This window comes from Vombatus ursinus, unplaced genomic scaffold (genome assembly GCF_900497805.2).
Source record: "Vombatus ursinus unplaced genomic scaffold, bare-nosed wombat genome assembly UNPS02014181.1, whole genome shotgun sequence".
In the NCBI taxonomy this organism is placed as follows: domain Eukaryota; kingdom Metazoa; phylum Chordata; class Mammalia; order Diprotodontia; family Vombatidae; genus Vombatus; species Vombatus ursinus.
The window spans coordinates 1161423-1387323 of NW_020953959.1; the positions used below are offsets into that span (position 1 = coordinate 1161423).

The following is a 225901-nucleotide window of genomic DNA, read 5'->3' on the forward strand; positions in this document are numbered from 1 at the left end:
GAGCCATTATTGTTACTTGGCCAAACTATCAGGGATTCTCCTGCCCCCCATGCCTTCCCCTCTTTGACATATCTGCATCCACAGAAATACTATTCTGGTCCTTCTTTGATTTATTTTTTTATTTTTTTATTGCTAGGCTATTGGGGCTAAGTGACTTGCCCAGTGTCACATAGCTTCCTTCCATGATTCTTGAAGGCATTCCACCAGTGAAGCCCAGGCTCTGGCAGACTCTGTCATGCTGGGAAGCCTTTGTTCAGGACCCTGGTGAGCAGCCTGCAGTGGATGCCCAAGGACTAAGCTCTTCCCAGGAGCCTTGTCGTCAAGCTCTTTGGCTAACTCCTCTTGTGTTTCTGCTGGACGTCCAGAAGAACAACTTTATTTTTCAGTGAATCTCTTGTTTCATTTATAATCCCCATGGATATTTCCAAATTACTGAGTTTCATGCTCATTTTATTTTTGCTCCTTTGTTACTAATTTCATTTCTTCCTCTATCTCTTTCAGTGTGTTGTGTTGATCCCAATCGATTCGTTTTGCAAACATTTCAGGTTTGTTTCTGGTGTTACGATTAGTGTTAATTGTTTACTTCCCCCCACTTTGATTTCTTTAAATAAATATTATTTACATATTCATTGTGTTTTAGCTTTTCTGTCATTTGTTTGTTTCTTCCCTCATTCAGAAAAGTCTGCATATGCTCTCTCTGTGCTTTTTGTTGCTATTTCTGTTGCTGTTTTTGAGAGAATCAATGAAAAATTGACCTCTGTCATCTTACTAGACGTTACCATTTTGGTTTAGATTTCTTTTTCACTCCTTTTGTTCCATCCTTTTAAATCCAAAAATCATGCTCCTTGATGGAACAGAGAAAATCAAAACAGTTCTACTTTCTCTCTAACATTTGTTATACAGAAGTTGTATGGTGTAATGATAGCACCTAGAGTCAGGAAGATTGAGTTCAAATCATGTCTCAGACATGCACTAGCTGCATCACCCTGGACAAGTCAGTTACCCTCTCTGAGAATCAGTTTCCTCATCTTCAAAATTGGGATAATAATAGCACTGACAGTACAGGATCATTATTTCAAATGATATGATGGATATAAAACACTTTGCAAAGCTTAAAGCAGTACACAAAAGCGAGCCATTATTGTTACTTGGCCAGCATCCCAACTAGGGGACTGATCCAACCCCACCAAAGGTCCCTTTTGATGTCCTGAACATTTTTCAGCTAACTCAGTTCACATTAGGCTTTAGCTTTCCTGACACCATTCTTCACTGGAACATGAGGCACACTTGGCACAGGGAAGATGCATTGCCGAAGGCTGGTGGAAAAGCCAAGATTAGAATCAAGGTCTTCTGGTTTCCAGTCCAGTATTGTGGAGATTAAAATTGTCCCACCCACAATAAAAGGGACTGAGGCAGAGCTCTGAGCCAATGGCACTTTATTAAATGGTCCATGGTTCCCTCTAATGAAGTGGACCTCAGATCCTCCTCGTGATCTGAGACGCCCCCTTCTTCCAGGACCTTGTTTTTATAGGGTTTGATACCCAAATATGTGAAAGAGGCATGGTGAAATACAGAATCTCATTGGTTGATAGATGTTGCCAAAAATGACATATCAGCAGTGGTGAGGGGTGGGGATCACAGGTTGGGTTAGGCTTGGGGCATCTTCACTGACTAAGTGGTCATAAGATGATCACCTATTCATGTTGGACAAGAGAGAAAAGTGCAGAGGCACAAAAATAAGTTGGGGGACTTTCCAAAGCCTCCAGGCATCCCACCCAGGCTGGGTTTGGATATAGAACTGGAACAAAACAGGATGGAGATATCATTGTCAGCATTCTTAGAGTTGTACAAGTGAGCCTCATAACTTGGTAAACAAGTAGTGAACATTACGTTAAAGTTTGAGGCCCACTACAAGAACCTGTCTCTATATGATTTATGTAGAATATCAAACTGATTGGAATAGAGTAGGGGTCCAAATGAATTACTTCTCACTGTACTCTGTTCCCTGCACCAAGCGACCTCAAGCCGTAAGTTAAAAAGTCCTTCTGGCTCTTCCTGAATTTTAGGTGTCCATGCACAGGTAAAAGGTCAAAGGTTGATAGCAATGGAGATCTAGTTAATATCTTACTAACTTTTAAAAATTGAGACTTGATGCTCATAAATATCAATAAAATCGTTACCGACGGAAATCAATCATAGCAGGAACAAGGGCTTTATCCATGAAGTCCATAAGCATTTACTAAATTCCTACTTTGTCTCAAGCACCAGAGAAACAAGGTATCCAGGTGTCTCTGCACATGGGAATAAAAGAGAGGCTGAAATAGTTAATGCTTACAAGGAGCTTGTATTCAGCTGGGGAGGGAGAAAAACACATAGATAAATAATATAAAAACATGTGTAAACACATACATACATTCAGAGTAGGTTGAGAGCCCAAACATCTGGGGGTCTCAGGAAAGGTCTCATTGGGGAAGAAATTGAATCTTGAAGGAAACTACAGATACTAATAGGTAGAGATGAAAGGAGGCAGATGGGGACTGGACTGGAAGCTGATTGATCTCAAAAACCAATATGGTAATAGCCTGCTTGACTCCCTTTTCTCACAGCTTTCTAAGCATCACCACTGGCTCAGCCCAGATTATGATGAAGCCTGGTCTTAGATGGTGGAAAACTACAAAAGCCCTAAGCTGTGGGGGGCCTCAGAGGTCATCTGGTCAAACCCTCTCATTTTACAGATGAAAAGACAGAGGCCCAAAAAAGCAAAGTGGCTTGCCCAAGGTCATAGAGGTGATTAGAGGCAGGTTCAGACGTCGTACCCATCCATGTCTAACTGTCCAGTATAAATCGTGTCTGTGTCCTTCTGTCAAACAGCCCTCTGACCTGCTAGGGGCCTTCCTCCAGATCTTTTGACACTGTAGGCATACCAATGGGATACATGGGCTGTCATCATGCCTTACTAAGTCTGCTCTTTGCAAGGCTAAGAAGCCTCCGACCAACATTCACACGGCATCGTCCCAAGCATTCACCATATCGGATGCTCTCCGACTTATGAATGTCCTCCTTAAAATGTGAAGCCCAGTCCTGAATATAATTCTCTCGATGTAGTATAACCAAGACTGAACTCAAAAGTGCTCTCCCCTACCCAGCCCTAAACACCATGCATTCCTGAAAGTAGCCTAAGGTCCCACAAGCTTTCTTGGGAAGAAGATGTAGCTACATTCTAAAGATTAACAAAGGGTTAACTGGTGGGAAATGGGTTAGATGAGCAAGGGGAGGAAGGGAAAAGATGATGGTAAGGAAGAACTATAGCTGCTCAAGAGATTAAAGGCACTAAGGACGAGATGTGAGCCAAGGTTGACTGCATCACCCAATCGAAGGTGACTTTTGCCCAGAGACAGACGGAGGGGCTGGCTCTCCTGATGGTATTTGCAGCGATTTCATGGAGTCAGCAACAATGAAGGTTAGACATTTGGGACCCACGATGGATGGCTGTTAGCCCTATAGTGCAATGTGACTTACTACATGTAATAGCTGTTACTGATGTTTGGACGAGGCATACCCGTGAAGTACATTCCCCATAACTTTACAGCAGAGCTGTGTAGTCAGTAAGCACTTAGGTGACTGGGTTTGCTCCAAGTTGCTCTTTGGGTGAGGCCACGGTAAAGGGAAATCACATGTCCTAAACTAAATTCATCTTTCTTTCTCAACTTCCCTCTCCTCTTAATTTGTCTGTTGCATTTGGAGGGCCCCATCATCCTGCCCAGACTCAGAACTTAGAAGTTCTTCTTGACTTCCTTCAGCCTCATCTTCTCACCCCTAATTCAGTTATGATGGAGTCTACCCACCCAACAGTGCTGTGTCCAGTCTTGACCCATACTACCACCACCCTTATCCGGTCCCTCATCATCCTTCTGGACTATCAGTAGGACAGCCACCAAACCAGTCTTTCTTGTTTTCTCTCCTCTCCTTAATCCATTCACTGGGCAAATGCCAAAACGCTCTTCACCCTTCACAGGTATGACCATGGTGCTCTCCTGCTTAAAAGCATTTTATGCCTCCTATTTGCCTATGGAAAAAAGTGAAACTCCTCAGCCTTGCATATAAGGGCTTTCCAGTAGGGTTTCATGCAATCTTTCCAGCTATATTTCGCATCATTACACCTCGTGTATTTCATATTCCAACTGAAATGGATGCTTCTCAGTAAAGTCAGAGGCAAAGCCATTGCTGAGATAGAACGGGTTGGTGGTGAGGACTTTAGGAGAGATGAACAGCTACTACAGGGACTGGGTAGAAGACCAATCAAAGAAAAATAAAATAATTTCCCTGCAGCAGCATGGGTGTAGTTGAAATGGGATCACATTCATTTGTAGTGAACTCAGTTGCCATGGTTGCATTTCTTCTGGAAGCATAAGCATGGGAATAAGAGAAGAGAAAGTGGATAGTGGGCGTAAGTAGTGGGGTTAAGCATTGGGAGCTTGTAACCAATGAAGTGACAAAGGGGTACAGGTTCAAGACTGTGAAGGCAGGAAAGTGAGGCCAGAGTGGGGACAATGGCCTGGGAGAACAGAGAGGGCCTGTGGCAAGGAATAAGCATTTATTAAGTGCCTACTATGTGTGTGCTAGGCCCTTCACAAATGTGATTTCATTTGATGTCTATAACAACCCCGGAAGGTAAGTACTATTACTATCCCCATTTTACAGTGGGGGAAACTGAGGCAGACAGCGGTTAAGTGACTTTGCCCAAGGTTACAAAGTGAGTGTTTGAGGTCAAATTTAAACTCGGGTCTTACTCCAGGCTGTGTGCTCTGTCCACTGTTATACCTGGCTGCCCTTGTGAAAACTTGGGTTTAGGCAGAGTAAGGCAAAGAAAGAGATGAAAAGACAGGTGATTATGATCAAAGAGGGGAATTTCAGAGTTCAAGATCATGGAGGTGGTACAGTTACGGGCGATGGTTTGATATCAATTTAGCCCTGCCCAATGGTACCTGAAGGTATCTGGCACCTGTCTGGGTCCATTTTCCATTCATCACAAGTCCCCATTTTCCCTCAGAATCTTAACTCACCAGAGTTACACACATGACAACAATTTATGTAGGAGGATATTTACTTGAAATGGAAACATATGGAAACAATAAGAATAATAATAGCTAACATTTATATAGTGAATACTATGTGCCAAACACTTTGCTAAGTACTCAATAATTATTACCTCCTTGATGATCACAACGACCCTGTAAGGAAGGTGCCATTATGATCCCAATTTTGTAGTTGAGGAAACTCAGGCAAACAGGGATTAAGTGACTTGCCCAGGGTCTCTATGGCCAGATTTGAACTCAGGTCTTCCTGACTTCAGGCCTGGTGCTTCAATAACCACAGGACTAGAAAAATAGCAGGAGACTGAGACCCTCTTGAGTGTCTTAAGGGTCCTATGATGATGATGATGTAGGCTGTTAGATATTTGATGTAGATAGATAATTGATATAGGTGTTAGATATTCAAGTACCAGGAAGCTGGGAGTGGAGATGGTAGGAAGTTCAGGTCAGAGAATGAATGAATGAATGAATGAATGAATGAAAAGAATTTATTAAGTATTTACTATGTGCCAGGCACTGTCCTTAAATGTGGAGATACAAAACCAGCCAAGTCCTTACATTCAAATAAATGGCTTAGATTCCACTAGAGGAAGCTAGGTCTGGGTGTGGCCAGGAGCCTGGTGACCTGGTTCAGGCAGGACAAGGTGAGAAGTCACCTCTCAGAGCCCTGGGCTCCCAGGCCAACATCTGAGCTCTGGCTGTGATCTGCCTGGAAAGTGGCAGTGCCAGCCTGCTCTCTGGCGGCTCCACCAAACACACGGGTGCTGCAGCTCTGCCTCAGCGTGGGGACAGCGCAGGTGCGCCTCCCTAGAAAATCGCGTGTGAGTGGAGGCTGGGCTTAGCTCTTGGTCAAACCTGGTGTCTGGGGTCCTGATCCTCTCTATGCACCTACACTACCATCCATTCAGATCTTTTTTGACCTGTGTATCAGATCTGACTGAAACTATACTCTGGCAGGTTATCAGTAACATGTTAACTGTTAAATCCAAAGGCCTTTTTTCATCCTACTTTCCTTCTCAGCTGCTTTCAGCTAAAAACCACTCCCTTCACCTAGATACTGTTTTCTCCCTTAACTTCCATTATATTGGTTTTTCCTATTTCCCCTCCTGCCTGTTTGACCATGTCTGTTTCCCTAGTCATCATCTGTCTCCCAGCCCTTTGGTGTGAGTGTCCCTGAGGGCTCTGGGCTGGGCCACCTTCTCTCTTCTTTCACCATACATTCTCCCTTAGTGATCTCTTCAGCTCCCACGGGGCTCAGGAATGACTTCCAAATCTACCTCTTCATCACTCATCTCTCTCTGGAAGCCCAAGTCCTTTATCATCAGCTGCCTTCTGGAATCTCTTGGATATCCTGTCAGCATTTCAAATTCAACATGCCTGATCCAGAACTGATCATGTGTCTTCCTCTATGTTCCTATTTCTTTTGAGAGAATATCTTATCTGCATACATATATCCCCCAGCAGAATGTAAGATCCTTGGGGGCAGGTACTATTTCATTTTTGTCTTTGTATTCTTGGTGCCTGGCACAGTGCCTTGCACATGGTAGGCATTTAATCAGGGTTTATTAAACTGAATTGAAAAAGCAATGTGGGGGCAGCTAGTGGCACAGCAGATACAGCTCTAGCGTTGGAGTCAGAAGGACCTGAGTTCAAATCTGGCCTCAGACACTTGACATTTACTAGCTGTATGACCCTGGGCAAGTCACTTAACCCCAATTGCCTCACCAGAAGGAAAAAAAAAAAGAAAGAAAAAGCAATGTGGTACAGGGGAAAGAGCACTAGACCTGGAGTCTAGGTTTGACTCCCGCCTCTGACACTGTCTGTGGGATCTTGGGCGAGTCACCTTACCTCTCCAGGCTTCAGTCTCTCCCATCTGTAGAACAAGGGGTTGAGCTCACTAACCTCTGAGGTCTCTTGCACCTCTGGATCTAGAACCCCATGGTCCTACGGAGGAAGGAAGGCTGTGAATGGAGTGGTCATAGATAGGTACAACATAAGGCTGCAAGGTAAAAGACGTGCAGAGTATGTTACACCAGAGGGCACTATCAGTATAGATAGATGCTAAGTAAAACACGCATACCATGTAATTACAGTTCATGCTTTATGCTGGAGCTAATGGCCAAGATATTTCTGAGGACTGATTAAACTTTACATTAACATTTCCCATTGAGGCAGTTAGGCTTAGGGAATATTACATCATCTATATCTTAGAAATGGGAAATCCAATGTCTAAAGCTTACCCCAAAGCTCTAGACAACACATCTCCTTGGGAGAGGTTAGGATCTCATCTCCCCCTCTTCCCCACCCCCCACCCCCAAAGCTAATCAACAGAGTTAGATGCAGGCTAAAAGATTTCTCTCAACAACCTTCTCAGTGCTTTTCTGTACTATATTCTGATTTATCCCAGACATAGTGGGAAAAAAAATTGAATTTCATCAATCATGCCATTAAAGTTCTGCTGAAGGCCAACCTCAAAGTTAATAAAGTGAGAATTGTTAATGCCTACTTCTGGATATCAAGAAATTGTCCTAAGTGGGAAAATACTGAGAATAACCATGTGTCATTCATTCATTTATTCAACTAGAAGGTTGTGAAAACATACTAAGCATCACCTCCAACATTTCCTCTTAGAAATATTCAGAAAACATTTTTTTCAATATCCTAATTCGAAGCCTTTGGATTAACCTGAATGAGAAACTTTATCAGTCTTTCTTTAACTGTTAATTTTGAAACACCGTCCAGCACTAAAATATTTACATCAAAATTTACAGCACATCAAAGGTCTAACCAGTTTTTAAATCTACTCCTAGACTCTAGTCCCAATCGGCTCAGGAAAAACTCCTCCTCAAAGTGATTAGCAATGAATTATCTGACTATTTAGTTGTGTCTGACTCTTCCTGACTCCATTTGGGGTTTTCTTGGCAGAGATACTAAAGTGGTTTGTCATTTCCTTCTCCAGCTCACTGTACAAATGAGGAAACTGAGGCAAACAGGGTTAAGTGACTTGCCCAGGGTCACGCAGCTAGTTAAGTGTCTGAGTCTAGATTTAAACTCAGGAAGATAAGTCTTCCTGACTCCAGGCTGGGCACTCTAATCCACTGTATCATACTACTGCCCCCCCCCAAACTTTATCAGTGACACATAAAAAAGGATAGGAACCTAATAACAATGGCAGGACAGTTTTATTCAAGTGAAACAGTTAAGAAATACCTAAATACTACAATAATTGTAGTGGCATCCATAGCCTCAAGATGGTATTGGGTCTGTACCCTGGTCCCTATGGAGCACACACAGGCAGCCTCAGGTCACAAGTCTAGCACATCTGGGTGGCATGCCCAGGTGTGGGACAGCCCTCCTCCCCATAAAGCTCTTACTCTACCAGAAGACAGACAATAAATAATAATTAACCTTGAAAAAACCCCTGAAGTTTGCTTGTGGAAGTGGGCTACAGTGGGTTGAAGCTTGTGGGTTCCCTGCTGTGAAGTGGTGCAATTTTCCGCATTTTCACTTTTTCCAGAGACAAAAGCAAGCATAAATAAGCTAAAATTTGCATTACGCTCATGTTGTTCCTTAATATAGTAATCTTGTTGGCACAAATTTGAGTTTTCAAAGTAAGCATGGTAGCGTACCCAAGGGTATCTCCTCTTTCACAGAAAATCTGGCCCAGGCTAAAAGGACTCTGCCAGTCCACTCCCACTCCAAAGCCTAGTTAAGGAGCCACTATCAGTGCTTCCATCTTTACTAGTCAGACAGAAAGAATTAGATCAAAGAAAAGTCATTGAATGACATAGAATAGTAAGAAAAAGTGTCAATACCCCTCCCAATAAGCTTGGAGCATAGTCTCCCACAAATAATCATACCATAAGTGGGAAGAGTGAACAATCATAGAGGAGAACAATTATTAGGGGTGGGGAGGGGAGAGCCTTGTGTCAGGATTGTGTGTGGTCAAGGAAGTCAAGTGAAAGAACCACTCATGCCCCTGATTCTGAAGCCCGGTATTTTCATAGGTTACCAAAGTGGGCAATGATGGGGGGAGCCCTGGAAAGATCCAGGGGGGTGGTAGTACCCTTGGGTACAATTGGGGGGCTATGAATAAAAATAACAGGGTGGTGGAAGCATAAGGAAAGAAGAGAAGAGAAGAAAATTTTAAAAAACTGTATATGTTTCATCTGTTGTGTAACAGAGCTAAAGTCATAGTGATTACATTATTTTCCAAATAAACACACAAAATGCAAGTTATAACCAATCAGTGGTCAAGTCCACATACAGGTCTTAATAAGCAAGTGCTGGTAGGTGAGCATATTGTGCATGGTCAGAAAGTCCAGCATGCATGGGCAAGTATATGTACATGTAATGATTTGTTTACAATATGATATTATATGGTTACATGATGCAATATTGTATCATCAAAATTTCAATGCAGAAAAAGACCACCAATTTAAAATAAATTATTAAATTTAAGATGCATCATTTAAAAAATTTTTTTTGAAATGATTTAATATTGAAAAAAATTAAAGGGTTAAAGAAAGTAGATTTCCAGGTGGGGTGCTAAGCAATTTTTTTTTTTGACAAGGACACAGTGGGTCAAATAAGTTTGGGAACCTCTGGTTTATGTTCTGGTGAGATAATCATGCTATTCTGTCAAACTGCCCCACTGAGCATTATCTCTCCATAGCTCCCTCCCTCACTCATGCCATGGGTTTCTGGGGCTGTCCACCTCTGTCTCCATTGGACTGCTCTCCCTACAAGACAGCTATAGTCTTCAACTGAGATGCAACTCTTCTGAGTCAGAAGAGGCCATTAATTCTATCATCTCTGTCTTTGTGTCTCTCTCTTTTTCCCTCAGGTCAGAGACTAAAATTCCTCTGGTTGTATTAAGAAAAGCAAGCATTTAACTGTGAATTAAATGCATGCCGATAACCAGAAACTTAGTTCCAGATGCCATGTTTTTTTGGAGCCCAGGGCATCCAGGAGACAGCATGGCCCCTTGGAGAGAGACCTGACTTGGGAGGCAGAGGATATGGCCACAGAACCCCTCCTGTTCACTACTTGAGTGAGCTTTGGTTAAGTCATTTCCTGGGGCTCAGTTTCTTCATCTGTAAAATGGGGTTGCACTAGACAGTCTTTGAAGTTCCTTCCAGCTCTACGGCTATGATTCTATGATTAGAACCCATACTTTTGCTTTTGATGTGACTTCCATTTACTAGAAGGTTCAAAGTCTCTGTCCTGAACTAAGAAAGTCCCTAGTTAGGGTCTGACTAGGGTTAGAAAGGCCCCTTTAACACCAATCAGTTACTGAGGGTCAACTTGCTTTTCCCCTCCAACCATTTTCGGGGAGCTGTATTCCAACAAGGACAAAAGTCTGTAAAGGTCTAAAGCATCAGACAGCTGAGTAGCTCAGTAGATAGAGCACCAGGCTTGGAGTTAGGAAGACTCATCTTCCCGAACACAGAATCTGGCCTCCGGGCACATGCTAGCGGTGTGACCCTGGGTAAGTCACTTCTCCTTGTTTGCCTCAGTTCCTCATCTGCAACATGAGCTGGAGAAGGAAGTGGCGAACCATTGCAGTATCTCTGCCAAGAAAACCCCAAATGGGGTCACAAAGAATGGGACACAATTAAACAGCTATGGCGACAAAGCATCGGAGCTTCCTCCTGCACCCTCTCCCCCTGCCCCCACTCCAAATCATCTGGGTATGACATGCCAATGAATAGGCTGGGGGAAGCAAGTTAGAATTTCTGTGAGCTATAATACTGCACCTCAAATCCTTTGTCCTAAATTCTTGCTTTTCACATGCAAATGTGGTTGGCTACAGACTTCTCTGGCTTTCTGCTGTCCTGAATAAGCTGGTACAATGTTTATTTAAGAAGTGAAACACTTAGGGATTTAAAAACCAGAGAGGAGGTTGCAAAATTACAATTTGTAGGTCTGTATCCCTGGTTTTCTTGAAATGACAGTAGGCCTCTTAATCATCGGCTCCTATGAACTGAAAGAAAGTTTGGTTTTTGTTTCTTGTTCTTGTTTCTGTCTTAACCCTGCCAGGACAGAATGTTAAAACCAAGCTATGTAGAGTCCAAGTGGCACCTCTGCTACCTTGGGTGGGATCCCCAATCCTTTGTAGAACCTGTTTTCTAGGCGTCTAACCAGGTATCATAAGCACCTAGGTGGCTCACTGGGTACAGCGCTGGGCCTGGAATCAGGAAGAGCTGAATTCAGATTTGACCTCAGACACTTACTAGCTGTGTGATCCTGGGCAAGTCACTCAACCCTGTTTGCCTCAGTTTCCTCATCTGTCAAATGAGCTGGAGAAGGAAATGGCAAACCACTTCAGTATCTTTGTCAAGAAAACCCCAAATAGGGTCACAAAGAATGGAACACAAATGAAATAAGACTTGACATTTATCTTATCCATCTTCAATCTCATCTTATTAGGTTCATTCAGCACAATGGTTTAGCCTGTGTAGATCTTTGGATCCTGACCTTATCTCTAGTGTGTTAGCTATCTCTCCAAGCACTTTATCATCTGCATGTTTGTCGGGCATACCAAAAATACCTTTATTCAAGTTGTTGATAAAATCATTTAACAACTCTTTCCTGCAAATTTCTCTGAAAAAGATCTCATTTCTAAGATATACAAGGAACATACTCCAATTTATAAAAATAAGAGCCATTCTCCAACTGACAGTCAAATGATAAGAATAAGTAATTTTCAGAAGAAATCTAAGTTTATCAATAGCCATATGAAAAAATACTTTGTTACTAATAATTAGAAAAATGCAAATCAGAACAACTTTCAGCTACCACCTCACACCCATCAGACTGATAAACTTGACAAAAAAGGTGTGGAATCCAAAACTGACTACATTTTGTTTGTTTCTTTCCATTTTGTGATTGCCTTGTATTTTGTGAGCTAGGTCTTGCTTTGCTGTAAATCACATGATTATGGGGAAATTAGGGGCAGCTAGATGGTGCAGTGGATAGAGTACCCAGCCTGGAGTCATGACTCCTCTTCCTGAGTTCAAATCTGACCTCAGACACTTACTGTGTGATCCTGGGTAAGTTATTTACCTGTTTGCCTTAGTTTCCTCATCTGTATAATGAGCTGGAGAAGTAAATGTCAAACTACTATAATATCTTGGTCAAGAAAACCTCAAAAAGGATCATAAAGAGTTGGACATGAATGAACAAAAAATGAGATGTTGATATAATTCTAGGAAATTCGGTTAGTAGGTGCTAACCACAAGATGGCCCACATATGTCTTGTGGTATGTTTTTGTAATAACCACAGAATGTACCAGAATATTCTTGAAATAACCACAAAATTTGTAAAACTCTGGCCAATCAGAGAGAGGGCTTTTGTTACTCAAGACTGTGTAAGCTGATTGGTTCCTCATTATTGCCTATAAGAATGCTTTGGTAAGTGCCAAATGATGTCCTTGTGCCTACTGCGTTGGACCCAATTTACTAAGCAGCTGGAAGACTTGCTAATGATATGCTGAGATTTAGTTGTCTCAATCCTTATCAGTTTCACTCTCAACAAAGGAAAATGACAAGGGTGGAGGGGCTGTTGGAAAACAGGTACATTAATGAATTGTTGGTGGAGCTATGAAATAGTCCATCCATTTTAGAAAGCAATTTACATCTATGTCCCAAAAGGTATTAAACTATGCATACTCTTTGATTCAGTGATACTGCTTATAGGTTTACACCCCAAAGAGATCAAAGAAAGAGGAAGAGAAAAGATGTTATGTGTACAAAAATACTTATAGCAGCTCTTTTCATGGTGGCAAAGAATTGATGAATGCCCATTAACTGGGGAATGGCTGAACAAGTTATGGTATATGAATGACAGGATACTATTGTGCTGTAAGAAATGATGAGGGAGATGGTTTCAGAGAAACCTAGGAAGACACATGAATTGATGCAAAGTAAAGTGAGCAAAACCAGGAAAACAATTTCTACAACAACAATATTGTTACAAACTTTGTAAAACTTAGGAACTCTGATCAACAAAGGACTGACCACAATTTCAGAGTATGGAATTTGATAAATGGTCATGGGATGTGAATAAGTGGATGTGAATCCAGCAATCAATAGCCATGTGAAAAAAAAATGCTCCAAATCCCAATGAGAGAAATGTGAATTAAAATAGGTACTACCTCATAGATTGCCAAAGTTAAGAAAAAAGGAAAATGATAAATGCTAGTGAGGCTGTGAGAAAACAGGTACCTTATTACATGATGAAACATGCTACCCACATCCAAATGGAAAAGTAATCTATTCAGTCTGTGTGTGTGTGTGTGAGACAGAGAGAGAGACAGAGAGACACAGAGACACAGAGACACAGAGAGAGAGAGAGAAAGAGAGATGGCTAACATAAGACTGTTTTGCTTGACTGTACATGATTGTAATGGGTTTCATTTTTCTTGCTTTCTTGGTTTGGGGTGGGGGAGATTGTGGAGAAAAAGGTGAGAGGGAGAAAATGTGGAGCTGAAAATAAAATTGAATTTAAAAAATAAAATAAAATTGTTTAAGGGCACAAATCCCCAAGTCTCTTTGCCAGAGACTTCCTTCCAAGATAGCTAGGTGGCACCATGGATAGAGCACTGAACTTGAAGTGAGGAAGACAGGTTCAAATCCAGCCTCAGCCTCTTACTAGCTGTGTAACCAGGGTAAGTTACTTAACCTGTCAGCCTCAGTTTCTTCAACTGTAAAATGGAGATTTATAATAGCACCTACCTCCCAGGGTTGTTGTGAGGATCAAATAAGATAATATTTGCAAAGCGCTTACCATGGTGTCTGACATACAGTGGGTACTTAATAAATGTTTATTGATTGGTTCCACAGATTCATTCATGGCTACTGTTTGGATTTGACCATATTCAAACAGTTTCAAATATGTCTAATTGTGCTATAATCTTGCCTATATCACTCTTCTCCATCTTTTCCTCAAGACTAGCATACAATAAATGTTCTGCTAAAGTCTAAGCAGTGATTCAGGTAACTGAAGTCCCCATTGATCACGTCGTGGGTGCCAGATTTGTGAGCTGTTTCCCAAAGTCCTTCAGTCCTGCCAATTTGTAGTGTTCTTTGATGACAAGAGACTTCTGTTTATGCTTCCATTAACCATCACCTAAATGCTCCCAATCCTGCTTCCCACCTCTAGTTCCTGAATTTTTTCACTAGATGTTATACTACCCTACCTCCCCTTATCAATTCTGTTTCTTTTGAATAAGGCAGGCCTGCACAACCTGTGACCTGCCAAAGGATTTCCTCTACATACAAAGGATATTTCCCTCTACAGGGCCACCGAAATCCTTTGGCATGCCGTAAGCGGCCCATGGCTGCAGGTTGTGGTGGGCCTGGAATAAGGTATAGGTTATAGAAGGCCTATTACATTGATGACTCTGATGCCATCAAGTCTGAGTGATTGATACCTAAGAAGTAAAACCTTCCTCTTAGTGTTTGTCAGAATACTCATACTTCGTGATCGAAGATCATGGGTTTTATTGCTACTTCCTTTCTTAAACTTTCTCTCCTATCAATTTTTTTTTTAGGCAATTGGGGTTAAGTGACTTGCCCTGGATCACACAGCTAGTAAGTGTCAAGTGGTTTGGTCTGAGGTCAGATTTGAACTCAGGTCCTTCAGGGCCAGTGCTCTATCCTCTGTGCCTCTCCTATCAATTTCTGGGCATCTCTACAGTTATTCCTCCTATATTGTAGCAATTCTATAAGCTCTCTTTCACACACACACATCTTTATCTATATATGTGTGTATGTGTGTATATAATTAGTTCCTGCTTCCTCTGCAGGTCAAAACTCTTAATTAGATTTGTAAATACATTCTTATTAACTCTTATTAGGTTCACTATCTCCCTTGCCAGAAGCCTGTCATTCTAACATATTATGCCAAGATTCACATATCCAAGTTCCATTTTCAGTCTCCTTAGCCAGCTGTTCACTTCCATACTACGAATACTACTACTGCTGCTGTTGCTGCTACTACAACTACTAGCTAACATTTATATAGCACTCACTATATGCCAGGTGCTGTGCTAAGCACTTTACAATTATCTCAGATGTGCCTTTCTGTTCTGAAGCTCTTACTTTCCATTGGCAGCTGTGATGAAGATACTACCTCAATTTCTGAGGTATTTGGTAACTTGCCCAAAACATCCTCATTTTTAACAACTCTCTCTAGGTTTTCTGGAAGTATTAGTTGTGTTCATGTGAATTGCTAGAAGTAGGTAGTAGTTGATGAGTCTGACAATTTGAGGTTCTTTGTCATGTCCTGAATGGATACAGGACTTAATAAGACCTCAGATTTCTCTATCCTCTTGTTATTAGATTAAGTTGGCATCCGGGGCCATCTCCAGTCATCCTGTTCTATATCTTGCCACTGGACCCAGATGGCACTGTAGGAGAAAGGGAGGCTGGTGACTGTACACAGCCCTGACTCTCATAAATCCAATTCACTTGCAAGTCACGGTATCACTTTCTCTTCTGCGCCACCTTGTTCCACCCTCTAACCTCCTGACATGGATTGGGATGCCCCTCTACCTCTTCAGATTCTTTTTCCTTCATTTTTTTTTTCCACGATGATGTCCTTCCAATTTTTTTTTCTAAAAAGAAATATCTCATTTTCCATGATAACCTGCTATTGCTATTCTTACCTTGTAACTATCCTCTAAGGAGAGTTGGAGATGCATTTTTTTAGTTCTCTTTACCTAGCCTATCTTCCTTATCCCATTAGACCACGAGCTCCTTGACAACACAGACTGGTTTTACTATTTTTTTTAACCTGCTATTATATCCCCACTGCTTGGCACACAGTGCCTGGCACATAAGTAGTCATTCAGTAAATGCTTGTTGACCTGACTTCTAGGAGGGAAATCAGGCTATATTTTGAGTACAGACAATAATTACTTGACCATATAAGAAAAAAAAAAGCATTGCACACTCTAAAAAGTCACTGAAAATGCTTCTTGCTCTCCATACTTGTGGAAGAGAGATCTTCAGTCCTGTGTAGTTTTTTGTGAGAATGTCTCTGGGGAACTACTGTGGCAGGCTGCTGGGGGTGGGGGTGGAACAACTCTGAAGCTGTCACTGCCTTTACCTTATTAGCATTTTACTAATCTCTTACCTTACCCTATTAACTTTCTAATCTTGTTACTGTTAACTTGTTTATCTTATCCTAGAGGCTTCCTTTACCTTTGCGTTAAATCCTTTCCTTCAAATACATCCCTTTGAAACCTTCTCCTTCTCCTTTTGTTTTTTTACCTTCTTCTCAGGTCTTTCCATGTTTCCCATTAATCTATGACCTTCACAATTCTAAAATACTTTACATTTCTTCACAAGTCTTTCTTCTTCAGTCCTTCTGCTTCCCTTTCCCAAGCGACCTTCTCCCATTAAAGAAGGTCTTAGAAGATCATCAGCATCAGTGAAATTCAGGCTGGTTTACGTGGTTCTTTCAATGACTGCCCTGAGGATGCAGTTGAAGGTGGCAGGACGCTGTATTCCTTCACCTTGATGTTCACATATGTTCTTTGCTTTTATGGAGGACTTGGCCATCTCTGTCCCCACACAGTTTTGTTTACTAGTACTACTCAAGTCAACAAACATTTATTACGTGCCAGGCACTGCAGTAACACTGGCAAGACAAGAGTGCTCAGGGTATAATGGGGAGATACCATGCAGTCACCTGCGCACAAAGGAGTCAGGCAGGGCTAGAAGGATTATCAAGTAGATGCACATCATCTCTAGAGCCTTTCAATTGTTACCTTTATCTGGCCACTAGAAGGCGTCTTCCACTTCTTCAGGATTTGAAACTTTGCGGCGCCTACCAGAATTCCTCAGGAACTCCTGTTTCCAGCCTATGTAGAACTGCTAGGTCACGCGTTGGAAGTGACTTTCCAAACACCTGTTGTGGTCATTCCCCCTCCCTGCCCCCTGCCCCCCCAAAACCCTCTGGTTTTTCTGGGTCTCTTGGAGATCCGTGTGCCTCATTTGTGACAAGCTGCCTCTGCTCTCGATGTCCCTCTTCCTGCCTCTCCACTCCTCTCCTTTCTCTTTTCTGGAATCTTTTATAGCTGGAATTTCTCGTGCTACAATTATCTATGCTAGAACATTTCCCGGAGAGGATCTCCTAGATAATCCCCAGTGTCATCCTTTAATGATAAGAGGCAGGAAGCCAATCAGATACGGCTGAATGAGATTCCACTCCTTCCTATAAAACCCCTGGCAAGGAGGATAGACCCTAGAGGGTGACAGAATGGGGAGGTATGACCCATCAATCAATAGGCATTAATTCAATAGCTCTTGTATGCCAGGTCCTGGGCATACAGAGACAGAAACGAAGCAATCTTTGCTCTCCAGGAGCTGACATTCTAGAGGTAGCATGTACTTAGATGAGAATATACAGGATGGATACAAAATAAATTCAAGGGCAGAGTGTGTGAGGGAGGGCACTGGAACCCTAGGCATCCAGAAAGGCTTCTTGCACAAAGTGGCCCGAGCAGAGTTTGGGGGAAACAAGGGCATGTAAGAGTGGAGATGCGACGGAGTGTTCCTAGGTATGAGGGACACCCGTGCAGAGACCTGTAGATGAAAACAGAATCCTGTGCGTAAGCAGCAGCCACAAGGCTAGCTGGGCTAGACTAGAGGGGCCGAGAAGGGGAGTAATGTGGAAGAAGGTTGAAGGGGTAGTTGGGACCAGTTTGTGAAGGGCTTGTCTTCTATCCTAGAGGTAACAAGGAGCTACACTGGAGTTTGGTGAATAGCGGTATGAGGTGCTCACTGTTGCATCTTGGGAGAATCACTTTGGTGGCTGCATGGAAGCCGGACTGGAGAAGGGAAAGGCTTGATGCAGATCCATTGGCGAGAGTCTTACCTGAGTGTGCCAAGTCCAGAGGGCAGTCCATAACATGGTCATCAATTCTTTTCTCTTCTTGCAATGATTTGAAGAGCATTGTACTACCCCCACCCCACTGACTCTAGTGACTGACTGAGATCCAAGTGTATATTTTGCCATGAATCCCTCCCTCCCTCTATCACCTCCCCCACATGCCCTTTGTTGTCTCAAATTAGGTTTTATGCCTTTCCCTTGTTTATGCCTTTCCCTTCAAATGGGCCCATAGTAAAGATGGACTGCTTTTTAGCATCACTGTGAAAGTTTTTAAGCCTCAAAGCAGCTGCAACAGAATAGGACACCTGTCATAGCAGCTTTTCAATAGGCACAATTTACATACTCATAATAAGAGACAGTTCTGACCCAAAGTAAAAGGGCAGGGATGCTCATTCTTTCACCATGTGAAAGAAGTCATATATATAATAGATGCTTTTGTTGAGGGAAAGAGGAGACTGATCCAAGCTGGAATGGTAAGGCAGAAGTTCAGCTTGTTTGGGAACACTTGGGCCACGGGCTTCTGCTATGCAGATAAGCTGAGACTGCGGTGTGGGGGAGTCAGTAGAGAATCCTTCCAACAGCTGAACAGTCTCCACCTCCTATTTCCCCAGCTGATCCAGGAATCCTGTCCCTGCTCCTTTGTTATCTTGGAAGCTGATCTACAAGGCCACATTCCAAGGATGACCCTATAAGCAAGAAGTGGTAGAAGGAATTTCACCCAGGAAATGTGGGCTGGGATTAAGGAGTGGCCTGGTCACCAAACAAAAGTGAAGGGAAAATGAATGGAAAGCCCAAAGGCTGTAAAGATAGCAGTGAAATGTGAAATGAGCCAGAAGGCCTGCAGCACACAGAGAAGATTCTGGGGGAGAATATGGACAAGGACATCACAGGATGAGAAGGCAAGGATGGGCTGAGATCAGCACTCATGGACGAAGTAACAGTGCCGATGAGATAGTATTATCTCATTTGATCTTTGTAACAACCCTGGGAGGTAGGTCCTGTTTTATTATTGCCATTTTACAGATAAGGAAACTGAGGCTGGAAGAGGTTACGTGACTTGTCCAGGGGCACACAGCATGCATCTAAGGTAGCATTTGAATTCAGTTCTTTCTAAATCCAAGTCCTGAACTCTATCTACTACTGGATATATCTGCCTTTGTTAGAGATGCATTAAAAGGTTAAAGTTTTATTTATAATAGTAATAGCTAACATTTATCTAGTGCCATAAGATTTTCAAAATGCTTTACCTGTATTAGCTTATTTGATTTAATCTTCACAACAACCCTGCAAGGTAGATATTGTTATTATACCCAATTTATAGATGAGGAAATTAAGGCTCAGAGAGGCCGTGATATTATTTCTTTCATTCTGTTCATCTTCATATGCAGAAAAGTCCTAGGACAAATTGCTATCACACAATTATTCTTTTATATTTATTGTTCTGCTGATGATTATCCAGTTAGGTTAAATGTTGTTTTCAGCTGTGTGCGACTCAGTGTGACCCCATTTGGCAAAAATACTGGAGTGGTTTGTTATTGCTTCTCCAGCTCCAGCTCATTTTACAGATAAGGAAACTGAGGCAAACAGGGTTAAGTGACTTGCCCAGGGTCACACAGCTAGTAAGTATCTGAGGCTAGACTTGAACTCAGGAAGATTAGTCTTCCTGACTTCAGGCCGGGTACTCTATCCACTGTGCCACCTATTTGCTGTTAGGTCAAATAATAGCAGCTTTTTGTCATCGAGTAAAAAGACTGAGGTAGCAGGTATCTGGCAGCTAGGGAGTACCACAGGGCACACAAGAGTGCTGGGTCTGGAGTAGGGAAGATCTGGGTTCAAATCGAGCCTCAGACACTAACTGTGTGTCCCTAGGCAAATCACTTCACTTCTGTCTGCCTCAGTTTCCTAAAGGGTTGTTGTGAGGATCACTTAATAAATGCTTATTTCCTTCCTTCTCTTCATGGAAGTCTTCAATCAGAGGCCAGACAACCCTGAGTCAGGTATATCATAGTGGAAATTCCTTTCAAGCGTGGGTTGAACTGGAAGAATGCTGAAGTCCCTTCAAATTCTATGAGTCTGTGAAGAAGGAAACTAAGTCAAGTTGAGAATCAACCAACGGAATGACAGAGAGAGAGAGAGAGAGAGAGAAAGACAGAGAGAGAACAGAGGGAGAGAGGAGAGGGGAAAGAACAGAGGGACAGAAGAGAGAGAAGGGAGAGAAAGAGGGAAAGAGAGAGAGAGAGAAAGGGAGAGAGAGAAAGAAAGGGAGAGAGAAAGAAAGAGAGAGAGAAAGGGAGAGAGAGAAAGAGAGAGAGAGAGAGAGAAAGAGAGAGAGAGAACAGAGGGAGAGAGGAGAGGGGAAAGAACAGAGGGAGGGAAGAGAGAGAAGGGAGAGAAAGAGGGAGAGAGAAGAGCAAGGAAAATAAGAGCACCTTAGATGCAGGCCCTGTAGAGGAGGATCAGAGATAGAGAGCAGGAGAGGACCTCAAGGGCTATTAACACCAAGTCCCTCATTTGACAGGTGAGAAAAATGAGGCCCACTGGTGTTCAGTGATTTGTTGCAGGTCATCCAACTAGTAAATGCCTGAGGCAGGATTCGTGTCCTGAAAATCTATCCCTCTAACCATTATGCCATGCTTTTTACTCGCTTTAGAGACACAGATGTATTGGTGTTAAAAGGAAGGTTGGTAGCTCAGTGGTTAGAGCCCAAGGCCTGGAGTCTGGAAGACCTGAGTTCAAATCCAGCCTCAGAAACCTGTGACCTTGGCACATAATAAGTGCTTAATCAATCCTCGTTTCCTTTTTTCCTTTAAAAGGAAGTATGGTCTTGTCCAATGCCTGCCTTGCACAGAGTCACAATAAATGTTTGCTGAACTGTCAGTAAAGCAGGGAGTTCATCTGGGACTGGAGACTTGACAGCAGAGAAGGTCTGGAACAGTTACTAGGGAGTGTCTGAGGTGATCAGTGGGAAGTCAGTAAGAGGAAGGAACCAAAGGATTGGCATTACAATAAAGATACGGCTAGGCAGTAGAGAGTACAGGACCTGGAGGCTGAGCAAGCTCAAATCCAGCCTCAGTCACTTACCAGCTCCAAGACATTTAACCCATCTGCCTTGGTTTCCTTTTCTGTAAAACGAAGATAATATTGGCAGCTGCCTCCCAGCAATGTTGTGAGGACCAAATGAGATAAAACATTTAAAGCGCTTTACAAACCTTAAGGGGCCAGGTAATTGCTAGCTATTATTATTATTATTAAAAGTCAGGAAAATGTTCATACCCTTTCATTCTGCTTTCCCATTATAAACTTTTTTTTTGCAGTATGAAAAGATCTATTTTTACAAAAAAATATTTTTAGCAACACCATTTGTAATAGCAGAAAACTAGAAACAAAATGTGCCCAACAATTGGGGGATGGCTGAACAAATTGTGCCACACAAATATTTTGGAAAAACAATGCACCCTAAGAATTTGCAATCACAAAGAATTCTAAGGTACATGGGAAAACCTATATGAAGTGATTCAGAGCTGAGAGAGCAGGAGCAGAGGGAAAGTATGTACACACTGATTACAACAATGTCGGTGAAGACAACATCAAACAAAACTCTGATGGACTCTAATGGCAACAATGATGTTACATTGTAAAAGCAAAAGCCCAGCCTTCCTGTTTATAAGGAAGTGTGTGGTTGCAGATGTAACTGTTGGGATCACCTTTTTTTTTGTCTTCCTTAACTCTGTTCCAGGAGTAATTTTCCTTTTTTGTTTCTTTTTTCCCCTTTGGTACTTTTTTGTTGAAACAAAATTTATCAAAAAGAAAAAAAGGGAATTGCTGAGCAGGGGGGCAGGTCCTTCCTTTCCTCCACTATCCCTTAACTGGTCATAACATTGCACAGAAATATCATTTAGCTTTTATGGAATAAAGCCTTTTGCTCCTTTAACTTTAAAAAGCAGCTGAATCTAACATTTTATATGTTTCTTTAAGAAGGAAATAAATTAAATTTCCCATTTATTGAAGGACTTAATTTTTCTCTAATCATTTTGTGTCTCAGTCTTAATAATAACTGCTCCTTTTATAATGGGGCTTTAAAATTTGCAAAATGCTTTATATTCGATTATCATCCCTACTTTAAATCGTGGAGGATGGCTGTTTGGAGTGTATAAATGAGCTGAAATTTTAAGTATCAGGAAAGCAGACAGATATCTCATTGCTGTACACAAAAACAACAGAATTTCCCTTTCCCAAGCATTCTAACAATTAATTAACCAAGCTCTCCCTTTATTCCTGATAATCTGTGCAAATAAAGTGGACTGCTCCAAGGAGAAATTCTTCATATCTAAACGACAAAGGGATAAAACAATGGGGAAGGTATGAAGGGCCTGAGGACAGCTAAAAGTGAACTAACCTGATAAAGAAAGAGTTACCTAATCCAGATTAAGTACTGTGCTTGAAGTAATAATTTAGCTTTAAATTTTATTTACTTAACTTTATTATACCACTTCCTGCTGTAAGACATTGGCTACTCTTTAGTTGCTGTTGGGTGGGCTGGTTCTGTAGTCACAGGACCTAGACTCCAGCAAGACTCTGCTGCTTACTATCTCTATGCCTTTGGGAAAATCATATCATTTCTCTAGGCCTCAGTTTCCTCATCTGTAAAAAGAGAGGGTTAGACCAGATGGTCTCTGAGGTCCTTTCCAGCTCTAAATTTATAATTAATATGAGATAATAACTGAGAAAGTGACATTCTAAAAGTGCCACATATTCTCTTCTGTTCTTATATTCATAACGTTTTATCACATTTAGAGTTATGAACACATTGGCAGTTTACTTAGCTACCCCCTAATTAGGTACTGTTATATCTATCACTGTTATGAAGGTTGAACACGTCTTGAATACTTGGTTCATTCATTCATTCAGTTAGCATCGATCTTATGCAATGTGGTATATTAGGGAGACTATAAAGAGAAATAAGATGAAGCCTCTGCCTTCAGAAAGCTTATAGTTTGATAGGCCTGATAAAACAGGTACACAAATACCTATGATACAAATATGACAAGAGCATTTGAGAAATTAAAAGTATTTTTAAAATCTTAACATTCTACATCAACAAAATAATCGGTAGCATTTCTACAATGCGTTAAGGTTTGGAAAATACTTTACAGATATTATCTCATTCAACCCTCACAATGACTAACTTTGATAGACTTAGCTCTTCTCAGCAATGCAATGATCTAAGACAACTTCAAAAGATTCATGATGGAAAAGTGCCATCCACATCCAGAGAAAGATCTATGGAGTTTGAATGCAGATCCAAGCATACTGTTTCCATTTTTTTTTTCTCATGGTTTTCCCTTTTGTTCTGATTCTTCTTTCACGACTAATGTGGAAATATGATTAATAGGATTGTACACATATGACATATATCAGATTGCTTCCAGTCTTGGGGAGGGAGAGGGCAGGGAGAAAAATTTGAAACTCAACATGTTATAAAAGTGAATGTTGAAGACTATCTTTACACGTAATTGGAAAAAAAAATACTATAAAGTGGAATGAAAATAAATGCTTATTGATTGATAGCTGACCTTAATGTAGTGTTTTGTAGTTTATATATATTATTTTATTTTATCTAGCCTTCCTGGGAAGCATGTATATAGGATATTTTAAGCACTTAATAAATGTTTATTGATTAATAGATTTTAGAGGAGGAAGAAGCTGGAGGCAAGAACACTAATTAGTTTATTCCAACAGTTCAAATTTCTGCAAAAAGCATCCCCCCCCAGCTTAGTTATCTGCATATTGTTTCCCCCATTAGACTAGAGTTCAAGAAAGCAGGGACTGTCTCAGCTTTCTCTACATCTGAAGACTCAGCACAGCATCCAGCACAAAGTGGGAACTTAATAAACATTTGCTGACTGGTGGTAGTGAGAATGATAAGGAGGAGACAGATTCACGAAACATCACAGAGACTGAATTGCCAGGAGTTAAACACTGAAAGTCTTGCAAGGAGGTATGAGGGTTCAAAGACAACCCCCCAGCTTCTAAGCACTCTCGTGTGACCAGGGAAATGACAGTTCTACCAGCAGAACCAGGAACAGCAGGAAAAGGAGCAGGTTTCAGAGGGAAGATGATAAATTCAGTTTAAAAAGAACTGAGCTTCAAGTTTTATGGGTGGCCATAGCCAAAGACCTCAGAACTTAGTGGTCAGTCTATGGGTAATGAACCTCTCCATCCTTAGCTAGGGTGATCATAGGAAAGCAGTCTATCACCATGCTTTTAAGGTGGAACCTGCCATATTTGTGTGCAGGATCTACTGGCAGACCCCAGGGCTCTTTATACATTAAAATGAGGGACTTAAGTACTTATTGGCAGTGGAAATGTCCAGCAGGACATCTCTAGAATTGTACTATTGAGATAGTCAGTAATTCAACAAGCATTTATTAAATGTCTACTTGGCCTCAATCCCTGTGCTAAGCACGGCTGATATAGAAAGACAAAAGACACCCTGCCCTCAAGGAGCCTGCCACCTAAAGGAGGAAACAATATGCAAACAAATATCTGAGGGAAGACTCAGATATTAAGAAGGAAAGGCTTCCTGGAGGTGGGATTTTAGTTGGGACTTGAAGGAAGCCAGGGAAGCTGAAGGTGCAGAGATGAGGAAGATGAGAGATTCCTGCCTTCCAGGAATGGGGGGCAGGCAGAGAAAATGCCAGAAGCCAAGAGAAAGAAGCCTCTCACAGTCAGCTGAGAAAGTCACTCTTCTCACCTGAGACTCACAGAAGGTCAAGCAAAGTCATTCCCAGTCCCTTGCTACCTTCCCTCAGGGATCCCATTTAGCAAGAGATGGAAGGCTCAGGGTCAGCAGGAGTAGAAATGTCCTTTAGGTAGCTAGTTGAAAAATGTGGTTCTGTAATCAAGGAGAAAGATTTAAGGCTTGGAAGCTAGATCATGCTGCTAAAGCATAACTCCCTCTTTCTTTCTTTTTTCTTTTTAAAGCTAATGTACTTCCCCTAGCTAACCTCTCAATTAACTGTTCATGTACCACAATTTGTGGAGCCTTTCTCCAATCACTGGGTATGGATTTTGTTTCCAATTCTTTACTATCACAGGAAGTGTTGCTATAGAGTCTGATGCATATGGGGCTTTTCTTCTTGTCATTCCTCTCCTTGGGGTACTGCCTCAAGTCAAAGGGTAGGAACATTTTATTAATTTTATTTGCAAAATTCTAAATTGCTTTTCAAAATAGTTGTACTGATTCACAGCCCCACCAACAATGCCCTATCTTCACACAACCCCACCAAAACTGGACTCTTCCTTTCTTTACCAATTTGCCAGGTATGAGGTGACACCTTAGGGCTATTTTGGTTTGCATTTCTCTTATCATGATAAATGCTCATTCATTGATTGATTGATTAACCACAGGAAGTGGAGCAGAAGAACCTTAGAGTTAGTCCAAACTCCTCCTTTTGGGTTGAGGCATAAGAGTTTTGGTTAGGGATCTTGATTTGAAACCATGTTGACCTGGATTCATCTTTCCTCCAACACATGTTGGTCTATGTTAAGTCAAGAAGTCAACAAGCACTATACAAAGTAGTTAAAATGTGTCAGTCACTGGGTTAAGTGCTGGGAATATTGATACAAGGAGAATGACAATTCTTGCCCTCGAGGAGCTTACATTCTAATGGGGAGAAAATTTTTTAAAATAACAAATAAAAGCCAGGCATCTTCTGATTAGAGGTTCAGTGTTCTTCATTCCATGCTGCTCTTTTAAAAAGTAGGCAAGTAACAAAAGTGAGGAGGGAGGAGGAGGAGGAGGAGGGAGGGAGGGAAGGGGGGGGGAGAGAGAGAGAGAGAGGAGGGGAAGAGGGAGTGAGTTTAGGGGTATATTTTCCAGAAGGGTTTTTATTTTCTCTCTTGGGATATTTGATGGTATTTGTAGGCAGAGAGGAAAGAACCAGTGGAGACTGTGCGGGGGGTGGGATTGAAGATTGCACTATAGGCTGGCTATGGGATCAAAGGCACAGACACAGTAAAGGATAGGAAAAATGTTCCCTCTCTTCCCCCTTCATAGCCAGAAAGAAGAAGACACAAAGAAGTTCTGAAATGAGGGTTCTAGATTTAGATCTGGAAGAGCCTTGCATAATCATCATTGAGTTCTACTCTCTTCATTTTACTGGTCAGGAAACTGAGAGATTAAATAGTTTGTACAGGGAGAGTCAGCATTTGAACTGAGGTCCAACGCTCCCAGGCTGTTGCTGCATGACACTACTCAGACCTCAAAGAAATACAATTTATACATATGGCTTTAAGGTTTGCTATACTCACAACAACTCTGGGAGGCAAGTGTGCTTGTTTTCCATATTTTATGGAGAAGGAAATTGTGGCAGATAGAGGTTGTGCCACGCCAGAATCACACGGCTAGTAAGTGTCTGAAACAGGATTTGAGCTCGGGTCTTCCAGATTCCAGGTCCTTTGGTCTACCACCTAACTGCCAATAAATGCTTGTTGCTGTTATTGATGTTGTTTAAGCGTTTATTGATGCCTTTAAAAAAAATCACTGGAACTATGCCCAAAGGGCTATACAAATGTGCATACCCTTTGACCCAGCAATAGAAGTTCTATGGCTGTATCCCAAAGAGATCATACAAATGGGAAAAGGACCCACATGTACAAAAATATTTAGAGCAGCTCTTTTTGTGGTGGCCAAGAATTGGAAATTGAGGGGATGCCCATCCATTGCGAAATGGCTGAACAAGTTGTGGTATATGAATGTAATGGAATACTATTGTGCTATACGAAATGATGAGAGGGTGGACCTCACAAAAACTTGGAAAGACTTGTATGGACTGATGCTGGGGGAAGTGAGCAGAACCAGGAGAATGTTGTACACAGTAACAGCCACGTTGTGCAATGACTAGCTTTGACAGACTTAGCTCTTCTCAGCAATGCAAGGACCTAAGACATCTCCAAAAGTCTCATGATGGAAAATGCTATCCACAGCCAGAGAAAGAACCATGAAGTTTGAATGCAGATAGAAGCACACTATTTGCTCTTTTTTTCCTTCTGTTTTGTTTTCTCTTTCTTGTGGTTCCTTCTATTGATTCTAATTCTTCCTTACAACATCACTAATGTGAAAATTTTTTTAAAAATCACTCTAGTTCTCCCTAGAATTCCTTCTTCTCCCCCTTCCAAAAAACCATCCTCTATAACATAGTATTTTTTTTAACAGACTAAAAAAAGAGAAACGAGAGGAAAAAAAATCAGCATAACTGATCAACACATGGAAAAAAGTCTGAAAACTTGTATAATGCCTAACACCTCTGCAGAGGGTTGGGGTGGGAGTGTCTTTTCATATCTATTTTCCAAGACATGCTTATTCTTTATAATTTTACATGTTGGTTTTCTGGTGGCTGGGCTTTCCATTTATATTGTTATGGTCCTTGGTGTATATTATTTTCTTGGCCCTGCTTCCCTTCATCTGCATTAATTCATGTAGACCTTTCCTTGCTTCTCCATACACATCGAATTTATCATTTCTTGCAACATAGTAATGTTCCATTACTTTCTCGCCACAATTTGTTTAGCTACGCTCTTATCAATGCATAGCTACTTTGTTTCCAATTCTCTGTCACAAAAAGTGTTGCTAAAAAGATTTTGGTGTATATAGGGCTTTTCTTATCAACGGTCTCCTTGGGTTATAAACCTAAAAGGGGTATATACTTTTTTACACTTTGTATACTTTTTTACACTTTAATTTTAATTTAACTTTTACATTTTATACACTTTAATTTTCAAAACTCCGAAGAGCTTTCCAAAATGGTTGTACTGATTCACAGGTCCTTCGACAAAGCAGTGAACAATGGTTCAAGTCGTTCCTCTGAGACTTGTAGGTTGTGGCAAGTACTTACTACTCAGGCACTGTTCTAAGTGCTGAAAATAGAAATACAAACAGAATGACAGTCCCTGTCCTCGAGTAGTTTACATTCAATGGGAAAAGATAATACTATAACAATAAAAAAATAAAAGGGAGCTTTAAAGCTGTCGAACTGGGTGGGAGTGACGGTGCCTGGTTCTGGGCATGGCAGAGAAAGTCTGGCAAATTAGCGGTGCAGCCTGGGGAGGAAAAGAGCCTGGATGACCCGTCTTCCCCTTAAAACGGACATTCCAGTACGAACCAGTCACATGGAAGGAGACGCTACTGAGGGCAAGGGTGCTTCCAACAGGGCTAGAGGGCACATCCAGGTAGAGGGATAGAAATGTCATTTCTACGCACCTCTCTGGGATAACAAGACGCAAAGAACGTCTGCTGACCTGCACGGATATAGCTGACTCTTTATCAGTGAAATCTCAGGTCTGGTCCCTATCCTTCCTTTCTCAGAAGAGGAAACTAAAGCCTCTGGGCTTTAAGACTGAAACACGCCCAACAGTCACACAATTTGTGGATGGACATTTTCTAGAAATGTGAGTCACACCATAAGGGCCAAAAGGAGAAAAAAGGTAACAGAAGCATCCAGGACTTCAATAGTGACGGATTAATTTCTAAAAACACTACCATCGGCAGCCTTGGGGGCTCTACCCGAGATTAGCAGCATGAATTTATAATAGATAAAATCATATCCCTTAGGTCAGAACTTCTCAAGTTTCTTTAAATTCTTCTATTTGAATGAATAGAATGAACGAATGAATGAATGAAAAAATATTTTCTATGTTCCTGGTTCTCTGCTGAGTACTGAGAACTATAAATTAAAAAAAAAAATAGAGTCTCTGCCCTCAACCAACTTACATTCTAACGTGTTGAAGTGATTTATATGGGGGGGGGGTTGCCCAAGTGATCCACAGGACACTCAATTGACATGTCTTTTCCAGATTTGATGGTAATACTGATTTGATTGTTCAAGCAAAAAATATGGATGTCTAGATTACTGAGGCCCTTTTTGCCTTTTTGGTTCATCTGAGTTTTATCTTATTCAGGTTGCAATTGCATCTGTATCCGGAAGCTTTGGTTGGCAACTTCATCCCCATACCCACAGAATTACAATGGATATATCTCCTCTCCCCCCATTAGGGTTCTGGGGTATTTCTCTAATGCCAAGATTTTATTCCCCCCCTCCCCCACACCATGCTTCCTTCTAAGATTATTAGTTGAGAATCAATCTAGTAAGTCAGCCAACATCACCCCAAGCATTTGGAGCACACTCTCTCACAAGTACAGAAGAGTCTAGGGAAGAGTGGGTTCAACCTTAGAGAGTCAAAGGGTAACACTCACAACTGTGAATCCCTTCATATTATTTATGGAGTGCTCTTTAAGCATGGTAATTCTGTGGGATCTTTGTCCTTGACTCCCAGTGCAGACACTACCATCAGCTGACCCTGAAGTGACATTTAAGACATTGATGGGAAGTATCTAACATTCTTGGGAACCTTGGAAGCTGAAAACACCTCCTCTGGTCAAAGTTCATGGGGGAGAAGGAAGGAAACTTGGTTGAAACCAATGATTCTTCTTCTCCCATCCCCACTCTCAATGGCAGTTGATCCTCAGTGATTTGCTGGAAAGCCACCCATATTTCAACTTCTGAAGAGTCTCCCATTCCACCTATTTTGATCCATTTTTTTTATACAGGATCCAGAGGGTGTAATTAAATCCCAAAGTCAATTACAACAAGTTTTTTTGGTGTTATTCCACTTGAAGTAACTTTTAAAGACTTTTCAAACTTCTCATTGATATAATGAAGGCATCAAGTTAAGTTGTGGTGGCAGTGGTGGGGTGGTTTCAACCCCAACCTTATACATCTACCAACCTATTTTAGGTTTTTTTCCATTCTTAGTCTTGACTATTATCCCAAATTTGGGGGGTATTTTAGTACTTAAGCTGGAGGACTCTATTTGCCTTGTTACTAAAAGTTTCTTCAGAGGGAAAAAAGTCCTTACTCCTGAGGTATAAGGGATAAGACATTTATATTAAGGAGTCATAAGAAATGTCAACATTGAATAAGGGTTTTTTGTTGTTGTTATTGGTTCATGAGCCTATTTTTAGAGACTACTTTTACAATAATAAAAGTGAGACAACTTTTAATTTGTTGATTTAAGGCTTAATAGAAACAGATGATGGAATTTAACATCTAAGCGGGAGCTTAAAAGCCAACTACATTTTCTATATATTTCAAATTAATCAATCCATCTCCCTGAATATCCTACCCACTGTGGCTTATGAATTTTTACTTTATCTGTGGACCTTCCCCACCTCTGAAATCCTATATCAATTGGTATATTAGCAAGAACAGTGGATTGAGAGTTAGGAGATAGGTGGTGATCTAATTCTATCTCTGTTACTCACTAGCTATGTGACAAATCTCCTCTTTAAGCCACTAACTACTTTTTTCAGGGCAAATTACCTATCTTTTGTCATCTTTGCCAATTTTCTTCGTGTATGGTAAAACTTTGGTGACATTCTAATTTGCATGTTTCTTATTTTTAGTGATTTGGAACAGTTTTTCACATGACCATTAATAGTTTGCAATTTTTCTTTTGAGAATTGTTTATTGAAGTTTACATCCTTTATTTATCCACTGTACAATGCCTCTTGGTCTTTTTTGTTTTGGTTCTCTTTGTATCATGGATATCAGACCCTTTGAAGAGATATTTAAATCTAACATTATTTCTCCTGACCCTTTGTAGAGATATTTGATTCCAAAATTATTTTTTCTTAATGAACACTTATTATTCCCTTATTATTCTAATGGCATTGTGTGTCCAAAAAGTTAATTATGTATAACTGAAGTTATTTATTTATCTTTTTATGATGCAGTTTTATCCCTTGTTTGGCTAAGAACTCTTTCCCCTAGCCATAAATATAAAAGGTACATTATCAAGTTCTCTTTTAATTTTAATGTGTGACTTTCGGTATTTATTTTCTATAATATTCATTTTAAGCTTATGATGGTATATGGTATAAAATGTAGGTCTAAACTTAAGTTTCTGCCAGATTCTCTAACAGTTTTCCCAGTTTATTAAATAGGGAGTTCTTCCCCAAGTAATTTGCATTCATGGGTTTATTAAACACTAGGTTATTTTTTCTGATTCTTCTCTTGGTCTGTTGAACTAATCTGCTTTTAAATTCTTTTTTAACCAGTAGCAGATAGTTTTGCCAATTAGTACTTTATATTTAATTAGACACAAAATCTTCTAATACCACTGTTGACGCCAATCCGTAAAATACGCCCACGACAGCTGCCTGCTGGTAGCAGGGCCATGCCTCTTTCCTTTGTCCTTCAAAGTCAACTCCTTCCCAAGTTGGCCACCATTTCCTCATCCACCTGCTCCCCCATCCCTTCACCTCTCCTGCCCAATGCAAGTCTTCTGAGGATCTCGCCTTTCTGCGTCGGCCAACAAGCCCATTGCACGAAACAGACTCAAGTATGCACTACTCTGCCCTTCAAACAATGCAAGCTCCACCAGGGCTTGGCCATTCTTCATTTCGCCCAAGATGGCGGGCCGTACACGTTCCAAGACCAGAAGGCTCCGTGTGCGCCTGCGCCCCGGACGCCACCTGGCTCAGCAGCCTCCGTTCGCGTCCCAGCCCCGCCCCCGCGGGCCGGGTGCCCTTGCGCTGGGCCCGCCCCTCCCTACCGACTCACTCCGCCCGGTCTCGGAGTACGCCTGGAACCGCACGTAGAACTCTTTCCCCCGGTTGCTTTCCCTCCCCCTCCAGATCCTTCCGCCTCCTGTGAGGCGCGTCCTTGATCCTAAAGAGCAAAAGGGATCAGGCCCTGAAACTTTACAGGTGATTCTTCCCTGGGGGTACCACGACTTCCTTTTCTGCTTTCTACAAAGTTGAGCGCTTCTGTGAGGGGAACTCCTTTACATAGTCCACGGGCCCCCGTTGGTAAAGAATAGGCCGCCGGCGGAAGGATCTCTTGACTCCGCGCAGTCAGTCTGACGGGGGGGGTCGTACTGGAGTTGGGAAGGGAGGGGGCGGGAGGGACGCGAAGGGGGTGGGGGAGCCAAGGAATTGTTTTCCCCTTCGCCACGCCTCTGGATTCACGACCAGTAGCAGGAGCCGACTCTCCCCGAGGCCCCGCCCATCCCCCTCACACCGGCCAATCAGCGGCGGCAGCGGCTGGAGGGGGCGGGCACGGGCTCTGTGCGTGTCTGGCTAGAGCGTTTGGACCGAGCCGGAGGAAGCTCTCGGTCTGAGGCGCCGCCGTCCGTGGAGCAGGAGCGCCGACTGAGCGGCCCAGTCTCGGGCGCCGGGGCTAGCCGGGAGCGCACGGCCCGCAGGGGCCGCCGAGGAGGGCGAGAGTGTGGGACGCCGGCCGGTAAATCCCCGGCGGGGGCCCGGGCTCGGCCGGGACCGGGTGGGGCGGGAGGGACGGGAGGGACTGCCTGGAAAGGGCGGGGTGCGAGGGCGGGGCGGTTGGGCCGCCTCCCCCGGGGCCGAGGGGCCGCCGCCGGCGCTCGGCCGGAGCGGTTTTAAAGCCCGGCGCGGCCGGAGGGGGCCGCGTGCGTCGGGCGGCGCCCGGAGCGGAGGCGGTGCCGCCTCCCCTCCCCCCTCCTCGGCCCGCCCCTCCCTGCGCCGGCTCGGGCCCTCCCCTCCCCTCCCCCGGGCGCCCGCCGCCTCCGCGCCCGCCCGCTCTCCCTTGTTTTCCTTTAAAGGGCGGCGGCGGCGGCGGCGGCGGCGGCCGAGCCCGCGCGCCGCACGCGCCCGCCCGCCCGTCCGCCGCTGACATGGTGCTCACGCTCGGAGAAAGTTGGCCGGTCCTGGTCGGGAAGAGGTTCCTGAGCGTGTCGGCCTCCAAGGAGTGCGGGGGCAGCGGCCACAGCTTCGACGTGGAGCGAGTGGACGAGTGGCCCTGGGTGTCGGGCACCATCCGGGCCGTGTCCCACATCGACGTGACCAAGAAGGACCTGAAGGTGAGCGGGGGGGCGCGGGGCCGCGTGCGGGTGCCCACCCGTCCGGCCGGGCCGGACCGGACCCGAGCCGAGCTGCGGACACCGACCCGACTGTGCGGACACGCTGCCCTTTTACAGGCGCTTGAGGACGTTTCTCCGCTGTATTTTTTTGGAGGGGGGCAAAGTGGTAAACTTCAGAGGCGTGTTCTCGATTAAGCATGACTTTTAGGGGGCGGAGTTTGGTCGTCTCGGTGTGTTGGGGTGGGCGTTTGTCCATATATGGTGGGTCAGGGGTGGGTGCCTGCCTGCATAGGTTGAGTCTATAGGTGGGTGTGGAATTTGCCCACATATGGTGGAGTAGGGGTGGAGCTGCCTTGTGGATGGAGAGCTGCAGAATTGTCTTGAAAGTGCCCTACTTTGAGATCTCCTGGCTAGGGCCCCGGGGAGAAGGGGAGCGAGCAGGCTCTGGGATTTGCCAGAACCAAGCTTTGACCCTTTTATCAGTTAGAACTCTCTCAAAATCAGTGATTCTGGCATTCTCTAATGGAAGCATTGGTGTGAAAGGATTCTGTGGAACACAACGAAGTCGAAGCCATTGTATCAACAAAGAATCCTTTGTGCAAGAATAGCTTGCAATAAGTGCCCATTACGAGCTTTCCGAAGTGATAACTTTGGAAGAAGCCTCTATTAAAAGAGAGGCTATTTTAACTTTCTCCTCACTTGGACATTTAAACCTAGTTTTAGAAATTGTTTTGAAGATTGATTTGAAACCATAAAAATGAAGTTAAAGCAGTAACAATGGAAATTTCAATGTTTTCCATGGCAGGCTGATTGGAAGACAACTTTGTGTCATATCGTCAAACCAGTATTATTCAAAGAAAAAGTCTTTATGTTTTTAGGGTCCATAGATACCTAGGTGTTATGTTAATCAAGAATTTATTAAGTACCTACTTTGTGTAAGGCACAGTGCTAGTCACTGGGAATAGGAAGACAAAAATTAAGTTTATCCTGAAGAAGCTTGTGTTCTGGGGGGAGTGGGAAACTGTCAACATATACTAAGTGCCTCCTTCTAAAAGCCAGGCACTGGCACTGTGATAGGTACTGAAGTTATAAAGAATGAAACAATCCCTACTCACAAGGAATTTATATTCAAATGAAATAATCTGTAAAATGTTTTGCAAACTTTAAAGTATTTTATAAATACTAGCCAAAAGTATTCACGGGGTAGACCACAATTGCGTATACATATATTTACAACATAAATATAAAGTGAACAGATACAAAGCGGTTAAATATAAAGTTGGTTTGGGAGGGAAAAGGCATCAGTTCTTGGGGGATCAGGAAAGGTTTCCCAAGAAGATGGTGCTTGAGCTGCCTGTCTTGAAGAGGAGTCTATGAATTGAAGGGGGTGGAGTGTCATTATGAACAACAAAGAAGTTTATTTGATTGAGTCCCCAAGTGCTAGAGGGAGGGTCCTGCCTGACCAGTGAGGTTGAGAAGATAGGTTGGAGGACTTGATTAATATTTTGTCCTAGAGGCCCTAGGGAGCTAGTAGGGAATTAACCCTAGAGATGGCTGCAGTCGGGAAGGTGGACTTCAGTGGGGAGGGGCATAAGGTAGGAGACCCGTTAGCAGGCTGTTGGCTAGATGTGAGGGCAGCTTGTAGCTGAATTCCAGAAGGAGTCAGAAGGAAGGGATGTTGTGGAGTTTGGCCAGTTGTATTATGTATACTGATTGGCTAAGTATTGAAGTTAGAAGCCTAGGAGATTGGAAATAGTGAAGTTTAGAAGAGGGGAGGGTTTTTGAGGGAAGATAATGAGTTTGGTTTTGGACATAGTTGACATTTCAGTTTGAAATGTCCTATAGGTAGTGACTAAATTTGGGGGTGGGGAGGAGAACTGGGGCTGGATATATAGATAATGGATTTGTGAGTCATCTGCCTAGAGATCATTTAAGACTGTGGGAGGTGATGAAGTTACCAAGGACGAAGAGAGTCTACAGGAGCATGATGTGAAGGATGAGGTGCTAGGTAACAGGAAGACACAGAAGAATCAGTCAGACAGGTACGGAGGAGAGCCAGGAAAGCCTAGTGAAGAGAATCCAGGAGGAGGAGAGGGCAGACAGTGTCGATTGAGGGAGGAGACTGGGAATTTAAGTGGACAATTAAGAGAGGCTGTTGATTACTTTGGACAGAGCAGTTTTATTTGAGGTTTGAAGGCAGATTACAAAGGATTGAAGAGTGATGGGCGAGGAATCAAAGGCAACAAGTACAGACATCTTTTTAAAGGAGTGGGTTGAAAGGAGAGGTATAGAGTATTAAATATGCAGTATGTAATATACATTAATATTACAGTATTAAATGACAGTTGGAGGGAATGGTAGCATCTAGAAAAAGTTTTACAAGGGGAGGGGAGACTTGGGCATGTTTGGGGTTAGTCAGGAGAAGGAGCCAGTAGACTAGGAGAGGTTGAAGATTTGAGAGGGTGGATGGGTGATTGAGGTTGAATTCTGCCAGAGAAATTGAATGGAATGGGATCACGAGTACATGAAGGTGATTGAAGGGCGGTCCACTTGTCAGACTAGAAGGAGGGACTAAGTTGGGAGATGTAGGTAGGGCTTTTGAGCTGAAGAGAATGGGAAAAGAGCTGGTTCTGATCAAATGTACTCTCGTTTTCTCAGTCAATTAGAAGGTCCTTATCTGTGGGATGGGGTGGGGGGGGGGGAAGGTGTTGGAGGCTTAAGGGAGAAGAAAAGGTTTATAGTAATAGCCTTAGTGGGGAGTGAGGTAGGCAATCTGTTTGGGTGGAATAAAAGGTTTACCTTGCTGCATATGCACATATGACATGTAAAGCACTTGGGGCTGGAACCAGATATAGCCAGGAAGGGCTTCATGTGTGTGGGAGGTGGCATTTGAGCTGAACCTTGAAAAGAGGCTAATGATTTCAAGAGGTGAAGGTGAGGTGGGGGATGGCCCACAGGGAACAGCCTTTAGTGCCAAACCTAGAGATAATAGGGAGCCACTGGAACCTAACGATCTGGGGATTGGTCTGGAAAGTCACCCCTGCTTTAGGAATGTCCTTTGGGCAGTTGTTTGGTGGACTCCTGGTGGCACCTTATGGGAGGGCATGAACCAAGCTGATACAGAATAGGCAGGCAAGGATGGGTAGTGATCCCAGCTACTGGAAAGAACACCTAACCCCATTTGATGACCACTATTCCTGAGTATATGAAAATATTCTGAATACACATAAAATTGAATTGTATGAAACTGTTTGAAAGTCTCATCTCTAAAGTTACTTTGTAGTTTAACCGAACAATATAATATAGACTCTTAATTGCACACAATTATTTTTTACTATCTTCACATTCAGTATTCAATCATTATTTAACTTTTGGCGAGTAGTAGTCGTGTAGGCTTGACATAATGCACAACAGGTTTAAAATTGCAAAAGGATCCTAACTCAGATGTCCAAAACAACCTAAATAAGGCTAGTTAGACCTTTTTAAATGTGTGGGATGCTTTTAATTTTCACGCTATCAATCCAGTGAACTAAGGAAGAGAATGGAATTTCCAGATTGTTTATAAATTCATTACACACATTACATTTGCTTATAAATACATTACACACATTAGCATCTCTAATTTACACATATAAGTCACAAAATGAATGCTTCAAGAATTGACAAAGAAAAAATCGTAAAGATTTAGTTGGAGAGAAAACCAAATCCCCAATTCTCAGAAACACCAAATGATTAAAAATGATTTAAAAAGGAAAAACTGGCTTTGGAAACAAGAAAACCTGGGGAAGGATCAGATGGCTTCTACAGTCCTTTCCAGCTCTTAAGTCCATGTGGCCCATTGAGCCAAGGATTCTGTCTCAATATGGGCTCCAAAGCGGTAGTTGTGAAAAGGGAGCACTTTGTCCTATTAAGTACTCCAAGGGGTCTGTGGGAGGCAGGCTTTTGAACTTGGAGCAATATTACCTCTGATGCTTGCTAGCCCTGTGACCCCTGTCAAGTTGCGTCACTCTTCAGCCTCAGATTCTTCATCTGTTAAGTAAGAAAGTTGAACTAGACGGAGACTGAGACCCCTCCCAACTCTTAAGTCTATGACCTCTTCAATTCAGAATTTGCCTCTAACAGTGCAGATCACACAAAATACGTCGAGTCCCTTGTCCAAGTCCTGGAAAAAGTTACCCATCAGGCTTGGGGCCTTCGTCAATTTCCCCTGACATTTTGAGGATACCTGTGGAGCCCTTCACTCCTCACTCTTCCAACACAGTCAATGCATCTTCTCCCGCTAACACATAATTCCTTGGTTCCTAGGTTAACTTTCTGCTCACCCTTACCATGTGCCTCTCTATTGTCCTTGGTGCAATATAACTTGTTTCCAATTTTTCAGAGGCACTTGCGCACCATGTGGTGTTCTTGACAGCTAACTTTATACAGGTATATTGCCACCAAACAGCCTAATTTCTTTTAATCTCTTGGGTATCTGTAATTCTGCAAACATAATTATCCCTTTTACACATGAGTAAAGCATGGCTTAAAAAAATTTAAGTGACTTACCCACAAACAGTATTAGCAAGTAGCAAGAATAGTATTTGAACCAAGGTCCTGTCTCCAAACCTCGTGTTCTTTTCCTCCTGTTAGGATGGGAAGTGAGGTTGGAGAGGTATGATTCAAAATTTTCAGGTAATTAGGTGGTGCGGTGGCTAGAGAATGGGGCTTGGAATCAGGAAACCGAATTCAAATCTCACCTTAGCACGGGCTTTGGGATAGTGGGCAACTCATGATCGTTGGCAACTGTTTTAACCTGTTGGTCTCAGTTTCTGTCATTTGTAAAATGGAAATAACAATAGCACCTACCTCCCAGGTAAATCTGTAAAGCACTTTGCAAGCCTTGAAGCACTATATAAATGCTAGCCATTCAGCTGTTTTTTCAGTAGTGATTATGATGCTAATCCAACCCTATCCTCATGTTGGTCTTGACGAGATTATTTTTACTTGATTTATTTTATTTGACGAGATTTGTTACTCTGAAACACTTCTATTGTGTAAAATTAGCCCAAATACACAGATCAAAACTGGTTATCACCATATTCAACCCAGTAAATCTGTCTGGTAAATTGTCTAACCTAGTCAACTAGAACTCAACTCTATTTCTCTGCTGTTCCACTCACTTCTGGTCACCACTTTCACCAGTGAAGAGCCGCGCCAGTGACTGAATCCACCAAAACACAAGACTGAAAGCTCGGAGATCAAGCGCAGCTCTTTTTCATCAGAACTGGCATACCAATGATCTAAGGATCCTTAGTATATTCCCAATATTTAATCAACTGATTGAATCAATTTGATCCAAACAGATGCAACTCTAAGATTTACCTTGGCCACTGCTTAATTTCAAAGACATCTGCCTCACCGCTAAATATCAAGGCAGTGAGTGCTGAGTCTATCCTCTAAGCAGTCTCCTCCAAGAGGCAGATAGGTCACAGCAAATAGATTGGACTATTGGCCTCTGTTTACATTCAATAATGTAACATTGGGAAGGGATCTTAAACTAATTTACCTTCCACACCAGAATAAAAAGAAATGGTTTTAGGAAGGGGCAGATGCATAGGTATGAAAAAAGAGAAAAAATAAAACGAGGTACAGTGCAAGACATGTGACTGATATAATCTCACCCCTTGAAGACGAGGGCTATGTGGTCTCTTCATTAAATTATACTTAATTATTAATGATTAAATTCAGTTAACTAAGACCCTGTTCTTCCACTGTACCTTGGAGTTGATGTCATTTTCCTAATCAAAATATTTTAAAGACTTATTTTACTGTAGTAGCTGGGTGGAACTGGGATCCCCCTTCATGTGGATACTCCTTCCATGAGTGTGGCTTATGGCCTAGTGGTGCCTTCTTATGTATACTGTGATTCTTGTCCGTGTCTTCCAGTAAAACTGTCTAAGCTGGACCAGCCAAAGAGCTTGGAGTCCCTATGTTGTTCATTTGCTCAGTTGTGCCTGACTCTTCCATGACCATAGCAAGCCAGGCACTTCTGTCCTCCACTATCTCCCAAAGTCTGTCCAAGCTCATGTTTGTTACTTCCATAACACTCTCTAGCCATCACATCCTTTGCTGTCTCTTTTCCTTTGCATTCAATATTTCCCAACATCAGGGTCTTTCCAGTAAGTTCTGCCTTCTCATTAGGTGACCAAAATATTTAAGTTTCAGCTTCAGTTTTTGACCTTTCAGTGAATAGCCTCAATTAAATTTCTTTTAAGTATTGACTGATTTGACCTCCTTGCTATCCAAGGGACTCTTAAAAGTCTTCTCCAGCACCATAATTTGAAAGGGTCAGTTTTGCAGCTCTCGGCTTTTCTTTATAGTCCAACCAGCCATACGTTGTCATTGGAAAGAACACATAGCTTTAACTATGTGGGTCTTTGTTGGCAGGGTGTCGTCTTTGCTTTTTAGTATGCTATCCAAACTTGCCATAGCTTTTCTTCCAAGGAGCAAGTGTCTTTTAATTTTATGGCTACAGTTGCTGTCTGCAGTGATTGTTGAGCCCAAGAATATAAACTCTGACACTGTTTCTATTTCTTCTCTCTCTATTTGCCAGGCAGTGATGAGACCAGTTGCCAGAAATCTGTGTTTTTGTTTTTTTGTTTTTTGTTTGTTTGTTGTTAAGCTTCAAGCCAACTTTTACACTCAACTCTTTCACCTTCATCAAGAGATTTTTAATTCTTCACTTTCTGCCATAAATGTGCCGTTGTTTGCTTGTCTGAGATTGTTGATGTTTCTTCTGGCAACCTTAATTCTGGCTTTTGATTTGTCCAGCCTGACATTTTGATTGATGTACTCTGCATGTAAGTTAAATAAGGCTACAATGTACTCCTTTCCCAATCTTAACCCAATCAGTTGTTCTATGTCTAGTGCTAACTTGTTTCTTGGCTGGGATATAGGTTCCTCAGGGGACAAGATGATCTGATAATCCCGTCTCTTTGAGGACTTGCCACATTTTGTTGTTGATCTACACAGTCAAAGGCTTTAGTGTGATTAATCAAGGAAGCAGAAGGTGGTGTTTGCTTTCTCCATAGCCCAGAAGATGTTGGCAATTTGGTCTCCAGTTCCTCTGCCTCTTTAAAAACCAGCCTGCTCTTCTGGTAATTCTTGGTTCATATATTACTGAAACCTAGCTTGTAGAATCTTTTTTGTTTTTTGTTTTTAGGTAATTGGGGTTAAGTGACTTGCCTAGGGTCACACAGCTAGTAAGTGTCAAGGGTTTGGTCTGAGGCCAGTTTTGAACTCAGATCCTCCTGACTTCAGGGTTGGTGCTCTGTCCGCTGAGCCACCTAGCTGCCCCTAGCTTGTAGAATCTTAAGCATGACTTTGTTGGCATGTGAATTGAATGCAATGAACATTCTCTGGTGTTGCCCTTCTTTAGGATGTTGTGATAAAAATCTGTGAGAAACTGAGGCACAAAGTCCAAACGATCATTTATTAGCAAGGCTTTCAGTTGCCAATAAGTGAGATCCTGAGCCCATCAGTGGCCAGGCATGCATTAGAACAGACAAAGAGGTCTTTTTATAGGTTTGGTAAATGTGTGGAGTGGGCTTATATTCAGCCTGATTTATAGGAGGGGATTTCCAAGACTCATGACAATGGAGAAAACAGTTAATCATCCTTCTCTGGAAGGCATGGTATTAAGCATCCAGTGACTTTCAGGTTGACCAGGCAGACCCATCTTAAAACTACAGAGATTTATCCTTTTCCTCCTCCTGTCCCAGCAAGAGCCCAAGTTGTAGCCCAAAGAAATGGGGAATTTACTCTTATTAAGAAGTCAGACCTTCTAGTGTTAAGTAGTCAAAATGTCCTTTAAACTAAACTGATTCCTAAGTCTCAGTCATTAATACAGAATAAAGTGAGATATCAGTTTTCCATTTCACAAGGATTGGGACATTAAACTGATCTTTTTCAATTCAGTGCCCACTGCTGAGTTTTCCACATTTGCTGGCATATCGAGTGCAGCACTTTAACTTTCATCTTTTAGGATTTTAAATAGTGCAGCTGGAATTTTGTCACCTCCTCTAGCCCTATGGATGGCAATGCTTAGGCCCACCTGATTTCATTCTCTAGGACGTCTGGCACTAGATCAGTAACCACAGCATCATGGATAGCAGTGAAGTTAAGAATTATCTAGTGTAGTTTTTCTGCATATTCTGACTACCTCGTCTCAATCTCTTCTATTTCTCTTAAGTCCCTGCTATTTTTATCTTTTATCATGCCCAGCTCTCATTTTTTTTGAAGAGATCTCTTGTCTTTCACATTCCATTCTTTTCTTATTTCTTTGCATTGCTCCTTAGGAAAACCTTATCCCTTTGCTGTTCCCTGGAATTCTCCATTCCCTTGGGTATGTCTTTCCCTTTCTCCTTAATCTTTTGCTTTTCTTCTTTCCTCAGCCATTTGTAAAGGCTCATTAGATAGCCAGTTTGCTTTCTTGATCTGCTTTTTCTGGAATGTTTTCTGTTGCTGCCTCCTGTACAGTATTGCTAACCTTTGTCCATAGTTCTTCAAGCACTCTTATCCACCAGATAAGATCCCTTAAATCTATTCATCACTTCCTTCATATTCATAAGAGATGTTAAGTCCTACATATATGATCTGATGGTTTTCTCTACTTTCTTCAATTTAAGTCTGAGTTTTGCAATAAGAAGTTCATGATCTGAACCAGAGTCGGCTCCAGGTGCTGTTTTAACTGACTGTATGGAGCCTCTCTCCACCTTTGGCTGCAAAGTATATAATCATTGTGATTTCAGTATTGACTCTGGTGATGTCCATGTGTAGAGAGAGCTACCTTTTGGGTTGTTGAAAAAGAGTGTTCGCTATGACTGGTGAGTTACCTTGACAAAGCTTTATTAGCCTTTGCCATGCTTCATTTTGTACTCCAAGGCCAAACCAGCCTGTTATTCCAATTATCTTTTGATTTCCTATTTTAGCATTTCAATCACCTATGATGGATGACATCTTTTTTTGATGTTATTTATAGAAGTTGTAGGTTTTCATAAAACTTTCTTTTCATAGAATTTTGGCCTCTTCAGCATCAGTGATTGTAGCATAGATTTACATTGCTGTGATGTTAAACAATTTGCCTTGGATTTGAACAGATACTCTGTCATTTTTGAGATTATACCCCAGGACACTTTTCACCCCCTTTTATTGACTGAGGGCTCCTCCATTTCTTCTAAGGGCTTTTGGCCCACAGTATCATCTGTAATGATCCTTACTCACCCATTCCCCATCCGTTTAAGTTCACTGACGCTCAAGACGGTGATGTTTAATCTTCCTCGCTCCGGGTTTGATCACATCCAGCTTACCTTGGTTCAGAGATGTTATGTCCCAGGTTCCAGTGCAGTATTGATCTTTGCAGCATCGGACTTCCCTTTCAGCACCAGATACAGCTACAGCTGAGCTTCCTTTTGGCTTTGGCCCAGGCACCTCTTTGTTTCTGGAGCTACTTGTAGTTGTCCTCTGCTCTTACCCAGTGGCATGTTGGACACTCTGCGTCCTGAGGGACTCATCTTCTTTTATCATTTCATACTGTGCGAGGGGTTTTCCTGGCAAAGATTCCGAGTGCTTTGCCATTCCCTTCTCCAGTGGATCACCTTGTGTCAGAACTCTCCATCTTGGGTAACCCTGCACGGTATAGCTCTCGTTCATTGAACTACTCAAGCCCCTCCACCAGCACACAGCAGGGATCCAGGAGGGGCTGGATACCATTAGATCTTATGAAACTGCCTCTCAGTTCTGGCTTGCTTCCTCCATGACCTGCCCTCATTCCATTCCCATTGTGAGCCATTCTTACACGCCTTGCACTGCTTTTCTTGAACAGTTCTTGGGTAAGTCCCATCCCCTCTGCCCAGGCCTGTACTGCGTCAGTGGAAGAGTATCGATATTAAATTTGGGCCTTTGAGGGAGAAGCTTGGGACCATTTAAAACACTGTGATGTTTCCCAAAGGCCAGCCTAGTCCTCTTCCTGTTTAGTTGTAGCCTTTACTCATTTTCCATCTTCATTAGAGAGAGTGTACAGATGTAGCTGTCTGTCTCTGTATGTTGCTGGAGCAACTCAGTGGGTTGTCCACCCGCTCATTGTAATCTGTATAATAATATCTTTATCCATTTTTCCCCTTCACAAGAAGCTAGGTCAAACAAGAGTTGTGACTGTCGATCATCTTTAGGAGGCCCTGTAATGTTCTGGGCCTTAAGTCACCTACAAACAGTCTGGGCTGGTGGTAGGAGGAGCTCTGCAACCTAACCATCCCACCTAGGGAAACTTTCTTTGATTTGGTCTCTGTGCAGGACTTTGTGCCTCTGTGATTGTGTCTGATATGTGAGCAATTTCACCTTCTTTCGCCTGTAACTAGGTCTCCTGTAGCTTCCTGGCCATCCCCTCCCCCTTCCAATTCCTTTTCGTTCCAGTCTTTCCCCCATTAGAATATAAGCTCTTTGAGGACAGAAACTTTCTTGCTTATATTTGTGTAGGTGGAGTGTAGGTTAAGAAGGAGAAAACAATTAATCATCCTTCTCTGGAAGGCATGGTATTAAGCATCCAGTGACTTTCAGGTTGACCAGGCAGACCCATCTTAAAACTACAGGGATTTATCCTTTTCCTCCTCCTGTCCCAGCAAGAGCCCAAGTTGTAGCACAGTACCTGGCACACAGGGAGATTTAATATATGAATTACCTATTTATATGTCTCCACATTTTCTTGTTTTGTATCTTAACTTGGTATTAATAATCACAGGATTGTCTGAACCATGCTATCTCAGCTACATCTTTGCAGGCCTTTTGTATGATTTTTGACATGTTCATGGGAGACAGCCTATTTGAGAAGAGAGTCTTTTACTCTTCCAGATCAAACGCTTATTTGTAGTAAGCAAGCACAGTGGGATCAGGTGTTCTCTAAGCCAGACAGCCAAGTATTGTTGGATCAGATGTGGTTTGCTGTAGAATATTGTTGGGGAAAGTCTGCCTGTTCTTTTCTCTAAACATGATTAAAGATACCCCATCCATGCTTGGATCAGTTTCCTAAAGTCTTTTCTAGGGACAGGCGTATTATCATCAATTTGCATATTTCTTCTGATCTTTGCAGGGATGCATTCTCTGCAGCCTTTGTCCCTAACCTCCCGTAAATTTAGGGGGGGCTTTCTTCCCTTTCTTGAACTTGCTATGTGATCAGCCCATCTTTTAATTCTTTTACTCATACATTGCTTTTAGACTTCTACTTTTTGAAGTTGTTTATTAGCTGCTGCTGCCTGTTCACATCCACTATGTACCTCTTTATTGCCCTTTGAGTAGCAATTCACATTGCTCCCTAGTTGGAGGTTGTTGGGTTCTATGTCTGTTTCCTGACATTTGCCTGGTCATCCTTTTTTTGTGGTAATGCTTTAATAAAATAATGTAAAAGCAGTAATTTAGATGCTATATGTAATTTCTAGTCCAATTCCTTCTCTTTACAGGTGAAGCTACAGTCCAGAGAAATGTCATGTGACCTTGGGCAAATAATTTACAGTTAGAACTAGGCCTAGAATCCAGGTCTCTTGACTCCTGTTCTAGTGTTCTGCTGTTCTTTCTATCCCCTACGCAAGTAAATCCACATCCAGAGATAAATCTGAAGGCTTTTTTGACCTCTCCACAGCACTTTGACACTGCTGAAGAGTTTTTAATTGTAACTTCTTAATTTTTAAAAAAATTTTTGAACTTTATTAATTTATTTTGATTTATCAACAATCACTTCCATAAGCTTTTGAGTTTTAAATTTTTTCCCACCTCCCTCCCCAAAACGGCACACAATCCGATATAGGCTATACATATGCATTCCTATTAAATATATTTACACATTAGTGATGTTGTAAGTAAGAAATAGAACCAATAGGAGGAAAACAAAGAGGAAACAAAACACAACAGAAGAAAAAACATAGTAAATAGTATGCTTCGATCTTCATTCAAACTCCTAAGTTCTTCCTTTGGATGTGGGTAGCATTTTCTATCATGAGACTTTGGAGATGTCTTAGATCCTTGCATTACTGAGAAGGGTTAAGTTTATCAATATTAGTCATCACACAACATGGCTGTTACTGTGTACAACGTTCTCCTGGTTCTGCTCACTTTACTCAGCATCAGACCATGCAAGTCTCTCTAGGTTTTTCTGAAGTCCACCTGCTCATCATTTCTTATAGCACAGTAGTATTCCATTAACATTCATATACCACAAATTGTTCAGCCATTCCCCAGTGGATGGGCATCCTCTCAATTTCCAATTCTTTTACCCCCACAGGAAGAGCTGCTATAAATATTTTTGTACATGTGGGTCCTTTTCCCATTTGTATAATCTCTTTGGAATACAGCCCTAGAAGTGCTATTGCTGGGTCAAAGGGCATGCACATTTTTATAGCCCTTTGGGTATAGTTCCAAATTGCTCTACAAAATGGTTAGATCATTTCACAACTCCACCAACAATGCATTAGTGTACCAATCTTCCCACATCTTCTCCAGAAGATTATCATTTTCCTGTTTTGTCATGTTGGCCAATCTGATAGGTGTGATGTGGTGCCTCAGGGTTGTTCTGATTTGCATTTCTCTAATCAGTGGTGATTTAGACCGTTTTTTCATGTGACTGCAGATGGCTTTAATTCATCTGAGAACTGCCTGTTCATATCCTTCTTAATATCCTTTTCTTTTGGCTAGGCAGTGGGGTTAAGTGACCTGCCCAGGGTCACACAGCTAGTGAGTGTTATGTCTGAGGCTGGATTTGAACTCATGTCCTCCTGAATCCAGGGCCACTGCTCTATCCAATGTGCCACCTACCTGCCCCTTTCCTTCTTAATTTTTTTAAAAAAAAATTAAAAAAAATTTTTTTTAGCACCTTAATTTTTTTATTTTTTAGTACCTTAAAATGTTATTCCTCTAAACTCTACAGGTGACCTAGAATTGTGTTGCATATCTGTATCTATCATTTTAAGGCAATTATTCTCACCCCTCAAGGGTAGGGACTGGACCTAGAATTTCATTGGTATAGGGAACGTCCTGCTGGTGGGCTGCCCCTACTGTCTAGAGAGCTGCCTGGGCACAAAAGGGTTAATTGATCCCAGGCCACCTCTTTAGCCACTGTGTCCTGCTGCCTTTCTAGTTAGAACAAGTATTATTCCCCCATTACAGAGAATGAAACAGGTCCAGAAAGGCTGAGTGCTCAGCCTAGGATCTTGAATCATATATTTTTTTTCTTTGTGTTTCTGACGTCTTTGTCATAATTCTTGTGTGCTACTTGATTGTCATCTACAGGCCTGATGACTGCATTCTTTTGGTCAGTCTCTCTACTCCTAATTTAGACTGTCCTTGTCCACTTCCCCTTTTCTTTTAATCACACTAACAGCCTCTCAAGCTTGAGGTGTTGGCATGATTGTGTTGAGTATCACGTTTCCAGCGTTCCTTACATTTAATCGGTCTGAAGTCTGGTGTTTTTCCTTTCAGATGGGATTTTTTTTTTTTATTTGCTTGATGCACTGCTCCAAGCATATTTTGGCTCTAGATCATTAGTAGATTTCCTGTAACAGCCTCCATTAAAGACTATCAGAGTTGGAAATTTCCTAGAGGCCATATTGTCCATCCCATTAATTAGCAAGCATTTATTTATGAAGTACTTCTTGTGTACAGTGGTATAGGTACTGAGAGGAAACAAGATCAGTCCTTGCCCTCAAGAAGCTTACATTTTAACTAGGGAAAACAACATTCACACAAACAAGTAATTGCAGAATATGTACAACATAAATACACTGTCATTTGGAGGCTCCTGGCAGGTGGGCATGGGGGTGGGGATGGAGATGGAATCAGGAAAAGTACTTGGGAGAAAAAGGTGTTTTGCTGTCTTCTGCCTTACTTGAAAAGCTCAGTGACTGACTACTTCCAAAGACAAACTACTCTTGGGTGTTTCGGATTGTGAGGAAGCTTCCGTGGCAACTCTGAATGTCTACGTCCAGGCACTCTGTGCCCTTTGTTTGGAGTTCTGGGGGACTGTGCATGGCTGTTCTAATTCGTCTTCCAGGTGACAGCCCTTGGATGAATTTGGACGAATCCCGTTACTTGTGCTTGACAAGTTTTCACACCCTCTCCTAAATTTTTGTTCCTCCTAGATAAATGTCAGTCACTTTAACAAATCTACTTATCCTGAATCATTGAAAAACTGCTCCTGTTAGTAAGATTTATTAAGCCCCTCTCTGTAGCAGGCACTGCTAAACACCTGTAATACAAAGGCCAAAGACAGTCCCCGCCCTCAAGGAGCTCACAATCTAATGAGGGAAGAAAACACTTTAAAAAGGTTGAAAAGGATGGATATGGAGAGGGAGAGGAGGAGGAAGGGTGAAAGGGGATGAAGATGCCCAGCGAGGGGGTGTGGCGAAGTCCTGTAGTCAGGTGGGAAAAGGCACCCGCCTTCAGTGGCTCCTCTGGAAGGAGCTCTCTCTTAACTTCTACCCAGTCGGAGGGAGGAAGGGGGCCCAGGGTCAAGAGGTGCTGCTTATTAAGTGCTTTCTATGTGCCAATGCACTGGGTTAAACACTAACAATACAAATACAAGCAAGCAAGTCCCTACTGTCAAGGTGCTCACATTGGAACAAGGGAAGACAGTACTATATAGAGAGAGGAGCTAGATTAGAAAAGTGTGTGTGTGTGTGTGTGTGTGTGTGTGTGTGTGTAGGGCTGGTTGGCATGGTTCAGAGTGGGCCAGGAAGTGGTGTGGTGGCCTGGTTCTAGGCAGTATAAAGTGAAAGCTCTCATTCATCAGAACTTGGGGTCCCCAAAGCGTAGTGCTTAGCACTGAATACAGTATTCTTGATGTGCTCCAGCTAGGGCAGACTATGGCAGGTCACCTTCCTGGACTCGGTGTCTGAGACAGCTCAAGATGGCATTAGCTTTTTTTGGCTGCCTTGACACATTGTTGTGACTCAATTGCCAAGCGCACGCAGACAACAGCCAAAGGCAATACAGATTTAGACTGCAAGCTTGCTTTTAAATTCTTGTGAAGGATGATGGATAATACACAGTATTGTCTCATGGAACAGAGAGATGTATTAGAGGGCAAAAGCAACTTTTTAAAAGTTTGGCAACATCTGGCTAAACAGCAGCAGCATCTTCAGGGTGACTAAAGATGAAAATGGAAATCCAGCAAGCAAAGAAAAAAGATGTGTAACAAACATGTACCATCAAGCACCAAATGGTGAAGCTACCACACTGGATATTGACATCACAGTCCTGGATGGAAGAAACTCTCTGGGAACAGCAGCCAGGTTGGACAATTCCTGTGTAGAGGAAGGAGGACACAATCGTGAGACATTAAAAGCATCGAGGGATTGATATGCAAGATATCCAGCAAGGAGGAGAAGCTAGCAGAAGCATAGGAAACATCTTCCCCCCCCGCCCAAAAAAAAGGGAGAGAAAAGCAAACATCAGTAAATAGCGTTATGTGCCAATTCTCTCCCATATATGAAAACATGAAAATAATCTATACATGAATTGAACACATCCTTGATTCATATATTGGGGGAAAATGGGCTTTTGTAATGAGGTTTGAAAAGTGGACCACAGCTTCACAGTTGACTGAAAGATAGACTGTAAGGTCTCATTTGTGTTTACTGTTGATTGTGGAAGAAGCCTCTAATTTGTTATAATGAAATACTGCCTTAAAGGCTTTTTCCTAAGGTATCTCCCATTCACATATTAAAACCATTCAAGATTCCTTGAAAGATAGAGCCGAAATAACCCTGCTTAATGCCTGTTCATAAACATCAAGGGAGGCATCAAGTACTGGGGTGTGTGCTCACCAAAGGTGTGAAGGAGGAGAGCCAGTCCAGAGTTCAAGCAGAAGAATGATTGATTCCTAGTGAATGATGAGGTCTATCAAATTTCCCTGTTTGTGGATAGTATTTGTACTTGTTGCATTAAGCCCTGGTATCTTGCAGAAAATTCTGGAAGAGATTTGTGGCCTGACCATCTACATAGAAAAGCATTAAGTTGATGAAGAATGTCTGTTGCCAAATTGTGATGGTCATTTGGGTGGGCATCCTATTAAGATTATCCATCTGTGCAAGTGGAGGCGAGGTATATGTATTGGGGGACAGACAGGACAGATGAACAGTGCTTACTTAGGTCCAGAATTGAATAAGAGGATGGGAAGAGCAGTCTGGATTGTCTTCAGGAAATTACAAAGTTGGTTCTTTTAGTGATTCAGAAACAAAATACTAAAATTCCTTGGTGTGTTGCTATATGGCGATGAGACATAGAGTAAATACAGTTTTTTGAATTTTGAAGAATTAAAAATGAAGTTATATGGTGGGATATTGGGGAGGTACATGGTGGGTATTAGCAGTCTGCAGAAGAATAGGAGTAAAAATGATCATCCGGAAAATACAATAGGATGATGGGGTGAATTGTACATCAAAGGTGATAGCATCTATATTCTGCCCCTTAACTGTGGATAATACCCCAAAGCTTTGTCCTGGACCATCTTTCTGTTCTCTGTCTTGCTGATCTCATCAACTCTTAAGTATTTATTTTTAATCTCTATGAAGATGATTCATCTATATGTCCAGCCTTATTTCCAGAGTTTCAGGCCCATATCACCAATAGCCTATTGAACATTTCAAACTGGATGTGCTGTAGGGAAAACTACAGAACAATTCATTATTTCATCTTACCCCCACAATTACTATTTTCTGTTGAAGACATGACATCCTTTAGTCACAAAGGTTCACAATCTCAGAGTCATCTTTGACTCATCTCTCCTACCCTACATAATCAGTTTGCCAAGTCTTATTGATTCTACCTCTACAATAGCTTTTAGATCTATCTGCTTGGTACTCACATTACCAACACTGTAGTTGAGGTCTTGCCTTGTAAGTTTCCTAAGCTTTTCTCCTCAAGACTTTCCCCTCTTCAATCCATCTTCCATCAGCTGACAAAGTGAGTCTAAAAGCACAGACCTGATCCTGTCATTGAATTTATTTCTTTTTTTTTTTAATTTTTTTCCTCAATTACATGCAAACAAAAAATTTTAATGTTCTTTTTTAAAATTTTGACTTCCAAATTCTCTCCCTTCCTGTCTCCCTTCCCCCTCCTTGAGAAGGCAAGCAATTTGATATAAATTATAAATGTGCAGTCCTGTAAAACATTTCCATATTATCCATGTTGCAAAAGAAAATGCACGTCCCAAAAAAATCCTCAAGAATAAAGTAAAAAAAATAGGCTTCAGTCTTCATCCAGACTCTCAGTACTTTCATCACAAGTCCTTTGGAATTGTCTTGGATCACTGAATTACTGAGAATAGCTAAGTCATTCATAATTGATCATCGTACAGGATTGCTGTTACTGTGTACAATGTTCTCCTGGTTTTGTTCATCTCACTTTGCTTCAGTTCATATAAGTCTTCCCAGGTTTTTCTGAGAGCATCTTGCTTGTCTTATTACACAATAGTATTCTATCACAATCATCTACCACAACTTGTTCAACTACTATTCACCAGTTGTTGAGCATCCTCTCAGTTTCCAATTCTTTGCCACCAGAAACAGTTGCTATAATAAATATTTTTGTACATACAGGTTCTTTTCCTTTTATCTCATTGGGATATAGACCTAGTAGTGGTATTGCTAGGTCAAAGGATATGCAGTTTTATAGCTCTCTGGGCATAGTTCCAAATTGCTCTCTGTAATTGTTGAATCAGTTCACAACTCTACCAACAATGTGGTAATGTCCTTATTTTTCCACATCCCCTCCAACATTTGTCATTTTCCTTTTCTGTCATATTAGCCAATCTGATAGGAGTCAGGTAGTACCTCACTTTTAATTTGCATTTCTTTAATCAATTGTGTGATTTACACTCGGAGCATTTTTTCATGTGACTATAGATAGCTTTGATTGTCTAAAAACTGCCTGTTCATAGCCTTTGACCATTTATCAATTGGGGAATGAATTGTATTCTTATAAAATTGACTCATTTCTCTCTTTTTGAGAAATGAGGCCTTTATCGAGAAACTTGCTGTAAAATTTTTTTGCCCAGTTTCCTGTTTTCCTTCTAATCTTGGCTGCATTGGTTTTGTTTGTGCAAAAACTTAAGTTCGATGTAATCAAAATTATCCATTTTACATCCCATAATGCTCTCTATCTCTTGTTTGGTCATAAATTCTTCCCTTATCCATAATTGTGACCAGTTAAAATTTCCATGCTTCCCTAACTTGCCTATTGTAGCACCCTTTATGTATAAATCATGTACCCATTTTGACCATATCTCAGGTATACGGTGTGAGATGTGAGTTTCTGCTGAACTGCTTTCCAGTTTTCCCAGCAATTTTTGTCAAATAGTGATTTCTTGTTCCAAAATCCTGAATCTTTGGGTTTGTCAAACACTATATTGAATTTCAGTGAGTTTTACCTTTGTGTCATATATGTATGTATGTATATATATGTTTGTATGTATGTGTTTGGCAGTTAAAACCCTTCACAGTCTGCTTCCCACCTACCTTTCCAGGTTTATTGTACATTGTTCCCCTTCAGCCATCCTGACCTATTCATGATCTCTAACCATCTCCCGTTTCAATGCCTTTAAGCCCCAAATATACTTGGTGTTCTACTAGGTGCTGGTGGTATAAAGACAAACGTGCAGTAATCTCTGAATTTAAGGTTACAGTCTAGCTGGGGGATGGGGTGTGTATGTGTAGAAGTACAAAATAGGAAAGAAGCTGGGGAGTAGTTCAGATATGTAGACAAGCCATGGAGTGTCCTGTATGAGGAACAGTAAATAGGCCTTCCTAAGTGGCACATATTGTGTGTGGAGGGGAAGAAGGCTCAAAAGGTGGGTTGGGATCAGCTTCTGAAAGGCTCCAAATGCCAAAGGCCTTCTTATTTGATCCTGGAGCTAATTGGGGCGCATGGAGTTTGTATAGGTGTGGGGGGGCCATTGGCAGGCCTGCATTTTTAGGAAAATCACTTTGGCACCTGGGTGGAAGGTAGATTGGAGTGGGTGGCAGGAAGACCAATTAGGAGGTGGTTGCAGTAGCTTAGGTGCGAAGTGATGGGAGCCTAAAGTAGGGTGGGGCTGTGTGAGTGAGTGGTCAGAAAGGATGATTGGGGGGGGACATACTTTTATATATATGTTTCTCTCAAAAGAATGTAAGCTCTGCAGGGCCTGTTTCACTTCTGTGAGTATCTCTCATGTGCCTAACATAGTGCCTGGCACCTAGTAGGTGTTTTAATTAGTGGTTGTTTGATTTGATTTGGGCTATGTGCTCAGTAGTGGAAAGCCTCGGTTCACGTATATGGAGAGTTTAGTTTTAGTGGCTTTCCTCACTTCCAAATCTAAAATGGTTGAACCATTTCAGTTTCACTAAGTAGTATTAATGTGTGTATCTTCCCACAGCCATTTTTTAAAATTATAATTTGCATTTCTCATTAGCATTTTGGAGCATTTTCCCCATACCATTGTTGATATTTTTTTAAGAACTAGCTTAAATCTTCCTTTTTTGTAGAATTGAAAAATGACAATATCCCATTACTTATTGATCACTGTTCTAACTTTGTTTACTTATCCCTTGTACAATTGTAACATGAAACTGCTTGTAGTAAAGAGGTCAGTTTTTGTACTATCCCACACACTATTGGGTTGACCTGGGTGGCTAAACAGTATCTATAGTGCTTAGGTGTTTTTAACTTTGAAATAAGGGGATTTGGTTAGGTGATTTTTGAGGTCTTTTCCAGCTCAAAAATTCTCTAATTTTTGTCATGCCTCCCAAAGTGATGAGTAGAAGAAGCCCATTAGGGAGTAGAGACAATCCGTGGTGTCACAGATGGAGAGCTGGAGTCAAGAAGGCAGGGTATCACATCCTGCCTCAGTCACTTGCTAACTTTGTGGTCCCAGCCAAGCCCCATAACCTTTCAGAGGCTCAGTTACTCATCCGGAAAATGAGAGAGTTGGCCCCTGATAACCCTTCTAGTGCTTAGCCTGTAAATATATGACTTCTACTTTGAAGTCTCTCTGGGGTTCATAAATAAGTGTTTGGGAAATGTTTGATTCAGAAGTACCATCATAGATTTAGATCTGGGAGGAGCTTGACAGGTCATTTCATCCAATGCCTTCCTTTTTACAGAGGAGAAAATTGTGGTACAGAGGTACAGTGACTTCGCTGAGTTACTTGATAAATAACTAGTGTTTTGGAAATAATAACTAACATTTATATAAGGCTTTAGTTTTTATGAGGCATTTTATTACCTACATTTGGTTTGATCCTCACAGTAACCTGCTATAAGGGAATAATAAATAGCTCACACGTTTTTCAGCACTTTACTCACAACAAAACAACCCTCTTAGATACAAGTATTTTATTTAAAAAAATTTTTTTATCAATGCCAATCTACTCTTTCCGCCTGTATCCTCCCAGAGCGCCCTCTCCTAAACAAAAAATGAGAAAAACAAAACAGTTCAGCAAAACTAACCAGTCAGTGGAGACTGAGGCAGCTTTCCATACAACTGTGAAGCCCTTTCTTCATTTGTGCAAGTCTTTTCTTAGGCCCATTACAGGAAATTCAAACCCCTACAACTGGTCTGGCTCAAACACTTGCCCTCCTGATTCTCCAGGGTTTTCTTGCACTGTGGCTCACATTGAGGTGGGTGATACAAATACTATTACACTTTTTCCAGATGAGGGAACTGAGGCCCAAGATGATTCCTAAAGAGGCTTCTCACTTGGAGTGAGGCTTAGGAAGTGATTTGTCCACAGTCACAGCTAGGGACTGGCAAAGAGGTCCAGAGCCAGTGCTTTCTCCTATCTCAGTTCACTGAAATTAAACATGAGAAGATTCTGAAAACTATTGGCCGTCAGATTGTTAAGATTTGCAGGTTTGCTTTAGCCTTTGCCAAAACCTGCCATATGCCATGTGATTGTGCTCGGCCTAAGGGAAGAAGAAAGGTGGTATTGGCCAGTAGTATCATGGAGTGTAGAAAGTCCTAGGAAATTCTCATGGCATACCGAACTTGCAGCCCTAAGAACCATACTTTTTTTCATTTGATTTACTGTGAAGTGACTTGGAGTTATTTTCCCTGGTTTAAAGGTTTTGCAGACCAGAAATCCTGGTTTACTTTCTTTACTCATCATGATCAAGAAGACATGCTATAATGGTAGATGGTAGGGAAAGAAGGAGAAAATAAAGTGAGAAATATACATATTTGAGGTGTGGCATAGGGCCAGTAACCATGGGATCTTTCTACTATTGACTGGTTTGTTTTACTGTTTCAATTAGGTTTTCTCTTCCCTCTCTTTCCTAGGTATGTGTGGAATTTGATGGAGAATCATGGAAGAAGAGAAGATGGATCGAAGTATATAGCCTTCAAAGGAAGGCCTTTTTAGTAGAACATAACCTGGTTTTGGCTGAGCGGCAGTCGGCTGAGATTGTGCAGTGGCCTGCAATAGTGAGTAAAAGCCTTCTGAGCCTTCCTAGTTGACATGTAACAAAAGAGAACTTTTTCAGCATCTCACAGATGTCGTCATTGTGCTGATTTTGGAGGGAAAAATAGATATTTGAAAACAGCTTAGCCTGCTGTCCTACTTGATTACTGAGTATACCTTTATCTTGAATATAAGTGAAAATAACTCAAGGTACATTTCTTTCTTGTTAGTTGACAGTAAATGAAATTCAGGGATGAGGTACAAAATCATTAAGAAATATTTTAATTAGGATTTTCACTAACTTCTTCCTTTTCTAAAATAACTTATTTTAACTTTGTGTAGTTTCTTTAAATCTAGGATTTAAGTCTGATAGTTTCTTGAAATCTGACAGATCTTCATCATAGTATTCTACACTCTAAAATATGAACCCTGTGCTGGTTTATGGAACCTAAAAATTTGAATGGGCTTCTGTGGCCCAACCTCAGGGATGTCATTGCTCTGTGGAGGTATTTGCTCAAGTGTGTGTTCTTGTACACACCTCAGCCTTCTCTGGACAACAGGTGTGTGGAGGAGGCATGTAGGATACAGGGCCCCCTCTGAGCTTTGGAATGTTTGCCTTTCCGGGGAATTCTGTGACTACCACAGTTGAAGTGAGTGAGGGAAGTTAATGTGTGATTTCAGAGAAGGGTTACCAGAGGTCGTAATAAAGTCAGATCATAAGTGTCAGAATTGGAAGGAATTTCATAGGTCATCTTGTCCATAGCTGTATCGTCTGTACTGTCTAGCTAGTAATCTCTTCATGATCTGAGTGGTTCAGAGATAATTTTGTAGAAAAGGTGAAATTTGTGTTAGGCCTTGAAAGATAAATAGAATTAAGATAGTATTTGTGTGTGGGGGGATGGTCTTGGAGAATAGTGAGCCAGTACAATATGCCGCATTAGAAATAGCGCGTGTGAGAGTGTGTGTGTGTGTGTGTGTAGTGGGAGAATTATTGCATTCTTAGGAATTGGGTTCATATTAGAGAAGGTGTTTAATGTAGTGTTGAACAGGGTTGTGGTTGTGGTTTGTCCTTTATTCTTGAAGAGGACCGTGACATCAGGGAGATGAAGATGTGACTTGCAATTGACTGTGGTTTGAGTGAGGGAGGGCTGTGCAAAGTCACCAGCCTCACTTTTTCCTCCAGAGACATCTGGGTTCAGTGTCCAGATATTCATCAGGAAGACTGGAGATGGCCCAGGATGCAATGGGAGACCCTGGCCCTTTTAAGCTAAGGTCTTTTCAGGTTCTTACTTTGATTGAGGTAATGCCCATTCAGTAAATGGGCTTCTTTAAGGAATGAGTCCAGGGATGGCCCCTTAAATTAAAAAAAAAAAAATCCAACTGGGAGGGTTGCTCAGGGTTGCTGTCCAAAAGAGAAACAGTCACTATTTACATTCACTCTGAGCCAGGAGGGCCCAAAAAATAACCGTCAGATGGTGCTTGGGCAGGGACCTATTGTCCAATCTATGTGCTCTAGAGTGAATTGGGTTTAAGGCTTGGTGTTTGAGGAAAAAAATGTAGCCAGTAAACCCCACGCTAACGAGGTAGCTTTCAGCCATCAAAATTTGCCTTCCTTTGGACAGGACACCCTCAGGTAAGAGGAAAGGACAGGACAGGAGAGGAGAGGTTGAAAAGGACAGGTTGAAGCCAGATTGTGGAGAACTGTCAAGGTAAGGTAGAAATGACAGACAGACTCGGTAGGAGCCAGGAAAGCATTGCAGGGAGGGGACGGGCTAACAGAACCCAGAGAATGGAGTGGTAGGACAGCTTTCCATGAGATAGAAGGAGCTCCAAGAAGCTCTCCTCACCTCCACAATGAGGACTCACCTTCTAAATCCTGCAAATTCAATAGAATAAGAAAGTTGACAGAAAAAGTACAAGGGGAAAATGGCTAGTGGCTCTGTTAAGAGGGTAAGGATGTAGAAGTAGGTAGGTTCTGATTGGGTCTCCTTCAAAGTCTGAAGATAGGAATGTGGACCTCAGCTTAATAGTGCAGAAACCAAGGATGGGAGCTGCATGAGGACAGGGGCTGTACTTTTTGCTTGAACTTTGCATTTCTCCTAGGGCCTCTGTCCAGCTGTTTGACCTGAATAAAAAGAAACTGGGGATGAAGTTTGCTGATGGGAGACAGTTAGTAGTTGCATATGGCATTGTGGCAGGAGAGGTAGGGCTATGAAACTAGGGCAAGCAGCTCTGTTTGAGAGACTGAACAAAGCAGAAGGAGTGAAATGAGATAGAAGGTGCTTCATTAGACTAGGTGAGCTGTTCCTGTTGAAGGTAGAGAGAAAGGAGAGTGGAAGAGATCGAATTGGGACAGATTGTATAGGGGCTACTGTGGGCCTGGCTAAACTTTGATGGGTGGGACCCTTCTAAACTCCTTTCTGTGCCCCTTCTTGCTTTTCTTTTTTTTGAAACTATAGGCTCATTTCCAGTCCAAATCAGCATAGAAGCTTTAACTTGCTCTGGTTTTCTGACCCGGGCCAGTGTGAGCCTCTTTAGGCCTTTTGCTTTGTTAGCTTTGTTAGGCTTTTGCTCCTGTGCTTGGGGACTCACCGTTTTGTGCCAGACTTGGTGCTGATACGTTTATCACCTTACCCCATTGCAGCTCAGGACTGTCAGGCTCCCCCAGCAGCAGGGATTGCAGGCACAAACCACCATCCTCCCTGACCCCCTCCAGATACTTGTCAGGTTGGCTTTTGCCTGTTTGAAGCTTTCTGCTGTCACCTAGGTCTGCCGTTAGAACCCAAATTCTGAAGCTGTGTCTCCAGGGTAACCATCAGCTGGTTGTTAGTTGGCCATTGAGTGAAATAAGTGTAGTAATTGAATCTGAGATGTGAATAAATAGACTTAACTATCTCTCAGTATATTTAAATACTGACCTAAGTGAGTCTTGAAGAATATTTGGAATGTATTTTTAGCTGGTGGAATGGGAAGCTGTTGGTAGAGAGAGGCTCTTCAGAGCGGTGGAAAGGGATTTGTGAAGCTGGTGAAAGGTAGAGGTGCCCCTACTTATAAGAGGTGAGATCATCTTCCAGACAGGCAAGATGAGGGGATGAAATAGGGTGCTTAGTGACAATTTGAAGCGATATCTAGGGAATCCACGGGAGAGAAATCAAAGGATTTATACACTGTCTGCACTTAATGTCTGTTTGAATTCATCGGAAGGATTGCTAAGCAGCAGCTTTTGGACCAAGCAAAGTTGGAAAGCCTGATTCCCCCCCCCCCCCCCTTTTTGGTGACTAGGCCTTTATAATTTTGTTATTGAGTTCTAGCAAGGCTCTCCAGGAATTGAAATAAAAGAAAGACAGTCACCAAGGTTGGTAATCTAGTTTGGGATGTATGAAGTAGACGTGGCAGAAAGTTGTAGTCTGTACAGCTAAAAAGGGACCTTTAGAGGTTTGTCTTCCCCTACCCCCATCCCTTTATTTTACACAGGAGGAAATTGAGGTGTAGAGAGATTAGATGAGGGGCAGCGAGGTGGCGCAGTGGATAGAGCACCGGTCCTGAAGTCAGGAGGACCTGAGTTCAGATCCAGCCTCAGACCAAACATTTGACACTTATTAGCTGTGTGACCCTGGGCAAGTCACTTAACACCAATTGCCTAAAAAAAAAAGAGAGAGAGAGAGAGAGAGAAAAAGAGATTAGATGAGTGCTCCAGGGTCATATGATACAGGAAGGATGCAGCAAAGCTGGTATTTGAACCCAGGCTCATTGATGCCACGTTTTTATTTCTTTTCATTGGGAGTCTAAATGAGGACAGCACTGAAGTGGGTGCCCAGGAAAGGCTGGGGGAGGGAGGAAAAGTGAAGGTGATTAATTGGGGAAAGGGGGAGGTAAAAGGTAAGGAAGGGGAAAAGATAACAGGTAAAGGTAGTCAAAGAAAGGAAGCATCACAGTAGATACCACCTGTTGGTGTGATGACTGTCTTCCACATGTGAGGCTGCTGCTGGTCGATGCACAGAATAGCAGTGGAACCCAACGATTGAATGAATGGCAAAGTAAGGTGGCTGCTGCTAAATTAATGGGCCTGTTGGTCTCATTATATCAGGAGATGGAGGTGGAGAGGAAGGAGCCAGATGCCATCCAGAAAGATGGCAGAACACTTAGATTTGTGAGCTTGAAAGCATTCTAAAAAATGACTGTCATGCAAGTTGAAAATTTGAAACGGTTCCTAGGTTTGTTTTAAATGTACTGATTGATTGGCATGGCACAGCCTTATGAAAATCTGACTGTTAAGTGACCATTTACTCGTAGGTATTTTAATTTAATAAAGTTTGTTACAAGAAGGAAAATATATAAAATGTCATTAGTTTTCTTTTATATGATTCTTTATAATATGAAGTCATAATTATGCTTTGATCTTTGCAACACCTCTCATGAGTAGATAGCTCAAGTGTTAATTATCACCCTCATTTTGCAAATGGGGAAACTAATTCAGAGCAATGGAGTCAGTTTGTCCAAGTTCACATGACTCCAGGGAGGAAGACGTAAAGTTGGGTCTTCCGTCCTTTTTGTTATTCTTGTTATTGCTCATTAGTAAGTAGTGGCATCTTAAGTCACCTTTACGTGACAATTTTGCTTGGGTCCCTCGCACCACACTTTGGGTAATTATTTTTATTTTCACTTCTCTAGACATGTCTCATTGGTGTATGTGAACATAAGGACAAAAGAAAAGGGCAGAAACGGAAAAAACACATTTTTAAAATGATTGTCCATTTAACTTTATGAAACATTTCCACTTTTCTATCATGTGATTCTTTGTTCTTTCCTACATTCCTATAACTGTCAGATTTTTCACTAATTAGGATCATAGGTTCAGAGCTTGAAGAGGCCTTAGCACTCCTCTAGCCCAACTCCTCACTTTATAGTTGGGAAATTGAAGCCTGGAGAGGTCACCCAACATTATACAGGTAGTCAAGAGCAGAGCCAGGATTCCAGCCCCCGAGACCTGGAATGAGAAATCAGTGCCCTCTGTCAGGCCATTCATCAGAACCTGTCCTGGGGCTTTTTTTTCCTTTAGGAGAGAGCTAGACTCTTCTTCTGGTTCCCTTTCCTTTAAAGAAATATTGTTGACTTTTAGAGTAGTCTTTTTCAGATGGATTTGCTTGGTTTTCTAGATACAATTTGAGGGACGTAACGTTTTTAGATTTCAGAAAAGTCTTTAGGAGAACAAGATCACTGTCTTAATATATTTCAAGGGCTATTCTGTACACCCCTAGTAAGCAAGTTTTTGACTCTATATATAAAGAATTTCCCCAAAATTCAAAATGGAGTGGACTATCTTTTGATATGGGATTTCTCAGTTGCTGGCAATATGCATTAGTATTGTCTGCATCTTTAGTCTTTCTTATTTTTAAGAGGAGGCCTAAGGAAATGAAGTGACTTGATTAAGGTCACACAACTTGTTAATAGTAAGAGAATGAACTCTTGATGTCCCTTTCCTTTTAATTCCATTATAATATTAACAAATCAGCACTTAATTTTTCGATTCTATATTATTCTTGTGTTTTTTAGAATTTGACTTTATTGATTCTAGGCTCTTTTAACTAACTGTAGGTGTATCTCAAGACAGGCCCTTTCAATTTCATCTGGTCAATAAATTAATCAACATTTATTAAGCCCCTACCATGTTCCAGGCTCTATGTTAGGCGCTGGGGATACAAGAAGAGACAAGCAAGTCCCTGCTCTCAAAAGAGCTTGCAGTCTTACACCGTGTCTCAAATATGTACCCTTCTTTCCTTTGACACCACCACCACACCTTGTGCCTACACTATTGCCGTACCAACTAGTGGATCTTCCTGCTTGCCTCAAGTCTCTCTCCATTCTAATCTGTCCTCCATTCAGCCACTGAATTGATTTTCCTAAAATGCAGGTCTGAACATTTCACCCCCTCCCACTCAAACTCCACTGGCTGGCTCCCTCTTGTCTCCAGGATCAAATAACAAATGGCTCTGTTGGGTGTTCACAGCCCTTCATAATCCAGCACCCTCCTCCCTTACTAGTTTTCTTACACCTTACTCCCTGCCTTGTACTCTTCCAATCCAATGACACTGGCCTCCTGGCTGTTTCACAACAAGACCCTCTGCTTTGGGCATTTTCTCTGGCTTTTCCTCATGCCTGGAGCACTCTCACCTCTTTTTTTTGTCTCCTTTGTTACTTTCAAGTCTCAGCTGAAATACCATCTTCCCTTTTCCAATCCCTCCTAGTTAATCAAATTGCCTTTGCTCTTTGAATTATTTCCTGTTTTCTTGTATGTAATTCGTTTGTACATATTTGCTTGTTGTCTTCCCCGTTAGATTGTGAGCTCCTTGAGGGTAGGAACTGTTTATTTTTGTGGGTTTTTTGTTTGTTGCCTCTTTTTGTATCCCCAGTACTTAGCATAATGCCTGGCACATGACAGATGCATAGTGTTTATTGACTGACTCTATCCTGAACTCTTTTCTCTATATCCTCCTGGCCTTGATTTATTAATCCCTATGCAGATAACTTTCAGATCTGTTCAGCCAGCGCTAGTCTCTTTTTAACTTCATTTCTACATCATGAGCTGCCTGCCTATGGAACATTTCAAACTGGATGTCGTAGGCATCTCTAACTCTGTATAAAGCAAAACTCTCTTCAATCACTTGTTTTCTGAACTTTCTTCTTACAGCTGAAGATACCACCGTCCTTCCTCTTCTCCTTCCTCATGTTTACACATTGCTGGTGTATTGCCAGATCTCTTTGGTGCTTCCTCCACATCTCTCTCCTGTTCCCCTTCCTGTCCACTCACAGTTACCACCCAGCTTCATTCCCTCTTTGATTTGTTGCCTAGACTACTAGAAGAGCCTCCTGACTGATGTCCTTTCTCTTTTCCATTCTTCTTTTCTGGTTCTTTCTTGTGCCTAGAATACCTTACCTCCTCATCTTGGGATCCCTGGCTCAAGAGGCAGTTTAAAGTGTTCCTTCTTCATGAAATCTTTCTAGTTCCCCCTAGAAAGCTCCCCTAACCAACCTCCTTGAATTTTTTTTTAACATGTTTTCCTTATATACTGCTGTGAGGTTCACATCCTCATTACTATGGAAACTTCTTAGGGGCAGAGACTTAAAACTCTTTCATTTAAGTTTTGGTACCCAGTAACGATTTTTAAGCTTGTAGTTCACAATGACAGTATCTTTATGCAAGTTTTTGTAGCCAGAGCACTTCAAACATTTGATTAATTGACTATATTAGTAAAATTATCCAGAAACAACTTGGTATAGTGAAGTTGGGAAACAATGAGTTCTGATTCAGGCTTTTCTAAGTTGTGATACTTTTTATAAAAATCAGTTTTTGTGATTATAAAATGAGAGGCTAAAATTTCTTAATATAGTGGTTTCAGGTTTGCAGAGTACTTTTCGTAATAAGATTGAATAAGAACTGAAGGTTTGTAAAAAGAATTTTTCATACATTTCCTAAATCAGACCTCACAGCTGCTCTGTGGTGGTGTTATGCCCATTTTAGAGCTAAGAAAGCAGCATGCTGTAGTGGATAGAGAAGCTGGTCTCAAGGGACAGAAAGCTGGGGTCAAGTCACTTAACCTCTCAGAGCCCTAGACCAGTGGGGTTAAACTCAAATAGAAACAGATCCCTGCAGGCCATATATTGACTTAGAAACACAAATTAACATTAAGTTTTAATGCCTTTTCATTTTGTTAAACATTTCACTGTTACATTTTAATCTGGTCAGAGCAGATGAGTTAGACACCTTTAAGACTGTTAAATTGCAGAGAAGGTGCCTACCTGCATTGGTAGAGAGAGAACCCTCATTTTAGACTGAAATCACAGGTGTGTCCCCCATCTCTTATTTTACAGAAGAGGAACTCAAGGATCAGGGTAAGTGGCTTGTCCATTATCACAAAGTTAGGTGAGGTGGAATTTGGGCCCCCTTCTCCTTAAACACTCTTTCCATTACACTACACTGCTTTCTGGTTCCACAAGTCTGCCTTGTACTTACTGGTTTAAACTTTATTTCAAAGGCCATAATGTTTCCTTTAACCGATCTTATTCTGGTTTGGAATACATGTACCACATATGCACATTCATTGTTATATTTGGTTTCAATGATGTTTATTGCTTTTGCAATAAATAAAGCTATATTCTGGTTTTCTCTTAGTGGAGAATTCTCAGTTCTAATTTTCAGAGTTCTGCTGATATTATTTATACTGATGCCCAAATCAAGAAGTATGTGTGAATTTTGCTTTGTTTTTGTGTGGTTTTAGCTGTACAAATCCCTATTGGATAAGACTGGTTTAGGATCCATTACCTCCATCCGTTTTCTTGGAGAAAACAGAAGAATATTCATTTCTAAAGACCTTCTGAAGCCTATACAGGTAAACTTCAAACTAGATCTGCTTTAAACACGTGTCAGTTAAAAAGTTGATCTTAACTACTAGGTTCTAGCAGTGGTTTATCATAATTGGTTTATACAGGTCAGAGCTGTCCAGAAGCTTGAAGACTTGACAAGTCGAGGCTTTGCTTATGGGTTCTTCCCCTCTGCTGCTGCTGTTATTTTGGGAGAGAACAGATGGCAGTTATGGGAGCTAGTTTCTCCAGCTAGTAAAGACCACAGGCTCATTTACATAGAACATATAGAATTCCCCAAACCTCCCTTTCTCCCAGTAAAATGGAGTGTAAGGATTATTTTTTCCTCTTTTCATGTATCTTTTATGTTTCACACTGCCATTTTGTAGTTTTTTCCTGTATGATTGTCATTTTCATTTTTATTTGACTTTACCTATATGCTAATATTGGAAGAGATCACTGTTGTTTGTCAGCCCTTGGAGGAGTTTCTTCATTTACAGAGGAATCACAAAGGAACAGACAAGCACTCTTCTTGCTTTTTGGGCTTTGTCTATTTCCATGATGGTTGAAAACTTCAAAAGTTCTTACCCTTGCCTTTTTATCACTTCTTCTCGTCTCTCTGCTGCTCACTTGTAAAGTAACTTCTATTTGTCCATACCTGAGAGGCCCTCAATAATCTCATTTACACCTTCCCTCGTTATTAGTTCTTGGTTTTGGACCCTGGAGTTTATCCCATTAGGGAACTCCCTTTGCCTTTCTCCACCTAAGCTGATTGATCATTTCCAGTCTTAGGGAGTGATACAGACACAAATTGACAAAGGAACTGATCCATGGTCACAAACAGCCCATATATGTCAGAGAAAGGACTTGAATGTGGGTCTTTTAACTTGATTCCACTATACTGTATTCTACCTGTTCTTTCTCATATTACTTTGGCTTCCAGGCCAGTTAGGCTGTTCATCCACACCCTGGTAGAATGCTCCCACTCACTCTACCCCCCACCTTTATTCATATTGTTTCCTTCCCTCTTCCTAGCTCTTTAAACAGCTTTCTGTTGTCTTCCTAAGTTTCTAATGACCTTTTCTATTCAGACCTCCCATAGTACTTTATTTAAAATTTTTTATTTGAAATTCAGTAATTATCAGTATCAGCAGTCAAATAAAAAAGATGGTCATTCATGATACCATAAGTCCCAAATTATAGTTTTTTAAAAAATGAATATATATTTAATAAAACTGGTCCATTTGCACCCCTACTCCCTGCTAATCTTTGTTGAACCTTTCTTCCTTTGGCTTTTCACATTTTGCTTGTACATCTCTTAGTGCAGTGGTATAACTTGTGTTATCCTCCTTCTAAGAAGCTTCACAAATGGAGCAAGTATGTCTTATGCCTTCCTTTCACAATAGTATATCACCTGTCCAACACTCAGCTGGTTAATTAAAAAAAATTGTTTTTTGTAAGTTGAGGAAAAGATTGAACATTCTGTGTGCTTTCTACATGGATGTGGCTGATGGTATAACTATCTAAGTAGTCTTGTCCTATGCTTTGATGTTGGTACCAAACCCATCATCAATTTAACATTGCCTTTGATTTGTATGGAACTAGATGACCTGTGGCCTTCTAGATCCTTAAGTGCTGCCTTTTGACTGAATCCAAATTTTACAGAACGAACTTTAAATTTGGATTCAATCAAAAGGCCGCACTTAAGGATCTAGAAGGCCACATCTGGCCTGACGGCCTCAGGTTCCTCACTCTTGAAGTAGACTTTGGGTGTTGTTTTCAGTCGCATTAGGTTTAATCATCTGTTACTACTACATTTTCCACATTCTTAGCCATTTGGTATTGTCAAACTGTAGGCTATCCTGGAACTATTTCTCATCTTTTTGGCTTTTGGCAGTCATAATTTAGCTTGCTAAATGTTAGTTAGTTGCTAAAAGTTAGTGGCTAACCAAGGAATTGAATGTCATCTCTTCTATTTGCTATTCATTTCTTTAGAGTTTGTTTGCTTCATCATTTTGGTGCCAGCAAACATTGTTTCTATTAGTCTGCCTAAGAAACATGCATATATCTATTGGAAAATTAACTTTATTCTTTTAGACTCATTGCTTGGTTGAAAAGTAGTTTAGCTGTAGGAAGTAGGTATTAACTATTTACTTCACCAATCTCTACTTTATCAGGATGTAAATGGTCTTCGACTTTCTCTTATGGATCATCAGAATATCAGTAAAGAATTTCAAGCCTTGATTGTGAAACATTTAGATGAAAGCCATTTATTACAAGGTATGTATATATGTGACTTGGATGTTATGAGATGGTAAATCCAAGCTAATCTTTTATGGTTTTGTGGTTGACCTCTCTCATCATGATAGACTTAACAAAAAAATTACATCATAGACCACATCTTCTTTCTTCTTATGCTTCATTTGTCTAACACCATTTAGAAATTCCTTGCCTGCCTTTTTGTGTTACATACTTAAGTATTCTGTGATAAAACCTCAGTAATTCATTATTACTAGAAAGGGAACTGAGAGTATCTGAAATTGTTACATTTAAGTAGGTAGAAGATGGACAACAGAGCTAGTCTGGGCTATAGAGCAGCGAGATGACCCTCAGAATGCCAGTCTTGTGAAATTGTGCACACCAAACTTCTTACCATTATATCAATCTCATATTACCCATTTCAAAACATGACTGTTTCGTAATAAAAATAAGTTGACTGAACCTAGTAAGATCCCTAGACTTGGTTTCCTCAGCAACCCAACCATTCTAATTTGCTAATTTGAACAATTCCTCAGTGTTGCAGATGCGTCAAAACAGTCAGGTCAGATGTCATATGGCAAGTCTTTAGGATGTCTGTGGGAAAAGGGAATTCAATAAAAATTTTATGTAACAATGACCATTTTCACCAAAACATACCTATTCATTCCATACATCCCACATCTGGGGGGATTTGTATTGTATTTCATTCCGTTTTTCCTACATTTAAGGCCAGTGCGTAATCTGGTAAGCTAAAAGCAATTTCTCTTATAATCTAGATGTTGTTAGATTAAGAATTTTACTGGTTTGTTTTTGTTTTGCTTTGTTTTTTCCAAAGAATGAATGGGTTAGGAAGCTGTTAGCTCATGCTATCAGCCCTGCTATATTGTGATATTCTGAAGTACTGTAATTTAAGAAATTCTAAACTTCCAGGGTTTGTCTGTATTTAGAAGGAAGTTCACTTAATATTATTTGGCTATTACTTAGGAAAATTATGAGATTTGTTAACTAAGCTATTTGGAGTTACTCTTTTAATTAAGTATAGGTATTATAGATATTTTTAAAATCTCCTTTGGTAGCCTACATGTATTCTTAGAAGCATCTAGTCATAAACATTCTTATCAACCCTTGAGGAGGCCAAGGAAAAGATTATGCTGAGAAATTGATGTTACTGGAATAAATAAACAAACTTTAAGGTTCAGTTTTTCTTTTTCTCTTTTTAAGGTGACAAAAACTTAGTTGGTTCAGAAGTAAAAATTTATAGTTTGGATCCATCTACCCAGTGGTTTTCGGCAACTGTTGTAAATGGCAATCCAACCTCAAAAACCCTCGAAGTGCGCTGTGAAGAGGTAACTTTGACCTCCTGGAGCTTATGAGGCCAGGGGTGGAGAGGATCAACCTTATCAGGGGCCATCTTCCCATGCATTGAAAGAAATACAGAACCCTCATGGTAGGAGGCAGGCTCCCAGTGGTTAGCATTCCTTTTTTCCTTCGTTAAACATTTGAGGTCTCCTAGTGTGGTAGGCCCTGCTGGTGGCTTTAGGAATTATCCCTGACTCCACATTCTCAGTTAGCCCCTAGATCCATTCGTTTGCCAGATCTGGTTTCTGCCTTGCCAACGCTTCTCTCTGCTGTGAGTCACCAGCCTCTTTTAGTCCCTCCTCATCTCTCTCTTGGACCTATTTTTAAAAAGAACCTCTTACATGTGCCCAGCCACCAAAGTGGTAAACCTAAAGCAGAGATTGGAGTGCAGCGCTCCTCTCCGGCAGGGGCCATGGGCAGATCCTGATTTAACATCAAATGCAAACTACTCCAGCCATGACTTAAAGCCTCATGTCACTCTTCTTTCTGCACTCGGGGGTTCCCTCAGAGTGAGTGGCTCTCTTGCTGTTCCTCTGTTGTCTCTGTGCCTTGGCACTGGCTGTGCCCTCAAATGCCTGGCTCCCCCTGTGCAACCCCTCTCCTGGTTTTCTTGGAGATGCACCCCAAACGCCACTTTCCGCAGAAAGCCTCCCCTGACCACTACTCTTCCTATCAGTGGCCTTCTAGAATGACCTTGTTTCCTTATTGTCTCTGTATCACTCGTGCTTAGCGTGGCACCTGTCACTTACTACTCCTTGCATGGTTTGGGAGGTTAAGACTCCAGTTTGAGGATTTCACTAACGAGGAGTTTCCTAACAATGTAAGGATACTGTCATTGTGGTCTACGAGCTTAAAAATCATTACTGGCTCCTCGGGAGAGTTCCATCTTGTATCGTTTGGCCTTTAAGTTCCTCCACAATTGGCTTTTGCCCTAGTAGAGTAAACATTTTCAGATTTCCCCAAAATAAAAGATCTTTGTTAAACTTTCTACTTTTTTTATTCCTTGTTTAAAGATTCCAGCTCTAAAAATTGTTGATCCAGCACTGATTCATGTTGAAGTTGTACACGACAGCCTTGGGAATTGTGGTAAGAGTTAATTGCTTGGTTCTTCCCATGCATGCCTTTGCCTTCATTTCGATATTAGAAAAAAAAGACTGACAGAACATTTTTTTATATAATTTTTCCCTCAAATACATGTAAAAAATTTTTACATTTGTTTTTTTACAATTTTGGTTTCCAAATTCTCTCCATCCATCTCTCCCCTCCCCCCTTCCCGAGACAATAAGCAATCTGATAGAAAGTGTTGACTTTTTCAGGAAAAGCTAAAAGAGTGAGTGCTGTGAAACGAAAGTCTTCTGAGAGCAAAGGAGGCCTCGAGTCAAAGCATCCTCGACCCGGCTCAGAGGTAATCCAGAAGTTCTTTCTACTAAGAGATTTTAAAAATGCCAAGTGACTAGGTTCAGCTAGCAGAGGCTGATTGCTGGTTAATGTTTGAGGACTTCTCTTTTGCTGTCTTCTTTTCTCTACCAGGTACCTACAGATCATGGCTATAATTCTTCCATATCAGCAAGTGGTGATAAAACAAGTATCTATTTCTTTTTATGAAAAGTTTTTTTTTTGTTTTTGTTTTTCTTTGCTGGCAGTCCTCAGTAGGCTTGATCTTCAGTATTTGGAGGCCTTTTCTGCAAGGATTGATCAAGGGATTGTGCTTTGGGGGTCTGATAGGAGGAAAGGTCTTTAGCTGGAAGGCACCAGTAAAAGGAGGTCTAGTATTTAACACATGCCTGTCTTCAAAAGTCTGCTAACTAATATTACACTGTGACTTTAGGGATACCCTGTATATTAAGTGGTTGACCCGAATTTGCCTTGTGCCCCATAATAGTATATGGGCTTATCTGAAGGCTCCCTTATTGAGTATATTCTAAATAACAGTGGTGATCTTGAGCCATGAAATATAATGAGAACATTGGTCAGATCCAAGTGGAGAATCACTTTCACAGAGTTACAAACTAACCTCAAAATTCTCTTTTGTGTTCAACTAACTAGCTTTTTGTTTCAACTCTGTTCTTTTTTTAAAACAAGAAATATTCTTATGCCAGGTTAAAAAAAGCTACCCAAATATATTTATATTAGCTATATAATGTGGGGAATTGCTTATAAAGTCATTATCAGAAACACTTTAATGCTCATGGTGCTTAGCTAGCTGGGTTTGATACAAAGTCCCACCCTGTAGGAACTTTGACCCATAACTAGCTACACTAATATAATTAGGACAGTTGCTTGGGTAACAGCTAGGGTTTGAATGAAGGGCAGGGGGCAGTGTCCAGGCAGAGTCTAAAGGAAGGCCCCAGGAAGTGGTTAGGTGTAGAAGCAGGGTGATATCCTACCTTGGACCTGATTGTGAACGTAGGGGCATTTTAGAGGTTGTGGTGCACACTGATATCAGTAGTGGGGTATAGATAGTTAAAATAATAAGATCCATTTGGCTGTTCAGAACCAGACAGGACACCAGGAATCTAGGACCCTAGGCAGGAAGAGAGCTGACTGAGCCAGGAATTCCTAATTTATTGGGGAAACTTCGGTGAAATGATGGAGAAAACAGGACAGTTATTGACCACAGATAATGGCACAAAAGGCAGATAGTCAACTGTCCCAACAGTCTAAGAGCAGTTGATACAAGGGAAGGTGTGTGCCCTATAATTATAGGGTTTTCATATTAGTGCTTTCTCTGTATTCTAATAAAGTGCTTACAACAACCCTATAAAGTCTATACTATTATCTTTATTTGGTCAGAAAACCAGGGTCAGAAGAGGGTGTGACTTGGAAGATCACGCCAGAAATGGAAGAAGCATTGACAGCCAGCTTCTGAGGAGATAATGAAATATTTCCTAGGAAGATAAACCAACTGTCTCCCAGAAGCCAAGCTCAGAAAGTCTGTTTCAAGTAGTAGACAATTCATCATGTCATAAGCAATGACATTGACATCCTTAGGAGTTTTTGTGAGTCTCAGTGGCATCATTGGTGTAATCTGATCTCGGGTGTATGCGTAGGGGAAGGAGTTGGTGGAAAGCAGTTCTATTGAAGGGTAAGTTGAATGAAGGTGATAGTCTTCCCAGTGTGGCATTTTCATTTTATTTTGATGTGTTAAGCTGCAGTAAGGTTGACACTGTGAAGGTGTCGGAGATGGGCCTCAGTGTCTTTGGCAAAGGGAGATCAGGAGAGCACGACTTGGGTCTTAGATTCTAAGATTCAGTGAAGAGTCTGGAGACATATCAGTGAATGAAAACACTTTTTGGGGCTAGGATATGCAAGATGTAGAATTAAAACCAACATGAGTTTGCTGTGCAGCATAAAGCAAGCCTCTGCCCCCCATTTTCCTCTGCTGTGGAACAAGGAGCTTAAACTAGGTGTCTGATAGCATTAACTTAGGTCAGTAGCAGGCTTTGTGGTCCCACAGTGGAAATGATGGACATGTGACTTAGCTCAAGATCTTTTAGTTTTAAAGGTGTCAGAAGTGCATGTCTGGTGAGTATGCAGGAAAAAATCTGTCATTTTCTCTGCGGCAGGTTTGGTTGAGAGAGGACCAGGTGAGGAGGAATCAGAGGTTAATTTGATGGAGTTTGATGATTAGTTATAGTACCATATTTTGTATACTGTATTGAAAGTTGTGGGAAGCTACGTATTCTGAGGTTTCTTTTGGTGTTAAGAACCTTTTCTATTGTTCCAGCATCAGCTCTTTCCTGAAGGGCTCCTGCTAAACTAGACTATTGCTCAAATTGATCAAGTTTGCTTGGTTGGTGGGGAAAGAATCTGCTGAGGAATAGTGGCCAACAGCTTCCCATTTTTTAAAGTGAGATCATGTCCTCATGTACATTGTCTCTGTCTGCTGGCAGGGCAGAACTATTGTCATGAATAATATAGAAGACCACCAAGAAAAAAAAGTTCAGTGAAGCACAACTAACTTAAGTAACTAGAGACTGGTGCTTCGCTTCTTGTTAAGTGTATATGAGTGGATTCGGTGATTGGGCTACCCGTCCTTCTTGATAAGCCTGTAGAAATGTGACTGTTAGTTTAGTCCGTTTTCTGTTGAAGTGAAGATCGCTGTGGCGGGTCTGGTCGTGTTAGCAGAACGATGACAGTTTCACTGCCTTTTCTTATCCTTGAATCCCGTTCTTGGTCAGTTGACTCTGCTTAGAAACAGCTGAGCTCAGTGGATGTCTGTCCCTTTTAATTCCTCAGGAAGACATTGTCCACAGTTGTTTCTCAATATTACCACTGACAATAGGTAGCTCTTTTGTAAAGAAGAGACTCAGTTTTGTTCTGTAGTCGCTGTGGTAGAGGCTTGGAAAAAGAGAAAGGATTGGAACAGATGAATTGCAGTGTCAAACCACTGGGTAGGGATCCAAGTGGTCATCACCAGTTCTGGCATAGAAAGAGGGTCCTCACCTAGGATGCTTAGGACAGGTGAGCCTTCTTGAACAAAGAAACATTTGAAGTGACTTGATCATTGTTGGGTGGCTAATCTAGGAATAAGTAGCATCATTTGAATCTTAGAGTGGACGTAATTTAGATCCAGTCCAGTGAACACTGCCCTTCTATAGGTGAGCACCTTAGAAGCCCGAGGAGGTGCGTGACTCACTCCAGAAGCACACAGCTAGCTAGTGACTGCAGTGTGGATCTTTGGCTCCCAGTTCAATAGGGTAGGGTAATAGGTAATTAACAGAAAAGGGCTAAGAGATAAAACATGTAGCAGTGGTGAAGGTGGGCTGCCTCCAAGACATAAAAGGACTTGATTCCCTACTAATGTCATGTGAACAAATATTTTCGATTATGATAAAATTTAAAAACTTTACATACTTCTAATTTTTTTTTTTTAATTTTTAGGCAGTTGGGGTTAAGTGACTTGCCCAGGGTCACACAGCTAGTAATTGTCAAGTGTTTGGTCTGAGGCCGCATTTGAACTGAGGTCCTCCTGACTTCAGGGCCAGTGCTCTATCCACTGTGCCACCTAGCTGCCCCAAAAACTTTACATACTTCTAAGCAATGCTTAGGACAAGAGTAGATGATACCAATGAAATATCAATGTTTGATCTAAATTCAGAACTTTCTTTACTACTTTAAATTTTTCTTAAAGTAACCTTATAGTTAGAAATTAATGAACCCCCTGAAGAATCTTGCAATTATTTCTTCTTTCAGCTTATCCTGTAACAAAAAAGATACATTGAGTGGTGTGTAGGGGGTAAAGAGCTAAGTAAAGGTGGTGGGAATTGGGGTTTGTAAGATTTCTGACCATTTAAGGCAGGCATAGGTATGGAAGGTGGCGCAATCTATGCTTTAGCCACAGGTCATGTAGCTGGGGCTTAGGGTTCAGGTTATTCTCCTACTCTGAAGTCCTTTGGTGCTGGGGGATACTTAGTGCATGAGTTCATTGCTAAATATAGAATGCTTTTGTGAAGCTGAGTCTGTCCTACTTTTGGACTGTCAGCTGTCACTGTCCTTGTTGGCTCTGGACCTCTGAGGACCAATGTCTCTACCAGCCTACCCTGTCTTATGTGAGCGGGGGTTCTTTAAGGCTGTGCCCGTTAACTCTTGTGGATACTGTTCTAAACAGTGACTTCTCTGCCTTCTGTTATTGTCTAATTTTTATAACATAGCAGCTAATCAGCAGATGATGGCTTTTTTCCATTTGCCCAGAGGGAAACTAATTCATCGTGATGTATGTTGTGGGAAAATTTAAATGTCATAATAATCTGATAGAATTATAAAAACTTCCAGGGAAAGAGGCTTGCTATGAGATAATAGAACTTCATCAGTTCACAATCTTTGTAGGCTTTGACTGCATCTACTGCTTTCAGTTATATTGCAGTTCTGTCTGTAACAACTTCTGGTTGTTAGTATTGAACCAAGGTTAGTGTTTTTGCCCGAAGTCGGGGCTCGTCATGCTAGCAGGCTTGTTTGTGGTTGGTGTCTTTCAGGCATCGTGCGGTCCGGCTCCCGTGCAGTCTGTTCCCACGACAGGCCTTAGGGAGGTGCTCCCTGCATGCACTGCGACGACACCAGCTAGCAAGAACCTCAGGCAGAGCACTCCTCAGGCAGCTAATTCTCCACCAAGTGTTGGAGCGAAATCTCCTCAAGGGTAAGTTGGTTAAACATAAAAATTTGAGAAATGGGTCCCAGTGCCAAGATCTTATTTTCACTGAGGAGGCCAGAGAGGATAATTGGCAGTAAAAGGTCCAGTGTTCTGAAGACAAAGAAGACCAGAAGAGCGCTTGAGAAATGCTCATGTCTGGCTCTGTTAGAGCAGTTCCCTAGTCCTCAGAAGAACAGTGTTCTTGGTTTGGGGAATTAAGTTTTAGGAGCTATGCTTCATTCATACCTTCTCTGTTCCTGTTGTGTGTTTATGTCCTTCAGAGATCATGCACAGAGTTTACCCGAAGGATTTTCTTCCTGTCTAAACATAAAGACAGAGACACCAGAAAAGAGCACAGACCTGGAGGCACTTTGTCAGCAGCCAGCTCAAGCTGGAACAGGGGACTTAAAAAATCCGAGCGAACCCAAAGTGAACTATACTCAGTTGAAGACTTTGAACCAACTTCCTTTGCCCAGTACACAAAGTTATAATGACAGTAACAAGAAAACCCTGGTTGAGTCCTTAGTCAAATCCCCTGCGGATTTTCCTTTGGAGGACTTGCCACCACCCACCCAGCAACTGAAGGAACCTTCCCAGGAAGCATTGGAGGCAACAGAGACATATGAATTGCAGAAGCACCTGGACTGCAAACCTTCCACATCGGAGGTATGCGCTGCCCCGGCCAGCGAGCCTGCAGCCAAAGCACCTCTGAGCAGCCAGCCAGATAGTGCCGAGGGCAGGAATCCTGAGCACGCTTCCTTTCTGTGTTCTTCCCTCTGGGGGAGTTCCAGAGAGACTGCCCCCAGTGTGAGACATGAAAATGACAGCTGGCACACAGGAAGTGGCAGCAAAGTCCAGAGTGGTGAGTGCTTATCCACTTGTTGGGTGAGTCATGTACGTTTTTACTTTTGATCTCTTGAACTAACTTAGCCTGAGTAAGCCTTCCTTCACTGAGCTGCAAGCTCTTTTAGGTTAAAGACTGTCTTACTCATCTTGTTCATTTTCGTGTTTTCTTTACCTCACACCCTCATGCCTTGAGTACGGTGAACACCAGTAAAATATCTAGGGAAAGATTGAATGTATTGCAGAATGCCATTCAGCGCTGAGCACTATGCTGAGATGGTCAGAGATGTGAGATAACAGGAGGAAAATATCCTTAAATAACAAAAGTCAGAGCAGCCTGGAGTAGTGAGAAAGAGTGTACCTTTTGAGGTCAGAGGACCCGGCTTCACATCCCAACTCTTTCACTTAATACTGTGGGCTCTTGCATACTCTCCCTCCTCTTTGGGCTTTCAGAAGACCATCATCTCCTAGCTCTTCTGTCTAAAACTTCCCATGCCGGTCTCCTTGGCTGGTTCGTCAACCACAGCATGCCCCCCGACTGTTTCCCAAGGCTTAGTCCTGGGCTCCTTACTGACTCTGCAGGCCTGTTCTTAGCATAATGTTTTAAGATACAGCAAATTGAATTAAAAAACTGTTTATGGATATCTGTATGTGGATGGTTCCTAGAGTTAGATGTCTAGCTCCAGACTTCCCTCTTGCTCCTTGGATGTTTCAAAGTGAATGGCCCAGAGACATCTCCAGTTCACCATATCTGACCTTCTTGGCTTCTGTGACGTGGGGGTTGCCCTCCTACTCGGAGCACGTGTCTTCCCTTCATGTGTTTCTCTCCTTATCCAGCCCGCACTGTGGGGGAGGCCTGTTTGGGTTAGTGGAAGACTAGTGGTCATAAATGCAGGAGAAGAGGGCAATGAGTTCCAGTGTCTGATGCCCTGTAGGTGGAGGAGGGTTGGGCAACGGAGAGCTCACCAGTCACTTTGACAGAGCAGTTCCAGTGGCATGGTGAACTGGAAGGCACAGAGCTAGGGGTGGAGGAGAGTAGCGAAGGCACATACACACAAGCATTTATGAAGCATCTACGATGTGCCAGGCACTGAGGATACAAAGGGAAAAATCATCCCTGCCCTCAAGGAGCTCACAGTGTAATGGGAGGAGACAAACTCCTGTGTACAAACAGGGATAGGCAAGATAAATGGAGGGAAAAGGCATTTCCATTGAGGGGAACCAGGAAAGGTGGGGCTTCAGCTGAGCCTTAAAGGAAGCCAGGAGGCGGAGATGAGGAGGGAAGAGACTTCAGGCATGGAGGTCAGGGGGAGGAGAGACAGTCATAATGCAGAGAGGGGGGCAGCAAGGAGAGACTGGGATTACTTACTTACTGGATTGCAGAGGGGAGTAAGTTGGAAGAAGACTAGAAAAGCAGGTGATCTCAAAGGCCCTTGAGGGGCTGGTGTCAGGTCTGATGAAAGGTTTTTGTGGATGGGGAGACTTGATCATCTTTGGAGGCAGTAGGCAAGGAACCAGTGGATAGGGAGAGGTGGAAGATTTGAATCCGGGGAAGGGGGTGTGGTTGAGACTGCAGTCTGTTAAACTGAATGAGTTGGGATGAGTGATTTGGCATTGACAGAAAGAGGGGGGAGGAGTTGAGTAGGAGGTGATGCCAGAGATTGGAGATGGGGGGAATGGGAGAAGAGGAATCTTGTGGAATTGCTTCAGAGACCCCCCTCTGAGAAAGAGGAGAGAGGGAGGCAAATAAGAGAGTTGAAGAGGGAAGAAAGTGTGAAATGGCTTCTGTGGGAAGTGGGAGGAATTGGGAGACTGCCTTGCAGCAGTGAGGGCCCAGTGGAAATTGGGTAACATGGATGGTGGGAGTGACTTGAGGGCTGAGGTGTTGGCAAGCAATGAGCAGCAGTAGGACAACGGGGCAGTGTAGAGTTAATGGCAAGCTGTGGAGTTGAAGTTGGCAGTTGTAGACGGGGCAGTCCTGTTGGGTGGAGGGATTGGGGATTAGGAGGGCTGAGGCAGAGAGAGAGAGAGAGGTAGAGTGATAGGTTGTGTTCAGATATGGGAATGGAGAATTTGTAATCGGGAAGGAGGGAGAACACTTAGGAGTAATGGTGAAATGTGGTGTGTAACTGTCCCTAGATGGGGCTGGGGTGGAGTGAAGGGTAGTCATTGGGTCTAAGGAGGTGGCAGGATTGGAGGTGAGAGCGTCAAATGTTCTAGTCCCCTAGTACAAGGATGGGCATAGGGAAAAGAGGACAGTGGGGAGTCTGGTGCTGATCTCCTTGACCAAAAGGGGAGAATGATGTGGGCCAACTACAGTTTGAACTGAGTGGACTTCAGAGGAGTAGAGTTTTCTGAGGATTGGTCTTAGGAGTGAGCTAACTATATATTGGGGAAATGGTTGGACCACCCACTTTAGTCATGTGCATGGGGAAAAAAAATCCCACTTGTAAAGTTGATCTTCAAAACCATTTTGAAATTAGCTTTATGAAAAATCCTTCCATTCCAGTTTTTAGTATTTTTTGGAGAATCATGAGTGCACATTTTTGTTTGTTGGTTTCTGAGGTCTTCTCTGCTGCATCAACTGAAATTGTAATGATAAATTCTTCTCTTCAGTTGTCCTTTCATTTCCGGGACATAGCCAGTGGAGCCATACTGAGTACCTTTTAGTTGTATTTATTTGCTAATTTGGAATTTTTGTATCCATATATATGTTAAGAAGGTTGGTCTATAATTTTTCAGGTTTTAATTCTACAGTTTGAAACTCATACCATACTCTATAACCTTCTATGTTTCGCTATCTTGAGTCCTTCTGGTACTGGTGTGTGGAGTGGGGGAGATCATTAATGACTGAGCTCTCCTTCTGAGCTTCTTTATTTGTTAGCTGTTTCCTGTTTTTTTCGAGCTTTAAATTGTGCGGCATAATCCCCTTTTCCTTTTTGTTGTGTGCAGTACAATCTCCCTTTTCTCTTTTCTGGTTTATATACATATGAGTTCTCTTTGAAAAATTACTTTTGCTAATGGTTTCAGTTTTAATTGGTCTCTTAAAAGTAACTCTTAACTTGTAATTATTTCAGTTCTTTTGTTTTCCATCCTGTTAATTTTATCTTTCCTTATAATTAGTGCTCACTCCCTTTTCTGCTTCCTCAGAGAGAAAGGGTTATTTTTTTCCTTTCCTAGTTTAAATGCAGATTAAGTTGATTCACTTTACCTTAGAATATGGGCATTCCCTGCTTAGAATTTATTTCTGAAAAGGACTAAGAATATCTTATCTTGATCTTGATTTGTAATATTCATTGTAATTGTCTTCTTTTTTCTACTTTGTGTAATTCAGACGTTTAGTCATGTTTTTCTATTCCATATGCCTCTTCTTGATTTTAAAGTATGGTGGGCTGACAACATCGTATGTAAATTTAAATTTTACCTAAGATTTTTTTAATATTCTGTATACTTGAAAAGAATAAATAATCCTTTAAGTTTTCTGTAGGTCTCTAAGTCTAGCTTGTTAATCAATTTTAAGTCTTGTAACTTGCAAAATTGTAAATTTTTCTCTTATTTAGTAGGTAGAAACTTAAAATAGAACTTTTCATTTTTATTATTTCATCATAATATGCTTGAGCTATTAATGTATTCTGATTTGAATTCATGAGACTCAGATTTCTATTGCCATCCCTGAGGCTGCAGACCAGTTTTTCAATTGAAATATTTTTAAAGCTTTTTGTCTTAACTTGCTTCCTGCTGCCAGCAAACAGTTGTGTTCTGTTTTAATCAGTCTCCTCACTGTTTTTTCCTGTGATTGAATTCACTTCACATTCAGTGTTACAATTGGTAGGATTCAGTGTCTACCATTATTTTCTTGAAAGGGAATGTACATGTCTTTTATTTAAAAAAGTAACAACTTTAAAGTAAACCCAATTCTTATACTTCATACTATTGTATTTTAAGTTTTTGGCACTTTTCCTCACTCCTTTCTCTCCCATAACCAGTTGACTGGCCTGTTTTTGCCACCTTCTTACCACCCTTTCTTTGTTTTATTTTTTAAAATCTGGCCTTTGAAATTGTTATTTTCTTGTTGTCTTTTGTCTCTTGGTTTATCTTTCCTCCCCCCATCCCATCTGATATTTTGTAGTTTTAATCAGTCACATTCTTGGCTTATTTCTAATCTCTAGGGACTTGGATCTCAGTGCTTATGGTAACAGATATTAAAGAGTTGTAAGTTCTTATTTCTTGGGATGGATTTTAAGGTGAATGACTTTTAAGTATAGATCTGAATGCATAGTTTTTCAGGGGGCCAACTTGGAATCGGTCATTAATCATGTTTTATATATATTTCATCTTCTTGTCCTTTTTCTGCTGTAGTGTAGAATTGCTTTCTGGTGACTTAAAGGATTTTTTTTTTTCTTTATCACTATAGTTTTAAAGTGTGATCACAGCTGACATAGCACTGTAGGGCTTATATGCTATGCCAGGATAGTTGAATTGTAAATTTCTTACTTGATGTTCTGTGGCCTTTTCTGTTTGCAGTATATTCTAGATGAGTCTGGGAAGTTTTCTTAATTTTTTGGAATGAATAGATTGTTTGCCATTTCTCTGTGTTCTGAGACACTGGTAATTCTAAGATTCTGTCTTTTAGCTGTAAGTCTGTTGCTGGAAGGCTTTTTTCCAGTTCAGTAAATTTCTAAACTTGTCCTTCCTTTTGGATTTCATTGGAGTCTGCTCTTTGCAGCTATCTTGATTTCACTTGTTTTAAATCTTCCTGAAGGTTGTGTTCAGGTATTCATTTAATTCTTATCTAGTTGACCATATCTTTTAAGACATTACGTTATTGCTGCAAATGTGCATTTGTCCATGAAGTATTAGAATTTTTCTCAAGTTTGTTTTTGTTTACATTTCCAGGAAATTTTTTGATCTGTTTGCTTAATTTTGCAGAGCAGTGTACTCTTGACTTCTTTTTTGACCTGGGTTTTTTTATTTTGTTTTGTTTTTTTGTGAGGCAGTTGGGATTAAGTGACTTGCCCAGAGTCAGTCACACAGCTAGTAAGTGTTATGTGTCTGAGGTCAAATTTGAACTCGGGTCCTCCTGACTCCAGGGCTGGTGTTGTATCCACTGTACCACCTAGCTTCCCTGACCTGGGGTTTTTCATCTTTCTAGAAATTCAGAATAAGAATCTTAATATTAAGTTTAACTTGCCTTAAACCACTATAGATTAAGAGAAAACAATACATCTGTACTGTCAGAGTAAAAGTTCTCTCTTAAGGCAGCCCTATTTTTTCATAAAAGCAGTATATGAGAAGCCAGGAATCGCAGAGGCTGCAAAGGGAACTGAGCATTCAGAAATAGATGGAAGAAAAGTGTTTCAGAGGAGGGAAGGGGAGAAAATTTAGAATCTTATAGAAGTGAACGTTGAAAACTGAAAATAAATACAAATAAAATAAAGTTAAAAGTGACATAAAATAAAGTTAAAAGAAAACAAATGTTTGCCTTCTGCCCTCTCCAACTGCCTGGGCTTTGAAACTCAAGATGGCATGGACATTTCATTTTCCTAAACTTTCCACTTTCTTTAGAGTATCTACTGAATTCTCTCTTGACTGTGTGGAACCCTAAGCCCCAGTGCTGCTCAGCATGACTTCGCAAAATTTTCATTGGTTCAACTTGTTCTGAACAACACTGTTGTGTTTCTAGACTCCTGCCTATCTTATAGAAGCGGGTTTTCATTTTGAGGCTTTACCTCTAGGCCAGGTTCTTTCTAAGTGAAAATGCACAATTTCAGAGTGAAAACTTTTGGGGGTGCAAACTATTAACTATTAACAGAATTGTAGGCCCAAAAGAGAAGTTAGTGAAAGTGGCAGAGATCGCGCTGTCAGAGTCCCTCTCACTATTTCTGTGAGAGGGACTCCCTTCTTCCTCCCTCCTCTCATCGTAAAGAAGCAGACACCCAGAGGAGGAAGTCACTTGCCCAGCCTAGTTTCTCTTGCTTCCTGTTCCTCGAGTCTGTGTTATCTTGTTAGTTTGCCCAGTTAATCTACCCTGTCTCTGGATAGAGTTCCTAGAGACAAGGTCCTTTCCTTTGTGGTTTCCAGGTCTTGCCCTTTGGAACTCAAGACAAAGGGGTCATGCTTTCTGGGTCCTCAGTCAAAAATAGAACTAAACCGGGTTGTAAGCTTTCTAGTTTCTTCATTTCTAAATAGACTTTTTCCTATATTTGGCCTGAACTATTCTGGTTTTTTCTCCCTTTTTCTTTATGTCCTTTCAAAAAAAAAAATCTCAAATCATCCTTTCTTCTCAGTTTGAATCTATTGTCTTTCTTCAGAGGAAACCCATTAAACACTTAAATAGCATGTATTTACATGGAATCAGATGCAAACACCTGTAGTACACGCTGTGTGAAGGAGGAGAGACAAGAATCTGGAGAGAAGTTAAAAAAAAGTGCTTTTGAGTTTCAAGCAACAGTGACATTGCATTGAGGCATTTAGACTAATTATTTATGTATGGGGGAGACATCTGTAGAATGAATGTGGTCTTCTAACACAACTGGTCTATACAATTGTTCTTTTTTTGGGGAGGGGGTAAGGCATTTGGGGTTAAGTGACTTGCCCATGGTCACACAGCTAGTACATGTCAAGTGTTTGGTCTGAAGCTGGATTTGAACTCAGGTCCTCCTGACTTCAGGGCTGGTGCTCTATCCACTGCGCCACCTAGCTGCCCCTATACGATTGTTCTAATACAGCTTAGTTCCTATTGGAGTAATGTGGTATTTGGAAAGTGCTTTAGAAAGTATAGGTTCTTAATTCGATTTTTTGGAGTTTGGTCTGTAGTTTACAAATAGATTTACTCATAGGATTATGTCATTTGTAGCTGATGAGAACCTCCAGCTCCCTCATTTAACAGATGAAGAAACTAAGGTTGGAGGGGAAAGTGACTCGCCTTCAGATTGCCCCAGTGATAAGAGGCAGAGCCTGTGTCCCACTGTGACACCTGATCTTCTGACAGGCCATTTTTGTCCTAGAGATGTCACCCTGAGACACCCTGTCTTGAGCTGTGTCTTCTAGTGTGATGTATCAGCAGCATTGATTTTCAGATAGTGTTGGATAGAGTGGTGACTGATGGGTTTGTCTCCATAAATGAACACTGGGGAAATCAGAAAGAGGCAGCAATATCATTTCAATCATTAGGCTCCCGAGGATCATTAAAAAGATTTTTAAAGCTGGATTGCTGCACGACATCTGAAACTTTGTTGTGAGGAGTTGGCTGATGCACAGAGCCATCTGTCTCAAGACCTTGCTTAACTGAGTATGTCAATCATGGTCTTCATCCTTTGCTTTTGTTTTCACAGTCACTGCTAGGAAATCAGTGTTAATGGACCCAGCCAAGGTCAAGAAATTGCAGCAAAGTGGTGAAGCCTTTGTACAGGATGGTGCCTGTGCAGCTATTACTGCGAATCTGTCTAAGTGCCGCGAGTGCCGTTTGGATAGCTACCGCAAGGACAAGGACTCGCCCGTCTTTTGCAGATTCTTTCACTTCAGGAGGTGAGCCCTTCTGGGAAGTGGGCAGAGCACTTTGGTCTCTGTGGTACAAAGACTTGATTCTCTGTTCCTTTTCATCCATGGAAGATACAGTTCTAGAAATTAAAACAAAAAACAGATTGTAAATTCAGTTTTTGTCTGGGGAATTTAATATATGGCTCCATATTCTTTTTCGTCTTTAAATTAAATTTTAAGCTACTCTCGAGTGTAGAAAAAAGGCTACCTTGTTTATTATTGACAAATTTTCTAAGGACACTTCCATCTCTAAACTCCTGTGGTTTCTATGTATATATTCTGTGTGTGAGAGAGTGTGTGTGTGTGTGTGTGTGTATTCTGTGTATATATGACAATCCTTTATCTCAGTGTACTTGAGAAGCAGAATTCTTTTTACTCATTTTTCCATCATCAAAGCACACAGTGATTTGCATCTGTGGAAAAAGTGGCGTTGTAGAGGGTTTAGCTGAAAAATTATTCTAGTTTCCTGGGATAACAAACTTGGATGAAGATGCGTTACGATTTTCCTTTCTGAGAATCTGTGTGGTAATTTTTGATCATTGCTAACTATAATACCACCTGGAAATTTTATCATGTAATACTAACAGGTGAATGTAAGGACCTTCCTCTTCTAGGAGGAAATAATACAGTCGATTACCTTTTTAATAGCAGTGTCATTTACCAAAGGATCATGGTGCATTTTTTTTCCAAAATAACTATTTTGGCTAGTCATAGTGATTGTGTCTGCTATCTTGAGCTTTCTTGTTTGCTTTTCATATCAAAATATCTCTTATTAGCCATTCTTTTCCCTCCACTCATAAAGTATTGATAATTCCTCTTACTTTTGAAGACCAAATCTTCTACCTGTTTTCTTGATTTCTCACTTCCTCTGGGGTCTTGTCCTGTTAATTTATACCTCCTTCCTCTAGCAGCATTAATAATCTGTTCTATTATCAGCTTCTTTCCTCTCTGCTTAGAGACACCTAGCATCAGAAGAATCTTAGCTTCACTCTGCTCTGTCTGGTCAGCCTCTTATTTCTCTTACCTTTCTGTGATGGGTTTTTCTTCAGCTTTTCTCTGTATTCCCTCAGATGTCCATCCTCGCCCAGCTGTCATCTTCTGTGTCTCTGCTTGCTGAACATTGCCTTCTTTGCCCTCGTTGCCCTCACAGATTCAGCACATCTAGGTCCGAGGCTGTTGCCTTTTCTCCTACCCAGTCAGACCTGGTGCCTGTCTTATCTGTTTACTTTCAGTGGTCCACTATCCAGATTCAACTCATTGCTCCTCTTCTACCTATCCTCTTAGAAACATGGCTCCACTTTAGTGATTCATTTCTGCGTGATGTCTTTCACATTCATTCATTTGTTATTTTAACTTGTTTTCTCCTCAAACCTTCCAACACTGTATCCATCTCACTTTTCTGAGAAAACAAAGGAAAATTCGAGCCTCCACCTAGTCAAAGCCAACCCCTCCATCCAGCCCCTTAAGGACCTTTCCCTGTGGATCATCTCTCTTTCTCTGCTGCCTGTAAAGGTGCTTAGGTACCTCCATCCTTAAAAATGAAACAGACCTCTCATGTGGCCTGGCAGTCCCCTCAGAGTCCTCTCTGCTTCTTCCTTACCACCCACTTGTGATTTCTACCCCCAGCACTTGACTGAGATGCTTCTGAGGTTAACACCATCTTTGACTCTTAAGCTTCCCTGACCTTGTCACTTGGCTGTTGCTGAGCTCTTGTCTCCCCTTCAGTTCTCCTCCTCTGAATTCCCTCCTTGGTTGGGAACCATCATCTGTCTCACTTGGCTTATGTTATCTCCCGTGGGTTTGAGGATCATTTCTCTTCAGGTGACACATTGTTTACTGTCTGTCATATCCAGCTCTTGCTTAGTGTCTCTCGGGCCCCTGAAATTGAGCACATCCAGAATGGAACCTCTGCATTTGAGAGGCTCACGAAGCATAACCTTGATAACTCAGCATTGCTCACGACCTGTAGTGCCTGCTCGTGAGATTTTGCCCAAGGCCATTCCTCTGTCTGCTACTTTTCTGCAGGCCCAGGGGTCTCAGTGCTGGAGCATGCCTTCTCCCCTTCCTCCTCCCTAAAATTGTCTCCTGCTCTCATTTCACTTTACTTCTCTCTGTCCATATGTGTTGTTGGCCCCCGGTAGAAGGTAAGCTCCCAGAGGACAGGGACTGATCATTTTCCTTGGGCACTTAGTAAATGTTGAATTGAGCTGAAAATAGACTGGTCCACAACCTAATCGAGTGACTCGTCTCTCTGTTTTCCCTTCTCCCAGTCCTCACTTCCACTGTTTCCTGAAAATAGCTGCCAGATATAACCTTTGAAAGGACTTACTTTTTTGTGGGTGTTATTCCTGTTCGCAAACCTGCAGTGGTTTGCCATTGCCTACGGCAGGGCGGTCAAACTCAAATAGAAACAGGGGCCACTAGCCTATACAGAAGGCTCTCTGCATGTTGCTGTTTGACTTAGTTTTAAAATAAAATGTTATCTATGTTTTGTTGTATTTTTATCGATTTTTAAAAATATTTCTCACTTACATTTTAATCTAGTTTGGGAGTGTTGTGGGCCACATGGACTGTCTTTTGGACACCTCTGGCCTACAGGGTAAATGGGGGGGAAAAACACTCTTCCCCCAGCATTCACGGTGCTACAAAGCATCTTACCAACATGAACAAGCATCTTACCAACATGAACAGATTTCCTATGGGTAGTGAAGCATCGTGACCCTTTTACATTCTCATTGCTTATTACATTGGATATAATTACCTGCTAATTGAATAGATGTTGAACAAAGTACATCAGAACCTTTTGTAATGGGAACTGTTTTCTTTTATGCTTCCTTCAAGAGTTCTAAAGAGCAGAGGTGACTACCCCTGGAGTAGACTTTTTCACTGTTAATGTAATGGGCTGCCAGCTCTGTCCCAACGTGATCTGCATGTCTCCTTTTGTTTATTTTCCACTTTCTTCTGTGATAATTTTAATTCTTTGCTAGCATCCTACTTGAAATCTGATCAGAGAATCTAACAACTTTCCCTAAAAAGCTGTATGATTATGTCATTTGATTTTATGTGAACTCCTTAGAATAATGGTTTAAGGTACATAAAATAAAATATAAAAGATCATGAAGTAAACCAGTTGTATAGAAGCCATTATTATTTTTGTAAAAATGCTCAGTCAGTATCTGTTTTTTATCCCTTTCAATTTAAATTACCAGGAAACTGTAAACTGTAACTGTTGAAAGTTAGTTAGGAAACACCAAGAGATTGGAATTGTTGTAAAGAAAGAAGGCAGAAATTTGGACCGAGATGGTGAACACCTTTGATAGTACTGCTTTCAGGTATTTGATCCTGTGCTTAAATAATCATAAAAGGCTGTGAACTTGCTCATTTTATTGTTTTTCCTCATAGGTTACAATTTAATAAACATGGTGTGTTGCGGGTAGAAGGCTTCTTGACCCCAAACAAGTATGATATGGAAGCCATTGGCTTGTGGTTGCCTTTGGCCAAAAATGTGGTGGGTACTGATTTGGATACTGCAAAATATATCCTCGCCAACATTGGAGACCACTTCTGTCAAATGGTGATATCTGAAAAGGAGGCAATGTCAACCATTGAACCACACAGTAAGAGCATCTTTTAGGGAGTGGGGCATTTGGAGATGTCTTGACCCCTCATTTCATTATTTACTTTTTAATTACCATTTATCAGAGTTTGTAAGAAGAAAATGAATGTTTTTTTTTCATTTTGTGTTGCTTCTTCCTTTTACAAGTCAGTTTGGACTGTCAGTTTCCAGTGCCTTAATACCAGTCAGCTGCATGTAATTGCTTTGTTAGGTATCAGCCAAGGACAGTAGTTCAGAACAGAGGGCTAGACATGGTTAGAAATCTGGATAAGAATCCCATCTCTGCATTCTAAGAGCTTTATGAATTTGGGCAAAGCCTCGTCCTCTAACCTTTGGTTTGTTGTCTCTGAAATGGGAATAAAGGTACAACTATGCACCCTACTCATCTCTTTTGGGTTTATTGTGAAGATCAGGTGAATCCTATATGTGAGTGTGTTTTATAAAGCGTACAGCTTTATACCAATATAAGGAGCTGATTTTATTCCTCTTCTGAGGAATAAATGCAACAAAAGTAACAGGGAGAACATTTTTAATTTAGGATAGCCAATGTCTGGTTTTTCTGGTTGCACAGAGATTCAGGCTGGGGGAGAAACCCTCAGATTCAGATTTCAAGGGAAAGTTTTTTTTAATTGTTTTTGTTTTTTTTTTTTTACTTTGCTGTTTTTGATCCGCATGGCTTTTGTGAAGGGGAGTAGTGATGTCAGACAAACAGGAAGGCTGGCTCTAGAGCCACATGAGACGATTAGGGAGATTGTGAACTCATCAGAAAACCCAACAAAAGAGTAGAAATAGCAGTGAAACGAGCTCTGTGATGTGGAGAACCCGAAGGAAGCAGCCTTGGATAGCTTGCTTTTATTAAATTAGTAGACCAAAATTGGACAGAAAGAATGGGGTAAGTGACTTGCCCAGGGTCACACAGCTAGTAAATGTCTGAGAGTGGTTTTGAAGTAACAGAGGGGTCTTGACTCCAGGCATGGCACGCTACCCACTTCACCACCTAGCTGCCCCCAACACAGCAAGTACTAGTATCTACCAAGATCTTGACAGGCTTAGAGAGATTGGGCAAATCCAAAATTGTGTATCTGGGTTTTTAAAGGAAGAGATAAATGTAAATGTCTATGCACACAGCGTGCACGCACACACGTCTCACACATTTGTTATTATTGAGTCGTTTTAGTCATGTTCAGCTCTGTGACCCCAGATTTAGCATGTAGTAGGTGCTTAATAAATGACTGACTAGTATGGCATGATAAGTCAATTAAAACCCACTTAATGTTTGGCTTTGTTTGAGGTCTGTTGATTAGAATGGTCGCCCTGGAGTCAGGAGGACCTGAGTTCAGACACTGATTAGCTGTGCAAACCTAGGCAAGTAAATTAACCCTGTTTGCCACAGTTTCCTTATCCGTCAGATGACCTGGAGAAGGAAATGGCAAAACACTCCAGTATCTTTGCCGAGAAAACCGCAAAAAGTTCAACGGGGAGTTAGACGGGACTGAAATGATAGAACATCGATTAGAATGAGGTAGTCGCTATCCTCTGTCCCTGTCAGATACATCAGGAATCCTGTGTCTAGCCCTGGGTGCTGCCTTTTAGGAAGGATGTTGACAGGTGGAGGCATACCCAGAGAAGAGCATCTCCTTAAGGGAAGGGGCTGTTCTCATGTCCATACTTCCATCACCATCACGGCCCTTGGCGTGGGGGTGCTCGGTATCCACGTTGTGAGCCGTGCCATATGTGGCTCCCACAGAGGAGCTGCTGGAGTCCTCAGCCTGAAGTAGAGAAGGCTTGGGTTGGAGGGCAGAGCTTGGAGCAGAGGGGAAGATAGTGACTGGCAGAGAGGTTGGGTGACTGAGGGATGGGTGGGCTGCCAAGGATGGAGCCAGGTGGTCAGCATTCCGAGTTCTCTAGTTGTTAAATCACTTGCCCAGAATTTGAACCCAGGGCCTCTAGCAAACCATGGGATTTTTCACTGCCTGATGCTGGAGATTTTCAGGGATGAATAGATGGTCAATAATTTGCCTTGGTAGAGGGGTTCATATCTGTTTTGGATTGTATCCTCCCTGAGGTCTTAAGCGGCATGAATGGGAGTCACTTGGTGTTTAGCACCTAATTTATTTTGTCTGTTCAATGAGCCTTTATTAAGTGCCTGCTGTGTGCCAGGCACAGTCCTAAGCACTGTGGATACAAAGAAGGGCAAAAACAGCCTTTGCCCTCGAGGTGCTCACAGAGTAAAACAACATGCAGACAGGATACCCACCCAAGGTACCTTGTAAGTGTAAATTGGAGCTCAGCTTAGAGTTAAGGGACCAATATTGTGAATGTAAGATTCAGTATGAAACTGCGGGGAACATTGTAACTTCAGAGAACGATATCATGTCGTGAAATCTATTGAGTTTTTTTAGCAGCCTGCTTGTTTACTTTTTTTTCCTTACATCTTCAATGTGCCTGCTGTGCCATGAAATGTTCTCATTGATGTAAATCTCTTGATAAATGTAGAGACCTGCTTTATGCCAGGTAGTTACATTACTTATCTGAATGAACATTTCTAGGTGTCCTTTATGTTCCTCCTTATATTAAGAAATTTTTCTTTAGTCTCAACTGGAAATTTAAAGAAATCTATAACAAGGCCAGTACCAAGCACCAGTGTGGCCAACTGGCTGCCTTCCAAGAGCCCTGAAAATGAAGACGAAGAAGACTGGGGTGGTGGAGTCAGCCTCAAATGGAAACAGATCCCTGTGCATTGACTTAGAAAACCACAAATGAACACTCTTATGTTGTGTTATGTTTTTGTTTATTTTGTTAAACATTTCCCAGTGACATTTGAGTCTGGTGTGGGTCCCGAAGGAAGAGCTCAAAACCTCCTGCTTCAGTATTTGTCAGGGGACTGAACTGAGATGAAGGACATCCTTGTCTCCTCTGGCTGTCCTCTAGCTACATACATTTACCTTGGGTTTTTTAGTAGGGATTCAGATTGGTCACCAGACTTTGGAAGATAACCCTGCTCTTGTTTATTGAGTCAGTAGCATTGACAGTGCAGAAATTCAGATGATTGGATCACTGAACTTTAACTTATAACACACACGCACACGCACCCGACCCACAGATTGGTGTCATAGAGTTGAAATCCTGAATTTCAGCCAGCACTGACAAAGCCTCTCCTAGGTGAGGTGCTAGTCACTGTGCTAGGCACTTGATTGATTTGGAGGCCTGGATCGAGCAGATGATAAGGGAGAGTAATCCTTGCTCTCAGCACACTGTACTTGCAGTCAGGAATGACCTGCGTTCAAGTCCTGCCTCAGACAATTAAGACTATGTGACCCTAAGCTAGTCCCTTGACCTTTCTGCCCCTTAGTTTGTGAGAGAATTGGATTTGATGACCTCCCTAGGGTTTCTTCTAGCTGTAAATCCAGGTGTCAACCTCATGACATATAACAATATAAAGAAAACTGGATTACAATAAAAGGGTTGATACTAGGTGATGGCTAAGGGTCACTCACATTCCAACGAGGCACTTTTCTACATCTGTTATTTATTTATTCACACATTCATTCATTCATTGGCTTGTTTTAGGGGAATTTGGAAATTTCTTGAGTTTTTCCACGAATAAAAGGAACTGAGACTTCATTAAAAGATAGGTAGTCCACTTCCCTTCTGCCATAGTTCCCCACCCCCCATTTGTTATCTTAATTCTAATATTCTTTTACCTATACTCAGCCAATTTGGGAGCTTAGAGGAAAACAAGGTATTTTGAATTTTGATGAAATCACCAGCCTGAAGTAGTGGTAGAAGGGCATTAAGTGTTCCAGTTTAACCTAAATGAGAAAATTACTGTTGCTATCAAATTTGACAGTTTTCATAGATATTCTAAGAAGTCAGTGTCCACTCTGAAAACAGAAAACAAAACTCTAGCTTTCTGTTTGGTGGTCTCCCTGTCCCAGCTTCTGAACCTAAAGAAGGTGGGGTTTGTTTTTTTTGCCCCCATCAGGACAAGTTGCTTGGAAGCGTGCTGTTCGAGGCGTTCGAGAGATGTGTGATGTGTGTGACACTACAATCTTTAACTTGCACTGGGTATGCCCTCGCTGTGGCTTTGGGGTGTGTGTGGACTGCTTCAGGATGAAGAAAAAAAATGTCCAGCAAGGTAAGGTTTTTTTTTTTTTCATTCCTAGTTTCCCGTTCAAACTTTAGAGTCTCATAATTTTTCATTTCTGCCTTCATTATTTTCTGAGAACATTCACTGTTACTTGAGGAGAGGTTTTGAAATGGTGGCGGATAACCACAGATTCAGATCTCTTACTAAGAGTTGATTGCTTGCAGGTGGTACATACAAGACGTTCTCCTGGCTCAAGTGTGTGAAGAGTCAGATCCACGAACCAGAAAACCTCATGCCCACCCAGATCATTCCCGGGAAAGGTACTGAGGTAGTGGGTAGTGATTGACTGGAGTGGTTTGGTTTGGTTTTTAAAGATAAAATCTGTAGAGAGCTTTATGGACTTGACTCCAGTAGAATAAATGAGTTAGTCGTGTCTCTGAAACAGTTTGACTCTAGGTCAGACGTGTTTGGGGGCATCTTAACAGTGTTGGGTGTATGGGTAAGACACATACACGTACTTGGAGGAAAGATGCACTGAAGAGAGAAATGCCAGCTTCTGTGTGCAATGAAAACTCCTAGGATGTCATTGCTTATCATCTTGTCTGACTTTCTACCTAGCTCTGTATGATGTGGGAGATATTGTTCACTCTGTAAGAGCAAAATGGGGAATAAAGGCAAACTGTCCTTGTTCCAATCGGCAAATCAAACTCCTTACCAAGCCAGCCCCGAAGGAGGACACAAGACAGGTATGGCTGCCGCCCCAGGGCCTCCCCTCCACCTGCTTGTTTTGCTCCCAGAGGTGTTGTGAAGGGAACACAGGGAAAAGGAGGGTCATGATGTTTCATGTAAAAAATTGTTACATACACAGGGCCTAGGAGGGAAACAGCTTTTCAAGCCAAAAAATTAGTTTTTCTTAAATGTACTGCCTCGCTTTGGAGACAGCAGTTGTCCTTGAAGTAATAAAGTAAGCCAGTAGTGTGTGAATAAATGAAAAGGCATTTATTAAGCTCTTGGTGAGTACTTTGCTGAACACCAGGCATACAGAAAGCAGAATGTCTTCTGCCACAAGGGAGCTCATAATGAGTTGGGGGAAATAATCCAGAAAGGTTACCTGCATGGCAGCTAGAAAGAACTGGACTTTGTGATCACCCAAAGGGAGGAGGTGCACCAGAAGGGTCCTTTGGGTATATCACTTGGTAGGATGGTAGTCCTGGGGTTCTCTTGGGCATAGAGGTGGGCAGATGGTAATGCAAAGGAATATCATGGGTGACTAACCTCATCTGGGCCCTGTTGAGCCCTTGGGAAGTCTAGATGGGTTCTGGACCTTGAAGGAAATGGAGTGCTTCTCTTCCACCCCCACCCCCCCATCCTGAATGGATTCTAGGACGGGTGGGGGAAAGGGGAATGAACAAGGGGTGTCCCTGAGAGTTTGGGTTTTTCCCACTATCTGGCTGTCTGCTAGTCCTAGTTGATTTCAAAATAGTTCCGAGTTATTTGGACAACTATTTGTCAGTTTTTCTGTGCACTCCAGTACGAGTTAGGGTCATGGGCTTCTCCCCAAAATAGTCACTAATGGTTTATTGTTATTTGGAAGGTAGTCTCTAGTGCAGTGTTTTTGCATTACCGGCACTTATTACTGTGCCTTGTACACAATAGGTGTTGAATGAATAAATTAATACTGTAGGGATCTCTATGCTTTCCTCAGTGTTGACATTTTTTATGCATGGCATCTTCATTAAATTTTCAGACAAGACTAATTAACACACATTTTAGCCAGAGTCAGGCTACAAAAGATCAACCAGAGCATAGGGCCAAAGTGAGTAAGATGAAAGCTAATAAGAGCAAATATGAAGCCTTAGCCTCCAAAAATCAACTTCACCTGTATGAGAGGGCCGGGTGTGGCTAAACAGCAGACCCTTTCCAAAAGCCTCTAGTGCCCTAGAATCTTCATGGAAATCAGGAGCATGACATGGGAGCCAAAAAAGGTGCTGGAGGGAGGCTGGCTTATATTGAGAGCAGTGTAGAGTCCAGCCCTATCTGTACTCTGTTGTGGTGAGACCACATCAGCAAGATGGTGGTCAGTTCTAGGCCTACATTTTAAGAAGGACTGGAGAGTGTTCAGAGAAGGCATCTGGTGTGGTCAAGGGTGCTCGCCTGTATTATAATGTTTAGCCTGAGCTTCTTCCTAATAAAGCCCATGTAGCACTGTCACATTTGAAAAGTGCTTTCAAATGCACCTTGAGGCAGGTGCTGCAGCTGGGGAGACAGAAGCCCAGGGAGGCTGCCACTTGTTCATAGTTTCCCAGCTGTGTTCAGTGTCAGATGCATGAACCCAAGGCTTCTCCAGCCTTGTTCAGTCCTGTCAGGTGAGGTACCTCCATAGGGTGGGCAGAGTTAGGAATGGGTGGGAATTGCTGGTGTCAATTTCGGCTTGATAACACTTCATCCTACACCAACGGGCAGATGATGTATGTACAGCAAAGGCTGGGGGCGTCACTGTTTGGGCATGAGGTCCTGAAGTCCCTTTCAGGTCTACCATTGTGATGCTTAGGTTTCCTTTCTCACCTTCTTTCCCTCTATCCTTAGTTTTTCCTCACCCACCTGGCTTTATTTTGTCTCTAAATTGCCAAGTGTTTGCTGTAGAAACAGTGCTTTAAAATGTAAATCGTGTGGGTGGTGGGGTTAGGGAAGCATTTTTAAGGGGAATGGAATTTATAGCACTATTTGATTAAATTAAAGATTTGGTTTGAAGTCCTGTTTTTTCCACCTGTATTGACATTTTCTTGGAAGCTGAAATTAATTTCTCACTACTTTCTGCTTATAATGTTAATGCTCTATCGGTTTGCTCACTTTTCTCGCATTAGCCAGCACTGTAGGGTAGCTTGTTGGATTAGTTTAAGGAGGTGGGGAGACCTTATTTTCAACTGCTTTTTATATTTTTTCTCAACAGAATTCTTTAGCTGGAGAAAAGCTGAGCCTAGGAACAGCCCTCCAGCGAAATAACTGTGTGTTAGACCCAGCAAATGGCAGCTGTGACCCTGCTACCAAGCCAAGCTGTGGCACCAAGCCTGTCTGTCCACTTAGTTCTTCTCCTTTAAACTGGCTAGCTGACTTAACCAGTGGCAATGTTAACAAGGAAAATAAGGGTGAGTGGAACCCTGTCATCTAGGACTTGGAAAAGACCTTAGAGGGGCTTGCCCTTCAACATCCTTATTTTGCTGATAAGTTTTGAAGTCCAGAGAGACCAAGTACTTTGTGACTAAGGTCCTATTGCCTTTGTTTCATACTTTTGAATGTGCCCATCAGATGGTTTTTGCCATGAGCCTGGGCTGAACACACTTGTTTCAAGGGAAGTAGTTGTTTTCTATGGAACAGAGCACAGACTAATCATCTTCCCAGTGGAAGGCCATGGGGAAGACTACTGTGGTGGTTAAGTTGGCTGCAGGACTGACATTTTCTCCCGTTCTTTCCACCCTTACTTATGTAAATCACTCTGAATGTAATTAGCATTATGTTAGTCTGAATGGTTGTCCTAAAATCTGTGGGATGATCCTTGGTATTTTTTTTTTAAATTTGATTTAAATCCTTGAGCTTTTACTTAAGTAAAGTAGTTGAGGTTATTTTACTTTACCCTAGTATCTCTCTCCTTCCCCATTTAAAACATAATTTAACGTGTTACAGTTAACTTTGTTCCCCCACACAATCTTCCTTTGTTTAATCTGGAATAACTCTAGCCCTTCAGCTCTTTAAACTATTCTCTGAGGGGCCTTAAAGTGTTACAGCTCTGATTTGGGAGCACAGGTGTAGCTGCTCCATAACAGAGGCTGGACTTTTCTACACACACTTCAGCTCACTGTGGAAAGTGAACAGTGAAGTCTCCGTGCATCACCGTAAGGGGATTAGGCATGGAGTTAGAACCTCACCCTCATCCTTAGCTCTTCTGCTTTTTTCCGAGCCTTACAAAACAGAAAGGCCACGAGCAATTGGACCATGAATTCATAGTGCCTGCCCAATAGAATTATCTTTTGAAGAGGGAAAAAAATACTAAGGTGCACTTGGTGAGAATCAGAACTCTTAATTCTGCCGTTTTGGTTTTTCCTATGCTTGAGACACAGAAAGTTTCAGAAGTGTGTGGGAGGATTTTTGGTTTTGGTTTTTAAAATGTATTTGTTTTGGATAGGGTTTTTGAGTATACTCTTCACACTTTTTATTTCCGTCTCTTAAGGCTTTACATTACAAATTCTATTATTATTCTAATTTAGGTTTTCTCTTTGCTTTTAGAGAAACCACTCACAATGCCAACTTTAAAAAATGAAAACAAATCTCTCCAGTCTCTACCCACCTTGACTAAACTTCCTACTGTTCTGCACACCTTTAACAGCACAATATTAACCCCTGTAAGCAACAACAGCTCTGGTTTTCTCCGGAATCTGCTGAACTCTTCTGGAGGGAAGGTATGCCCAAGTTTTAGTCATATCGGGAACAAGAAGTAAACTTGAAGAGCATGTAATGATGGTCATCGGCTGCTTCTTAAAGCTTCTCCTGCTAGGTCCTGAGCAGTGCCCATAATGAATCCTCTGAAAGTGATCTCATCATTTGAATTTGTGCTACATTTCCATTGGACTAGAATCAATTATGACATTTTGCATCATAATCCCAAATAGTCTGGATTTTAATACATGCAACTACTTCAGGAGATTTATTGTTCACTCCAGCTGCATTCCTTCAAAGGGTGCAACTGGTGATAACTTAAGGGTGGGGAGAGTCTTTTCAGACTAGTCTATAGTTATCCCTTCCACATTGCCCTCATCTGGAAAATCTGCATAAAATTTTTTGGCCCTCCCTTTGTACCAGAGAAAAGAAGTCTTCTGACTTTACACGTTTCCATCTTTTTTTTTTTTTCATCAATACTAACCATGTATTTTATGCATTTCTTGAGTTTCTAAACTTTTTCTATGTCATCTCCTGGCCTTTGCGTGTTTTCAGCAATTTCCACAAAACTCCCCCAGAATTCCCATTTAATTTCTTCTGCCAACCCTCGACATATCAGAACTGCAACAGGGAAAGTTGTAATGTGGAAGAGATAACTGTAGTTATCTGACCAGTGGCCTCAGGGTGGGATCTGTCTTCTCCTGTGACAGCTTTTTCCCCTCTCTGTGGGTCCTTGTTACCCTTTCCTAATCTCGCCCTCTAGCTTTTGATCTTAATGTCCATGCTGGTCAGTATGCACTTGACTTACTACACAGCAGGCTTTTTTGGAGGCAGAGGGCTACATACTTTTAATACTTTTTTTTTTCTTCCGGTAAGTTTAGACTGAAAATGGCCTCAAGAACACACCAAAAATTTTGGATGACATCTTTGCTTCGTTGGTTCAAAATAAGACTTCGTGTGACATCCCTAAGAAACCCCAGGGATTGGTTATCAAGCCCAGCATTTTGGGATTTGATACTCCTCATTACTGGCTGTGTGATAACCGCTTGCTGTGTCTACAGGATCCTAACCATAAGAATAACTGGAATGTCTTCAGGGAGTGTTGGAAACAGGGACAGGTAGGTCAGCCTTTGCCCTTTGCGTATCTCTTACTTGACTGAATCCTCTTCCCTGCAGTCATCCCTTACTAGAAGATCTTTGGTACCATCGCTTTTTGACTTGGTTCTATGAAATATGTATAATTGATGTGCAGTGTGGGAGCATTCTTCTTTCATTTTGCTTTGAGTGTCAGGATTTAGATTTCCAAATGAACACCGTTCCCTTTAGACTCATGACTTGGGGTGTTCTGTACTTAATCCAACAAGATCATTTCACCAATGTACAAATCATCCTTGGAATGCCTCTTTAAGAATTTCCTTTTCTTGAGAGGCTTTGGTTGGCATTTTATTTAGAATTTAGTGATATCAAATCTTTTCTCCTAAAGAGTAAATTTCATTTTTAATAAATGGCCAGAAGTCTTGCCGAGGCTAAGTGGTTGGTTGACCAACTCTGCAGCATCGTTATGGAAGGGTCCTAAATGAGTTGGAAGTAAAATGGAATTTGACTTTTATCTCCTGGTTCACTAACTGGCTTTTAATGGAGAGGTGTGCAAATGGGCAGCACTGTTGACTGTCCACATGTCCACTTTGAAAGACAACACAGCACTCATTTAAATATAAAAATTTTGCAATGCTCAAAAAAGTAAATTTGAAGACAAAACTTCAGTTATTTATATAGTGTTTACACTTCCATTTTAGTGCTGTAATTATGATGATAGCTTCATTAAAGGAACTTATGTACATCTCCATCAATAACTTCTTCCCTACACCCAAGTAGGATCCTTTATGATCCTAATGAACAGTTGTTGAAATAAATGAGAAAAAATTTTTCTATTAAATGGAACTTCTTGAGATTTTTTTTCCTATTGATTTATAGAAAACTAAACACACTTAGGTTATTGTGATGGAATTTACATTTGAATTTGTTTATGGTCAGAGTTTTAAATACCAAATTAACTGTATATAATAACTGAAGAAAAAGCCTTAGCAAACAGGGTAATACAACTGGATTTCAGTAGTGTTCTTATAGCAGTTTCTATTGTGCTGAATAAAGGTTTGGGTTTTTGTTTGAATAGGGTTGGACAGCAGATTGCGTCTTAAAAGTAGCTTTCTCACACTTGAAAGCAAGTTTCCTTGTGCATACCTCTTACTTCCTTTGCTCATTGACTGCTGTCCTTGGAAGACTCGGGTGTGTGTCTAGTGCAGAGGAAGCTTTTCATTCTTTCATGGGAAGTTGAGGCTTTTCATGTTAAAAATCAATTTAGGATGAAGACACTAAAGTTTCAAACTGTCAGTAAACCAATATAATGAATAGGATCCAAAGTATTTTGGGGAGAGGCTGACTGTCAGCATGCAAAGTTAGTATCAGCAAGTAGCCATGCCTATTTAGTGATACCTGTGGATGACAGAGTGCAAAGGAGAGAAGAGATTCTGAGGGCAGGTAAAGAAAAATGTCGTGAAGAGAAGATCACTGACACGTCTTTCTTTCTTTCCTCCTCACAGCCTGTGATGGTATCTGGAGTGCATCACAGACTGAATGCAGAGCTGTGGAAACCCGACTCCTTCCGGAAGGAGTTTGGAGAGCAGGAGGTGGATCTAGTCAACTGCAGAACTAATGAGATCATTACAGGGGCCACAGTGGGAGATTTCTGGGACGGATTTGAAGATATCCCAAGTAGGTGCCACAGGGTCCAGATGAAGGAGGATGGTGGGGGTGTGCTGGGAAGTGGGCACCAGCAAGGCCCTCTTGACCCTGAAGCGATCTTAAGAGGCATGCTAAAAGGAACTGCCTTTGTGGCCTTTTATTGGGTGTGGTGGTGGTGTTGGGTTGTTTCAGTTCAGCTCTTCTCGACCCCATTTAGGGCACCTACCTGCTCAGCTTCTGAATGGAGAGGAATTTTCAATACAACTGATGAATTTTTAAAAAATAAAACTTATTTAGTTGTATTGTGTTAGATTCTGCATGGACATAAATTGATATCAAGATGAAATACAGGTCTAAAAGCACTAGCTGAGAAACATCTCATTCAGTTAAAAATACAACACATGCATCACTTCACTTATTAAGTTAGACACTTAGTATCAGATGCTTCAAGCAAGAAATTTGTAGGAGCTGCACGATTTTTTCCAGTTGTTAAAAGTAACCAATTTGAAGGTAACAGACTATTAAGAGAAAGGCTTAAAAACTGAGGTGGGATCAGAACATAATGTACTGCTATGTTTTTGGGGAAAACACCAGCAGAATGTAAGCTTCCTGAGGATAGGGAATGATTTAGGTTTTTCTTTTTGCTTATATCCTTTGTGTGTGAGCACATGCCTTGGCACATAGTAAGCAGGTAACAAAATACCTATTGATTAGATTATCTTGTGCCAGAGAGGGCAGATTCACACTCTGATTAAGAAAAATAAAGTGACATAAATTTATGACAAAGATAGAACTATGAAAATTTATATCAGTCAATTAATAAACATTTATTAATTGCATCTGCCCTGCAAATCAAACAGAAGAAAGTGAAAGACTTGTTGACTAAGGATCATTTGACCTTTCTACAGGAGCCATTCTCATTGTAAAGGTGAGGCCATCGTAAGACATAAATGGATAAGGGTCTCATTCCTTTTGAATAAGTATGGTTGTTTAAAATTGACTTGTTTTGTGGTAGCTCCTTGAAACAAGTGTTTGAAGATGAAAATTAATTATGGCATGGCAAAGGCTAAATAAAGAGTTCTCTGATTTATGAAAGTGATACAGACTTTCCTCCTGTTGATGGCATCTTATTCATGTGAGATGGGGCTAAAAAGGAATCAGTAACAATTATTAGTAGCAAAATCAGCGGTGGAGGTAGCCTGCCATAGTGGTGTTGGGAGACCCTGGGCTAGCTGCTGGGAACCAGACTATTCCTTCTGGCATTACCTAATCAGTTGGGGGTGGGGGGACTCTTTTGTGCTGGTTTCAGGTGACCAAGGGCTGACCACCTGTTTCATTGCACTAAGAAGAGTTGTTTCACTCTTGTGTGTCAGTGCTAATGTCCTGATGATTCCATAGCACCAAGTGGGGCTTGATTTCAAGGAACATCAGAATGAAGGGCAGATGGGATTTGAGTAGGAGAACCTGTCTGAATACAACTTTTTAATTGCTAATAGTAGCAAGTGAAATAAAAATATGAAAAAACGAAGAGTTTTGTCTAGAAAACTCTGAAGATAAAAAGATCCTTATGATACAGTTTTTTAGAGGTTGTATACCATGCTGTCTCTGACATTAAAGTGTTAACTTTTAAAAAATGTATTTGTTAGAGCTTTTGGTAGTCAGAGGGAAACTGTGTATTGTATAAGCTTGGTGTTAATGAAGGTCTAGAAGGGTAAAGAATATGGCAACAGCACATTATTGCTTTTATTTAAGGTCGCCTGAAAAATGATGATGAACCAATGGTCCTGAAACTTAAGGACTGGCCTCCAGGAGAAGATTTCAGAGATATGATGCCTTCTCGGTATGATTATGGTCCCAGCCATTAACAGTTCTGTCAGTATGTTTGGGATACTGAAACAATTTGTTAGAGGGTGAGGGAGATACGTGAGTCTTTGCTGAGAAAGTATCAACTCTACAAGCATTTATAAATAAGTGCCTACTGTGTGCCAGACACTAGGCAAAGTGCTAGGGAAACAAAGAAAGAGAAATGCAGCCCCTCCCGTTAAGGAGCTTACAGTGTAATGGAGGAGACAATGTACAAAATGTAAAACACAGGATAAAATGGAGGTAATCTCAGAGGGAAGGCACTAGCAATAAGGGGGAATAGAAAAGGCTTTTTGCAGATGTTCTGATTTTAACTGAGCCTTGAAGGAAGCCAGAAGGTGGAGATGAGGGAGAGAATGGCAGGCATGGGGTGGGGGTGGGGGAGATGGGGACAGGAGAACATACAGTACAAATGCAGAGTGGGATAGATTGTGTTGTGTGAGCAACAGCAGGGAGAAGCCAGGGCCACTGGATAGAAAGGTGGGAGTTAATGGAAGGATTGCTTCAGGGGATGGTAGGGTCTAACAGATGGAGAAACTTGGTCGTCTTTGGAGGTGGTAGAGAAGCAGCTAGCAGACAGGGAGAGGTTGTAGATTAGAGCATTGGTGCTCGATTTGAGGCGTCAGTCTGCTGGAAAAAATGGGACTGAGGGCCACATCTTGTCAGAGACCAGGGGAGAGAGTGCTGGGTGATGCCCATGGGGTTTCAGATGGAGGAGATTAGGGAGAAGGGAGGGAAGGTCACATCAGATGGCCTCACTTTTGTAAGAGTAGACCAGAAGGACTGACAGCCTTGCTGCAGCGAGGGCCTAGTTGAATTTGGCTAACATGAATTAGTAAAATAGCCTGATGGTGTGACTTGTTCAGTAGGACATGAGGGGCAACAGAAGAGACAGGTGGTGGGAAGTGAGCTGAGAGGCGATGGGCCGAGAGAGCAGAGTGCCCTGTGGTGTTCTCAGGGCTGACTCCAGCTTCAGGATTAGAGAGGGAGCAAAGGGGAGTGGGAGCAGGGCACGGCCTGGGGAGGTCCTGAGGGGGAGGGGGGTTGGAGGTGTCAGTGAGGCCTTCAGGGGTGAGGTGTGGTGAGAGATGGCATTGGGTGATAATAATGAGATTCAGCATGTGACTGCCTGGTGGAGAGTGAAGGAAAAGATCCCGGGATGTAAGAAAACCAAGCCGTTGGGAGGTTAGAGATGTTGAGAAGTTTGAGAAAGTTTCTGAATATTAAAATCCATTAGCAGAAAGGCAGGTGTTGGGGAGGAGGGGAAGAGTGTGAGCCAAATGCTGAAGTCTCCTTCAGAAAGGACGGATGAAAAAGCTCACCACAACTGGGAAAGAAATATAAGTCCAATTATCTAGAAATGCTGTTAGTACTACTGAAACTATGCAGTCCCCTTCCTTGGTAGATATTTGTTGACGGTTTCCCTTCCAGTCAGTTGAATCAAACGTATACTTTTTTTTTTTTTCTGAGGCAATTGGGGTTAAGTGACTTGCCCAGGGTCACATAGATTTGAACTCAGGTCCTCCTGACTCCAAGACCAGTGCTCTATCTACTGTGCCACCCGGCTGCCCCTAAACGTGTACTTTCATAGGAAATAAAACATACATTTGTTAAATTTACAAGAAAAGCAGTGTCTCAGTTCAGAAATTCACAATTGTCTGATACTAGGTTTGAAGATTTGATGACAAACATCCCATTGCCTGAGTATACCAGGAGAGATGGCAAACTGAATTTGGCCTCCAGGTTACCGAATTATTTTGTGCGTCCAGATCTGGGTCCCAAGATGTATAATGCTTATGGTGAGTAACAGTCTGCTACTTTTTCCATCATGTTAGGTAAGTTGTAATAATGTATATTCTGAGTCAATAACAGTGACTTGAAAAGGACAGCTGATGCTGCCTCTAAATTTTTTCATTGCATTGTTCAGAATTGGGTCACTTGACCCCACTGACTGGTCTTTGCAGAATAAAGGTAATTATTTTACAAATTAAACCAAGCTCAGATCTTTCTATCCTATGTTATCTTAGCCAGAAACAAACAAAATCCTTCTTTGATTTAATGTCTTTGCTAAGTACCAGTAAATAGTAGTGATATTCCATGAAAAAAAGACTTTCCCGTGCCATAGATGAAACTACTCTTCTAGAATTGATCAATTAAAAACAAAGGACTTCGTGTGTTGAAAATGAGTTTTCAGGAAAATGTTACTCAGCTTCCCTGTAATGAAAACTGTCTTCATAACATAAAACATGTAAGATTTTCAGCTAAGGAGGGCACTTAGGGTGGTTGAAGGGCAGTTGGGCAGGGTGGCAGGGTTTGTACAGAAGAGCCCTGCCCACAGTGCTGCCGCTTTGGAGATAAACTCCCCCCCAACCCCACCTCCACTCTACTCACACCCGATTTAGAGCTCTAAGGACATGCCCTGGGAGGGGCTGCTTGTTCTGGCTTTACCTCTGGCTTGGAGGAGGAAGAGGGGAGGTCTCCAAGGGGATTCTGTAAAGGGCTTTGCTGCTGGGGAATTGTAAGCCAGCTCCTTGAGGGCATGAACACTTACATTTTCTTTCCTTTTGTGCCCTTGGGCCTAATGCCTTATATAGCAGGGACTTGAATGTTTGGGTTGGATTTAGGGGCAAATTTGAATTAAATATGCAAAAATATTTGAAATTAATGTTGGAGGAGGTATGAACTCTAGGTTCACTTTTCTGCCAGACAGTTAATTCACATTTCAACAGTGGAAACTCAATCTTACCAAATACACAAGGCATTGCCAATAGTTAAGGCAACTTTGATGTGTAAGCTTTGAGCTCCCTGAATCTCATATGATTGAGAGTGAGGTTGGAGGAAGTAGTGTCCGTGTCTGAGGAAGATTCTGGTTTTAATCTTTTATTCTCAGGTATTGGGGTGCTGTGGCCATCTGATTCAGCACATCCCTGAAATGAGGAAGGGGCCAGCCAAGCTCAGAAAAGCTCATCCTGCTACAACCCCTTCCATTTTTATAGTTGTAATTGTGAGGAAATTGGTCCTGCCATCAAGCCCACATTTGCCTTTTTGCATCTTCTGCGTCTCGGTCCTAATTCCTCACAGATTCTTAGGTGGCCCCTGCCTATACTGGTTCCCCTCCTCTGGACCTACCCACTGTCATTCTTGAAATGGAACATGGTATCCAGACCTGAACCAGGCTTCAGATGGGTTCTGATCAGGATGAGAAATTCAACACAACTATCACCTCACTAATCCTAAATGTAACACTTCTCTAGTACTTAGCTTTCTGCACTGATAAATCGTTGACTCAGGGAGCTTGCCGCTAGCTCACTGAAACTACCAGATCTTTTTCAGACAAACCACTAACTAACCCACTGCCACCTCGGAAAGACCATCAAGATCTCCTTTTGGATCCTGACTCATTGCGTCAGCCTTCTTTCCAGTTTTGTGTCCTCTTCAGACTTGCCACGTGTGCTGTTTAGGGCTTTGTGCAGGTCATTAATAATAATGTTATATAGCCCCAGGGCCACACACAGGTAGACGGGGCATATTGGTGCTCCGCTGACCACTTCCTCCCCTGCCATAGGACCTCCTGATGTAATCTGTACTCCAGGGCATTGCCATCTGCCTCTGACTCTGCACCTTTGGATTTCCTGGCCTCTCTGGTCATCTAACAACCAAACTTTCTTTCATGTGTAGTCTCTTCTGATTAGAATGTGAGCTCCTTGAGAGCAGGAACTGCCTGTCCCTTTCTGTTTGTGTGCCCAGCACGTAGAGTTAAGCTCTTTAATAATGCATTTTCATTCATTTTCCTGTGACATCAAATTATTGACTTTTGGGATCTGGACGTTTAATTGGTTTAGATCTGCCCAACGTCTCTCCAGCCTTTCCACAAGAAAGGCCTCCTTAGTATCATAGGATTACAGTGAGAGAGTTGGAAGGGACTGAAAAGGCCAGCTCATCTAACCCTGTCCTGTAACAGCGGAGGAAACGGAATCTTGGGAAGGACTTGGCCAAGGTCATCCAGGCATTAATGGCCAAAGGCACAGGAAGAGCCCAGGTATTCTTGCTGTACCCTCTCACTACCAGAATACACTTGCCCCACTGCTTTGCCAAGGTATCGGTGTCGACTGCCTGTCAAAAAACAAAATGCCTGTAGCCTGGCTGCCCTGAATTCAGGTTACTCCATTCAGCCTTCACTTTCTTTGTCAGCTTCAGGTCATCATTTTGAGTTCCAGCACTCCAAATACTGGTCCAAAGAGCTTTTAGAGGCTACAAGCAAAAAATCTATTTGTGGGAAAGAAGAGCAGTACGCTCGGCCAAAGTTTCCGCGCACTCACGGCAGGTTGTAGTTAGGGAGAGCAGTCAACAAACAAGCAAAAATGTTTGCCCTTTTTCAGATAAGGAACCAGTGCCAGAAAGGTCTGTGGGGGTCACACAGTGACTAGTGCGTAGTTAGGATTTGAACCCAGATCTCTGATTTCCTCTCACTGATGATTTTTTGCGTGACTTCTCTCTACATACCCATAGTAGAAAACAAGCGTATTTTTTTTCTTGAATTTGTTGACTGAAGCAACATGATAGCCCCCTACCTTTAGTCTTGAAAGGCCAAGTGATTTGAAAATTGCTAGAAATTTCTAGAAAAATACAAACATAGATTTCCTCCTATTATACACACTTCCTATTCCCACAGTAAAATGTAAAAATGGTCTTGGTGAAACTATTCAGAAAATAAAAATGTACTTAAATGTAACTTTACATGGTCACTATTGAGTGATTTTATTAATAAAGAATTTGGTTTGCTCATGAGCCTATGTACTAATCATTAATACCAGACTGTTGTGAGGACACCTCTTAATTTTAACAGTTAAAGTTCAGTGCCTGTAATAAGTTGTCCTATTTTTATTACCACAAGCAGTAGTCAGTAGATTAACAACTGGCCAGTCCTTTAAAACCTCAGCCTCCTGGTAAGCGAAGGAGCCAAATTTTGGAAAGCCATGTACAGTATACAGCCAGGGCTCTTGAGATCAGAGAGTGATCGCCCTCTGCTGGTGGGGAGAGGGGAGACACGTTCAGGCCCAGTGGGGCTCAGACGGAAGCCCAGGCCTGAGTCCTGTGGCTGCGGGCCAGAGTGAAAGCATGCAGTCCTGCCCTGGCCTGTGTCCGCTGCCAAAATGCAGACAGAGGATGTGAGAGCAGCGGCAGGAATATCAGCTGTCGTGGGTTACAACTGAAGTTTTTAATGACCCATCTCCAAGGACAGGGATCACTTAATCCAGTGCCCTTGGCAGAAGTGAGAGGCGGGGTGTGAAGACTGCAGTTCCCTTCCGAAAACTTTATTCTCTCTAGAGCGGCTTCTTTGTGTCTTTTCACAGTGCTTCCTCCTCTTCTCAAATGCCCCCCTTTCCATCTCTTTTCCTCCTCTGTCCTATTTTTATAATCTCCCAAATCTTTTTTCTATGTATTTGTCTTGGTTGCAGAAGAAACATGTTAAGGGCGGTGGGCAGAGCAAGGATTCTTGCCCTTTTTCAGATAAGGAAACAGTGCCAGAAAGGTCCATGGGGGTCACACAGGGAGACAGTGCATAGTTAGGATTTGAACCAGACCTCTGATTTCCTCGCTTGACTTCTCACTACCTGCCTATAGCAGAAAACAAGCAAGTTTTTTTTTCCTCGAATTTGATGAATGAAGCAACATGATAGCCCCCTACATCTTAATCTCGAAAGGCCAAGTGAGTTGAAAATGGCTGCTTGTGGGTGACTGAGCAGCTTTGAGGAGAAGCAAGTTTGCCCGCTGCTGCTGTAAGGCAGGCAGATCCCTAGAATCCAGCAGGGGGTGGAATGTGGAAACGTTGCCCTGCATTTGTAGTTGCCTTTTTCACCATCCATGGGTTCATAGCTATTTGTTTCAGGAGTAACTTGGTGGGTCCCTATCCACCCAGTGTAGTAAAATGTCAGTTAACAAAAATGTTGAGGTTGTTGTGGGAGAGCAGTTAGTTTGATTTACGTTTTCCTGGAAGTTCCTCACTAGGTGCAGATGTATGCCTGGCAGTGTTAGGTACCCTATCCCCAAGGAGCTTCATTTTTACTGGGTGAGGTAACATGGATACAAATCTGGACAAGATAGATACAAAATAGATAATATGTGCACGCATATACACAATGCAAGGTAAAAGGTCTTCCTGGGGAAGAAAGCACTAAGAGCTTGGATGAGGAGAGGCCTTATGCAGAAGGTCCGGCTCAAGCCACATTCTGAAGGAGACAAGGGATAGTGGGGGCCAGAGGTGAAATGGGAGCGCACTGGAGGTACGGGGATAGCCGTACGTGGTGTAGAGCTGGGAGTGTCAGCGACTGGGCCTTTAAGTGGCTTTAAATGCAGAGCAGGTATGTGATGTGCCCTCTGAAATGACAGTAAGCTATGGAGTTAATTTAGGAAGGGAGGGATGCGGTCAAACCTGCGTTTTAGGAAAATTACTTTGGCAGCTGTGTGGAGGATAGACTGGAGATGGGGGAGACATGATAATAGACAAATCAGGCCCTCCACCCACACCAGCCCCTCCAGGAGAAAGGAGATGAGAGGCTGAATTAGGGTGCTGGCTGTGGGATGGGGGTGGGGTAGAAGGAAAGAGCCCAGCCAACCGTCATCCCTCTAGGGCCAATTCTGTCATTCCCGCTCCCCCCCCCAAATCACTCGATTCAGGGACGTAGGCTGCTGAACCGAGCGTTGTTCAGTATGGGAGAAGGCATCCAGGGTAACCACCACCTGAGGTACAGGAGCCAGAAAGCGAGCAGTAGGAGAAAGAAAGGGGCAAATCTACCAGAAATCTCAGGAGGAAGAAAAGTAAATTAATGCTGCAAAATTAAGAAAGAGAGTTGAACAGCGGATGGGGCAGAGAACCCTATGGATGTTGAGAAAAGCATGGAACCACAGCGTGCTGCTGCGAAATGAGCAGTGAGAAGAGATGATGGGCAGAATCAAAACACTGGGGCCTGTGGTGGAAACCTCACCAATGAAACAAATGGGAGAATAACTGACTAGGAAGGCAAATACACAGAAGTGAGGGACAATCTGGAAGAAAAGCCAGAAGCACCGAAATTCAGATGTCTTAGGGAAGCATGAGGCAAGGTCGTCTTCAGCTGAAAGCATGGGAGAGAGGGTAGGGTGGGAGAGAAGGGATTGTCTTTGGGAAATGAAGAGGCCTTTTCCGTAACCATGTTGCCTTGGTCGTGCGATTTCCTCCAGCCCTGTTTAGCAGCACCCAGGTAGGAATGGAAGCGGTAGAAGGAGAATTAGATGATTTCTTTTGCTAGAGTTTAACAGGAATAATGCCTCAGGGGTTGGGGCATCTGTGGAAGATCTGAGCAAAGGGTTGGAGAGCAGAAGCACCCTTGAACTTGTTAGCAGCAAGGACATGGAGCCTGGGCCAGTGCTGCAGGATGGAAAGGATGTTGTCCTGATGTCCTTTGGACAAGTGAGGCACACGGTAGATGACTAAATGATGGTACGCTATGGTCATTTGATCGCTGAAGGCAGAACCCTTGTGGGTGATGATGAGAACCCCTGCTGTGAGCTGCTGGTGTGGAGTGACGATCATGGGAAAGAGATAAGGAAATAAGCATTTATTAAACTCCTACGTGCCAGGCACTGTGCTAAGCGCTTTTACAAATACTTCATTTGATCCTCACAACCACCTTGGGAGGCGGGAACTGTTAAGAACCTCATTTTGCCATTGAAGACACTGAGGCAGAGAGGTTAAATGACTTGTCCAGGTTCACACAGCTCAGAAGTGTCTGGGCCTGGGATTGACCTCGGGTCTTCCTGACTCCCGTCCTCCAATCTATGGAGTTGGGAGGTTAAGGTTTTTCCAGGAGACGTGACCATGTTGAAGTCACTTAACAGGAATTGAAGGAGAAAAGGTGAGCCAGTATCGAATTCCTTGAGAAAATGTTATGGGTGCCAAGAGAGCTGCTTGGACAGTAAATTCGAATGGAGTGAACCTCTGAAAAGGTGTAGTTAATTAAAGCATGGCAGTGAGAAAGGAGAAAACTGAATCACGCGGCACTGTGGAGCACAGAGGAACAGGAGAGGGGCTGGATCTGTGCTGCTCCTGGACGTGGGGAGATAAGGAGAGCCTGGAGTTTCTGCTCTTAGAACGTGCTGCCTCCACCTCGCATTAGAGGCCGACACAGTCCTAGTTGTGTGACGCTGTACCAGGTGCTAGTCTATGACTAATTGGATGTTGCCCAGCATGCCTGTGGTAGTTCTGCCTTACTACCCCAACTCCAGCGTCCTCTTCTAATTGTAGCCATTTCTCTCTCACAGGGTTAATCACACCAGAAGACAGGAAGTACGGAACGACAAATCTTCATTTAGATATATCCGATGCAGCTAATGTAATGGTCTACGTGGGCATCCCTGCCGGACAGCTCGACCAGGAGGATGGTAAGATCGTGTTATGTGAACACACGTGCTGAAGCTTTTTGCCCCTGTGTGTGTGCACAGTGTTCCTTTTACATCTGTTTTGCGTCTCTCCCCTACAACAGAAGTACTTAAAACTATCCAAGATGGTGACTGTGATGAGCTCACAATAAAGCGGTTTATTGAAGGAAAAGAGAAACCAGGAGCTCTTTGGCATATTTTTGCTGCTAAAGACACTGAGAAGATCCGATCCTTCCTTAAGAAGGTATTCTTTAATCGTTGTCATAAACATAAAGCCAGGTTTCCAGTGGTTTTAGAAAAGCTATTTGGCCTTCTCCCAGTTCCTGATAGAAACAGGCACAACACGCTCTGCTTCTGAAGTCACTGCGTGATGTCTCTCGTACTGACCCTTCTAACTGTGGAAGTGGGGCAGGGGAGAGAAAGGTTGGTGATGAAACTGGCCTGTGAAATGTGGCAAGAAAAAGCGGGTAGGATATACTGGTGCTTCCCAAGGCATTTGGAAAGGTTGGCCAGTGGGGTTTTCTAAGATATGGTGTCAATAAAGCTAGCTTCAGCTTAAGAAGCAGCAATCTAAGAAGGATGAGTAACATTGATCAGTATTTATCCAGTTACCATTTATTTTAAATAATCAGATTCTGGGGAAGGCACTATTGGGTAGTGAATAGAGAGCTGGCTTTAGACCCAAGGAGTCCTAAGTTCAAGTTGTGCCCTTCTCTGTGATCCTGAGCAGGTCCCGCTACCTCTCAGTGTTCTAGACAACTCTGAGGTCTCCAGTTGGAGAGAGGGGCCCAGCCTGCCCTGGTCAGGCTATTTACACGTGGCAGAGAGGTCCCTTCATTAGGGAAATCACAGGTCCAGTTCCTGGCCCCTTCACTTATAAATCTTATAGTCAAGAGTCCTCTTGGCATTGGCCCTCCAGCTTCCATAGAGCCAGAGAAAAATCAGCACATTTTGAAGTCCATTGTGGTCTCTCTAGTTAACTGTGAGATTTTACTGAGCTAGTTTATTAGAAGCAGGTATTAGTATGAAATTATGGTAAAAAGCCATCAAATTCGTGGAAAGGAATCCAGAAAGGTCATTGCATGGATCTTATGCGGATTCCCTCTGTGTAAGCAGGCCAACCAGGAAGGGTTTCTTGTGTATTTGGGTCAGTCGGTTAGAGAGAGTGGGAATAGTAAGTGGGTATGAGCGATGTCTTTTTAACAAACCAAATAATCTAAAAATACCTTCTAAGGTGGTCTTTGAGCTTTTCTTTTAATTACTGAGGCTACTTGCTAGAAACTGTATTTTCCCCCCTCAGTGGCCTCATGGAAACAGTCTGGCTGAGAATCATTCACTGTGGGAGTCACAGCCTCCCACCATGTATTCACACATGACAGCTGTGTCTGAATCTTTAAAGGAAACCATGCTTGGACCCAAACTAAACCATACTCCTTATTTGAAGGACAAATAGGAGACATAGTGGAAAGAAGTCAGAAATTGTTTTGCTTTTTCAGTAGAGCTTTTCTTATCTTGTTAGAGCATTAAATTTTGGATAAGCTTTGTCCTGATCTCAAGCCTATGCCAAGAACTTAAGTTTAAAATAATACATTCTACAAAGGGCTATTGTTTTTTGTTAGCTACATTCACAAGCCATTCAGCGACCAGGCAGGCAGGATAAAATGAAGCCAGGCTGACCCGTTTCCTTTTAATTTATTGAACAAAATGAAGTGCATTATAGGCACAAAGCACCGATAGGCACGATCTATTTCCCTGCATCCCAGGCCGATAAGGTACCACAGTAAGGGAAGGCTTGACTTACTAACCAGAGTGTGGGGCTCATTACTTTTATAGGCAGTGTGAGCGTGGGAAAAGATGTTTGAATTTGGTTTTGGAGAATTTTGCTTATGGTCAAGTACTCATTTGTTGAAAGGTATTGTGTGTGTGTTTCAGGTCTCAGAAGAACAAGGTCAAGAAAACCCTGCTGATCATGACCCCATCCATGACCAGAGCTGGTATCTGGACCGCCCGCTCAGAAAGCGTCTTCACCAAGAGCATGGAGTTCAGGGCTGGGCCATTGTGCAGTTTCTGGGGGATGTGGTCTTCATCCCAGCAGGTGCCCCACATCAGGCAAGACCAGCGTGTGTTCGTGTCTGTGCTTTCTTTCTTGACCTGTGACTTTGGGGCTGACTTCTCTTGTTTTTCCTTAGGTTCATAACTTATACAGCTGCATAAAAGTGGCAGAAGATTTTGTTTCTCCAGAGCACGTCAAACACTGCTTCTGGCTCACTCAGGAATTTCGCTATCTGTCTCAGACACACACTAACCATGAAGATAAGCTACAGGTAAATGTGTGAGGTGGGAGATGCGTCCAGCATGTGATCCTGTAAAACACTAGTGTTTGGGATGGACCTCCACAGTCATTTGGGTCTATGAGTGTAACTTGGTTTTTCACTTAAGCTAAAAACTCTTACATGCATCCACATGTAGGGACACTTCTTTATTTGCTGTGTCATCCCTGAACTCAGATGATCAAGCCGATAATTAGGCACTAAGACCAAGGTGATGGACAATACTTGCGGACTCCTGACCACACAAGTTTTTCTAGGTTTTTCTGAAGTCCGCTAGCTCATCATTTCTTATAGCACAGTAGTATCCCATTACATTCATATACCACAACTTGCTCAGCCATTCCCCAATTGATGGGCATCCTCTCAATTTCCAATTCTTTGCTACCACAAAAAGAGCTGCTATAAATATTTAACAGAATGGAATCTTAAGTTGAGAGTGGCATTGGAACGCGTTGATCTCAATGAAATAGCACGAGCTGAGGTGGAAGCAGGCAGGCACAGGGTGTGTTTGCTGGAGGAGGGCAAGGTCCCATTTCCTGAAACTGGGGAGTGACTTGAACGTCAAGCCCAAGGAATCTGAGTTTTACTCCTCTGCTAATGAGGAGCCATTGACATGTTGTGAACAGGAAAGTAAAAATGAACAAGTCTGTGCGTCAGGAAGATGATTCTCTCAGTGTGCTGAGGATGGATGGGAGGTCAGAGGAGAAGCACCGAGACCCACAATCATGCTCCGTTTCTGGGTGGTGATGTGAGCCTGTAAGCTTAACAGGCTCTGGAAATAAAGGGGAGACAGAGGAAGTGGGGCTGAGAGGATCTGGTAACTGATTGGCTCTTCCAAACCTTTCTTCTCTGCTCGGGGCTCCTAGATGAGAAGGGGACATAGATTCAGGAAATAGTCACGAAGGTTTAAGTATGGACGGACCTGGGCATGTTGGAGAGCAGGGGATATGGACCAAAAGATTGGGGGCATCTGCCAGCACAGATGGGGGAAGGGGCCAAGGGTCCACAGTTACCCTTCTTCTCACTGAAGTCCCAGAGTAGAGGAGGAGAGAAGCAGTGCTGGGCCCCTGGCCTGCTCCAGAATCTTAGCGCCTCACAGACCAGCTCTGCCTGTTGATCCAGACTTGTGCACCCAGAGTGGTCTAATCTGACCATTCAGAGAAACTGCTTATTCTGGTTTTGGATAGCAGTGGTAGCCTAGTGGGTAGAGAGTGGCTGTAAAGGCTGAATGCCTGGGAAGTAAGTCACTCGGGCTCTCTGTGTGCTGGGCTAATTCTGTTGCTTGTGTAGAGACCCCATCTAATCATTAGGAAAACTTGCTTTCTGGGGCCAAGTAGGGAGAGTTCAGTGCCCCTTTCCCATGAATAAAAATTATGATCTAGATAACAGTTACGTACTTCCCAAGTTAACTTTTCTAGCTTCAAGGTCTCCATTTCTTCCATTGGTATGAGAATATTACATGTAGAACTTTTCACCAGGCTGTCTGAGCAGCAGGATTGCATATTCCTTTGTGTTTCTCAATATCATGGCCAACCCCCCACCCCCAATCCTCTCCTGTCAGGTAATTAGATGTGCCCAGACTCATGAAGAAAACTGAGCTTGAGGTGAGTGGTTGAGCAAGCTCAGAAGTGAGTCAGGGAGGAAGGACGAACAGAAAGGGCCCAGGGGTCACTGGGCGGGGGGGGGGGCGAGCAGTGAGCAGCCCTCTGTAAGTGCTGGCCATCACTGTTCTGGAGCTCCCGGGAGGAAGCCGGGACTATGGCGGTGGATGGGCACCTTGGGCAGGGTCTGCAGGGTCCTGAATGTGTCTGAGGCAGGGCCTGAACCCAGGTTTACCTGACTCCCAGGCCATCTTCTGTCCACTGTTCTGTCTCTTGTTACTGATGAATAATAATGACAATTTCCAACTAGATGTCTGTGGGAATCACATTCAACTTATTGAAAAGTTCAGTTACTCTTTCTCTCCAGACCTCCCTCTTTTGGCCAAGGTACCCCAGATTTCTAGTTCACTCAAGTTGTAGCACCTTGGCATCTTCCCCGAGTCCTCACCCTCACTCCCATCGTCCAGCAGCTGCCAGATCTTGTCTTTTTACCTCCCTAACGCCCTCTTGCTTTTGCATTCTTCCCTTGTCTTCACCCCCGTGACCCTAGATCAGGCCCTCATCACGTCTTGCCTGGGTTAGTGGGATATTATTCTCACTGGTCTTCCTGCCTCAGACGGCCACCTGTGACATTTTTGAAGCAAAGGCCTGATCCCTTCGCTTTTCCTGCTCAGCAGACTGGAGCAGCTCCCGTCTGATACAGAGGGTCAGACAGGCTTCATAACCTTGCTCCACTCTGCCTGGCTTCCTCCCTTTTGTGCAGTCTGTGCTTGGGCCAGATCCTCCATCTCCGTATCCCATGTCCCCTTTACCTCTGCTGCTTAGAATGCCAGTTTCCTTTGGGGAAGGTCTCTTTAAGGTTCTCCCTGAGGCCCTGCCCGATCCTTCAGCTGCTCCTCCCCCCAAATCTAATACAGAGGCCGGAGAAGAAGGAGAAACAGGCTCAGAGGGAGAGTCAGGGAAAGGCTGGTGCAGTAAGGAAGTCCACTTCCTTAGCAGCCTCCCGTCCTGGTCACCTTTCAACTCCCAGCTGACGCCTGGCTCACCCTGGGTTCCACGTTTCCAGCGTGGAGTTTGAGTTCTTGGGTCAGGCACTTTACCCTTGGTAGGTCTCAGTTTCCTTATTTGGACAGTGATGTCTAAGGCCTCTTTCAGCTCTAGGAGCCAGGCTCCTTCCTCTGTGAAGCCTTCTGTCTATGTGATATTTGGTATGAACATCACCTCTGCAAGGAGGTGAGTAGGAAGTTCACCTCCAGTCCTCTGGTGGACTCAGGTTTATCATCGCCTTACCCTGAGTTCTAAAGTTTTTCAGAGTTGCTTTTTTAAAAATAGTGTTTTCATTGTATAATTTTTTCTTCTAATTCTGCTCATGTAACTCTGCTCTGTTACCTGGAGATTTTCCCATTTTTTTCTTTGTTCATTTCATCATCCTGAATAGGTTGGTGTGACCACCCTACTTTACCATTTTGGGCTACTACAGATATGGTCCTTTCCTTCTTCTTTCTTTGCTCTTTGGGGTATAGGCCTCATAGTGGTGTCACTGAGTCCAAGGGCATGCATATTGTATGGCTGCCCCCATCTGCAGTGCCCAGGGTGGGCCATCTGCCTGATCACCTGCCAGACCTCCGAGTGGGACAGTCATTACTCTAAAGGAACTTCTGTTCTACGGGGAGATAAGGAACTTAAAGTGGGGGGTGGGGTGGCGTGTGCCAAGGCGCGCAGGGTGGAATGGAGAGGGTCATGAGACCCTTGCCAAATGGCTCGCAGGCCATCTGGACTGGACTAGAGCATGAACGTGCGTGGGGGAGCAGTGTGGGGGATCATGTGGGAAGGACCTGAAATGCCAAAAAGGCATTTAAATTGGCGTTGGGATCCTGCAGGCCAGAGAGGTACTTCTCAAGCACAGGGGCACAGCCAGACCTGAGCTTCGGGGGCATCTGTTTGGCAGCCCTGGGGAGGATGGATTGGAGGGAGGCTCTGACTCCCCAGCCATGGCATGATCACCTCTTGGTGGCAGGGCTGGGCATGGGGCTTTCACCGACACAGAGCAGGGACTCCTCATTTCCAGTTCTCTTAATTTAGTGGTTGAAATCCATTTCTTTAACATCTTCAGGACCCATGTAATTGAGGTGCCTTTTTGAAAACTAAGCTTTGAAGTACGTAGTACTGTCATTTTACAAGTTGAAATAGACCATGATTCCTAAATGAACAAAACTAAGGCTAAAAATCTCAGCCACATTGGGAGCTTGGGGAAAGGTCCATATGGGAGAAAGAATGCAGTGTAGCATTGTACACAGGAGACAGAGAAGGGCGCTGTGGCTGTGACATGTTTTTTCTTAAAGGTAGAAAACACTGATCACAGTGCTCAGGTGCCCGAGACAAAACACCCGCACACTCAGACCTCTTGCCTTTGCTTTATCTAGTTAATCCGTATTTGAGGGAAATCATCACATAAAAAGCGAGCTCACATTGAAGGCTTAGGTTTTCTTCATCTTTTATCAGTTCTTTAAAATACTAGTAGGGGGATAAGATTAAAGAATGTAACTTTCTGTCACTTATCAGAAGGGGGGGGTGTTGGGGGGTGTCTCTGTCTACCTCCTATGTGTACATTTTGTTAGGCAGATCTTGGGAACTTCCATGACCAAGAACAAAAACATACGAAATTTAAGATGCTGTCCAAGATTCTGAGCTGGAAGTGAATTCCAAGTTCTTCCCAAAGGCGCGCTGATGGGAAACCGAGCAGCTTGTGGGGGGTCACGGGGGCGGGGGGCAGCGGATGACAGTGGCGAGCTGTGAAGACCTGGCTGGTACTCCTGCCTGTGTCACCAAGTCAGCTGTCTGACACTGAGCCTCCTTGGCCTTGGCCCCTTAGTCACCAAGCATTTGTTAAGTGTTGATTCATCTTTAAAATGAGCGTGCTATCTGCACCTGGTTCATAAAGTGGTTATTAAAGAAGCAAAGAGAGCGCCTCAGAACACTTAGTATTTTCTGTTGGTGAGCGGTGAGGAAGCTTTCCTGCCCCTTCACTAACTCGGGTGCCCAGAACTGACTATAATCCTTGGTCGGAGTTCTGAGGGGACAGCACATGGCACAACTCACCCCTCCCTGAGCTCTCTGTCCATCCATGCCTCCCTCAGCTTAAATTTAGGAAGCTGGGTTTGGGGGCTTGTTGTTTTCCCATGTACAGACTTGAATTTCAAACCATCAAGATCTTTGGTATCCTGATGCTATTCTTGACTCAGTTATTTCCAGCTTTTGTCACTTGCAAATCAGGTTTGTTTTGAGTACCACCTGTAACCTCTTCAATTCAGACTGGAGTCGGAAAAAAGTGGATGAAAATGTTATTTATTACAATGAGTCCGATTTTAAAAGCGGCTCTCTTAACTTGCTGTTTGTTGTTCAGGTGAAGAATGTGATCTACCATGCAGTGAAAGATGCGATTGCAATATTAAAAGCCAACGAATCTGGCTACAGCAAACCTTAAAATCCAGAGGCTAACTGGAACTGAACTAGTGGCAGCTGTTGGGAGTTGACCTTCTGAATTTCTGTGGACTTGGAATTCACGTTACCTCATCCTCCTTTTTAAGTAGTGCCTGGCTTGAGAAGGTACTTGGTCTAATGTACATTTCTAGTGTTTACAAACACTCAGTGTGTATATGTAGTGACTATTCACTGATCCCTTGGCATCCCGAAACTGGGACTTCTCACCTGCTACAGAGTTTTAAACCAAACTGCAAGATTACCTCTTACTGAGCTCTGGAAACCACCTACGACTGGTCCCCACCTGTCTGTGAGCCGACTGTCAAAATGAATTTGTGACTACTGTTAGGAGTCTTTGGGGGGGAGCATATCTTGTTTTATGAATGTTGGGGGATTTTTCCCCTTTGAGTCCAGAGGAGGAGCCAAGAATACAGTGGCTGATGCAGTTCTTAATGCACTACCATAGGATTTGCATTAAGCAGCCGCTAAAAAAAAAAAAAATCTACTGTACAATTCATGGGATTAACCATCTTTAAAACAAATGAAATCTAATTTAATTGAGGCTTTGCTAATTTCTAAGTGTTAAGCATTTTACATTAAACAATATTCATTTAATATTTTTTGTTGTCTTCTCTGGGTGATTAACTGTTAGACCTTTGTCTAGAACTTTCTCTCTTGCTATCACATTAAATACTACACATTACTTAAAAAGCGCTTACACATCAGACGTTGATGCTTTGGTTAACCATAAAGATGGAGCCCATTTCCTTGGTGTTTGGGCCCAAATTCAGCCCTCCGACAGGTGTTAACTAGGGGCAGACAGAACTGAAGTGACACAGCCTGACAAAAGAAGCTGTCTCTAGAAATGACTGAATTGCCAAGAGGGGCTCACTTACGTGCTGCTGACAGCTTAACTTTATAATTTAAGAGTGTTTTCCAAATCTAAGCGAAAAGAAAGCAAATTATTCCTGTTAATAAAGAGAGGAACTTGACAAAAACAAACACAAAATGGGCTCAGCTCTCCTCACCAAAAGCCAGACTTTAGAGAAGAGGGTTATATTTGTGAGTGTTAATTAGTGAGGCCCACGCTTTTATTTTTTTAAACACCTGGGACTCAAGGCACCAGCTCGGGCAAAAAGCCATCGTCACCCTCGTCCAGTACTTAGAGAGCCTAAGGACTCAGTTTAAAATAACTTAAGGTCACACAGTAAGAGGTGCAGAGCTGAGGATACAGGAATTCAAAGTACTTTATTCTGGGAATATGTTATCATAGAAACTGAACCTGCCTACTCAAACATAGCAGTAGCATTGCAAAAAACGTATGGAAAGCCTTCTGTAGATGGGGAGAGACAACTTCAAAAATGTTATCACGTCCCAGGTGGTTGGGAGGGGGAGCCAGGGTTCGTAACCCAAGGGTGATGCTTACCTCCTCACCTCCCCAGAAGCCCCAGCACCATCGCCCCAAAACAGTCCTCCAAGGAAAACTATCACAGGTATGGTAAGTACTTGTAAACAGACTTAGGAGGCATACTGTGTAACTATAGTGTCCTAGCTGAAATTTAATGTATAGCACATGAGCATTTAGATCTTGGCCACATTTTTAAAAGATGCATGGCATATGAGAGAAGAAGAGGGCCCCATTAGCTTGATGTTCAGGGGATAAAGGAAACCTTAAGATAATTCCTTCAAGCAACGGACTGCAAACTGAGGTTCTTCCCAAGCTCTTTAGGAATGAGCCACCAAAAAAAGGGGTGTGTGTGTCTAATGTTAACATTTATATAGCACATGAGGTTTGCCAAGCACTTCACAAATCTCATTTTCCTTACAATAATGCTTGGAGGTAGCTGCTACGATATCCCCATTTTACAGATGAAGAAACTGATGCCAGCAGAAGTTAAGTGGCTTGCCCAAGTGGCTGAGATGGGATCTGAACTTGGGTTTTCTTGACTGCAGGGTCAGTGCTCTCTAGCACTCCTCTGTAACACTCCCCTGATGCCACACATACATATATACACACACATACTATCGAGGGAGTGCTGTGGATGAATCCTAATACCTTTGCAAAAAGGGAAGGTCCCTTTGGCCTAGGGAATCGGGGAGAAATAAGAAAAACAGGATGAAAAAGGAGACTGGGGAGCTCTGAACAGCTGGAGTGGGGTTCAAGCCAATTGGGTGTGTGTCCACACTTCTTCCACACCACGATGACCCAGGTCAGAAGCCGGACGGATCAAAGCTGTGCCCGTCAGCAGAGAGAGGCATCGGACAGCCTGGACGCGATAGGGAGAGGTGAGACAGATGCAGATCCAAGGCTAGCCAGGCCAGAGACTTCTTCCTCAAGTTCTTAAGTCCCACATGCACATGTGGCCGGCACCTTTCTTCCCTGCAGAGTCTGATTCAGTGATACTGGCCAGGGCCCAGTGGCTGTCCAGCATGCATGGAATTCTCTCATTTCTGCCTCCCGTCTCAGCTAAAATCCCCCTTCACAAGAAGCCTTTCTTGGTCTCTGTTTCAGTGCTACTCTTTTCTCTTGGAGACTTCCTGCAAATACCTGTTTTGCATGCTGGTCTCCCTGCATTAGAGTGTCAGCTCCCTGAAAGCAGGCCTGGCTTTGCCTTTCTTTGTATTGCCAGTGAATGCATCCCCAGTGCAGGCTTAGCACACATGGTTCCAAGCATACCCTCAGCAGGCAAGCCACCTCTCTGGGGGTGGAATGAGAACAGGAAGGTCCTACTGAGCCTCAGGTTGCACACAGATGCGCACAAATTTAGGGTCCCAGACAGCCTTAAAGGCTAGCCCAACCTTCTCATTTAACAAATAAGGGAACCAAGGCTCAGTCGGGAGGATCACACAGGTAGTCATGTCAGAAGCAGGATTGGAACCCAGAGCATCCTGGTTCCAAGTCCTGCACTCTCTCCATTATGCCTACTTGGTCCCTTGGGAGGCAGCCTTCCAGTCACAGTGCCGGCACATCCAGCAGGCTTAATGTACACCTGGATAAACGAACCAGCGATTAGCCAAGTCAGTGGGTTTCCTTTGGAGGGTGGGGGTGGGAGAGAAAATGGGAAACTGCTGCTTCTTGGAAGGGGGTTTCAAGGGGGATTTCACCCTAATTCCAAGTAGCTCTTAAGCCCAGCGGGAGTCTGACAGCCCTCAGTTCTCACAAGTGTCCAGGCAAGGGGCTGGCTGGTCAGAACGGGAGGTCATTTGCCTGATGCCTCCATTAGCAAGGCTCAAACACAGGGCAGCACAGCCCAGCCGCATCCAAAAGGAAAGCAGAGCCTGACCAACCTGGACCCAAGCACGCTGGCAAAATCCCCCACGCCCAGCTTTGCACTTTGTGACAGCAGTGGAAAGGGGCTTGTGGCCTGAGGGTCACGGTCAGCTGGCCAGCCAGCAATTCCTCCAGTGCCTTACAAAAACAAGCTGATGGGAAGGCAGCTGAGTTACTGCAGCTCTGCATGGTCAAGAATCCCAGGAAGCCTGGGTTTTCCTTGTATATTCATGTACTAATATAATTAACCAAAGCCCTCCTGTGATTGATTTCCAGCTGTATTTTAAGAACTCTGTTCACAGCAGCTCCCCAGAAGGGATGACTGCAGGTCACCTACCAGCTGGCAAGCTCATAAGGAAGCCCTGACTAGCGGCAGGTGGCATTCTCTCCCTCTTCTGCTGGAGACTGTGGGCTGGCAGGGAGAGTGCAGAGCAGAAGGCAAGCAACTATCCCAGACAATAAAAGCAGATGGCACCGTGAGAGCTAGTGAGACGGCAAAGCGGAGCCCGCGGCTGCCCCATCTCTGCCCCGCCCCTCGCCCGGGTGCCAGGAAAGGGACGCTGCAGGAGGACCAGCCTTCACGAGAGCCACACCCTCAGCCCAGTGTACATCACAAGGCATAGAACAGAAGAAACAGTAGGGCCAGGCTTAAAGCAGAAATTTATTAAAATCCATTTATAGTGTTTTTCAGAAAAATGTACAGAATATTTAACATTCAGGCAGCAGAATACTTGAAAGTGCTTTGTTGGATTTTTCTCCACTCAACACTTTTATAACTGGAAATGACACACTACCATGACAACAATCATCTCGGGTTAAGTACCCCTCTTCCACACTGGCAGCCCCATCCCCCTCTGGAGGGAGTTCAACAGAAATCAGTAGAAAGAACCCTCTGCAACGTGATAACAAACGAAGAGTCTTCACAGGAGCTACAGAAAGTCCCTCGTGTCCTAGCCGGGGCGTCCGCCGGGTGGCTGCTGGCAGGGCGGGCGTGCCCACCTAGCTCCGCAGGGTGGCGAGTCGGGACTGCATGGCTTCCAGATCATCCTCTTCCTCCTCCTCCACCGCCGCAGCCTCGGCGGCAGCTGTCGCCCCTGACGCCCCAGGCTCTGGAAGAGCATCCGTGACTTTGCTGGGTGCTTTGCCTAAGGCCCCTGGAAAGGAAAGAGGTTGTGAAGAAAAAGGGAAGAAACACCCGGCGTGGGCACCAGCTGAGGCGCCAGGGGAAGGAGACGAACCAGAAAAGCGCGCACGGCCTCACCTGCTGTGAGCTCAAAGAGAACCTTGTCGATCTCCATCTCTGCTGCTTCCTCCATGTCTTCCTGGTCGTCCATGCTTTCAAAGGTGTCTTCCAACATCTCCTCTATGATCCCCGCCTAAACGCCAAAGACAGCGCATTCCTGACCCACCCGCGCAGGAGAAGGGTCCTGTGCTCACACCAAGCCCCTCATCTGCTACCCTCCAGGGGGCCTCAGTCTCCTCACATACAAAATGGGGTCCCATGCTAGCCTATGGCATACCACAAAGGGCGCAAAAGGAGGAGTGGTGTCTGGTGAGACTCTGGAAATCCAGTCATGTCCGTCCTGACAAGCAGAAATCAAGACATATCTGGCACCTTTGTAATCATAATCTGCAAAGTACTGTATGTTTTTTCATTTGATCCTCACAAACCTAGAAGGTGGGTGCTACTATCTCCACGCTAGAAATGAAAAAACTGAGGCTCAAAGAGCAAAAGTATGGCTCAGGGCTACAGCTCCAGCTACAAAGTGAGGCAGGCTGGAAGAAAGAGCAAACAGAACTCTGAATCCCACCACAAAAAGCCATTAGGGTGACAGAGATGTTTCAGGATGACTCCAAACATCTAGAGTCAAAGACTCAAGGAAAGGTACAGGCTGGGGACAATTTCAACTAGAATTTGGAGAAGACATGAAGAGCTTTAAAATGTTTTTTATTAGAGTATTAGAGGAAAAAACTGGGAAAGAAAGGAAAGCTACAGAAGCAAGAATTGGAAAGAGAATTAACAGCTGTTCACACAAAACCTCATCCAAGCAGCAAACTCCTTGAAAATTAGAATGGACCAAAGAGAAGCCAATGCCTCCAAGAGAAAACAAGAAATATTGAAACAAAGTTAAGGCTGGGGAAAAAAAGAAAGGGAGAAGAAGAAAATGTAAGGTTACCTCCTAGCAAAAACAACTTGAAAAACGGATTAAGGAGAAAAAAGTTAAAAATCACTGGCCAGTTTAAATGACCAGGGAAAAAATTAAGCCTGGACGTGAGTTATCTTCACGGTGGGTTTACATGCCCAGCCTGGTGCTTACTGCCTGGGGACTGGGCTAGAATGCTCTGTGCCAGACACCCTGCCAAGAGACAAGCCCTGCCCTCGAGGACTACAAGCGAGGGCTGTGGGTAAAGGGGGGGACTTTGGTTTAGCCTGAGAGCCAGAGGACAAGTGGAAATCCAGGGGATCCACCCGTCACCTCCTGAAATGAAAACTCCTGCAACCTCACGGTCCAAATCCGGGGCTTTCAGGTCAAAGCAAAAACACTTCAAGCAGCAAAATGAAAGAATTCAAGGGCCGAGGAGCACCACAAAGGAATGGAGAGCCCAGATACAATGTTCCAGAAGGCAAAGGATGTACTTAGCAGCACGACTGAGCATAGTCCTACAGAGGAAAAACCGAATTTTTCATCAAATCGAGGTCTTTCAAGCATTCCCGATGGAAAGAGGAGCGCTAGTAGAATCTCTGAAGTTCAGAGAAACATGGAGAAGGTCAACCTAAGAGAAGAAGGAGAAGGGACTAAACCAGGATAAGCTGCTTTCATTCAAATATGGGGAGAAGATACATGCGTCTGTCCACTGCAAATCCTGTCATCAGCAGGGGTCGCAGAGGGAGTCCAACGAGACAAGGCCTGTTAGGCCCGGATGGTCTCAGGAGGTGGGAAAGGGAAGGGAAAAGGAAAGAAAGTGGAAGGGAAGGTTACCAACAATGATCTCACATAATCCATGTGCCCAAGCAGACGTCTATCCAAACAAGGAGGAGGGGTAGAAGGGGCAGAAGACATCTGACCCTCACTCTCATGTGGACTAGGCAGTGGCTTTCTGAGGTGGCAAAGAATGGAAATCTGAGGGGTGGGGGAGTGCGGGAGCGCCGATCAGCTGGGGAAGGGCTGAAGAAGTTACACACGTGACAGAATACTCCGGACAGACTGTAAGAAAAGATGACGACGACGCCATGCTTTGTGACCTCTCTCTCTCTCTCCCCAACTCTATCCTGAGCCCTCTTTCCTCCTTTCTCTTGGGGATCTCATCAGCTCTCACAGATTGAACTGCCCTACCTGGGCATGGTCTCTGGCAGCCTCCTGCCTGCCTTCAAGTCCAATTAAAATCCCTCCCACAGGAAGCCTTCCCCAAGTTCAATTCTAGTGCCTTCCTTATTTCCAGTTTGTCCTATACATAGCTTGTTTGGACTTAGTTGTCTCCTCCATTAGACCATGAACTTGAGGGCAGGGACTGTCTTTTGCTTTCTTTGTATCCCCAGTACTTAGCACAGTGCCTGGCACCCAGTATGTGCTTAATACTTACTGATTTGTTGATAACTACAAAAAGGTTATGTAATATTGGAATGTTCTTTGATCATATAATATTCATACATTCACTTATAAATATATTTGGTCCTGGAGTTTTTTCTTTGGGGAGTTCATTTATGACTTGTTCAACTTTTTTTTTCTTGATTTTTGGGTTAAACGGTCTATTTCTTCTTTTGTTGATCTGGATTATTTTATATTTTTATTTATTTCCTCTAAGTTAATGGTTTTGTTACCATATTTTGCTAACAAAATAGTTTCTAACAATTTCCTTTATTGCTTCTTCAATTGTTCCAAATTCTCTTTTGTCATTTTTAATATGACCAATTTGTTTTCCCCCTCTCTTTATGAAAATCACATTAGCTGTTTTATGTATTTTTAAAGTATTTTTCCTCCCAAAAAATCAGTTCCTAGTTTTATTTATGAATTCATGAAATTGCTTTCAATTTTTTAAATCTCTTCAATAATTTTCAGAATTTCTCCTCTGCTGTTCAGTTGGGAGGTTTTGATTTGTTGCTCACCTTTTCTTAGCTGTGTATCCAATCCATTGATTTGTTCTTTCTTTTGTTGATGAAAGCATTCACAGTTATAAAATTTCCCTTGAGAACTGATTTAGCTGCATCCTATAGGCTTTGGTATGTTGTTTCATTAATATGTAATTTTCATCGAAGAAAATTTAAAATTGTTTATCTAGTTCTTTGACATACCAGTTCCTGAAAAGTTATTTAGTCTCCAAATTTTAATTCGTCACTCTAAAGCCCTTTAACGAGCATCCTTTTTATTGCACTGTAAATGGCACGTTAGTATTTCTACTTGTTTTACATTTTTTGATGAAGCCCTTATGCCTCAACACAGGGTCAATTTTTAAAAATTTTTTTCATTTATTTTTTATTTTATTTTATTTATTTATTTTGGTGAGGCAATTGAGGTTAAGTGACTTGCCCAGCATCACTCAGCTAGTATCATGTGTCTGAGGCCGGATTTGAACTCAGGTCCTTCTGACTCCAGGGCCAGTGCTCTATCTGCTGTGCCACCTAGCTGCTCCTAGGGTCAATTTTTGTAAGGATGTAAACTGAGAAGGATGTAAATTCTTTCCTGTTCCCATTTATTAATCACCTCAGACTTATCTCTAATTTTTCTAAAATTCTATTCAAGTCTTTAACTTTTTTCTTATATTTGTCTAAGTTTCAAAGGAGAAAATGTATTTTCAATACATCTAAACAGAACCATTTTAAGGAATAAATTTATAATGATTTTCTCATACTTCACAGAATTTAAGACCACATATTTATATTTTAACACAAATCTCAGTCCCTGGCCTAAGGGTGACCTTTCAATTCATCTAGGACTTGGTCCTTTTCCCATAACTATCATGAGGTAACTGTAAAGGAAAAAAAGAAAAAAAGAGAGAAGCTGAGAGCGAGAACGGTACATCAGAGAGGACACTGGATTGGAAGTCTTTGGACCTGGGTTCAAATCCTGGCTCTTCTACTTAACTGCTCACGTGACTTGGGGCAAATCCCCTCCCTCCTCTGGGCTTCAGCTTCCTCATGTGTGAGAGGAAGGAAGGGCTGGACGAGAGATTAGGGGTTCTCAAAAGGTACGCTGTGGCATGCTGCTTTCCCTAGGTATATTTCAAAGCTCCCCAAATCCTTGGAACTTCCACATTCCCCAGTTTCAGCGTGCGGACTCTCCCTCCCAGCATGGTGTCGGGCGGCCGCCATAGCAGCCAGCAAGAAAAGAAAGAGTCAGGAGGTGGCTGAAGATGAGAAGAGGGGCTGCAATTCTTCACAAGAAATACTGTGCCAGGAGAAAAAAAGTTTGAGAACCACAAGGCTCAGTGGCCTCTACGATTTCATTTAGGTCTAAATCTATGATCCTGTGGATCAGGCCTCACCTTTCCGTAAAACATACGCCTAGATGTCTCCTGGCACTATTCATGTCCTGAAGGATGTATTTCCAGGACATCCCACGGAATTTCTCTGGAGTCCATAACCCAGAGGGTCACCATGGGATTCTGGAACCAAACGTCTCACCTTCATCATCTCTTTGGACAGATCCCTCATGGTTGCCTGGATCTCTGGAATCTTCACTAGGCTTTGCATGGCTCTCATCACTTCTGTGCTCTTCTGTAAGGAGCCAGCCACTCGAAGGACAGCTGGAAGGGGAAAGTGTTTTCACCATGAGTACCACGGTTTACCTTGCCAATGACACAGCCAACCCTTAACTGCACTAATGGAAAGTCAAAGTCACTTCCACATCCCTGGAGGAAGTCTGAGCCCTGAGGGACCTGGTTCAGAATTCCCTGCTTGCTGCATCCCAGAGCCACTCCCAGGGACAATGGGAGGAGGAACACCTGTCTTCCCCTCGTGGCTGCTGTTCCCGTGTGACAGTGTCACTCCTAGGGAACAGTTTCCTCCCCTACTGCACTGAGAAAAAGTCAGTCAGTCAAGTAGGAGGAGAACCAGGAGAGAGTTGTGTCATGAAAACCTAGAAGAAGGTAATCATGTCAAAGGCTGCAGAGAGGTCAAGAAGGATGAAGACTGAGAAAAAGGCCATTGGATCTGGCAGTTAAGGGATGATCAGTAACTCTGGAGAGAGTAGTTTCAGCTGAATAAAGATGTTGGAAACCAGACTGCAGGGTTTAGAAGCCAGTGAGAGAAAAGGAAACGAAGAGATTGTGAGCATTGATGAAATATGGTGGAGTCTATGACAGTAAAAAAGAGAGTTGGAAGAGGGATGGATTTGGGATGAAAGACTACACAATGAGGTCTCTGACGCTGATCACAACCATCTAGGTCTGTTCATGCAGTAAGACTCACTCTGTCCTCTGCCAAACAACAAGGGGAGCAGGAGGGAGTGAGGCTTTGACAAGTCAGGGCCTAGAGCGTGGAGCCAGATCTTCAGGGGCCTTGCCAAAGCCACGTGGGATGGGGGGAAAAGTCTGAGTGTGCTGGATGGCAGCTGGGGGTACTCCAGGTGACCAGGTAGCTGAAATCTCAGTGCCAAGGGACGCTCAGAGAGAAGGAAGCTGGGAAAGGGGAGAAAGGTGGTGGAATGGCGGATGGATTCAGTGGCTCCAGGAGAGGTGTGGCTGTGTTCCAGACAAGTCTCATGACTGGCCATTAGCAGGAAGGTGGGATTCAACTAGACTTCCATCCTCAGGTTGATTGATCAAACACTCCTTAGGGTCAGGGCCAAGGGCAAGGCAAAGGTCACCATTCTGCAGACTGCTGCCTTAAAGTATACTCAATTTATTCCCCCCCCACCAAAAAAAGTACAGAGAAGCAAAATCTCTCTCTAGTCACTACACTTAAAAATCCTTTGAAAATAAAAAGAATTACAGATTGTGTTGTTATGATATAGGAAAGATATTTACATTAATATAATAAAGTTTCTATTGACAAAAAGAATAGAATAAATCAAATCATAAATATAAAAAAATTATTAATAAGAATAAAAAAGGAAAAGAAAACATGAAGGAAAATTTTTATGTAAATACAGAACAATCTATTATTTATAGAGTGCTAGCAGATTTTAAATAAGTCTATTGACAGAAGTTAAGAGAAGGAAGATTTGGTAAAAGAGAAAAGAAAACACAACAAATGACACAAAGAAATGAAGATCTATCATTAAATGTAAAAGGACATCCTTTCAGAGTTATTTAGCCAAGATGGGGGAAATTGATCCTTAAAAACGTGTACTTCAAAACATCAACAGCCTGTGATTTACCTGGTGGGGGCACTGCTCCCACCGCTACCCATCACATCCTCTGGCTTAGACTCAATGAAGAGTCTCAATTCAAGAGTTCCTGTGGCAGAAAAATTTAACATCATTCTACGATGGACTGTAACAAATGACAGTACCAAGATATACCTGAATTAAATAAAATACTAGAAAATTTAATTAACAAAATCAATTATAATTACTATAGTTAACATTTCTATAGCGCTTTATAAGGTTTGTGAAATGCTTTACAAATGTTATCTGATTTGATCTTCACAACAACCCTGCAAGGTAGGTGCTGCTATCCCCATTTTACAGATTGAGGACACTGAGGCAAACAGAGACTAAGTGACTGGCCAAGGTTTACACGGCCAGTAAGTGTCTGAGGCTGGACTTGAACTCAGGTCTTCCTGACTCCAGGGCCAGCCCTCTTATCCCACTGTGCCATCCAGAAGCCTGTTGTTTTTTTTCCCCTCCAGAACACATAACTTTTTCTTAAAAGTTCTTATTATCCTAGAGAAAACAATCCCTGAGTTCACAGATAATATGCTGGTACTTTTCACAGATTACCACAGTGAAGTGGAGAGGCTACAACACACACTTCAGGAAGACCAAGGCTACTAAACCCCATAATTAAGAAAGGAAAGACACTGAAAGAATAACGGGGGACATGTGACTTACCATCCATAAGGAGACCTGACACTAGGATTGATATAAGCAAGGCAAATGCCAAATGGCAAATATCCTGCCACTGAACACGTGAGGAAGCAAAGGGAAAAACAGACTGAGCACTTAACCAGAGGATTAAAGTAAAAGTCAACAAAACGCCTCAGACTTTACATAAGATTTAAACAATCAAAAAAGAGGAGAAATAAACTGCAGACAGAAAACTGAGGAGCTAAAATAATGACTGTGGCTCCCGTTTTCACAGAACTTCACAGCTCCTCAGCGCTGACCTGGCAGATGAGACCCTCAAGAGAGCTGGAGCGACCTGTACAAAATCACCCAGGAACAAGCGGCAGAGACAAGGTGAAAACACGGGCCCAAGACCAATGTGTCTTACATAGGTTTTTGGCATATAAAGAGGGAACAAAACACACAGACCTCCTGATCAATCTAACCAGAACTGAATGGGTAAAAAGAAAAAGAGTCAATCATTTTCAGTGCTAAAACACAACAGAAAAGAAACCTTTTTCGTTCTTATAAATCATTATAGGTAGGAGGACCCGAGTTCAAATCCTGCCTCAGACACGTAACACTCACTAGCTGTATGACTCTGGCCAAGTCATTTAACCCCAATTGCCTCACCCCCTGCCCCCCAAAAAGAATTAAACAACCTGAAAGAAACTGAAGAAATCAAGAGAATCAAACAACTGTACAAACAACTTTCAGGGGTCAGAGGACTGAACTCTCCCAAGCTCATTAACAATTAATAATTCCAAGTGTCCTTGAAAGTTTTGAAAGTATTTTTAAGACAAAAAATTATCCCTGCACATTTTGAAAGAAATAGAGATGATAAATTATCCCTGCACATTTTGAAAGAGAGATGATAAATATTGATTCTAAATCCTAATACAAAAGAAAATTACTGCCCAGTATTCCTAAATGCATATGGATGCTAAAAAATGAAACATTCTAACACTAAAAATTTTCACAGATTATATTAATATATACAAAAATAAATTCAGTTAGGGAGCAGGTAAATTTAATTTTGGAATCTGCACAATGCTTTCAATGATCAGAGGGCAGCACAGGTGACAGCAGATAGAGCACCAGGCCTGGAGTCAGGAAGACTCATCTTCCTGAGTTCAAATCTGGCCTTAGATATTTATTAGCTGTGGGACCCTAGGCTAGTCACTTAACTTTGCCTCAGTTTCCTCATCGGTCAAATGAGCTGGAGAAGGAAATGGCAAGCCACTCCAGTATCTTTGCCGAGAAAACCCGAAAAGAGGTTACAAAGAGTTGGACACGACTGAAATGACTGAATTCAATGATCAGAAGCTTTTATATATTACAAGAGTGTTCCTATCAGTGAGAACAGAAGTATCAGCAACAAGTGTAAAGCCTCTGAGCCTCACAGCCCCAGCCTCGAGGGCTCAGGCTGTCTGCTCACATGCCGTGGGAGCCCGGGCACACCACCGTTGTTTGCTCACTGTTTCCTCTGCTGCATTTAGCTCCTTGAGGGCGTTTTCCCTTCCTTTGTATCCTCAGCATTTAGCCCAATGCCTGGCACACAGCTGTCACTTAATAAATGCTTATCATGAAGTCAGGCATTCGGTCCCTATTCTCATCTATCTGCAAGTCCTTGTTTCCCCACTGAAGAGCATAAGCTCCTTGAGAACAGGGAATGTTTCACTCTTTGTCACTGGACAAAGTGTGCCTTACTCAGTGCCCGGCACACAGCAGGTGCTTAACAAATGCTTAGCGATGGACCATTAGGCAGATGACTCCTGGCTCCAGATAACCAGCCTGAGCATTGCTCCTGATCACTGATGTTCTGAACAGCAGCTTCTAGAAGCATCTCAAACTCACCGGCTTTCTCCTCCAACCCACCCTCTTCTGCAGCTGCCTTTTTCTGCCGAGGGCACCGCCATGCCATCCTCATACACCCAGATCCACAAGCTCAGAGGCATCCAAGGCATCCGAGAAGCTGCCAAGCCTTGTCAGTCACTGTCTCAAACCCTCCCTCCCCTCACATGGCTGCTTTGCCCTCTCTACTGTAATGGTCACTAGCTAGCAGACCACTGGAATCGTCTCCAAATTAGCCTAATAAAACAACAAATTAAAAAATCCCAATTAAACACCAAAAGAGACATCCTGAAAATCAAAGGAGAAATTTGTAAAACAGAAAAAAATCACCAAACTAATACACAAAACTAGGAGCTGGTTTTATGAAAAACCAATAAAATGAATAAAATATTGGCTAATTTAAGAAAAAACTGTCAGTATCAAAAATGAAAAAGATGACTATACAAACAACAAAGATGAAATAAAAGCAATTATTAGGAGCTGTTTTGCCCAATTATATGCCAATAAAACTGGCAATCTCAATGAATGGATGAATATTTACAAAAATAAAAATTGCCCAGATTAACAGAAGAGGAAATAGAATACTTAAATAACCCTATCTTTAAAAAAATTGAACAAATTATAAATGAGCTCCCTAAGAAAAAAATCCAGGACCAGATGGATTTACAAGCAAATTCTACCAAACATTTAAAGAACAATTAATTCCATTGCTACATAAATTTTTTGAAAAAATAGGTAAAGGAGTCCTAAGAAACTCCTTCTATGACACAAATATGGTTTTGATACCTAAACCAAGGAGAGCAAAAAGAAAGAAAACTGTAGACCAATTTCCCTAATGAATACCAATGCAAAAATTTAAATAAAATACTAACAAGGAGATTACAACAATATATCACAAAGATCTTACATTCTGACAGGCTGGATTCATATCAGAAATGCAGAGCTGGTTCAATATCAGGAAAACTATAAGCATAACTGGCTGCATCAATAACAAAAAAAACAAAGATTACAATATTATATCAATAGATGCAGAAAAAGCTTTTGATAAAATACAACACCCATCCCTATTAAAACACTTGAAAGCACAGGAATAAGTGGAGCTTTAAAAATAAAAAACAAACGGTAAGTGATATCTATCTAAAGCCAAAAGCAAACATTATCTGTAACGGAAATCAAAAGATCAGGGGTAAAGCAAGGATGTCCATTATCACCATTATTATTCAATACTGTACAAGAATTGATAGCCATAGCAATAAGACAAGGAAAAAAACCTGAAGAAATAAAAACAGGCAATGAGGAAACAAAACTATCACTCTTTGCAGATGATATGATAGTATACTTTGAGAACCCTAGACATTCAACTAAAAACTAGCAAAGTTTTGTGTTATAAAATAAATCCACACAAATCATCACCATTTTTCCATATTATACCAACAAAACACAACAGAAAGAGATAGAAATAGAAATATGAAATACTTGGGAGTCTACCTGCCAAGACACACAAAGGAACTATATGAACACAATTACAAAATACTCTTCACACAAATAAAGAGAGATGTAAATAACTGGAAAAATATTAATTGCTCAAAGGCAGGCCAAGCTAACATGATAAAATGATGACACTACGTAATTTATTTATTCAGTATCATACCAATCAAACTACCAAAGAGTTACTTTTTAGAGATAGAAAAAATAACAAAATTCACCTTGAGGAACAAATATCAAGAGAATCAACGAAAAAAAAAATGAGAAGAGGGCCTGGCAGTCCAGGATCTCAAACTGTACTACAAAGCTATAATCAAAACAATTTGGTACTAGATAAAAAAGAGTGGCTGATCAATGGAACAGGATCAGGTATCCAACACACAGAAGCAAATGAACTCAGTACCTTAATGTTTGATAAACCCAAAAATCCCTGCTAATGGGTCAAGAACTCACTATGACAAGAAGTGCTGGGACAACTGGAAAGTAGCCTGGCAGAAACTAAGCAGAGACCAACATCTCACACCATAGATCAAGATAAACTCAAAATGGGTACTTGATTTAGATATGAAGGGTGATATAAGCAAATTAGTGGAACACAGAATAAACTATCCATCAGATCTATGGACAGCAGAAGAGTTCATGACCAAACAAGAAACAGAAAGGTTCACAGGAGATAAAATGGATAATTTGGGTTACATAAAATTAAAAAAAAAAAAATTCACAAACAAATAATGCAGCCAAGATTAGAAGGAAAACAGGAAACTGGGGAAAAAACCTTTGCAGCAAGTTTCTCAGATAAAGGTCTCATTTCTCAATTATATAGGGAACTGAGTCAAATTTTTAATAGGAACCATCCCTCAAATGATAAATGGTCAAGGGACATGAACAGACAGTTTTCTGAGGAAGAAATCAAAGCTATCAATAGTCACATTAAAAAAATGCTATAAATCACTATAATTAGGGAAATGCAAATTGAAACAATTCTGAGGTACCACCTTACACCTATCATATTGGCAAACATGACAGAAGAGGAAAATTGCAATTGCTGGAAGGGTGTGGAAAAATAAGGATACCAACGCACTGTTGGTGGGTCCAACCATTATGGAGAACAATTTGAAATTATGCCCAAAGGGCTATAAAACTGTGCACCCAGCCATACCACTATTAGGTTTGTATCCCAAAGAGATTTTAAAAAAAAAAAAAGAAATAAAGAAAAGAAAAGAAAAAAAGAAAAGGACCCATATGTACAAAAATACTTAGAGTAGCTCTTTTATTAGTGGTGGCAAAGAATTGGAAATTGAGGGGATGCCCATCAATTGAGGGAGGAATGGTTGAACAAATTATGGTATATGATTATGATGGAATATTATTGTGCTGTAAGAAATAATGAAGGTAGTGGTTTCAGAAAAGCATGAAAAGTGAAGAAGCAAAACCAGGAGAACAATTCACCCAGTAACAGCAATATTGTAAAGATAATCAATAGGGAAAGACTTAGTAACTCTGATCAAGACAATGGTCTACCACAATTCCAAAGGTCTTATGATGAAAAATGCTAGCCACTTCCAGATAGAAAGCTGACGAATTTAGAGTGCAGATAGAAGTGTGATTTTCCTCTTTCTCTCTTTCCTTTTTTTTTTTTTGGTGGGGGGGGGAGGGAACATGCCTAATGTAGAAATGTTTTGCATGACTTCATATGTGGAATAAGTATTGTATTTCTTGCCTTCTCAATGGATGAGGGAAGAGGTGAAGGGGGAGAGAGAATTTGGAATTGAAAATAAAATTTAAAAACAAAAAGCAAGTTCCACTATGCTACCTAACTCTTGCTCTATTCGCCACAGCCATTTGAAAGAGTTTGGCTTAACCATATACACGAAGAAAAAAACTGCATGAAGAATGCCTATTGTACAGATTGTGGTATGTAATTAGATGGACAACCTATTCGTTCATCAGGATAAATATCTTGGATAAACACTGCAAATGGTGAATGAGTTGAGCCCAAACTGAACTGGAGAAAGAGAGCTAATTGTACTGCCTTCAAGAAATTATAAAGTTCCTTTAATGACCCTGACCTTTTGATGAAACAGAGGTCCATCTTTTCACCAAGAATGCCAGTATTTCTCTAAATGAGTGGAGCCATGGAACAACAGTACAGTCCCTGAAAAATTCAGTATGAGGACCACTAAAGAGAGCAATGGAAAGGTATACAATGGACAAGAACACACTACAACATATTACAAAGAAAAAACTAAGATAGAGAATCTGAGTGAGGATGTCATCAGAGGACGATCAAAAAAGAAGATAGACCGGGATCCATGGGATATGAAGAGAAACTGAGACAGGTTTCCAGTATTTTGGTCGGGCCCCCATGACAGACGAGTCACACAAAAGGGGCAGGCAGATTGTGATCTGCATTGACCAAGATGACACAGACCCTGATGAACTCAGAGATCTAGCTAAGTATTTGAGACTTAAAATTCCATCAATCTAGTTTTCAGACAAACTTTTTTGTCCATGTCACTCATACCATATACTCACCAGGTTGATTTTCCGAATCCAAATTTAAGAGTTTGTATTAATTCTTAGTCAATTCTATCTAATCAGATTCAGGTCAATGCTCTAGACCTTTAAGAATCCCACTCTGGGACGCAATGTGTTAGCTTAGCCTCTTAGCTTTATGAAATTCGAAAATTGTCCAAGCATGACTTAGAAGACCCGAGTCCAAATCCTGTCTCAGATACTCAGATAAAAATGAGATACGTATACAGCACTTTGCAAAACTTAAAAGTGCTATATAAATGCTAGCTAATATTATTGTTATTACTTACTAGCTGTGTCATCAGGGGCAAATCATTTAATCACTCAGTGCCTCAGTTTCCTCATCTGTAAAAGAGAGAACAAAGGTTTGGTCTCTTGGCAAGCCAAGCAACGAAGAAAAAGAAGGAAAAGTCCTATCAGTACATCTGACTCAAATACTCTTGTTGATGCGTGAGAAGAATACCAGAAGCCCAAGTTTTAGTTTCCTTATCCAAGCTGTCCTTCATTTTAAATTCTACTTTAATGTAATTCAGCCAAACTAAAAAAACTCCTAGATATAGTTATTTGTGTCCCAATACACTCTGCTGTTAGCTCTCTTAAACCACTAAGGAAACACTAACATAATGAGCATGTCTACAAATCCATCAATGAGTCTGAGACAAAAGGGAAATGATCTAAACCAAAAAGGAAACAAATACTGGACAATAGATTCTTCCATCTGGAACAGAAACACACACCCACACCCACACCGACTCCCCCGCCCAGATATTCTACAGTCAATAAGAATGCTTGGCTACAAAAATCAGCCACATGGACTAAATTGGTCAAAGATACATTCACTAACTTTTTCCATTACCAGTGTCCTCAAAACAATCTTGCCAACTCTGGATAATAAAGGCAGAGATGCTAAATGTCAGTATGTTTATTTTTTACTAATACTGTACTATCTTTCTCTTTTGATACCAGTCTTCAATAAAGAATAAAATTTACAATGTATTAACACAATTTTCATTTTATCTACTATTTCAATCGATCTGTGATCTCACTGACGTGGGTATATCTCTATTTCTCGACTTTGCATGGTCCACTCATGAAGCATGCTGGTTATTTCTTGTCACTACTATATGGCCAGCCTTTTCCACATCTCATCTTTCTTGACCTCTCTGAAGCCTCTGACACTCAGTAACCCTCTTCTCCTGGATCCTCTCTTCTTTCTAGGTCTCTATGACAGAGTTTTCTCCTGGTTCTCTTATTCCTTATCTACTTCTTGACTGGACCTTCACCCAGCTCACGCCCACCAACAATAGGTGTTCCCTTAGCATCCTCCCTGGCTTTCTCTCTTCTCACTTGGTAATTATACCCATTCCTACTGGTTCAATTATCATCTCTGCAGATGATTCTCGGATCCATTTATCTAGCCTTCATCTCTCTGCTGACCTCCAGTTTCCACCTGCCTATTGGACATCTCAAACTCATTATCTTTTCCTATTCCCAACTTCCCTATTACTGTTTTTAAATTAAATATTATTTTTTCCAAAAGCATTTTTTTCTCCCTCCCACATCCCCACTCTACTGGGAAAAGAAAAAGAAAACAAACTGCAAAAAAATATGCAGAATCAGGCAAATCAAATTCCATCTTGGCCGAGTTCAAAAATGTGTTTTGTTCTCCATGTCTAGTTCACCTTTCTGTCAGGAGGCCTCCCGATTACTGCCATCCTCTCACTAATCCAGGCTCACACCCAAAAATCATCTTCAACTCCTCACTCAACCCGCCCCCTCTCCCCACATCCAATCTGTTGCAGGTCCTCAGCCTCTAAGACATAGCTAGACTATTGCAACAGCCTTGTAGATGGCCTCTCTTGCCACCAAGCTCTCCCCAATTCCCCAATGGCAGCCTTGTAGGGTGTCTCAGTTTTTTGACCTGTAAAATGAGAGGGGTGAGCTAGATGCCCTTAAGTCCAGGCCTGCCCAAGAGTTAAAAGCTTGCTCCACCTAAAGCTAATCTTCTGACGGTGGGCCAACTTCAGCCATTGGGTAATAAAGCAAAGTTGGGTCAGGCCCCCAAGGACCTGATCACCTGATGCCCAACCCAATCTCCCTTCCATCCTGGTGTTCCAGAGAGAACAAACTAACAACACTCTTCATCAGCACAAGACCCTTGAGGACAGGCACACTAATCAAATGGTATTATATCCCCATCTATCTAGCAAATGCCAGCCCTGCCTCTCCAAATCCTTGTGACTCAGAATAATTGGCTGCCAAGATGAAATACTACCTTCATGCTCTTTTTACTTGGGGCAGCTGGGTGGCACTGTAGTGGAGAGAAGAGTTTGGAGTCAGGAAGATCCGAATTCAAATACTGCCTCAAACACTTACTCACTGAGTGACCCTGGGCAAGTCACTTCACCCTGTTTGACTCAGTTCTTCATCTGTGAAATGAGCTGGAGAAGGAAATGACAAACCACATCAGTATCTTTGCCAAGAAAACCCCAAATAGGGTCACAAAGAGTTGGACACAACTGAAAAGACTGAAAAACCAACAACACTCACTTACCACCTGATTCCTAGGTCCCTATTATGCTCTGCCCTTCCATTATGCCCTCTGAAAGTCTCACTTTCCTATTAGCAATCTTGCCTTTGTCTGAGACCTTTTCCTCTCATATACTTTTCATCTTGTACTCACAGAAATCTGGTTCAGTGGAGAAAGCACAGGACTTCAACTCAGGAAGATTTGAGTTCAGAATCTGCCACAGACACTTACTAGCTGTGTGACCTTAGGCAAGTCACTTGACTCCTTATACCTCAGTTTCCTCATCTATAAAGTGGGAATAATAATAGCACTTATCTCACAGGGTCACAGTGAGGATCAAATGAGTTAACATATGTAAAGTGCCATATGAATGCCCTATAAAGGGCCCTTCTCTAGGGGAACTCCAGGATGAAGCCATTTATGGGACATGATGGAGAAGCCCAGAGCAGAAGCCTGCTCCTCTGGTATCCAACCTACAAAATTTGTCGCCTGGCTCCCAGTTTTCCTCACCCGTCTAAGCCCTGCCGACAAACCCCACCCCGCAGATGCCTTGGACTTCCAAGTCAGCAGCTGCAGCTCCCAGGACACATATCTGCACTCCACTTCAGCCACAGAAAACCAACGAAGAGGTATTTATTAAATACTTACTATATACTAGACAATGTGGCCAGATATATAGTCTCTGTCTTCAAGGAGATTACAATACATTCAGCTGGGGTAATAGAGTACATACATGTTCACAGAAAGGCAAATATAACATTTTGATTGGATTATGCCATATTCTTATACTCATCTTATAGTAATTTTATATTTTTATATTAATTTCAGATTCTTGTTTTCATTCTTACAAGCACCTAGAGGCCACAGTTCAGTGGCCTGGGATCAAGACTACCTCAGTTCGGGGCAGTTAGGTGGCACAATGGATAGAGCACCGGCCCTGGAGTACAGAGGACCTGAGTTCAAATCTGGCCTCAAACACTTGACACTAGCTGTGTGACCCTAGGCAAGTCACTTAACCCCAACTGTCTCACCAAAAGAAAAAAAAAGACCTCAGTTCAAATCCACTTGCTGACATTTTCCAGATGTGTGACCCGGGCAAGTCACTTCACTTCTGTCTGCCTCAATTTCCTCAACTGTAAAATAGGAATAAACAATAATAGCACCTACTTCACAAGGCTGATGTAAGCATCAAAGGAGATGAAATTTGTAAAGTGTTTAACACAATGCCTAGCACATAGTAGGTGCTTAATAATGCTTATTCCATTCCTTCTTCTGTTAATTCGTCCTCATGTTTGTAGCCTTCTAAAATCTAGGCTAGTTGATGAGTTTCCTGGGCAGCCACATCAGTCTCTTGGACAAATCCCATTTTTCTTCTTCAGTGGGCTTGTTTCCTTTTTTATATGAAGAATTTCCTTCTGGAGCATCTCCCACCCCTCCTGAGCAGACTTCCCCGAAGTATTTTGGTTGAGGGGATCCTCCCTGCCTTTCTCTGAACCCTCTGAATTCTGCCTGTCCAAAATCTAGGGTGGCTGCCATTCTAGGAGCAGATTTCCTCTCCTCCTCTACGAGGACTCTGAGATGGAGGGATCCCATTTTTCCAGAAGCCCCATCATTTCCATCCCGCTAACCAGTTCCTCCTTGTTAGTGAGATACAGATGCAGAACAGAATGTATCCTTGGTCCCACCACATTCTGAAGAATGGAATCATTATTAAGTCAAGGCATTACTAGCTTCTTTGCCTACAGGCACTAGATACATGTTTATGCTCTTTCTTCTGCCTTCCCCTCCCCCTTCCTTTGGCAGAGGGAACTCTGGTCATTGATAGATTAGTGTTAATTAATTCAATACAACAGCTTTTTTACCACTAAGTGCGCTGAGCAAACAGAAGTTGTCTTGACAAGTAGAAGGGAAAGGGACATAGGAAATCCGGGGGACAATGATCCAGAAGGAGTACACCTCAGTGAGGAGGTGAAGACCACATAAAGCCACTGGATATATGCCACATGGTGTGCAGAATAGGGGATGTTAGAGGGTACAAAAAACAACTATTTTGCCTATTTCCAAATTTTGTCTAATATTAGTTTTGATCTCATGAAATGTGGGAGAAACTTTCTTTCTCCTTCTTTTCTCTCCTAGGGCCCCCCAGAATTGGTCTGGTACTGGTACTGGTACTACTACTACTAGGACTACTACTACTACTACTACTACTACTACTACTACTACTACTACTACTACTACTACTACTACTACTATAATGTAGTTAAATCAAAGGTTGAATGAGCTTTTGAGGGCTAGTTTGGGACTCTCACTGTAATCAAGAACATTGCTCCTAGTAGTTAAATACATTTAGAGTTCTAAACAACTAATTTAGAGATGAACTTTTGAAATGCAAACTATTTATAAACATCAGATTGGCAAAAATGACCAAAAAAGGAAAATGACGAATGTTGCAGGTGAAACAGATCCATTAACCACTATCAGCTGGCATGGGGAACTGCTACAGCCATCTTGGAAAACAATGTAGAACCATTTCCAAAAAGTCACTTAACCGTGACTTTACCCTTGGTGCCTCTACTAAGCTGATATCCCAAAAAGATCAAAAAAGAGGGAAAAGATCCATATATACAAAATTATTTATAGTAGCTCTTTCTCTAGTGTGGCAAAGAACAGGAATCTAAGGGGGTGCCCAACAATAGCAGAATGGCTGAGAAAATTATGGTATATGTCATAAAATATTATTGTGCTTCAAGAAATGGAAAGAGAGATGTGTTCAGAGAATCCTGGGAAGATCTACACGAGCTGATACAGAATGAAGTGGACAGACCAGAAAAACAGTTTATATAATAATGGCAACACTTTTAAAGACTGAAGAACAGTGACCAACCACAATCCCAAAGACTGGTCATGACGCCTGCTACCTATCTCCTGACAGAGAGGAGATGGAATTAAGACGTGTCATGAGAGATACAGTCTGAGATGTGGGGGATGTGGTTTTGTTTTGCATGACTGTGCATAGCTGTCACAAGGCTTTTGTTTTCCTTTTTTTTTCTTTTAAGTTTGGGAAGAGTACTATGGAGAGAAAATAAATGCTTGTTAACTGAAAAATAAAAATAACTAGGAAGACCTGCACTTCAAAAATATTAACAAAAATGAAAATAAAGCCTCCCACAGCACCAACAACCAAGAAAGTAAAGAAACAAAAACCATGGGGAGAGTTCCAGCAGGAGTCCCAGGCACCCCAGGAGCCCCCGGCGCCCCGCCCTCAACACAAAAGGCTTCGTCCGGAGCTGAGGTCCTTACCCAGCTGGTTCTTCATGCCCATGAGAACAGAATTCATGTGTGCCTTTGATGCATACAGTTTGCTCACGGCCTTCCGTGATCTGATCATCTCCTTGGCTAGAATGACACAGACATCCTTCTGGCCCTTTTTGGCAGCATCCTTCACAGATCGCTTCACTTTCTCTTCTTCTCTCTGGATATCTGAATTATGAACAAGACAGAAACACCAGAATCAGAGGCTGACTATAGAGGATACTGCCCACACTGAAATCCATAGCTTCTTATTGTGGTTTTTTATTTTCAGAATCAATACATAAATATACAGAAAAATATAAATAAAATATAGTCCATATCATGACATAAAAGGTACAAAGCAGCCTTTGACAATTTTCAGCCTTTGTATATCCTACATCAATGGTTTTGATACCAATTCCAAAGAATATAAAAACTCTGAAAATCCCCCAACTACTATAAACTACTGTATTCTGAATGGGAAGACAAAGCAAGGTCAGTAACTGTGAATCTAAATGCCTTATAAAGATAATTCATATATTTCTCCATTTTAACCTAGGCTGTTAGAGCTTCAAGGGACCTTAGCAATCATTATGTTCCCAGAATTTCAGGGTCTGAAGGGACTTCAGCAGAAACCTGGTTCAAATTCTAGTCAAAATGAATCTCCATTATAACACAGCAGACAAGTCTTGGAAAGCTCCAAGGCAGGGGAGCCTTCCTAAGGCAGGAGGCCTCTCACCATACTGGCGACTCCCTCCAGATGCTCGTGAGCTTAGATCAATGTCCTTCTTACACTGCAGCACCCAGAACTAATCCCAACACTCCAAATATAACCTGACCCATGCACAAGTCATCTGCTCTAACCCTGTAATTTTGTAGATGAGGACCCTGAGATTCAGAAGTCAAGTGACTTGGCTAAGGTCACGTGACTATAAATGGCAGGATCAGGACATGAACCCAGATCTTCTTACTTTAAGTTCCGAGCCCTTTCCAGAAGAAACAACATCTGGTAATATTTGAGCACCAGGGATAGCGTGTGGTAGGGCCTACATCTATTTTAGTTTCTAGCATTTATATGGCATTTTAAGGTTTACAAAGCACTTCATATGTTACCTCATTTGATCCTCACTTTAGGACCTCATTTGAAGTAGGTACTATTGTTATCATCATCCTTTTACAGATGAGGAAACTGAGGCAAATATGGGTTACAGAGTCACATAGCCAGTAACTGTATCTAAGGTAGGATTCAAACTCAGTTCCTCCTGATTCCAATGACTGTACTCTACCCACTATACCAGCTTTCCATCCTTTTCTCTGACAAAGAATACGGTAGCTAGGCTGTTGGGAGAGCTTAGAAGCCTTGAGTTCAGGGCCCTATCTATGCATCTATATTCCTTAATGAAGGAGGCAGCAGTTAAAATGGGCCTTATCGAAGGATTACATAAAGTCCTGCTTTACAAAAACAGCATAATCAAGACAAAAAGAAAAATAAGCGATTAGAAAAGTATCTATGCAAATGTAATAAAAACTTAATAACTAAAATTTACCTGGGCAATACTCAATAACCAATTATTCACTGGATAAATGGCCAAAGGATAAAGCCAATTTACAAAAGCAGATACCCTAATGGATTAAATAACTTGAGAAAACAATCAACCTCATTAGACATCAGAAATGAAATATTTTTTTAACAACAACTCTAATGCAGTACACATCATAACACTCAAAGTGGCAAAAATAACTCAGTGGCAAAACTCAATTATAATGAAAATGTGGAGAAAAAGATATATACAAACGCTGAAGGAAGAAATGTAAGTTGATAAAGAATATTTCTACAGGACGATCAGATAACACAAGTCGTACAAGTCATAAAAATCACCATACCATATCATTTACCTAATCCTTTCATTACTGGGAATATACCAAGTATTTTCAAGTCTTATAAAGGGGGGGAAAAAAAAAAAGAGGGGCAGCTAGGTGGCGCAGTGGATAGAGCACTGGCCCCGAAGAGAGGAGGACCTGAGTTCAAATTTGGCCTCAGACCAAACACTTAACACTTACTAGCTGTGTGACCCTGGGCAAGTCACTTTAACCCCAACTGCCTTTAAAAAAAAAAAAAGGATCCATTTGAAAATATATTAAAAGAGCAACATTTGTGATTGCAAAGAACTTGGAAAACACCATGAATGAGTCACAGTTGGCGAATGGCTGAAACTGTGTGAGACTGAGTGATTAGTCCTTTGTTCTCAAAGAGAACCATGACATCAGGGAGATGAAGACATGACTTGCAACTAACTGTGATTTGAGTAAGAGAGGGCTGCACAAAGTCACCAGCCTCACTTTCTCCTCCAGAGCCATCTGGGTCCAGTGGCCAGATACAGATCAGGATGACTGGAGAGTGAAGTAACGCCCATTCAGTGAGTAGGCCTCTTTAAGAAGTGTGTCAAGGGATGGCTCCTTTAATTAAAAAAAAAAAATCAAACTGGGAGGGGAAGACCCTCAGAGTTGCTGGCCAAAAGAGAAACAGTTACTATTTACATTCACTCCAAGCAAAGAGGGTCCAAAAAATAACCATTATGTGGTGCTTGGGCAGGGACCTATTGTCCAATACATGAGATCCCGAGTGAATTGGATTTCAGGCTTGGTCTTTGAGAAAGAAATCTAGCCAGTATACCCCAGTATAATAATATAATATACTACCATCAAAAATGATAAATGAAGGATATCAAGGCATTTAGAAAGATTCATGAAATAATGAGAAATTAAGTGTAAGAGAAAAACAGTATATATGACTCCAATTATACATATATTAATTTAAGGAGGAACAGGGGAGTGGAGGGGTAGGAGGGTGAATGTGCTTGTCTGGGTCAGGGAAACTCCTCCCCAACAACTATAAACAAAATGCAAAGGACATGATGCACTGATGCTGAGTTAGGAGTACCTATTATCTTAATAGAAGAGAAATGATCCCTTAGTACATAGGAGGTATTATACAGTATATGACAACATACCAAATCTTTCTCTTGCCAACTATGTGTACATACAAAAGAAGAAAACAGGCTGTTCTCAAATTATTTTTCTTTTTTTGCTGGTCTTTGATTTGTTTTTTGGAGGCATTTGGGGTTAAGTGGCTTGGCCAAGGTCACACGGCTAGTAAGTGTCTGCCTCCAGGGCTGGGGCTCTATCCACTGCACCACCTCGATGCCCCTGTCAAATTATTTTTCTTGTGTACTTTGAAGAGATCTGGCTAGTCATGGAGAAAATGTCATGTGGGAAGGCTGCAGCTAGAGGCATGCAATGTAGAGGAAGGCACACCATCCTTCTGGGCAGATATTTGTTACTATCTACCTGTGTGACCTGAGGCAAGTCCCTTAATCCCATGAACTCTTTCTTCATATGAAATGAGAGAATCAGATGAAATAATCCTTTAGGAAAAGAAAATGGCAAATGCTGAAGGGGATGCGGGGGGAAAAAGGGACACTAATGCACTGTTGGTGGAGTTGTGAACTGATCCAACTGTTCTGGACAACAATCTGGATCTATGCTCCACAAAGTATAAAACTGTATAAAACCCTCTGACCCAGCTAATACCACTGCTAGGTCTGTATCACAAAGGGATACCCCCTCCCCCCCCAAAAAAGGAAAGGACCTATATGTACAAAAATATTTCTAGCAGCTCTTTATGTACTGGCAAAGAACTAAAAATTGAGGGGATGCCCATCAACTGGGGAACGGCTGAATAAGCTGTGGTACAGGATTGTGATGGAATGCTATTGTGCTCTAAGAAATGATGAGCAGGATGCTTTCAGAAAAACATGGCAAGACCTGTATGGACTCAGGCAAAGTGAAATGAGAAGAACCCGGAGACCATTGTACACAGTAACAACACGGTATGTACGATGATCAGCTGGGAATGACTGAGCTATTCTCAGCAACACAGTGATCCAAGACAAGTCTGAAGGACTCATGATGAAAAATGCTATCTGCCTCCAGACAAAGAACTGATGGACTCTGAAAGCTGATCAATACATACTTTTTTTTAAACTTTATTTTTCTTGGGGTTTTTTTTTTTTGGTCTGTTTTCTTTCACAACACGGGTAATATGGAAATATGTTTTGCATGACTACACATGTAGAATCTATATCAAATTTCTTGCCTTTTCAATGAGGGGGGAGGGGAAGGAGGGAGAAGGAGAATTTGGAACTCAAAACAAATTTTTTTTAATAACTTTTTTTTTTGAGAGGCAACCAAGGTTAAGTGCCCAGGATCCCAGAGCTGGTAAGTGTCAGAGTCTGCATTTGACCTTAGGCCCTCCTGCATCCAGGGCCAGTGCTTTATACATTGTGCCACCTAGCTGCCAGAACTCAAAATTTAAAGAAATGAATGTTAAAACATTTTTTACATGTAATTAGAAAAAAATATTTAGGGAAAAAAATCCTTACGGTCCTTTCCAGTCATAAATCTCTGACCCTATGATGTAGGTACTCATCAGACTATAGTACTTCTGAGGTCCTGCCCAGTTTTTATATGCGAGTCTACAACTCTTGTCTATCACATACAAATCACAGTGGAGAAAAAGGATTTAAAAGAGTTAAAGATACAAAAGAAGAACTGATACTCATTCTCTCCTAAGATAGTTTTTTAAAGGACTACTGAAGTCTCAACCATCTTCTAATATCTGTGAAAATGACAGAACGGACAATAAGGGCTAAAGAGACAGACACTTGCTACTCTGAAAACATTCAGGAGTATGTAGTTTTCATTTTCTTCAATCATTTCTAGCCTAGTTCTACTTCAGCGGCAAGCTGCTTTCTGGGACAGGGAGCTGTTTGTAAGAATGGCTCATTAAAAGGCCATTTCTTTGTATCTGAACTATTTGGAAAAAGTGGTAACAATTTCCACTGGACAGAGAACCACTGAAAAGCTCTTTGAGGTCACTCAGTTCTGCCTTGTCTGGACACTTTTTTCCTTCAAGCAGGTTTTTACTGTCTGTAGAATCAAATATAAACCTGTTTACCTTTTAATTATATAAGAATTCAACATTTAACATTTTATGCCACCCTGTGTTTGGCTATTTCTGGCCTTCTAGTCTCTTCTCATTTTGGGAGGAAGGGAGAACTTTATTCTTAATCCACCCTTATCCTCTTATTCTCACCCTCCCTTCCATTCCCCTTGGCAGGGCAGGGCTTATAACAAATGTTCGTAGCTAAGCAAAAAAATTTCCACATTGGTTATGTCCAAAACTGTTTGTCTCACTGGACACCTTGAGTACAACACCTCTTCCTCAGCGGTACTGCCTCACTGGAGTTGATGCGCTGATCAGAACTCTTTAGTCTTTTCAAGGGCATTTGTCTTTATGTTCTGCTGTTACTGAATAAACTGTTCTGATTCTGCTCACTTCACTCTGCATCAAGTCATACAAGTCTTTTCCATATATCTCTGAAACCCTGACTTCTGCTATTTACTACAGCACAATCATGTTCCATTACATTTATCAGCCATACTTTGTTCCCCAACTGACAGATAAACCTTAGTGACCAGTCTACTACCACTACAAAAAGAGTGTCTATAAATAGCTTTGAACAAATGGGTCCTTTTCTCTTCTTTGGGCTCTTTGGGCTAGAGACCTTGTAATGGTAGAAAGGGTGAAAGGGCATGCCAAGTTCAGTGGGTTGGGGGGCTAAGTTCCAAACTGCTTTCCAGAACGGCTGCACCAGTTCACAGAGCCATCACCAATGCATTAATGTGCCCTTCCAACATTTGCCAGTTTTCCCTTTTTGTCATCTTTGCCAATCTGATGGGTGTAAAGTGGAACCTCGGAGTTGCTTTACTTTGCACTTCCCTAATTATTAAAGATTGGAAGAATTTTCTTCATATTGCTGTTGACAGCGTGTATTTCTTCATTTGAAAACCACCTCTTCATATCCTTAGGCCATCTATCAATTTGGGGAAATGGCTCTTGTCCTTACAAATTTGAATGTGTTCCTTGGATAGCCTGAATAGATGTTTATTAGAGAAACTTCCAATAACGATTTTTTTCCCCAGTTACCTGTTTCCAGCTGATTTTGTTTGTGTAACAACTCATTAATTTTATGTAATTAAAACTTTCCATTTTATTTCCTGTTATTCTCTTAAAACCTTGTTTGGTAATGAACTCTTCTCCAATCTATAGATCAGAATGGTGGTTTCTTTTCTCCCTCCTCTGACTTGTTTATGATATTACCTTTTAAAGTCATGTAACCATTTAAAGCTTCTCTTGGTATATGGTGGGATGCATGGGTTTATAAAGAATTTCTGCAAGACTGCTTTTGGATTTTTTTGAAAATTTTTTTTTCTTTTAAATCAAATAGTTGATTCTTGTGGCAGTTGAGGTCCTTCACGCATACTGAGTACTAAACTACTGTATGTTGTTTCTTTAGGCTCTAAATCTGCTCCACAGACGTGCCCCTTTTTTAACAGTAAGAGCAACTTTGATGATTCCTGCATTCTTGTAAACACTGAGATCCAGCCCTGTTGGGGCCCCATCTTCCCAATTCTTTTTTCACAATTTCCCTTGAGATTCTTGACTTTTTGTTCCTCCATTTGAGTTTCATAATTATATTTTACAGCACCATAAAGTAATAATTTGATAATTTAATTGGTATGGCACTAAGTGAATTAATTTCAGTATTATTGTAATTTTTATTATATTGACTTGGCCTATCCATAAACAATTAATATTTTTCCAATTATTTAGGTATGTCAATCTCTGAAAAAGGAGTTTCTATTTGCATTTACATAGCACCTTTATAGATAAACTCCCTAATATTTCATACCATATATGGTTATTTGGAAAGGAATTTATCTTTTCCTGATGGGTTTTACTGATAAATACAAAATAAGACTGATGGTTTATGTGGATTTATTTTTTATCTTTAATGTAATCTTTAACTTTGATGATGTTATTATTTCAATTAATTTTTAGCTAATTCTCTACGGTTCTATAAGTATGCCATAGTATCATATGCAAAAGTGATGCGTATCCTCCTGGCCGATGCTAATCGCCTCAATGCCTTTTTCTTCTCTTATAGCTACAGCTAACACTTCTGACACTATACCAAAATGGAAATAATGCACAACCTTGCTTTCTCCCTGGTATAAGAAAAGATCTCTATTTTATCCTCACTACATATAATGGTAGCTTTTGATTTTAGATACTATTGACCATATTAAGGAAAAGCTGCTTATTCCTATGCTTTTTTTTGCATTTTTAATACAAATAGGTGTTGTATTCTGTCAAAAGCTTTTGCTGAATCTACTGACATAATGATTTTTATTGTTTTTATTATTAATATAGTCTATTATGTTTATAGCTTTCCTAATATTGAACGAATACTGAATTGCTGGTTTAAGTCCTCCCTGGTCATAGTGTATATAATCTTTTAACTATGTTAATGTAGACTGTTTGCTAATATTTCATTTAAAATTTCTGTGTCCATATTTATTAGAGATATTGGCACATAGTTTTCTTTCTCCCTGGTTTAGATGAATTATCTTTTTATTAGGAGGAATTTGGTGGAATTCCTCCTTTTCTTAATTTTTCAAACAGTTTATGTAATAGTAGAATCAATTGTTCTGTGACTATGTGATAAAATCTACTTATAAACCCATTTATTCCTGGGATGTTTTTCTTTGGGTGTTCATTTATGGTTTGTTTAATGTCTTTCTCTGAAACTAGGTTATTTAAATTCTCTACGTCTTGTTCTTTTAAGTACTTTGTCTCACTGACTGTGCCCCATGATGATATCAGGGTTCTGAGAAGACCCTTGTTTCTCCTCTTCCTATTAGAATAGGTCCTTGTTTAGTTCCTTCCAGTCGCTCAATTTACCTTCCTCCTTCCTCTTCAGGATCTCTCCCATGCCACAGGAGCCTCCTCACCCTAGAAGTTCACTCCACTCCTGCAGCCCCTTCCTCTAATATGGCTTCAAGGCCATAGGTTCCCCACCCCTGGCCTAGCTCCTCCAGAACCTATATTTTAAGGAAAAAACTCAAGCCAGCCATGTCTTTATTCCTCTCCAGTGACTTCTCCAGACTTTACCATGACCCTGCCTGGGTATCCCCACCCCCCCGCCCCCCTCCTGCTTCTCAGCCTCCTTTTATGCATTATCTTTCCCCATTAGAATGCCAGCTCCCTGAGGACAGGAACTGTCTTTCTACTTGAATTTGTATTTCTAGCATTTAGCACAATGCCTGACAAACAGTAACCATCTGTTGACTTTTGCGCTCTTCATCAGGAACGCTTGAAAAGTGCTCCTATTTCACTAACTCTGTTCCTTCCACTATTCAAGCAGACTCCGTTTTGTTGGGTAAGTGATTTTGTTAACAAGCCTCTCCCTCTTGCCTCCTGTAATGCTGTATTCTAAGCTCTTCCCTCCTTTGGAGGTAGCTGCCAAATCTTATGAATGCTGATTGTGGCTCCCTGGTACTCTGAACTTTCTCTCTGGCTGCTTGTAGTACTTGTATTCTTTGACCTGGAATTTCTCAATTTAGGCTAGGATATTCCTGGAGTTTTCATTTTAAAGTTTCTTTTAGAAAATTAATCATGGTTCTGGGAAGTTTTCATTCAAAATTTCTTGAAATGTGGTATTTGGGCACTTTTTTTTCCTTTTTGGTGATAGTTTTCCAGTAGGAAAGAAGGAAGAAAACAAGCATTGGGCCAGGCACTATGGTAAGTGCTTTTATAAATATTAGCACATTTGATCCTCACAGCAACCCTAGGAGGCAGGTGCTGTTATTATAGCCATTTTGCATATGAGGAAACTGAAGCTGAGAGAGGTTAAGTGACTTAAGTCACGCAGCTAGGAAGTATCTGTGGCAGGATTTAAACTCAGGCCCAGTGTTCTAGCCAGCTACCTAGCTAGTAGACCAATCATTCTTCTCTTTTCTTAACTGACTTGTTTTTCAGGTCCTTTGTTTTTATAAGATGCCTTATATTTTCTTCTGTTTTTTTACTCTTGGTCTTTTTTGTTTTAATATTTCTTGTTATTTCATGGAGTCATTAACTTCTGTTTGGTCCATTCAAATTTTTAGGGAGTCTGTTACTTAGATCAGGTTTTCTGCCTCTTGCCCTAAGTTGTTAATTCTCCTTCCAAGTCTCTCCTCTAGAGCTCTCATTTCCATCATAACATTCTTTTTAAACTCTTGCTTCATTTCTCCCAGGAATTTTAGTTGATCCAGTGGCAAGGCAATGTTTATAGACCTTTCAGAGCTATTCTCTTCTTCTGGGTTCATGCCTGGGGCAACCCCCACTCCTTACTAGCTATTTATTATCATTGATATGTCTTTTTTCCTTTGTTTAGATAGTTGTTTAGGTAGTAGATAAAGAATTTATCAACCACTCCCTATGTGCCAAGCACTGTGCTCGGGATACTAATACAATAAAACAAGGTGGTCCCTACTCTTGAGGAGGACAGCTAGATGGTGCCATAGTGCACTGAGTGCCAGGCCGGGAGGCAGGAAGACTGCCCAGAGTTCAAAACTGGCCTCAAACACTTACCACCTCTGTGACCCTAGGCAAGTCACTTAACCCGGTTTGCCTCAGTTTCCTCATCTGTAAAATAAGCTGGAGAAGGAAATAACAAACCACTCCAGCATCTTTGCCAAGAAAACCCCAAATGGGAGCACAGAGAGTTGGAAATGACTGAACAATAATACTTAAGGAGCTTCCATGATATGAGAGGAAGAGAAAACATAAATAGTACCTTGAAAGCTGGGTGGAAGGGGAGGGCAGGAAGAGGGAGGACTGGGAAAGAATGGAAAAGGGGAACAATGGGGAAGAAGGGTACTAGAGCAGGATCAAATTAAGGTTGGGCTAAGGATGTACAGCAGTCTGCAACAGTGAGCTGAGCTAGAACCAAGTGAGCATGGCTAGGGTCCCTCACAAAAGATCAGGCCTTGGAATAAGTCTGAAAGCCATGGTGGGTAAGATTGCTAGCGAGGAGGGGGAGCAGTCCAGAGAATGAGTAGAGCTGGGAGTATTTCCAGGACTCCTTCCAACTTGACTTCACAAACCAAGAGTCTGAAAGTTTGCAAGTCTCCGGTCAGAGCCAATTCTGAGATCCTGAGATTCACAGCTTGATCCCAACTTAGCTTTCCACCCTCAATGGACATCAGACCCTTCCTACACTCTTCAATCCAGTCAAGCCGGACATATCTCCTTCCTCATACATGAGAGTTCACCTCCAGTTGTCATGCTTTTGCCATGGCCACGCTCCATGCTTGTGTCCTCCCTTCCAAACTACCTTTTGTTTATTCTGTATCTAGTCTAGTTATATTTATATATGTACATACTGTCTCCCTCACTAGGATGTGAGCTCACTGAGAACAGGGTTCATTTCATTCTTCACATCTGTATCCCCAGTCCCAACACAGCGTAGCTTCTTACCATACGACGGCTAGTTGGTGAACTCCTCCAACGAGGCACCCGACTGGAGCTGCACAGCTTAGGAGAATCGAGGGTCATACTTATCGCAAAGTAAAAACTGGCATCATTACTTTATAGTCACAGGTGGGTCTGTCTTGATCCACTTCCTTTTTTTTCCTTCTTATCGTCCCCTCCTTCGCTTGGTTTAGCTCCATTTCCTAGTTCCTGCCCGATGCCCAGGCACTTGAGACAATCACAAAACAGAAGGACGACCAACAAAGGGCTTTGTTAGTCTGGAGCCAAGAGACCTTTGGGTAAAGTGCCACGTAGCCCACTTGAGGCCAGAAAGCCTGATTCCAGCTCATCCGGCTGGCTGGCTGGTGTAATGCAAGTGCCCTAAGTGGACACAACCGTCTGACGTCCATCAGGACACAACCCTGAAATCGGGACCACAATTCCATACCTGCCTGCGTGTCTTCTCTGCCATACACACCAAACCACACTTCTGTTCTCTATGGGAGCCTGGCCAATCCAGCCTTCTCGGAAAGTATCGCTCCTACCGCTGGAAACCCGCTGTTACACTTTCCTGCCACCATCACAGCTCCTTGGCTTCCAAGAGTCACAAAGGGAAACTAGTCTCATTGCTTTATAAAGGGCTAATCATGCAGCACAAACAAGTATAGGAGCTGGGAAAATAAAGCGAATCACAGACTAGTATCAACAGAAGGGGAAGGGAATAAGCATTTATAGAGCGCCTACTGTGTGCCAGGTGCTTTATCAATATTATCTCACGTGACCCTCTCATCAACCCTGGGAGACAGGTGTGTGCTGTGGTTGTGTCCCTCTCACAGCTGACGACGCTTCCTAGAAGAGGAAGGGCACGAAGAGGGGGAGGAAGCTGTGGGGGAACAGCATCAACACAAGTTCGGGTCTGCCTTCAGGCTCTCCCTATGGCTTCTAACATCAGCTACAGACTGTCAGCTCCCTCTGACCTACCTCTCTCCTGTCTACCTTTACATTAATCGCCGCCAGACACTCGATATTCTAGCCAAAATGAACTACTTTCTGTTCCCTAAAATTAATATGCTCCTAACGTCTGAAATCCCACAGTGATGTAGTTACGTTCATTGTGGATGCATGGGATTTCTGCCTTCTGTCTCTATTCAAGTGAACAGACTAAGGAAAACTGACAGGGAAGACCAATTTAAACACTATCAGAATTTCTTCCCTTTAATAATCTATTATGCGATCGATTAGGTGCTTCTGCTTACAGATGATTTTATTTTTATTCGATCTCTTTTTCAACCTTTACTATTATACACTGCTTTAAGACCTACAGAAAAAAACTTTCCTCAAAACAGCTATGTGAAGTAAGTATTGTGAGCAATGTGACAGATGAGGAAACTGAGGTATCACAGAGATTACTGCAGGAATATTATTGAAGGACTAGAAAGACTTCATCACTGATACCATCTCATCCATCACATGGTGCCTGAGCAGCAGCACCATATACAATGTCATTCTTGTATATGGATGAGAATTCAGTGTTTGACAATTCTGTTCAAGCAGCTCTCACTTTACAGTATAATAAAGCTTCTATTTTCATGTCATGGCCAAGGATACATATAATGCTCTAATTAATCAATAGATTTAAGGGTGATTAATCTTTTTTGTAAATTATATCAGAAAATTATCTAACTCTTACCAAGCTTTTAATAGATAGCTTCAAAAACACTCCCCACTGTACAGGGAGCCTGTATAAATAGCAGCCTTTGATAAAAGGACACTCCTGATCCAAGGCACATTTCCAGCTCCTGTCCACATCCATTCACCGTACCCGGTTCTTTAAGGGGACACTTGGGAATATGTTGCCTGAATTATTCAAGCCATTTCTCATCGTAAGATTTTTACAACCATGAGTATGGTAACATCAGTTTCACAGGCACAGGATGGCGGAGGCCTGATAGCAATTTGTTTTGCTTTTTTAGCCAACTACAAGCTCAATAAGTGAGCAGTATAATGTGGCAGTCAAAACAGTCAATGCCACCTTGGGCTCTGTCAGAAGCATCAGTTCCAGGAAGGTAAGCGTCTCTGTATGCTGCCTGGTCAGACCTCTGGAGAATGGTATTCAGGACTGGGCACAACAATGTAAGAAGGACAATGATCTGGAGAGAACTGGAGATACTTCGCCTAGAGAGAAGAAGATGCAGGACATCTGTCTTCAAGTACTGAAGGGCTGGTCCTGTGGAGGAGGGATTAGGCTGGGTTTGTTTAGCTCCTACTAGCCACACCTGGGGCAAAGAGGGGAAGAAGCTGAGAGATGAACTGAGGCCTGATGTCAAGAAAAGCTTCCTCACAATGACAGCTGTCCAGAAGTAGATGTGGCTGCCTCAGGAGGGGTCTCCTGGGATGGCCGACAGGCTTGTCAGGTGGACAGGAGGGATTCCATCTTTAGAAACCTGTGAGACTGTCACTCTTCAAGTCACCTCAATATCTTAAATCTTCACTATTGAGAATATAATATGCTAAAATTATAACCAAATTACCTATGATAAATAATTTAGGTGTCAACTATCTGGCATTCTTTTTTATTAATGTACATAAAATTTGTTCACTTAAATTCTACAAAAGGCTTACTTCTTTACAAAGTAAGTTTCTTCTTTCCTTCTTTTTATCCATTAGACAAAATTCAAAGCTTCTCTGAGTTTATTTCTTCATTTTTCTAATACCCATCATAAAATAAACAAGAAAAACTAACAAAATACATCTCCAAGTATGCTGGCAAGGAATTTTTTGTTACGTTATTATTATGCCAAAATAAAGTGCATGAATCAGGGTCAAGAACTGGCAAGGGACAAGATCACTTACCTCTTATTTGCCTGTCCACTACTCTCATTTCTTTTCTGATCTTCAAAGACCATTCATTGACCTGAAGGGGGAAAAAACAGCATTAGATGCCAACACTAGGCAATTCACTAATTTTTAAAAATGGAGTATGAACATTAAATTATTTTGCATGAAGATGACCCTATGGGTAGCACCCACAAAAGACCATTTTCAAAGTAAAGGCCTGAGTAACAAACTCAAGCTCTTTCCCAGTACTCTCTTTTTTATTCACCTGATAGGCACAAACCCCAAAATGGATTAAAGGGATATTTAACACCGAGACATAATACTTTGACTCAGCACTGGAAAAACAAGCAACCTTGGCTTTAGCACTAGAGGGAATCTTCTAAGTCATTTAGTCCCTCATTTTACAGATGAGTAAACTGAGGCGCAAAGAGATTTAAGTGATTGCCCAAGGTTAGACAAGTGATAAAGTGGCAGAACTGGGATTCAAACCCAGGCTTTCTGACTTAAAACAGTAAGTCACTGTGAGGAAATCCCCAATTTTAGGATAGTTCTTGATTCACTAATATTAAAAGAGCTCCGAGATTTTGCCACATTCCATAAACTGACCAACATGACAAAAGAATGGAAACACCTTTGCTGGACACAGACACCAGCACAGTACTGGGTCTAGACCGGCTGCCTCACAGCCCTGCCCAGAGCTGGGGATGGGCCCCTCCTCACCACTGAAGCAGGAGAGCCCAGCCATGCTTAACTCCCTCCTCTGCACAGGCGCCTGGCCACGAACCTTAGGGCCTGTGATTAAAACAACTCTAGCACAGGTAGGAACGGGACGTGTCATGGGATTCGTCTACGGCCCTACCCACCATCCCTGTAGCGTTCTGATCCAAAGGGCCCCTCCTTTAATGGACTCAAGGCATGGAAGGAGACCTAACATTTTTGGACAAGCAAAATATCTTTGTTTTCCTTGTCAGTATGTTACAAAGGGAGGAGAAGAGAAAGTGCTCCTTCCTGACCACCACTCCCCTATGTGTTGCTTCTCCAATGAGGATATAAGCTCCTTAAGCGCAGAAACCACCCTAGCTTTGTATTTGTATCCTCAGCTCATTGTTGTTTAGTTGTGTCCAACTCTTCACGATCCCATTTGGGGTTTTCTTGGCAGAGATAATGGAGCAGTTTGCCATTTCCTTCTCCAGCTGATTTTACAGATGAAGAAATTGAGGCAAACAGGGTTAAGTGATTTGCCCAGGGTCACACAGCTAGGTAAATGCCTGAGGCCAGGTTTGAACTCAGGTCTTCCTGACTCCAGGCCCTGCCAGGGTCTCTATCCACTGTGCTATGTAGCTGCCCATATCCCCAACTCAGCAGATGGAAAAGGTGTAATAAATTCTTTTTCATTCATTCATTCTGGAAAGTGATTTGGAATTATGCTAAGAAAATGGCTAAAATGTCCCAACCTTCTGACTCAAAAAGACAGATGTCCAAGACAGAAAGCAAGGTGCCTGCATTCCCAAGTATTCACAGCAGCACTTTTTGTGATAACAAAGAAATGGAAACAAAGCAGATACTTATTCACTGTGGAATTACACAACAAATTATGGTACATGAATATAACGAAGTATGATTGTGCCACAAAAGACAATGGACAGGGAGAATTACGAGAAGCACAGGAAGACATCTACAAACTAACGAAGAGGGAAGTAAACAAAGGCAAGAAAACCACATAGGCCAAAACCAATGGAAAGATCACCACAATGAAACTTCACACTGTGTAATGACTGTAACTTAGTAACCTCGTCACCCACTCTCCTTTGTGGAGCCAGGAGACAACGGGCAGGGAACAATGCATGGGTGGCCGGTGTGCGGGCTGGTTCTGCCAGTCTCGCTTTCCTTTCTTTTCTGTTTTTGGGCATGAGAAGAGAGAAGGGATTTATTGAGAAGGGGAAGCAGAAATGAAAACGATTTATATGAATCTTGTACTAATTTTTAATGATTGGTCCAAATGTCATTTAAGGCATTCAGATGATGGAGACTGCCTGACACTGCATGTCAGCAGCAAACTCGTCTGTAACCTGCTGCGAGTGCTCCGCTAGGGAAAGAGCCTTCCTTAGCTGTCCTCTCTGATTCGTCCTTCTTAGTTCGGACCTCTAACTGACTGCTGCCTCATATACCTCCTCCTCCAGCCAGCCAGTGAACTCAGGGATGCTGTTTCTCTGAAACTGCTGCCCTTTTCTGCCCCCTGACTCTTGCCCACATGGCCCCCATGCCTGGAATAGTCTTTCCCCAAAATCTCTGCCAGTGCAAGCCCTTCCCTTCCTGAGAGGTCCCCCTGAAGTCTCACCATGTCTATGAAGTCTTCCCTCATCTCTCCTCAAGTATCAGTGATCTGTTTGGTCCTCTCCTATTCATGTATAATATGGAGTGTTGTGTTTGCCCTACTAGATTCCTTCCTCGAGGGAAGGCTGGGGCTAATGTCTGTTTTTATCTGTATGCTAGTACAGTGTACTGCAAACAGGCCCTTAAGAAATGTTCACTGAATTCTGCAACTTCCTGCTTTAAAATTTTTAATGGCTCCCAGCTGAGTAACTTCCAAACTCATGATACTCAAGCCCTTCCAAATGCGGACACTAGCTATCTTTGTTATCCTTCCCTTTAAGCCCTGAGAGCTGCTCTCCAGAAGCCACTGACTGTAATAGCCAAACAAAAGCTCAATGCCATCCCCCCTCAAAATTCCTTCCTTTTTCCTACTCAAACTATTCCTTCTACCTATCAAAGTCTCCCAATATCTGTCTACAGATAGACATGGTAACTCACAGATTCTCAACCATTTTCATTCCTCATATCTCTTGGCTTTAGAGTAAACCTTCCATACTCCCGATTCAATAGAAAAGCAAAGAAATTCTAGAGTTTATTATTAACAATAATAACTAACAAGTATATAGCACTTAAAGGTTTGCAAAATGCTTTCTGTGTGCCACCTGATTCTCACAACTACCCTCTGTGGTAGGTGCCAGTGTTATTCCCACTTCATAGATAAGGAAATTACTCTGGGAGAAGCTAAATTAACTTGGCCAGAGTCATACAGCTGGTAAAATGGGATTATTCTAACTCAGCTCTTCCTACTTCCAAGTCCAGTCCTCTATCCATAGTGACCACTATACGTAGGCCTGGTTGAAAACATCTGTCTTAATCCACTTGTACAAAAATATTTATAGCAGCTCTTTCTATGGTGGCAAAGAATTGGAAATTAAGAGGATGCCCATCAACTGGGGAATGGCTGAACTAGTTGTGGTATATGAACGTAATGGTATACTATTGTGCTATAAGAAATGATGAGCAGGTGGACTTCAGAAAAACCTGGAAAGACTTGTATGAACTGATGCTCAGTGAAGTGAGCAGAACCAGGAGAACGTTGCACACAGTAACAGCAATGTTGTGCGATGACGAACTTTGACAGACGAAGCTCTTCTCAGCAATACAAGGATCTATGACATATCCAAAAGTCTCATGATGGAAAATGCGATGCACGTCCAAAGAAAGAACTATGGAGTTTGAATGCAGATCCAAAGCCTACTATTTGCTCTTTTTTTCCCTTCTGGTTTGTTTTGTTTCTTCTTTCTTGTGGTTCCTCCTATTGGTTCTAATTCTTCTTTACAACATGACTAATATGAAAATAAGTTTAACAGGAATGTATATGTAGAGCCTAGATCAGACTGCACGCCATCTTGGGGAGGGAAGGGGGGAAAATTTAAAACTCAAAAGCTTATGGAAGTGATTGCTGAAAACTAAAAATAAATTAATTAAAAAAGGAAAAAAAAATCCGTCTTAACTATTCTGCAGTTTAAATGTGACCTCATCCCTGTATTTGACCTGATCAGCCCAGACATCTCTCCCTTCTCTGAATTCCTATAACACTGCCTTAAATTATACTTATTCATATATGTCTCAATTATCTCCTCTAACTTTCCACCTGGTGTATACTTCTTAAACCTTTAAAGCCTAACTCAAAGCCATCTCATCGAGGAAGCTTTCCTTGACTGCACCAGTAAATGTTTTTTTCTTCCTGAAACTTTACATATTGCTTCGTTTGCACCTCTCAAGTCTTTCCTGTTATAGAGGGTATCCCAAAAGTCTTAGTGTGGTTTTAAGTTTTCTTTTTTTTTTTTTTCCGGTAATTGGGGTTTCTGACTTTTCAGGATCACACAGCTCTAAGTGTCAAGTGTTTGGTCAGAGGCGCCACTTGAACTCAGGTCCTCCAGACTTTAGGGCCAGTGCTCTATCTACTGCGCCACCTAGCTGCCCCAGTTTTAAGTTATATCTGGGTGTGTGTCCATTAAGCCCACATCCCTTCTTATTGACTGCAAGATCCACGTGGGCAGGAATTGAGCCTCAGCTCACTGCTATTCTGCTCTTGGCACCTAAGCAAAGTGCTCTTCTCAGAGCAGGTTTCCAATCAATGTCTCCTGAAGCGAACTCAATGATCTATGCCCTGAAGAACAGAGCCTTGCCTTGTTCACCTCCTGTTCTCTTTTTTTTACGGTCAGTCCTTGCCCATAATAAACAGTCACCTATTTGGTAAAGGAAAGAACAAGCAGCTGGGACAGGCTCCTTCTTTGATCAGATACAGTCACCACGAAGCTTCTCAATCTTAATCTGGTTTCCCAAGGAGATTTTCCTGCTGGCAAGAGAAGGTACAAGCCATGTTCTCTGGAGGGTTCAAACAGTTATGCACTTAGATGCAAATTATGAAATCAACTTTCTGGTGCAATTCATGCACACGTGAGCTGAACAGGATGAGCCAGTTTTCCTAGGGGCTGATCACTGAGCTCTAACAGAGCTGAATTGCCAAACCTTGGCCTAGCACGGTATCTTTCACACAGTGGACATTCAGGAAATGTCTGTCAACAAGCCTTTATCAAGTGCCTACACTATGCTAAGCACTGGGGATACAAGGAGCTCACACTTGAATGGCAGTGACAACAGCTTTGTAAATAACTAGGCATAAACATGATAGACACAGAACAGAAGCAGAGCTAGGCACAAGCAGCTGGGGGCACCAGGAAAAGCCTCCTGAAGAATGTGAGGTTTAAGCTGAGTCTGGAAATTAAGAAGAGGAGGTGAGGGGCATGAGGTCAGCCAGTGAGTAAAGGTCTTGAGTCAGGAGATGAAATGGAAAGTAAAGGCTAAGAAGCCTGGAAAAGGCAGGAAGGCACGGTAGAGGACAATACATCTTTTTGTCTGACTACAGCCAGCAAAGGCCTTTCTATTTCATCCTGGAGGTCACTAAGCAAGAGTGGCTGGGGGGAGAGGGTGACTACTGCAATAATAATCAGGGCCTAAGCAAGGGCAGCATGGGGGGGGGGTCCTCCACGATCATGAGTACAGGTGATGAGGGAGGTCTATGACGCTGGGTGATGGCTTGAAGAATGGCGGGACCCTCAGCAGTAAAAGGTAAGTTGGGAGTCTGGAGTTGGGTCTGAGATCCTAAGAGATCATCGAGGGAGACAAGGAGGGAAGGCAGCACAGAGCCCTGGGGTTTGGTTAGTGGGTGTGACCTGGACCAGGAAAGGAGACTGAGGAGCAGCCAAGCAAGTGTGGACCCAGGAGAGGAACAGAGGCCCAAGAGAGCAGGGTCAGGAAAACCTAGAACAAATTAAAAAAAAAAACCAAAAAACTCAAAACCCTGCAGCCTTTCCCGCCCATCAAACTAGGAACAGATGAAGGCCCTGACAATGTCTGATTAGTGAGCAGCATCTATTCCACTAAGTCATCCAATAAGCCTCTATTTAGCACAGCACTGTGTTACATACAAAGGCAGCACAATGGACGGTGTTGGACTTGGAGGCAGAAAACCCAGACTTCAAGTCCGGCCTCTGACACTTACTAGCTGTATCACTTACTAGCAGTTATCTCTGGACAAGTCATTTTAATCTCCAGTCTTGGTTTCCTCATCTGTAAAACCCAACAACAGCACCTCAATTCCACAGGGTTGTTGTGAGGATGAAATGAGATAACGTACGTAAAGCATTTTGCAAACTTTAAAGCACTACACTAACGCCAGGGGTTATTATTAGTTAAGAAGCAGACCTTGTTCTCATGGAGCTTACAGTTTCATTGCAAATAAGACCCCACTTCTTACAAACTGCTAGATGGCTCCTCCAAGCAGGAGCCACACTCTGTCCGTGGGCCCCACCTGTACCCTTTTCAGATCAATGGGGCCTGCCAGAGCCAGAGTCTGTGGGGCACGTAGTCATGTCCATGTCAGGAGGAAGAAGAAAGACTGGAAAGGAAGTGTCATAAGGCAGGGCATGTATGTACACTGCTGATATAGTGAGGCCATGGGGCAGCTAGGTGGTGCAGTGGATAAAGCACTGGACCTGGAGTCAGGAGGACCTGAGTTCAAATCCAGTCTCAGACACATAACATTCACTAGCTGTGTGACTCTGGGCAAGTCACTTAACCCCAACTGCCTCACCAAAAAAAAAAAAAATAATAATAATGATATAGTGAGGCCAGCCCTCTTATGGGACAGGTGCTTTTGTGTGCTTCGAGTGGTGAGGATGGGAGGGAAGGGGAAGGAGAAGGGGTTAGGCACCTAGAAAATCATGTCACAAGGACCAAGGAGTACTGGGGAGGAACAGAAGGGAAAAGGTATCATGGGCTCTCACAGGCAGGACCATAAATTTGTAGCAAGAAAGATCCTTAGAGACTATCTTGTCCACCCTTCGCATTTTATAGGCCTGAGCAGTAACCAACATTTTATGCAGCACTTTATGGTTTGGAAAACGTTCAGTACACTCAGTTCACTGGCAAACACACAGGCTCTGGAGCCTGAGGGGGGCCTGCATTCCACTGTGACCTCTAACACTTCCCGTCACTTTGAGCTCTGGATCTAGGCCCCTCTTTGCCTCTCACAAGCCTATGAGACAAGTCCTTCAGGGATTAAGAAACCAGAGCAGGGAGAGGTTCTATGACTCACCCAAGGTCACATGTATAGTAGGTGTGGAGGACAGAAGAGGGCTAGGGTTGGGGAGGAAGGAAGAGAAATGGGCAATCAATACATTAGGCTTTGGTACCTCCTATCCAAAACCTTATTACATCCTTACACCAATCCTATGGGGTAGTGCAGCTTAGCAGCATGCCTGACCCAGACTAAGGGCTTAATATCTGTTGAACTGAACTGAGGTATTCTTATGCCCATCTGACAAATGGGGAAACTGAGGCTCAGAGCTATTCAAATGACCCAGAGTCACAAGGCATCTAGCAGATGGCAGTCTCTGGATAGAGCAGTGGCCTTGGAGTCAAGAAGACCTGAGTTCAAATTTTGCCTCAAACAATTGCCAGCTGTGTAGTCCTGGGCAAGTCACTTCACTGAGGCTCAGTTTCCTCCCCTGTAAAATGGGAGTAATCACAAGGGCACCCATGGGCCAGAACCGTAGTGAGGATCAAAGGAGAGACCGTCCCAGGGTGAGCTAGGGAGGATCCAGAATCTGGCCCTGAGCTCTAACAGCCCCTCTCCTTCCAGCGCTGGCACCGCACCTCCCTGCTCAAACCCTGTCCCCACCCATTCAGGCTCCGCCCCCTGCTCCGGCCCCTCCCCTCAACTCTCAGGCCCCGCCCCTCCCCGAGCTTGAGTCGCTCTAGAGCTCCGAGGCAGGGGGGCGTGGGGGGGGCGGGTCATACTAAATCCCGGGGGGGGTGGGGTGCTGACGGGAAACCCGAGGCCAGCGGCGCGAGGCGGGGAGGCGGACTCACTCCGCCTCGGGCGGCCCGGGAGCGCCCCCAGAGCCGCTGAGGACGCGCCCCTCCGCCCCTCCGCCGCCTCCCCCCACCTCCCGGGCCGCCCCTGAGGCGGGGGAGGAGGGTCCAACCGCCGCCGCGCCTCTCACCAGCTCCTTGGGAGGCTTCTCTTGCGTCTTCCCAAAGAGCCCCATCATGAACGCTGCTATCTCGGCCCCTTCCGCCTTCTTGTCACCGGCGCCGCGGCCGCCTGGGCGGGGCCCCCGGGACGGGGCCGAGGAGCCGGGTACAGAAGAAGGAAGCGGCTACGGCGGCAGCGGCGGCGGCGAGGGCTGGGCGCAGGCGCGCGGCGCAGGCGCGTGGGGCGGTGTGTGGCCAAGGGGCGGGGTCGTACCTGGGCTTTCCGTCTGGATCCGAGGTTGTTCTGCGCGTGTGCGGGCGTGTTGCGCAGCGGGACTGCAGGATTGAGTGAGGCGAGGAGAGCTGGCGAGCCCGGGAGCGGTGTGGCTGAAAATAGGGTTAGAGCGGCAGCTCACACTCCAGACCGCGCGTGCTGCAGCCAGCTCTCACCTCCTGCAGCTGTGGCTCAGTTTTCAGTGGGGATATTCACACCTTTGGTTTACTGTTGTATTGATTGTCTAGATGCAAGAAAGCGATGGAGAGAATGTCAGTTCTGCAGATGGCACACGGTTTACCAAATACCACATTGAGCTGCAAAAAAGATACATGATCTGAATGTGATCATGATAGCTAACATTTATATAGCACTCTACTTTGCTTTCACAACCACCTGAGGAGGTAGGTGATATTATTACCCCGACCTGTAAAATGGGAATAATGATGGCATCTATTTCCCAGGGTTGTTGTGGGACCCAAATGAGATAATACTTGTAAATTGCTTAGTACAGTATCTGGCATATAGAAGGCACTTAATAAATTTGTGCCTGGCTCATAGAAGGTGCTTAAATAAATCTCTGTTTCCCTCCCTTCCTCCTTTTCTTTCTTCCTTCTTTCCTTCCTGTTAGAGAGCAAGAACTCTTTAACAGTTAATTGGGAGAGGGGTTAAGATTGCAGACCGGTGCTGGGTAATGTTTCTTTTTCCTTTGGCTCCTAAAGCTGTCCCATACCCTCTTGTGATGAACAAAGGGACACCAGGAAACATAAGGAGATTGTGAATCATATTTACTTATGAAAAATGAAATCAGTCAGTTCAGTCTTCAACAGAATTTTTTTTTTAAGTACACAATTAGAAATGTATACTAGTCAACTCCAGATGAAGTAAGGCAAGGATGGAGATAAGCTCTTTAGTTTCTCCTGTTTTTCTCTCAGACTCCAACTACTAGAGCTAGCAATGATTTTTAAAATACACACACACACACACACACACACACACGCACACACACGCACGCAGTTATCCATCTCTCCACTTGTCCATTTAAAGGCTACCTCTCTTGGTCTCTGTTGGAAGTTGGGTTTTTTTTTTTAAATTTTTAGGCAATTGGGGTTAAGTGACTTGCCCAGGGTCACACGGCTAATAAGTGACAAGGGTTTGGTCTGAGGCTGGATTATGAACTCAGGTCCTCCTGACTCCAGGGCCAGTGCTCTATCCACTGCACCACCTAGCTGCCCCAGAACTTGGGTTTTAAGAAGAAAACTATAGGTGCTGCTACTACCAGCAGCTGTCAGAGTTATAACACTGCTCCACTGGGGGAATGGAGGGAAAGAAAAACCAACTGCCTCCTTCTTCACCACCTTCACCTTCTCTTCCCCTTGTCCTCTCCTCTTTCACTCTTTGAAGTTAAGGCATAATTTTTGTGGAGTCAGGGATTAAATATTGCATCCACTGCTAGAACAGATGCTGTGCCCATGGGTTATACTGCCCATCTTGGTGAGGGGTTGGTCCAACACTATCCTACAATTCTGATCTTGCATTAACTTCCCAAGCTGGGAAAAATGCAACAATATCTGTTGAGGGCGAGGGGTGCTAGGAACTCCAAAATGCAAAGGTAAAGGACATGGGTCCTGCCTTGAATGAATTGACTCAAGCCTTCTTTCAGTCAGAGATAAAGTTTATTAAAACAGCAATTTAGGTAGGCAGGATTTTACGAATCTGAGCATTTGTGACGCTTGTATTGACAACTGGGCCAGACTTGTAAGGAAACTGAGCACCTTAATGGAGCAAGATGGACCTTTGATATGGTAAGACTGTGCGAAGATCTGGACAGGGGTGGACAGTAGGCTGGGGTAACTGGGAGGTAACAGAGAGGGGGTCTAGATGGAATTAAGGAGTAGCTATCTAGGGTTGGGCCAGATGCAGACAATGAAAGGGTATTTGAAAGGATTAACTGGGAAGGGCTGGGTGCCCCAGGGACCTGGGCCAAGTGGGAAAGTCCAGGGCCTTTTAGGGGTCCATCATTTGTGCCCCATCACATACAGGGTCTGTGGGAAAGCTGTTACACTTATACTACGTGCCTCATTGGGTCATGAGGAAAGTGTTTTGCAAACCAGAAAGCACTAAGGAAATGAGAGCAGTCATTAATATATACGATTCAACTTAGCAAACATTAAGTATGTGCTATATGCCCAACACTTTGCAAGAGACTGGATGTCACAAGGCAGTGCCTTCTGAGTGTCAAATCTATGGGCTAGAGTGGTACTTGAAGGTTGGTTAATGATAATGAACTATGTAACAAGGGCCCCACCTGACTCTGGAAGCCCTTGCTAACTCAGGTTCCATATGGAGCATTATGCAAATATATCCCATATATAGGCCAGAGGCGTCTATAGACCCACCGAGATAAGCAGTATAACCCATGGGCATGGCATCTGCCCATAAAATATCTGTAATGGGAGCAATATTCTAATCCCTGACTCCATGCAAATTATACTAATTTTTCCTCAAAAGGTTTTAAAGGGGGAGGGGAGGAGTGGTAGATAATATGTCTCAATAAATGGCCATTTATGGGTTGTCTTTCATGTTTTTGGTTACTTAAACATAAATCACCCATTTAGAAAGCATTTACTGGGAAATGGTGGAGGAAATGAGCAGGATAATCTGATCATCTATACTATATGCAGAAAGCTCTGAAACTCTCTAATACAACCCTATTTTAATTCTAAATTCCAAATTGGTATGTTCCTTGAGGGCAGAGACTGTTGTTGCTACGATTGTTTTCCATTTCTTCATATTCTCTGTACTTAGTATAATGCCTGGCACTTAATAAACATTTAATAAATGCTTGACAAGAGGCAGCTAGGTGTTGGGGTGGTTAGAGCACCGGCCCTGGATTCAGGAGGACCTGAGTTCAAATGCGGCTTCTGACACATAACACTTACTAGCTATATACCTTGGGCAAGTCACTTAACCCCATTGCCTAGCCAAAAAACAAACAAACAAAAAAAAAAAAACCAAAAACAAATGAATGCTTGGCTGACTGAATTTAAGCCGGGAAGGTGGTATTAAAACCATCCTCAGAACTTAATTGGCTCAGGGGACTAAAGACTCAAGCTGTTGATTTGACTTTGTGGTCACCAGAATACCAAAACACCCACAAGGAGCTCCAGGAGCTCTCTGAAGCTTTTGTCTGGTAGAAAAAGACTGGCAGGGGAAGGACCATCACTCAGCTGAATGCATGTTCTTGTTGCTTATCATTGTATATCCTTTTCTTCTGAAGGTTAAGTAAATCTTTTTTTTGTTGTTGCTAACTCTCAAACAACCCAGGAGTATCTCATTTTGTTTATTCCAACATCAAACATAAACTACTAGCAGACTGGCCCTAGTCAAGTCCAGTAAAAGCAACAGCCATACCCCCTTTCTCTCTCTCTGGGTCTGACTCACTTATTTCAACCTGCCTTCAAACTAGCTGATCTAAGGTTGGTTGGTTTGTTTGTTGTATCACTTGGCTACTATTCAAGCACTTTCAGGGTCTCAGTGGTAATCCTATTGTGTGTAGGAATACAACTCTGTTAGCCAACACAGTAGCTCATAAGCCCATGATTTCCATTTACAGAAAATAAGTCTCAATGACACCATTAACTCTTTTAAAGACTGGATCTCCTCATCTTGCCAGGCTGTAAATACAGAGGCTGCTCACAGGTCCAGTTCTGCCTTGGCTGGCATGGCAGCCTTGACCTGCTCCATTTCTGACTTGGGCTGGTCTGCCCCTCCTTAGACAATTTGGTGCCTGCCTCCTCTGCCGCCCCGCCCCCCAGACTCATTATCAATGCTTGACTTAATGTAGACACCTAATTGGTGTGGTTCACTGAAGCTCAGAACTACAAAGTTCAAGAGATCCATCAACCTCATCCTCTCTGGTATCAGAGATTAGAGGCATGCGCCACAATGTCCAAGTCATTATTAACTCTTTTTAAAATTTGTGATTAATTTATTTATTTTTAGTTTTCAACATTCACTTCTGCAAGATTTTGAGTTCCAAATTTTCTCCTCATCTCTCCCCTCCCCCCACCCCTAAGCCAGCATGCATCCTGAATACTCCTTCCCCTAATCTGCCCTCCCATCACCCCCCCTTCTCTTATCCCCTTCCCCCTCTATTTACCTGTAGGGCAGGATAGATTTCTACACCCTATTGCCTATATATCTTATTTCCCAGTAGCGTGTAAAAGCAATTTTTAACATTTGTTTTTAAAACTTTGTGTTCCAAATTCTCTCCCTCACTCCCCACCCACCTTCATTGAGAAGACAAGCAACTCTGAAGGGGGGCGGGGTTTGGGGTGTTCTTAGATGCACAGAGGCACCCCAAGATCATGGGGAAAAGCCCAAATCACGGCACGGATCTGCCTGGATGAATTGGACTCAGATCTTCTTCCAGCCAGAGAAAAGTATATTAAAGATAAGCATGTAGGCCAGACTCCAAAGGAACCCAAACATCAGTGATCTAAATAGGGTTCAAGGTGGTTAGGTGAGGCTAGCAAGGACGAGCATCGTGAGGCAGTCTAGAAAGCTCAGCATCTGAGTAGGGGCTGGGGCTAGGGTGGTCAGGCCAGGTGACACCCGTTATGGGCGGGCATGGGGTCTCATCCTCTAGGGGCATGAGAAATTCCCAGTGTCCAAGTGGGGGAAAAATGAGTCTTTAGCAGCTTGGAGTGATGGGAGGAGGGGGCCAAGGAGTGGCCAAGCAGTTTGGGGTGAGGGGAGGAGGGGTCTAGGGAGATCTGGATGGGGGTGGCCAGCAAGCTGGAACACTGGCACCTAGCTAGGATTAAGGGTAAGAAATGGCCAAAGGCCACAGGAAGGTGAAAAATTGGGAGAGCCAGTTGATGGGGAGAGGTGGACCCTTTGGAAAAGGGTCCAGGTGAGAATTTCCGATTGGAATGTCTGAGTGATTTGAACAGACAATGAGAATAGATAATGAAGGGACCTGAAAGGGGAAGTTTGCTTTCAAAGGGAAATAAGGCAGTTTCTAAAACTTTAAGGGTTTCCTGGGACTGGTAAACAAAACTGAAGCCAGGTTCTTTTTGTCAAAGAGAGATAAGTGAGTATACAAGGAATCTAAAAGTTTTAAGGTTTTTCTGGAAACCTTAGGTAAACCTCTTCAACTCGATACAGGTTATACATGTGTAGTCATGCAAAACACTTCCATAATAGTCATGCTGTGAAAAACTAAGTATATTTCCCTTCATCCTATCCCACCCCCACCCCCTGTTTATTCTATTCTCTCTTTTGATCCTGTCCCTTCTCAAAAGTGTTTGCTTCTGATTACCCCCTCCTGCAGTCTGCCCTCTCCTCTATCACCCCTCCCTCTTTTATCCCCTTCCCCCTACTTTCCTGTAGGGTAAGATAGATTTCCATACCCAACTGAATGTGTATGTCATTCCCTCCTTAAGCCAAATCCCATGAGAGTAAGATTCACTCATTCCCTCTCACCTTCCCCCGTTTCCCCTCCCTGTAAAAGTTTCCTCCTCCTGTAAAAGCTTTTTCTTGTCTGTTTTGTGTGAGATAATTTACCCCATTCTACCTCTCCCTTTCTCCTCCCGGTATAATCCTCTCTCACCCCTTAATTTTATTTTTTTAGATATCCCTTCATCTTCAACTCACCCTGTGCCCTCTGTCTATATATATACACACATACACATATATGTATTATATATATAGATATGGATGTAGATATACATATAGATATATTTCCCTCCAACTACCCTAATACTAAGAAAGGTCTTGTGAATTACAAATATCATCTTTCCATGTAGGAATGTAAACAGTTCAATTTTAATAAGTCCCTTATGATTTCTCTTTCCTATTTACCTTTTCATGCTTCTCTTGAGTCACGTATTTGAAAGTCAGATTTTCTATTCAGCTCTGGTCTTTTCATCAAGAACGCTTGAAAGTCCTCTATTTTATGGAATTTCCATTTTTCCCCCGAAAGATTATACTCAGTTTTGCTGGGTAGGTGATTCTTGGTTTTGATCCTAGCTCCTTTGACCTCTGGAATATCATATTCCAAGCCCTCTGATCCCTTAATGTAGAAGCTGCTAAATCTTATGTTATCGTGATTGTCTTTCCACAATACTTGAATTGTTTCTTTCTGGCTGCTTGCAATATTTTCTCCTTGACCTGGGAACTCTGGAATTTGGCTGTAATATTCCTAGGAGTTTTCCTTTGGGGATCTCTTTCAGAAGGAGATCGGTGGATTCTTTCAATTTCTATTTTGCCCTCTGGTTCTAAAATATCAGGGAAGTTTTCCTTGATAATTTCTTGAAAGATGATCTCTAGGCTCCTTTTTTGATCATGGCTTTCAGGTAGTCCAATAATTTTTAAGTTATCGCTCCTGGATCTATTTTCCAGGTCAGTTGTTTTTCCAATGAGATATTTCACATTGTTTTCTATTTTTTCATTCTTTTGGTTTTGTTTTATAATTTCTTGATTTCTTATGAAGTTATTAGCTTCTATTTGCTCCATTCTAATTTTTAAGGAATTATTTTATTCAGTGAGCTTTTAGGCTTCCTTTTCCATTTAGCCAATTCTGCTTTTTAAGGCATCCTTTTCCTCATTGGCTTTTTGGACCTCTTTTGCCATTTGGGTTAGTAAATTTTTAAAAGTTATTTTCTTCAGTATTTTGGGGGGTCTCCTTTAGCAAGCTGTTGACTTGTCTTTCATGATTTTCTTATATCACTCTCATTTCTCTTCTCAGTTTTTCCTCTACTTCTCTCATTTGCTTCTCAAAATCCTTTTTGAGCTCTTCCATGGCCTGGGACCAATTCATATTTTTCTTGGAGGCTTTGGATGTAGGAGATTTGACTTTGTTGTCTTCTTCTGGTTGTATGTTTTCATCTTCTTTGTCACCAAAGTAAGATTCTGTGGCCTGACTGTTTTGTAGTGTTTGCTCATGTTCCCAGCCAATTACTTGAATTTTAAACTCTTTCTTAAGGTAGGGGTCTGCTTCCAGTGTGAAGGGTGTCCTGTCCCAAGCTTCAGGGGTTTTGTGCAGCTGTTTTCAGAGGTACTTCTAGGGACCTGTAAATTTTCAGTTCTTCCAAGGTGGTATGATCAAGGGTGAGGTGTTTACTCCTTTCCTGGCCTGTGCTCTGGTCTGTGAGTGACCACCAGCAATCTTTTCTGCCTTGGAACTGTGAGGAGGATTCGCTCTCCACCGCTACCACAAGCTCCACCATGCCAGTGTTCCTTCTCGCCCAGGACCACCGCCCAGGACCACCACCCAGGACAGCACCCCAGATCCAAGCAGACACAAAGCAAGAGAATCCTGCCTCAGTGCCAGCAAAGAGATCCCTGCAATCCCCCTCTGATCAGTGGCTTGATCCCCCCACCATCTGTGGGCCAAGAGCTCCAGAAGCAGCCACCACCCTGGAACAGCACCAGGACTGAGGTCAGACCACACTTCTCTCTCACCTAGGTCTGACAGACCTTTCCTTCTAAGTTGTCTTTGGCATTTGTGGGTTGAGAAGTCTAGAAACCACCACAACTGCTAGTGATTCAGTCCCCTGAGGCCTGTTCCAGGCTCGCTGAAGCCTGGTCTTCGCCTGCGTGCCCACGCTGAATTGCACTCCTCTTCCAGCCTGGTGCAACAGACCTTTCTCATCAACCATCCAGGTTGTCTTGGGCTGGAAATTTGTTTCACTGTCTTTTTGTGGGTTCTGCTGCTTTAGAATTTGTTTAGAGCCATTTTGTACAGGTATTTGGAGGGGTATGGGGGAGAGCTCAAGCAAGTCACTGCTTTCACTCTGCCATCTTGGCTCTGCCCTATTAACTCTTTTTTTAAAAAATAAGTTTTTATTGATATTTTCTGTTTCTTTCACCACCATAGCATCCCATGTATCCCTTCTGGAGAGTCAGCCCATATGGCAAATAGTATTTTTTGGAGAGGAAAAAAATAGCACAACTGACTATTACACTGAGATAGAGACAGGCAGGCAGACAGACAGAGAGGCAGAGAAAGAGCCAGAAAGAGAAAGAGAGGCAGAGAGAGACAGAGACAGAGAGAGGGAGAGCAAACCTTTGCATTGCTGGAGCCCCAAAAGCTCCAGATGTGTGGGGAAGTAAACACTCCAACATTCTCCTGGATTCCCAGCACCTGCACCCCTAGAGACTGCTAAGAACACATTTCCCTGGTAAAATCATTCTCTTCTTGGTCTATGCTGGGCTTTTATCTTGCTCCTAAGTGGAAGAGCTCATTTGCTCTTATATATTCTATCATTTAATCTGTATGACTTCCTCGATTTATGTCTACTGTTTGCTTGGATAAATGTGTTCTCTTTTGCAACTAGCATTTGGTGGGAGGGAGCTAAACTGGCTGAGAGTAAGCTAATCATTGGGCTCCCCTCGAGAGTGACCAGGAAAAAATGGCTTTATTCTAACTCCATTAATGGACGTCATAACCTCCACTCAAGTGTCTGAAGTGTTTTTATGTGTATATGTGTATCTATCTATGTATGGGCTATTTTTTGTTTTGTTTTGGTTTGGGTTTTTTTGGTAAGGCAATTGGGGTTAAGTGACTTGCTCAAGGTCACACAGCTAATACGTGTCAAGTGTTTGGTCTGAGGCCGGATTTGAACTCAGGTCCTCCTGACTTCAGGGCCGGTGCTCTATCCACTGCCCACCTAGCTGCCCCATCTATCAATGCAGATACACAAATAAATAGATATATAAATTTCTCTCTCTCTTCATTCTGTCTCTGTCTCTCTCTGTCTGTATGTTACCAGCCTCCAGTATACATTGTTTCTCAATTCGAATGACTCTTTGACCACAAGTAGGGGAGAGTATGCCTCATAGATATTGGGGAAAATATTTGTGCCTTAGTTCAGCCTTTGGCCCTTATTGGAGTTCAAATGATCTTAAATGATTGTCAGTGACTTTATTTATTTCTTGTTGGAGAATGTGGCAGTTAGGCAACCCATTGGATACGGGGCTAAGAGGTGGGAAGAGCTGAGTTTGAAGGCTGCCTTAGGTATTTATTGGCTTTGTGACCCTGGGCAAGTCATTTAATCTTCGGGATCTGTTTCCCCAGAGAGTTAGAGAGAGAGGGAAGAATCTAGTGTGACTCCAAGGTTATGAGTCTAGGTGACTGGAAAGAGAATAGAGCTCACTACAGTGGCAAATTTGGAAGAGGAGGTCTAGAGGAAAAAATAAGATGAGTTCTGTCTTGGACATGTTGAGTTTAAGTTAACTATGGGAAGGGGAAAGCATTTTATTAAACACCTGTGATGTGCCAGGCATTGTGCTAAGTCAGTTTACAAATTTTATCTTATTTGAGGGAAGTGAGGTAGACGATTAAGTGACTTGCCCAGGGTCACACAGGTAATAAGCGTCTGAGGCTGGATTTGAACACAGGTCTTTCTGACTCCAGGCCCAGCACTTTATTCACTGTGCTTCCTAATTACTGGGATATATCAAGGTGGAAATGTCCAATAGGCAATTGGTGATAGGGGACAGGAGAAAGATTTGGGCTGGCTATACAGATCTGAGAGTCAGAAGTGTAGAAATGAGAATTAAGCCCATGGAGCTGATGAGAGTAAAGAGAGAAAAGAAGGCCTATGTTTGTAGCCTGTGGAGGAGCCAGCAGCTAGGGAGAGGTTGAAGGTGAAACAGAGAGAGTATGCTGGACAGGTGAAATTCCCAGAGAAGATACAATAGGTTTTGGACCAAAGGCACAGTGGAGGGGTTGCTTTTGGCGAAAAGGACCTCGAACAAAGAAACAAAGAACAAAGAAAAGATGGGGGAAGTTGTAGAGGGATGCAGCTTGAGCCCTCCATCACCTGAAAAAGCCCCAAACCTGGACTCGCCAATCAGAAAAGCCACCTTCGTTGGCATAACCGACATGCCTCGCTTTGCTGTCTGAGTGAGCCCAAGCTCTCCTGCTGGATTTTGCTGACCGGGAACATTCTTCTGCCAAGGACCTGGCCCACCGGACATTTCCCTTATCTTACTGTTTATGACTCTCCCTTGTGAGCCACTATCTTGAGTAATGGCATCCCTCTTTCCTGTGTTTATGAGTACTGTTATGTCATGTCATGTCGTGTCATGTTTATGATAGAAGAAACACAGACATCCTGGAACCATAATTTCCATTGACACTTTGGCACCTCTCTTATCTTATTGTTTTTATGAACCTATCCAATTAAGAGATTCCGTTCTCATATTATGGTTAACACATATGGAGAAAATAATTTTGGCTGACACAGGCATCCTGAGTCAAGAGGGGAAGGAGGAAAGCACCTCCTTATATAATCTCCCTTTTTGAAGCTTTCTTTGAGCTCATTTTCTGATGAACTCCTGGGTATGAACCCCACACGTCTCCAGCTTTGAGAGAAATAAACATGCGCATGCAGCCTAATTCTGTTTGTTCTTTAGACCAAATCCCTGGTATAGGTTGACAATACCTTCAATTTCTTTGTTAAAATGGGACGTAAGGGTCCTCTCCTGAAGGAGATGGGTTAGGGGTGACTCTGGGGACACATGGAATCTGGAGTGTTGGAAGAACTGCTTCAGAGAGTGTGATAAGAAGTCACTAAGACTTTGCAGAAGTTTCTCTGGTAAAGATCTCATTTCTAAGGCATGTAAGGCATTAAATTCAAATTTATAATAAGAGCCATTCCTCCATTTGTTAAATGGTCAAAGGATATAATAGACAGTTCTCAAAGGAAGACATGTACAAACTAAACAGCCATATGAAAAAATGCTCCAGATGCTTAAAGAAATGCAAGCTAAAACAACGTTGAGGTTCCACCTCACACCTGTCAGATAGGCAAAGATGACAAAAAAGGAAAAATGACAAATTTCAATGGGGGAGACAACATATATAGAAGATTTCCGCTGCAAGTAGATCAAAAGGTCCTTAGGAAACAGCAGCAAAGCAAACACTATTATTTCTTCTTTACTGTCATTTCCACTGATAAATCATATCAATTGCTGATTCTAAACCATTTGACAGTGCCAAGGTCTTTGGTGGCAATAGCGTTCTTTTCTGGGTCTTCAGTAGATATGGCAGTAGTAACAGAAGGAGCAGTTGCCAGGCTGGATCTCCACAGAGCTTGCCTCCAAGGATGGTGGCTGTGACCACTGAGCTGGAAGCATTACCATTCTTAAGGCTCTTGGGTTCAGAGTCCTAGGCTGTCTCTTCTGGGTCTGAGGGGAGATGGCTTGCAGGCCAAGGTGGTGATTAGTGGTCTGACTTGCCTGGCAGACCTTGCTACCTCCTGTCTTTCCCTCAGGGCACCTTGTTGTGGACGTGGTGCCACAAGAAATTATAAAAAGGATGGTTTTAGAAAAACTTAGGAAGTTATATGAACTGAGCAGAGTGCAGTGAGTAGAACCAGGAAAATGATTCATATAATAATAGCAACATGGTAAACTTTGAAAGACTTAAGCACTCTGATCGCTGCAATGACCAGCCATGATTCCAGAGGACTCATGATAAAAGAGTCCTGGCGAAAGGATGATGGACTCAAGGGGCTGAATAAGGGATGCTTCTTTAGACATGGATAGCGTGGAAATTCGTTTTGCTAAACTAGGCATATTTGTTACAAAGGTCGATTTTTTTTTAATTGTGAGGTCTATGGGAGGTAGAGAGAATAAAGACATTAATTGAAAAATAAAAGGAAATTTTTTAAAAACCAGAACAAGAATAAAAGGAATGTTATTGAACAGTGAAAGCCTGGTTGAGATTAGATAGCATGAATTTGTAGCAGACTGTCTCCTACAGAGTTAACTGCCTCAGAGGTAGAAAGAGAGAATCAGGACAGTAGGGGTGAGCCAGAGCTGAGGGTGGTCCAGTGTGTCCAGGAAGGACAAGAGAGCATAGGTATCAAGAGGGAAAGGCAGTACATTGTTGAACTGGAGTCAAGACGGTGAAGGAAGGAAACTGAGGCCAGAACAGGGTTGTCCTATTGGTAGGAGAAAGAGAAATTGGGAGGAGGAGAAGGAGTTCATAATGAGGACAAAGAATAGGTTTAGGAGGAACAAGGCAGGGGAGGGATGGAAGGAGAGGAAATGATAAATAGAAGAGAATTCCAGAGTTCAAGATCACAGAAGAGGCAGATATGAATGAGTGAGATCTAAGGTGGGTGGCAGAGGCAGAGTGGAGATGAAGAAACTTATGAACTTGGAGGGTGGGATATTCAAAAAAGGACAGTAACATTAGTAATAAAATCCCCAAATATGACAGCAGGGGTTAGAATAGTGCAAGTGGCCAGGTGGTGCAGTGGATAGAGCTTTGCACCTGGAGTCAGGAAGAGCGGAGCTCAAATCTAGCCTCAGATACTTACTAGCTGTGTGACCCTGGGCAAGTCCCTTCACCTCTGCCAGCCTCAGTTTCTTCATCTGTAAAACGGAGAGAATAATAGTACCTATCTCTCAAGGTTGTTGTGAGGATTAAATGAGATATTTGTGAAGTGCTTTGCAGACTTAAAGCATGGTATAAATGCTAGTTACTGTTGTCACTGTCATGACCTAAGAACCAAATTCATTGAGATGGCAAGTCAATCTGGATGAGGGGAGATGACAGCAACAAGGATCCGAGCTGTTAAGTTTTATTTTAATGACACTGCCTGGGTGTAATTATATTATTTTCTTTCCAGAATATGAATTTTTATTGAGGATATCTAATTTTAGATTCCAAGATTATTGAAATAAGTCACTTTTTTAATCTTTTGAAAAAAATCACCAGTCAAATGTCATCTTTGGAAGACAGTTTGGTGACGGATGTTTTTCAGGTGCCTCCAAGGTAAAGCTTTCTTCACTCAAAGTGCCTTTCTCCTGGTTACTTGGCATACCTGCTTCCTCTCTCCCAGATCCACCCCACTGAGTCACTTCCAGAAAAATGAAGTGGCAATGATGAAGCGGGCCAGAGTGGAGATAGCTTTGTTCACCGATCCTTATGATCTGCATCAGTCAAGGCTTACAAGAGGATACAGTCGCCAAGGGGGTTCCTGCCCGTCACAGCAGAAGGACAGTGTAGACAGATTCCAAATGAACCAGGGATTCTCTATCAACGACAAGGATCCCCCTGATGTCCCTGTTGACAGTCTCAAGCCCCATTATCTCTATACCCAGCATCTAGCACATAATAGGAAGTGATAATAATTTTTAAAACTAAAAATAATAACTAGAGTTTATATAACACGTTAAAGTTTGCAAAGCTTTTTACACATATTATCTCATTTTATCCTTGAAAGAGCCCTGGGATGGTGGTGCTATGATGATAGTACTTCATTTTACAGATGAGGAAACTGAGGCAGATAGCCCTTAAGCAACTTGTCCAAGGTCACCCAGCTAGGAAGTATCTGAGGTAAGTCATCAGGACTCTAGGCCTAGCATTTTGTGCACTGAATCACCTAGCATTCATTCATTCATTCATTCATTCATGGAATCAGATGTTCAGACTCTGATGTGTAGTTTAGCGGCCTGTGCTAGAGACAATGGAATATATTGTTAGAATCGAAGTCAGGAAATCTCCATACCCCATCTCAGGCATTTACTGGCTGGGACCTGGCAAGTCATTTAGCCTCTCTGTGCCTCAGTTTCCTCATCTGTAAAAAGAGGAGGTTGGACTCAATAGGCTTGAGGTCCCTCCCAGCTCTAAATCCATGAAGGGGAGAGGGAGGGAGTAAGCATTTATGTGGCCCTAGCATGTGCCAGGCCCAGTGCCACAACAGCCCTGAGAGGGAGGTGCTGTTATTATCCCTATTTTACAGATGAGGAAACTGAGGCAAGCAGAGGTTAAGTGACTTGCCCAGGGTCACACAGCTCATGATCCTATGACCCACGGAGAGACATCATCGTGTTGAGGGTCAGATGCTGAGCCTGCAGTCAGGAAAGACCTGGGTGCTTCTGTCTCCAGGTCCACCCCTCTGTGCCTGTTTCCCCACCAGTTAAAGAAGAAAGTCATAAAGAGAAACTCCCAAGGCGGTTCTGACAATCAGACGATTCGTGTGCGTGAAGCACTTTGCAAACCTTCCCCTGCCGCACAAAAGTCGTCGGTTCTTATGGTTGGTTCATCTGTGTTGGACGATGGGCTGGGCCCAGAATTGAATGGGAGAAGGGAGGGGCCGGGTTTGCATTTTGGAAACTCTGTGGGACTTTCAACAATCCCAGGCTTGGGCCCCAAACAAAACCTCTTCTTTTCAACATCAGGAACCTCCCAGGGGAGTCACATAGCTACGAGTCAGGGAATGCCGCTGTCTCTGCAAATCATCCTGGCTGTAGTGGGTGGGTGGGTGGGTCAAGGTCAAGGTCAAGATTCTTTGTCCTACATTCCTGCCAGAAACCAAACTGACAAGGTCGCTTGTTCTCTCTACGTTTACTGTGTGACCTTAAGAAAGTACTTGCCCTCTCTGGGCCTCCGCTTCCAGTTAGCAAAAGAGTATAGGATTTGGAATCTGAAAATCCAAATTCACTTCCCAGGCTCTTGCCATTTGTCTCCTGGGCGACCTTGGAAAGTCCCTTAACCTCTCCGAGACCCAGCTCCTTTTTCTGTAAAATGAGAGTGAATTCAACAAGTCAAGAAGTATTTATTAAGCACCTACTATGTGCCAGGCCCTGTGCTAAGCACTGGGGATAAAGGGAAAGGCAAAAAATAGCCTCTGTTCTCAAAGAGGTCACAGTCTAACAGGGAAGAGAAGCCACCAGCCACACACAATCAAGATATATACAGGATAAATGCATATAACACACACATATAATTCATATAAACGTAAATATACAGGAGATGATGGCAGGAGGAAGAGACCAAGATTAAAGAGAACTGGGAGAGAATTCTTGCAGAAGAGGGGACTTTAGCTGAGACTGGAAGGAAGCCAGGGAAGCCTGGAGGTGGAAATAAAGAGGGAGAAAATTCCAGGTATGGGACACAGCCAATGCAAATGGCTGGAGGTGGGACATGGAGTGTCTTGTGTGAGAAACAACATGGAAGCCAGTGTCACTAGATTTCAGAATACAGAGGGGAAAGTAAGGTATAAGAACACTTGAAAAGTAGGAAGGGGCCGGGTTATGAAGAGGTTATGGAGAGGATTTTATAATTAATCCTAGAGGTGATAGGGAACCACAAGAGTTGATCAAAGAGGAGGCTATACTAGATGCCCTCTGATTTAGACCCTTCCAAGTCTAAATCTCATTTCCTCAAAGACCAGGTCAATGGCTCCCGACCTGTGAACAGCAGATCCCTAAGAACTATATAATAATTGCAAGTGGTCCTTGAATTCATATGCACCTCAAACAAGTGCCCCTAAAGTGTTGGTGGGGGAAACGTTTATACTCTTTTTCTTGCTGTATCATGGGAGCAAATATCCCTTTGTAAAAGCTAATCTATGTTATTTGGTTTAAAGGAACTAGGGTGTTAATTACCGGTGGCTAAAAGTGGAGAGAACATATTAGAATGGGACTTGAGTCTATAACATTAGAGAAAGATACTTCCAACCCTTCAGAGGTACCCCTAGAAACTTGAGAGAGAAAAAGCTGGCCTTGCTCCAGAAGAGTGAAGTCCGCCTTATCACCGTATTAGTATAATTAATGAGCAACAGTATTTTCTTTATACTAAATAAATAACATGGATCATATATAGGGGCAGCTAGGTGGTACAGTAGATAGAGTGCTAGGCCTGGAGTCAGGAAGACCTGAGTTCAAAATTGGCCTCAGACACTTTGGAGTTGTGTGACCCTGGGCAAATAACTTCATTCTGTTTGCCTCAGTTTCCTCATCTATAAAATGAGCTGGAGAAGGAAATGGCAAACCACTCCAGTATCTTGGCCCAAAAAACCCCAAATGGGGTCACAAAGAGTCAGACATGACTGTAAAACAACTGAACATCATACACATATATTTGACTACTTTTCAAAAGTACATAGATGCTACTGTGATTAATAAAATAAAAATTGCATTGTAGCTTTAGAGCTGGTAAAGAACTTACAGATGACCTCATCTTCTAATTCCCTTGTTCTATGAAGGAGAAAATGGGGCCCACAGAGATGATCCACGGAGGGAAAGGGAGCCGAGATTCAGACTCAAGTCCTTTGATTCCAAGGTCAGCATTCTTTTGTTTCTTTCTTTTTTTTTGGTTAAAATTTTTTTCAGTCAGTAAAAATCTACCTTCTCTCCCTCCCCCATCTTAATTGAGAATGAAAGAAAAATGAAACCTCTATTACAAAAATGTATAGTCAAGCAAAACATACTTCTTCATTGGCCATGTTTGAAAGAAAAAAACATACACATTATATTTGTATATATGATACATATACACATTTGTGTATAGATATAACCTGTATATGTAAGTTTTTATATTTAGATATACACATCTATGAGCACATCTCTATTTATACATGTATGTGTATATACATGCATTCCTTTTCACTTATGTGTACATTTCATAGATATGTAGAGAAAGAGACGTAGACAGATTGTGTGTGTGTGTGTATGTGTGTGTGTGTGTGATTCTGTACTCTGACACCTTCACCTATCTCTCAGGAGGTGGGTAGCACAAGCTCTGAAGTCTTCCAGAGTTTGTCTCTACAATATTGTTGTCACAATTGTCATACTCGTTCTGCTCACTTCACTCTGCATCAGTTCATGTAAGTCTTCCCAGGTTTCTCTGAAACCATCCTCTTCATAATCTCTCATAGCCCAAGTCTATTCCATCACATTCTTATATCATAACTTGTTCATTTAGTCTCCAGTTAATGAGCACTGCTCCCTCCCCTTCAATTCAGATTCTTTGCCACCTCAAAAAGAGCTATAAATATTCTTGTACAACCTTAGGTGAAGTTTATTTTGCCAAGGACTAATCCTCTCTTTAGTCTATCCTCCCTCTAATTCTCCTTCTCCCTTCTACCCCTCCCTCCTCTTTCTTTTTTTGAATGAAATATCATTTCTGTACCAAACTCTGCTTGTGTGTGTAAATATATTCTTCCCTTCTTTGACCAGTCCAAATGAGAGTGAGGTCCAAGTTTCACCCACTGCCTTCCACCCTTTCTTTGTTATATAGAGCTCTACTTCTGTATCTCAATTATGTGAGATAATTTTCTCCAATTTCCTCTTTCCAGTCTTCTTTTAAGGTCATCAGGACATAACAGAATCACTCCCAGACCTTCTGGGACAGGGTTCTGCAATCCTCTCTCCATATTAGAATGTAAACAGTTGATCCTTATGATTGATTACTGATCTTCATCGATCCATAAATCTCTTATGATTGTTCACTCATGTTTACCTTTTCATGTTTCTCTGGCCTCAGTCTCTCTGCAGCTCTAGTCTTTTCATCAGTAATGCTTGGAAGCCCTCTATTTCATTAATGGTTCATTTTTCCATATGAATACACTCAGTTTTGCTGGGTAAGTTATTCTTGCCTGTAAGTCTGTATTTTATACCTCCTGGAATATCATATTCCAGATTCTCCTTTCGTTCTTTGGTGGTAGCTGCTAAATCATATGCGATCCTGGCTGTGGCTCCTTAGCGTTGGAATTTCCCTCTTTTTGGCTTCTTGTATTTGTCCTTTGACCTGGAAGCCCTGAACTTTGGCTATAATATTCCTGGGAGTTTTCATTTGGGGGGAGTTCTTTCAGGAGATGACTAATGGATTCTTTTCATTTACACTTTGCCTAAGAGATCTGATTGATTCAATGAGTGATGACTTCTTGAATATAATGTCTAGGCTCTTTTTTTTTGGTTATTGGTTTCATGTAATCCAGTCATTCTTAATTAGCTCAACTTGATCTGTGTTCCAGGTCAATTGTTTTTGCCACGTAATCCCTTACATTTTCTTCTATTATTTAATTATTTCAATAATATTTCATATTATTTTTACTTTGTTTTAATGTTTCTTGTTGCCTCCTGGAGTCATTGGCTTTTAGATGTGCTTCTTTTTGGAGGCTTCTTTTTGGTCAGGGATTCTTGCCCTGATGATTCCTCTTCAGGCTTCAAATTAGGCTGGAAGCTGTAACTGAAACCCTGTTCTGCTTCTGTGGTACAGGCCATATAACTGCTGCTGGCTATTGAACCTGATCAGTACATAGTCTAATGCCTATGACTGGGCCTCACCTTGGAATGCGACCCCTCAGTGCAGGTCCCCTCCATGATCTGCCTTAGATCTATGACCTGTCAACTGGCATTCCAAACATACAGTTGCCTAAAAGACTATTTTATGGAGAACTCACACAAGTCAAGCGCTCACCTGGTAGTCAGAAGAAACGATACAAGGACACTCTCAAGGTCTCTCTGAAGAACTTTGGAGTTGATTGCATGGCATGGGAGACACTGGCAAAGGACCACCCAATACGGCATGCCCTCATCAGAGAAGGTACTGCGCTCTATGAGCAAGGCAGAATTGCAATCATCTTTTTTTTTTATTATACTGTGTTATCGAAATGCTTGTTTTATTCTGTAAATTAAAAATAAAAACCCCCAAATCTCATGGCTTTTTCTCAGCCCTCGCCTTCTTGACCTCTCTGCAGCCTTTGACAGCTTCAGTTACTCTTCTGTCCCTGAGACTCTCCAGGTTTTCTTGATGATGCTTTCTTCTGGTTCTCCTCCTACTTGTCCAACTGCTTCTCAGCTCCTTTACTGGATCTTGTACCCCTTGGGTTGTCCCCATGGCCCTGTCCTCTGCCCTCTTCTCTTCCCCCTCTAGAGTATTTCTCTTGGTGATCTCATCAGCTTCCATGGATTCAATTTTCATCTCTATGCAGATTATTTTTAGATCTATTTATACAGCCCTATTCAACCTCTGCCAAGAAAATTCCCAATGGGGTCACAAAGACACAGCTGAAATGACTTAACAACAACAACACCTAACCTCTCCCCTGACCTCCAGCCTTGTGTTTCCAACTTCCTTTTGGACAACTCAGACTGGATATCCCATAAGTACCTTACGTTCAGCACGTCCAAAACTGAAGTCACTATCTCTCCCCAAAAAACTCTCCAACTTTCATAACTTTCCCACTAGTGCGAAGGGTACCGTTATACTTCCAGTGACCCAGGCCAGCCGTATTCATTCATTCGTTCCTTTCTGGGCTCTGCTCCTGTCTCTCTAGACTTATGTCTTCACCATGACCCAGCTTCCTTCTTATCTGGGACAATCACTGTACCTCACATGCCTCCTCACCCTGGAAAATCATTTTACCCTAGTGGCCCCTTCCTCTGATTGGTCAGCTCCTCCTGGATTCTCCATTTTAATGAAAATGCTCAAACCAACCATATTTTCTCCTTGGTCCTTCTCTGGGCTCCATTCTGTACTTCCTGGACTTCTTATGCCACTGTTTGGTTACCTTCCCCCTCCCCCTTTTTCAGGTCCTGGGGATCCTTCATTCTTTGCCATCTTGTAGTGAAACTCTTGAATGGGCTGGGAGTATGAGTTCTGCCTAGCCCTCATGGATTCTAACTTCCTCAGATAAGAAGGTCTTAGTACTATAAGACATATAGTTCTCTGGAATTCAGAGGCAATGAGGACTTGCACTGACTGTGCTCAGTTATCATAGGACCCTAGAAGGTAGGTGACCCCTATCAACTGGTCATTCACATCCAAATGGCCAGCAAATAAATACCCATCTCCCACTCTCCTTATCCCCATGCTTCAGGGTCAGTGTCTACTGAGATGAAAACACTCTTCCTCACTCATCCCTTTGCATACCTCCATCTCTCCCCACCCCAGCACCAACCCTCAATACTTCCTATTATCCTCTGCCCATTGAATCCTCTAGAATCCTTGCTCTATGGTCAATAAATTTCTCTTTATCCTTCACTTTTTCCTCTTCATCTTATGCTAACAGAAACCATCTCTCTAGAAGACACTGCATTTTTGTTCACATTCTCCAACTCTGGATACTCCCAAACCACTGGACCAGGAAGAGAAGTAGACATATCGCAGGATCCTAACTGCCCCCATCCAGGCCGTTTCTTTGCATTGAAGAGCAGAGTCGTAGAGAAGGCCGGTCATCACTCAACTTCTCTTCCTTGGAGGTTCATTCTGTCCCTCTTTATCATGCAGTCCAACTCTTTGCCATATTCATTTACCAACCTTCTTTAGGAAGGAGGTCACCTGGCTCCCAGTCTTCCTCTCCCAACTGATGGTCTCATACCTAAGGACTTTAATCTGCATTTCAATGTCCCCTTGAACCTGGAGCATTTTGGAGCCAGCTGGTGAGAGCTGGGGGTAGATTCTCAAATTTTCACTGTGAATATTTACACCTTGGAAATCAACAATATTACAAGTCAAGGTTTGATTGTTTTAATGATTGTCTAGACTAGAGAAAGTGATTGAGAAAATGGTAATAATGCAGATTAAACTTCAAATTATGTCCCTCAGACTTTTTTTCTCCCAAGAGAGCTGATTGTTAAACGTTTACCTGCATACCACTTCCTTGAATGCTCCATTTGCTGGGACCAATATCTACATAGATTTTCCCCTCATGTAAGTTAGGCTCATCCTTTCCGTAAAAGGCAAGGAAGCTGTTGCCAACCCTTGATTAGGTGAAGGGGCTAAATCTCTTTTGATGACCCCCTGGTTTCCTTTAAGCCCCATCTAAAATCCCACCTTTACAGGAAGCCTCCCCTAACCCGTCTTAATCCCAGTGCCTTCCTTCTGTTAATTATTTCCTACTTATCCTGTATATAAATTGCTTTGTACGTATTTGTTTTCATGTTGTCTCCCCCTTAGATTGTAAGCTCCTTGAGGGCAGAGACTGTCTTTTACATCTTTTTAGATCCCTAGCACTTAACATAGTACCTGGCACATAGTAGGAGCTTAACAAATGTTTATGGTTGACTGGTGCAGCTGCCTAGTGGGCTTAAACCACATACATTCCTTGTCACCTAAGGGGATAAAAAGGCCCACCCACATGGAGTAGGACCCTTCAGAATTGGCAGGTGTCCTAAGACTGAGCAAGTTACTACACCCTGCCTAGCTGTAAATCCATGAAAGGAAGAGAAAGGGAGTAAAAATTTATAAAGCACCTACTATGTGCCAGGCACTGTGCTAAGTGGCTTTAATAAATATTATCTCATTTATCTTCATCACACCCTTAGGAGGAGGTGTTATTATTATCTTCATTTTGTAGGAAACTGAGGCAGAGATTAAATGATTTGCCCAGAATCACAGTTAATAAATAGCGGAGGCTGGATTTGAGCTGAAGTCAGATTAGTGAGAGATCACGCCAGGAATTTGTCTCCTTGGACTCTTGGATGTAGCCAGAATATACCAGTGTTGGGATCCAGCAGACATAGTAGGGCTAGGAGTGGAGGGCTGGGAAGAATGGGAGGGGATAGAAGAGCCATGGTTAAGGTACCATTGGGAGTGGTGGCCCAAGGCCTAAGGAGGGAGGAGGGTGGTTACATCCAGCTTCAGTGTAGGGACAGTGTACCTGCTGATGAGATGCCCTCAGCTACCTTCATCATCTGGGGACAAAGCCCTGGGCGCCGGTCCCTAGAAGGCTCAGGGCATTGAAAGAACAATGGAGTGATACCTTCAATCCTGGCTGTCTTAAAGTTAAGCTGCTCTTCAGCACAGTGGCAAGCTGGGGGCTCTGGGCTGTCTTTCTCCACTGACTAACAGGGTAACAGGAGTCAGCACCCCATCCTCCTGCCTGCCAAGAGGCGCAGAATCCTGGGCAGCAGATAGCACTAAGTGAGCAGGAATCCAGCTCTTGGTTCCTGCCAAACACAGCAAGCATTCCTATTCTCACTCACCCGGCCATACGCTTCCCGAGCTTATCCTGACACGTTTTGGAAGGTTTTGTATGTATTCTGCCATCCTCCGAAGAAAAACATCGCAAAACTTTAGAGGTTTATGTTTTCAAGGACTAATTTAGCAAAGCAATGACAGTTGTGTCCCCCAACTCCCCAGGAGCGGGAGTGGGGAAAAATTCATTCCTCACCTATGCTCCTTTATCACTAAATATTCTAGGTGCATCCTTACCCCCAGCTGCTTCTAGGTTACCAAGGAAATGACTGGTCATTTTATATTAATGTGGAAGCATACTGAGGCCCCATCTTGTTCTTTCTTTAAGTTACATATGACAAAATAATATTAGGATAATACTTTCGTCGGATATAGAGGCAGCTAGGTGTCAAATTGGGGCAGCTAGGTGGCTCAGTAGAGTGCCGGGCTTGAAATCAGGAAGACCTGAGTTCAAATCCTGCCTCAGACACTAGTTGTGTGATCCTAAGCAAGTCATTTGACTCTGTTGGCCTGGGTTTCCTCATCTGTTGATGAGCTGGAGAAGGAAATGGCAAATCACTCTAGTATCTCTGCCAAGAAAACCCCAAATGGGGTCACAAAGATTTGGACACAACAGAAATGACTGAACAACTACAAGGTGTCACAGGATAGAGTGCTGGTCTTGGGGTCAGGGAGACCTGAGATAGAATCCAGCCAAAGATATTTACTAGCTAGCTGTGTGACTCTGGGCAAGTCACATAGACGCATTGCCTCAGTTGCCTTATCTGTAAAATGAGGATAATACCTACACCTCCATCATAGGGTTGTTTGTGAAGATAAAATGAAATATTTGTAAAGCACTTAGCACACTGGGTGCCGTATAAGAGTGGGACATGCTGTACCGGCCGCGCCGACCTTATGCCGGCCGCGCCGACCTTATGCCGGCCATGCCGAACACTCCTCCTATAAGGAGCAGGCTGCCAGAGTCATACTCACTCATCAGTCTTCGGTCCTCAACTGGATAAACACACAGAGACGAGCCATCAGGAGTCGCCAACGCCAGAGCTTTATTCAGAGGCCATCACAGCAAGCCATCAGAGCAGGAGCAAAGAGAGGGCGTGATCTGACCACGCTCGTTCCTTAAGTACAACATGCCTGAACAACAAAAAAATGTTTATTTTCCTCTGACTCTGACGAGAAATCCTTATTGATATGGAAATACCCAAAGATTCGTTGGTAGGGATTGCTACCAATTATGCTTCTCAACAAGCAGAAATATTTTAATAACCAGTTTATTATATACTTGGAACATTGGCTCAGGGTATCTAAATGATCAGTGAGCCACAATTAGAATTTTTCAGAATTCTTATGTAATCTTTAGTTGCATTAGCAAGAAAGATATGAGTGGAATTTTACAGGGGCCAAAAGGAAAAAAGTAAAGGTTTATATTTCAAAGATAAACGTGTTAATTTTATAGCAGACAGACAGAGAAGAAAGAGATTACATATCAAAGAAAACGAGAGCTTTTCATCAAGTGAAATAATAACTTGGTCAACAAATATGAAAGAATTTCTCTGAAATTTATAAACTAATCAGGAAATGTTCATCATCAATAAATAGAATAAATAAAGCTGAGCCAGAAGTTCTTTTCATAGGTTTCCAAAGTGGGTGATACCACCCCCGGGGGGTGATGGAAGGATCCTTGGGTGCAGTTGGGGGGCATTGAATGAAAATAAGGGGGTGGTGGAAGTATAATGAAAGAAGATAAGAAAATTTTGAAAAACCATTCGTATATGTTTCATCTGTTGTGTAACAGGGTTAAAGTCATAGTGATTACGTTATTTTCCAAATAAACACACAAAATGCAAGTTATAACCAATCAGTGGTCAAGTTCGCCAACAGGTCTTAACAAGCAAGTGTTGGCAGGCCAGCTTGTTGCATTGTCAGGAAGTCTAGCATGCATTGGCAGGAATAGATATATGTGTATATAATGTGGAGCAATATTACATCATCAAAATTCCAATGTAGGAAAAAACCCACAAATTTACAATAAATTATTAAATTTAAGAAGTATCATTAAAAAAAGTGTATTTTATATTTTTTGATATAACAAATTTTTAAAAATTTAAAATTTTTTTTAAAAATTTAAAAATTTTAATTAAAAAATTTAAACTTAAAATTTTTAATTTTTTAATATTAAAATTAATTTTTTAAAATTTAAATTTAAAAATTTAAAATTAAAAATTAAAAAATTAGTTAAAAATTTAAATTAAAAATTTTTTAAATTTAAATTTAAAAAAACCCTTAAAGGGTTAAAGAAAGTAGATTTCCAGGGGGCTCTGAGTAACTTTTTTTAAAAGAAGGTGGTAAGCCAAATAAATTTGGGAACCTCTGTTTTATCCTTAACCAGTTAATCACCTGAGTTAAACTTTTAGAAATCTGGGCTAAATTCCAAAAAGCTTCCATTAAGCATGTGACCCGCTGTCTTAAGCAAAATATCAGCTAACTCTAAAACTTCTCTTATGACATTATTGCTTCTCTATTACCTATCAATTTTGAAAAATGTCCTGCACCGAAATGTTTTTACATCATTCTTATCAAAGGCCTAATCAGGTTTTTTAAATTAAATTAAATTTTATTTTCAAACAAAAATTGCCCTTTTCTCCCTCCTACTTCCCTCTCCCTCCACACCACTGAGAAAGCAAGAAAAACCAAATGCCTGTTACAAACATGTACAGTTAAGGAAAACAAGAGTTACCATTGGCTATGTCTAAGACTATATCTATACATCTATATATCTACATATATCTGTCTCTGTATCTATCCATCTTAATCTGTGCTGTCAATCTACCACCACTCTGTTAGGAGGTGGGCAACATGTTTCATCATGAGTCCTCAGGAATTGTGGTTGGTTTTTGTGTTAGCCCCAGGTCTCAAATTTTCTTTTAAAAAAATGTTGTTTTAATCAGTCAAAATCCATTTTCTCACCCTCCACCTCACTACTTGACTCCCCAATTTTGAACACCAAAAACCAAAACTAGTTACATACATGTATAATCAATCAGAACAAATGTCCACGTTGACCATGTCCTAAAAAAGATCTGTCTCATGTTGCATTCTTAGTACTACTTCTGTCGGGAGAGAGAATATCAGCAGTATGATTCATCCTGAACTCTGGAACCTAGACTGGTCATTACGCTGATAAAAGATCAGCACAATAGTATTCCATCACACTTATGTACCATAATTTGTTCGTCCATTCCTCAATTTGTGAGCACTCCCTCAGGTTTCCATTCCTTGCCACCTCAAAAAGAGCTAGAAATATTTTCATATATCCTTAGAATTTGTTTTGTGAAGGACTAATCCCTTCTCTAATATACCATCCTTTTAATTCCCCCTCCTCCTTCTCCCCTTTCCCTTCCCACTTTACTGTTAAGGGAAATATATTTCTGTACCCAATTTTGTGTGTGTGCCTTCTTTCTTCTTTTGACCAATTCGGATGAGACTGAAGTCCAAGCTGCCCCTACCCTCTCCTCATTTGTAGAAATGTGTACTTGTGCATCCTGGTTACATGAGATAGTTTCCCCTAACTTTCCTTTTCCTTCTCCCCTACCCCACAGTGTATTCCTCTTTCTCTCTCTTTCCATTCTTTTCTTAAAATCATCAGGACTATAATAGAAGGCCTTGGCTAATTGGCTTCCCCTCTATGACTCCTGGTGATGGTAGGGATCAGAAGGAACATAAGTATCATCTTCCTCTTTATTAAAAAATAAGATTTTATTCTCCACCCCCTATTACATGTAAAAACAATTTTTTAACGTTTGTGGTTTTTTTAAGTTTTGAATTCCACATTCTATCCTCCCCTCCCTCCCCTCCCCTTCTCTGAGACAGTAAGCAATCTGATATAGTTTTACATGTGCAATTATGTAAAAGATATTTCCACAGTAGTCACTTTGTAGCATCTCTCTCTGAATCTAAGCAATTTATTCCTTGTTTAGTCTTTTATCATTGTTCATTCATGTTTGCGTTTTTATATTTCTCTTCACTTCTGTGTTTGAACTTCAAAATTTCTCCACAGTTCAGGTCTTTTCATCACGAATGCTTGGAAGTGCTTTATTTCAATAAAAATCTATTTTTTCCCCTGTAGAATTATATTCATTTTTTGCTGGGTAAGTTATTTGTTGGGCAGCTAGGTGGCACAGTGGATAGAATGCCAGATCTGAAGTCAGGAAGACTCAAATCTGGCTTCAGACACTGACGAGTTGTGTGACCCTGGGCAAGCCACTTCACTCTCTTTGCCTCAGTTTCCTCATCTGTAAAATGAGCTGGAGAAGGAAATAGCAAACCATTCCAGTATCTTGGCCAAGAAAACCCCAAATGAAGTCACAAAGAATTACACACAATTAAACAACAAAATTATTGTTGGCTGTAAGCCCACGTCCTTTGATTCCTGGAATATCATGTTCCAAGCTCTCTCCTTGGTTTTTAGTGGTAGATATGCTAAATCATGTGTGATTCTGACTGTGGTTCCTTAGTATTTGAATTCACTCTTTTTGGCTTCTTGTTGTATTTTTTTTTTAACCTGAATTTTGGCTATAATGTTCTTGGGAATTTTCATTTTGGGGTTTGTGTTAGGAGGTGTCTAGTGGATTCTTTCCATTTCCACTTTGCCTTCTGGTTCTCAGGGATTTGATTCATTTGCTGATTGATGATTTTTTGAAATGTGTCTAGGCTTTTTTTGATCATTGCTTTATAGTAGCCCAGGGATTCTTAAATTAGCTCTCCAGCTCAGCTGTTTTTGCTATGAGGTACCTTGTATTTTCTTCTATTATTTCAGTGTTTTGACCTTGTTTTAATATTTCTTGTTGTCTCCTGGAGTCATTGGTTTCTAATAGGGCCATTCAAATTTTCAGGGAATTTGTTGCATGGGCAAGGTTTTCCAGTGCTTTCTTGTATAGCTCTTATTTCTTTTCTAATTTTTTCCTCTAGCACTCTCATTCTATGTAGAAAACCATTTTTAACTTCTTGCTGCATCTCTTCCAGGAATTCTAGTTGAGTTTGTGACTAATCTGTGTTTTTCTTTGATGAGCTTGTAGATGTGTTGGAGTCATCCTCGTCTTCCATGTTTATGTCCTGAGCATCCCTGCTACTCTAATAGGCTTTTACGGTGGGATTCCACTTTCTGTTTGCTCATTCTTCCAACTTCCTTCCTGATTTTGGACTGCGCTCTGCCACACTTCTGGAGGGTGGGTCTAGTCTGGACCTGTTGCTGCTTTCTTGGGGTATTGAGGGCTGTGTTATTCCAAGATCTTAGGGAGAGGCTGAGGACCTGCAAGTTTTCATCATTCTCAAAGTGACCTGATCACTGCCCACCTGGTCCGAGCTCTGACCTGGGTTGGGTCTGGGCACCCATAAATTGCTGCTGGACTCTGCCCTTAGCAGTCAGTCAGCTGGAAAGCTCTATTAGCTCAGAGCAGTTGAATTGTAGGTTACTTACCCTTTGTCTGGGATCTCTGCCTCAGTTATTCCTCTGCACTCTGGGCTAGACTTTGGAAGTGAGACCGGGCCGGCTTTGTGCCTGAGGTTTGAGTCACACCAGTGGTGCTGAAGGTTTCTGAACTCCCTTTTTCTCTGTACTCTATTCACGGCCTCTCTACCTGGAACACCACTGCCCCGCACAGGTCCCCATCTCACTCTGCGTTGGATCTGTGACCCAGAACTGAGAAGGGAGACAAAGCTGCCAGTTGTCACCCGCCCTCATAGTACACCCCAGTCAGGTCTAGGGTGCCCTGCTAAAAGCCTGGGACCTCCTCTTGCCTTGATACACAGTCTCTCTGTCACTGAATTGTTCACTCTCAAGGTGCTCTTGGCCTGACCCCATGTGTAGCGTCCACAGACCTTTCTCTCTGTCTTCCCTATGCCAAACTAAGATGGAAAAATGATTCACTGTGTCTTTCTTTGGATTTCCCCATCAGAATTTGTTCTGGTGCATTTTCTAAATCTGTTTGGAGGATTTTGTGGAGAAGAGTTCACTGCACTTTTTCTTTTCATTCTGCCATCTTGACTTCACCTCCATTTCCTAATTAGTTTCTAAAGAGAGAGATACCTCCTAGCCCAGGAAGAACTCCTTCCTGAAGTGATTAGTGTAATGGCCAAGCTGGAAGATGAATCTTTGGAAAAAGCCATTACAGGGAGACTAAATTGAAAATGATTAAGTAAAATGATTCTTTAGAATATCCAACATTTTAAGTGATTCTTGTTCTATTTGATGAATGAATGCTGTTAATACTGTTAAATTCTCCAAATATGTTTTATCTTATTAAGGAATTGTGTCTTTGTTTGAGAATACTTTTGTTATATCTGACTCTTAATGACCCTGTGGACCATAGCATGCCGATACTGTCCATGGGGTTTTCTTGTTAAATTTTTATTATTTTTTTATTGTTAGGCAATTGAGGTTAAGTGACTTGTCCAGGATCTCACAGCTAGTAAATGTCAAGTGTTTGATCTGAGGCCGGATTTGAACTCAGGTCCTCCTGACTTTAGGGCTGATGCTCTATCCACTGCGCCACCTAGCTGCCCCCTCCATGGGGTTTTCTTGCCAAAGATACCGGAGTAGTTTGCCATTTCCTTCTCCAGTGGCAAACAGAGGTTAGATGACTTGCCCAGGGTCACACAGCTAGTAAGTGTCTGAGGCCAGATTTTAATTCAGGTCTTCCTAACTCCAGGCCCAGCACTCTATCCACTGAGCCACCTTCCTGCCTCCATTGAGAATACTATAAATTGTAATTCTAAGATGGATTGGGTCTGAAAGATTCCCAATTCTAAGCAGAAATGCTTAGAATTATAATAGTTTAATTAATAATTTGTCTCTGGCTGGCTTGTGCCCAAAACACATAGTACAGAATTATCTTCCATATTGATAAAGTGCGTACTTTTGCAAATGAAACACAATTGAATTCGTGACATAAATTTCGGCCTTATACAACACAGATGTAATTAATTTTACGTAATAAATGTGTTCCTAGAAATTTCGATATAAAATGAATGTATGGAGGACACATGCCAAAGTCTCATGGTGGGAAAGCTTTCCCAGGTTCAAGGTATTCTAAGTGTTCCGCACAAAAGCATAACTCATGGCTCCTCATTGACGTGTTTAGCCAGAAGACACAATTAGTTCAAGCAAAGCCGTTTAATAAAACAGCATAGTAAGGAAAGTAGCAATAAATCATTTCCCCCATAAACCCAGGGTACACTCTCTGCCAGAGGTGTTAAGCTTGAAGGGCAAAGTACCTGAACTAGATTAAAATGTGATTTGGGGAAGTGCTTAACAATATACAACGTAGATCATTTTAATTTGTGGTTTTCCAAGTCAATATGCCACTGCATTTCTATTTGAATCTGACACCACTTCTGTACACTAATATGCACAGCCATTAGTGGAAAGAGGGAACACATGTGGAGGGGCATACACAGCTGAACAAGGGGTTGTTACATACATGGAGGAGCAGCTCATAGCTCTGGTGATGAAGGTTCCCACTGTCTTTTGGTGAAGTCACTTCATTGTTCCCATTAGCTCTGTCTGCCTCTCGCTGACCTCTCCAGGTATACAGTCTTTGCTGGGTGTGTCCTCTTTTCACAGCGAGAGGGTGTGGCGTGAAGTATTTACAGGACATGACTCAGCTGGTTCTGTTGTTGTATCTGGTCACTGCCGAGCCCAGCCCACGGGGCACTTGAAGCCATGGACTGACTGCCTGTTTGCTTCTAGCTTCTGCCTTCAGCTTCAGTCCTCAGAGGAGGAAGGGGAGAAAGACAAGAAGAAAGAGGAGGAAGAGGAGGGAGAGGAGAGGAGGAGGAAGAGAAGAAGGAGTGGACTTTCCTCTTGTTTTCTGAACCTAAAGCTCAGATGCCTTCCCGCTTCAGTTCTTTTAAACAGGCAAAAGCCCTAATATGCGCAGTCATGGGACTAGAGAAAACCCAAACCCTTGGCAGGAAGCAGTTGTTTTCTTTCCAAAAGGAGTTCACATGGTCTGGAACACAGAGCAGAGCTACCCCATTTAACTAGTGCCTTCAGGTTAAAATTTATTTTCTTTATTACTATTTCTTGTTCACCAAGGACTTTGTCTCTGTAGGAGTCTTTCTCTGACTTAGGATCAGAAAGACCATGTGGGTCTCTGCTAACCTGTTCTCAGTCATCATCTATGTAGTCACTACCGTATACATACAGGCATACATAGACATACATGTTTGTGTATCTACAGAGTGTCCCAAAAGTCTTAACATGGTTTAAGATTTAAAAGTTTAAAACTGCAGTAAGATTTTGGGACACACAAACACACACCTATGTGTATGCATATATGTAATAGGGGTTTGAGAACCGACTGGCATGTTGGTATCTGGAGTCCAGAGGGGCAAACTATTCTATTTTCATCCCCGAGAATTATTTGGACTATCCCAATCTTTGAGCCAGTGGGCAGATTTGAGTTATGCCTGGAAATTTTTTTGTCTTTGTGTTTTTAATGCCCAAAGTAAGTGAAAGAATAGACTGAGAGGAAGGAATGAGGATTATATGAGCTGAGAAGCAGCAGCAGTCAGGGACGTGATGATGTCATCTCTGTTTGGGACAGAGTGATCCAGCTTGGTGAGAAGTAGCAACATTGGGTCAATGGAGAAAGAAGTGGGGTCAGGGTGAGAGAGAGAAACAGAGACACAGACAGAGAGACAGAGAAACAGAGGTTAAGCTAGAGAGAGAAACGGGCAGAGACAGACAGTAAGAGACACAGAGAAAAGGAGAGAGACAGACACAGACACAGACACAGACACAAAGAGAGAAAGACATTGCCTCACCAAAAAACAAACAAACAAAAAAAAAAAGTACCGGCATAGAAAAATTTGGAAGGGTTCTTTAAATCTGCTCCCTTACTTCTGAGTAAGTACAAATTGCCTGAAAATATCCATTTTGCCTTCACTTTCCTGATTTTCTTTCCCTCTCTCCATGCTTTCTCTGTCTCTTCCCCAAACTCAAAGTGAACAAGGACAACACTAAAGATTGTGTTGGAAGAAGCTGGGGAGTAGAGAAAAGAAGGTGACAGCCATTACAATTCTTCATTACTTCAAGTCCTAAACTAGAGAGTTCAGAGCCCTTGGTGTCTCAGGTGAAATGGACATTTTTTAAATCAATGAGGTACATCAGGGTTGAGTTGGAAGGTCAAGGTTCCTTGTGGGAAACACACAGAAACAAGCAGGACGTTGCCAGGTTGGGGCTGGCTGTTGTAAAAAGCCTTCATTGTGGCTATATTTAGCATTTTTAGAGAACTAAAGATTTAGAGACTAGATCTCTGCCTCTATGGTCTTCAGCCAACCAGAGGCATTGTTTGCCAGTTTAACCACTTAGCTTGAGTATTTTTAGGGAAAATTTACAGAAAGGGCCTACTTGACAGAAGGGAAGTCTGGCTACTTTTCCCCTCCTCTTTCAGAAAAAAACAAGCAGGGCCATTGTAAATATTGCAGTTATTGACCACATGTATATCTGAAGCCACAATATTTTGTCTCCATAAAAGCCAGGAAACACTGCAAAATTCCAAAATAAGTCAGCTAGGTCACCCGTGATATTTCAACTTAACTCCATTGTCTTTTTTTTTTTGCTTTTTGGTGAGGCAGTCAGGGTTAAGTGACTTGCCCAGGGTCACTCAGCTAGTAAGTGTCAAGTGTCTCAGGCTGGATTTGAACTCAGGTCCTCCTGACTCCACGGCCCAAGAGAGCTCTATCCACTGCACCACCTAGCATCCCCTCCATTGTCCTTTAAATGAACAGATCTAGTTTTCCTGTGCACATTTCCGTTTGAAAAGATAGCTCATCACCCCACTAGTGAGAGCTGAGCTCCCTCACATCTCCCAGCTTGTTGGCATCAAATTGGGCCACATTGCTTTGTTTTTGCTATATCCTGTTATGGATGTCAGTTGGGTGCTGTTAGATCTGTTGCATAGTAAGACTTAATTCATCTAGATATAGGTGAGGGAGGGCAAGAAGGGAAGGGAATGAGCTATTATACAAATGGGAATTTTCCAGATAACATGTTTACCACTTTAAGTACTGCCTATAAAAAAATAAAAACAAGGCAACCCCCCCCCCCCAAAAAAAAGCAAAAAACAACCCAAACCATCCTTTTGTAATGTTGTTCCTATGGAATTAGTGTGGTGTTGAGGAAAGAGGGATGCCTTTGGAATAAGAGGACCTGAGTTCAAAACTCAGCTCTGCCATTTAATATGACCTTGGAAAAATGACTTGAGCTCTCTGGGCCCCAGCTTCCTCATCTCTAAGTAAACTACAGAGACTGAACTCCAGGTGAATTCGAGGGTTCCTTTCAGTTCTGAATCTATGCTCCCTTGCATTGGCTTGCCCGCCAGGTGAGATATTTCTGTGCTGATGATAGATATAAAGGTGGTAGGGACCTCAGAGGTGATTGAATCTTTTCCTGATGATTGGAGCAAGTCATTATTATGACCATCAATTATTGTACTACGTGGTCAGACAGTGATGCCCTCAGGGGATATTAGGGAGGGGAGAGATATTTGGCCCTTTAACCAATGACTCGAGAAACCTGTTTTTTTAAAAATAGTTTATCTGGGTACAGCTAGGAGGTGCAGTGAATAGAGCTCTGGCCTTGGAGTCAGGAGGACCTGAGTTCAAATGCAGCCTCAGACACTTAACACTTACTAGTTGTGTGACCTTGGGCAAGTCACTTAACCCCGATTGCCTCACCAAAAAAAAAAAAAATTAGTTTATCTGTCTCTTACCTCAGGTTAGGCTGTCAGCTGTCACATCCTGCTGCTCTCAACATATCTACCACATTTGCTACTCTGACCAGCCCACGAGCTGGACAGGCAATGTGGTTTTCTGGACAAAGTAGTGGACTTGGAAATCAGAAGACACCTGGATTCAGATCCTGCCTCCAATGCTGACTAGCTGTGTGACCATGAGCAAATCAAATCCTTCTCAGTTTCCTTATCTCTAAAATGGGCCTAGGAAAACTTGTAGCAGCAAATTCATGGGGTTACAAAGATCAAATGAAATTAAATGGATGTGCTAATATGGTGCTCTGAAGTCTGCCAAACACATTATATAATGACATAGCAAGAATGCCTTACAAACCTTTGATGTCACCTCCAACTCACAAGCCAAGTTATTGGGAGGTTCAAATGGGACAACGAATGGCGGTGCTTATAAAGTTTAAAAGGCTAAATACAAGTCAGTTGTTAGGACTAAAGAGGAAATAGGTCCTGAATAAGGGCCTCTCCTATGAATGGAATGGCCGAGCTTCTGTGCATGGTTTTGGGAACATCTGCCTTGGCTATTCAGGAGATCTTTTTACCCACAATTCCATTTTCTCTATTTCCAGTTAGCTGGAATAAAAATTACCTGTGGATGTCTGAGGCAATACTGTATATTCAATATCCCTATTTCTATGCTGAAGGCTGTTTTAGGGGACAGATGGAACTAAGGAGAAAGTACTATTTCTGTCTGGCCAAAAGGTTTTATAGAGAAAACAGCAAAACCCTCATGCCTGCATGAGAGAGATATTTTAGTAACAAAATCCAGGTATCAATCTAAAGCCAGGAGGGTATCTCCCGTCCTTTCAGGCTGATGTTGTGTGATTCTATGGCTGTTCAAGAGGGGGCCAATTAAATAGCAGCACAGATAGGATCCTTTTCTAATGAAATGGTCCACTGGCATGATTAAATAGAGAGAAAGCAAAAGTGGGAGGGTTCCTATAGCTGTCTGCCTATGTTGGGTATCCCAAAATTTTAATTGCTTAAAAACCACATGAAAACTTTTGGGACTTTGGAACTCAAAAATAAAAAAAAAATACTAAAAGCATACAGTAAAATTTAGAAATGTTACAGAGGGGAAAAAAAAAAAACTTTTGAGACACCTGGTGTAATTTCGGTGAGGGAGGCAACATGGCAGAGTCATGTTTAAAAGGAGGGAGGGAGGCTCCTAGTCAGAATCACATCTTTGACCAACATGGTTGTCCAGGCTCTTCCTTAATTGGTTTGTTTGTTCATTCATTCATTCACCAAGCATCAGTTACTTGGAATACAAAGACAAAAGCAGAACAATTCTTTTCCTCAGGGAACTGAGATTCTACAGGAGGGGTGGGATGGGGAAGAAAACAGAAGGAACAAAGACAAAAGAAATAGTCGTTGATATGATACACGTAGAGGAGATACTCTTATTAGTGACTATCATGGTTTGTGGTAAGAGAAGTGCGTGGAAGGGTTAGATTGGAGACGACTACATAGGGCTTTGGATACCAGTTCGAATTTTGTCATGTATGGCATTCAAAACACTATGATTGCAGAGCTACGTTTGTGGTCCCCATAAACTAAAAGAGCCCTGTGACAACTATCTATACAATAGTTAGTATTTATAGACATAGTACATGTCATCTTATTCAATCCAGACAACTCTATTACTATAATTTGGATTTTACTGATGAGGAAACGAAAACTGAGGTTAGAAGGCTTGCACCTAAGAAATGTCTAAGGCAGGATTTGAATTCATGTCTTCCCGATTCCAGGTCTATTATACCATCTCAGGAGCAGCCTTGCGTTATCCACATCTAGAACAGAAATTGAAGGTTTTGAAGGAGCACAAACAGCCCATGAAAGAACCATAGGTTCTTGAGGGAATTAAAAAAATTTTTTTGGGTAACTGAATTTCACTGTAATTGGTTTCCTTTGGAATCTGATGTGTTTATTTTATGCATTTAAAACCTTCTTCAGAGAAGGGGTCCAGGACACACAAAAGGTCAAGAGTAAAAGTCTGAGTAGCTGTATAGCAGGCAATGGGAAGCCAGTGGGATTTCTGACAAAGGAGACATTATCTCAGTGTGGTGTTTTGGGTAGAAATCAGGAAGAGCACAGTTCTAATTCTGTCTCTGCCATAGTCAAAGGAAGGGGTTGTACTCAATGACTTCTAATATCCTTTCCAGGTCTAAAATGATGATCTTACCATTCAGCTGTGAAACAGAGATTTCCTTCCCTCTAATTGGTGTCATAGGGATGCTGGGAAGATGAATGCCTTATATGAATATGGTTCAGAGTAATTTATTTTTAACTTTTTAAAAAATTTTTTGAGTTCCAAAGTCCCAAATTAGAGAGGGAAAAAAAAAAAACCCATCTGAGGTATGAGCTACTGGTCAAAAAAAAAAACTAAACAAAAAAAGTCACTAATTGTAGGAAAAAGAGGCAGCATGGATAACTGAAGTACTGATGATCAAAAGATCAAATTATCGTTTGAATGTTTCAACTTCCTCCCCCCAAAAAACCTTTTTATTAGGAGCAAACAGAAAGCAAAGCAGACTGGAATCACTCCTGTCCCCAGTACAGTTCTTCTGGTGGAGGTTGGAAGCAGGCAAGAAATAGGGGTACCTGAATAATGCACAAACTAGACATCTCACCAGTGACTTGGGATGCCTCTGGTTGACCAAGGAGTCTCCAGAGACGTCCAGCTGGAGGGAGCTGGAGCCAGGTGAGGCTTCGGGGCTGGTCATGACTCCTCTCACCCTCTCGCCATTAGCAGGCCCTGAAAGCTTAATCGCTAGACCCCTTTTGGGGCTTGGGACAACTGGATGAGGGATAGGAACTTTGGTGAACTGAAAAATTGGAAAGTAGGTTCTCCACAAAGGCTTTTGAAGAGGATTCCAAGGGTGTCCAAGAGTTGTACATCCAATTAAAAATAACTTACTGGAGATCCTTCGAAGTACCCAGGACTGTGGTACAGGCAAGAAGTGACCGTCTTTGTCTCCTCAATGGAAGGGACAGCCTCTCCCTTTCCAGAGGAGAGACTAAAGTCACTGTCATCGAATGCCACCATGCACAGTCTGAAATGGACTGAAAAGGATGATTTTAACAAAGTGGTATCTGATTTCTTTTCGAGTTCACTTTGTTAATCCTGAATGTTCCCTTTCAACTCTCCACCCCCAGTAGAATCTGACAAAAGTCTTATTATTTCTCCCCCTGACTAGAGTTGAGGGATGACAAGCTCCCAGAGAGACCCGAACCTCACAGAGTTGGTATTTTTCCAACAAAGATCAGCTTTGTTCATGTGACATTTCTCGTTTGTTATGTCATCGCAACCCACCTGCCGCTTCTCCAAAGGGAAAGCTAAGGAGGTGTTTCTTTGAAAGTACTGCGTGGTCCCATCAAAGCACATGAGTTGCTCTAATTTTATTTTTAAAAAGTATCTAACGTCAATAAGAGTTTAGTAATTTAAAGTCCTTTAAAACAGCACTCATTTAACCTTAACGTGGGCTGGGCACAAGTCACCCTGAATGTAAATATTTCAACCTCTATGCACCTTTAAGTCAATCATTAAGAATGGGACAGTTCTACCTTCCAGCAGTTTTTATTGAAAAGTAGGCAGTGAGAATTGGAAAAATTCCATTATGAGATTCTTCTCTGATAAAACTAATTTAAAACTGATGGTAACATGGAATAGCACTATCTCTCAGCCAACCAGACTCCAATGATTTGTGTTATTCTTTTGTGAAAGAGACCAAAATTATATTTTATTAGTTTTTACAGATAAATCAAATATTCAGACATCTATATCTATGTTTATTTACTTTATCAAAAAAAAATGATTTCATTTTGGAAAGTCTGCAGCCTTCTGGGTTTAAAATAATTTATTTCATAGGTTTTCTTAAATTTCATGTGTCAGAGTTACATTATTCAACCAAAGGTGCTGAACACAGAGACTGTAAAAAGGGAGGAAACATTTAGGATAAGCAACTGTCAATTTCATTAGAATCTGAACCCTAACTTGTCAACTCTTGTTGGGATAAATTTCTGTCTCACCTTTTTGTGCTTACAAAAAACATCGACTGCTGAATTTCCAATGTTGTAAAGAAAGGTTTGTACAATTAAGTTTGCATTCCGTTTTGACACACAAGGCAACCAAATAATTCTGCCATTAACGTTAGCATAATGTATATTTCTGGTCACTGCACTAACATTAAACTAAACTTGAAACCACAAAAATGTCGTGACTAACATTGAGGAGGCGATCCCACGCGAGTCAAGCTCGCAGAGGAAGCGCCCCACGTTAGGACGGGGTGTCATTCAACAAGGGAGGGTGGGGTCCGCGTGGCTGCTTTTTCTTGTAAGAAGGCCACCGACAGACAGGGCAGCAGTGCCTGCCCCCGGCCAGCCACATGACGATGCAATTCTGATGGAACACGTGGCCGCAGGGCAAGCCCGTCAACAAACAGCCGCGCTCAAAGTTCTCCAGGCAGACCACGCATTCAGTACAGCGCAGCATGGCGGCGGGCCAGGCCAGCCAGTCGGGCTGCCCGTCTTCACCCGCGTCGTACCGCCCGCACGAGCCGCGCCGTCCCCCGTCGCGGGGGCCGGTCTGACAGTATCCAACTGCACACGAGCAAGCGTCGTTCCTGCGGGGCCCTCCTTCTGCAGCGGGGCGGGCGGGGCTGGGCTGGTGGTCAGACGCTTCTGTCTCCCCGGGGAAGGCGTCACCGTTCTCACCGTCCGAGTCATTTTCGGGTTCCTGAGACCCCTCGGGCGAGTCCTCTTCCGAAGGCGCCCCGAGACACTTGAAACGCCACACTGGCAAGTTTTTAATATAATCGGTCGGTATCAGAGGGTGCAGCCACAGGTCCGGGAAGGCCAGGCGCTCAAGGAACAGGTCGGGGTCTTCGTCCCAGTCTGAGTCCACGGGGAAGTTCTGGAAAGAAGCAATGGGGTGGAAGAGGTAGCTGGTGTACCAGTCCCACAGGCTGGACAGCCACTCCAGGTTGTTGGCGTTCACCTCCACGGCGTTGTGGTGGCGCCGCCGCTTCTTCTCAAAGTAATCGATTAGTAAGCCGTGTCCAAGATACGTACTGAGGAACAGGGCCGGGTGGGAGGAGTAAAACATCCAGTCGGCCCTCACCCAGGAGGCCAGCGTGGTGGTGTTGGAATACCTCAGTAACTTCAAGCTGTACTCGTAAAAGCTGTCTAAGTAAGGGAGCTGGAGGAAACCCAGCACCGGCAGCCAGGAGATGATGAGGAGAGAGTTGTACGTCCCCAGAGTGCTGATGAGGACCACGAAGCGCTTGATGGTGGCGCCCTGGGTGATGAACAGGTCCATCCAGGCCATGAGGTTCACAAGGACCAGGCTTAGGACAAACAGGTCGTTGACCTCGGGCTGCAGGGAGCGCAGGAAGGAATCCAAGGCCCGGAGGGACAGAAACTCGCCCGTGTTGTTGCCATAGCGGTAGATGCCCTCCGGAGTCCTCAGTATGTATGAGGGCATGCTGTAGATGCCAATGTCAGTCATGGAGCTCTGGTTCTGCCAGCTCTCCACCTTGACAAAGATGAACTCGACCCTGCCGGTAAACTTGATGCTGAGCGCCGAGAAGAAGGCCGGCGGCTGGTCCAGGTTGGCAAACAGGTAGATCTTCACCCAGTACTGGTCACTCCGGTCCCACTCCTCCTTCAGGTGCTCTGCGTTATAAATGGTCTTGATGCGAGAAGCCGCATGCGCAGTGATCCACTTAAAGATATGCTCCGCTTCCATCTTGCGCCCGCTGTACTCCTTGAGCATCACCTTTCCTTTGGAAGTGCTGGTTTGAGGCACAGACATAATGAGGGTCGAGCGTACCCAGCCCCGCCTCTGGCAATACCTACAAAAAAAGGTACAGAAAATAAGCCAAGAACGACGTGTCTCCAAGCCTCACCTGTGCGCAGACATTTCACGGGGCAGCGCTGAGCGGGCCTCATTTACTCAGCTCCCAAATAACCCAGGTTATACAAAGACACGGGAGGAATGCAAAGTGAGCCATAGGCTCTGACTTATGTTGCCAAGCCCAGCCTTTCTTCCAAGAACAGCAGCTCTTGTCCGTGGGTATTCCCAGCACCTAACGGGGGTCGCCACGGTGAGAGCTTGGTAAGCGCTTGTTTTCTGTGTCAACAAATAAAGGACAAGCGGGCGTGAGAGTGTGCAGCCAAAGGTGAGGCAGCTGGGAACACAGGAGATGGATAAAGGGCAAGCAGAATTTGGAAACGCAGAGGGAAAGAAACACCTGCTCTTTTTAAGAAAACTTTTGTTTTCAGTTTCAAATTCTCTCCCTTTCTCCACCCCTTCCCCCATAAGAAGTCATGCAAAACATATCTCCACATCAGTCATGTCGGAAAAACAACAACCAAAAAATATCAGGAGTGAAAAAATACACGTCAGTCTGCACTCAGAGCCCCTCACTGCTCTCTCTGGAGGTGGACAGCACCGTTCATCCTGGGTCCTTGGGAATGGTCAGAGAAGCCAGGTCTTTCCCGGGCGATCACTGTTACACTACTGCTGTTCCCGTGTATACGATGTTCTCCTGGTTCTGCATCAAATCTTAGGTGACTTCCCTGGTTTTTCTGTCATCATTTCTTACAGTACAACAGTATTCCATCACATTCATATACCATAATTTGTCTAGCCCTTCCCCAATCAACTGGCATCCCCTAGGTTCCCCAAAAAAGCTGCTGTAAATATTTTTGTACATACAGTTCCTTTTCCCTTTCCTCTGGTCTCTCTGAGATACAGATCCAGTAGTGGTATGGCTGGGTGTAAAAGGTGGGCACAGTTTTATAACCCTTTGGGAATTGTGCGTGGTTGGACCAATTCACTTCTCCACCAACAGTGCATTAACATCCCTGTTTTTCCACCTTCCTTCCAGCATTTATCATTTTTATTTTCTGTCATGTTAGCCAATCTGGGCGTGAGGTGGTAAATTCGCATTTCTCTACTTATTAGTGATTTACAGCATTTTTTTTAATATGGCTTGATAGCTTTGATTTCTTATTCTAAAAACTGTCTGTTCATACCCTTTGATCATTTATCATTTGGGGAATGGCTCTTATTTTTATAATTTTGGTTCAAATCCTCTATATATTTGAGAAATGAGACCTATATCTGAGAAAATTGCTGTAAAATTCTGCCCCCCCCCACATTTCCTACTTTCCTTCTATAAGTTATCTTTTCTAAAAGGTCAAAGGTTCATCAAGATTATTGTGCTGAAAAAAGCATCGCAGAGGAAATGCCTAAAGTGCTCCAGACCAGCTGGCCTGCTTGCTGGACGGTCCATCTGTCTCTGTGTTTGTTCTCTGTGCCTGAAACGCGTCTCTTCCTCATCCTCCCTTCAAGGCTCGGCTCAAGTTCTCAAGGCATTATTCCCATGACTCTAAATAAATGTCTTTATTCTGTCTGCGAGCAGTCTCTATCTATCCGTCTATGAACCCTTGCCTTGAGGGCAGGGACATCCCCAGCACATCCCACACAGAGCAGGCACTTAATAAATGCTTGCTGACTGACTGAATCCAACAGATCTAAGTACCTACAACGAATACGGCAACCACAGAGAAGACCGTGAAAACCTTGATGAACTGATGCAAAGAGCGGCACGAAGAGCCAGGAAAATGACCGTACGTACAAGGATGACGAGAACACAGCAGAAGAACTGTGATGAGATTCTCAGAGGACAAAGATGGAGGACGCGTCTGCCGCAAGGCTTCTCACGCTGTCTCTGTAGTCGAGACAGGCGACAAGAACGCAGAAAATATAATCTCTGTGTGCTTCCGTGAAGTGTAATCCTTACAAAACACCGAGGAACGGATGCTTCTTCATTAAGAGATTTCATTTATTTCACTCATTCAAAGACGTCTACAAGAAGTCCTACCCAACATACCATTTTAAAAGTCTCTCTTGCTGATTAAAATAAGAATAAGCTCTTTGGATAATTCTCACCCCAAAATAAATGTACACAAAGTGGATAGCTCACAAATGGATCCTGTGAGCAGAGGAGCCCCTGTGGACCACCAAACAGATCCTGGTACCTACTCCTAGGAAGGAATCTCCATCACGCTCCACTGATGCCAGTTAAAAGCTTGGAAGGGGATCCCTTGACCCTTCCAATTTTAACCAGAACAATGATTAGGAGGCGGTCTCCCAGGAAGCAGAGATTTTGCCCAAAGGAAACAAGGAATAAGGTTTTCGGAAGCACCTCCCACAGCACGGTGGCAAAGAACCTGTGAGCATCAATACCGATCCCAAAAGCAGGACATGTGGCTTTTTTCAAAGTGCAGTTTTTGTGAAATCAAGACATTTCCCCAAACCCAAGGTGTGGGGTGATTTCAAGTATAAAACACAGCCCCCAATCTCCTCAAGCTTACCATCCAATCACAGAAACAATACAAACACATAACACAAGCAGAGAACAAGGATGGGCCAAGTGATAAGGCACCAACAGAAGGAGGAAGAAAAGCCTCTTTGGAAGACACCCAACCTCAGCTCCATCTTAAAGGGCGGGCCAAGAAGTGAATGCTGTCCTAGCGCACGCAGGAGACAGTGAGGAGATCGTCTGGACTGGACCAGGCAGCTGAGGGATGAGAGGTCAGGAAAGGGAGGGCAGTCATGAGCAGCCCGAGGGCTGTGCTGGCCAGGCCAAGACCCCCCAACTCCATGGCCCGGGGCTACCTGGTGGCCTTTGTAATCATCACTGACAGCCAGGACCAGGTGATGGCCAAGGCCTCTCGCTTCTGAGACTTCAGAAGAGTCACAGAACCCCATGGCTCTCTGGACCAAGATTGGAATCTTTGCCTCTAAGGCTATGGAAAACCACTGAAGGTTTAGGACCAGACAGTGGTGTTTCAGGAGGATTAAACTGGCAGCAGAGTGCATCAGGCCCGAGGGTGGACACGTGAAAAATTTTAATTTGTTACTTTTGTAATATTCCAGCTCTGAGGTTACAAAAAGGGGAAGGAGAAGTCTTGACTGACTGTGGTGGTGCCAAGTGGTAAGAGACGGAGAAGACACGGCCAGAGGAGGGGGGAGCGAGTCACCCAGCCTCGCTGGGGTGCTCTTCTCTCCGGCTCCCACCTCATGGCCTGCTGGGTCGATCAGTGAGATGACACGCTTTGTAACCTCAAAGTGCCATGAAGCGACAGGGCCGAGGTGACTGAAGGGCCACCAAACACCGAGAACCTGAGCTGGGAAGGCGGACTCGGAGAGAAGGTGGTCAGAGCCAGAAAGGCAGCTTCAGAATTCATCAGCACACACAGGCCCAGGGAAGTCTAGGGGGAGGGAAGTCTCTCAGGGATAAAGAACAGAGAGAAAAAACCTGGAGGCAAAAGGCTTTATCACCAACAGCAGAAGCAGAAAGGAAGCCCAGAGCTTCCTTGATCTTTGGATCAAGAGAACCTCTCCTGGAGGGGTCCTGAGTCACACAGGACACAGGCTCTGACTGGACTTTGTGAAAGCCACAGAATGGACTCTCCTCCTCTCAGGCCACAGCACTAGAGTCACAGGGCACCTGCCAGCAGCCGCCCCGCGCTCGCCAGGCCGTCGGCTTCTGGCCGTACAGCTCCCACGTGTGGTCACTCTTCCTCAGACTTATAGGATTCAGATGTCCGCAAGGTCTGAAGGGCTCACCTGGGATCGCTGGAGCAGTTAAAGGTTCCCGTGCGTATTCCAAATCTGGACACCTTTTTCACCATTTTCTCCCAGTGGACCTTCCCCACTAGCGGGCTTCTGTCACTTGCTATGACCTACGGCCAAAAGGAAAAAGACAGATGTCAACTTCCAAAGTTAGAGTCAAGCCCACATTGCAGGTGCCCATTAATTCCATTTTCTGAAAATAAGCCATTCTTATCTCCAGAGTCTAGTTCTTATGTCATGTCATCATTTCCCCTTAAAATGCCGACCTGATAAAATGAACAACAGAAAAAGCAGAAACAATGGACGCCTCCATTCCTATGGTGTCTACCCAGAGCTGGAGAGCAGCCCTGCTGAGCAAAACAGCAAACGGGCTTCCTCTACCTGAAGAATAACTCCAAAGTCAGATGTTAAACATGGAAAGAAGCTGACCTTTGTTCTACCACACACACCTTGACCATTCATTAGGCCAGAAGGCCACTCGCTCGCCAAGTTCCTGTGTCTGACCATTCATTTTGTGACATACTCAGGGAGAGGAGCTTTCCAGGAAAGTTCCAAACGGTCACTCAGAGTGGGAGCCTCAAATCACCATGGCCAATTATCAACTGGGGTTCAAGTCGTTAAGCACAGGCAGCCTTTTCCTAGATCAAATTCCCAGCTGCCCTGCGGCCAGACACTCATTAAATGCTTTAAATGGTGGGGATAACAAAGAAATAATCTAAGAAAACATCAATAATGTTGCCTGCTTGGAAAAGGAGATTTTGAAATGTTAAAAGGTTTAAATTATAAATTGTGCATGAAGGCCTAATTATCCACAATGACAAATGATGGCCAATCCTCATTTTCTAACATTCTGCAGAGGTTTACAGCCAGAACACACAGGGCCTCATTTTTCACAACGAATTGAGAATTGAGAATTCACAGCTGAATTGAGAAGAAAAGCTCCCCACTAATCATGATTCTGAAATAGAATTATTTAAAAAAGCTTAAACTAGTCCCCTAACTTTTTGGTCTCAAGACCCCATCACATCCCACCTGCTCTCTCCTGGAATTCATGACTCCCAGACATTCATTATTCTGCAAGGTGAATCCACCTCTGGTAACTCCCCCCTCCCCAGATCAGAGAGGGTGCAGGTGGGACAATGGAGAAAGCCACCATTTATGGAGAGCACTCAGAATTCATCTCACCCTTCCCTCCCCTGCCTGAATTTCGTCACCTCTATATTCAACCCTCACCATCTGGGGTCATTTCCCATGCTTGCTGTGGGTTTTCAGCATTCCCCTCACCGGTTACAAAGCCGGTGGCCCCCGCCCCCCCCCCCCCGGCCTTCGCTCATTAGATTGTGAACTCCTTGAGGGCAGGGACTGCTTGGTGCCTTTCTCTGTGCCTCTAGAGTTTAGCGCAGTGCCCGGCACAGACTGTTTTATTGTTCTTCAGGTGTTTTTCAGTGCGTCTGACTTTGTGCTCCATTTGCAGTTTTCTTGGCAGAGATACTGGACTGGTGTGCCATTTCTTTCTTCAGTTCATTTGACAGATGAGGAAACTGAGGCAAACCAGGTGAAGTGACTTGCCCAGGGTCACACAGCAAGGAAGTGTCTGAGGCTGGATTTGAACTTGGGAAGATGAAGCTTCCTGACTCCAGGCCTGGTGCCCTATCCGCTGCACCACCTCACTGCCCACCTTTAACAAACGCTTATGACTGACTCCCTTTACACTCTAAAACACTGTTTTGACCTTGAGGACACCCTGAACCGCCGGGAGGACTTGTGAGGCAACATGATGAAAGCCCTCCCTTCCTCCAAACTTCCCTCGTCTCCCCCCTCTCCCCCGCCACGATCTGATGCGTGGTTAAGGCCTGGCCACCTCACCTTCCTTACACCTCCCCACGGCAGGCCCTCATCGGCTCACCCTACACTGCTGAGGCCTCTGCTGGGCCTCCCCGCCTCTGGTACCCGCTCCACTCAGCTGCCAAAGGGATCTTCCCTGCGAGTAGGTCTGGTTCCCTCAAGAGCACTTCAGTGGCTTCCTGCTGCCTCCCGGATCAATCAACTAGCAAACATTTATTAAGCACCTATTGGGTGCTGCGCACTGTTCTTAAGTGCTGGGGAGACAAAAAGATGAACAGGCAGTCCCTGCCCTCAAGAAGCTCACAATCTAATGGGGAAGACAGCACGTGAACAAACATACAAAGCAAGCTAGACACAAGGTCAAGAGGAAACAACTAAGCGAGGCAAGGCGCTGGGATGTGGCGGACTGAGAGAGGGCGGAGCCCAGGATGACTCTGCTTGGGAGCCGGAGGGACTGGGAGGATGGCACTGCCCTCAACAGTCACAGGGAGGGCTTCGGAGGAAAGAATTCGAGTTCTCTTTTAGACACTGCGTGTTTGCGATGCCTACTGGCCATCCGGTAGGCAGCTGGAGATGAGAGCCCGGCGGTCAGCAGAGAGACCGCGGCGGGAAAGCCAGGTTTGAGCACCATCCACCGACAGAACGGCGACTCAGTCCAGGGGAGCCGATGAGATCGGCCGGAGGAGAAAAGGGGGCTGGGGCGGAGCCCTGAGGGACACTTTCGGGGGCATCCAGGGCAGAAGAGGATGATCAGCAAAGTCAAAGGCTGCAGAGACTGGGGAACATGCGGAGTGAGAAGAGGCCGGTGGACTGGGTGACTGCAAGGTCACCGGTCACCCTGCAAAGAGCAGTTTTGCTGGAACAATGAGGCCAGAAGCCAGTGTGTAAGGAGTGGCAGAGGTAACGCGGAGCCCCCTATTATAGACCCCTGTCAGGGAGTTTCCTCACCAGTGGATGCCAAGACCAGTCCTCGTTCCCATCCCCGTCCCTGTGCCAGACTGTAAGTTTCAACATGACTGCCTTTATTTCCATGGCTGTTTCTGAAGAATCATCAGGACATTTTAAAGGATGAATAGACCTTAGAAATAGCTGCCACCTGACCAGGGCCAAGCTGAGCGGTGCCACAGCCTCCCTAGGCCCGGACACATCACACTTCCGATGGAACTTTTAGTCTGCCGGGCAGCAAGGTGGCACAGTGGGCAGAGCACCGGACCTGCAGTGAGGAAGACCGAGGTTCAAACTGGGCCCAGATACTAGCTGTGTGAAGCTGGGCAAGTCACTTAACCTCTTTGGCCTCAGTTTCCTCATTTTTTGGGGTTGTTGTGAGGATTAACTGAGATAACATTTGTAAAAGCGCTTAGCAGAGTGCCTGGCATGTAGCAGGTGCGATATAAATGTCAGTTATTGTTATTATTATCATCATTACTGCTACAGTTTTCAGCTGAACTTGTGCCTGTCCTTACTTAGAATGTGTGAGGTTGATTTCTGAAATCCAAGGGCAGATTTTACATTTTCCTGGGAAGTTTGTCCCATTACGATGCTCTGGCCCCACGTTCTAGGCCCGTCCATATCTTTTCATATGCCAGCTCCACCTTCTCATTACCTCCCCTTCCCAGGTCTGGGTCATTCACAAACCCTCAAGGATGAGAAGAGTCACTGGGCGGTGGATGGGCTGAAGAGGGAACACAGGGGAGGTATGAAGATCAGTTAGGAGGGGAATACAAAATTGTAAGGGAGAAGAGACGGGCCCTGAACATCAAAGCTGCAGCAGGACCCTAGAGGGCAGGGCAGATGCAAACTGTGGGCGGCGAGTGGATGGACCCTCCATCTCTCCGCACACCCGGGAGGACGCTGGGGTTTATACTAAGAAAAGCAGACTGTGGAGAAGGGGCAGAGACAGGGCAGGGACTGAGGGGTGTTCTGAGCTCAGCAGAGGGCTAGTGGTCATCTGGGCATGAATTCCTAGTAAACAATGGAAACAAAGGCCTGGAACTGTAGGAAGAGGTTAGAGACGTGGAAGTCACCTCAGAGATACAGCAGATGAGACCACTGGAAAAGAGACCCTCTGGAGGTGTGTGCAGCATCCCTGTTTACAGGACGGAAGGAAGAGGCAGGGCCAGAGGTGGCAAGAGGGTGAGCACCAGGACGGGGCAAGAACCTGCCGTTCGGTGTCCCCAAAGTGAAGGGAGGGGGTGAGGGCTCCCATCCAACGTGGAGCACATCAGTGTGGACACTCCCATCTGGAGGCTTTATGTGAAAGATCCTCTGTCCATGTAAGTCACACACAAAAATGGGTAGAGGAAAGCCTTCTCTCCCTGGCCCACAGGAAAGCGTGACAAAGCCCCGTGAGAATCCTCCCACACCCTGTCTCCCACCTGCCTTTAAGAAAGGAAACAAAAACAACCCTTCTCACGTCATTCCTCTTGCCCTGTTTCGAGCCCTCCCTTACCCACAGCTCTATTCCTGCCTTCGGCAATAAACTAAAACCAAGCTCCAGGACAGCAGGAGAGAGAGGAGACCCTCCATTCCTCCCGGGTAGATGTCTGATGCACCTCAGACCTGGGACGTGTCTCGGGGTCAGGGGCTATTTTCACAGCTGCTCTAAGTCCTCCCACCAAAGTTTGATAAATAGAACAAAACAAACCGAGTTTCACCTTTCATGATCCTGGAGATTGGCATGGCGCCAGAGTTGAGGCATGGGGGGTGTGTACAGCTGACGACGGCACAGCTCCCCTGGATCTCATTGAGAGGGCGCCATGAACAGAGAAGGCAGGGGCCATCCCTGCTGACCCTGCAGCCGGGCTTCAAAGGATCACACGTTCAAAGTGGGGCAGAAGGGAAGAGGTGATCAGGTCCAAACTTTCATTTCACAGATGAGGAAACTGAGGCTTGGAAAGGTCACCCTGCCAGTAAGAGTCTGGGGGAGGATTCAAACCCAGGTCTTCCTGACTTCAGGTCCAACATTCCACCCATCATGTCACAGTGCCAAACCCCTGGGGAGAACACGGAAGGGGTGAGGTGCCAGGGCAATGCCAGAGTCTTTATTTACCCAGCACAGCTCTGAGATCCATTGGCAGCCACTCCCCAATCGGCAAATGGTCAAGGGATGGGAAAAAGCAGCTTTCAGGAAGAAATCCAAGCTACTATTAGTCATGCTTCCTGCTCCCAATCACTACAGATTAGAGAAATGCAAAATCAAAACAACTCTGAGGTACCACCTCAGACCTCTCAAATGGGCTAACATGACAGAAAAGGAAAAGGACAAATGCTAAAGGGGATGTGGGAAAACAGGTACACTAATGCATTGTTGGTGGGGTTGTTAAATGGTCCAACCATTCTAGATAACAATTTGGAACTATGCCCAAAGGGTTATAAAACTGTGCACACACTCTGACCAAGCCATATCACTACTCGGTCTGTATCCCAAAGATATCAAAGGAAAAGGACCCACATGCACAAACATTTGTAGCAGCTCTTCTGTGGTACCAAAGAACTGGGAACTGGGGATGCCCATCAATTGGGGAATGGCTGAACAAGCTGTGGTTTATGAATGCAATGGAATACGATTGTGCCAGAAGAAATGATGGAGGGGGTGGTTTCAGAAAAACCTGGGAAGATCTATATGAACTGAAGCAAAGTGAAGTGAGCAGAACCAGGAGAACAATATACACAATAACAGCAATATTATAATAATAATCAACTGTGAAAGACAGCATCTCTGATCAGTACAGTGATCCAGCACAATTCCAAAGGACTCATGATGAAAAAGGCTTTCCATTTCCACAGAGAGAACGGATGAACTCACAGTACAGATTGAAACATATTCTCTTTCTCTTTTTTTTGGAATAAAGTTAATGCAGAATTTGTTTTGCATGACTATAAGTATTTTTAATGACTTTTGTTTTTCTTGCCTTCTCAATAGGTAGGGAAGAGGGAGAAAGAGAGAATTTGGAACTAAGAATAAAATTGAATCTTAAAAAAGAAAGTTTTTATTTTAACAGATCCCCACCTACCCAGTAAGGATCCTTACAATTTATTATTGGAGTTAGAAATGGCAATATGGACAATCTCGTGTTCACAACAACTTAGGATAAGTGTGTACATTAAAACTGTAGCATGACAGCGTTCGAGCTAAAAAGGTAAAGTAGACATTTACTAGAAAGCTTAGGGCATGAAATGAGCACAATTCTAACATTTGCGGGCCATTCTTAAGCTTTCAGAAAATCAACCTAATAGCGATTATTTCAACCATTACCTGAAAGCATATTACAACTGCAATGGATATGTACACAACTGGAATGTGCATTGTCCACTGCCTAACAGTAAGTCTTAGAGTTTTTGATAAATGACTTTCTAAACGAACCGAGTTTTCTTCAAGTTTGATGTAGACAGTTAATTACCTACCTCCTCACCTACAAAGGGGGTATGCTGTTGTCATCTAACAGACTACTCCCCTCTCTCTCACAAACACACACACACACACACACACAAACACTCCCGTGGATATAAATACCACCTCTATGTAGATGACTTTGAAATCAACACATCCGACCATCATCTCTCCCTGACCTCCAGTCTGACATTTTATCAATCCACTTTTATGAAGCACCTACTATGTGCCAGATACATTTCCAGCCATCTGCTGAACATGTTCACCGGGATGTCTCTTAAGCATTTCAAATTCAACATAAAATAGAGCTCAGTATCTTTCTCCCTAAACTCAGGCAGCTAGGTGGTGCAGTGAAGAGGGTGTTGGACTTGGAATCAGAAGACCTCAGTTCAATCCTGCCTCAGATACTTACTAGCTGTGGGACCCTGGACAAGTCACTTAGCTTTGCAGCCTCAGTTTCCTCATCTGTGAAATGGTACTCATAACAGTAACTGCCTCACGGGGCAGTTTTAAGGACCAAATGAGATCATGTATGTAAAGTGCTTTGCAAACCTTAAAAGTGCTATGTACATTGTCATTATAAAACTCTCCCCTTCTCCCAACCTCCTTATTTCTGTTGCAATGACCGCCATTCTTCAGATCCTGCAGGTGGACAACCCAGGAGTCACCTCCGCTCTTCACTCTCACTCAGTTTCACAGGCTCAACAGCGACACTACTGACATCCTCTATTTAGGCCACAGCCAATCCTGGTCCTGGCCATCACGAGCTCCTGCCTGGACGACTGCCCCGGCCCCCTAACTGGGTTCCCCGAAGCTCGTTTCTTCTCTCGACAATGCATCTTTTGCAGTTCTTAAAATGATGCAACGAAAGCGCAAGCCTGACCCCGACATCGTCCTCCACAAGAAGCTTCACCGGGTCCCCACGTCCTCAGGATAAAGCAGAGCCGCTGGCAAAGCCCTTTGCAATCTGGCTGCTTCAGCCTTACTCCCCCTCACACACTCTCTGCTCAGCCCCAGGCCACTTCCTTCGGGAGCTGCTAGGGCCCCCTCCCCTCACTGTGTTTACTGGGTATGTGTCCCGTATTGACTTCTCTGTGACCGAAGGCTGGGGAGCTGTATCCCCTGTACTTAGCAAAGTCCCTGGCACACAGAAGGCGCTTAATAAAACGCTGATTCCAGTAACCCAGCCAGAACAGCCTGCTACACACAGTAGGGGTGCCTGGAACGAAAGACAAGATGGTCTGAAGGTTTGTGCAGCCGGGCCCAGCCACTTTGACACTGCAGCCACAGGCTCTGAGGAAGGGGCTCTCAGAACCTGGCAAAGAACAGCCATCGGCTTTTCACGGCTGAGCAAAAAGGTGCCGTCGCACCCGTGGCCAAAGGAGGAAAAGCTTCATTCTCCTTTCAGACCGTCTGCCCTGAGATCTCCTTTTCCGTCTCTTCGACCCTTTTTTCATGACTGACCACAGAGTCTAATAAGCATCCCTATCCCCCAACTCACCTTCCCCACGGCCCTCGCCCCTGGCCCATGTCCCAGTCTGGGTGGGTGATCCAAGTCGGAGCACACCTCAATCTCCTGGCTCCAGCCGCGACACATTCCCCAACCGCCATGACTGAGGCAGGCGAGGGGGCGAGGAAGACAGTAAAGGCCCAGGGCACAAGTATTCTTCCTTCCACCCGTGAAACTCTGAATGAGAATCCACACAAACATCTGGGGCACCATTTTGGAAATGCTATCATTCCTATGTTACAATACAGAGTCATCCCAGAGCGGTGTATTTGCGAAAACCCCCAGACTGTTGAACATGTTTATCAATGACCTGAAGGAAAGCCCAGAGAGGCTTTTTATCAGATTTACAGATGACACGAAGCTCGGATGATGACAGGATCCAGAAAGAGCGTGAGAGCACTGCCTGTGGGGGTGTGGGCCGAACCAGGCGGCTGCTGACGTGCCTCCGGGAGTGCTGGCATTCTGTGTCCAAGGACACCGGCCTGAGTATGGGTCAAGACCCCTGCGTTCTGACCCCTCCTCTGTCAAGAGTTCTCTGGGCCTATAAAACGGAGGGGATAGATCAGGCAGGGTCTCCTCCAGCTCGGACACACTATGATTCTACAAGCTAGTATCAGATCAAGGGCAGCCTCACTGCACATGTCTTCAATAACGATGGGTTTCCATTTTCTATAGGTCAGCATTTCATTATGACAAGGTATTTTCAAGTAAGTTTCAAGATCTACACGCTAGCCAAACAGCAGCATTAAAGAGGGGCTCAGACAACAGACAACAGCAACTCAGAGGACATTTAGCTACCATTCGGTCGCCGTCCTAGGTTTGGTTGGTACAGCAGGACATGAGCCCGTGCATAAACTACTCCCTGGGAATAAAGGAGGGGAACTTTAGAAAGCACCGTTAACTCTTCAGGCAATCTGGTGACACAACAGTTTGAGCAGACACTGTCACCTCCTGCCCTAAGAGGCTTCGCACAGCACGCACTCCCCCCTTACTTGCCGGGCTGGTAATAAGCACCGTCAATAAACCTGGCTCGGATACCGTCCGTGCGGCCTTGGTCCCTCAGTTCTTCTACTAATTCTCTAACACCCCAGTTGAGACTAGTTAGTACTCACTATCTCCTGCCTATCTAGGGCCAAATCAGCAGAAAGGTTAAGAAATGTCAGTTGAAGCGAAGCTGGTGGAAGAAGAAAAAACTGGCTGAATTTCAATTGTTCATCACCGTTCTATGCGCCGGGGCCAAGGCATAGAACCCTGTCTGTGTGGGCCAAGACTCAGGGTTATGTGGTGACAATGAGTAATCTGCAGCAAAAAGGGTGCCAGTCGTAGAAGAGAGGCCCTGGACCAGGAATGACTGGCACGAGTATGCAATTGGTACTGATCCATGTGGAAAATAATGGTGCTATAAATGAAAACTAGTCAAGATGTTATGTTAGTAAGGAGATGGTACCCACACAGTGGAACTCACACTGACATACTAAAGGTTTACACAGACTCTGAGAAGCTCAGGTAGGTGGGGTCCATGTTCTTCACTCTCCTGTGAGCCCCCGAGGGGGGCCGGCACAGGATTGATTACCAGCCCCACTTTACAGATGAGCAAACAAACTGAAGAGACTTGGGTCATGCCTAGTTTAGTGGCAGAGCCAACGTCAAAGCCACTGTGCCCGTAAGCTGAAGGAAGGACATCAAGAATTCCTGCTCATTGCCAATGACACAGCGTGGCCCTGTCTTGAATATTCAAGTCTGTTTTGTACTTTTCAAGTTGCAGAGGACACAAAAGACAAAGTCGACAAGAGCAGCTCAGAAGAGGGATGCTGCATCACTGAGGCGACTGGACAGGACAGTAAGCTAATGAAGCCCACCGTACCTTAGAAAAAAGAGGAGGAGAAGAAAGCCACACGTCGTGATGGTTCAGAAAAAAAGCGTGTCCCCAGCTACGAGGCAGAGAGAAATCATCTCAAACACTATGTACTACTTGTGCGAATGCCCTTTCTTGTGCAGCGCTGTGCTCCGGACCAGAAGGAGCAGCTGACCCTCTCTTACCTCGGGCCCCTCCCACCATCACCTCTCTGCAAGCCCCTCCTACGCTCCTATCCAGCACCTTTTCACCAGGTAGTTTATCGATGGTGACTTGATTTATTTTTTGTTAAACCACCGAACGTGCATGAAGATGTGTGCAGAGCCATTATGAGCAGCACGACATTTCCCTAAACGCTATCTCAATGTCACAGAAAAAAATCCAACTGGAGAGAAGTCTGCAGCTAATCAGTCAGGAAATAGAGATGACGGGAGAACAAGGATACGCGTGGGCACAGCGAGGCGGCCTGGAAGCCAGGAGGCCGGGGGTGCAAGTCCCACCCCTGACACACACCAGGCACACATCGGCCAATCCCTGGATGCCCCGGACAACTCTCTCCAACATGACCTTTTGGACACGGGGCCAAGCTGCGTGGACTTTCCTCCGCTACAGGCATCACAAGCCTACCCTTTCTGAACACAAGGAATCCAGAGAGAGCGAAACCTGACTCATTAGATATGAAAAGAGAGTCGAAATACATCCTGTAGGCAGAGAAGAGATAGCACCCTGATAAATCGCTAACATTTTTGAAAAACAGAGCCCCTTCAAGCTAACTGCTCTCTGGCTACTTGAAGATAACAGTTCCACTTAAAAATCTTTGGAGGGAAAAATAACAGAGTAGTGCCCCCCAAAAATTTCTATTTCCTCAACACCAGATACCCTCAATTTCAATTATGATTTTAAAAAACTCTAACTCTTAAAAGGGTTTAGAGCCAGGATTTCTGCCCTGAATAACTTAGCTGGGTTAACTCAGTGCCAATGTTCCAGGGTGCCATTTTTTTACTGGTCCGGTTAATTCAGTATCAGAAAAGAATGCCTCAGTTCCACTCTCAGAGACCCTGCCAGACATCTCACAGTGCTTGCCACTGGGTACAAGGGAAAGCACGGAAAAGAAGTGGACACAGAGACCGTGCTGAGATCATCAGCACTCCTGGGAAAAATAACTCCATGTGTACTAACAAGCCTCCCCTCCAATGCCTTCCTCTCCATGGTGTGGAGGTGACTCTGGGCTATCACGGCAGAGCCCAGGCCCTGGTGCACAAGCCCAGCCAACAAGGGGCTGCCCACCTGCCACCACTGGACCAGGATGGGCAAGTCCTGAGAGGTTCATCGACAGAAGGCTGGTCTGTAGCTGGTGATCGTGAAGACAGTCTACAAAAGTACAGGGGCTGCCATCTTCCCTGGTGGAAAGGGGACCCCGAATGAGGAAACCATGGATTCTGAAAACATCCCATTTGAATTGATGGTGACTAAGGGCATCTTCCCAGACAAAGACTCACCGGGACCAGGTCTACTGTTTCTCAGCATTAGTTTCCCAAGAGTGAATAGGTCAACTGGTGTTTAGGTACAACGTCTCTCTTTTCCACTTCTGAGTAATTTAATAGGTCGATTTTTCCAACAAGATATCTGTCAACTCCACAAAGGCAGGGACCGTATTTCATCTGAACTTTTTATCTCTCTCAGGACCTAGCACACTATCCTGGATTTAACATTTTCTTAATCAATGCTGAATGTTCACCATCTACCACCTGATACCCATAACAGGGAGTTCCCACTTGGAAGCACCTTTGCTAAAAATTTGCACAGTCTTTATATGCCAGTGTTCATTCCAACCAGCCCTTAAGACTTCCCTGGGAAGCCCCAGTGGAAATAAATCCTAAGGGGCAAGAGATGAAACAAGTAACAAGTTTCTTCACATAAATCTAAACAAGTCAAAGATGTTGCAGTTTAAAAAAAAAACATTCAAGAACTCTTGACTGCTAGGAGGGCACACTCAAATGGCACAAGAAACAGAGGCCCTGGACTCTTACTTCACTGCACTTCCTGAGTCTCAGTTTCTTCATCTATAAAATGGGGATAGCAATAGCCCCTATCTTCCTCACAGGGTTGAGGTGCAAAGGAGGTGAAGGATGCATATGAGCTGTTTGCAAACTTTAAAGCACTATACAAACATGAACTATCATTATTATTCAGTTAACCACTCAACGAACATGTCTTGAACCTGTTGTGTGCCAGGTGCTGGGGAATCCGACAGGCTCTGTCCTCTAGGAGGTCCCTGCTATCCAGGGAAACAACACACACGTACTAAGCACAGACAAAGGAAATACAAGGTAGTTTGGGAGGGGAGAGGCCCTAGCACTCCAGGTCACCAAGAAAGGTACCTGGGCCTCCGTTTGAAGTGGCCCAGATATTCTCGAGATGTGGTTCCAATGACCTGCTATGGCCAATTAGATGATTGTGCTGCCATCTACATGCACAGTACATACTCAGGACATTGCTGGACCGTGGTAAGAAAAGCCATCCTGCTTCAGACCCTTCAGCCAAGGCTGGCTGACTGTCACTTACTCTCTTTTGGCCTCAGTTTCTTTTTTTATAAGTAGGGATAATACCAGGGTTTCCCAGGGAGGATGCTAAGTGCCAGGCAGACATAAACTCTCTCCAGAACGCTTGCTATTGTGATGATAATGCCCGTAGTACAGAAGGAAAGGGACTTGGCCTGAGGTCATGGAGTAAGTCAACAGTGCCACTACTGGCCTCCATATCAAGGTCTCCTGACTGCTTGCCCCGTCCTCTTTCTTTTTCACCTGGCTCCCTCCAGGCTCCAAAGAAAAGAAGAAAGAAAAAATGTGCCTACACTGGATTTCCAAATCCTGAGCTGCGCGTGTGCTCTATGACCTCAAGTGAACCCCTTACAGTCTCCTCACCATGAAAGTGAAGGTGTTGGGTTCAGTTATCTGTAGGGTCCCTATCAGGTCTGATATGCCATGATTTTATTGAACCTGCTTTGAATTTTGAAGAGAAAAACTATCATTTAACCAATATCTCCAACACTGACCAGACCCTCTCCATCTTACACGTATTTTCAACTCCACATACACAGTTAAAAGTTTATCCAAACAGTTTCTCTCGTTTGCTTGCTTGTTTTTAAAGGGCTTGAAAAGCAGACAGAACTACACAATCAAATGCCCATCCATTCCGGTCTGGGGAATGGGAACGGACAAAGACAATGGTAGAGACAACTGAATAAAGGCACTGGGTCTTCCTTTTCATTCCCTTGGGATTCAACAGCCAACAGATGACGCACAGAAGCTGCCTGATCCCGTCATCACTGCTGGGGAAAGCCCTCTCAGCAAAGATCGCCTCTCCTGCCTGTGTTCTGAAATGAGTACGAATGAGCCACCGAGCCAAATACCTGAACCAGCCAAATGCCGTCTTTGGTGTCTTCCACGAGCTCATAAAAGTGCATTTCACCACTGAAGTTGGTGCTAGAAGCAGACTCAGATGCTTCTTCTTCCTTGAGCGCAGAATAAAGCTCACCCTCCATCAGGTCTCCTAAAGAAGAAAAGAGTCAGAGAAACAAAACTTCCAAAAGCACAAAGGGTAGGTGTAAACAGTCACCTCTAAACCTACTCCTTCCACAATCTCTGAAATTAGCTTTACACAGCTAAACACTCTCTCACTTTGTTGTATAGACATATAAAAACGAAGTTTATGTTGACACTGCTGAATTTCTATCAAGAGCTAAAAATAAATCACAATAATCATAAGGGACAGTGTATCTTAAGCCACATATAACTTTTATAAATAGTCTGTTGTTAAATAACTCTTGTCAGTTTAAAGATTTGGTACCTGGGGTACAGGACATGCCCAAGGTCATGTGGCAAATGAGTAATGGAGCCTGAGGTGTGAGTAAGAGTCAAAAAATTGACCTCTCAGAACAAACACTGGAAATACAACTGTGAACTGTCACCATCCACTGACCTCTAAAGAACACTCAGCCAAAAGTACAAACTTTGATTTCCATTTAAGTGGGATTGGGGTAAAACCATCCTCAGCTAACATCAGCACAGCAGCTCTTAAGGTTGTAAAAGGTGGTCAGCAATGACCTAGTTGTCCAGTTTTTAGACTACTTTAATTTCATCTGACTAGGCCTAAAACTTATATTTCTAGAGCAAACCACTTCTATAAGACCCACCTCATTTCTGATATCAGTAGTACATATTTATTAATATGTGTATTATGAGCCTCTGACTTTGGTTACTTCCCTGCATTTTCTGTATTAGAAATAAAACCCGACATAAACTATGCTTTAAAATAAAGGATACAATTAATCTTTAAAGGAAAAAAGTGAACTTCTGTTGTAGAGAGAGAGAATATGAGTTTTTCCTGCAATGGCTCATGTATGGGTTTAATAACACGTCACCTTAAATCGTAACTAATAAATTCTCTGGAAGAGTTAATATTTATATCTAACATATTACATAGCAGTAGGGGAGTGCTGGAGGAAATAATTAGCCTTGCAAATGCAAAGCAGACAACAGCGGAAACAAACAGAAGAGGCATAGGTTTCAACAGTTAGATACAGAAACCCAGCCTACCATTCACCACAGCACATTCTCAGTCCAGGAAGGAAAATTTAAAAGCAAATATACATTTCTTTGTGTGCATATATGTATATGGAGGGGAGGGAGAGAAGGCAGGAAGGAACTGGGAGGAAACCTTTTAAACAAATACAGTAATCTCCTAGTACAGAAAACAAATATCTTTCTGGGCCCTTAAAAATGTACATTTCAGAATTCAGCAGAAAAAAGTTAAGATTATTTTTCCCATTGACATTCTGTCAAAACTGTATACTTCAGCCAGGCAATTGTCTGAAAGAGGGACAAATCAGGTCCATGCCTGTTACATTTGGTTTCACTCTCTGGTGTTTTAATGCATTAACCTATGGCTGTCAGTGGCAAGGACTCACAATGCAGGGAAAAATGGAAATCCAAACCAAGATAAGAAAGGGTGGTTGGGGGAAAACATTCTCCCAAAGCTACTTTTCAAAAAAAGGAGGGACTCCTTAACTTTAACCTATCCTTCCCTGGACTTTTTAGAGCTTAAAGTACAGACCTGGCTCTTTGTACAGAGTTCTCCTGTATTAAAAAACCTCTCACTGCAGAAGCACGCTCCTCCCTGTAAATTTCAAGGCTGGGGCCTAACTAAACATCTTCACCATCTCAGTGATTGACCAAGGTAAACAAGGCCAAGCCTCCTTGACATTATACACACAGTATACGCATGTGTATAGTACACACATGAAACTCTTGAGAACATATAAATTTCATATACACGTGCATATATATTTCAATTCATAAATTGTGTGTATGTATATACATATACAGGTATATATGTAAATACATACACTCAATCTATACATTGAAATTTTAAAATGACATATTCGCCATAAGCATGCTTTTGAATGGTCCAAAATTATTTTTTATTTGTCTATGACCAAAGTCAGAGTTGCTAGGAAATCTTCAAGCCAGGTTAAGAAGGCCTCCTGTTGAAAAGTGTTATTTACTTCCTGCAAACTTTTTAAAAACCCATACAAATCATCTCAGTCCCCCAACACAAAGTAAAAGAATCTCACATTTTCTTTTAGAGGACCTGGAAACCGAATACATTTACTTAGAACACTTCACAAGACTGCTAACTTAAAACCCTCCACACTCTTCATTCTATTTATGGAGAAAAAAGCCCCAGGACATAAAAAATTCACAGCTGCAGTGCCATCCATCACCATCACCATCAGGATGATGGCTAACCCTTACATCCATACCACCATGAGGTTTAACAGGCAGCTTGGCACAATGAGAAAGGGGTGCCCTCATGGCATGGCCTCAGACACACAGTGGTGTGACTCTGGGCAAGTCGTGTAACCTCAGGGTTCTAGGCAACTGTGGCTAGAAATAGCTGGCAGGTGGCCGCCTGCATAGGGGAAGGGGGTTTTCCATGCCAGTGAAATCAGAGGTGGAGTTCCCGTCCCTCTGGGGCTTGCAAAGCTGCTCTCGTGGTGAGAAGCTGGCCTCCAGGCAGCCCGAAGACCCGGCCTCGGGTCCTGCCTCGGACCTGCCGTTGCCGGGTCTCCGGACCTCTCAGTAGGTGCTCCAACTCGGCACGGTTGCTGGGAAGGGGCCTGGGTCAGCCGCGGCGGTGCGGTCCCAGGTCCGGTCCCAGGTCCGGTCCCAGGTCCGGTCCCGGCCCTGCCCCTCAGCCCCCGGGGAGTCCTCGGAGGCCGGCCGGCTCCTTACCCGACTTCTCCACCAGCTCTCGGACATCTTTCTTCTCGGGCAGCCCGGAGTAGCCCAAGCCCCGGCACTCCAGGATGGTCTTCAGCTTTTTGAAACTGAGCGCCACCGGGTCCACCAGCTGGGTGGCCAGGATGCCCGTCTCATACCAGACAATGGCCTCGAAGAACCTGGCCAGCACGAACAGGACCAGGAAATAGAGCAGCAAGAAGAAGAGCTTGAGCCACATCTTGGCGTCCCGGGCCGGCCGTCGGGGGAGGGGGCCCGGCCCAGGCTCAGCGGGGGCGGCGGAGGCGGAGGCGGAGGCGGAGCGCGCTGCGGAAGCCCAAGGACGCGGCCGGCATCCCCCGGTCACTCGGGAGCGCGGCGGGGACTCAGAGCGGGCCCGCCCGGGGGGGTGCGGACGAGGGCCGGGGGGGAGGAGGGGAGACCCCCATCAAGCAGCGGGGGGCCAAGGTCAGGCTGCGAGAGGGCACGGCTGGAAGGGGGGGGCGCCAGGGGGAGAAAAACAACACCGCACTGGGGAGGGGGCTGCAGGAGGGGGGCAAGCAGGGTGGGGGCGGAGGGGGGGGCAGGGGGGGGCCACGGGCGGGGAACCGGCGGGCCCCGGGCGGGGCAGGGGCGCCGCGGGATCCCGGGCTCGGTCACTCCCCGAGGCCTCCGGGGCCGGCCTGCAAGGGCTCCGAGGAGGCGCGGGCCGCGCTGCCGAGGAGGGCGAGGGCGGACCCCGCCGCTACCGCTGCTGCTGGCGCCGGGCCGCTAGGCCCCGGCGGGCACGGGCTCCGCGACCCCGCGGGCGGCCGGCGGCTCCAGGGCGCGCTCGCCCGGCCCCGGCCCCGGCCCCGGCCCCGGCCTGGCGGCTGCGCGGGAGAAGGCGAGCCGCTGGGGGCCCACGCCGCCGGGCCCCGGACTGCTCGTGGGGCGGGAGGGCGGGATCCCCGCGCGGCGTCGGGCCTACGCGCTCCCGGCCCGGGATTCCCCGCCGCCCCGCGACCCCGAGCGCCGAGCGCCGACCGCGGCTGCGGAGACCGAGACCGAGACCGAGACGCCGCCGCCGCCGCCTCTTGCCCAGCGGCGGATCAGCTGCGGCCGCGGCCGAGCCCGAGACATAACAACTGACGTCAGCGGCGGGGCGGGGCCTGGGAGCGGAGTCGGGAGCCCGAGAGCGCCCCTCACTCTCCCCGAGGGGTTCCCGCTGGGAATGCGGGCAGAAGGAAGAGAGGAAGGGAGGAGTGAGGAAGGCCTGTCACCGGCCGGTTCTTCCCAGAATTTTCATTTGTAGGAGACCCTCGCTCTACGTCTTCTTTCTTCTTCATCGCTTCCCCCACCCCTTCTCAGCGGCCTTTGAGGCGTCATTGTCCCTCTCGTTGAGTGTAAGCTGCCTGAGGGCAGGGGCTGCTTTTTTTTCTCCTTGTATTGGGTTCCTAGAGCTTAGCCCACTGCCTGGCACTTAGTAGGCGCTTAATAAATAAAGGCTTGTGCCTTGACTTGCAGTTAGACTATTTGCCAGAGGATTTGGGATCTGGACTACACAATGTTCTTTATGTGGGTGATATTGGTGCACACATTTCTACTGCACGGACTGTAACTGACATCTGTCAGTCTCTGCCTCCGGGTCTGTCTCTACGCACTGCTCTCTTCCACCCACCCAGCAAAGCCTGGGTCGGCTTGGGGAAAACTGCTGCCCAGCTTCTGTCCCAGGAATGGGGGGTGGGGGGGACTCTCTATTTTCTTCTGGTCTCTGTGGTTTGGACGGTCTCCGGAGCACCTAGGCAAAGGTCTCTGAGTGTTTATGTATTTAAGGCAAGTGCAAAGTCCTGTGTACCTGTCTTCGTTTGTCCACTATGGTACCTGACACACCCTTACTGATAGCACGTGTAAAATAAACATACTAGACTGACTCTGGCTTGGGGAGGCTGGAGAAGGCTTCCCACCAAGACCCCCTAACACTGTTCACGGTCAGGAACCAGAGTTCATTCTTGGGAGAGCCTGGACCGCGAAGAGATGACTAGGGCTCTTTTTTTCATACCCTGTGGCTCTCAACTCAGGACAGAGGGGAACATCGCTTAGAAAAAGCTAAAATTTCTCCAGAAGGGAGTAGAAGTAGGGCAGCTTGGTGGCTCAGTGGGTAGAGCAGAGTGCCTGCAGTCAGGAAGATGAGTTCAGACATTTGATAGCTGGATAACCCTGGCCAAGTCACCTAACCAACATTTGACTCAGTTTCCTCATCTGTAAAATGGGGATAATATCATCACCTACTTCCCAGGGTTGTGAGGATTAATTGTAAAGCCCTTAGCACAGTGCTTGGCACATAATAATTGCTATATAAACATTAGCTATTATTCTTAGAAAAATATTCGATGTTTTAGATAAAGTATCAGACAACTATTTCTTTCCTCCACTAGAAAAGAAATGCCTAAATACAAAAGGCTCAAAAGCATTTGCTGACAAACTTCAAACTTGAAGTCACAATCTTTAACTCCTTTTATACCCTCTTGGGGGGGAGGCTGTTTTTTTAAAACGTTGAAGCTCAGAACATTAGTTGTTGTTATTCAGTCCATTTGGGGTTTTCTTGGCAAAGATTCTGGAGTTGTTTGCCCTTGCCTTCTCTAACTGGTTTTACAGATGAGGAAACTGAGGCAAATGGGGTTAAGTGACTTGCCCAGGGTCACACAGCTAGTAAGTGTCTGAGGCTGGATTTGAACTCAGGCCTTCCTGACTCCTAGAGCTCTATTCATTCTGCCACCCAGCGGCCAAAGAGCATTTATTAGGTCTCTTTAATAGGACCGCCACATTTTCTAAATAATTCCCTCAGGGTCTAATACTTCTGGAAAGTCAGGTGAAGATTTGGGTTCATCCCCTTTCCGCAAGAAAAGGATTCTAGATGAGGGACCCAGGCTCTTCTGATTGCTCAGCTTTGTGATCTAAATGTCTATTTCAGGATCACTATTTGGTCATCTTATGTTCAGGGAAACACAAAGTATAAGAAATAGCCAGGACCCTAAGATTCTGATTCAGGCTCATGTAGACAAGTACATGCTTTTAATGCCATGTGTGAGCACCAGGCAGGGAGAAGAGCCCTTTGCCTCTCTATCGCAATCAGACCTTAATCTTATTGATTTGTGTCAATCCTCCACTGACCTTACATCAGATTTTTATCAAGGATCTTCAGTGTTAATTTTTTCCTACTCCATTTCTTTTTTTTTAAAAGATTTTATTTATGCAAAAACACATAATTGCAATAATTTTGTCATTTTGTCTAATTCACCTTCGATAACTTCTGAATCATATCTGGTTAATAGTTTTTCCCCTTTACTATGACCGTGAAAGATACCTTCTGTCTTCCTCTAATTTTTTTTTATGGAATTACTTTTTATATTTAGATTATGCATTTTGAATTTTTTGTAATATGTGGTACAAGATGTGAGTCTAAATCCATTTTCTGCCAAACTGTTATGTACTTTTCCTAGCTGTTTTTGTTAAATAAAGAATACTTTCTCACTGGTTTGTTTTCTTGAGTTCATCAATCACTAACCTGCTCTGTTTCCTTGCTTCTAAATCTTGCTTATCTTATCATTATTCCAGTGATCAACTTCTCTATTTTTTCTCCAGTACCAGACAATTTAAACAATTTTGGTTTGTGATCTAATTTGAAATTTGATAATGACAAAAAAATCTTCTTTCCTACTTTAAATTTTTTTAAATAATCTTTTCTTTCTTTCCTAATGACATATAAAGACAATTTTTAATATTCATTTAAAAAATTTTGTGTTCCACGTTCTCTCCCTCCCTCCCCAGGGCCTCTCCACCCTTCCTGAGATGATAAGGTTATATATAACATAGGTTGATATAGGTTATATATGTACAATCCTGCAAAACAAATTTCCATATTAATCATGTTGTGGAAGAAGACACAGACAAAAAAAAAACCACTAAAAAAATAAAGTGAGAAATAATATGCTTTGATCTGCATTCAGACTCCAGTTCTTTCTCTGGAGTCAGATAGCATTTTTCATGATGAGTCCTTTGGAATTGTCTTGGATCATTGCTGAGAATAGCTAAGTCATTCACAATTAATCATTCTTCTGATATTGTTACTGAGTGTAATGTTCTGGTTCTGCTCACTTCACTTTGCATCAGTTTGTGTAAGTTTTTCCAAATCTTTCTGAAATCATCCTGCTCTAGTAATTTTTCATAGCACAGTAATATTCCATCACAATCATATACCACAACTTCTTCAGCTTTTCTCCAACTGATGGGCTTCCCCTCAATTTCTGTTTCTTTGCCACCACAAAAAGAGCTGCTTTAAACATTTTTGTATATATATAGATCCTTTTCCTTTTGCTTTTTTTTTAATCTCTTTGTGATATAGACCTAGTAGTGATATCACTGGGGTACAGCCCTTTGGGCATAGTTCCAAATTGTTCTCCAGAATAGTTGGATCAGTTCACAGTTCCATCAACAATGCATTAATGTCCCAATTTTCCCACATCCCCTCCAGTATTTGTCATTTTTCTTTTCTGTCATATTAGTCAATCCGAGAGGTTTGAGGTGAGAGTTGTTTTAATTTGCATTTCTCCAATCAATAGTGATTTAGAACATTTTTTATATGACTATAGATAAATTTAATTTCTTCTGAAAACTGCCTGTCCTATCCTTTGACCACACCCCAAATGTTCATATGGACTCTTCATGCCCAACCTGTGGTAGAGCCTTCTGAACTCAGATTGATCTGAACAACCATAGCTGTACACACTGTACCTTGACCCCAACATGGTGACATCATTTTGGTCCTCTTTGAGAACAAAGGACAACAATCAACCATCAACTGAGGAATGACTCATACGTATCCTTATAGATTTGACTCAGTTCTTTATATATTTGAGAAATGAGGCCTTTATCTGAGAAACTTGCTATAAAAATTTTCCCCCAGTTTTCTGCTTTGTTTCTAATCTTGGCTGCATTGGTTTTGTTTGTGCAAAACCTTTTTAATTTAATGTAACCAAGATTATCTATTTTACTTCCCATAATGCTCTCTCTCTCTTGTTTTCTCACAAATTCTTCCCTTATCCATAGATCTGCCAGGTGAACTGGACTGCAAGCTTTAATGTCATTGGTCCATTTAGGAACATCTGTACCTCACAAAGCTGCTTCACTGCTAATGGCTTCCCTTCTAGTGTCTAGCTGGGCAAATCCTCCTCATTTCTATTCTCCGGCCAGGGAAACACTGACAGCTTTTTTTTTTTTTTTTTTTAGCTTACAATCAGCCTTAAAAGGACATTTGGAGGGGCAGCTAGGTGGTGCAGTGAACGGAGCTTTGGCATTGGAGTCAGAAGGACCCGAATTCAAATCTGACCTCAGACACTTGACACTTGCTAGCTTTATGACCCTGAGCAAGTCACTTAACCCTATTGCCTCACACACACACAAAAACAAACAAACAAACAAAAAAAAAACAATGTTGGACAGGCATGACACCATTCACCAGACCAGCAGTCTCCTCTCAGCCAGAGAAGAGCGAGGCTCATCAGTCTGGCTTTTTCTGGGCAATACAGAAAAGCCTACAAAACAACTTGCCTTTCTTTTTCCACCCTGAGAGGGCAACAGAAAGCAATGAGCAATTCTGAAAGATTTTACTCTCTTAAAGTGTTTGTGGTGGTGATAAGGAAAAAACAGGAAGGGAGTGAGCATTAATTAAGTACCTACTATGTACTAGGCATATCTAAAACTTCCTTTCAGACATCTTGAACCAGATGTCCAGTAGATATCTTAAACTCAATATGTCCAAAACAGAACTCGTTATCTTTCCTCCTAAACTCTGCCCCCTGCTCCACCTTCCCTATGACTGTAGAAGACATCACCATCCTCCCAGTCCCACAGGCTTGAAGTCTAGAAGTCATCCTGGACCCCTTACCATCTCCTCCTCCTCTTTCTCCCCTGTACCCCCCCCCCCCCCAAGCCGGTATCCAATCTGTCATCTCTGCAGCATCTCTCCTCTATGTTCCCTTCTCTCCTCTGCCACTGCCCCCTCCCTGGTGTAGACCCTTATCACATCACATCTGGAGTATTGCAATAGCTGCTGGCAGGTCTACCTATCTTAAATCCTGCACTCAGCTGTCAAATGATCTTAAAACACAGGTTGGACCACGTCACGCCCCAACTCAATGAACTCCAGCGGCTACCTATCACCTCCAGGGTCAAATACAAAATTCTCTGTTATTCATAACCTGTCCCTTCCTACCTTTCCAATCTTACTCCCTGACATGTATTTTTGTCGAGGGACCCTGGCCTCCTGCCAGTTCATGAATGAGACACTCCATCTCTGGACTCCAGGCACTTTTCTCTGGCTATTTTCCATGCCTCCAATGCTTTTCCTTCCTCAAATCTACCTACTAACTTTTCTTGGCTTCCTTCAAGTCCCAACTAAAATCCTGTCTTTTACAGGAAACCTTTCCCATCCTCTATTAATCCTAGTGCCTTCTCTCTGTAAATTATTTCCTATTTATCCTGTCTATGTTTTGCTTTGTACGTATTTGTTTGCTCCTCTCCCCCATTAGACTGTAAGCTCCTTGAGGGCAGACACTGTCTTTTGCCTCTTTTTGTGTCCCCAGTGCTTAGCATAGTGCAAGATACATAAAAGGTGGATAGTAAAGGCTTACTGATTCATTGATATCATCATACACTTTTTTCTTTCTTTTTTATGTTATACATGTATAATCATATTAAACATATTTCCACATTAGTCATACTGTGAAAGAAGAATCAGAGCAAAAGGGAAAAACCAAGAGAAAGAAAAAAGAAAAAGGTGAAATAGTAGGCTTCCATCTGCATTCAGACTCCATAGTTCTTTCTCTGGGTGTGGACAGCATTTTCCATCATGAGTCTTTTGGAATTATCTTATACTGTTGTATTGCTGAGAAGATCCAAGTCTGTCAAAGTTGAGCATCACACAATGTTAATGTTATTGTGTACAATGTTTTCCTGGTTCTTCTCACTTCACTCAGCATCAGTCCAAGTTTTTCTGAAGTCTGCTTGCTCATCATTTCTTTTTCCTTTTTTTTCTTTTCTTTTTTTGGGGGGTGGGGGAAGGGGCCTAGGGAATGGCATGAAGTGACTTGCCCGGGTCACACAGCTAATAAGTATCAAATATCTGAGGTCAGATATGAGCTCAGACTGTGCCATCTAGCTGCCCCTCCCTTTTTTTTTTTTTGGTTTTGTTTTAGGCAATCAGGGTCAAGTGACTTGCCCAAGGTCACACAGCTAGTAAGTGTCTAAAGCCAGATTTGAACTCCCATCCTCCTGACTCCAGGGCTGATGCTTTATCCACTGCACTACCTAGCTGCCTCAAATTTTTTTTTAATTCCTTTTTTTTTTTGTGAGGCAATTGGTGGTAAGTGACTTGCCCAGAGTCACACGCTAGTGAGTGTGATGTGTCTGAGGTCGGATTTGAACTCCAGTCCTCCTGACTCCAGCGCCGGTGCTCTATCCACTGCACTACCTACCTGCCCCTCATCATTTCTTATAGCACAATAGTATTCCATTACATTCATATACCACAAGTTGTTCAGCCATTCCCCAATGGATGGGCACCCCCTCAATTTCCAATTCTTGGCCACCACAGAAAGAGCTGCTATAAACACTTTTGTACATGTGCGTCCTTTTCCCATTTTTATGCTCTCTTTGGGATAAAGACTTAGAAGTGCTATTGCTGGATCAAAGGGTGTGCACAATTGTATAGCTCCTTGGGCATTGTTCCAAATTGCTCTCCAGAATGGTTAGATTAGTTCACAACTCCACCAACAACACCATATGCTTTCTCTGCCCTTGCTTATTCACCTGTGGAGGTGTGAGTTCAAGTCCTAACACGGGATTGCATCACATCAACCTAATCTGGAGCAGCTGCTCTAGCTTTGGTGGGTTACTTCTCTTTCCACCTCCTTACATCTTTGAGTATCTCTGGTTAAACCACATGACCTTTCTTTAAATATACAAAAGAAAACAGTCCTGTTGCTTTCAACATCTGCTCATCCGGTTGCTTCAGTGAAATCCCTTAGCCTTAGCAACCAACTTCAATAACTACTACTCCCTGTTTCGTGAGGCAGTCTTCCATCGGCCTCCTGGGTAAATGTTTTCAGAATGAACTTGTATTCTAAACCACTATTGACCTTTGCTGCCATGTTTTTCAATTGTGCAAGGAGATTAAATGTTTGCTGGCTGAGGAGTTTCTGGGCTCTTTAGATCTTCTCTTTGTGATGTCTGTTTTGCATTGGTTACACTTCACACCAACCCACAATTCCCTAGTGATACATTAACGATTATAAAGCAAATTCTTAGGCATGATTAGCTTCCTCATTAAATCCTGTCATCAGTTTATTCTAATTCCTATTTTAATTTATAGATTTATATCTAGATTATATTATAGAATATAATTATTACTATAGAATTTATAGAATAAAATAATATATTATTTTAAATCATAGATTTGTATCTTGATTAAAAGACTTATAAATTACTCTGTTTATCTTTCTAATAAACTGTAAACTTTTCTTAAGAAAATGTGCAGGGTTCTAGGGTAGTTTCACATGACATCAAAACATCTATAGACTATCATTTTCTTCAGAGAGGATCTTTTTCCTTGGCTATCTCAGTCTAATCAAGGGAAAGATATTTACTACCAATGTGACCTTGGATAAGTTACTTAAATTCTCTAAAACTTATCTACAAAATGAGGAGGTTGGATTAAATGACTTCCAAGGTTCCTTCAATTTCTAGTTACAATAAACCGTGTCTCCAGACCCCAAGCTTAAGGTTTGCATGGTTTGCAAGGGTTTTATCTTGGGGACCTCTCAAGAATCACTTCTTTAATTTTTTTATTCACAGTCCCAAGTTCCCCCGGGGAACCTCTAAACTTGGCTCACTTTGTTCCCAACCTGGTTTTCCCAAATAGAGATCATGTCAGGTTTTCTATACATAGGCTAGAACGGACCATCAGTTTGCATGCAAGTGTTTAAGCTAATAGTTTATGTTGGGTACAGGAAAGAGATTGTCTCACCCCGCAGGAAAAATACAAAAAAATAACCCAAAGGACTCAAAGAGTCAAGGACAACTCTCCTTTTCTGTCTCATGAGTCCCACCTTCCCCACAAGGACCCTTTCATCCTCTAGATTCATGGAACTACCTGTGACTGAGATGCCCAGGTGGCAGGTAGGTGGCTCAGAAGATAGAACACTGGACCTGGAGTTAGCAAGCCCCGACTTTAAATCTAGCCTCAGACACTTACTAGCTGCACAACTCTAAGAAAGTCATTTAATCTATATCAGTTTTCTCATTTATCAAATGGGGATCATGGTAGCACCTACCTCCCAGGATTGTTGTGAAGACCAAATGAAATAAAATTTGTAAAGTGCTTAGCATGTTATCTGGCACATAATAGATGCTTAATAAACATTTGTTTCCTTTCCTTCTTTCCTTCCTTCCTTCCTCCCTCCCTCTCTCCTTTCCTTCCTTCCTTCCTTCCTTTTTCCCTCTCTCCCTCTTTTCCTTTCCTTTCCTTTTTCTTTTCCCTTCCTTCTATTCTTCCCTCCTTCCTTCCTTTCTTCCTTCCTTCCTTTTATTCCTCCCTCCTTCCCTCCTTCCTTGCTATCTGCACAAATAATTGCACAAAATATTGGATCTCCAGATAATTCTCTATACTAGTTTAGGAAAATGTCCAGGTTGCTCCCTCTGTTCCTTACTGCTCCTGCACCTGCTGGGGCCACCTGCTTTTCCCCTTCTTGCCAAGAGGCTTGATTTAGGAACTCAAGTCAAATTCCTTCTTTTTCTTTGCAAAAGAAAGGAATTATTATTTTTATTTAATTGTATTATTTTTTCAACTGACAAGCATTTTTTTCTTCCTTCTGACTCTTCCCTGCAATTGAACAACAAGAAAAAAAGAAAAAGAAAATCCTCATAACAAATACATATAGTAAAGCAAAGCAAATTCCTGCTTTGGCTGAGACCAAAAATATATGTCTCATTTTGCATCTTGAATCCATCAGCTTCTTCTCTGTCAGGAAATGGATGGCATATG

General features: G+C 42.9%; 4 protein-coding genes across 6 annotated transcripts; 1 reads left to right on the forward strand and 3 right to left on the reverse strand.

The window, feature by feature from the left end:
* The first annotated feature begins 32709 nt into the window (after window positions 1-32709).
* Window positions 32710-113935, forward strand: KDM3A (lysine demethylase 3A). Of its 2 annotated transcripts, XM_027860451.1 has the most exons (25): window positions 32710-32895; window positions 54233-54376; window positions 62630-62740; window positions 64889-64991; window positions 66192-66316; window positions 67343-67415; window positions 67646-67734; window positions 72305-72465; window positions 72741-73321; window positions 80637-80829; window positions 84244-84458; window positions 88443-88595; window positions 88772-88867; window positions 89166-89293; window positions 91498-91693; window positions 92829-93001; window positions 93860-94096; window positions 95579-95750; window positions 97473-97560; window positions 99252-99382; window positions 105885-106004; window positions 106106-106245; window positions 107934-108110; window positions 108191-108325; window positions 113336-113935. In XM_027860451.1, the coding sequence occupies exons 1-25, from the start codon at window positions 32710-32712 to the stop codon at window positions 113414-113416; spliced, it is 4008 nt and encodes a 1335-aa protein (XP_027716252.1). In that variant the 3' UTR covers window positions 113417-113935. The 2 variants fall into 2 exon arrangements, with proteins under 2 accessions (XP_027716252.1, XP_027716253.1); XM_027860452.1 differs by lacking the exons at window positions 105885-106004; window positions 106106-106245; window positions 107934-108110; window positions 108191-108325; window positions 113336-113935 and adding an exon at window positions 100474-102306.
* A 3391-nt stretch (window positions 113936-117326) lies between these two features.
* CHMP3 (charged multivesicular body protein 3) lies at window positions 117327-157626 on the reverse strand. Its single transcript, XM_027860442.1, has 6 exons — window positions 157505-157626; window positions 149634-149694; window positions 136373-136552; window positions 122304-122425; window positions 117945-118059; window positions 117327-117837 (listed from the first exon to the last, which is right to left on the reverse strand). The coding sequence occupies exons 1-6, from the start codon at window positions 157550-157552 to the stop codon at window positions 117683-117685; spliced, it is 681 nt and encodes a 226-aa protein (XP_027716243.1). The 5' UTR covers window positions 157553-157626; the 3' UTR covers window positions 117327-117682.
* A 36435-nt stretch (window positions 157627-194061) lies between these two features.
* On the reverse strand, window positions 194062-216107 carry RNF103 (ring finger protein 103). Of its 2 annotated transcripts, XM_027860439.1 has the most exons (4): window positions 215836-216107; window positions 212952-213091; window positions 199934-200049; window positions 194062-196145 (listed from the first exon to the last, which is right to left on the reverse strand). In XM_027860439.1, the coding sequence occupies exons 1-4, from the start codon at window positions 216059-216061 to the stop codon at window positions 194570-194572; spliced, it is 2058 nt and encodes a 685-aa protein (XP_027716240.1). In that variant the 5' UTR covers window positions 216062-216107; the 3' UTR covers window positions 194062-194569. The 2 variants fall into 2 exon arrangements, with proteins under 2 accessions (XP_027716240.1, XP_027716241.1); XM_027860440.1 differs by lacking the exons at window positions 194062-196145; window positions 199934-200049 and adding an exon at window positions 206578-208225.
* Window positions 216108-217148, reverse strand: LOC114041832 (basic salivary proline-rich protein 2-like). Its single transcript, XM_027860470.1, has 4 exons — window positions 217083-217148; window positions 216590-217027; window positions 216218-216534; window positions 216108-216186 (listed from the first exon to the last, which is right to left on the reverse strand). Exons 1-4 carry the CDS (start codon window positions 217146-217148, stop codon window positions 216108-216110), a joined length of 900 nt encoding a protein of 299 aa, XP_027716271.1.
* Between the last annotated feature and the right edge of the window lie 8753 nt (window positions 217149-225901).

What these genes read in the sequence shown, in the direction of transcription:
- KDM3A (XM_027860451.1), top strand. Translation starts at nt 32,710, where the DNA reads ATGGTGCTCACGCTCGGAGAAAGTTGGCCGGTCCTGGTCGGGAAGAGG. An exon ending in TGAAAGCCATTTATTACAAG is followed by an intron (nt 64,992 to 66,191) that starts GTATGTATATAT and finishes TCTCTTTTTAAG; the next exon opens with GTGACAAAAACTTAGTTGGT. An exon ending in TCGAAGTGCGCTGTGAAGAG is followed by an intron (nt 66,317 to 67,342) that starts GTAACTTTGACC and finishes CCTTGTTTAAAG; the next exon opens with ATTCCAGCTCTAAAAATTGT.
- CHMP3 (XM_027860442.1), bottom strand. Translation starts at nt 157,552, where the DNA reads ATGATGGGGCTCTTTGGGAAGACGCAAGAGAAGCCTCCCAAGGAGCTG. An exon ending in AGAAGCCTCCCAAGGAGCTG is followed by an intron (nt 149,695 to 157,504) that starts GTGAGAGGCGCG and finishes TTCCCCCTTCAG; the next exon opens with GTCAATGAATGGTCTTTGAA. An exon ending in TGTCCAAAGAGATGATGAAG is followed by an intron (nt 118,060 to 122,303) that starts GTGAGACGTTTG and finishes TTTGGCGTTTAG; the next exon opens with GCGGGGATCATAGAGGAGAT.
- RNF103 (XM_027860439.1), bottom strand. Translation starts at nt 216,061, where the DNA reads ATGTGGCTCAAGCTCTTCTTCTTGCTGCTCTATTTCCTGGTCCTGTTC. An exon ending in AGAGCTGGTGGAGAAGTCGG is followed by an intron (nt 213,092 to 215,835) that starts GTAAGGAGCCGG and finishes TTTCTTCTTTAG; the next exon opens with GAGACCTGATGGAGGGTGAG. An exon ending in ACGGCATTTGGCTGGTTCAG is followed by an intron (nt 200,050 to 212,951) that starts GTATTTGGCTCG and finishes TTTTGGCCGTAG; the next exon opens with GTCATAGCAAGTGACAGAAG.
- LOC114041832 (XM_027860470.1), bottom strand. Translation starts at nt 217,148, where the DNA reads ATGAAGAAGAAAGAAGACGTAGAGCGAGGGTCTCCTACAAATGAAAAT. An exon ending in ATTCTGGGAAGAACCGGCCG is followed by an intron (nt 217,028 to 217,082) that starts GTGACAGGCCTT and finishes CCGCATTCCCAG; the next exon opens with CGGGAACCCCTCGGGGAGAG. An exon ending in GTGCCCGCCGGGGCCTAGCG is followed by an intron (nt 216,535 to 216,589) that starts GCCCGGCGCCAG and finishes CCTCCTCGGCAG; the next exon opens with CGCGGCCCGCGCCTCCTCGG.